The sequence below is a fragment of the Ovis aries genome, chromosome 3 (genome assembly GCF_016772045.2).
Source record: "Ovis aries strain OAR_USU_Benz2616 breed Rambouillet chromosome 3, ARS-UI_Ramb_v3.0, whole genome shotgun sequence".
Taxonomy (NCBI): Eukaryota; Metazoa; Chordata; class Mammalia; order Artiodactyla; family Bovidae; genus Ovis; species Ovis aries.
The window spans coordinates 75,734,442-75,973,536 of record NC_056056.1 but is presented as its reverse complement, the minus strand read 5'-3'; the positions used below and the strand labels follow the sequence as shown (position 1 = coordinate 75,973,536).

The 239,095-nt window shown below is 41.5% G+C and overlaps 4 protein-coding genes across 15 annotated transcripts; 2 read left to right on the top strand and 2 right to left on the bottom strand.

Moving 5' to 3' along the window:
* Positions 1 to 2,210: 2,210 nt before the first annotated feature.
* Positions 2,211 to 62,133, top strand: STON1 (stonin 1). The gene is made up of 4 exons (XM_027966864.2): positions 2,211 to 2,256; positions 41,574 to 43,541; positions 56,723 to 56,925; positions 59,106 to 62,133. The coding sequence occupies exons 2-4, from the start codon at positions 41,621 to 41,623 to the stop codon at positions 59,178 to 59,180; spliced, it is 2,199 nt and encodes a 732-aa protein (XP_027822665.1). The 5' UTR covers positions 2,211 to 2,256; positions 41,574 to 41,620; the 3' UTR covers positions 59,181 to 62,133.
* Positions 62,134 to 86,178: 24,045 nt separating this feature from the next.
* GTF2A1L (general transcription factor IIA subunit 1 like) lies at positions 86,179 to 132,387 on the top strand. 3 transcript variants are annotated; one of them, XM_042246203.2, is made up of 9 exons: positions 86,179 to 86,257; positions 88,823 to 88,924; positions 89,121 to 89,244; positions 97,841 to 97,896; positions 101,618 to 101,702; positions 102,746 to 103,041; positions 118,384 to 118,644; positions 119,465 to 119,554; positions 132,180 to 132,387. In XM_042246203.2, the coding sequence occupies exons 1-9, from the start codon at positions 86,237 to 86,239 to the stop codon at positions 132,285 to 132,287; spliced, it is 1,143 nt and encodes a 380-aa protein (XP_042102137.1). In that variant the 5' UTR covers positions 86,179 to 86,236; the 3' UTR covers positions 132,288 to 132,387. The 3 variants fall into 3 exon arrangements, with proteins under 3 accessions (XP_042102137.1, XP_042102138.2, XP_042102136.2); XM_042246204.2 differs by lacking the exon at positions 86,179 to 86,257 and adding an exon at positions 86,311 to 86,535 and having other exon boundaries at positions 118,384 to 118,416; XM_042246202.2 differs by lacking the exon at positions 86,179 to 86,257 and adding an exon at positions 86,311 to 86,535.
* A 3,818-nt stretch (positions 132,388 to 136,205) lies between these two features.
* On the bottom strand, positions 136,206 to 198,886 carry LHCGR (luteinizing hormone/choriogonadotropin receptor). Of its 10 annotated transcripts, none has more exons than XM_042245181.2 (12): positions 198,671 to 198,886; positions 177,965 to 178,036; positions 175,653 to 175,727; positions 172,582 to 172,656; positions 170,597 to 170,671; positions 170,431 to 170,508; positions 160,268 to 160,336; positions 154,536 to 154,610; positions 154,213 to 154,353; positions 150,496 to 150,681; positions 146,642 to 146,722; positions 136,206 to 140,633 (listed from the first exon to the last, which is right to left on the bottom strand). In XM_042245181.2, the coding sequence occupies exons 1-12, from the start codon at positions 198,832 to 198,834 to the stop codon at positions 139,481 to 139,483; spliced, it is 2,244 nt and encodes a 747-aa protein (XP_042101115.1). In that variant the 5' UTR covers positions 198,835 to 198,886; the 3' UTR covers positions 136,206 to 139,480.
* A 14,413-nt stretch (positions 198,887 to 213,299) lies between these two features.
* LOC101105644 (eukaryotic peptide chain release factor subunit 1) lies at positions 213,300 to 215,153 on the bottom strand. Its single transcript, XM_027961562.3, has one exon. It carries the CDS (start codon positions 215,131 to 215,133, stop codon positions 213,820 to 213,822), a length of 1,314 nt encoding a protein of 437 aa, XP_027817363.2. The 5' UTR covers positions 215,134 to 215,153; the 3' UTR covers positions 213,300 to 213,819.
* Positions 215,154 to 239,095: the final 23,942 nt, after the last annotated feature.

Here is a 239,095-nt window from a genome sequence, read left to right as displayed (position 1 = left end):
TCAGTCGTGTCTGACTCTTTGCGACCCCATGGACTGTAGCCTACCAGGCTCCTCTGTCCATGGGATTTTCCAGGCAAGAACACTGGAGTGGGTTGCCATTTCCTTCTCCAGGGGATCTTCCCAACCCAGGGATTAAACCCAGGTCTCCCACATTGTAGACAGACACTTTACCATCTGAGCCACCAGGGAAGTCCTGTGAAGATCACAACAAACTGTGAAAAATTCTTAGATGGGAATACCAGACCATCTTTATGTGCCTCCTGAGAAACCTATATGCAGGACAAAAAGCAATAGTTAGAACTGGACATGGAACAATGGACTGGTTCCAAATTGAGAAAGGAGTACATCAAGGTTGTATCTTGTCACCCTGCTTATTTAACTTCTATGCAGAGTACATGATGTGAAATGCCGGGCTGGATGAATCTCAAGCTGAAATCAAGATTGCAGGGAGAAATATCAACAACCTGATATGCAAACGATACATACCACTCTTAATGGCAGAAAGTGAAGAGGAACTAAAGAGTCTCTTGATGAGGGTGAAAGGAGAATGAAAAAGCTGGCTTCAAACTTAACATTCAAAAAACAGATCATGGCATCATCCCCTCACTTCATGCCAGATTGATGGGGAAAAAATGGAAACAGTGGCATATTTGATTTCTTAGGTTCCAAAATCACTGTGGACAGTGACTGCATCCACAAAATTAAAAGATGCTTGCTCCTTGAAAGAAAACTATGACAAACCTAGACAGTGTACTGAAAAGCAGAGACATCACTTTGCCGACAAAGGTCCGTATAGTCAAAGTTATGGTTTTTCCAGTAGTCATGTACAGATGTGAGAGCTGGATCATAAAGAAGGCTGAATGCCGAAGAATTGATGCTTTTGAATTGTAGTGCTGGAGAAAACTCTTGAGAATCCCTTGGACTGCAGGGAGAACAAACCAGTCAGTCCTAAAGGAAATCAACACTGAATATTCATCGGAAGGCCTATACTTTGGCCACCTGATGCAAAGAACTGACTCATTGGAAAAGCCCCTGATGATGGGAAAGATTGAAGTCAGGAGAAGGGGGCAACGGGATGAGATGGTTGTATGGCATCACTGAATTATTGGTCATGAATCTGAGCAAACTCTGGCGGATAGTGATGGTCAGGGAAGCCTGGCATGCTGCAGTTCATGGGGCTGCAGAGTCGGACACAACTTAGTGACTGAAAAGCAACACCAACATATATGTGTGTGTATACACATAAGAATGAAACCTGCCATTTGCAGCAATATGGATGGACCCAGGGAATATTTTACACAGTGAAATGTCAGAAAATGACAAATACTGTATGATATCACTTACATGTTGAATCTACAGAATAATGCAAAGGAATGTAGATGGCAAATCAGAAACAGACTCAGGAAAACAAATCAGTGATTACCAGAGAGGAGAGGGGCAGGGAGGGGTAAATTAAAGGTGTGGGATTGAGACAAACTACTATGTAAAAAATAGATAAGCAACAAGGTTATACTGTATTCCACAGGAAATTACAGAAATTTTCTAATAACTTTTAACAGGATATAATCTATAAAAATACTGAATCACTATGCCATATACCTGAAACTAAAATAACATGGTAAATCAGTTATACTTAAAATTTTTAAGAAGGCAAAAAAATCTTCAGTTCTAATCACAAGAGAAAACAAAACCCCAGAGCTCAATGAAGCAACGTGGAAAGCATGACCCCAAGTCACCTCACCTGTCTACCCCACCGCCGCCCTCCCCACCCCCAATCATCCCACCACCCCAAAGGTCAAGACCCTAGATCCTAGATGTAGCACAAGATCCTAGAGGGCGAGGGATAGTTTCAGACAGCCAAAGGCTCCATGCTTCTGCTTCCAGGGACTTCTAAAGGTAACTCACGCACCTCCTCGCACCCCGCCCCACGTTTGCTGGAGGGAGCATCTTCTCCCCGACTTGTGAGGAGCCGGAGACTTGGAAGAAAGATACGGGGGCGTGTGGGGGGAAGAGAATGGAGAAAAACTTAGGGGGATCCAGGGCGGGAAAGGAGGAGAGAAGCGGGGCGGAGCAGGGGGCGGGGCGGGGCGGGAGAGCGTCGGCGGAGTGGCCACGCCCCCGCCCCTCCGCTCCGGCCGCTCGGGGCCCTCCGTCCCCGCCCCCTCCGCCCTTCCCCTCTGTCTCCCCCTCCTCCTCCTGCTCCTCCCTCCGAGGTGGATGGCGGCTGCCAGAGTCGGAACCCCAGCCGCGCTGCGGGTGAGTGACCTCCCCCTGGGGACCGGCAGGGAGGCGCGGGGAGCCCCTCTCCCGGGCGGGTGAGCCCCGGTTTACCCGGAAAGTGTGAGGCCGGGGAGGGCGGAGTGGGGGCGCGGCCGGCGCCGGGGGACGCGGGCATCTCCCGCGCTGGTCCGGCGCCCCGCCGGGCGCCTCTGCTCCCCGCCGCGGCTCCCGCTGTCCCCCGAGCGCAGGGCCCGCACTGACTGGGCCCCACCCGGCTTCCCCTCCGCACCGCAGCTCCGAGGCGGCTGCCCACACCTAGGTCCAGCTCTCAAGAGAAAGAAAACTCAAGCAGCAAAGAAAAGAATCTCGACTCCTTTCTGGGGGGGTTGGGGGAGGAAGGAGGGACGGGTGTTCATCCAAACAAACCGGTGCGGTCGCAGCCTCTCAGCGCACGGTCACCAGCCCCCGTCCTCCATCCCTCCGGGGGCTCGGCGTCCCCCCAACCCCAGGACTCTCACTTTTTTTCCCTGGCTCCTGTTACTGGTGCAGCTACTTTCTCCCCCGCCGTCTCCCGCCCCTTAACCTTTCCCTGGGAAGCTCCTGGCCCACAGGCTGGTAGCGCCAGCCTAGTGGCCCCTCCAGTCCCAGAAGGCGATTACCCAGGCCAGGGAGTCACAGCCACAGGGGTCTTCACTCTTGCTCAAAGAGTTCCTGCAGGAATAACTAACTGGAGTTTGATTTTGGGTCCCCTGGCCCCGCACACTGTGCGTTGCATGTCCAAACGGAAATTAAAATATATTCCTTCTTGGAATTTTACTGTTTCTGTTGGGCACCTTTGTTTGTTTTAAACCTCTCTGTTCCTTTCTCTCAATAATAACTTCATTTAATTAACTTTTCTACTTCTGAAAGAAACGGGGGAAATAATAATAAAACAAGAAAATAGAGGAAAAGAGTGCTTGCTAAAAATATTGTGCAGAACCTGGTCTTTGGAAAGTAAAGACTTTATTCTGTACTTAGACTGTTTAGTGGGAGATGAGAGTTCACTGGCGCTTATTTTTGGACAACCCCAAACAGACTCTCACAGCCTCCCCCAGGCTAGAAGTTTTAATTTGCCTGACAAAAACCACACTGTTTGTTGGCATTCCCCAGCCTGGCTACTCACCCTGCATTTTTCTTCCCTCCTCTGCCTCCATCTCCCAACTTCTTATAAACAGGAGTTGTGGAAACAGAGCAATGGAAGAGGTGAAAATGAGCAGGACCTCAAAGAGGAAAAACAACCTCGCTTCTTTTAATCCTCAGGCTGTTGGCTTCAACTTGACTCTGATCGGGTAGAGGAATGTTTAGTTCACTTGTGTGGTTTTTATGTCTGTTCTCATTAGAGTTGAATCAGTGTTTCCATGACAGGCTCAGTTCTCTGGGTGCTTTAAAGGGAACTTGTTAATTCTAAGATGGGTCTGGTCAAGCCTGGAATTTGGAGGTTTGCAGATTTTGTTTAAGGGATTGATCTGGGTTGATATTACTAACTTCTGCCCACTTGGAACTGGAGCCACGGGGCTGAGAGGGAAACAGCCTGAGCTAGGGTTTGCTACCACAAGACCAAGGAAGAAAAAGCTTTCCTAAGGAGTGAACTCTACAAACAGGACTGTAGGGAGTGTTGAACTTTTATTGTTTTTAGAGAGAAGGCACTTCTCAAGAACTTCAGCCATTCCTGTTTCTATACAGATAATAAATGTGATTGTAACAAATGTATTAGATCAGATTCAGAACAACCCATCAAAACAGGTTAGGTATTGAGCTATTAAGAAAGATTTTAAAAATGAATTTCATTAGGAACAGACTGGTTTTGAAAAGGGTGTAATTCATTTTTCTGTGCTGATTGAGTGCGGTAGTTCCCCATTACTATGAATTAGTAAGGTTTTACTGTGGTTTCAAAATGTCATTGGTAAGGAAGCATTGTGGCTTCCATTCAAAAAGAAAACCCTTGAAAGTTTTGAACTTGTTTGACCCTGGTACTTAAAAACAATGCATTTAGATAATAATCTTCAGTCTCTTCCTCTTCCTGAGAATTTTTAATAGTGTATTTAATGCCCCAGAAGTCAACCTAATACTGTTTGGAGAGAAATCACCTTTCTGCCTTCTTCAACTTTTGTACCAACTCAACGAAATCTTGTTGAACTGAGTGGTTTGCCATTGTTTACGAGTGTTTGTTGTGCAGCCCCAGATAGGCTGCTCTGAATGATGGGGATATAATGAAGGCTGGCAACATGTCCCAGACTGATGGAGCAGGTGGTCTGGATGGCAAGGTGAAGGCTACATCCCCAGTTAGCCTATAGAAAGCAGCCACTTGTCGTCTGACTGGCCAGATGAGTTGGAGATAGGTGGAGTGTGGAAACTGCAGAGGAGGAAGAAGGGGAGAGGTTATTTTTACTTCTTTTTTACTTTAAGAAAAATAACCTAAAGGAATACGATGTGACCTTTTAAAATCATGTACAAGGATACCAAATTGTATTAACATGCTGAGGGTATTTTGTTAAATTTTGAAAGAAATTTTATTTCAAGTTATGAAAGCTTTGTATCTCACTCTGAAAATGCACCCCCAAAATACTGGAATGGTATGCATGCAAATAGATGGTGGGATTACAGGTACTTTTGATTTTCTTTGTGCTTGCCTGTGTTTCTCAACTGTTTTGCAATAGTAATAGCTAACGTTTATTGAGTATGAAGCGCATACATATGGTATTTCATATTCATGCTTTAGAGGCAAGTACCGTTATTCTCATGATATATGATTCAGAAACTAGAATCTGAGAGGAAACTGGCCAAGGCTGCATAGCCACTATGTGCTGGAATCAAATCTTGAAGTCAGGTCAGTGACCAAAGTCTTAATCTCTGTCACTATTGTATTATTATTGTTATCTTAATTATAAGAAAAAAATAGAAAAGGAAGGCAAAGTAATTTGTGGTTTAGTAAGAACTGATATTTTGATTAATTGGAAAATGCCCCTGTCTCCCATCTCATCTACTTCCCACTATTGCTTGTCTTTGGAAGTCCTTGGGAGTTGCTCCTGACTTAGCCCGGGGTTGCTCATTTTCCCTTGGAAGCCAGCTGTATCTATGATACATAATCCAGAATTCCTCTGAGGCTTCCTGGACAGCCTGGGAATCCAGGAACCCCATGGAATTCTAGAGCAGTCCTGATAGAAGGCAGGATTTTTAAAAATCAGCAAATTATGTCTCTGCTGCCTGGTAGAAGGCAGGATTTTTAAAAATTGACAAAGTAATGATTGGCATTCATTTTTCTTGGCATTGTCAGGGGAGCGAGATGGGTAGGAAGGCCCGGAGAAAGATGTCAGATTTCCTTTATCTTATCTGTGTGTTACATGGAATGTTGGGATTGCTTCTTGATGCTTATTACTGTGAAAACACAATAAAGAACTATTTTTTGGAAGCCTGGGAATGCTCCCATGCACTGGCAGATGAACCGGTTTAGTGGAGATGGAAATATTCTGGGGATAGCTCTGGGAAAGAAGCCCACATCCTGGATCATCATGGTCCCTCACAGGCAGCCAGGCTCCCAGAGGTCACCTTCCTATCTTCTTCCTGGAATGTACCTGAAGATGGGCTTTTCTAAAACACCTAGTCTTTCAAAGAGCACACCTTATGTAGGAGGCTTTCTCTCCTTTATTCTTCCAGGAAGAGATTTCTGACAGGCTGATGCTTCTATATCACTTTCTTGTTGAAATAATATTGTAAGAGTCAAGGACCTCTTTCCCAAATTATCATACTTGGACCAAGATGGACAAGTCCCAGATCTTGTATCCATTTGAGCATTGGAGAAATGTCTTTGTGGTCTCAGTGCTAGGAATAGTTCTTGTGAACAACTTGTCTGTTTTGTCTTGTGGATGCTGTGAATCCTTTCATTGATTTGGCCACAAAGAAGCACAGAGCCCACTTAGTGGCCTTCCTTGTAGCATAGGCATCAGACTTCATGGCCTGCACTTTGAATAACTAATAACATTATTGTATACCTTCTGTTACCTATGGATACTTAGTTCCACTTTTCTCATCTACTTTATATTGTTTTGTTTTGTTTATCCAATGCATTTTGGAGGCTGCTACTTCTGGTAACCCACTCCTTCCTTCTGAGTTCATGTCGATGGAAATTAAGATGTTCTTTCATGGAAAGTTTAATAAACTTAAAAATATTTGTATTCCTGAAAGTATCTTTATTTTGCTCTTACAAGTGAGAGTTTGACTGAGCATGGAATTCTGGACTCACAATTATTTTCTTTCAGAATTCAGAATATATGACATCATTATCTTCTTCTGTCTATTGCTACTCCTAAGAATACCAAATAACCTTGGGCACGCTTCCTAATTTCTCTCAGTCTCCCTTGTCTATAAAATAGATAATAGTATCCACTTTAAGGATAATATATGCAGAATGTTAGAGTTGTGCCTGCCATATAAGGAAGCACGCAATAATTGTTAGCTGTTACAGTTACTTTTGTATTTTTTCAGTATTTCTTGGCTTTCTTGGACTTTACTAGTTCATATAAATAGTAGTTTGTCTCACTGAATACAGAAAATCATGTTGGATTTTTATTGATTTCATTTAATTTTTATTCAAGAGAACTGATACCTTTACACTATTCATCTTCTCCTTTTATTCAGGTGACTTCCCCTGTAAATGTGTAAATGTTTTTACACAGATTTTGTTTTATCTATTTCCTATTTCTGATAGGTTTTGTGTGTATTATAAATGATATCTTTTTTGAATTATACTTGAAAATTGGTTATTTGCTGGCCCATAGAAACATTCCTGATTTTTGAATTTTGATCTTGTACTGATCATCCCAGTTGAAGTCTCTAATTGTTTCTTTTGCAGGTATTCTTGAATTTTCTAGGTAGACAATCGCAGAATAATGTTTTTTTTCTTTTGACTCCCTATGACCATATCTTTTTATTGTCTTGCTGGATTGGGTAGACCCTCCAGGGACAGTCTTTAATAGTAACAGTGATGGTGAGCACCCTTGTCTTCTTACTGTCCTTAATGAGTGCTCTTAATGTTTCACCGTTAATCATGAAGTTTGCTCAAGGTTTCAGTAGATATTTTTTATTGAAGTAAGGACTTTTTCACTATTAATACTTTTTAACAACGTACACTATCATGACTGAGTGTTGATTTTATGTAATGCCTTACATAAAGCGCATACATGCCTTAATGTTTTGTGTAAATTATATGAGGTAATATAATTTTCTTTCTTCATATTATAATGTGGTAGTATGAATATATTTAATTACTTTGAGATTTTTTGTTCAGTTGCTCGGTTATATCCGACTCTTTGTGACCCCCATGAACTGCAGCACACTGGGTTTCTCTGTCCTCTTCTAGCTCCTGGAGTCTGCTCAAACTCATGTCCTTTGAGTCGATGATGCCATGACTTTGAGAGATATACACACACACACACACACACACACACACACACACATATACAGATGTATTCTTTTATTCTATGGAATATCATTTGCTAGTATCTTATTTAGATTTTTGCAACTGTTTATTAAGTGAAACAATTGTCTATAATTTTCTTTTTTAAAAAACATTGTTTTTACATTGTTTGGTATCAAGTTTATATTAGCTCCATGAAATAAGTTGGGAAACTTTTTCATATATATTTTTCTTAAATAGTTTGTGAGAAGTTAAAACCCTGTTTCTTAAAAGTTTGGTAGAATTCATTGTAAAATAACTGCTTAGCCAGGATATGTGTGTCAAGGTTCTGACAATTCAGATTCATAAATGATTTTGATAAGTTTGATCTATTTCTTTTTGATTCAGTTTTGATAATTTGTTTAGATGATCCATTTCATGTGTTCTCAAATTTACTAGCATAAATTTGTTCATAATTTTCTTTTATTGTTTTTTAAATGTTGACTGTTTTAAGATATATTCCCTTCTTAGTTCTTAATACTGTTTATTTGTGCCATCTCAAAAGTTAATATATAAGTTTAATTAATCTTTTGATATAACCAGCTTCTTCCTTATCTATACTTTTCATTTTTCATGTCTTTTTATTTCCTCTTATTTGTATTATTTCTTCTTTCCATTTCTAGCTACTTCAGTTGACTCCTAACCCTTTTGTTTTTTGTTTTTCAATACATGCATTTTATGGAATTCCCTGGTAGGCTAGTGGTGCTTTCAAGTGGTTAGGACTTGAACTTGGACTGCCAAATTCAATCCCTGGGCAGAGAACTGAGATCCCGCAAGCCACTCGCATGGCAAAAAATAAATGTATTTTAAAGCTATAAAGTTAGCTCTACGTATTGCTTTAGCCACATCATACAGGATTTAGTATGTGTACATTCAATACCACTTGGCTCTAAATGTTTTGTACATTTTAAATTTTCTTTTGAACGTATGGATTTAATTTTCCATTTTCAACTTAAAAAAACCTTTTTTTTAAACTTTGTTTAAATTATTGTTGACTTCTAATCTAGTTGCATCATGAAAAGACAGCATGGTTTGTATAGTAGCCATCCTTTGTGTCCAGTTACATGAACAGTTTTTCCAAATATATCATGTATGGTTTAAAAGAAAAATATATTCCCTGCTTGGTGGATGCAGCATTCTGCATCAAGTGTATTTATTAAGTGTATTTTTCAAATTTCTCATGTTCTTCCTGATTTTCTTTTGCCTGTTTTCTGAGTTCTCCTCAGTCTCAGAGAAAGGAATGTTAAAATCTTCTGCTCGGTGGATTTGTCAGTTTCTCCTTGTAATCCATTAATGTTTATACAAATTGAGGATTGTTGTTTCTCCAGGGTGAATTTATTAGGTTATGTACAGTTCTTTGTTATGTTTATTGATGCTTTTGGCAGAAACTCTATTTTGTCTGATATTAATGTTGCTGTACCTACTTCTCTTGGTGATTATTTTTTTATGTCTTATATGTTCTTTTATATTAACTTCTGTCTATAATTTTGCCTTAACTGTTAATCTTAGAAATAGTTTTTATGTGTTGCTTCATTTTTTTTTTTTTAATGACAGCCTGGAAATCTTTTTAATAATTGAATGTAAACTTTTACATTCTTTGTAAGCAATATACATTTGGCCTCTTTCTGCCATCTTAAGTTTTTGTTTTTCCCATTTAGCATTTTTTGGTTGCTTCTTTTATACTTCTTTTCATAGTTTTCTTTGGATTGGTCAGGTTTTGTATGTTTCTATTTCTGTCAGCTGTTTTGAAAAACAAAATTCTACTTGTGTTTTTTTAGTGGTTATTCTTAAATTTTTAACATTGTGTCCATTTAACAAAGTCTAAAGTTGATTTTGGAATTTCCTCTCATCAGTACAGTGGCCTTAAGTGAAGTTGCCCAGTTGTGTCCAACTCTTTGCAACCCCATGGACTGTAGGCCACCAGGCTCCTGTGTCTATGGGATTTCCCAGGCAAGAATACTGGAATGGGTTGTCATTTCCTTCTCTAGAGGATCTTCCCAACCCAGGGATCGAACCTGGGTCTCCCGCATTGCAGGCAGACTATCTGACCGGCCTTTCTTCCCATCTTCCGGTTATTGTGGTCTACTGGTTTACTCCCACATCATTTATGGTCCTCTCCCCATTCCTGAAATTGGTCATCATTGTTATTCCTACTTTTTCTCCTTTTTTATAGTGAAAATTTATTTAACTTTACCAATTTCTTTTTTTTGCTGGTGTGATTTTATTTTATTGTTTATATTGGAGGATAATGCTTTACAATGTTGTGTTGGCTTCTACCATACAAGGTGAACTAACCATAATTATACACATATACCCTCCCCCTTAGATCTCCCTCCCCCTCCCTCCTAACTTTACCAGTTTCTTATCTCAACATTGCCTCTTGCATACCATTCATTACTCCTGTATTCATTTTCTTCATACTGATAATTTTTTCACTGAAGGTCTAGAGTTGTAATACTCCAGTCTTGTGGGTAGCTTTGGTATTGTTTTGAAAATGTCTTTATTCATGTCCCTCTTGAAAGATAATTTTTCAAGGTATAGAATTCTAAGTAGATATTTTCCTCTCAGCATTTTGTAACATGACTCCACTGTCTTCCTGTCTTAATTGTTCCTTATGAAAAATCTCTTTTTGGCCATCCTTTTGCAGGTAATCTGTTTTATCCCTTGGAGCCTTTCAGTCTTATCTTTTTTGTTTTTCATGTTGTGCCCTTTCATTATGTATCCAGATATAATCTGTTTCTATGTTTTCTACCTGGAATTCTGTACGCTCATTAATCTGAAGTCACACCTCTATTTTTATATCTAAAGGTTTCTCAGTTATTTCCTCTACAAATTTATTTTAAAATAATTGGTGAGCACTTATCATGTATCAGGAGTGCTTCCAAGTTCTAGAGACATAGAAATGAACATACGAGACAAAAGCCCCGACTATGATTTTGAGTCCCTTATACACTCCAATCTTCCCTGAAATACCTGTTAGGTGAGTGTTGAACCTTCTGATTTTACCTTCTGTGTTTTCTTCATCTGAGGTTTTCCTTTCTTAACTATAGTTGACCCTTGAACAATTTGCATTAGAAGTATGACCCTCTGTGCAGTTGAAAATCTGTGTATATTTATAGTTGGCCCTTCGTAGACGCAGTTCTTTTCTATCTGCAGTTCCTCTAAATCCATGATTTCACATCCCCTGGGTTCAACCAACTGAGGACAATGTAGTGTTTACTATTGAAAACAAATCTGCATATAAGTGGACCTTCACAGTTCAAACCCATATTGCCCAAGAATTAACTGTATCTCTTTATCTTAACTATATTCTGAGTGATTTTTTCAGTTCCATTTTCTAGTTTATTAATTTTTTTAACTGTGTTTGGTCTATTGTTCAATCCACCCATTGTTTCTTTCTTGAAATTTAATGTTTTTATTTCTAGAATTTCTATTTGGAACTTAATATCTACTGGTTTTTAAAAATATTATCTCTTTGCCTTTTAATTTTTAAATTTTTAGCCCTTTTTCTATTTTTCAATATTTTAAGCAAATTTTTAGATTATTTATTTCTGCTTTTGAATTTTTTTAAATGATCTATTTTCTCTTGTGTGTTATATCTTCGTCAAGGGTTGTTTTTCATAGAAATACTACGTACCTCAGGATTGCTAGCATATCCTTGTAAAGCAGTTTGACATTTGCTTCTGCTGATCTAATCTGGGGTTTGCCCATTCCCAAATTTACCTTTTTGTTAATGTTGGCATATAGGCCCTGTACAGCCTGAAAGTATGCATTTAAACTTGTCCTTGTATTGTGGTGCAAGTGTGGATATCAGATTTTTTTAAGGTCATTCATTTTCTACTCTTTGCTCAAGCACATGACAAGCTTTCTTGTGGTTTCCTCAGGTTGACAAGTAATGGTCTTCTAGAACTGTTTCACTTATGAAGCAGGCGCTTTTGACTCTCAGCTTTATGTAAGTGCGTCAGCGACAGCTCCTGGCATCAGGTGGCCATTACAAGACTCCCCTCACTGCATGCATGTCATTAAACTCTCAGCCCCTAGCCATTCAGGTTTCTAACTGGTCTGGATTGTTCCATAAGCCCCTTGGCTTCAGCTCCTACTATTTGATCCACTTTGACTTCCCTCTTTATTTCTGTTATCTGGAGATTTCTATTTAATCTCTTTTTTTAAACTTTTTATTTTATATTGGAGTATAGCAAATTAACAATGTTGTGATAGTTTCAGATGCATAGCAGAGCTACTCATCCATACATATATGTTTTCTCCCACATCCCCTCCCATCCAGGCTGCCACATAACATTGAGCAGAATTCCCTGAATTACCCCTTCAATCCAAACACTTCAAAGCACTGAACAAAACTGTAACAACAAATATTACTACATTAAGAAAATAGATTACTGCTATATTTAAAATGAATAACCAACAAGGATGGGAGGGGAGGTGGGGGAAAATGGATAGATATGTATGTATGGCTGAGTAGCTCTGCTGTACACCTGAAACTCTCAATATTGTTAATTTGCAGACAGCCAACCTCTGTCTATGTGATCACATGGTAGAAAGGGTGAGCTTGCTCTCTAGGACTTCTTTTATAAGAATCCTCATCATGAGGACTCTGCTTTGGTGACCTAAACACCTCCCAAAGGCCCCACCTCCTAATACCATCATCTTGGAGGTTAGGGTTTTGACATGAATGTTCAGTTCAGTTCATTTCAGTCACTCAGTCGTGTCTGACTCTTTGTGACCCCATGAATCGCAGCACACCAGGCCTCCCTGTCCAAAACCAACTCCCGGAGTTCACTCAGACTCACATCCATCAAGTCCGTGATTCCATCCAGCCATCTTATCCTCTGTCGTCCCCTTCTCCTCCTGCCCCCAATCCCTCCCAGCATCAGACTCTTTTCCAAGGAGTCAACTCTTTGCATGAGGTGGCCAAAGTACTGGAGTTTCATCTTCAGCATCATTCCCTCCAAGGAAATCCCAGGGCTGATCTCCTTCAGAATGGATTGGTTGGATCTCCTTGCAGTCCAAGGGACTCTCAAGAGCCTTCTCCAACACCACAGTTCAAAAGCATCAATTCTTCGGCGCTCAGCTTTCTTCACAGTCCAACTCTCACATCCATACATGACCACTGGAAAACTATAGCCTTGACTAGACGGGCCTTTGTTGGCAAAGTAATGTCTCTGCTTTTGAATATGCTATCTAGGTTGGTCATAACTTCCCTTCCAAGGAGTAAGCGTCTTTTAATTTCATGGCTGCAGTCACCATCTGCACTGATTTTGGAGCCCAAAAACATAAAGTCAGCCACTGTTTCCACTGTTTCCCCATCTATTTGCCATGAAGTGATGGGACCAGATGCCATGATCTTTGTTTTCTGAATGTTGAGCTTTAAGCCAGTTTTTTCACTCCACTTTCACTTTCATCAAGAAGCTTTTGAGTTCCTCTTCACTTTCTGCCATAAGGGTGGTGTCATCTGCATATCTGAGGTTATTGATATTTCTCCCGGCAATCTTGATTCCAGCTTGTGTTTCTTCCAGTCCAGCGTTTCTCATGATGTACTCTGCATAGAAGTTAAATAAGCAGGGTGACAGTATACAGCCTTGATGTACTCCTTTTCCTATTTGGAACCAGTCTGTTGTTCCATGTCCAGTTCTAACTGTTGCTTCCTGACCTGCATATAGGTTTCTCAAGAGGCAGGTCAGCTGCTCTGGTATTCCAAACATTCAGACACCCAAACATTCAGACCATAGATGTTAAGTAACTTATCTAAAGTAGTTTGCTTTGGGCAAATTAACTTCTCTGAGACTAAGTTTCCTTTTCCATAAAACAGTGATAATAAACCCTACCTGAAAAGGTGGTTCTGAAGATTAAGTGAGATAAACAAGAAATAATATGGGCCAAGTCCTTGGGATATGTTAATGCTCACACGTGTTAGTCTCCTCCCATGATCTCCCTTCTGAACTGGTTCTACCGAACCAGGATTGTGCTTTAGTAGTTCTGATCAGAGAGACCTCCAGGGAGAGACCATGGGTACATCTCTTAATATATTGTGTTTTCTTGGTAATCAGTTTAGATTTCTCTTGGATGAATTTCCACCATTTTTATTCTGCATCTGTATCGCATCTTCATAGCCCAACCTGTAGACCAACTTAAGAATATATATACATTTATGTAGGGTAGCAGGGAATGGGGTTGGGTTTTTTAAAAAAATTATTTATTCGTTTATTTGCCTGCAGTGGATCTTAGTTGTGGCATGTAGGATCTTCCATCTTCATTGTGGCATGCAGGGTCTTTAGTTGTGCTGCACGTGGGATCTGGTTCCCTAACCAGGCATCAAAGCCTGCCTTGAGAACACAGAGTCTAAGCCACTGGACCACCAGGGAAGTCCTAGATCAACCTTTTTATAGAATAACTATGTTACTACCTAAGACCTATGCCCCTGTTAACCAGAAATATCTCTTTCCTTTACTTGTTAGTGTTCCTGTTCTTTAAAGAGATAAAAACCTTTCATTTCATTTTTGAATATAACATTTTAAATGCAAGGACTTCAAAGAGCATACCTAAGGAATAAATATCAGAACTCCTTCTGGGACTAGGTTTTCCCAAGAGAGATCATGAAGGCCCTGAGTGATTGAGGAGGAGGTAGGCATAGGGAACTGACAAAGAAGAAGGCCATCATTGTGTATGCTGCTGCTGCTGCTGCTAAGTCGCTTCAGTCATGTCTGACTCTGTGCGACCCCATAGATGGCAGCCCATCAGGCTTCCCTGTCCCTGGGATTCTCCAGGCAAGAACACTGGAGTGGGTTGCCATTTCCTTCTCCAACGCTTGAAAGTAAAAAGTGAAAGTGAAGTCGCTCAGTTGTCTCTAACTCTTAGCGACCCCATGGACTGCAGCCTGCCAGGCTCCTCCGTCCATAGGATTTTCCAGGCAAGAGTACTGGACTGGGGTGCCATTGCCTTCTCCGATCATAGTGTATAGACAAACCAAATTTATTTCTTAAGGATTTTATAAGATATAAAATCTTATAAATGACTGTTGCCTATTTGCAACAATCATTTATCTGGGTTCTGTGGAATCTGTATTTGGCCCAGAGCTTTTTTATGTGTCTTATCAGAAATAATAATCATGATAGCTATAATTGTTTTTAAGTAGAAGAAAAGAGCATCATGAAAACAACATAATTGGAATTATGAATATGCTTCCATATAAATATCTGTGGCTCAGAGCACAAAAATAACTTTTCCATTGCAGAGCTAAGCCAAAACTCTGGTGAAAGCGGCACTGAGAATCTAATCTAAAACAGCCGTGGCCCAGAAATTCAGAGTTGGAGCTGACATATTGGCCTCTGTTCACCCCTCTGAAGGCTTTTTCCCACTAGCTCATGGTAACTCACATTCAGGGCCAACTTGGAGGCTGTGGAAGATGGTAACTGATGTGAGAAACGCTGTTTTTGTTGGCCTCAGTTTAGCATTAATGCAAACAGAGAGAAATGTTTTAATCTCAAATCGTCACAGCTGAGAACCCCTACTAGTGCAGCTCCAGGCCTGTTGCTAGTCTGCCGCTTAAAGCAGAGCCCCATCAATTTTGTGAAAATCCACGGTGCTGCTGCTCGTCGTGGCTTCACTGGGAGGTGACTAGTTGGGGTCTTTCTAAGTAGCACAGGAATGGTCCGGTGTTCTGATTTTCAGAAAAATTTTCCGAGGTCATGGGGAATAACAACTGGACTTTTCTAGGAACTGTGTTCCTGGGACTTCCCATGTGGCGCTAGTGGTAAAGAACCAGCCTGCCAGTGCAGGAGATACAAGAGACCCAAGTTCTACCCCTGGATTGGGAAGATCCTCTGGAGAAGGAAATGGCACCCCACTCCAGTATCCTTGCCTGGAGAATTCCATGGACAGAGGAGCCTGGTAGGCTACATGTAGTCCATGGGGTCGCACAAAGTCAGACACAACTGAAGTGACTTAGCACAGGAACTTGGTGATCATCTTAGAATCTTCCAACTCCAAGAAGGCTCAGACTTGCCTAGATGAGCATTTTTTTCCCTCATAAGGAAGGAAATTATTTAGGTTTTCACCTTCCTCTTCTCGTTCATCTTTGACTCTAAACTCCCAGTGAGGATGGCTCTATACTGCACGTGATGGGGTTTAGCTACTCAAACAGCTCCCGGCTTGTCGAGATCTGCCTCGTCCCCACACGATCCCTTCTCCACCCAGATGTTCCTGCTTATCTGTTCAGCGTGCCCATCTGAACATGCAGGCTCTCACCAGCTGAGGGTGGGAACGGGGCTGCAGGCGCCGCTGCTTGTGGCCTTCTTGTTGGTCTAAAAAGAGGGGACACCTTTCCCAGATTCCCACAGGGTGCTAAGTGGGCTCCCCGAACTGCATCCTGCCTGCGGAGACCGGATGAGACAGGTGCTGCTGGCTCTTGTATTGATTTCCTCCTCTGTGTTCTTCATTCCCGGTTCCCATGGAGAACTGGTTCCTTTAACCCCTTCCCTCTTGGAACTTTTGTTTGTCTTGTTTCTGATTTGTTGCATTCCTCTAACCTGACCGACTCCTCCTTCTAGGACCCTGACTTGACTCTGTTTAGGGCTGGTCCATCCCCACCCCCTTTTGGTAGATGTGGCTCATGCATGCAGCCATAACTTCTCTTGGAGGCTCCTACACACCAGGATTGGTGGTGATGCTGACACCACTCTTCTGGGGCCAACACATCATTATGGAGAATGATGAAGGTGCTGTGGTTCTGCAAAGTTTTGGTGGCCAGGAGAGATGTACATGAAAACAGTCTCTTCTCTCTTCTAATGTTTCAGCCTTTAAAATTATGTATGTGTAGGCAAGAACCCTCAGGTTCGACCTGGATTCCTGCCAATAGCTTCCTGTCTGGTTTCCCTGTCTCTGGCCCCAACACCTTCCAGTCCATCCTCCACTGTCAGAACTTTCTTTCTAAAATTCTTACCTGATCCTTTTTATTCTCTCTCAATTCTTCCACTGAATCCTGTTGCCTTTAGGATAGATTCAAGCTCCTTAGTAGGATACAGTGGGACTTTTGTACCTTACTCACCTGCCTGCCTCTTTGCGCTATCTCCCACAGTAACTCCTGACACCAGCCATGCCCACCTACCTATGGGATGAGGTTCTCTCCCACCTCTCCATCTTTGCACACACCGTCACCTCTCTCTGTTCTGTTCTGCCTGATCAATTCATAGCCTCCTTGAAGACCCGGTTCAGAAGCCCCACGCTTCCTAAGGCCTTTTCAAACTACCAGTACCAGCAGCCTTATTCCTCCTGCCACAGTAATGGACACTGCCACCATCTCTGGTACCAGTCTTAATGAAGCGTCTGGCTTAATTAAATACCGCAACACCCTGTACTGGGCTTTATCACGTTGACAAGACATTTGAGAATTGTCCCTGCTGCAGAGACTGCCCTGGGGTATTGTACTGTGACTGTTTCTCTTGCACCAGCGCGCAGCATAGTGTTAAGGGTGCTTAGTTATCATATTGTTGCGTGAATACGTGCATGCATGAAAGAATTAACTCACTCACATACACGCATTGTGTACACACACACACTGAGATGCAAGGCCCTATGGAAGCTTACTTCAGATCTTACTGGGATATTTACAGAGTACATCATGGGTGCTCAGCAAATGTCTGTTGAATCAAAGAAAGAATGAATGCAGATCCACATTACGGAAAATGTGCTCCAAAATGTACTCTGAGCTGCACTGTGGCCTCACTTCCTCTCAGTTGCAGTAGAAAGAACGTAGGCCTGGAAAACCAAAGATGAGAGTTCATGTTCATCTTTTTGACTATGAGTGCATCACTTTGCCTTGTTAGGCCTGTATTTCCTCATCTGTCAAATGAGTTGTTAGAAAAGATACTTAATGCCGATTGAACATTCTAGATTCAGTCTTTATCAGAAGGCCTAAAATCAAATGACCAGTTGCTTTCCATTAAGTGGCATGAATTTGGGACTCACATTTTTTTGGCCTTATCATGGAACATGTTCATGACAAGCCCCGGGTACTGGGTAGGGAGCTGAGACCACGAGGTGGCCCAGTGTTTGCCCAAACAGTGCAGAAGGAAAAGACCTGGTTGTAAAGCCACCGCAGAGCTAGTGTTCCTGGCCGGGATGAGATGCCCTCAGCAAAGCAGGGGCAGCCGTCAGTGTCCGATGGCAGTCTGAGATCACAGCTGGCTGGAGATAACCAGGAAAGAAGTACTGACGGGCTGAATGACATGCTTTCAGGGGTGTGCTAAAAATGTGCCCCTGGCTGGAGAGGCTATGGGACAACCTACTACAGGTCATCAAGACCAACTGTCTTCAGTTGTTTGAAGAATGAGTAGGTGAAGAAGTATTTAAACTTAGTCTGTGTCCCTCTTAGAGCATCGATGGAAGCCAGGAGGAGGTTAATTTAGAGTTAATAGGAGAGAGAAGAGTTTAATTCTGTCCAAATGATAATGTGATGAACTCACTTATAAAGTAATAAGGTCTCCATTACTGCAAGTTTCCACAGCAGCTGCATAATTCCTCAGCAGAGATGTGGTACTAGAGATTTCTCTTTTCTGAAGATTGGACTAGAAGATGTTTAAAGTTTTTTTTTTTTTCTGATTCTAAGAGCTCTTTGCTTTTTGTGTCTTCCCCAGGTCTTATTTAGGGAGACACTTTCAGATTTCGTAGCCTTTCTTTTTGTGACCTGGTCTCAGCACACCCTATCCCTATTAGTGGGTGACTAGCCTTTGGGCTGATCATTTTTGAATGTCCTCCTTAAAATGAGCACTCTGGATGGGACCTCCTGTGCCAGGATGTGGCCTGGCTGGGACCTCTCTGGTGACACTCCACAGTTATAAAAGGTAGGAGGCCTCTTAAGTTCTCCTCTACCTTTTCGCTCTGTGTTGAGCTGTAAGAGTGAGCAGCAGCGAGCCTCGGCTTCTGGTGTATCCTGTACCACCTCAAACGATGCACAGACTTCATTTCCTTCCACCCAGAGGTGCATTTCAGATGTCTCTGTGGTTAACCTTCTCATCTCAGGCTTGGGGGAAACTTTGTTTACTGGGCTCTTCCATAGGACTCCATCCTTGCCATCTCAAGAGCCTCACATTTCGCCCTAGATGCTTTCTCTTTCTGGGGTTTGTTTTCCCCTTTCTTTCTCATCTCTTCTTTCTCAGCTCTCCATGCCTGCTGTATACTATGGCATTTCTGTTTGTACAGTGTGTTCCTTTTCAAATTCTTTGGCCTCCTGGTGTATCCTGGTGAATAGGAATGTGGATGGCTTGTCAGCTCCATTGTGCATATGAGGGAAAATGCCCAGAGAGGTTAAGTGATGCGCTTAATTTACTGGAACTGGGCTTCCTGACTTCTGTCCCAGCCCCAGCCGCTGTCCCGAGATCACACGGCATTTGCTAATAGCACTGGAGTCACAAAGAGCTTCAGATTTTTCTCTCTCTGTGTGTGGTCACTGTACCAAAAGAAATTTACCCAGGGACTAATCTCAGGCCTCTAGAGGCTCATAGTCTGCAAACACACTGAAATAAGCTAAGCATGGCCAGAGCCAAAGAACTTGTGTAGTGCTTCGTATTTTTTTCAAAGAAGCTCTCAGGTATGTGATGCTTCTCAAAGTCCCTTGAGGTAGGAGGCCACCTGTGAGCCTTACTTTGCAGGTAAAGGTCACAGGCGGAGTCCAGGCCGGAGATGTGGGGAGGAGGCCCTGAGCAGACACCCTTGTTCCTGGTCCACAAATTTTCCTCGTGCTTATGCTTCTGGAAAATCAGGGAAAAGGTGTGATTTGTTTCTATCTGGTACCAAAGGCAGTAGAGACCACAGTGGCAACCTAGGGATCTGGGTTTTTCAATTGGCTTAAGAAATAGCCTCATGCTACGTTTGGAGGTAAGATCTGGGCCCGGGGGTCTGAGGAAGGGGCTAGGGGCAGGCTCTGGCCCTGGATATCAGACCACGTCCATCGAGTGGATTGGGAGAATATAAGGCCTGCTGGGAGGAAGCATGCAGGCTAGGGTGTCAGTTGTTAAGACATAGGGAAAGAGGTGGCTTTCTAGGATCTGGTCAATGCGCTAACTGGCGATTCCAAAGCGTGAAGGACTAAATCTGCTTACACCATATGTGAGTCTTGTTGCAACCTTGCTTTATTCTGCCATTTATTCAGCAGGTATCAGCAAGCACCTACTAAACAGAAGTAAATCTCTTACATAGCTATGGTTTTTCTTATGAAGACCCCATATGTGTGTGTGTTTCTGTCTATATTTTTCTATATATCTCTGTATAGCTCACATATGTTTTTTATTAATGCACATAAACAAACTATGGGGATACATAGTCTTTTCCTCTGTTCATGATATGGAAACTGAGGTCCAAAGAGGGTCATTGGTTTGCTCAAATTCCTACAGTGACTTGGAGCTTCCCAGATGGTGCTAGTGGTAAAGAACCCACCTGCCAGTGCAAGAGACGTGGGTTTGATCCCTGGGTCGGGAAGGTCCCCTGGAAGGGGGCAGGGCAACTTACTTCAGTATTCTTGCCTGGAGAATCCTCATGTACAGAGGAGCCTGGTGGGCTATAGTCCATTGGGTTGTACAGAGTTGGACATGACTGAAGTAACTTAGCACTACAGTTGCTTAGGAACTGAGCCAAGTCCCAAATCCGTGTTTTCTGAGTTCTGTTACTGGTACAGTACTTAGAACTGCTTTGCACATGGTAAGCAGTTCCTAATGTTCAAAGTTCTAGTATGCTTTGAAGAGAAGTAGAGAAAAACACCTTTGTGGTTATTAACCAAGGTTTCATTTTATCTTGAGAGGCTGGAAAACCTAAATGCAAAGTTGAAATGCAATTTGAGCCCTTTAAATTAAACTCTTTCTGTGGGCATTTATAGGGATGGCTCCCTGTTCAAGTCAGGTACAAGTCATCTTCTTAGATTTGGAATTAGCATTCACGTTCTAATTCATCCTGACCTAGTGTCAGGCGCCCTAGTTGAGTGGCCAAATGGTACAGGAAGAATAGGCTGCTTTCTTTGGTAAAGTGGTTGTGGGTGAATGGGCTGGGATCACTGTGCCACCAATCTGGGTCCTCCTACAGTAAAGGAAGGTCACTACTCCCAAGCTCCCAGGGCCAGAATATGCAACTCAGCTCACAGCTTACATCCCCATCCCTACCCCTGTGGCCTATACTGTGAGCATGAGCTGAGCTTCTCTAAGTCCTGTGTCTGCTCCTGTAAAGGTGCCTTGAGCCCTGGAAATTGGGCACAACAAACTGAGCAAGGCTGATTCCAGATGGTGAAGCCCCTGGTAAGGCTACCTAGATCAGGGTGGATGCTTCGATGGAGACTCAGCTTCCTGGGAAGCCTGGGGCCTGGCTATGAATTTTCCCCCTGTCAGAAGGTCCTTCTGTCCTATCTTCCCACCTGCCCACCTCCTCACCCTCTTTCCTTTCCACCTAGAAGCAGCTGTTCTACTGTGCTTTCTTTGGCACAGTTCTTTCCCTACAGGAACCTATAAGAAACTTTGGGATGAGTCAGAACCTGGCTTCAGCGTCAGGTACATTCTTCACTCACTCACGAAACATTTATTTGGCCTATCAGCCTGTGTCAGGGCAAGGAACCCAGCCCCAGATGAGATCCTGCCAAGTCCTTACCCTGTGATTGCTCCCACCTAAAATCGAGACCCCATGAGATGCCCAGCCCGCGGTGACAAGTGCTATTGGAAATGCCAGTCTGGGTTCCTGGCTAATCACCTACTCTAAGGGTTAGTGTCCTGGTGCTCTGTGTTTCTGCCACATTCTTCGGGTCTCAGCATCTTCCTTGGGAGCCTTGCTCTGCTGTCCTAGGGCTGCACTATCCTTGCTCCAATTATCTATAGTTGCAGAAAACCACTCTAAAGCATAGAGGTTTTCATCGATGGATGAATGGATAAACAGAATGCGGTATGCATATACAATGGAATGTTTTTCAGCCTTTGAAAGGAAGTTCTGGCACATGCTTCAGCATGAGTTAACCTTGAAGGCATAAGGCTAAGTGAAATAAACCTTTCGTGACACAAGGACAAGTATTGTATGATTCCACTATATGAGGTACATAGAGTTATCAGAATCATAGAAGCAGAAAGTATGGTGGTTGCCAGGGGCTGGGGTGGGGGGATGGGGAGTTAGTGTTTAACGGGTACAGAGTTTCAGTTTGTGAGGATGAAAAGATTCTGTAGATGGATGGTGGTTGCTCAGCAATGTGGATATAGTTAATGCCATAGAACTATAGACTTAAAAATGATTAAAAGGGCTAATTTTATGTCTGTATGTATCTTACCACATAAAAAAAAATAAAGGCTTAAAACCACAGTTTAGTGTTCTCTCTTCTGGTTTGTGGGTTGACTGGGCTCAGCTGGGTGGTTTTTGGTTAGAATCTGTCATGTTGTTGTGGCCAGATGGTGACTGGGACTAGAATCACTGAAAACTCGAGTGGCTGATGTCTAAGATGGTGTCTCAGTGTGGCTCCTCCATAGCCTGGGATTCTTATGTGGTGCCTCAGGGCTCCAACAAGCAGGAAATGGCAGCCTCTGGGTCAGCGCAGGCCCAGAATTGTCACAGTGTCACTTCTGCCACAAGGAATTGGTTAGAGGAGTGAAAGACCCACCCAGATTCAGGGAGAGGGGAGAGAACCCTCCTTCCAGTGGGGGAGGGACAGAGTGACCTTTCAGAAGGACATTAGATGGGAGACATTGTTGTGGCCACTTTTGGAAAACTTCCAGCCTGAAGTGTGGTTGCAGGAGTCCTAAGACATTTTGGCAGGAAGACACATACTTGGTAGAGAGGCACATACTTATCTGCGGACCTCTTTTTAGGAGAATTCATCTTTGTAGATTGTTAAGAGTTTAAAGGGCCCTTGGAAAGCACTTGCTAGCAGTGACTTGTTTCAAATTACAGAGCAGAGAAGAGCAGAGCTTGAACAGAGCCTCCCAAACAGTGGCCTCCTGGCTCCCAGGCTGGGCAAGCAGCTGTGGGGACTGTGAGCAGTAGTACAAAGGTCTGGTGGAGAGGTGGGTATAGCAGGAGAACAGAGGTGGTGATATCCATTGGAGAACCAGCATCATAGAGGCTGGGTGAGCCCCTTGCTGGCTGGTTCTGACTGGAGCATGTGGACTTTACCGGGCAGGTCTCTGCAGGGACACCTGGGACACTTTGTGAGGAGGCTGGAAGTTCAGTTCGGTTCAGTCACTTAGTCATGTTCAACTCTTTGCACCCCCATGGACTGCAGCATGCCAGGCCTCCCTGCCCATCACCAACTCCCGGAGTTTACACAAACTCATGTCCATTGAGTTGGCGATGCCATCCAACCATCTCATCCTTTGTCGTCTCCTTCTCTTCCCACCTTTAATCTTTCCCAGCATCAGGGTCTTTTCTAATGAGTCAGTTCTCACATCAGGTGGCCAAAGTATTGGAGTTTCAGCTTCAGCGTCAGTGCTTCCAGTGAATATTCAAGACTAATTTCCTTTAGAATGGACTGGTTGGATCTCCTTGCAGTCCAAGGGACTCTCAAGGGTCTTCTTCAGCACCACAGTTCAAAAGCATCAGTTCTTCAGCACTCAGCTTTCTTTATTGTCCAACTCTCACATCCATACATAACTACTGGAAAAACCATAGCTTTGACTAGATGGACCGTTGTTGGCAAAGTAATGTCTCTGCTTTCCAACATGCTGTCTAGGTTGGTCATAACTTTTCTTCCAAAGAGCAAGCATCTTTTAATTTCATGGCTGCAGTCACCATCTGCAGTGATTTTGGAGCCCCCACCCAAATAAAGTCTGTCACTGTTTTCATTGTTTCCCATCTATTTGCCATAAAGTTGATGGGACCAGATGCCATGATCTTAGTTTTCTGAATGTTGAGTATTAAGCCAACTTTTTCACTCTCCTGTTTCACTTTCATCAAGAGGCTCTTTAGTTCTTCTCCTCTTTCTGCCATAAGGATGATGTCATCTGCATATCAGAGGTTATTGATATTTCTCCCGGCAGTCTTGATTCCAGCTTGTGCTTCATCCAGTCCAGCATTTCACATGATGTACTCTGCATATAAGTTAAATAAGTTACTTATTTAAATGAAGACTCAAAGTCAGAATGAAGGCAGTCACTCTGCTAGAAGCTCAACTGCCTTAGGTTAGAGATCCTTAAGTTTAGATATAAGCCAACTCCCATTGCTTAAAGTCTCAGTTGGTAAATCCATTAGTTCACAGCCACTTACACGTTTCTGATCATGCTTTGCTCAAGGGGCAAAATTCTTCATTAAGCATTTAATGGCCTTTGTAATGTGCTAAGATTCACGAATATTCTGCATATACTCCCTGTGGACTTAAGAGACACAAATATTGTTTTTGTGTGTGGTATCTGCGTTTGAGACTAAGAGCCAAGGTAATTGGTGATCTTCTATGTTTGGTTTGTAAACAGGACCTTACTAAATGATTTTTAAAAATCTTCTCCGGTTCTTAGAATTGCTCAAGTTTTGTATATTTATACACATGTGCATTTAAGGAATTCCCAGCAGTTGCGAGAGTTGAAGCAAACATACTTTGCCCTCTGTCAGTCATTTCTTCCTGCCTTTGTATTCCCACTGATGTGCGCATTGCCAGGTGAGCTTCGTGGTCAGTAACAGCCTCAGACTAGCCATGGATAAACCAAAATGCGTTTGATTTGGAGAACACACACAGCCCTGATCACCTCTGAGGTCATCTCCATGGCTTGTGGCCCAGTTTGGGTGGCCAGAGAGGAGACCTGCCATAGTGATGATCAGGGGTGTGTGTAACTGGATTTTCTGTCTGCGTGGTGGAGTGAATGCAGTCAGGCGGGAGAAATTCTCTTTTGCTGGTGTCAGCTGGCATGGGACCCAAATACACAGACACGTGGGCAGAAGGGTATGATCACCGCTGTCTGATCTGCCACCCCACATCCCTGCCTAAGCAGATGCCCCCTCCGAGGGAAGCCTCTTTCTTCTCCGAACCTCCTGGTCCACGTTAATGCAGGAGGGTGAACAGATGCTGCCTGTTATTTGAAGTGGCTTTCTCTGGTCTTTTCTTCCAGGTTATAAGCACCTTAGTGTTGTTGAACCCCAGTTTATGTGCCCAATGCACAGTGAAGCCAGATAAACCGAAATATTAGAATCTGGAGTGGAGAAAGGTTTATTGAAAGGGCCATACAATGAGAACAGGGTGGCTCCTGCGCTAAAGGCCTGAACGCCCTGGTTGGTGGCAGGGAAGCATTTTTCAGTTGCAGGGTGAGGGGAGGAAGTCCTAAGATGCGTAATCAGCTCTTGCACAGTCCTCTCTTTGGTGGATGGGGTGAAGTATTAGGACAGTTCACAGGGGTTCCCATTATCAATCCTCAGGCTCTGTAGGGGCTCTCTGGGGACCATGTACCCATGGTCATCAAGTAGTTACTTCTTCCATTTGGTAGGGGTTTTAGCATCTGTAAAACAACTCAGGAAGTGAGCATCAGGTACAGTTATCTAGGTACTTCAGGGAGGAACTAGAGATTCTGTGACTGCCATGTGACTGATATACTGTTTAAAATGTTACTAGTTCTCCTGGCCCAACTGCTACATTCATCAGTACATATTCACATTTTCTCAGTCATTAATTCTTGAACCGGTCTTTTGTGACTCTGGGGAGGCCTGGGAGAGTATAGCCTTTGTACAGACAAGAGACAGAGAACATGGGGGGGTGGTCTGTTGTGAGGAGTCACCACAGGTTACGTTAGGAGCAGGAGTCTGTAGTAATAACAGCCTCTACTTACATTTTTCCCCCATGCACCTACCATTTTAGAGATGTTACTTTATTTAGTATGTGCAAGAACCCTGTCTTGGTTTGTTCCACCTGCCATAACAGAATACTATACAACCGGGTGGCACCAACAACAGAAAGGTATTTCCCATAGTTCCAGAGGTTGGAAGTCAAAGGTCAAGGGGTCTGCAGGTTGGGTTTCGTCCGAGGCTCCTCTCCTTGGCTTGTGGATGGTTAATGTCTCTCTGTGTCCTCACATGACCTTTTCTTTGTGTGTTTGAATTTCTGGTGTCATGTATCCTAATCTTTCCTTTAAAAAAAATCTTTAAAAAATTTTGCTTGTTTACTTTGAGCTGTGCTGGATCTTCCTTGCTGTGCATGGGCTTTCTCTAGTTTCAATGATCAGGGGCTACTCTACAGTTGTGGTACATGGGCTTCTTACTACTGCAGTGGCCTCTTTCATTTCAGAACAGGGGCACTAGGTCATGGGGGCTCAGTAGCTGTGGCTCACAGGCTTAATTGCCCCAAGGCATGCAGAATCTTCCTGGACCAGTGATCAAACCATGTCCCGTGCATTGGCAGGCAGTTTCCCAACCACTGGATCACCTGGGTAGTCCAAGTCCTAATCTTTTCTTTAAAGGACACCATTCAGATTGCCCCAGGGTTTAACCCTAACTTTAACTTAGTCACCTTTGTAAAGGCCCTGTCTCCAAATACAGTCATATTTGGAGGTCCTGGGGTTTAGGAATGAATTTGGGGTGGATACAGCCCCTAACAAACCCTAAAAGTTAACTGTTATTATCCCTGTTTTAGACCTAGGGGAGCTGATGATCAGTGTCACTGAGGCTCAAGGTCATGCAGAAGTCAGTGGCAGGACTGGGATTTACAATCTCTCTTAACTCCTAAATCTTTCTTTCCCAACCAGATGACCAGGGACTCAGGTCTTAACCTGTGGAATGCAGGGTGCTTCTCCCAGGATCCAGCACTCAGAAGGCCCATTACCCTCTTAGCTGAATGAATGAGCAAGGGATGTGTGGGACGAGAATTTGTACCAGAACGTTTGGCAGATGCTCCCTAAAGCCCAGCATCCAAGGATCAAGATCCTGCATCAGTTTTGGTAGATGATGGTTCTTTACTTCTCATAAAGATGATTCCAGTCTGAATGCAGTGAGATGAGTGTGTGGGGAGGAATCACATTTAAAAGCATTAAATAGCCTTCCTGGGCGATTTAGCTCCTGCCTCCTTTCAAAACACTAAAAAAGCAATTACCTGGTAATTAAGATAAATTACTTGACCAAGTTTCATAGCAAAGCAGTTGACTTTGGTTTTTCCACCACTAAATACTGAATTCCAGAGAGAGATCCTCTTTGTAGCTCTTTAAACTTCCAGGACTTTCTGCTTATCTTCAGGAGGTCCGCTGAGCCTGCAGGGAAGAGGGGAAGAAGGAGATTTGCATGTTTAAGATGTGTGATCTGAGCCAGGCCCCCTGCAGCTAACTTTAGCCCACGTCTTTTTCAGAATTCAGAATCCAAACCCGGAGGGGCCATCTAATAACCATGGGGTCCCACACCCAGCCCTGCCCTGGTGGCCCCTATGAAGATAATACCCTTGCTCATAAGCCTGGCTCTTCCCACTGGGGACCTACGGACATATAAATACCAGAAGGCAGCCTGAAAGCAGGCCTTGTTTGCAGGCCCTCAGAGGCTCGAAGGCTCACTTGTCTGCCGCCTCCCCATGGCCAGGATTTTTCCGAGAGTGGGAGGCCCTGGGCCTTTTTGTGCTCCTGAGCTCAGGAGGTAGGTAGGGTATGAAGAGGCAGGCTGCCAGGAGTCAGTCCACCAGGGAAACAACACAGCCCGCAGAAACCCAGGAACTGAGATGGGGAAGGTGGCCAAGAGAGAGCACAGCCTCTGCCCACGGGCCCCCAGCATTCATGCTCCCCTTGCTTCCGAATGGCAGCCTGGCCTCAGCCCCACCCCGTCACCCTTGATCTAGTCACCAAACGCAGAGATTGTCTCTATTGTCCTGCCTCCTGCAGCTCTTCAGGGGACCCATGAGGACACACTTTCTGCCTTCGGGGTCCCTGCACCTCCTGCTTTTTTGCCTTTTGGGTGTATCTTCCATTTTCCTTTTATTTTCTTCTTCCAATAAGGTGGACCCAGTCCTCAGCCTCGGGCACCCTGTGGCCTCTCCCTTTCTCTCCTGCGTTCAGCTCTCTGTCCAAGAAAGACCCTCAGTTCTACACGTCTGGCCCCTGTTTTCTCTCCAGGAACTGTCCGGGTTTCTAGCTCCTTGCTTGGTGTTTCCTTTTGGATCTGCGTCAGGCCTCACCACTGTGTGCAGCCCGGCTCCTCTTCTGGCCGTTCCTGTGCCTCTACTTCTCGCTGTCAGACTTCCCCATTCCCCTGTTTTATAGGTCACATTTGCTGTCCAAGTCCTGTCAAATCTTCTTCTAAAATATCCCTTTATCGCCCTCTCTCCTTTTTTTCTTTTTTTTAGTTACATCTATATTTATTGAACTAGAGCAATATGTTTTGTTTTGTTTTTACTGTACTGCACATCTTGTGAGATCTTGGTTCTCAAACCAGGGATCGAACCTGGGCCTTGGACAGTAAAAGCACAGAGTCCTAACCGACTGCCAGGGGATTTCCCACAATATGCTACTAAGCAGATATTTTAAAAAGCAAGCATGTATATATGGTTTTAAAATGAAACTTCCATATGTGTATATGTATGTATGTTTATATTTGTATGAACATGGAAACAGTGTGGAAAAATATATATTATGCTTTTCACTGAATTATAATAGTGGAGTGGAAATAAATGGAAAAGGATTAACTTTTCTTTATGCATTTTTGTATTGTTTTATTTTTTGAAATGAGTGTATATCACTGTTATTTATTTTTCTTTGTTGTTATAGTTTATTGAAAGATATTGAATATAGTTCCCTGTGCTATAAAGTAGAGCCTTGTTGTTTATTTTATATATAGTAGTTTATATCTACTACTCTCAAACTCCTAATTTGTCCTTTTCTTCCCCATTTGCCCTTTGATAACTGTAAGTTTGCCTTCTATGTCTGTAAGTCTATTTCTGTTTTGTAAATAAATTCATTTGTGTCATTTTTTAGATTATATGTATAAATGATGTCATATGATCAGAGAAGGCAATGGCACCCCACTCTAGTACTCTTGCCTGGAAAATCCCATGGATGAAGGAGCCTGGTAGGCTGCAGTCTATGGGGTCGCTAAGAGTCGGACACGACTGAGCGACTTCACTTTCACTTTCATTCATTGGAGAAGGAAATGGCAACCCACTCTAGTGTTTTTGCCTGGAGAATCCCAGGGATAGGGGAGCCTGGTGGGCTGCCGTCTCTGGGGTCGTACAGAGGCGGACATGACTGAAGCGACTTAGCAGCAGCAGCAGCAGCAGCAGCAGCAGGTCCATCCATGTTGCTGCAAATGGCATAGCATTTCTCTTTTTAGGCTGAGTAGTATTGCATTGTGTGTACGTACCATGTGAGTGAAGTCGCTCAGTCGTGACCAACTCTTTGCGACCCCATAGACTGTAACCTACCAGGCTCCTCTGTCCATGGGATTTTCCAGGCAATAGTACTGGAGTGGATTGCCATTTCCTCCTCCAGGGGATCTTCCCAACCCAGGGCTTAAACCCGGGTCTCCCGCATTGTAGACAGACGCTTTACCGTCTGAGCCACCAGGAGTGTGTGCCATATCTTTATCTGTTTATCTGCCAGTAGATACTTAGGTTGCTTCAGTGTCTTGGCTGTTGTAAATCCTGATTCCTGCTCTGGTAGACAGTGTGGTGTAGTAAAAGAGCAGGAGATTTAGAGCCCAGCACAGGGTTCAGTTCTGACAGCACTGTTTTCTAGTTGTGCCGCCTCAGGCAGATCCCTGAGCTGAAGCCCCGATTCACTGTCCATAAGGTAGACAAATGTGGGAGAGTAGATACCCTGCTCACCACACTCAGCTCACTGACCTCAGTACAGGGCAGGATTTCGCATCCTTGGTGCTGTTGATACATTGGGCTGGACCATTCTTTGCTTTGGGGCTGTCCTGTGCATTAGAGGATCTGTTGAATAGCGTCTCCTCGCTAAATGACAGCAGCCCCTGCCCATTCCCTAGTTGTAAAGACCAAAGATATCTTCAGACAAAGCCCCATGTGCCTTGGAAAACTAAATCCCTCTAGTTGAGAACTGTTTGTACAGAGTGACTGAGTCTTGGGTTGTGGGTCCCAGGTTTTTAGGTTTTAACCTTACAGCCACCATCCACATGTAGAAAGGGAACCAGCATGGATAATATCGAAAGACACAGATACATATTGCTACAGTTTAATATTTTACAAATGGTATTTCCTGTCACACAGCTGAACTAAATGCCGCATGTGTTTGTGATTAAATATTATGGGCTGCAGAACATATGTACTAGTAATATATTCAATACATGCAGTGGACACCTTTCCTGTGACTTAAGCTCAGAGTGTAAACATTTTCATAGAAAATTCTTCTAAGAACAGAATTTAATGCTGTTAAATTCTTTCTTAAACACTTTTAAAGAGATTCTTCACAGATGCATTTTGCACCCTGGGCTGTCCCTGATTTTGGCTTTGTTTCTGGGATGTAAATCCCCAGTGCAAAGAGGGTAACTAGGTTGCAGACCTCCAGCCACACAAAACAAGAGGGAGATTGTTTTATTTCAAACACAGCTCCAGCCTGGTTCCATTATTGCAGTTGGGGAGTCAGGCATTCTGGAAAATGGAAGAATTCCTTATTTGGGAGGCAGCCAGTGGAACCACACAGAAATTGACATGAAGACATTCTTTCTCTTGATTATGCAGCATTGCTGTAGAGCAAAGAAGTCACTGGCATAAAGGACTAGATTCAACCCCCTGCAGAGGCGAGGGCATTGCTTAGGGTCCTGATGTGTTCATGGGGCTTGAGTAGGAGTCAGCCTGACTAGGATAGCTTGGGCGGGGCTGAGCGCAGGAGGCTACTGCTAGGTGCTAGCGTCGCTTCCCTGAGCTCTGCTGGATACCTCTTCAGCACCTGGCATAGACAGAGAAGCCAGACCCTAGAGATAGTCCTAGAGGGTGGTGGTCTTCACAGGTGACCCACTGACATGGCGACAGAGGGTACAGCTGCATACCCCCTGGAATGCTGATTCAGTAACCAAGTGGCACTAATCTGATTTTTGTTTGACCATCTGCGGTGAAAGGTAGAAGTTTGTATTTACACTTGACTTCAATAGTTTCTGAAGAAAAGCAAAGGGAAACAGGCAAGAACACAGAAGTAGACCCTTGAGACTAGAGGGGTTGGGGCTGGCATGAGAGGAGGGATGAATGCGGGGACTTAGTGTTCCAAGATGGTCACCAGAGGAGAGGGTGGACCTCAGTGTATGTGTTGGGCAGCAAGTCTGAACAGTTTTCATCACTAACAGTGGGATGTCCAGTTGAGGCAGTCAAAAAGGGACCGGAAGTAGAGCAGAGTGAGTTGTGAAAGCTGCTCTCAGATTTGACCCAAATTGCTCCTCAGCTATTTTTGTTTAGAACAGCTGTCTCAGAGTTTGTCTTTCCCACAGCCTGACGTCCCAGGGCAGTCGCTTGGGATGCACTTTGTGGAGAAACAGGCTCTTCTCAGGTGAGAACGGCATCCTTCAGGTCACAGAGTTCCAGGCTCCAGGAAGTAGTAGCTCCTGACCTGAAACTGTCTCCTTAGTGAAGGGTGACAGGGTGACACTGGTAAGTCCTTGGATCTCTGGGCTGGTGGATGCTATTAGGCATGGACTTTGGGATCAGACAGCCCAGGTCATAGTTCAGGTGTGCCTCTTCTGGCTCGGTGACTTTAGGCAAGTAGCTTAACCTCTCTGAGCCTTGTTTTCCTTTTCTAAAAAAATGGTAATATTATACATATACATGTATAATTTTTTGGTGGTTTAGTCGCTAAATCTGGAGAAGGCAATGGCACCCCACTCCAGTACTCTTGCCTGGAAAATCCCATGGATGGAGGAGCCTGGTGGGCTACAGTCCATGGGGTCGCTAAGAGCCGGACACGACTGAGTGACTTCACTTTCATGCATTGGAGAAGGAAATGGCAACCCACTCCAGAGTTCTTGCCTGGAGAATCCCAGGGACAGGGGAGCCTGGTGGGCTGCTGTCTATGGGGTCACGTAGAGTCGGACACGACTGAAGCGACTTAGCAGCAGCAGTAGCAACAGTCGCTAAGTCATGTGTGACTCTTCGCGACCCCTTGGACTAGCCCACCAGGCTCCTCTGTCCATGGAATTCTACAGGCAAGACTACTGCAGTGGGTTACCATTTTCTTCTCCAGGGGATCTTCCTGACCCAGGGACTGAACCTGTGTCTCCTGCATTGCAGGCAGATTCTTCACTGCTGAGCCACCAGGGAAGCCATATACATTTGTATTATATTATTAAATCAACACCACGTGGTGTTGCGAGGATTAAATGAGATTCTTTACATACAGTCCTTAGGAGACCATGAGACCAAGGAGACTTACTAGGTACTTGATAAGTGTTTTTGGTGCGGTTAATTGAACAGAATACCTCCCATTTCTGCCTTATTCTAAATTCAGTGTTTCTTTGAACTGGGGAGGGCAGTGTAGAGATTAACTTTATGGATCTCCATAATACTTTTATAAGAATTCCAGTATGATTTCTTTATTTTTATTTTTTTAGTTGAAGTATTGTTGATTTACAATATTGTTAGCTTCAGGAATATAGCAAAGTAGTGCAGTTACACATATATGTGTATATATCTCTATATATTTTTGATTCTTTTCTATTACAGTTTTTTACAAGACACTGAATATAGTTCCTGTGCTATACAGTTTATCCTTTTTTACTATTTATTCTATTTTAATATGTTGGTGTGCATCGATGAATCCCATACTCCCAATTTATCCCTCCCTCACCCTTTCGTAACTCTAAGTTTGTTTTCTGTGTCTGTGAGTCTGTTTCTGTTTTGTAAATGAGTTCATTTGTATTACTTTTTAAGGTATGTGATAGCATATAACTTTTGTCTTTCTCCTGGTATACTTTCTTCAGTGGAAGAAGGGGGTTGGGTACAAGAATTGTATGTAAATACAGCTTTTTTCATGTTCGTTGTGGCCTGAGGCCCTCCTTTGCTGACCTAACACTTTTAATGGTGCTGATAATTAATAATTTTAGGGCCTCCCTAGACATTTGGAGAGGTGGTTAAATGCTTGGTACGGCCGAGGGAATGTGCTAGGTTTCTGAGTGCCAGCTGCCCATGTGTTGAGGTAAGAGGTTGAAGACCACTGTTCTACCTACAACCTTGTTGTTCCCAGTGTGAGTAAGCGTGTGCACTGGCTTTTAATTTGTTCTTAAGTTCACTGGACTCTGATGCTGCTTTGAAAATAAGCAGCTGAAAAGAACAGTCTTAATAGTTCCCTAATAGTCTCAAGACCTGTTAAGGTGGCTCAGAGGTTAAAGCGTCTGCCTGCAATGCTGGAGACCTGGGTTCGATCCCTGGATTGGGAAGACCCCCTGGAGAAGGAAATGGCAACCCACTGCAGTATTCTTGCCTGAAGAATCCCATGGACGGAGGAGCCTGGTGGGCTATAGTCCACGGGGTCGCAAAGAGTTGGACATGACTGAGCGACTTCACTTCACTTCACTTCACTAATAGTCTTAAGAGGAAGCAAACATGCTCCCCTGGAAACCTTTAAACCTCAGAGACTGACTTCTAGAAATTTTCACCATGATACATTTTCCTTTTCTATCTGTGCCTTGTATGGAGTCTTGGTGTCTTACTCTGTTTGCTGAAGTTTGATTGGAATTGTCTTCTAGGAGTTTCAGGTGTTATGCCCAGAGTCCGAGTCCCCAAACTGAGAGAATAAGACATCCACAGCAATGCAAACGCAAAAAGGGAATTTATTGCTAGCTCCAGCCAGGGCCCAAGTTTCATCCAACGCAGTGGATTGGAACAAGGGCCCCGAGTTCTGAATCACCTATACTTTTATACGGCATAGCTGATTGGTTAAACCGTATGTGCGCGGGACTTTTAAACCTCGAATCCCTAATCTGGATTGGCTCGGGTCTGGCGCGGGCGGGGGGCTACAGGGATTTTTTCTGGTTGAGCTAGCTACACTGCCTGCGGGCCTGCCCCTTAGAGCCTGTCCTGGCTTCAGTTTGGTCCTAACACAGGATAATCCGGATTGGCTGAAAAACAGATCTCTGAAAGGATTAGGGCGTGTAGGGTGGGATGGAATGCTGAGGAGAAAGCCAGGCAGTCAAACCAGGGGAATCTGCTTCAGAGGAAGGCAGCTGGGACTTGGTGCACAGAGTCCTGGGTTCCCAGCTCTCCACTAACCAGATCTTGACTTTGGAGAAGGCTGTCCAATGCTTTGGTCGTCTTGGGATTGTTGTAAAGTTTAAATGAGATGTTGTACCATTTTTCTACTAGAAGGACAGGAATAGAGACTCAGAGTAGATACGTGGGCGTGGTGGGAAGGGGAGAGCGGGACGAATTGGGAGAGTAGAGTTGACACACATACACTACCGTGTGTGAGATAGACAGCTAGTGGGGAGCTGTACCACAGGGAACTCAGCGTGGTGCTCTGTGATGACCTAGGGGGCAGAGGGGCGGGATAGGAGGGGGATTCAGGAGGGAGGGAGTCTGCGTATAGCTGATTCACATGTTTACGTGTAGCTGTGCACTTGGTTGTACAGCAGAACTAACACAACTTTGTAAAGCGATTACTTTTTGTCGTTCAGTTGCTCAGTCATGTCCGACTCTTTGCGACCCCACAGACTGCAGCATACCAGGCTTCCCTCTCCTTCACTGAGATGCTGAGATGTTGCCCTTAAAAGGGCTCTGGAGTGGGAGAACTTGGACCCTCTCGGAGACGTAGATTTAGATCCTATTCCATTTGCAAGTCAGGAAAAAAAATGCTGAGGTTAAATTGGTGTTATTACTTGAATACTTTTGGATTCCAATGCCTTGAAGTAGATGGGAGAAGTTGCAGATGATTACAAGAAGATACATTCTAGATCTCTCGACTCTGAGCTTTCTCACCCCTCCCTGGACCTTGGACAGTGCCGTGGACAAGATGTGGCCGCCTTTCCCTGCTGGGAGTGGGGACGGGTCAGGAGAGAAGGTAAGTGCTGGATGGAATGCAGGCTAGTTGTTGACTTTAGAAAGACTGCGTGGGGTGCAGAACTAGAACTTTGAGACTGAAATAGAAAGATGAGGTCATATAGAGAGGAACCGAGCAAAAGCCATTCAGGTAGAAAGGACTGATAAGGAAGGACGTGGAGGGATGCCGAGGAGGAGAAAGAGGAGCAGGTGGGAAGCGAACCTGTCCTGGACCGCAGGGAGCCGGAGTCTCACCTCCGAGCCCATCTGAGTGCTGTCTTTTCAACAGGGACGAAAGTTTGGGTTCCTGTTGGATACAGTTCTGTTTGGTTGAATTAAACTTACAGTATATTTGCTGAGTTCCTCCTTGTGGAAGAATCCTACATAGGGCAAAGAGAGCACTTTGAGTAGATTTTGCCTTCAGGGTAGATTTTTTGCTAAGATGTGCTTATAAGAAGTTCAAGGGTCACTTAAAAAGTAATGAGACTGATTTCTTTATTTAGCTTAGGGAAGTCACTCCCCACCCCCAGCCCCCACCCACCATAATAAGTAAAAACTCTGATGAAACCAGTACCACTTTCAATTTGTGGAAGCTCCCAATGGAAAATGGATGAAGTGAAATGTTTGGTGTAGGTTAGAAATAGGATTCAGTCTGAAGCTGAGCTATTTTTTCTGTTGGTGTTCTTTTTATTTCTAATAAACCCAACTAAAGCAAATATTTACCCAATCTCTCACCCTATATGAAGAATTATTTTGGCTGGATTCCTTCTGAAGAACATGGGATGGGATGAATCAAGAAATATTGTTGCTGATTTCCTCCGTCTGAGCCTCCTGGCTGCATCCCATGGAAACATCACTGTTCGTGCTTCGGAGGGAAAGTGCTGTACGGCAACTTTAGCCCAAGGCCAGTGACAGTGAATGCTCTCCAGAGACAGCCAGCTGGCCTGGGCTGCTGCTCACTGGGTGTTTCTGTGCCCTCGAGAGTGTGTAGATTTAGCAAATGACAACACTGAGCGGGCCTGTCCCCACTGGAGCCCCAGGCCCTTCCTCTCTTTGTGTTGGCTCTTTTCCAAGCTTGGATGATTGCATTGGTTGAGCCTTCATTATCCACAAGGAGAGATGAGGAAGCAGACTGGGAGGAGAAAAATGTGCCTTTCTCATGGGCTTTATTCCAACAGATTTTGAATTTTCCTATCAGTAGATCTTGTGGAGTTTTATTTTCTGTCAGTTTGGAAGTTTGGTCAAAAATCCCAGTGGTAACACAACTTCTGCTTAAGAAAAAATTTAGTTGGATGTCAACCACCATAGAATTATTGTAGAGTTGGAAATGACCTCATAGATTATTCTTCTCTAATCACTGAATGTCTGGAGTGGCTTAACACACAGTTTGTGAGTGGCAGAGGAGTGACCAGCATTTGGGTACCCAGCCCCTAGTTCCATGCTGGGGCCTATATGCCTCTCCTCTGATACCATTAGAATACTTTCAATAATTTTTGCTGTACTAGATCAGGATGAGGTGACCCGACTTCAAATTCTGATTCTTTCCAAGTTTAGGTATATACCCGAGAGAAATGATCACACTAAAGCTTCTACACAAATGTTCATAGCAGGATTATTTATAATAGCCAAAAAATAGAAGCAAACTAAACGTCCCTCAACCGATAAGTGGATAAACAAAATGTGGGATATTCTTATGCTGAACTATTATCCATCTACAAAAAGGAATGAAGTTCTGATACATGCCATGACATGGATGAACTTTGAATGAAAACGTTATGCAGAGTGAAAGAAGCCAGACACAAAAGGCCACATGCTGTAGCTTCTATTTAGATGAACTGTCCAGACTAGGCAAATTCATAGGAAAAGAAAGTAGATTGCCAGGGCCTGGGGGAGGAGGAGAATGGGGAGTGATTGCTCATAGGTTATTTTTAAATTGATAAGAATGCTCTGGAATTAGATAGTTGCACAATTCTGGATATCGCTGAATGAAACATCATTGAATTGTCATTTTATGTGTGTGAATTATATGTCAATAAGTCTATTATTAAAAAAAAAAATCCTACTTCTGTCTCTTACTAGTTGGGTGACTTCAGGCAATGACTCTAAATCCAAGTAATCTCAACTATGAAATGGGAATAATGATATATACCTCCCAAGGTTGTTTTGATAAATGAGACTGTGAATTTGAAAGTGCTGTAAACTATAAACCTTTGGAGCTGTCAGTGGGTTATAGTTCATTATAAATTGGGTTTTTATATTCTCCTGTATTTTCTGCAGCATTGACAAGGTCTAACTACATAGGAGTCATTCAGATAAAGACTTTCTGAATTCAAAGGTGTTGCAGTTTTTAACATCACAGTTAAAAGCTTAACATTTAAAATCTTTTATCAAAAACCAAAGTGTACAGTACAGTATTGTTAACTATTGCACGTTGTTGTACAACAGATCTCTAGAACGTGTTCATCTTGAATGACTAAAATTCTGTACCCATTGAGCAGAAACACCCCTATTTCCTCTCCCTGGTGCCCCTGGCAACCACCATTCTCCTTCCTATTACTAACTGAGATGCCTCACATAAGTGGAATCATACAACGTGTGTATTTTTGTGATTGGCCTGTTTCACTCAACATTATATCCTTAAGGCTCAGCCATGCCATAGCATGTGTCTGAATTTCCTTTCTTCTTAAGGCTGAATAATGTTCCATTGTAAGTATATGCCATACTTTTAAAATCCATTCATCAGATGATGGACATTTAGGTTATCACCTCTGTTCTGAATATGCTGTAATGAATGTGGGAGTGCATATACCTGAGGTCCCATTTTCAATTCTTTTGAATAAATACACAGAAGTAAGATTGCTGGATCATATGGTAGTTTTGTTTTTTGTTTTGTTTTGTTTTGTTTTAATTTTGAGAACTTCTGTTTTGCATTTTACAATCCACCAAAAATGCACAGGGGTTCTAACTTCTCCACATCCTTGCCAACATTTGTTATTTTGTGTGTGTTTTGTGTGTGGGTTTTTGTCATCTGCTATTTTTTTTGTTTTGGTAATGGCCATCCTAGTAAGTGTAAGGTGATCTTACTGTGGCTTTGATTTAGCTCTCCCTGGTTATTTAGTGATGTTGGGTACCTTTTTTATACCTGTTGTCCATTTATATATCTTGTTTGAAGAAGTATCTATTGAAGTATGTTGCCCGTTTTTAAATTTGATTACTAGTTTGTTTTTTGCTATCAAGTTGGAGGAGTTCCTTACATGTTTTGTATATAAAACTCCTTATCACATGTAAGATTGCAAATATTTTCTCCCATTCCATATATTAACCTTTTCACTCTGGTGATTGTTTGTTTTGTTGTACAGAAGCTTTTTAGTGTGATGTGGTCTCACTTGTCTGTTTTCACTTTTATTTTCTGTCTTTGTGGTGTCATACTCAAGAAATCATTACCGAGACCAATGTCATGAGGCTTTTCCCCTATTTTCTTCCAGGAGTTTTATAGTTTCAGGGTCTTGTGTTTAGATCTTTCATTCGTTTTTAGTTGATTTCCTATATGGTGTAGGATAAGGGTCCAACAAGGAGCTTTCTTTTTGCTTGGACAAGGATCAATTCTTTTCCTATGGATATCCAGTTTTCTCCACACAATTTGTTAAAGAGACAATTCTTTTCCCATTGTATTATCTTGGCACCCTTAAAGAGGATCATTTGACCATATATGTATCAGTTTACTTGGGAGCTTTATATTTGGTTCTGTTGGTCAGTTGGGTTTTATACCAGTACCATACTGTTTTGATTACCAAAGCTTTTTATGTTTTGATGTCAAGAGGTGTGGAGCCTTCAACTTTGTTTTCCTTTCTCAAGATTGTTTGGGCTATTCAAAGGCCTTTGAGATTCCATACAAACTTTATGATTGCTTTTTTTTTTTTTTTTTTAATTTCTGCAAAAAACGTCATTGGGATTTTGCATTAAATCTGTAGGTCACTTGGATGGTATGGACATCTTAACAATATTAAACCTTCTACTCTGTGAACATGGGGTGTCTTTCTATTTATTTGAGTCTCTTTAGTTCCTTCCTGCAATAATGCTTTGTAGATTTCAGTGTACAAGTCTTTTGCCGCTTTAGTTAAATTTATTCCTAAAGTTTTTTTATGATGTTGTAAACCAAATTATTTTTATCAGTTTTATTTTTGGGTTGTTAAATTGTGTATGGAAATGCAGCTGATTTTATATGTTGTTTTTGTATCCTGCAACTTTGCTGAATTCATTTATTCTAAGTTTGTGTGGTGTATGTGTATGAATGTACTCTTTAGAGTTTTCTACATGTAAGGTCATAACATCTACAAACAGACACACTGTATCTCTTTGCTTTCTGATTTGGGTGCCTTTTATTTCTTTTTTTTTGCCTGATTGCTCTGGTTAGGGGTTCTAGTACTGTGCTGAATAGAAGTGTTAAGAGTGGACATTCTTGCTTTGTTTCTAACATTAGAGGAAAAACTTAGTTTTTTTCCCATTGAATATATTAGTCATGGGCTTTTCATTTGTGGCCTTTATTATGTTGAGGTAATTTCCTTCAACTCCTAGTTTATTAAGTGATTTCTTACTATGAAAAGATATTGAGTTTTGTAAAATGCTTTTTCTGCATCTACTGAGATGATCATATGATATTCATTCTTTGTCCTGTTAATATGGTATATCATATTGATTGATTTTCATTTGTTGAACTATTCTTGCTTCCCAGGGATAAATCCCACTTGATAATGGTGTATGATCCTTTTAACCTGCTATTTAATTTGGTTTGCTAGTATTCTGTTGAGGATTTTTTTGGCTTCTAGTTTACTTGTAGTATCTTTGGCTTTGGTATAAGAGTAATGCTGTCCTCATAAAGTGATTTTGGAAGTCTTCCCTCATCTTCAGTTTTTAGAAGAGTTTGAGAAGGGTTGCTGCTAATTCTTTAAATGGTAGAATTCTTAAGTGAAGCCATCTGTGTCTGAGCTTTACTTTTAGGGGGAGATTTTGACTACTGTTTCAATTCTGTACTAATTATAGGCTGTTCATATTTTCTATTTCTTTATGATTCAGTCTTGGTAGATGAATGTTTCTAGGAATTTACCCAATTCTTCTAGGTTATCCAATTTGTTGGCATGTAATTGTTCATAGTAGTAGTGCCTTATAGGGTCTTCCCAGGTGGCTCAGTGGTAAAGACTGCCTACCAGTGCCAGAGACCCAGGTTCAGTCCCTGGGTCAGGAAGATCTCCTGGAGTAGGAGATGGCAACCCACTCCAGTATTCTTGCCTGGAAAATTACATGGACAGGGGAGCCTGGTGGGCTGCAGTCCATGGGATTGCAGAGTGGGACACAACTGAGGACACACACACACAGTCCCTTATAATAACTTTTCATTTCTGTGATGTCTCCTCTTTGATTAATTAACTATTTAAAAAAATTATTTTGGAGTATAGTTGATTAACAATGTTAGTTTCAGATGTACAGCAAAGTAATTCAGTTATACATAGATCTATTTTTTTCCTCTTTGATTTCTAATTTGATTATTTTCTCTTTTTTTCTCAGTCTAATTAAACGTTTGTCAGTGTTGATCTTTTCAAAAAAATTGGGTCATTGATTTTTAAAAATCTTTGTTCCCGGTTTCATTTATTTCTGCTCTAACATTTCTTTGCTTTCTTCCGCTAACTTTGGGCTTAGTTTGTTTTCTTTTTCAGTTTCTTGAGATATAACATGTTATTTATTTGAGATTTTTCTTCTTTTTAATCCTTGGAGAAGGGAATGGCTACCCACTCCAGTATTCTTGCCTGGAGAATTCCGTGAACAGAGGACCCTGGTGGAGTACAGTTCATGGGGTCACAAAGAGTCAGACAAAACTGAGCAACTATTACTTTCACTTTTCTTTTTAAATGTAAGTGTTTATCATTAAACACTCTTGCACTTCCTACTCCAGGAGATCTTCCTGACCTAGGGACTGAACCTGGGTCTTTTGCATCTCTTGCACTGGTAGGCAGAGTAAATGCCCCTCTTGGTACTGGTTTTGGTGCATCCCATAAGTTTTGGTATGTTGTATTTTCATTTTTGTTTGTCTTATGATATTTTCTAATTTCCTTTTCAGTTTCTTGACTTCTTGATTGTTCAAAGTGTATTGCTCAATTTCTACTTGCTTGTGAATTTTCCAGTTTTTTTCCAGTTTTATTCTGTTGTGATTGGAAAAGATACTTGATATGGTTTCAATCTTTTTAAATTTGTTGAGACTTTTTGTACATTAACTGATCTCTTCTGAAGAATGTTATGTGTGTGCTTGAGAAGAATGTGTATTCTGATGCTATTATGTGGACTATTTTGTATGTATCTGACAGGTTCATTTGGTCTACAGTGTTGTTCAAGTCCTCTATTTCTCTATTGATCTTCTGTCTGGTTGTTCTGTCCATTATTGAAATGGAAGTATTGAAATCTGTTACTATTATTGTGTTGCTGTCTTCTTCTCCCGTCAGTTTTTTCATGTTTGCCTCATATATTTGGGTGCTTTGATGTTGGGTTTATATGTACTTGTAAGATCTTCCTGGGGAGCTGACCTTTCTTTCATTATATAATGCCCTTTTTTGGCTTTTGTGACAGTTTTTGACCTAAAGTCTATTCTGTGCTATTAGTATGGCCACCTCTGCTCTCTTTTGGTTCCTATTTCCATAGAATATCTTTTTCTGTCTTTTCACTTGTGTACTTTTTACACTTTCAGCCTCTGTATTTTTTAAATCTAAAGTGGGTCTCTTATAAATAATGTACATTTAGATCTTGTTTTTTTTTTAATCCATTCAGCCATCAAACTGTTACTGTTTCAAGCATTTCTTTAAACTCAGTTAATCTATAAATCTGGATATTTAAAAATCCAAGTATTTCTCAGAATGAAGACCTCTAGTAACTTGAATTTTGTTCCCCCTCGTTTTATATTATTTTCTCTTTCTCCTTTAACAGAGACAACATATCTGATTCATTGGCAAGACCACAGTCTGATCCCAAAGATGTGTTCCACGAACCCAGGCAACTGGGTCACATTTGATGACGACCCCACTTTTCAGTCTTCTCAAAAGTCAAAGAATTTCCCTCTGGAGAATCAAGGCATTTGTCGGCCAAATGGACTTAAACTGAACCTTTCTGGCCCTAAGGAATTTCCCAGTGGATCCTCCTCTACCAGCAGCACCCCTCTCTCCTCTCCCATCGTAGACTTTTACTTCAGTCCAGGACCTCCAAGTAACTCTCCTCTTTCTACACCTACCAAAGACTTCCCAGGTTTTCCTGGCATCCCCAAAGCAGGGACTCATGTGCTTTATCCTATTCCAGAATCATCTTCAAGCAGTCCATCTATAACAGCAACAGGTTCTTCCTCACTGGCTACTAAGCCAACCTGTTTCTCCCAAGCTTCCTTACCCAGCGACCACTCGTGTATACATCCAGCCTCCAAAGTGGGTCTTGCAGATGAAATGAGCCCTCACCAGGCTGAAGGGGTCCAAAGTGATACTCCCCAATTTCAGTATTTTCAGGAAGACTGTGCCTTTTCAAGTCCATTCTGGAAAGATGAAGGCAGTGCTTCCCAGCTCACCTTTGACCCTCCAGGAAGCAGAAAGATCTTCCCATCAAGAGACAAAGAGGTGCCTGTGGATCAAAAAGGCTTAAATCAGTGTTCACTCAGCTACATCTGTGAGAAGCTTGAATATCTCCAATCAGCTGAGAACCAAGACTCATTTGCAAATTTGTCTGTGCAGCGTCTGTATGCGGAAGACGCTGCCTCTTCCTTTGTCCCCCACATGCTCTTCAGGAGTCAGCCGAAAGCTGGATGGCCTTTCATGATGAGAATTCCGGAGAAGAAGAACATGATGTCTTCTCGTCAGTGGGGGCCAATTTTTCTAAAAGTCTTACCTGGAGGAATTTTGCAAATGTATTATGAGAAGGGATTAGAAAAACCATTTAAAGAGTTACAGCTCGATCCATACTGCAGGCTTTCTGAACCCAAAGTTGAGAACTTTAGTGTGGCAGGAAAAATCCATACTGTGAAGATTGAACATGTGTCTTACACAGAAAAAAGGAAATACCATTCTAAGACAGAAGTAGTTCACGAACCAGACGTAGAACAAATGCTGAAGTTGGGGTCCACAGAGTACCATGACTTCCTCGCCTTTCTGACCACTGTGGAGGAGGAGCTGGTACAGCTGCCAGCTGTTTCAAAGCCAAAGAAGAACTATGAGGAGCAAGAAATTTTCCTGGAAATTGTGGACAACTTTTGGGGTAAAATCACTAAAGAAGAAGGAAGGTTGGTTGAAAGCGCTGTGATAACTCAAATTTCTTGCCTCTGCTTTGTGAATGGCAACACTGAATGCTTTTTAACCTTGAATGACCATGAGCTACAGAAGCGAAATGAACGCTATTTTGAGAAAGATCCAGAAAAGAAGGGGATTGATATTCTTGACTGTCATTTTCATAAGTGTGTGAAAGCACAAGAATTTGAGCAATCAAGAATCATTAAGTTTGTACCTCTGGATGCCTGCAGGTTTGAGCTGATGCGCTTCAAAACTTCACACAGCGGGGAAGATCTTCCCTTTTCCCTGAAGTCGGTAGTGGTTGTCCAGGGGGCGTATGTGGAGCTTCAGGCCTTCGTCAACATGGCCCCGGTGGTCCAGAGACCGTCCCATGCCGGTTCCTTGAGGTCCTGTGACAACATAATGATACACTTTCCTGTCCCGTCTCAGTGGATCAAGGCCCTCTGGACCATGAACCTCCAGAGGCAGAAGTCCCTGAAAGCCAAAATGAACCGCCGGGCGTGTCTGGGGAGTTTACACGAACTTGAATCTGAACCTGTCATACAGGTCACAGTGGGGTCCGCAAAATATGAGAGTGCCTACCGGGCTGTGGTATGGAAGATAGACCGGCTTCCTGATAAAAATTCAAGTAAATATTCAACACGCTAAGCTGATTTTCGTATGAAATCTCTTAAATGTTTTCACCCTCCTCCTTGGGTTGAAACCAGACTGAGGCAGATGATAATGTCAGTCAGCTAAGGCCATGCTTATTACATCAGTGGGTGGGAGATGGAACGTTTAGTCAAACAACTGACTTATTTTATCCCTTTATACCTATTTCTACCAGATAAGTTTAACTGAATTTTTTTTTAATAGTGTAAGAACTACTATCCGAAACTAGGATTTTATTATGGATAGTGATACTGAGGGAAAATTTCTAGTTGGACATCTTCACATCAACCTCAGATATTAAAATTATTGTTCATATAGCTTAGATTCCTAGTTAACTTTTTAAGATCTGTCATCCTTGAATATACTTGAACCTTTTATATTCTCAGCCAGTACCAAGACTTCCTCCTTGTTTCAAGTGATAGCTCAGTTGGTAAAGAATCCTCCTGCAAAGCAGGAGACCCCGATTTGATTCTTGGGTCGGGAAGATCTGCTGAAGAAGAGATAGGCTAACCCACTCCAGTATTCTTTGGCTTCCCTTGTGGCTTAGCTGGTAAAGAATTCGCCTGCAATGTGGGAGACCTGGGTTCCTTCCCTGGGTTGGGAAGATCCCTTGGAGGAGGAAAGGCTCCCACTCCAGTATTCTGGCTTGGAGAATTCCATGGACTGTATAGTCAGTCCATGGGATCTCAGAGTCAGTATGACTTAGCGACTTTCAGTTTCACTTTTACCTTGAAATAAGACTGCCTTTTATCTTTACCCAAGTTAATTTCTTTTGCTGACCAATTTGACCATCTTGATGGGTTGTTTTAATTTTAATTAAGCATTGGAACAGTTACTTTTTTTATTTTGCAAAGAAAACAGTGAATCTAGAAGTTTAGACATTTGAACAGACACTTATAGCATTGCATTTATTTTAAAGTAGTAAGTTAGTGGGGGCTTCCCAGATGGCACCAGTGGTGAAGAACCCACCTGCCAGTGCAGGAGACATAAGAGGTCTGGGTTTGATCTCTGGGTTGGGAAGATCCCCTGGAGGAGAGCATGGCAACTCACTCCAGTATTCTTGCCTGGAGAATCTCTTGAACAGAGGAGCATGGCCAGCTACAGTCCATAGGGTCGCATGGAGTCGGATATGACTGAAGCGACTTAGCACGCAGGCGCAGTAAGTTAGTGTGGGTGTAACATCATAAAGCAAAAAAGCAAAATTTGAAATTAGGGCTGCTCGCTGTTTTAGTTCAGTTATTTCTAGCAGAACACTGGGCTTTGGAGCTAAGTTGGGGGCAGGTTTGGAGCTTTTGAGTTGATGCATTCATCATTTAAGCAAACCTTTATTGAGCACTTTTTGTATTCCAAGTGCCTCATCAGGTGCTGGGGCTCAAGAGAAGTAAGATTGTTTCCTGCTTTCAACCAGCTCTCAGCTGGACTAGTCCTTCAGGGAAATTTAGTTTCATTAAAACAAACCTTCACACTGTAGACTTCAGAGGAAGCATTTTTATTTGGGGTAGACCTCCAGCGATGTTTTTCAAAACTGGCTATCTGTTAGAGTAGCCTGCTCTGCTATGCTCAGTTATGTGTGACTCTTTGCAACCCCATGGACTGCAAAGCTGTACTGCCAGGCTCCTCTGTCCATGTGATTTCCCAGGCAGGCATACTGGAGTGGGTTGCCATTTCCTCCTCCAGGGAATATTCCCCACCCAGGGATCAAACCCATGTCTCCTGCATTGGCAGGAGGATTCTTTACCACTGAGCCTCAAGGAAAGCCCATTCAGGCTCTACTCTATGCCAGTTAAATCAGAATGTCTTGGGTAGGTGCCCAGGTGAACCTCATGTGTAGCCTGAGTGGAGGGACACTGCTCTGCAGGTCTTGCAATGTTCTGGGGCAGGAAGAACAAGCCACAGACTACAGTGGACCTTAGGGGCAGCGTGCCATCTTGTCTGTACCCTGCAGTTTTCTGGCTTAACATCTCTCAACTAATTGCAGCTTGAGTTACAGACAAGGCCCGGCAGGTGAGAGACACAGCTGGCGGCTGACAAGCCCAGGCCCCTGTGCTGAAGGGAAGCCCCTGCTCAGTAGCCCTTTCTGGCAGAACTTGCTCTTCTCCTTTTATGCCCAGTTCCCGTCCACAGTGTTCTCTGGACTCGCAGTAGTTAGTAGTTACCTCCTAGTTCCAAGGAATAGCCAGGAGAGCCCAGGCGGGGAGAGGCAGTGATGGGGTAGCATGCTCACAGGTGCGGCCTCTATGGGCACCTCCTGGTCAACTCTAACATGATGGGATTGTCTTCCATGATAGAATCCATTTAGGGACTGTTTCCTGACTTCTTGATAACATTGCTGGAGGAACAAGTTAAAACTATTCTCAGATTGTCTTCCTCCCAGGGAAACAAATGTGAGGTTTTGAGTATGTGGTTCCAAGGGATCTACTCAAAGTTATTTGTGAGTTTTATTTTGCTAAACACAAAGGGAAAGAGGGGGAGGCAGGCTGGAATGCTGACTGTAATCTCCTCGGTCCAGAGATGTTTCCTGAGGTCTGGGTGATAACCCGACTCCTGCAGTTCTCCTTTAGTCCTAGAGATGGTCACTGGACCCGGAACAAGGTCAAGTGTAGCTTTTGCACAGATGTGGAGAATGATTACGCCTCTGAGGGTTCAGCCTGCTGGCTTGTCTGGCTGAGGTCAGGGGGCAAGGTGTGCAGGGAGCCCACTCCAGCTGCTCTGTCTTGGTGCAGCCTAGACCCACTGGGGCAACCACACTTCTTTTTCAAACTGAGAACCCATGCATCCTTTTCTGATTTTAGAAGGGGAACAACATATATAAAGCTTCTTGTAAAAGTGATCCTGTTCAGAATACTGCATTTTCTCAGAATTAATGGTATAGGTAATTGATCGATTCAACAAGAATTTAGTGAGAGGGCTCTCTCATTCATGCATCTATTCCACCAACACCCACGAAATTTCCTGTAGGTACAGACTCTGTGCTGGGTGCTCGGGGGACACAGATACAAACATGTTCCCTGCTGTCCAGAAACAGATGTCTGATGGGTGAGGCAGACGCGGAAGCAGCTTCCAAAGGCAAAATGGCACTGTGCTCTCTTCTATTGCAGGCGTGTACCGACGTACCTGATGGGGACCCCAGAGGAAGGGGTGATCATTGCAGGGGGACGGGGACGGGTAGGGAAGGCTCTGCTGGAGAGGGGATGCTTCAGCTTGGCCTGTGAGAATCAGTGAGATTCCATCAAGACAGAAACAGCAGAAACTCAGGCGTGTCGATGGGGGATCTTACCTGAGTTTCAGGACTCAGGGGAGAGTTGGAGAGGAAACCAGGATGCGAAAAGTGTTGTGAGCCACGCTGCAGGGTGTGGAGATTGTCAGCAGGGCCTCTGGAATGTTTTCAGGCACATTTGTGACAGAATTCTGCTTTGTTTTAGAAAGTCAGGCGTACATCGTGGAGGAGAGATTCAGAAGTAGATTAAAGTAACGGGAGGCTGGTAGGAGGGAGAGGGACTGAATGAGACGGTCTGTGGGCTCGGGGAGAAGGGAGGGGCTAGGAGGAGGTCAGGGCCTCTGGCTTTTACGAAAAGATGGGCAGTGGTGCCATTAGCTAAGATAGCCTCTCCTCACTCCTTTTAAAATCTGTTTCCAGCCCTGGCTCCACGTTAGAGTTTAGAATCATTAGAGCTTTAATATTTAAAATACCACATATAGGCCTCATCCCCACCAAGCAGACTGCAGGCCTGAGGCCCAGGTATGGGTGCTTGTGAGAGGCTCTCCACGCCGCTGGCCTGGTACCTCTCCCGGGAGAACTGTCCTGGCCTCCTAGGCACCAGTCCTCCCTGCTCTGTGCATCCTGTGTCTTCTAGAGCTCCCTTACTACCCTCCCATCTGCATTTACCAGCAGTTGCGCTCACTGAGGACAATTAGAGAATGCATTCCCAGAGAGGCTCGCTGGACTTGGTCCTGGCCTTTGGGAATTCTTGAGGAGGACTGTCCTAGCACCAGGCTCATGCAGAAAGATGTTTTACAAGCATTCCAGCCAACTACATAGTGAGAACTCACTGACCAAATAAATCCCTTGGGATCAAAGCTGCTTCATTCAGATCAGGCCTATGCACCAAGAGGAGGCCCATTGAGAAGGCAGTGAAGCTGTGACCAGTGGAGTCTGGGGGAAGGGGGAGCTCTGAGCCAGGCTGGGGCTGGACACTTCTGGGGGCATGTGGACTTGTCACCGAGGCTTCTCCACCACAGGGCTGGTAAGGGGCGGAAATGCAAAGAGTAAGAGGCTTCCTGCCACTTTTTTCTTGAGAAGCCTAGAGTAAGGCTAGGGTAGAGAGGAAGTCTTTATCCTGAGGCAGTGCTTCTCAAGTGTTGGCAGGCACATGAATCGCTTTGTTAGAATGTGGACTCTGATTCAGCAGGTGGGTCTCTCCATACTGTGTCTCCCACACACGCTCCAGCAATGCCAGGGCTGCTGGCCATGGGCCTCATGCAGAGGAGCAGGGAGTTAGAATGCATCTTGATGTTTCTATATGATTTTAAAAATCACCTGGGTATTTAGAGAAGAGAGGATTTTAAAAGAAGTTCTTTAAAACGTTACCCTTTCAAGCTAGCTTCTGAAAAACCTACGCTGTTAGAAAAAAAAATTTTAGAAACATGGAAACTAAAAAGACTATATGAAGTACTTGTACTCATGAAAAACAAACGAACATAAAAAAATGCCCCTTTCTTGGGGATTTGTGAGATCAGTATTGACCTTTCCTGTTGGTGAAATCACTCATGTGATTTTAGGGGAGGTGGGATGTTGCCTCCTTAACTATCTTTTCTGCCATCATGCCATTGCTTAATATGACTTTAACAGTGAGTGAGCCTTTCACTAAACAAAGGCTGGCCCCAGATCGTTCATTCAGACTAAGGTGTGAATGACAACAGAGGACTTTCCTTGAGCACAGGATTTGCTAGGGGTGGAAAAGACAAAGAGAAGGAGGAGAAGGCGGTGGATAAAGACGAGGAGGGAGAGAGGGGGAAACGGAGGAAGTAGGGGGAGAGAATGAGGACAGGAAAACACTCCTTAGCCACAGAGGGCACATATGTCAGTTCAGTTCAGTTCAGTCGCTCAGTCGTGTCCGACTCTGCGATCCTGTGAATCGCAGCACGCCAGGCCTACATGTCCATCACCAACTCCTGGAGTTCACCCAGACCAACGTCCATCGAGTCAGTGATGCCATCCAGCCATCTCATCCTCTGTCGTCCCCTTCTGCCCCCAGTCTATCCCAGCATCAGAGTCTTTTCCAATGAGTCAACTCTTCACATGAGGTGGCCAAAGTCCTGGAGTTTCAGCTTCAACATCAGTCCTTCCAAAGAAATCCCAGGGCTGATCTCCTTTGGAATGGACTGGTTGGATCTCCTTGCAGTCCAAGGGGCTCTCAAGAGTCTTCTCTAATACCACAGTTCAAAAGCATCAATTCTTTGGTGCTCAACTTTCTTCACAGTCCAACTCTCAACATCCATACATGACCACTGGAAAACCATAGCCTTGACTAGACGGACCTTTGTTGGCAAAGTAATATCTATGCTTTTCAACATGCTTATCTAGGTTGGTCATAACTTTCCTTCCAAGGAGTAAGTGTCTTTTAATTTCACGGCTGCAGTCACCATCTGCAATGAGTTTGGAGCCCAGAAACATAAAGTCTGACACTGTTTCCACTGTTTCCCCATCTATTTGCCATGAAGTGATGGGACCAGATGCCATGATCTTCGTTTTTTGAATGTTGAGCTTTAAGCCAACTTTTTCACTCTCCTCTTTCACTTTCATCAAGAGGCTTTTTAGTTCCTCTTCACTTTCTGCCATAAGGGTGGTGTCATCTGCATATCTGAAGTTATTGATATTTCTCCCAGCAATCCTGATTCCAGCTTGTGCTTCTTCCAGTCCAGCGTTTCTCATGATGTACTCTGCATAGAAGTTAAATAAGCAGGGTGACGATATACAGCCTTGATGTACTCCTTTTCCTATTTGGAACCAGTCTGTTGTTCCATGTCCAGTTCTAACTGTTGCTTCCTGACCTGCATATAGATTTCTCAAGAGGCAGGTCAGGTGGTCTGGTGTTCCCGTCTCTTGAAGAATTTTCCACAGTTTCTTGTGATCCACACAGTCAAAGGCTTTGGCATAGTCCATAAAGCAGAAATAGATGTTTTTCTGGAACTCTCTTGCTTTTTCCATGATCCAGCGGATGCTGGCAATTTGATCTCTGGTTCCTCTGCCTTTTCTAAAACCAGCTTGAACATCTGGATTCATGGTTCATGTATTGCTGAAGCCTGGCTTGAAGGATTTTGAGCATTACTTTACTAGTGGGTGAGATGAGTGCAATTGTGCAGTAGTTTGAGCATTCTTTGGCATTGCCTTTCTTTGGGATTGGAATGAAAACTGACCTTTTCCAGTCCTGTGGCCACTGCTGAATTTTCCAAATTTGCTGGCATATTGAGTGCAGCACTTTGACAGCATCATCTTTCAGGATTTGAAATAGCTCCATTGGAATTCCATCACCTCCACTAGCTTTGTTCGTAGTGATGCTTCTTAAGGCCCACTTGACTTCACATTCCAGGATGTCTGGCTCTAGGTGAGTGATTATACCATCGTGATTATCTGGGTCGTTAAGATCTTTTTTGTACAGTTCTTCTGTGTATTCTTGCCACCTCTTCTCAATATCTTCTGCTTCTGTTAGGTCCCGACCATTTCTGTCCTTTATCGAGCCTATCTTTGCATGAAATGTTCCCTTGGTATCTCTAATTTTCTTGAAGAGATCTCTAATCTTTCCCATTCTGTTGTTTTCCTCTATTTCTTTGCATTAATCACTGAGGAAGGCTTTCTTATCTCTTCTTGCTGTTCTTTGGAACTCTACATTCACATGCTTATATCTTTCCTTTTCTCCTTTGCTTTTCACTTCTCTTCTTTTCACAGCCATTTGTAAGGCCTCCTCAGACAGCCATTTTGTTTTTTTTGCATTTCTTTTCCATGGGGGTGGTCTTGATCCCTGTCTCCTGTACAATGTCACTAGCCTCTAACCATAATTCATCTATCTATCAGATCTAGTCCCTTAAATCTATTTCTCACTTCCACTGTATAATCATAAGGGATTTGATTTAGGTCATACCTGAATGATCTAGTGGTTTTCCCTACTTTCTTCAATTTAAGTCTGAATTTGGCAATAAGGAGTTCATGATCTGAGCCACAGTCAGCTCCTGGTCTTGTTTTTGTTGACTATATAGAGCTCCATCTTTGGCTGCAAAGAATATAATAAATCTGATTTTGGTGTTGACCATCTGGTAATGTCCATGTGTAGAGTCTTCTCTTGTGTTGTTGGAAGAGGGTGATTGCTATAAACAGTGCATTTTCTTGGCAAAACTCTATTCGTCTTTGCCCTGCTTCATTCCGTATTCCAAGGCCAAATTTGCCTGTTATTCCAGGTGTTTCTTGACTTCCTACTTTTGCATTCCAGTCCCCTGTAATGAAAAGGATATCTTTTTTGGGTGTTATTCTAAAAGGTCTTGTAGGTCTTCATGGAACCATTCAACTTCAGCTTCTTTAGTGTTACTGGTTGGGACATAGACTTGGATTACTGTGATATTGAATGGTTTGCCTTGGAAATGAACAGAGATCATTCTGTTGTTTTTGAGATTGCATCCAAGTACTGCATTTCAGACTCTTTTGTTGACCATGATGGCTACTCCATTTCTTCTGAGGGATTCCTGCCTGCAGTAGTAGATATAATGGTCATCTGAGTTAAATTCACCCATTCCAGTCCATTTTAGTTTGCTGATTCCTAGAATGTCAACGTTCACTCTTGCCATCTCCTGTTTGACCACTTCCCGTTTGCCTTGATTCATGGACCTGACATTCCAGGTTCCTATGCAGTGTTGCTCTTTACAGCATCAGACCTTGCTTCTATCACCAGTCACATCCACAGCTGGGTGGTGGTTTCGCTTTGGCTCCATCCCTTCATTCTTTCTGGAGTTATTTCTCCACTGATCTCCAGTAGCATATTGGGCACCTACTGACCTGGGGAGTTCGTCTTTCAGTATCCTATCATTTTGCCTTTTCATACTGTTCATGGGGTTCTCAAGGCAATACTGAAGTGGTTTGCCATTCCCTTCTCCAGTGGACCACATCCTGTCAGACCTCTCCACCATGACCTGCCCGTCTTAGGTGGCCCCATGGGCATGGCTTAGCTTCACTGAGTTAGACAAGGCTGTGGTCCTAGTGTGATTAGATTGACTAGTTTTCTGTGATTATGGTTTCAGTGTGTCTGCCCTCTGATGCCCTCCTGCAACACCTACTTTCTTACTTGGGTTTCTCTTACCTTGGGTGTGGGTTATCTCTTCACGGCTGCTCCAGCAAAGTGCAGCGTATGGTAGCATAAGATTAGAGAGAGAGGTGAGAATGGTGGAGGGTCAATTAACATATGTCTATCTCCACTCTCCTGGTTTTACCAGTTTTAAAATATATCTTGCTATTATTTTTTTCTTTGCTGTCTCTTCAGTACATTGGTTTTTCTCTCCTCCTCCACTGGTGTCACCCTCCTACTATTCATTCCCTCCAACTCTCACCAGTTCAGTTTCAGATGTACAATATTTTGGTTCAAGAAGGACTGGGTATCTACTAGACCTAAATAGATTTTTTCATTTGCATGCATAGTCCTTAGAAGGTGGTGAGAGACTGATTACCAAAGCCTGAGAGTGCCCCCTGGTGGTCAGTACTGAGATAAAGAACATGATTTTCCTCTGTCTTCTAGTTATTCACTTGTAAATTCCACAAATAGCCTTTCAGCTCCAAATGTGCCAGACTTGCTCTAAGGATAGACATGATACTTTTATTTATGGATATCAAAGTTCAAAGGGAGTGTGAGTTACTAAACATTGTAGAGTTTTAAAAGCCAAGAAAATATATGTCAGAAAAATGTTCTTTATCTTTTAACCTTTTTTTTTTTTTTTTTTTTTTAAAGAAAAGTGGATAGAAAGGTTTTTTTCCTAAACCTATTTTTGGAGTACTAGGTCTTAAAGTTGGATTATTTTAATTGCAAAATTCCAAAAGAATTTTTCTTTAAAATGTGAATGTCAGATTAGATCGTCTTTAGTATTATTTTCAGCTCTAAAAGTGTAGAATTCACAGTCCTTTCATTAGCAGAATTACAGTCATTAAATGATAATATTGAATTTATAATCGAATAGCACTTTGCACTTCTAACAGTGCAACTCTCAAGACGGTAAAGAATCCGCCTGCAATGCAGAAACCTGGTTTCGATGCCTGGGTTGGGAAGATCCCCTGGAGGAGGGCATGGCAACCCACTCCAGTATTCTTGCCTGGAGAATCCCATGGACAGAGGAGCCTGGCGGGCTACAGTCCATGGAGTCACAAAGAGCTGGACACGACTGAGTGACTAAATACCTAGTGTACTCCGGCTCTACGCTGTGTATGCCAGCCGGCTTGCTCAGTCCTCACAGCAACCCCATAAGGTTCATACTGTTAACCATCATCACACCCATTTTCAGATGGGAAACTGAGGCTCGAAGCGATCAAATAACTTGGGAAGGGTCTCACACATCTTTCAAGTAGCAGAGAGGGGATCTGATCCCGGGCTTCCGGAGTTGAATGTTTATGTTCGTAACCACCATGCCATAAAGGACTGAATTAAGTTTAAATAAACTTACTGTATCCTGTGGACAGAAGGCTAGAAAAGCTAATGGATTGTGGACTCTCCCCTGGGGGGGGCTGTGTGTGTGTGTTAATAAAGTTGTCACTTGACTGCAGTGATCTGGGTAGTGTAAAGCAACCCTGGGGCCGCTGTTGTCTTGCCCTACAAGTGAGTGGTGGAGACACTAACCAGCATCTGTTGATGGGTGATGTCTCAAGGGCTTTTATAGCCTTACAATTCCATTAGTCTATAAGAAGCAGGTTGTAAGGCATTAAAGGCAATTTATCTTTTAAGAATTAAGTGAAATCCTTTAAATTCTTGTTTTTGTGCCTAAAGCTATCTTTTGATAGAAATGTTCTTTCTTGGTCATATCAGTGGTATAGTAATTTAATCTGGCTTTTGAAATTATTATTATCTCTTGCATAAGTAAAGATAGCTACAAGGAATATGTAGATGGCATATGCCACGAGGGTAGATCCCCTGGAGGAGGAAAGGGGAATGCACTCTAGTATTCTTGCCTGGAGAACCTCATGGACAGAGGAGCCTGGTGGGCTACTGTCCATAGGATCACACAGAGTCGGACATGACTAGAGCGACGTAGCACACACAGCTACATGGAATATGCAGACACTGTGGACTGATGGAGCAGAATCATGGAACATTTATAGAGTTACTGCAGTGATTACATTGAAAATACTTTTAACTTCGCTGTAACACACATACATAAACACACAGTATATAGCCCCTCTTAAAAGTTTTTGTGTAAATCTGATATCTAAGGTCTGGCAGAGTCTAGTTTGGTATAGAGTAGATGCTCAATACATGGCAAAGCAAACTTAAGAAAAATATTACATGGAAACATTGAAAGTCAGTATGCCCATCTCCACACTGTACATTTGTTCCAGTCAAAGCTTTGAGGAGGGTAAGTGGGAATTAATGTACTCAAAATTAATGTCTCACTAAAAAAAAGAATCCTTGGCTTATAATCTTTTCTGAAATGCAAGAAAAAATTCACTAAGTTGAACTTTAAAAAAACCATAATTCTTTATAAAGTGACTTAATTTACTCTGAAATTTTCTTTGTATTATCAATAAATAGAAGGGTAAGAAAATGAAAAAAATTAAGAATTATAAGATCTTAGTCTACTTAGAGAAAGCTTTCTTTTTAAATACGTCTTATGTGCATTGTGCTTCCCTGGTGGCTCAGAGGTTAAAGCGTCTGCCTCCAATGCAGGAGACCCGGGTTCGATCCCAGGGTCGGGAAGATCCCCTGGAGAAGGAAATGGTAACCCACTCCAGTATTCTTGCCTGGAGAATCCCATGGACAGAGAAGCCTGGTAGGCTACAGTCCATGGGGTCACAAAGAGTCGGACACGACTGAGCGACTTCACTTTTCACTTTTATGTCTATTGTAGCCCAACAATGATGCTTAATTTAAATACTCATCTTTTAGTTTAAAAAACTTAGCACACTTCTGTTATTCTATTTTTATGAATTAGAATCACTCAATGGAAGGCACTCACATATGTTCAGTTCAGTGACTCAGTCATGTCTGACTCTTTGTGACCCCATGAATCACAGCACGCAAGGCCTCCCTGTCCATCACCAACTCCCAGAGTTCACTCAGACTCACGTCCATCGAGTCCGTGATGCCATCCAGCCATCTCATCTTCTGTCGTCCCCTTCTCCTCCTGCCCCTAATCCCTCCCAGCATCAGACTCTTTTCAAATGAGTCAGCTCTTCGCATCAGGTGGCCAGAGTATTGGAGTTTCAGCTTCAATATCAGTCTTTCCAAAGAAATCCTAGGGTTGATCTTCAGAATGGACTGGTTGGATCTCTTTGCAGTCCAAGGGACTCTCAAGAGTCTTCTCCAACACCACAGTTCAAAAGCATCAATTCTTCGGTGCTCAGCTTTCTCCACAGTCCAACTCTCACATCCATACATGACCTCAGGAAAAACCATAGCCTTGACTAGACGGACCTTTGTTGGCAAAGTAATATCTATGCTTTTCAACATGCTATCTAGGTTGGTCATAACTTTCCTTCCAAGGAGTAAGCGTCTTTTAATTTCATGGCTGCAATCACCATTTGCAGTGATTTTTTAGCCCCCCAAAATAAAGTCTGACACTGTTTCCACTGTTTCCCAATCTATTTGCCTTGAAGTGATGGGACTGGATGCCATGGTCTTATTTTTCTGAATGCTGAGTTTTAAACCAACCTTTTCACTCTCCTCTTTCACTTTCATCAAGAGGCTCTTTAGTTCCTCTTCACTTTCTGCCATAAGGATGATGTCATCTGCATATCTGAGGTTATTGATATTTCTCCCAGCAATCTTGATTCCAGCTTGTGTTTCATCCAGCCCAGTGTTTTCCATGATGTACTCTGCATAGAAGTTAAATAAGCAGGGTGACATTATACAGCCTTGGATGTACTCCTTTTCCTATTTGGAACCAGTCTGTTGTTCCATGTCCAGTTCTAACTGTTGCTTCCTGACCTGCATATAGGTTTCTCAAGAGGCAGGTCAGGTGGTCTGGTATTCCCATCTCTTTCAGAATTTTCCACAGTTTCTTGTGATCCACACAGTCAAAGGCTTTGGCATAGTCAATAAAGCAGAAATAGATGTTTTTCTGGAACTCTCTAGCTTTTTCAGTGACCCAGCGGATGTTGCAATTTGATCTCTGGTTTTTTGAAAACCAGCTTGAACATCTGGAAGTTCACGGTTCACGTATTGCTAAAGCCTGACTTGGAGAATTTTGAGCATTACTTTACTAGCGTGTGAGGTGAGTGCAATTGTGTGGTAGTTTGAGCATTCTTTGGCATTGCCTTTCTTTGGGATTGGAATGAAAACTGACTTTTTCTAGTCCTGTGGCCACTGCTGAGTTTTCCAAATTTGCTGGCATATTGAGTGCAGCACTTTGACAGCATAATCTTACAGGATTTGAAATAGCTCCACTGGAATTCCATCATCTCCACTAGCTTTGTTCATAGTGATGCTTTCTAAGGCCCATTTGACTTCACATTCCAGGATGTCTGGCTCTAGATGAGTGATCACACCATCGTGAATATCTGGGTCATGAAGATCTTTTTTTGTACGTATGAACTTGATATAACCCTGAATTTTTTGTCACTGTTGTTGGTTATTGTTTTATTTGAATAATTAAATGAAATATTTAACTTTCTTTTTGAAAAAAGAAACAGCCCAGTTCTACTTGAAAACATTTTGGGAGTTAACATATGTAACTATATAATGATAAATTGTACTTACTTTAAAGCTAGTACTTAAAAATTGCATTTAGATTCCCCCCCTCCCCAATTAGTGCAAGATTGTGAATTTTGAAGATATGTAATTTAGTGGAATTCACAGCCAGAGTGCTAATGGAAATGTGTATTAAAGAGAGAGATGCGTGCCTTTTACACTCATGAGAAATGTGCACTGCCCATTGAAACGCTTTGACTGACCTTTTGATTTTTTTTTCTTCAAGGTCCTGATCATCCCCATTGTTTGTCTTACAAACTAGAACTTGGATCAGACCAAGAAATTCCCTCCGATTGGTATCCATTTGCTACTGTTCAGTTTGGGATCCTTGACACCACTGCTTCAAGGACAGAGGTCAGGTCTCTGGGGGTGGAGAGTGATGTCCAGCCACAGAAACACATTCATCATCGGGCTTGCTACAACATCCAGGTACATCCCAAAGCCCCTGGTGTTAGGATGGGACTTTCGAAGCTGTGACCTGATTTGGCTTTAGATCCTTGCCTTGCCTTCTTAAGTAATGTCATGTGTATGCATGTATTAGACCTAGAAAAGAGCTCAGTTGTGGAAACTTGATGGTCACCAGTGAGCCTAGTTCTTCCCCTCAGTTCTAGAGAACATTAGGAGCCTGAGGACAGTGCCATGTACTTAACTCAGACCTCAGTGAAAAACAGGGCATTCAAAGTAAGTTCACATTTCAGAAGCATATTTGTAATAAAGGTTTTGTCAGAATAACATTTCCCTAGATGTGTTCTATGGGACATATGTCCCATATAATGATCTAAGAAAAAAATAAGTTGGGGAATGCTGTCCACTTAATGTTGAACAAGGAAGTCCTGCAGAAAAGAAACTTACTGAACTTAGCTCAGTCTCTCCCTACTTGCCAATTATGGAACCTTGTCTCCTGGAAAGCACCTGTCAGTATCTTCTGTAATAGTACTCTGTGGTGCACTGTTTGGGGAAACGCTGAGGTACTGTGTCACCACAATTTTAAATGTTCACCGTCAGCTCATCTGCATTCTGCAGCCGTTTGAATTAGAGAGTGATGTACACTTGCACTTGTTCCTAAGCTTGCTTTTCTTTCTCAGCTTCAAAGTTAGTAGACATAGAAATAACCTCTGTCACACATTTCCCATAGTATCTGGAAATGGTGTTATTACGTGATATCATTAGCACCGACTAGCGGTTCTATAATATGGTAACCTAAGTCTGAATTTTTCTTTATTTTGGACTGTCTGTTCCGAATCCTGTGTGTTCGGGTCCAGTAATGTTTTTTGTATTGGTAAAACCAGTGACGAGTGGGTGCTGTCCTGTGCGTCCCTTCAAGACGGAAGGGCTGATTCAGCAGCTGGGAACTGCCCTGGGTGATGCACGTGCCACTCCCCAGGTCACGCCCCCTTCCTGGGGCAGCCTGTGTCCAATAGCTGGTGGCCCGGGCTCTAAACACCCTTCTACCTCAAGCTGCAGTAACCCTGAGGGCCATCCTAGCTTCATCCCTCTCTGGGGATTGGCTGAAACCTTTACTGTGACTGCTTTGTAGCCCAGCGTCTCTCCCTGTTCTGCCCCATCCCTTCCCCTTTCCCTCCCCTTGCCTCCCTCCCCTCCTTCTCCCTTTCTCTCCCCTCCCCTTTCTGTGTCAGTCCGGTGTTGACCCCAGGAGCTCTCCACAGCAAGCTTTCTGCACCCCAGTCTCCATCTCAGCATCTGCTTCTTGGGGAAGCTGACCTATAACCCTAGGCAGCTAAGTGTCATGGGTGTGGAGTGCGCATGGAGACTTCATACCATCCGCCATTCCTGGGATACGCCAATTTCACATGGTTTGTAGAGGACCGCTCAGAATTGTGTACCAAAGTCTCTTTAGCTTTAATGGCAGTCAGTTTCAAAATGTTATCTTCCATTTAATTAGTATTTATTGAGCAATTTCAAAGTGCCATCTGCTGCTGTAGATGCTGAGACACAAAGGTGAAGTTCCTGTCCTCGTAAAGCCTACCTTTTAGTGACAGAACAAAAAACAATCAGTAAAAAGTACCATGATTTCAAGTATTGACAAATTCTAAGAAGAGAATAAAAGAAGGTCACAGCATAGAGAGGGATGGAGGGTGTCCTTATCTAGAGTGGTCCCGGAGGGACTCTGGGAGGAGATTATGTTTGAAAGGGTGAGACAAAGGTGAGGGACAGGTGGGTGGTTTGGCCCAGATGGATTACTATTGTAAACTAGTTTCTTTTAGTTAGAGAGATGATGTGGGGTGTACTCTGAATCTCAGGGAGGCCCGAAGCTGGATGTATGATACTTGGGGGATATAACTGATCGAAAGACTAGCTAGATTTGTAAATGTCTTATCAGTATGTGTATTCTGTGTACACCTGTGTTTGACTGAGAAGAGACTTTGTCCTCTTCAAGATTTGACCCTAGAAGAAGGATTTAGGAGACTTGTTGTCCAGAAGGGGAGCAGTGTGCCTCCCTTGGGAATGGGCATGGCAGGGTGGAGGGGCTGTGTTTGTGTGCAGAGGATGAAGTGGCTACAGTGCTTGCTGGTTTACAAACCAGAACTGAAGTGTTATGCCGTGTTGCAGTCGTTAATGCTTCCTCCTGTTTTGCTTTTGTGCAACAGGTTGAAATAGAAAAGAAGTGGATTAAAATCGATGGAGAAGACCCGGATAAAGCTGGTGACTGTGTAACTCAGTAGGAATAGCAAGAGTCAGTGATGATGACCCACTTTGCAAATAAATGCATAATTCACAGAAACCGCATAAAGTCCTGCTACTACTGTATAGTGGAAATGACGGATCCGCTGGCTGTGTTTAGGGAAGTTCAGACCTGCAAGCGAACCATCTATCCTTTATACTTTTGATATGTTTGTGTCCCAGGGGTTTGATCTAAATGTGTCTTGAGTTTTTGTGATGTTTTTATTTCCTAGTAGAACTCAAAGGCACTCTTCTCCAGTGTGTGACCTCACAGCCACTGGCCAAAGCATTTTTAATTTTTGATTACTCGGTGACTGATTGTTTCCCACTCTGGATTGATGCCATGTTTATTATCCTCCAGCCCCATCTCTTATTATTAAGTTAGCACCTATGCTAGAGGAGAAGGCAGTTGAAGGAGACATAAACCAAAGTACTTAATTTTCCCTCTTGCTCTTCTCTGAAACGTGGTTATTGTAGACTGATATGGAAACCACAGGCTAAAATGGAGATGTGGAACTATCTCTGATTCTGAATTATTTATCTTCCTGTCTTGTTATCACATTGGTGAGTAATCATCAGCTGTATTTGGTACCTCTCTTTCCCTTGTGGTATTATTATTTTCAAAATGTATTTGTATGCTGTTATGTGCGGCAAAGACGCTAGTTCTGTTACTATGCATATTTTAGTACAAGTCACTGAGACATACTGCCTTTTGCTTAGAGAGATTCCTTTCAGAATGAAATCCTAGTATGGACTCTAGTTAAAATATTAATGTATGTTAAAAATGAATTTTTATAGTCCATGAATGTTGCTTCTCAAAAGTGTAGACTCTAAGAATGTATTTTGATAAAGTATTATTTGTAATTAACACAAGCCTCTCTTAAGTAGAAGTCTGAATCATGATTATTTTATGCTAACCCTGCTATCATGCTATTTATGCTAATTCTGCTTAGTTTAGAGTGATTCTTTTTAAAAGATGAGGAAACTGAAAGATACTATTTTGTCTACATTTCTAACAAGTGATTTCTATTTTTCAAAGTCAGATAAATGTTTTTTTAATGGAAAGTCAGTGGCATTAGCAGTTATGATTCTGTTTATAACTTCCTTTTAGTGTTTATAGTGAAAAGTCAGACTTTTAAATTTAGGAAATCTATGTTCTAGATATTTTTTTAGTAGGAAAAACATGGAAAAAAAACATGCTATGAATACACCTTCAATTTATGTTGATCCTTAAATATGATTAGCAGATATTTTTCTCTATTTACCAGATCTGTTTTGAGTCAAAACTGATAGGACAGTATTCTTCCAAACAACATTATCTGTTGGCCCTCATACGTTTTATTTAATGTTATATTACATTCATTTTAATCTGTTCAAAATGCAAATTAAAACGAACATTTATGATGGTTTGTATCAATCAGCAGATTTACTGCTTTTCATTATTTTCCTGTAAAGGCAAAGAATGCAAAAGTTAACTGTTAAAATGAATTGGAGTTGCTCTTTTTAACTTCACTTGATGTGTTGCTTATAATATCATATGCTTGAGACTCGCTATAGATATATACGAGAGCAAATCTGTGTGTGCATCATATAAAAAAAATCCTTCCATCCTGACTCACCTGGTGTGGCACATTCTGGAATGACTTCAATCTGCTCAGAGCAAATATGGAGGCAGGCTGAACTTGGTGCTGCTCCATGGTCCCAGGGACGGTAACTGAGTTAATTACTGCTGGTCCTTTCAGATCTGTTTTATGGCATCCTGCCCATAAAGAACTCAGAGTCTAATTCGGATGAACTTAATGAATATTTACACCTCAAAGTAATTTCAGCATAGGGTCCAATTAATCACCCCTCAGGCTTCCCAGGTTGCCAGCATGTGCCGGCACCTCACTGCTGGAGTCATTTATTCCCCAGCCCTCCAGCCTTCAGACACATCTCAAGATTCAGTGCTGAAAATAATAACAAAAAGCTGACTGAAGCCCAAGTTGAGTTTTTGTGGCAATGCAGAGGGTGTTGGTAGGAACAGCAGGGTTCTGCAGCATAATTGTTCATTTGCACATCTATTAGGGTCCTTAAATATTCATTACTTAGCATTAAATTAACATTCTCTGTTGGGTGGAGAGAATTTTTAATACAGTACTTCTGACCTGAGCTGTGGCAGAAGGTCAAATGTGATCTTGGTGCTTTAAGTGACAAATCAGGTAGTGTCCACTTAGACTTACAAATTAAAAAGTAGAATCTCCTTTTCCAGAATGTAAATGATGATCTTCAAAACAACAATGACAAAAACTCCTTCTTTTAAGGTCAGGAAGGGAGGAAGGAAGTGAATGAAGGAGGAACTACTCCTTACTAGCATTTTAATTTAGGTAATTTATTTAGATCAATGCTTTATGAGTTTGACCCATTAGGGGTCCTTTGTTTAATTGACTGAATGGCAGACTTCCAGGCCGTTGGCCAGTTTGGGATGGGTTGCTCTGCTCTAATTGGTCTGGTCTAGTTACCTTACCAGTCAAAGGATCATATTAACTCTGTAAATGAGTTCATGGCTTGATGGTTTACCTGATCAGTTGTACAGATCTGAATTTAAGGACATTTCCTTTTTTTTTTTTTTAATGGGACTAGAAATAGTTTATCCATTTAAAAAGAATGGAAAAAAAAAAAAGCCCTCTTAACATAAATAAAGGCTGGCATTTTGACCTGATTTCTGTGTTAGGTAATTGTAGGGTTTTAATTCCCTTCATTCTGGGTTTGTGTTTTGATATAGGTCTTTTTCTCTTATAAATTCAGTCAGGAGGCCTTCCTTAATAATGACTAAGTATTATTATATCTTACTCAAAATATGATTTTATGTCATCAATACAAATATAAAACATATTGAGCCTTAATAATCATGTAACAAAGTATTTTGCAGATTGCATATTGATTTTTTAAAAATTAAAGATGTATTTCAAATGATTCTTGATATGCAATGGACTTATATCTTCTTTTGTAAGGTCTGGGGCTGTTTTTTTTAATGGATGAAATCCATTTCAATAACCTTAAACAATTAACTCTGTCAGGCAAATGCGTGCTTACATGTGTACATGCTCAGTTGTGTATAACTCTTTGCTACCTCGTGGACTGTAGCCTGCCAGGCTTCCCTGTCCATGGGATTCTCCAGGCAGGAATACTGGAGTGGGTTGCCCCTTCCTTCTTCAGGGGATCTTTCCGACCTAGCGATTGAACCCATGTCCCCTTTCCTGCATTGGCAGGTGAATTCTTTCCTGCTGAGCCAACTGGGAAGCTCCCAGACAAATGTATACTGCTTCACTGTGAAGGAGTTAGTGTCCATGGTGTTTTGGCACGTCCTGGAAAAATATCACCATCAAAGTACAATTTATGATGATAAACGAATTATTTTTGAAAGAGGATATAATCATTATTCTCATGAAGAAATGATATGAGTGTGTGCCCAAGTTTTACTTAACTCATTAACTAATGAGGGAACTTGTTAAGATGTTTGTTACAAGTGGCTCTAAGGAGAATTCAAAAGAGCAGAGACATGTACAGGAAATAAGGAATTCTGAAATGAATTTACAAACTGATGCGGAATGGATTGGTCCATAGGGCAATATTAGTAATAATTTCCTCTACTCCCACACAGTTAATTCGTATGGGCAAGGATGATGCATGTTATTGTCAGTTTTCTAAAACTTACAGAGTTGGGGCAATGGAATCTGTCGATAATCTGGATAAATGAACTAGTTAGGACACTTTACAAAGTCTTTAGCAATTTTTCCCAATAACTGGATGAACTTTGTCCACAGGAGAATTCTAAGCAATTTTCAAACTTTGGCAACTAGTATTAGAGAAATGATGTGCTTTCAAAGTGATTTTTTTTTAAGTTTAGAAAACTATTTTTATCCAATCTATTTATCCAATTTTATCCAATATTTTTATCCAATTTATTTATTCAAACTATTTTATCCAATCTGTTTCAGGTAAGTTGTATGTTTAGGGGGTATTAAAGATACAAAGATAAATCAGCTCTAATGAAAACCAACCTAAGAAGCTCTCCACCTGCTCTTTGTATGAGTAAGCTGCCTGTGTTAAAATTCAATTTTTATCTAGCTATTGCAGTTAAATTTCAAAATTGCATCAGGAAATAAACCTTCGTAGAGGCTGGATCATTGGGAACTGTTTTAGCCACTCCTGGAATTAACAGGGCTTGACTCTTGTTCCACAGGAACAACAGAAAGATTCAGTGACATAAACTGATCATATTTGTAACAGAATTTCTCAGATTCCATCAATCATTTCTTTCTTGTTTTGTTTCAACTCCACTCTCCTGCCTTCTCTGCATAGTTATATAGTGTTTCCAGTGCTTTTTCTTGCATCTGCCCCAGCCCCTCCCCATTCTCAGCAGTTCCTCCACTCCCAAGACCATTTTTTGCGCTTACCTAGAGTAAGGAAGGGCTGGGTGTATTTGATTGAACCATATGACGCTGACAATATGTAACCTTTCTTGATGGCAATTTCATGGTCCTAAACCTAATTACCTGCATGTTTCCCCAGTTTATATGAAATAAGATTTTCTTATAATTATGTTAATGAGTTCCTACTTGGAACTGGCATCTAAATGTGAATTTGTCAATTTTTAAAGCAAGATAGAATTGGTAGTCAGAAAGCAAATGGATGAGTTACAAAAAATACCTTAGGTTAAAGCTCCAGGTGATACAATGCCTTAAAATCATGCCCTGTCTGTAAGGAAAATGGATTAGATCAGTTGCCCCATGTTTTAATAGATTAAAGTTCATTTCTATGGGACTGCCTAGGGAAGAAGTGCAAATCACAGTTACACTTCAGAGACGGCAGCATTTCCCTCATCTTCACCACACCTATCTGTTCCAGAAAAGGTGTGAAAACCTCAGGTGGGAGGATAGCACATTTAAATAACACGATTACGTGTGTCGGCATTTTCCTGAAAAGCCCATTTTTGTACTCTAGAATTGCTGTGAATTCTTTGTGATATAAGTTGTGGTATACTCTTGAAACAGAAGAGGGCGCTCTCAGGCAAGAGCTGCTAGCCAGAATGAGAAACAGTATTTTGATTTGGTGGTGTTTGTATATATTATGATTAATAAAAGATCCTGGGGCCATTTTGTTAAAGCATTTCAAAGCGTTGTGAATCTAGTGGAGTATGATTAAAATTAATGCAATAGACAAACACTTTATAAAGTATTCTTAATGTCTGTCTAAAAATGCTGTTGAATACAATTTTACACATCCTGAAAATTTCAGTACCATACTTATCACTAAACATTTCTAAGTACCAAGGAGACAAAAAAAGTCTTCTTTCTTAACACATTTGAAGAAAACTTTTTTAAAATGAGAATTAATAAACTCTGAATCTGCTTACTTTAAAAAAATGTGTAACATATTATAATGAATCCATCATGTTTGGCTTCTGAGCTTTCAGGTACATGTATCAAGATTGATGTGATTGCTAGAGAGCTCCAGCCCAGAATTGTACTTTCAGGTTCTGAGGGAAGGACAAACACATATTTGCTTTCAGGAGAGTATTCCATGCCACCTCGACTCAAGCCTTTACCTTGTTCAGCCGTCCAAAATTAGGCATGAGCATTGTCTTTTAAGATGGGTTCTGTCTTTCTCTCAGAAATCTTTCTGGGTGGATGATATCATTCCCTTATAAAGCCCGTTGGAACAATGTGTTTCTAAAAGTTGTGGAGCATGAGTAGGTCTATGAATGTGGTTAAACACATGAGGCCTTCCCAAAGCTGTCTTCCACACCCTGAAGTGCAGAAGGCTTGTTTAAGACATTGGGTGCCATAAGTGGTGACTTTGAATCACTTCGAAATGCTGTGTGGCCATGTCTCCCATTAGTTGTCTTGCCGATTCTAATGTTTATTGCATTTCTACTAGGTAACTGCATTTTTCTAGGCACTGGGGATAAACAATAATAAAAACTGTAAATTCTTGTTCTTGTAGAGGATATATAATAGGGAAGTCAGACAATAAATTGATAGCAGGCTGTGATCGTTGCTATGTAGGAAATAAAAACTGACCGAGTAGCGGAGCATGCCCTTTCAGATAGGTTGGCCAGGAAGGTCCTGTCTGATGAGTTGACATTCTAGCAGACCTGAAAGAAGCGAGAAGAGTGTATCCAACAGAGGGAACTCCTAGTGTCAAGGTGTACTTAACTATCAGAGGAACACCAAGGAGGCAGGTGGCTATGATGTGGGCAGGGCAGAGTGAGCAAAGAGGATGGGGGCGGGGGGCAGGAATCAGAGAGACTGTGGGTAGGTGAGGGAAAGCAAGTCAGTAAGGCTTTGTGGGTTATGGGAAGGACTTTGAATTTTATTCTGAGTGAAATGCAAACCGCTAGGAGGTTTTGTGCAGACGAGTGACATGAACTGAGTTATGTGTTCAGATGGTTCCATGGACATAGAAGCAGAGCAATGGCAGAGCAGAACAGTTAGGAGGTTACAGCAGTAACCCAGGTGAGAAGAAAAGGTGACTCTGAGTTGTGATGGGAAATGAAAAATGGTTGGACTCAGAACATGTTTAAAATAGAGTTAATAGTGTTTGCTGATGGGTTGGGTCAAATTCCCCAAGTGAGAAAGAAGAGAACCAAAAATGACTCCCAGAATTTTGGCCTGAGCAGCTGTAAGATGGATCTGTGTTTTATGGAGAAGGGGAAGACTGTTGTAGGAGAAAGTTTGGGGAGAAAGATCAGAAATTAGGGTTTGGATGTGTTAGCTCTGAGATGCCTGTTAGACATTCAGATAGAGACAGTAAGTAACAATTGGATGTATAAGGAAGGACAGAAGGCTGGGCTTGGAATATGACTTGTAGAGACGTGAGACTGTATGAAATTACCTAGGAGTGAATGTAGAATAAAAGTGGTCTGAGGACTGAACCTTCGGATTCTCCAAAGTTCCAAGATCAGGAAAGTGTGGTTGATCCAATTAAGGAGACTGGGGAGGAGTAGCTCGCTAGAGTAAGTGTCATCAGTTGCCTCAAGTGCTGCTGATTGGATGAGGACAAAGAATTGACTGAATTTAGCAACATGGAGAACATTGGTGAACTTGACAGACAGCTCAAGTGCGTGTGGAAACAGTGAGTAGATGGTTTGGGGGAGCTTGGCTGCAATTAGGAACTTTGGGGCAGTAGCTGGTAAGGATGAGATCTTTCTAAACGCTCCCACCTTTGAAACCTGTCTTGGTGTTGGTCTTTACTAGTGTCTTCTTCATTGTTATTTTTTATAACTTTAGTGATGTTGACTATTACTAAAATTCCCTCTTCTTTTTCTCATTGTCAACACTTAGAGAAGATGATTCCTTATCATCTTTCAATCCCATGTCATCTGAGTCTTATGTTTCCCTCTTTGGATGTGCCCATTTCTTCCATTTTTCATTAACTGTATGTATGTATGGTGTTAAAATGTTATATATTAATACTTCAAGATAAATTCAGCCGTTGCTTTGATCACCTCTTGTTTTGCTTTTAAATATTCTTGATTGGACTTTACTGGTCAATGTCATTTCAGGTTGGATATCGCACTTCAGATTTTATTATGAAATTTAGAATAATTGTAAACAATCTTGTGAATACCTACAAACTCCTCCAAGTTCCTAGAAAATGGAATATACACAACTATTTATTTACTAGTTTTTATATTTATTTGAGTTTGTACTTTGATTCTTTGTTATGGTTTTCTGATATAATACTTTGTAGTTTTCTAGTAACTAAGTGAATTTTAATAAAATATTTGCAAAAAGCATAATGTACGTAACTACTGATGTAATTATAATTTTCTTGATTCTTTAATTTTAAAACAGCGATTAAAATAGAATGCCAGTTTTAAAGATATTAGTATTCAAATACAGTATTTCATGTATACAACCAAACAAAACTTACTAAGCAAAATTATTACCTTTTGCCATTCATTGCACACTTTTAAAGACACAAATAACAATTCCAAGTGGTCACATAGAATGAAAAAATTGAAGTAACTCAAATTCTGTTTCTTCATCTTTATAATCATTGTTTGTTTTGAATCCATGATTCAAACCCAGGAATACATAGTACTGAAGGGACTGGAGATAAGAACTGTGCCTGAAGCAAGTTTTGAATAATTCTGGACCATTGTGAATTCCAAAATGAATATAGATATTGAAGTCCACATGTGTCCAGTGTCCAACTGTATAACAGGGAGTTTTCTAAACTAACTTCTGTGTAGAATACTGTTTATTGCTAAGAAATTAAAATGTGCCGATTTGAAGCTTACATATGCATTATTAAAACTCAACAGTAATTGTAGCAATTGGGTTGGGAAGATCCCCTAGAGAAGGAAATGGCAACCCACTCCAGTATCCTTGCCTGGAAAAATTCCATGGACAGAGGAGCCTGGCAGGCTACAGTCTGTGGAGTCACAAAGAGTCGGACACGACTGGGCAATACACGTGCCAATAAAGTTGGAGAGGGGGTCATTTTAGCTCAGACATTGCTTAGAATTGTCAGCACATGGTGATAATAGAAAGCAGATTTGTATGGGAATTCCCTGGCAGTCATGAGTAGGGCTCGGCGCTTCCTCTGCAGCAGAGACCCGCCTCCCCCCCCACCCCCCCCCCCACACACACACTAAAAAAAGGCAGACTTTTAGTCAATTTCCTTATGTATTTTTATAATTATTTATTTATTATTATTTTTTTTCTTATATGATAGTGTTCATGTTACAATGCCATTCTCTCAAATCATCCCACCCTCTCCCTCTCCCTCTGAGTCCAAAAGTCCGTTATACACATCTTGGAGGATCATTAATTTACAATGTTGTATTGGTTTCTGCCATACATCAACATGAATCAGCCTTAGGCATATATATGGCCGCTCCCTGCCACCCTCCACCCTGTCCCACCTCTCTAGGTTGTCACAGAGCACCGAGTTTGAGCTCTGCGCCACACAGCGAATTCCCACTGGCTATCCATTTTGCATGTGGCGATGTGTGCGTCTCAGCGCTACTCTCTCCAGTCGTCCCCCCTCTCCTTCCCCAATGTGTCCACAAGTCTTGTGTATGTCTGTGTCTCCACTGTTGCCCTGCAGATAGATTCATCAGTAACCATCTTGCTGGATTCCATGTAAATATGTTAATACACTCTATTTGCTTTTCTCTTTCTGACTTACTTCATTCTGTATAATAGGCTCTGGGTGCATCTGCCTCATTAGAACTGACTCAAATGCATTCCTCATTCCTTATGTGTTTCGATTTTCTCCACACGGTGTCTGCCGTTATTGCCTGCACCCAGGACTGACTGCTCTCTCCCCCATCCTTGGTGTACCTCGGATGGGGGATATGTGTCCCTGCAGGCTTGCAGTGAGCCAGTAGTGAAAGGAAAACTGATGATGCAGAAGAAGAGAGGGAGAAAATTGCTTAGGCCATATCTCTGAGTAGACCAGAGGGGAAGAGATCAGCCAGCAGAGGGCTGATTTAGGTAAGAGTGTGAACAGTTCACCCACTGCAATTGTAAGCAAGGCAGAGTTTATGGGTGCAGCTGCAGGCAGACCCATATATCCAAGGTATTATTTCTTAGTTTCTTTTACAGAAATGGAATTGGATTCGGAGAGTTTCCGCCCTCCTACAGAGGTTGGGTGTCTTATGAATTCCCTTTAAAGACCTTTATGACTGACTTCAATTTTATTTTCTTGAGTACTTTGGTCATGTCCTTCACATTATTTGCATTTTACTGGTATTAATGACTGAGTATCAGTGATACTGACCCAAATGGGGACATTTCTGTAATTTGGGGGACTGAGACTATGGAATTCCCCTCTAACAGAATGTGAAAGTCACTCAGTTGTGTCTGACTCTTTGTGACCCTACGGACTATACAGTCCAGAGTGGTGGAGTGGGTAGCCATTCCCTTCTCCAGGGGATCTTCCCAACGCAGGGATCGAACCCAGGTCCGCTGCATTGCAGGTAGATTCTTTACCAGCTGAGCCCCCAGGGAAGCCCCTAACAGAGAAATGTTCTGATTTAGGAATCCCAACTGTGAACACTGCAGAATTTAGCCTCTTTCTGCTTCTGATCTCTGAGACAGATGCTACAGGCCTGTGAGTGGCTGCATGGGAGTGGGAGATGGCTCCCAGTTGCAGCTCTTGTCCTTTTCTGTAGGGTTTTGTTTTGATTTTTTTCACACTGCTCAGAGAGAATTCCACCCAAAGGTCCTCAAGTGCCTGGAAAAGGACAAGAAAAGAGCATCTCTGAATCAAGTACCTGGAAAAGGACAAGGAAAGAGCATCTCTGAATGGTGGCATTGTTAAATGCCAAGAATCTGCCTCTCCAGTGGATTATCTGAGACACTGAAACACTTTTCAAAGGCTTTGCTAAGTATTCATTGTGGTAAAGGACAAATTCTATATTAAACTCACACTGGGCCCAGAAGTGGCCTTGGGTTAAACTGAACTGGATGATATTCATCACCTTCTTTTTATTGCCTTTTCCCTCATAGTAAATGCTCCATCCCTTCCCCCTAAAATCCCTTGGCGTCTTCCCCCTCTCTTCCTCTTAGCTTTATATGGTTGAGTGCCAGGAAAGGCTATATATCGGTAACTTAGATCTTGTTCCTTCCCAGGGACATTGGTCCCGCTGCAGGCTTTTCAAACAGAGCGGCTCATTCTTCCTTACCCTCACAGACTTCTAACAGCTTCTCTGCTTCCTGTGGTCTTCTTACAATCTACCTCCATGCTGCAGTCAGTGGAGAACACGTGAGCTGGCCTTATTTACCAGCCAACCTTAGCTTTGCCAAGACTTCCCCTGCTGTCTATCCTCCAGCCAAACATTCGAACTACTCTCATTTCCTCAAACCCACCACGTTCCTTCTGCACCCCAAGCTTTGGCTTACAGTGCCCTATCGCTGGAACATCCTTCCTTGCCCCCTTCCTTTGTCCCTTATTCATTCCACAGATCTAAGTTTAGGTGTCCTACTCCAGGAAGCCTCCCCTGACTCCTCCCATTCAGGTTAATTGCTCCTCATAAATAATTTTTAGTACTTAGGCCCATTATATTGTAAAAGTTTATGTATTTCTCTTCTCCCTCTTCCCCAACTGAGACTTTCATTGGGGTGTGGCTCTGTCCACATGATTTCCCATTCTCGGGGAAGAGACTCAAATACAGGGGTGGTGGTAGGTGATGGTGGTATCAATGGCAGCTGCACATAAGCTTAGCCAAGGCATAGGACCTAAATTTTGAATGAATGAATGAATGTAGGTCAAATTTAGATCAATGTACTGCTTGCCTGCATGCCTAGTTGCTTCAGTTGTGTGTGACTCTTTGTGACTCTATGGACTGTAGCCCACTAGGCTCCTCTGTCCATGGGATTCTCCAGGCAAGAATATTGAAGTGACTTGCCATTCCCTCCTCCAGGGGATCTTCCTGACCCACGGATGGAACCTGCGTCTTCAGCATTAGCAGGTGGATCCTTTACCACTGAACCACCAGGGAAGCCCCAGATCAATGTACTACTTCAGTCCTCAAGAAATTCAAAATCTATCACACTTACAAATACATGTTTTCTTAATAAACACATCTTCAAGGGGTTGGAAAGATTTAAATGTTTATAAAGTTGTTTGTGAAAGCTGCTGAAAGTGAAGAAGAACCTTTAGACTTCTAGCGCCTACTATGTACTGTGGATCTGGTTTTCTTATTTAATACTGAATATTTCATAAGGTAATTTCTGGTTATGAAGTGAGGGTATCTGTCTTTTGTTAGAAGTATTTTGGAACCATTCTATAGCTGGAGAAGGTATTTTCCTGCACTGGAGACAAGACCAGATACTTTATTTCTTTGACCTGTCCATATAAGGATAAGATAAGGGTAAGGAGTTTCACTTTGACAAGATGAAAACACTTAGGGAGATGGAGGGTGGTGATGGCTGCCCGACAATGTGAACGCACTTAATGCCACTGAACTGCACACTTAACAATGTCAAGATGGCAAATTTTATGTGTATTTCATCAATACCACAATGTAAAAATATAGATCCTCACCAGGGAAGTCCCCAGCCTTCAGTTTTAAATGTAATTTAATTCATTCTTTTAGTCAGCACTTTTTGAGGGCTGAGTATGAGCCAGGCACAATTCTAGGTACAAGAGAGAATGAAAGAGAGATTGCTTTCCTCCTGGAGTTTATATCCTAATGACAATAAACACTAAACATAATAAATTATATAGTAGTTAAAGGAGTTAATGTCTACAGAATAAAAATAAAAAGGGATAGAAGATATGGGAGTACAGGGATGGAAATTGCTAGTTTAGAAGGTGTTCAGGATGGGCTTCATTGAAAAGGTGACATTTAAGGAAAGACAGTAAAGAGTCTGCCTGCAATGCAGGAGACCCAGGTTTGACCCAGGAGAAGGGAATGGCTATCCATACCAGTATTCTTGCCTGGAGAATTCCACGGACAGAGGAGCCTGGCAGGCTATAGTCCATGGAGTCGCAGAGTCAGGCATGACTGAATGATTAACAGTGTTACTGATATTTAAGAGAAGGCTTAAAGAAGAGAAGCTTATCTCAGAAGGGGACGTACGGCTTGATGCAAGAGACATGAGTAGGATGAAATGAGTTAGGAGTATAATAGGAAATGAGATCAGAAAGGGAAATGGGGGTGGACAGTGAGTCTACAGTAGCCTATTTCGTTAAAAAATGAGAGACTTTTACTACTTTGAGTAGGGATTTATTCTGCATATTTTCAGAAACGCTGTACTTTTTACTATTAAAAAAAACAGGGCCAATCTAAAGAAGGAGTGCCCCTCCCCAATATCTTTCAAAAATACTGCTGAGGATTAATTTATATATGATAAAATATACCTGTTTTAATTATACAGCTCCATAGTTTTTGGTATATTTACACAATTACACCACCATCACCACAATCAATTATTTTAGAGCTTTTCCATATCTCCCAACATCCTTAAGCCCATTTGCAGTTACTCTGTGTTCTCATCCCAGTCCCAGGAAACCACTAATCTTATTTTCTTTATATATTTGCCTTTTCTGGATATTTCATATGAATGGAATTTTACAATATAGGCATTTTGTCTCTAGCTTCTTTCCCTTAGTACATTTTAAGGTTCATCTGCTCTGATTATCCAGGTCCATGCATGTATCAGTAGTTTATTTCTTTTTATTGTCAAGTAGTATTCCATTGTATGACGATACCACGTTTTATTTACGCATTCATCCCTTGGGGGACTTTTGGGTTTTCCCCACCTTCCCACTGTCATCAATAGCTCTGCTACATACACTCATGTTCAAGTATTTGTGTCAATACATGTTTCATTTCTCTTGGGTATGAGTGGAATTTCGGGGTCATATGGTGAATTTATATTTAACTTTACAAGAAACTGCCAAACTGTTTTCCAAAATAGTTGTACTATTTTATACTTTTTTCACATTCTTCCCGGCACTGGTTTGTGCCTTTTTGTTTTTTGTTTGTTTCCTCGGTTCTTTATTTCTTTTTTTCTGTCTTCCCACTGATTACTTATACATTTTTTAAGAATTCCATTTTGATTTATTTCATGAATGAGCATCTGAGCACACACACAAAAATAGTATTTGGGGATATATTTCTTTGTGTATCTTTTTCTAGTGGTTGCTCTATGTATCATATATGTATAATTTATCATCTGAACACTTTTATCAGTTCCAGTGAACTGAAGAAACTTTATTTTTCCTTATCCTCTCCTATTGATGATAGGATTTGAGAACCACATGAAGCAATAGTACACTTTTTGTTTCAACTGTCAAACATACCAGCACACTCAAAAGGAGAGTCTACCATATAGCAGCATACTACAGTCTACTACTGTATCTACTAAATAACTCATATTTTTACTTGTCATTATCCTTTCTATCTTCCTGATATTCCTCCTCTTATCGTTTCTGTTCTATTTTAAAACTTCCTTTAGCCATCCCTTTATGGTGGTTGTGCTGGTGAGAGGTAGTCTTAGTTTTCTTTAATCTGAGAATATTTCAATCTTCCTTGTTTTCCCCTCAAAGAGTATTACCACTGGGTATGGGATACCTGGTGGCTCAGACAGTAAAGAATCTGCCTGAAATGCAGAACATCTGATCCCTGGGTTGGGAAGATTCCCTGGAGAAGGGAATGGCTACCCACTCAAGTATTCTTGCCTGGAGAATCCCCATGGACAGAGGAGCCTGGTGGGCTACAGTTCATGGGGTCACAAAGAGTCAGACACAACTGAATGACTAACACTTTCAACACTTTGATGGGATTCTGAGTTGACAGTTCTTTTAGCACTTTTTTCTCAGGCCACTTCCTTTTGGCCTCAGTGGTTTCTCTTAAGAAATCCATTGACAAAACTACCATATGACCCAGCAATCCCACTACTAAGCATATATCTTGAGGAAACCAAAACTGAAAAAGACACATGAAACCCAATGTTCATTGCAGCTCTATTTACAGTAGCTAGGAGATGAAAGCAACCTAGATGTCCATCATCAGATGAATGGATAAAGAAGCTGTGGTACATATATTCAATGGAATGTTACTCAGCCATAAAAAGGAATGCATTTGAGTCAGTCCTAATGAAGTGGATGAACCTAGAGCCTATTATACAGAGTGAAGTAAGTTAGAGAAAAGCAATTATCATATACTAACACATGAAAGTGAAAGAGGAGAGTGAAAAAGTTGGCTTAAAGCTCAACATTCAGAAGACTAAGATCATGGCATCCGGTCCCATCACTTCATGGGAAATAGATGGGGAAACAGTAGAAACAGTGTCAGACTTTATTTTTTGCAGCTCCAAAATCACTGCAGATGGTGACTGCAGCCATGAAATTAAAAGACGCTTACTCCTTGGAAGAAAAGTTATGACCAACCTAGATAGTATATTCAAAAGCAGAGACATTACTTTGCCAACAAAGGTCTGTCTAGTCAAGGCTATGGTTTTTCCTATGATCATTATAGATGTGAGAGCTGGACTGTGAAAAAAGCTGAGTGCTGAAGAATTGATGCTTTTGAACTGTGGTGTTGGAGAAGACTCTTGAGAGTCCCTTGGACTGCAAGGAGATCCAACCAGTCCATTCTAAAGGAGATCAGTCCTGGGTGTTCATTGGAAGGACTGATTCTAAAGCTGAAACTCCAATGGTTTGGCCACCTCATGTGAAGAGTTGACTCATTGGAAAAGACTCTGATGCTGGGAGGGATTGGGGGCAGGAAGAGAAGGGGATGACCGAGGATGAGATGGCTGGATGGCATCACTGACTTGATGGACATGGGTTTGGGTGAACTCCGGGAGTTGGTGATGGACAGGGAGGGCTACCATGCTGCAATTCATGGGGTCACAAAGAGTCGGACACGACTGAGCGACTGAACTGAACTGAACACATATATATGGAATCTAGAAAGATGGTACGATGAACTATTTGCAGAGCAGCAATGGAGACACAGACATTGAGAACAGATTCATGGACACGGCTGGTGGGGGAAGAAGGAGAGAGTGGGGGGTATGGAGAGAGCAACACGGAAACATACATTACCATATGTAAATAGATAGCCAATGGGAATTTTCTGTATGACTCAGGGAACTCAAACTGGGGCTTGAAAACAACCTAGAGGGTGGGGTAGGGAGGGAGGTGGGAGGGAGATTCAAGTGGGAGGGGACATGGGGAAAGCTATGGCTGATTCATGTTGATATTTGGTAGAAACCAATGCAATACTATAAAGCAATTATCCTTTAGCTAAAAATAAATAAAAATTTAAAAAGTTTAAGGTAGTAAATTTCATGTTATGTGTATTTTAGTACTATTAAACTTTTCTTGATTAAGAAAAAAATCCACTTGCATTTGAATTGACTATTCCTATTATTCAAATTGAGTTATTTCTACTGTCCTTTTTTCAAGTTCATTGAGTCTTTCCTTTCTCATCTTCATTCTGCTGTTGAGCCCTATATTTACCAGGGCTGCCATAACAAACTACCGTAACCTGGGCAACTTAAAATAACAGAAATTTATTGGCCTAAGTTTAAAGTTTGGCTAGAAGTTTGAAATCAATGTATTGATAGAGTCCTACCACCTCTGAAACTTGTAGGGGAGAATTTCTTCCATGTTTCTTTTAGCTTCTGGTGTTTACCAGTAATCCTTGGTGTTGCTTGGCTTGTAAGACGCATCACTCCAATCTCTGCCTGTGGTCACATGGCTGTCTTCTTTGTGTATCTTTGTTCTTTTCTTATAAGTGCATCAGTCATATTGGATTGGGCTTCCCTGGTGGCTCAGTGGTAAAGAAACTGCCTGCCAATGCAGGAGACACAGGTTCGATTCCTGGTTCAGGAAGATCCCCTGGAGAAGGAGATGGCACCCCATTCCAGTATTCTTGCCTAGGAAATGCCATGGACAGAGGAGCCTGGCAGGCTGCAGGCTACAGGCTATGGGGTCACAAAAGAGTTGGACACGCCTTAGCAACTAAACAACAACACCACACTGGATTAGGGGCTCATCCTACTCCAGTCTGATCTCAATCTTAACTAATTATATTTGCAAATACAGTCACATTCTGAGGTGCAATGAGTTAGGACTTCAAATACCTTTTGGGAAGAACATATGTTAACCCATAATAAACCTATCCATTGAATCTTTTATTTTGGTCATTGTATTTTTATTTATAAAATATCCATTTGGTTCTTCTTTATATCATCTATTTTTTGCTGAGATTTTCCACTTTTTCTTTTGTTTAAATCACTCTTTAAATTACTTGCTTAATTTCTCATCAAAGCAGTTTTATGAAGACTGCTTCTAGGGTCCTTGTCAGATAATTCCAACATGTTAAGCCATCTCTGTGTTGGTGTTGATTGTCCTTTCTCCTTTAAGTAGAGATTTTCCTGGTTATTGGTATGACAGCTGATTTTCAGTTATATCCTGGACATTTTGGTCATTATGAGACTCTGGATCTTATTTAAATCTCTGTCTTAGCAGGTCTTCTCTGACACAGGGCTGGTGGAGGAGGGTGAAAGTGCCCACTTGCTGTTGCAGGTGGAAGTGAAGGGTCCTGTTTTCTGGCTCAGTCTCTGCTGACAGCCTAGGGGAGGAGGATCTCCTAGTGACTGCCGGATAGAGTGGGCATTCAGGCTCCCCAGTTGGCTTCCACTGACATCATGCTGGTGGACACAGGGAGGGGAATCTTGTAACTCCCTCTTATGTGGTCTCCACCGACACTTCAGAGGGAGGTTTCACTGTCACCTAGCAGGAATGAAAGTCTTGGTTTTCTTTGACACCACCTTCGTGATTGGTGGAGATGACTCATTATAGTTGGGTAGGGGGACAAGTCCAAGCAACCCACATGGCCTCCAGTGACATCGTGGGGAGGGCTGCACCTCAGTGCAGCTGGGCAAGAGTGGAAGTCTAAACTCTACTCTGCCTTTGCTGACAGGGGTGAATTGGGGTCAGTTTTTTTCTGTGGTGTTTGAAGTAGAGCTGCTGCTGCTGCTGCTAAGTCACTTCAGTTGTGTCCGACTCTGTGCGACCCCATAGACGGCAGCCCACCAGGCTCCCCCGTCACCGGGATTCTCTAGGCAAGAACATTGCAGTGGGTTGCCATTTCTTTCTCCAATGCATGAAAGTGAAAAGTGAAAGTGAAGTCACTCAGTCGTGTCTGACTCTTAGTGACCCCATGGACTGCAGCCTACCAGGCTCCTCCATCCATGGGATTTTCCAGGCAAGAGTACTGGAGTGGGGTGCCATTGCCTTCTCTGTAAAGTAGAGCAGTTTTTGTCTAATAAGAGTTTTCTGTCTTGCTGTCCATTTTTCTGGCCCTTGGCTGGAGGAAAATGACTTTTTGTTCTTTTTTGTCTGTGGCCTTTGATGTCTCTGAATTGCCAGCTTCAGCAGTACCCAGTCTGTTATAGGCAAGGTAAAAAGAAAACAAGGGAATTTATTGCTGTGCATTCTTTGGGGTGTGAGGTCCCTAACTGGTCTGGGCTCTTCTCTCCATCTTTTATGTCTAATATCCAGAGTTTTTTTTTAAAGCTGTTCAGTTCAGTTCAGTTTCTCAGTCGAGTCCGACTCTGCGACCACATGAATCGCAGCATGCCAGGCCTCCCTGTCCATCTTAGTAGTATTCTTGGGCTACCCTGGTGGCTTAGCTGGTAAAGAATCCGCCTGCATGCAAGAGACCTGAGTTCAATCCCTGGGTTGGGAAGATCCCCTGGAGGAGGGCATGGCAACCCACTCCAGTAAGTATTCTTGCCTGGAGAATCCTCATGGACAGAGGAGCCTCGAAGGCTACAGTCCATGGGGTCACAAAGAGCCAGACACAACTGAGCGACTAAGCACAGCACAGTAGAAAGAATAGGCAGGAGTATGACTACGTCATGTTGTTCCTGCCTCTCCTGATATTTGAAGCACCTATGATAACATAGAATATTTAAGATCCTACCATTACACCTTACAAAATGAGACCAATTATGAAAGAAGGTAAGTATGGTTATTGTGGGAACAAAGCTCGTTGGTTCTTTCCAGGTCATAGCCTTAAGTTCAATATATTAGTCTTGACCTTTGTCCTCTCTAAGTAGAAATTTAGATTGGAAAATTCACTGGAGACAGACATTATTCTTGCTAATATTTCATGTTCATATTTGATTATACATGTTGTGATTAAAGTAATGAAAATGAAATCATTTGTTAACTTGGAAATTACTGAATCTTATCAAGACCCTGATGAGAATGTTGAAAAGTAGCCATAGGGAAAATTGTGTTTGAAGACATCCTTCACACTTTCCATGAGTTAATTATAGTCCCTAATTTTCATATGTACACAATGTGTAGATCTCTTCAATATTAATGTGTTAGCCGCTCAGTCTTATGTGACCCCATGGACTATAACGCACCAGGCTCCTCTGTCCATGGAATTCTCCAGGCAAGAATACTGGAGTGTGTAGCCATTCCCTTCTCCAGGGGATCTTTCTGAACCAGGGATCGAACCCATGTCTCCAGCATCGCAGGCAGATTCTTTACTGTCTGAGCCACAAGGGAAGCAAATAAATTTGCACAAGTTTATATGCTCAGTTCAGTTCAGTTCAGTTGCTCAGTCGTGTCCTACTTTTGTGACCCCATGGACTGCAGCACTCCAGGCTTCCCTGTCCATCACCAACTCCTGGAGCTTACTCAAACCCATGTCCATCACATCAGTGATGCCATTCAACCGCCTCATCATCTTTCATCCCCTTCTCCCACCTTCAATCTTTCCTAGCATCAGGATCTTTTCCAATAAGTCAGGTTTTCCCTTCAGGTGGCCAAAGTATTGGAGTTTCAGCTTCAGCATCAGTCCTTCCAATGAATATTCAGGACTGATTTCCTTTAGGATGGACTAGTTGGATCTCCTTGCAATCCAAAGGACTCTGAAGAATCTTCTCCAACACCACAGTTCAAATGTAAACGCCACAGTTTACATGCTATAAATGGGCAAAGCTGGGATTTGAACCCGTGCAATCTGGCCCCAGTCTTTGTGCTTAACTGTAACACTATATGCTGAGATAAACATTTAAAAACAGGTTGTAATGTGATCATGAACAGTGTTCCACCATGTGATAAGGTCACCAGTTGGCCATAGCACTGTGCCACATGGTCACTTTAGCTGAATTCCTGTTGAGGTTGGGGGAGGCATTCTGCATGGTGGAATTGCATCTGATGTTCCAATAATGTAAGTTGATTTTAGAGTTGTATTAGAAAATGGAAAATGTTATAAAAGTGCAAAGTATAAATCAGAACTGCTAACATTGCAAACATTTCAAAGTTACAAGGTAAGGCAGTGATTATCTGAATTTTCATTTCCTGAATGATGTGAAGGATGAAACAGAAGCAGAGAAACAGAATACTGCTGGGTTTACTGCATTGCATAAAAAATGTTCAGAAACTAATTATGAATATTTGCTGCCTTAAGCCATATGCTCATAGACTAACTTGTATTTTTCATTACTGATAAATATATTATTTAGAGTCTAGAGTTACTGAAATGCCCTGTGTTTGACTGTAAAATTTAATATGTAAAAGATAATGGGCTGTCTCTAAAATACATTTAAAAAAACATTCTTATTCAGAGAAAGGACTTCATAGATATGGCCTTTTCTCACAATAAGCAAAGAAAAATTGTTTCTTTACCTTTGTAATAATATCACTGAAACCTCCAGGCAAAAGTAATAAGAACATACTGAAGGCAGAGAAATTAATCTGATTATTAAGATTTGCTTAAATGTTGTAAAACCAGTGTTGATTACAAATGATATATTAAATAGATATTATAGCTTCTAAACAAAGCAGGGGGAAATGAAAATCTGATGCTTTGAACTGTGATGGGCGATTGGGGAGGAGCTTTATGCTTTGCCACAGGTGTAATTTCAAAGAACTACATACTCAAAGAAGGACCAAAGCTCAGCATTCCTTTTTTATTCTCTATTTACTAACATAAAAAAGAGTCGCTGTAAAATTGCCTCACTGAGACTTTGGGATCTTGAAATTTCAATTTTAGCATCAAAAGTGTTTCGTGTATGCACCACACTTCCCTTCTGAGTTTGAAAAATTGACAAAAGAATTGTGATCATTACGTGACTACAACAATCTGCTTGTTTGATGATAACCTGGGGTCAACACTATCAAATATCAGCCTATACAGATTCCTTTACCTACTTTTCAAATGCTTTTGTGACCGATGAGGATATTCAAGAAACTTTAAATGCTGAGATTACAATGAGAAAAAAACAAGTCTTCACGTCTGCTGCTGCTGCTGCTAAGTTGCTTTAGTCGTGTCTGACTCTGTGCGACCCCAGAGAAGGCAGCCCACCAGGCTCCCCTGTCCCTGGGATTCTCCAGGCAAGAACACTGGAGTGGGTTGCCATTTCCTTCTCCAATGCATGAAAGTGAAAAGTGAAAGTCAAGTCGCTCAGTCGTGTCCGGCTTTTCACAACCCCATGGACTGCAGCCTACCAGGCTCCTCCGCCCATGGGGTTTTCCAGGCAAGAGTACTGGAGTGCGGTGCCATTGCCTTCTCTGAAGTCCTCACTAGTCACAGTTCAATCAGAGAATGGGGCCTGTATTAGTTATCCCATTTTGTGCAACAAATTGTCCCCAAAATTAACTGCTTAAATGACAAATATTTATTATCTCGCACAGTTTCTGAGGATTGGGAATCTGGGAGATGCCTAGAGGGTGTTTCTCATTCAGAGTCGCTCAAACGGATGCAGACAGGCTATCAGTCAGGGCGGCAGTCATTTGAGAGCCCACATGGGGAGGGATCAATTTCGAAGCTTACTTTTGTGACTGTCTAAAGGCTTCTGATCCCTGCCAGCTGTGGACTGGAGTCTTGGTTCCTTACCACATGGACCTCTCCATGGGCTGAGTGTTTGATTATCCTCACAACATGACAGCTATCTTCTCCCAAGTGAGTAATCTGAAGGAATCCAAAGATGGAAGCCATAGTCATTTATAATATAATCCTAGAAGTGATGCGTCATTACTTCTGCTTTATTCTATGGGTCACCCAGATGAACCATGGTATAGCGTCGGAGGGGCAAACACAAGGCCTTGAATACCAGGAAGTAAGGAATTTTGGGGGCCGTCTTGGAAGCTGGCTATCACATGTTCAGAGCAGATTTGCAGCCTGGATTCACCTGGAATGTAGGTTAAAGTATATCTCCTCTATTTTTTTTTTTTTTCTTAAAAAAAATTTTTTTTTAATTGAAGGATAATTGCTCTACAGAATTTTGTTGCTTTCTGTCAAACCTCTACGTGAATCAGCCATAGGTATACATATATCCTCTCCCTTTTGAGCCTCCCTCCCATCTCCCATCCCATCCCACCCCTCTAGATTGATACAGAGCACCAGCTTGAGTTTCCTGAGCCATACGGAAAATTCCCTTTGGCTATCTATTCTACATATGGTGATGTAAGTTTCCATGTTAAAGTATACTTTCTCTAAAAGCCATTGTCTACTGTTGGGAAGAAACTACATCTCAGTCTATTAGTGACCAGGCAAACAGACCCTCAGGGGCAAATGGAAAGTTACTGACATCTCTCTGCTAAAGTTACATAACCTCTCTGCAACCTGAGTCCACTAAATATACTAAGAAATAACAGTTCAACATAGTCACTTTTTATGAGGAGCTAAAGTTGAAAGGTTCTATGAAGACCTACAAGACCTTTTAGAACTAACACCCAAAAAAGATGTCCTTTTCATTATAGGGGACTTGAATGCAAAAGTAGGAAGTCAAGAAACATCTAGAGTAACAGGCAAATTTGGCCTTGGAGTACAGAATGGAGCAGGGCAAAGGCTAATAGAGTTTTGCCAAGAGAATGCGCTGGTCATAGCAAACACTCTCTTCCAACAGCACAAGAGAAGAACCTACACATGAACATCACCAGATGGTCAACACCAAAATCAGACTGATTATATTCTTTACAGCCAAAGATGGAGACGCTCTATACAGTCAGCAAAAACAAGACCAGGAATAAGACTGTGGCTCAGAGCATGAACTCCTTATTGCCAAATTCAGACTTAAATTGAAGAAAGTAGAGAAAATCACTAGACCATTCAGGTATCAGTTCAGTTCAGTTCAGTCGCTCAGTCGTGTCTGACTCTTTGCGACCCCATGAACCGCAGCACATCAGGCCTCCCTGTCCATCAACAACTTCAAATCGCTTATGATTATACAGTGGAAGTGACAAGTATATTTAAGGGACTATATCTGATAGAGTGCCTGATGAACTATGGACGGAGGTTCATGACATTGTACAGGAGACAGGGATCAAGACCATCCCCAAGAAAAAGAAATGCAAAAAGGCAAAATGGTTGTCTGAGGAGGCCTTACAAATAGCTGTGAAGAGAAGAGAAGTGAAAAGCAAAGGAGAAAAGGAAAGAAATACCCATTTGAATGCAGAGTTCCAAAGAATAGCAAGGAGAGATAAGAAAGCCTTCCTCAGTGATCAGTGCAAAGAAATAGAGGAAAACAACAGAATGGGAAAGACTAGAGATCTCTTCAAGAAAATTAGAGATATCAAGGGAACATTTCATACAAAGATGAGCTTGATAAAGGACAGAAATGGTCGGGACCTAACAGAAGCAGAAGATATTAAGAAGGGGTGGCAAGAATACACAGAAGAACTGTACAAAAAAGATCTTCATGACCCAGATAATCACGATGGTGTGATCACTCACCTAAAGGCAGACATCCTGGAATGTGAAGTCAAGTGGGCCTTAAGAAGCATCACTACGAACAAAGCTAGTGGAGGTGATAGAATTCCAGTGGAGCTATTTCAAATCCTAAAAGATGATGCTGTGAAAGTGCTGCACTCAGTATGCCAGCAAATTTGGAAAACTCAGCAGTGGCCACAGGACTGGATAAGGTCAGTTTTCATTCCAATACCAAAGAAAGGCAACACCAAAGAATGCTCAAACTGCCACAAATTGCACTCATCTCACATGCTAGCAAAATAATGTTCAAAATTCTCTAAGCCAGGCTTCAGTAATATGTGAACTGTGAACTTCCAGATGTTCAAGCTGGTTTTAGAAAAGGCAGAGGAACCAGAGATCAAATTGCCAACATGTGCTTGATCATGGAAAAAGGAAGAGAGTTTCAGAAAAACATCCAGTTCTGTTTTATTGACTATGCCAAAGCCTTTGACTGTGTGTATCACAACAAACTGTGGAAAATCCTGAAAGAGATGGGAATACCAGACCACCTGACCTGCCTCTTGAGAAACCTGTATGCAGGTCAGGAAGCAACAGTTAGAACTGGACATGGAACAACAGACTGGTTCCAAATAGGAAAACGAGTACGTCAAGGCTGCATATTGTCACCCTGCTTATTTAACGTCTATGCAGAGTACATTATGAGAAATGCTGGGCTGGAGGAAGTACAAACTGGAATCAAGATTGCCAGGAGAAATATCAATAACTTCAGATATGCAGATGACAGCATCCTTATGGGAGAAGGCAATGGCACCCCATTCCAGTACTCTTGCCTGGAAAATCCCATGGACGGAGGAGCCTGGTAGGCTGCAGTCCATGGGGTCACTGAGTCGGACTCAACTGAGTGACTTCACTTTCACTTTTCACTTTCATGCACTGGAGAAGGAAATGGCAACCCACTCCAGTGTTCTTGCCTGGAGAATCCCAGGGACGGGGGAGCCTGGTGGGCTGCTGTCTCTGGGGTCGCACAGAGTCTGACACAACTGAAGCGACTTAGCAGCAGCAGCACCCTTATGACAGAAAGTGAGGAAGAAGTAAAGAGCCTCTTGATGAAAGTGAAAGAGGAGAGTGAAAAAGTTGGTTTAAAGCTCAACATACAGAAAACTAAGATCATGGCATCCAGTCCTATCATTTCATGGCAAATAGATGGGGAAACAGTGGAAACAGTGGCTGACTTTATATTTTGGGGCTCCAAAATCACTGCAGATGGTGACTGCAGCCATGAAATGAAAAAGACACTTACTCCTTGGAAGGAAAGTTATGATCAACCTAGACAGCATAATAAAAAGCAGAGATGTTACTTTGTCAACAAAGGTCCGTCTAGTTAAGGCTATGGTTTTTCCAGTAGTCATGTATGGATGTGAGAGTTGTACTATAAAGAAAGCTGAGCGCCAAAGAATTGATGCTTTTGAACTGTGGTGTTGGAGAGGACTCTTGAGAGTCCTTGGGCTGTAAGGAGATCCAAACAGTCCATTCTAAAGGAGATTAGTCCTGAGTGTTCATTGGAAGGACTGATGCTGAAGCTGAAACTCCAATACTTTCGCCACCTGATGCGAAGAACTGACTCCTTGGAAAAGACCCTGATGCTGGGAAAGATTGAAGGCAGGAGGAGAAAGGGATGACAGAGGATGAGATAGTTGGATGGCATCACTGACTCAATGGACATGAATTTGGGTAAACTCTGGGAGTTGGCGATGGACAGGGAGACCTGGCGTGCTGTGGTCCATGGGGTCGCAAAGAGTCGGACATGACTGAATGACTAAACTGAACTGATGAGTACCAAGGTCCATATTTAATTTCAAAAGTACGTATGTTCATCTGAGAAGGATAGAACATATAATGAAGTCTCTTGCATGGTAGGCAGATTCTTTACCTGCTGAACCATCAGGGAAGCCCCAATATAAGATAGTATGCTATCACAGAAAGTTAAGTGATTACCAATTCTATGCATTTAGGAATCAAGTTTTAAAATTTGACTATGAAAAAGATGATAAACAAGAGACCTTTCAGCTTATTTCCCAGGTTGAATAATTTAATCGGATATTTTGATATCAGCAGGAATCAATAACTGCTTCTAGCTTTTCTATTTTAGGTGTAAGATGTCACTTTGAATAATTCTGGTGGTAAATTGCCAGGTAGAGACACAATCATTAAAAATTATTATATAAAATTCTTGACTTTTTGAAAAAGAAATTTCAGATAGTTTTCAATGTAGGAAAATCTTCTAAAGAGCCTCATATAAATCAGCTTCTTGAAACTCATCAACCATAAGGTACCTGACCCAGGCAAAGCAAATACAGAATGGTTGGGCATAAGTAGCTCTACTGAATTTACATACACAAATATTCAATTTTAAACCTGATAGGATTTTTAATCATTAACTAATTTAAGTCTTCTGGTTAGGTCAGGACCTATCTGATAGGATAGAAAGTCTTCTTTGAAAGGCAGAGTACTGGTAACAGATGACTTCTTCCTTTATCTAACCCTCCAGGTTATCTGTGCTTACATCTGCCCTCAGCCCTAGGCAAGCTGTGCCCCTGGATGCTTTACCCTTCAAGGGAAGGAGGGAATTATTATAGGTCAAGAGACTGTGATTTCTGCCTGAGAGGGAAAAGGAGCCTGGGTGGTATTGGGATGCTGACTTTATTTTAGCAGTGGTTCTCCACCTTGGCTGCATAAGATAGAAGCAGATTCTCTAGGGGAGAGACCCAGGTGCCAAACCTTTAATAATCTCTGCAGGTGATTTCAGTGTACAGACAAAGTTGAGAATCTTAGTTTTGGGACACCAAGTCTTACTTAAGTGCCCATCAGGATCAGGTGGAGAGAATGTTAAATTTACAGAAGGCTAGATCTCCACCTCTGGAGTTTCAGACTCAGGAAATCTGGCTGTGCTGTGCTGTGCTTAGTCGCTCAGTTGTGTCCAACTCTTTGTGATCCCATGGACTGTAGCTCGCCAGCCTCCTCTGTCCATGGGGATTCTCCAGGCAAGAATACAGGAGTGGGTTGCCACGCCCTTCTCCAGAGGATCTTCCCAACCCACGGATTGAACCCAGGTCTCCCGCATCGCAGGCAGATTCTTTACTGTCTGAGCCACCAGGAAAGCCCAAGAATACCGGAGGGCCAGCCTAATTCTTTTCCAGGGGATCTTCCCGACCCAGGAATCGAACCGGGTTCTCCTGCATTGCAGGTGGATTCTTTACCAGCTGAGCTACCAAGGAAGCCCAGTAAAGTCTGGGGTGGGACCCAATAATTTGCATTTTTAACAGCTTCCCAGATGAAGCGGTTGCTGCTGTCCCACACTTTGAGAACCCATCTTAGAAGAGTTAGATTCTTGTTACATACTGGAGTTCAGCTGTGAGTGGGGCCTAAGGAGAGGAATGAAAATTGGTGGAAGGAGAAGACAGACACCTCTAATTCCTCTCTTTTCAAAGGTAAAGTGAGCTGGGATCTACCACTGCATTGCTCATCCCCTATTTTCGTAGCCTTTATTTTACAACTTGAGAAAATAAAGGCTTTTTAAGGGTCATGTGAACAGCCCAAGGCTAACTACACCGGAATTAACCGTCCCACTTTAGCTGGTTTCTTTGCCCCAGCAGACCAACCTCTCCCCTGCCTCAGCACCGAATCTCCAGTTAACCCTGATCGATTTATTAACCTTCTCTCCTCCCCTGCCCCGCCCGCAGCGCCCTGACGTAGTTGCACGGACAACGTGCACCCACATTCAAAGCCCACAGGGGGCGGTCCTTGGCGAGGCACCGCGTGCTGCGCAGGCGCAGGCGCAGGCAGCAGGGTGCTGGAGCCGGTGTCATGGATTGCGTCAACGGGGTGGTGAGTGAGGACCATCAGCATGGCCTCTTGGCCTGCGCCCCGTGGGGAGGGAGTGTGACCCTGGGGTCATGGCAGCGGAGCTCCCCGCACCACTTTCTTTCCTCCTGGCCCTTCACAGACATTCAGAGGCCCTCTCCCTTAGGGGCTTCGGCTGTTCTTCGCCTCCGTGTTGGAGGACACGGATTAGAGCCAGTAACTCACCTGGAAGTTGGATCTGGCTCCCATCAGAAGAGCAGATGCCCCTCCTCTTCTCCTTCTGGCTTCTCATCCAAACTCAGGTCCTCTAGAATATGGATGTGAGATGGTGGTTAGAGGTGGAATGCACCTGAGCCCTGCCAGTTTCCCGTGTGTTTAGAATTACTAAGTTTCGTTGCACTTTTAATTGTAGCCCTTAATTTTAGTATGGCCGCTGTTGATTCTAAGCTGTATTAGTTTCCTGATACAACAGGTAATGTGATACTTTGTCATCCCACCACATATTTTTAGAGGTCTCCCTCGTCCTTCCATTTTTCCATCCATAAGTACAGTTGAAATTGATAAACGGAGACGTTGCTCTCCTACTGCTATGGAGTACCTAAACCTCACGTGAGAATTGATAGGCTAAATGGCCTTGTGAGACCTATCAATCTTAAAAACCTGAATTAAAGGTAAAGTTAAGGAGTCATGTCGATTTTCAGTTCAAGTCAGAAGTTCACATTTGGTAAAAGGCAATGTAGCTTGTCCAGATGTGTGGTATTTTATGGGTTCCACCTATACATACAACAGCATAAAAGGGTTCATGTCTTGAGAAAAGTTATTAATGTGTATCCATTGTCTGATTTTAGTATGTTTTAAGATATGTAAAGTAATTATGCTTGAATTTACCATGTATACCATTTGATTATAATGAAGATAAAATCTGACTGTAGTCCTAGAAGAGAAAGTACCTTCAGTTCCTACTTTGCTTTTGAAATTTTGTGTGGTAATAGGCCATTTTCGATGGCTGCTGTTGCATTCTGAGGGTAGATCTTAAAAGATGTGTTTATCCCCAGGAGTTTTTCCCTCTTGCTTTAAATGTGATCACACTAGCCGAGACCAACACTGAAGCCTCAGTTTAGCACCTTTATCAGGGTAAACTGTTTTACAAGAAGCGACTAATCTAGAGCACCTAATCTTACTGTCATACTTGTGAATACATATTACTTAAAATATTACTGATTGGCTTATTTATAGGCTTACTCTTGGTCTTCAGAAGGATAAATGTAAAGCCTAACTACTCTTGCCATGAACGTATTTATTTACTGAGTAGTAAGAAGAAGCAGTCCTTGAATAATAGAATTTTCAATTTGGCCTGTTAAGTGCTGAAATAAGAGCAATTCAACTACATTCCTATTTTGTCATTTCTTGTCAGTCCACTAGGTCAGGTCAGTATTGTTAGTATACTTAGCGTGGCTCTTTTTTTTTGCATTTAGTAATTTTAAAATTTTATTTATTTTTATATTTTATTTTATTTTTTGGCCACGCGGTATGACTTGCAGTGAATCTTCGTACCTTGACCAGAGATTGAACTCGTGCCCCCAGTAGTGAAAGCGTTGAGTCTTAACCACTGGACTGCCAGGATTATGGTGGAAATGAAGCACAATTTACATAGATTTGAAGGACTGAGTTTATTTCACAGGGCTATTTTTCTATTGATATTGACCAATTTTTAATCTGGTAAAAATCTGCTTTTAGGATGTTACTTACTCTCTGCAGGCTATGGAAGGGTAAGGTTCATTTAGTTTCTTAGTTTCTGTCCTTAGTTTCTCTTAGGAAATCCTTTTTGTTGCAGTTTACTTGACCGTGGTTCAAGATATCTTTTGGATTACATGTGCTTTGGAAGTGGGAAGCACTTTGGTGACTATTGTAAATGCCTGCCCCAAACTTATGAGGTGGAATTTATTTACATTAGTGGAAATAATAAACTCTAAAAATGCTCTTTGATCTGTTTGAGAAAAGAGTAAACTGAAAACAAAAGGCTCATTTCCACCTGCCTTAAATTAGTTTCCTTTTAAAAAGGACTGGGGAGGTTAAATACTGACACAGAAGTCGGGGAACATAAAAACAAGCATACATCTTGATGAGATTTGTATCTCATATTTTCTTATAGTATTGTGATTCAGGGTTTCTCTGATGGCTCAGCAGGTAAAGAATCTCCTGCAATGCAGGAGACACAGGAGATGCCAGTTTAATCCCTGGGCTAGGAGGAAGAAAGTGGCAGCCCACTCCAGTATTCCTGTCTGAAATATCCCTTGTACAGAGGAACCTGGCAGACTGTAGTCCCTGGGATCACAAAAGAGTCAGACTTGACTGAGCAACCTACACACTCATTGTGATTCAGCCTTATAGATAGACTGAGACTATGGATCTGAAATTAACACAATTTATGAAAAGCTAAGACTATACTGGGAATAAGATGCATTTAGTGAAAATCCTTGTGGTGGCTTTTCTTTAAATATAAGATTAGAAAAGTGTACATTTCATGTTTTTAAAGGCTGAGCACTCTCAAACTTGAATGTAAAACTTCTAACAATTGCTTTTATGTAGGCTAAACTTTACAGATCTGTAATTGAAGATGTGATTGAAGGAGTGAGGGATCTCTTTGCTGAAGAAGGTGTAGAAGAACAAGTCTTAAAAGACTTGAAACAGGTTTGTAGACAGTAAAAGTTTCTGTCTTTTGTTTTTTCAGCTTAAAAAATGGCTAAACTATAATTCAGACCTCTTAATTAGCATTTAACACTGAACCATTTATTGAGATTTCAGTTGACAATTTAAAAGTTAAAAGAATAGCAGTAACTATCCTAATTTTTTTTTTTTAAAGCAAACATTTTGTTTCTCTCTGCAGCTCTGGGAAACAAAGGTTTTGCAATCTAAAGCCACAGAAGACTTCTTCAGAAATAGTGTTCATTCACCTCTGTTCACACTTCAGTTGCCACACAGCTTGCACCAAACATTGCAATCATCAGCAGGTTGGATACAGTTAGTAAATTAGTAGTATTTGTCTTTGTAACAAATTCTTCTTTGGTGGTGGTTTTGAATTAGGGTAATATTCTTAAGGTAAGAGGGCTTGGACTTCAAAAATTATTGTTAAATAAATGAATGCAGGATAACTCATCACTGCCATGTAATTATTGATAAGAAAATTAGGTTGTTTAAACTATTTTTAAAAAAAAATTCTATAGTCCCAAAAGGTGACAAAGCCATACTTCAGAAGAACAAGTTGTATAGTTCATGGGCTGTTGGGAGTACCCTCTGGTTATTTCAGAAAATTTAATTGGCTGTAGTCAAGGAGTCATCCAACCATTGTTGGTAAAGAAGTAGAGGGAAAGATGGGTGCTTGCAAGCTTGTGCTCTCTTTCTTCTTGCTTCTGTCTGTATTATAAATTTGCCATTGAATTGGAAGCAAAATGGAGCTTTTGTGAACAATCACTTTTATAAACAGGGATATGGATGTTATTCAGGCTGCTTCACAGTTTTGGATATAAAATGATGGCTAGAAATGGACCTTACATGTATTGTCACTAATCTTGGTCCTACTGAATCTAGATCTCTGCTTTTAAGGGAAATATTTGTCCATAATATGTCTATTAGTTTACACTGGAAAAGATTAGCGGTTAGCGATACTATTATGTCTTTCTAGCCTTTATTTCTTTTTTCTCCCCTGATTCTTATGATCATTATGCTGTCCTGATATGTGTATGTGTATACATCTGCTTGTTGATACACAGAGATGCAGGCAGATAGAGACACTGACAGACGCAGAGGCATACACCAGCAGACACACCTAGATACAGACATGCCCAGACAGACACACACACACACAAGCAGGTTTTATTTGATTTAGCTGGAATTCAGTAGATTAATGTCTGCAAGGGTAGATTAAATTGTCAATATAAACTGGATCATTCATGGTATACTTGGGAAAATTCACATGAGTATATGTGGGCCAAGGCCAAGGGACAATAGTAAGGAGGCTTGTACCTCCTCTATAACCAAGATGGAGAATTTGTGTGGCAGCAATTGTAACTTATAAAAATGAAACCAACAGAGAATATTGAGTTACCAGACAGCTTTTATCAAACCTGTGCTTAAAATGTAGAATATTGCAGTGTAAGAATTAGCCATAGCAGTTTTAATTACTTAGTTGACACACTGAAACATTTTCCATCAAATTGTGTGTTTTTCTGGCTATGCTTTCATTTTTAATTTTATTGTTTTATTACGGCATTCCTTTTATTTCTGCATTTAAATAACATTCTTTTACTCTTTTTTTCATAATTAAAGAACTTTAAAGATTTTTTTTCCTTAGGAGTGGCTAATACTTGACTGAATTTTATCAAAAGCATAGTTCTTGAAAAAAGAATAGCCAGAACACTTCCACTTTCTGTCATTCAAAATTGCAGTACTAGATTTTGCCGCAAGATGGTAATATTACCAATGATTTAAATCACAAAATAGTCTTGCAACTAATATATCTAGCTGACTTTCACTCAACACTTCATTCTAATTTCTTTCTTAGAGGTTAGAATAATAGAAATAATTACATTTAAAAAAGTTTTTCTTATTCTCCTCTGCGTCATTCATAATGAAGTGAAGAGGAAGCACGTGTATCCTGTAAAACTCACTATAGGCCTTATTGCCTTCCATCTTCATTTCTAGGTACTCTAGTAGCTAGTAAATAACCTCATAAAATTGGAAGTGCTTTTTATGTCTTCTCATTGTGTGCTTTTAAAAGCCTGATTAAGATGACCTAAGCTTATGCAACCTTTACATCTCTTGATAACAAGTTCTAATTAAATCTACAACGGAATAAGTCATTTGCCTTTGTCTGTTCCACGCATTTTATTATGTTTTCTTTGACTGTATTATCCATTTGTTTAATAATTTGCTGTATCTTCAATTGTCAGCTTTTTTTTCTTTTTTTGGTGGGGGGCGTCTCAGGACCGCTTTATACTTTAAAATCGAGAACCTCAAAGTACTTTTCTTTTGGGTTATAGATACCTGTCATATTGGAAATTAAAGCTGAGACATTTTTAAAATGTTGATTTATTAATTTAAAAAGTGATTATATGTTAATATATATTTGTTTAAAATAACTATTTTCTAGAGCAAAAAGTATTTAGTGAGAAGATTGGTATTGTTTCACTTTTCTGCAATTCTAGTTAATGTCTGGCTTAATTCAAGACAGCTGGATTCTCATATCTATTTCTAAATTTAATCTGTTGTGATATGTAGTTTTAGCAAAACTACATATAAGAAGAAAATCTAATATTCCACGGTGAGAAAATTGAAAAAGCAGGAGTATTTTAATAGCTTTTTCAGGTAATTTGGTACTAAGCTAAAACTCAACAAGTGGTAGCTTCTGAGAGATTAGGTGCAAAGTAGAATCAATATCCGGAGAAGGCAATGGCAGTACTCTTGCCTGGAAAATCCTATGGACAGAGGAGCCTGGTAGGCTGCAGTCCATGTGATCGCTAAGAGTCGGATACGACTGAGCGACTTCACTTTCACTTTTCACTTTCATGCATTGGAGAAGGAAATGGCAAGTCCCAGGGACGGGGGAGCCTGGTGGGCTGCCGTCTATGGGGTCGCACAGGGTCGGACACGACTGAAGTGACTTAGCAGATAGGCAGGCGGAATCAATATCAGTGGACTTTTTGAAACCATATCAGTGGACTTTTTGTTAAAGTTCCCTGGTGTATCTTGCACTTTGAATGACTCTCTAACCTATGTGTAATTTTGTAACATATGTTGATGACTTGGAAAATGTTGGTTCACTGAGTTAAATATTTGACACGTTGTTCATGATACAGGATAAAAAGTCATTATCATCCCCCCACATCTCATCAGAAAAGTGTTCTAAGTATCGGAAAGCAATGAAGCTCACTGTTGTGGATATAGAGTTTCCAAAATTCTAATTTTTGCTTGAAAACTTGAATTTTATCATTCCTAAACAAACATTGTCAGTTTGCTTTTCTTTGAAGTGATGGGCACACTTAGTTCATCTTCAGAAAACTGCCATATACCCAACTTTGAAGAACCATGGTTACTGTCAGTTTTTCTTTCAAGTAAAACTAGTGTTTCTTGAAAAAAAGAAATTAGCTATGTCAGCTCCCAACTTAAGGAACAGCACCATTGCATCTCGTTGTGCTTCCTTGTACTTCTGTATGCTCCAGAAATGCTTTATATGTTCTTCCAGTTTCCTCATACAGAATATTAAAAGGAAGTATACTTGAGGGTTGAAATTTAGTAAAAATAATTATTTATAGTTACATTAAGGAACTTCTTAAGTGAAACAGTTTTGTTGTTGCTGGTTTTATTATTATTTTTTAGTTGTGAGTAAATAGCAATGGAGAGTAAACACAGTGAGCACTAGTAGGGTTTGGTGCTTACAGGCTTAATTCATGTGATGGTGCCTTCAGTTTCAATCATTGTGGCTTTGTGCCACAGTGCAGATGTCAACAATACCCTGCCCCAAATGCTTAGTGAGAAATGAAAAAGGCATAAATTGCCTTGATACCCTGGTGGCTCGGATGGTAAAGAATCTGCCTGCACTGCGGAAGCCCTGAGTTCTATTTCTGGGTTGGGAAGATCCCCTGGAGGAGGGCATGGGAACCCATTCCAGTATTTTTGCCTGGAGAATCCGCATGGACAGGGGAGGCTGGTGGGCTACAGTCCATGGGGTCACAAAAGTCGGACATGACTTAGTGACTAAATGACCACCGTTCTATACTTATATATCATTTATAGTCTTTTTAAAAAATAATTAATTTTAAAGAGCGTCTTTAGATTCATGGCAGACTTGAGAGAAATTTCCCATGTACTGCTTGCTCCCTACTCAAGCATAACCTCTTTATTTATCAGCATCCCTCAGGAGGGTGGTGTATTTGTTACAATTTATGAACCTGCATTGATATGTAAAGTCACAGTTTACATGATCACTTTTGGTGTTCTACATTCTGTGGGGTTGGCCAGGTGCATAATGATTTGAATCCATTGTAATAGTTTGATACAGAGTGTTTCCATTGCCCCCAATACTTCTGTGCTCCTTTTTGTCAGTTCCCGTCACACCAGTCCTTGGCAACCTCTGATCTTTTTACTACTAATATCTCTATAGTTTTGCCTTTTCCAGGTTGTCATATATTTGGGATACTATAGTATATAGCCTTTTCAGGTTGGCTTCTTTCCGTTAGTAATATGACTTTAAGATCGTTCCATGTCTTTTCATGGCTTGATAGCTCCTTTTGTTTCAGCACTAAATAATATCCCATTGTCTGGAGCTACTGCAGTTAATATATCCACTCAGCCCCTGAACAATAACTAATTGGTCTCTGAATTTGGCAATTATGAATAAAACTTCGTAAAAATGAGTGTGCAGGTTTTTGTGTAAAAGTAAGTTTTCAACTCCTTTGGGTATAAATACCAAAGAATGTGATCGCTGGGTCACATGATAAGAGTATATTTCGTTTGGTAAGAAAGTGCCAAACTTTCCAAAGTGGCTGAACCATGAGAGTTTGTTGCTCTGCATATTTGTCAGCATATTGGTGTTATGTCTGCCATCTGTATATCTTCTTTGGTGGAGTGTTTATTTAGGTGCTTAATTTATTTTTTAATTTGATTATTTTGTTGTTGTTAAGTTTTAAGAGTTCTTTGTATATTTTTGAGAAGTCTCTTACCAGGTATGTCTTTTGCAAGTATCTTCTCCCGCACTGTGGCGTGTCTTTTCATTCTCCTGACTTGTCTTTCACAAAGCAGTTTTTAATTTTAATGAAGTCCAAATTATCAGTTATTTCTTTCATGGGTTGTGCTTTTGGTGTTGTATCAAAAAATTCATTGCCATGTTTAAGTCATCTGGATTGTCTCCTGTGTCATTTTCCAGGAGTTTTATGGTTTTGCATTATGCATTTAGGTCTATGATCTATTTTGAGTTAGTCTTGGTGAAGAGTGTAGGGTTTGTGCCGAGGTTCCTTTCTCTTCTTTTGCCTTGTGGGTTCAGCTTCAGCACTTTTTGTTGAAGAGGCTGTCTTCGCTCCCTCGTATTGCTTCTGCTCCTTTTGTCAAGGGTCAACCGATTATATTTAGGGGGCTCTCTCTGGGCTCTTTGTTCTGTTCCACTGGTCTTTTCGTCTATTTTTGTTTTGCCATATGACACTGTCTTGATTACTGTAGCTTTATAGTAAGTCTTGAAGTTGGGCAGTATTAGCAGTTCATTTTTTTCTCCTTGAATATCATATTGGCTATTCTGGATCTTTTGCTTATAATGCGTTTTTGAGAGAGAAATGGGATTCTATTGATAATAACCTCAGAATAATAGGTGTGAACTAGGACTGTCTTGAGCACACTGGGGTGTGTCGTCAGTCTGCCTCTGATTGCCGTATTCCTAGGGCAGTTCCAGTCACCATCGGATTTTTGGTCTTCATGTCACATAGTCTTTTTGATGCAACCGTCTGTCACTGTGGGAAGAAGATAAGGAAGAACCAGGAACATTGAGAGATTTGTTGGCTTTCAGCTTTGAGCATTGAAACTCTTAAACTTCAGGTAAAAACTGTACGTCCAATTGTTCTTGAACTTGGATCTGTTGAAAGTTTAAACACTGCTGTTGTCTCTTGAGATGATTTGAATTAGAATATTCAGTTTGGTAATCAGGAGACAGCCATGTGCTAAAGAGTAGTCACAAAGAAGAAATTTACCAGTCTTTGCACCTCTTGAATAATGTGACTTGGATATTAAACTTTGGAATGGTTCAGAATGGACTCAAGTTTGTTAAGCTGCCTTAATGTATTAAGGGCTTCCCTGGTGGCTCAGAGGGTAAAGCGTCTGCCTGCAATGCAGGAGACCTAGGTTCAATCCCTGGGTCGGGAAGATCCCCTGGAGAAGGAAATGGCAACCCACTCCAGTATTCTTGCCTGGAGAATCACATGGACGGAGGAGCCTGGTGGGCTATAGTCCATGGGGTCACAAAGAGTCAGACCCGACTGAGTGACTTCACTTTCACTTTCAATGTATTAAAGACTTTTTGGTGTGTAGGGAAAAACACACTTATAACTGTGAATGTTGCTATGCTGTATTATATAATTGTATAATATATATCATGCTATCTTTTTACAAAATCCGTTAAATTATATTTGGCAGATTTAATTCCATCTATATTCTAAAGCTCATTGTTTGTGAAATTTGCTATTTCTAGAGTATGAATGAACATCAAAATTCTGACTTTCCCAGTTCAAGTAAAAACATGTATTCAGCTAAAACTTAATTGGTTATCAAAACTGTCTTGAGTATTTTAAAAAATACGTTTCAGGCGCATATAATTTGTGAGTGTGTATGAATGGTGAATTTAACTTGTGAATTTAGTATCAAAATTAAGTAGGAACTGCGTGGAACTTTACTATAAAATTTTGTTAATTCAGTTCTTTTGATGACTATAAAGAAACTCTTAAAACTCTCTTATAGCTCTGTTTGATTTATATGAGTAGAGAGAATTATCCTCTGGGATTTATTTCAGAGTATTTAAAAGGAGAGAATTATTGCTATTTTTCCTCAAGAAATTCTTTTAATTGCTGCAGACAGTATGTTAACAGATTTTTGTTTCCTCTCAGGCTATGACTTAAGCTGTACCAGCCTAAGCTTTGCTCACTTCAGCTAATTAAGACTAATACCATTGTGTTCCTGCCACTCCAATTCTTTCTAATTTAGCCTTTCTAAAAGAATGCCTGTTAATAAGCAAAGCCATAGATGGCAGAGGATAAAAATAATTTTGTACCTCATTAACTATCAATCTCTGTAGCTTCACTTCTGTTGTCTTAATGTGACAAGAATGGTTAGTTAAAAAAATTTGCTCTTCTGAGCTGTTTGTTGTATGTGATGGAGCCACTCTAGTGTCAGAAATGGATCTTTGGGGAAGTGAAAGGGAAGTCGCTCAGTCATGTCCGACTCTGTGGGACCCCATGGGCTGCAGCCTACCAGGCTCCTCCGTCCATGGGATTTTCCAGGCAAGAGGACTGAAGTGGGTAGCCATTTCCAAGTCTTCCTTAACACAGTATGTGAAAAAAATGCCATAAAAATATTGTGTTTAATACATACATGCTGCTTAAACATGCAAAAATGTTTTTTATTTCGTTAAAGAAAAGAGATGGTCTTTTAACAGTCAGGTTCAAGTAGATAAAATGAACCTTGAGGTAAGGTTTAAGGTTACATTGGTCAACCAAAATCCTTCTAGTAACTATTTGTTTTTTAGACTGATGTTTAAATAAATTTTATTGAAGCATAGTAGATTGAAAATGTGTTAGTTTCTGCTGTACAACAAGTTATAAACATACATATATACACTCTTTTTTAGATGCTTTTGCCATATAGCAGAGAAGGCAATGGCAACCCACTCCAGTACTCTTGCCTGGAAAATCCCATGGACGGAGGGGCCTGGTTGGCTGCAGTCCATGGGGTCGCAAAGAGTTGGACACGACTGAGCAACTTCACTTTGACTTTTCACTTTCATGCATTGGAGAAGGAAATGGCAACCCACTCCAGTGTTCTTGCCTGGAGAATCCCAGGGATGGGGGAGCCTGGTGGGCTGCCATCTATGGGGTTGCACAGAGCCGGACATGACTGAAGCGACTTAGCAGCACCACCTTTTCCCACCCTAGTAACTGTAAGCTTGTTTTCCCCATCTGTGACTGATTTTGTAAATAAGTTCATTTGTACCATTTTTTTTATTCCACATATAAATATTACATATTTGTTTTTCTCTGACTTCACTCAGTATGACAGTCTCTAGTTTCCACATTGCTGCAAATGACATTATGTTGTTCTTTTTCAGACTTATTTTTAAACAACTGCATTTGAAACCATTTGGCCAACCTTTTAGATGTACAATAACCAGAGGGACAGTTAGCACAGGAAATTGGTGCAAATGAAGATAAATGAGATGATAGGTTTAATGCAGCTTGAGTTGGTGTTCTCCTAAGGATTTATTGTCATATTTTTCTTCGCAGTTTACCTGAAGTCCTGCAGAGACTTCAGGAGACATGTTCTTTTAGATTTACTCTTTAAACTGTGTATCTCTGTTTGCTTAATTACTTGGCTAAAGTACTGTAAATAAATTTTCATGAAATAAATGAATTGAAATTTATTTTGAACCTATTAAAACTTAGAATGGTTTATGGTAGTTTACATTTGTTTTTTTTTTTGCTCAAAGTATAGTTGCTTGGAAACATGCCATAAAATTACTTTTTTCTGTTATGAAAAGTTGTGATGGAGGTACACTGACTTCCTAAAGATAACCTAGGTGTTTCCTTATGGACTTCTATATTCTATAGTACAATATACTTGATTGCAATGGGATTTTCTTTTGGTACTGAAAATAGTTGTAAAGTCTTTATCTGAAATTGTTGGGAAAAGATATGATTAACCATTTTTACCTCACTTGGAATCAGAAGGTATAGAATTTATCATGGTTGAAATGTTAGTGATGGAAAGCATTAAAAAAAATAAGGTATACTTAGAGCAATTGTATTAAATTGGTAAAAATCTAATGACTGTGTGATGTATATTTTGTTTTCTCTACAGCATCATTAGTTATTCCTGCTGGTAGAACTCATCCCAGTTTTACCGCAGCAGAACTGGTATGTAGCTTGTTTAAGATATATTTTTAAAAGAGATGCCCCAGTTTTACTGAATGGTGGCCGAAGGCTGGGCAGAGATGGAATTTGTAAAACTTTAGTTGAATGAGGAAAGATGTCATAAGGGATGGGAAGACAAAAATAGCTTCTATAACATAGGTGTTGGAAAAATTCAGTAGTTTCAGATGTAATATTTTCTCACCAGCTTTTCCTATCTTCCAGAGCAGTTGTTAGCATCTGCCAAGACTGTACCTACAAGATTAGGAAATTTCTAAAGTTACACTGTATGGCGTTTTAGTACACGGTGTAATGTTATATACTTACATGTTGGTTCCTAAGTAGATGATTTTGATATGCTGCATTTTCTGATTTTTTCACCCCTAGTGTTGAGGCACATCGTAGTTCTTCCTTTTATTTAAGTGGAATATTTTGGTTATTTTTTATCTTTGTGTAATAGAGGTCGGTTTTGCCCCTAGGATTTTGGGGCAGAAGATAAAATTTAAAACTTACATATAGAAAATTGAGTAGTTTTCAGGTGGGGAAAAATAGAACTATTTCTCTCTCTCTCTTTTTTTTATAAGGTTTCCCTGGTGGCTTAGTGGTAAGAAATCCACTGTGAAGAAGGCTGAGTGCCGAAGAATTGATGCTTTTGAACTGTGGTGTTGGAGAAGACTCTTGAGAGTCCGTTGGACTGCAAGGAGATCCAACCAGTCCATTCTAAAGGAGATCAGCCCTGGGATTTCTTTGGAAGGAATGATGCTAAAGCTGAAACTCCAGTACTTTGGCCACCTCATGAGAAGAGTTGACTCATTGGAAAAGAGTCTGATGCTGGGAGGGATTGGGGGCAGGAGGAGAAGGGGACGACCGAGGAGGAGATGGCTGGATGGCATCACGGACTCGGTGGACGTGAGTCTGAGTGAACTCCGGGAGTTGGTGATGGACAGGGAGGCCTGGCGTGCTGCGATTCATGGGGTCGCAAAGAGTCGGACACGACTGAGTGACTGAACTGAATGCAGGAAATGCAGATTCCATCCCTGGATCAGGGACATCCCCTGGGGAAGGAAGTGGCAACCCATTCTAGTATTCTTGCCTGGAGAATCCCATAGACAGTGGAGCCTAGTGGGCTACAGTCCACGGGGTCACAGAATTGAACACGACTTAGCAACTCAACAACAACAAAAGATGATATATGATCCACTAACTGTTCTTCCTTTTCTTTCAGCCCATGAGTCACCTTTCTGAGGTACAAGAATCTTGTTGTTTAGTCGCTAAGTTGTGTCTGACTCTTGTGACTCCTTGGACTGTAGCTCTCCAGGCTCTTCTGTCCTTGGGATTTTCCAGGCAAGAATACTGGAGTGGGTTGCCATTTCCTTCTCCAGGGGATCTACCCCACCCAGGTAAAGAACCTGTGTCTCCTGCATTGGCAAGCAGGTGCTTTACAGCTGAGTCACTTTGGTTGGTTCGGTTCAGTCGCTCAGTCGTGTCCGACTCTTTGCGACCCCATGAATCGCAGCACGCCAGGCCTCCCTGTCCATCACCAACTCCCGGAGTTCACTCAGACTCACGTCCACCGAGTCCGTGATGCCATCCAGCCATCTCATCCTCGGTCGTCCCCTTCTCCTCCTGCCCCCAATCCCTCCCAGCATCAGACTCTTTTCCAATGAGTCAACTCTTCTCATGAGGTGGCCAAAGTACTGGAGTTTCAGCTTTAGCATCATTCCCTCCAAAGAAATCCCAGGGCTGACCTCCTTCAGAATGGATTGGTTGGATCTCCTTGCAGTCCAAGGGACTCTCAAGAGTCTTTTCCAACACCACAGTTCAAAAGCATCCATTCTTCGGCACTCAGCCTTCTTCACAGTCCAACTCTCACATCCATACATGACCACAGGAAAACCATAGCCTTGACTAGACGGACCTTAGGTGGCAAAGTAATGTCCCTGCTTTTGAATATACTATCTAGGTTGGTCATAACTTTTCTTCCAAGGAGTAAGCGTCTTTTAATTTCATGGCTGCAGCCACCATCTGCAGTGATTTTGGAGTCACTTAGTGGACCATTTATTTCTGTTTCTTCATTAAAAACAAAAATCATAGTTCTTACCACAATTTTTAGAAAGAATGTTGCTGCTTTTGATAGGAAACCAGTGAAGAAATATTTCTGTCTTTGGAATTCTTGGAAATAAGGTCTCATTAATGATGGTCTTCCTTGCTGCCTCAAATGGTAAAGAATATGCCTACAGTGCAGGAGACTCAGGTTCATTCCCTGGGTCGGGAATATCCTCTAGAGCAAGGAATGGCTACCCACTCCAGTATTCTTGCCTGCAGAATTCAATGGACAGAGGAGATTGGTGGGCTACAGGCCATAGGGTAACAAAGATTTGGACCTGACTGGAGCAACTAACACACATACAAAAAGTAAAATCAGATTTAGAAAGTAAAAAGTGATAGGGCCCTATAGGATTATATCCCAAAGGTAGCTGTTTTAACTGTATGATATAGATCCATTTAGACTTCTTCATCGGAGAAGGCAATGGCACCCCACTCCAGTACTCTTGCCTGGAAAATCCCCTGGACGGAGGAGCCTGGAAGGCTGCAGTCCATGGGGTCGCTGAGGGTCAGACATGACTGAGTGACTTCACTTTCACTTTTCACTTTCATTCATCGGAGAAGGAAATGGCAATCCACTCCAGTGTTCTTGCCTGGAGAATCCCAAGGACTGGGGAGCCTGGTGGGCTGCCATCTCTGGGGTCGCACAGAGTCGGACTCGACTGAAGTGACTTAGCAGTAGCAGCAGACTTCATTAAAGAAAGTTATATTAATTTTCACAGTAAAAGTAGGATCATTCTCTGGGCTATTTCTGTAATTTCTTTTTCCAAACTTAGTAATATAGATGGCCCTTTTCAATGCTAGGTGAATATTGATTAGCCTTAGTGGATTTATCACAGTTTAATTAACCAGTCTTTTGTTTATGGACATTTAAATTATTGTTAGTATTTTTCTAATATAGCATTACATTGGTGATACTTGTAGATAATGTTTTGGTGTGTTTGTGATAATCAGGGATAAATTTCTAGAAATAGAATTTCTGGGTCAAAGATAATGCATGTTTTTAGTTTTGGCATATGCTGCCAAATTGCCCTCCAAAAGGATTGTACCATATATGCTCATATAAGCAGTGGTGTGAGAGAATATGATTTTTAATCATATTCTTAACAACAGTGGGTAATATTAATAAGTCTTTAAAATTTTTGCATGTCATATAGGCAAACATGTTTCCTTATCTTTTCAAAAATTTTAAAACCCTAAGGTCTAATTATTCTAAAATAAAAATGATACCACTTTTATCTGCTTTAAAATAATATTAGTGATCAACTTACAGACTAGAGGACTCCTATAAACAACTGTGGTTCTTATATTTGACATCTTGAGGATCAGTGCCCATTTAAAAGCTATGTTGTGGGCAGATTTTATGAGTCAGTCTTCATGTTATTTATGAAGACTTACTGACTTCGTTGCTAATAGCCGTAGGATGAAATTCCTTTTATTTTTAATGAGATGATCTACATCAAATATTAAAAAGCTGTTTACTCAAGAGTACTCAGCCCTAATGCTGGGTTACTATTGTCATGTTGACCTTAATCAGATTTTTTTGTATCCTCTGAGATCAGGAAAAAAGTTTCAAGTAAAGCCTCTTTCTAAGTTTCTAACATACAATTTTCATATCTAGGGCACCTCAAACTCCAGTGCAAGCTTTACTTTTCCTGGTTATCCTATTCATGTACCAGTGGGGGTGACACAACAGACTGCATCTGGTAAGAGTATAGTCTTACGAATATTTTGTTTTTAGCATTGGTACTGACTTCTGGGTATTAACTTCCACAATTGTAAATTAACTATACCACAAGTCATTGAAGTTATAGGCACTTTTGATAAACCTTACTTAAAAGTAATAATAAATAGTAGTTGTTATGAAAGCAGTCTACCACAAAAAACACTAAGCCTCTCTATTAAGACAGGCACTAAGCTTGTCCCCACATTTCACTTCCAGTACTCTTTCCCAACATTGTATAAGATGCTTTGTGTAGGTTTTCTCTAGTTTAAACTGGTTCCCTGAATTGTTATACACAAGTCCCAGCTAGGTCTAATCAAAAAAAACACTAAAGGTTAGATTTATCAACATTTGCCTCCTTTCTTATTGGAGATTGTATCAGAATATTTGAAAAATTTGGAGTTTTAACTTGTATCTGCTTTTCAGAGAACTGTTTCTTTATTTGAAAGAGAATCATACCTTTTTTTTTTTTTTTTTTTTGGTCATTACAGAGTTTAAGCAAAGCACCTGATTCGGTGCTTAAAAAGTAAATTTCTTTCTTCTTTTTAGTATTATTTTAAGGAAAGAAGGGGAAAATTTGTTAACTTTTGAAATTATTAAACCCTTTTTAGACAGCCTTGTCTTATAGTTGTTATATGATATCTTATATCTAAAGTATACATTCTCCATGACTAGGTTTCTTAAAAATCCCAATTTAGGTTATTAACACTGTAATTTATTACACAGTGGGAAAGGCTCATGGAATAAATATTGGTGGCCTGTGTATGTTTCCAAATGTGCCATATAAGCAATAGTGGGAAAAGGCTAGAGTTAAAGCAAGATATGTTTAATTTTTCAAAATAAGAGTAATACATTATTATGGTAGACACACAAAAAATTCTGGAAAAAAAAAAAAAGAAGAACTCCTAGAGATAACCACTGTTAACCTGTTGATATATTTCTTCCTGGCCTCCTGTGCATGAGATTGTTTTTTTAAAGGAGATTAGGATTCTGTTATACTTACAATTTTGTTTTCTCCTTTTAAAGCTCACCTTTATAAAGTCAGTGTACCATTTATGGTGACACAGACTTCTGAAAGAGCAAGTATTCTTCAGCCTCCAGTTCAGCAAGTGTTTCAGCTGCTTGGGCAGCCGTCAATAATACAGACCAGTATTCCACAATTAAACCCATGTTTTCTTCAAGCAACTACTGAAAAATCACTGAGAATGGAAACTACGCTCCAGCAACCTATAGTTCTTCCTTCTGAGACAGTGGATAGGAAACATTTAGAAAACACTGGAAATGAGCATAAAATCATATCTGGAGCCTTATTGAATCAGCTGGTAAGCTCTCAGTACATCAGCTTTCCAGGTGTTGTATTTACTCCACAAGCCTCTCAAGCAGGTTCCAATGTGGAGCCAGTGCTCCGGGTTTCAGCTCGCATGACTCAAAATCTGCATGGGCCCCTTTCCACTAGCCCTCAGGGAGCTCAGCAGCAGCACGTGCCTGAGGCTCAGCCTCGTGTTCTTAAAAACAAGATGTGTGGATGTGATTCTGTAAAGCAGCCAAGAAATACAGAGGAACCCTGCAGCCTACCTGTCTCAGAGAAGGTAGTACTGTGTTTAACTTACTGGTATTAACAGATACACAGTAGCCAGTGATTAGATGTCCTGAGTGGCTTTTTTTTTAAACTGTAACATTACTCAAAAGTATGCTTTACTTTTTCCTTTAGAAGATTGTTTCTTTATTTTCTTTAAACACACCTAACAGTTTTAAAAAGTATTCATGCTCAGCATTTCTAAACTTATAGTTTTCATGAATGAATTAGAATATTTCTTTGGAGAAAATGCATTTGTTTTAAGCTTCCCTAGTGGTTCAGCTGGTAAAGAATCTGCCTGCAGTGTGGGAGATCTAGGTTCGATCCCTGGTTTGAGAAGATCCCCTGGAGAAGAGAACGGCTACGCACTCCAGTATTCTGACCTGGAGAATTCCATGGACTGCAGAGTCCATGGGGTCGCAAAGAGCTGGACGCGACTGAGCGACCTTCACTTTTCAGTCTATTTTATGTTTCCCTTACATTGTGAGGATTGTTTTTGTGTGCAGATAAAGTTTAAGATTCAGAAGTGCATCCTACTAATTAAATGAGTATTTTGAGGTAATTCTTTAAATGTTCAAAAGAGATCCAAAGTCTTATTTCTTGTTCTACCTTTGTGCTTAGTCACTCTGTTTACATAATTTTCCTAAATTTCCATATGAAAGTTTTCTCTCCATGAGGAAGTACCTTTCCAGTAGATATTTTGTTTCTCTGTTTGCTAAAATACTAATTTCTTTTAGAATTCAAACCACTAAAAAATAGCTCCTAATTAACTTTCCATATTAAAAATAGGTTCATGTTACTAATTTCCAAGGAATTCATAGTGATTGCAGAAAGATTCATGGAGAATTTTGCATGGTAAAATTAAAAAATCTTGTGTTATCTTTTTACAAATGTAAAATGTCTTACGGCTAATTCCACTTATACAATTTAGTGACATATGACAAATAATTGACAACTTGTGTCTCTAACTAATGATTTAGTAGTCCTTTAGAATTGCTGTACAAATCTGTAGCAATATAGCAGTTAACTGCATACTTTAGTTAACTTAATACTTTACTAGATAAAAGGGAACGGTATAGTATAAGGTTTACTATGAAAGAGGAAGTCACTCAGTCATGTCTGACTCTTTGTGACCCCACGGACTGTAGCCTGCCAGACTCCTTTGTCCATGGAATTCTCCAGCAAGAATATTGGAGTGGGTTCAGTTCAGTTCAGTCACTCAGTGTGTCTGACTCTTTGCGACCCCATGAATCACAACATGCTAGGCCTACCTATCCATCACCAACTCCAAGAGTTCACCCAAACTCATGTCCATTGAGTCAGTGGTGCCATCCAGCCATCCCATCCTCTGTCGTCCCCTTCTCCTCCTGCCCCCAATCCCTCCCAGGATCAGACTCTTTTCCAAGGAGTCAACTCTTCGCATGAGGTGGCCAAAGTATTGGAGTTTCAGCTTTAGCATCATTCCTTCCAATGAACACCCAGGACTGATCTCCTTTAGGATGGACTGGTTGGATCTCCTTGCAGTCCAAGGGACTCTCAAGAGTCTTCTCCAACACCATAGTTCAAAAGCATCAATTCTTCAGCGCTCAGCTTTCTTCACAGTCCAACTCTGACATCCATACATGACCACAGGAAAAACCATAGCCTTGACTAGACGGACCTTAGTTGGCAAAGTAATGTCTCTGTTTTTGAATATACTGTCTAGGTTGGTCATAACTTTTCTTCCAAGGAGTAAGCGTCTTTTAATTTCATGGTTGCAGTCACCATCAGCAGTGATTTTGGAGCTGCAAAAAATAAAGTCTGACACTGTTTCTACTGTTTCCCCATCTATTTCCCATGAAGTGATGGGACCAGATGCTTTCTGAGTGTTGAGCTTTAAGCCAACTTTTTCCCTCTCCTCTTTCACTTTCATCAAGAGGCTCTTTAGTTCCCCTTTACTTTCTGCCATAAGAGTGGTGTCATCTGCATATCTGAGATTATTGATACTTCTCCCGGCAGTCTTGATTCCAGCTTGTGCTTCCTCCAGCCCAGCGTTTCTCATGATGTATTCTGCATAGAAGTTAAATAAGCAGGGTGACAATATACAGCCTTGACATACTCCTTTTCCTATTTGGAACCAGTCTGTTGTTCCATGTCCAGTTCTAACTGTTGCTTCCTGACCTGCATACAGGTTTCTCAAGAGGCAGGTCAGGTGGTCTGGTATTCCCATCTCTTTCAGAATTTTCCAGTTTATTCTGATCCACACAGTCAAAGGCTTTGGCATCGTCAATAAAGCAGAGATAGATGTTTTTCTGGAACTCTGTTCCTTTTTCTCTGATCGAATGGATGTTGGCAATTTGATCTCTGGTTCCTCTGCCTTTTCTAAAACCAGCTTGAACATCTGGAAGTTCACAGTTCATGTATTGCTGAAGCCATTCTTGGAGAATTCTGAGCATTACTTTACTAGCATGTGAGATGAGTGCAATTGTGTGGTAGTTTGAGCATTCTTTGGCACTGCCTTTCTTTGGGATTGGAATGAAATCTGACCCTTTCCTGTCCTGTGGCCACTGCTGAGTTTTCCAAATTTGCTGGCATATTGAGTGTAGCACTTTCACAGCATCATCTTTCAGGATTTGAAATAGCTGAACTGGAATTCCATCCCCTCCTTTAGCTTTGTTCGTAGTGATGCTTCCTAAGGCCCACTTGACTTCACATTCCAGGATGTCTGGCTCTAGGTGAGTGATCACACCATCATGATTATCTGGGTCATGAAGATCTTTTTTGTATAGTTCTTCTGTGTATTCTTGCCACCCCTTCTTAATATCTTCTGCTTCTGTTAGGTCCATACCATTTCTGTCCTTTATTGAGCCCATCTTTGCATGAAATGTTCCCTTGATATCTCTAATTTTCTTGAAGATATTTTTAGTCTTTCCCATTCTGTTGTTTTCCTCTATTTCTTTGCATTAATCACTGAGGAAGGCTTTCTTATCTCTCCTTGCTATTCTTTGGAACTCTGCATTCAAATGGGAATATCTTTCCTTTTCTCCTTTGCTTTTCGCTTCTCTTCTTTTCACAGCTATTTGTAAGGCCTCCTCAGACAGCCATTTTGCTTTTTTGCATTTCTTTTCCATGGGGATGGTCTTGATCCCTGTCTCCTGTACAGTGTCACTAACCTCCATCCATAGTTCATCAGGCACTCTGTGTATCAGATCTAGTCTGGAGTGGGTAGCTGTTCCCTTCTCCAGAGGATCTTCCCAACCCAGGGATCAAACCCAGGTCTCTTGCATTGCAGCTGAATTCTTTATTGTCTGAGCCACCAGGGAAGCCCAAGGTATACTGTAGGGTACAGTGAAAGATAATGAACAAATAACATGTTTATCAGAAACCATTCGACTTACTATTCAGATGTTTGATGAACCCTGTTTAAAATCTTTTAGCAAGTGTTTTTAGTTTGGTTTGGTATAATGTCTTAAGGGCTTCTCTAGTGACTCAGATGGTAAAGAATTCACATGCAGTGCAGGAGACTTGAGTTTGATCCCTGGGTTGGGAGGATCCCCTGGAGGAGGGAATGACAACCCGTTCCAGTATTCTTGCCTGGAGAATCCCCACAGACAAAGGAATCTGGCGGGCTACAGTCCATAGGGTTGCAAAGAGTCATACATAAACTGAGTGACTAAGTACTCACACTAAGGGTAAAATACTTTTTGAGCATTTTTTATCATGTGTTCACAAAGCATATAAAATTTAAGAAATGTAGGATAAATTCCTAATTATGAAACAGATGATTTTGAGAGAAAATGACTATAAGTGTTTTCATCACTTATAATTTTAGAGGCATTTTTCTCCTGGACTCTGAACTTTAAAGATTTCTGGAGTGATGATTCAAGGACTTATTCTACTGTCACCTATTAGATGTCATCTTGTACTTTGTTCTGATATGGAGAAGTAGATCAGTTAAGGAAGATTAAGTGAGGATTGTTTAGAGGGTAGTGGTTAAGAGCTTAAGCTTTAGAGGCACAACAGGTTCAAATTCCAGGTTTGCCTTTTAAAAGCAAACTATGTAATGTTGCTCTTTAAAATTCAGTGATTGTCTGTAAACTGGGCATAAAACCAGCCTCATAATTTTTAGAGTTATCAGAGATGTATATGGAGTTTTTAATAGCTTCTGTCACCATAACATTTAGGTTAGTGCTGTTATGCTTTATGGGCATGTGACATATTGGATAATGGTTCATACAACTTGTTGGTTGATTATAAAATATAATCTGTATTTAAAACACAAACATTGAAAAGAATTTTATTTATATTAAAAATTTTTTCCATAGGATATCTTAAAATAGTAATCTGGTAAAATTTATACTAATATAATTTTCAAAAAAGTTTATAAATAACTCTTTATAAGTAGCTTTCAAAAATTCTTATTGCTGAAAACAAGTTACAGTTAACCCTTCGTGTACAATTAGCCTGCTTTTCCTGTGTAGACTGCCAAAGATCTTAAGTTTTTATGTAGGTTTAACATCATTACTGTTGCATAAAATATATTCCTGACAGTGTTTGACATGCTCCTATTTTAAGGTGTGTATTATTGTATATTGCTATGTTAAGTTTTTCCTCAGTGGAAGAATTTTGTTTTCTAATCTTAGACAATGCTATAGAAAATTAGGAACTCGGATTTTCATTGTAACTCCCAAAAGTAGAAGGAGAGCAATGGGTTTGATGGTGTATCTTCCCCAGCTCCTTTTCATCTCTTGCTTCTCTCCCCACCATCTTCGTTGTCCCTCTCCCAAATATTATTTCTGCTACCTTCTCTTTAAAATATTTACCTTTCTGACTGCTGCTTCTTATCTCCTTCATGACTCCTCTTTATCTGCCCTTCCTGTTTCCTAAAGGTTCTATCCTCAGCTCATTTCTTAGTTTATGTTTTCCGTGGGCAGTCCCATGCAATATCATGGTTTTAACTATGATCTTTGTATTGATAACTGCATTTCCAATCCTGTTATTCTCTTGAGCTTCAGTCTCCAACTCGATGGACATGAATTTGAGTAAGCTCTGGGAGTTGGTGATGGACAGGGAAGCCCGGCATGCTGCAGTACATGGGGTCGCAGAGTTGGACACGACTGAGTGACTGAACTGAACTAAAAGTATTGAAACCATATAGAGTCTGTTCTCTTATCATAAAGTGGACTCTTAAACAGCAGAGGGGTGAGGGACCCTGAGCTCTCTGCAGTGAAAAATCTACGTATAAGTTTATAGTCAGCCCTCTGTATCCGTGAAAGTGAAAGCCGCTCAGTTATGTCTGACTCTACTGGAGTGGGTACTCTTTCCCTTCTCCAGGGGATCTTCCCAACCCAGGGATCGAACCCAGATCTCCCTCATTGCAGGCAGATTCTTTACCGGCTGAGCCACAAGGGAAGCCCTCTGTATCCATGGATTCAACCAATCACAGATCTTGTAGTACATATTTATTGAAAAAGATCCATGTGTAATGGACCTGCACATTTCCAACCCATATTGGTCCAGGGTCCACTGTATAACACATGATTTACCATCTTAACCATTTTTTAGGTGTACAGTTCAGTGGCATTAAGTATGTTTCATTGTTGTGCGACCATCACTACTGTGCACCTCTCGAACATTCTCATCATCCCCCAAATGAAATTCTGTACCCATTAGAAAATAACTTCCCATTACCCTCTCCATTCAGCTACTGGTAACTTCTGCTTTCTGTTTCTATGAATTTGATTATTCTAGGTACCTTGTGAATGGTATCATACAATATTTGTGCTTTTGTGACAGGTTTATTTTACTTAGCACATTTTTAAGGTTCATTCATGTTGTAGCATATATAGGAATTTCATTCCTTTCAAAGACTGAATCATGATTTTTGACATCTTTTAAAACCAAGTATTTCTGGGATATATTCCCTCTTCTCCATCTATTACCCTAATTGTCTCTCACTTGGGATAATATAGTTTCCAACTAATTACTAGCCTTATAGTCTCTACGGGTTCTTATTCCACTCTTCCCAGTCCACCCATCCTAGAGGTTAAAAGATTCAGGGATGAGAAATGTTTTGGATTCCTTTTATATCCCTTAATAACTATGTGAGTTGGGCAAGTTACTATATCCTCATTTGTAAATAAAGATAATCGTATCTACCATAGAGTTGTGATGGTGGGAAGATTATGTGAGAAAATCAGTGTGAAGTGCTCAGCAGCATACTTCGTAGCACATGGTAAGAACTCAGTGCACATTAGCTATGATCTCTGCTCCTCTTGGCTGCCATAGACTTACCCAGCACACAGCCCGCTTGCCATGTCACTGACTGCCCATCAAGCTACAGGATAAAATTTAAACTCCTTGTGAAAAAATATTAATAGAAACCTCGATTAGATACAGTTGGGAGACGTGCAGGGGGTACTCTTCACACCCAGTGACAATGGCAGAGCCCAGTTAGAAGAAAGACCCCTCATGTTTACTGACAACAACTTAACCAATGAAAAGCAGCGGGATCTTTGTTTACTGTAGCTTTCCCGACTTCCTTCTTTCTATAAGCTTTCTGCCCTCAGGGGGACATGCACATAGCCTCCCATGGTTGCACACCCTATATCTCTGCTGATCCTGAGTAGCCCTGTCTTTGCTGAGAAATACCTGGCAGTTTCCTACTAGGCCAGCACTCAGTGTGGCACATAAGGACCCCCGTGTTGTTGTCTGCGTTTCTTTCTCTTCCTTCATTGTTGTCTACTCTTCCTTCATTTTATACCTATTGCTTTACTGGGAGCAACAAACCGCAAGCAAGTAGCTGTGTTGACTTTGTTGTTTCCTACGTCTCTTTGGTTTTGCTGTCCCCTCAGCTTTGTGCCTGGATTTTTCTCCCATCATCCTTTCTTATGGTTAATTCCTACATAGCCATTTATTACTTTCTCCAGAAATTTTATTTTAATACCTTTCTGTTTCCCCAGTCCCCTTTTATTATCAGTTTGGATGTATCTCTTCTGTGTCATCATAGCCCCTTAAGCCTGTATCTGTCATAATGTAGTTAAAAGATATGTTACAATGACCTCTGTGCACTGAGAGGTATATTTGATTAATATCTGTGTACCCAACACCTGAAGGGGAAAAATATATATGTATATTAGAATATAAACTTTAAAAGGGAGGATCTGTGACTAGTTTATTTGGCTCAATAATTCTCAACTCTGGCTAAATATTAGAATTATTGTGTGCATGCATGCTAAGTTGCTTCAGTCGTGTCTGACTCTTTGTGACCCTCTGGACTGTAGTCTGCCAGGCTCCTCTGTAGTTGGGATTCTCCAGGCAAGAATACTGCAGTGGGTCGCCATGCCCTCCTCCTGGGGATCTTCCTGACCCAGGGGTAGAACCCGCGTCTCTTACCTCTGCCGCCCTAGTGCCACTTGGGACACCCATTAGAATTACTGGGACATTAAAAAATTCCAAATCCATTCTGATATTCCTCTAAGATAAATTATCATACTGATAGTTATTTGAATTGATGATTTAGTTAATTGAGCACATATTTTTTGAGTTACTATATGATACTTCTAAATGAATATCTCTTAATCAGATTTTAAAACTCAACAGTGGCCACAGGACTGGGAAAGGTCACTTTTCATTCCAGTCCCAAAGAAAGGCAATGCCAAAGAATGTTCAAACTACCGCACAATTGCACTCATCTCACACACTAGCAAAATAATGCTCAAAATTCTCCAAGTCAGGCTTCAACAGTACATGAACCATGAACTTCCAGATGTTAAAGTTGGATTTAGGAAAGGCAGAGAAACCAGATATCAAATTGCCAACATCGAAAAAGCAAGAGAGTTCCAGAAAAACCTCTACTTCTGCTATATAGAGTATGCCAAAGCCTTTGACTGTGTGGATCACAACAAACTGTGGAAAATTCTTTAAGAGACAGGAATACCAGACCACCTGGCCTGTCTCCTGAGAAATCTGTATGCAGGTCAAGAAACAACAGTTACAACTGGACATGGAACAACAGACTGGTTCCAAATAGGAAAAGGAGTACGTCAAGGCTGTATACTGTCACCCTGCTTATTCCACTTCTATGCAGAGTACATCATGAGAAATGCTGGGCTGGAGGAAGCACAAGCTGGAATCAAGATTGCCGGGAGAAATATCAATAATCTCAGATATGCAGATAACACCACCCTTATGGCAGAACGTGGAGAGGAACTAAAAAGCCTCTTGATGAAAGTGAAAGAGAGTGAAAAAGTTGGCTTAAAGCTCAACATTCAGAAAATGAAGATCATGGCATCTGGTCCCATCACTTCATGGGAAATAGATGCGGAAACAGTGGAAACGGTGACAGACTTTACTTTTTGGGGCTCCAAAATCACTGCAGATGGTGACTGCAGCCATGAAATTAAAAGACACTTACTCCTTGGAAGAAAAGTTATAACCAACCTAGATAGCATATTAAAAAGCAGAGACATTTTTTTGCCAACAAATTTCCATCTAGTCAAGGCTGTGGTTTTTCCAGTAGTCATGTATGGATGTGAGAGTTGGATTATAAGGAAAGCCGAGCACTGAAGAATTGATGCTTTTGAACTGAACTGTGGTGTTGGAGAAGATTCTTGAGAGTCTCTTGTACAGCAAGGAGATCCAACCAGTCCATCCTAAAGGAGATCAGTCCTGAATATTGATTGGAAGGACTGATGCTGAAGCTCAGACTCCACACTCTGACCACCTGATGTGAAGAACTGACTCATTTGAAAAGACTCTGATGCTGGGAAAGATTGAAGGCAGGAGGAGAAGGTGAAGACAGGATGAGATGGTTGGATGGCATCACCGACTCAATGGACATGAGTTTGAGTAAACTCTGGGGCTGGTGATGGGCAGGGAGGCCTGGCGTGCTACACTCCATGCGGTTGCAAAGTTGGATATGACTCAGTGACTGAACTGACCGGATGTGATGTTTTTATTTCTTTATAGGAAAAAGGAAATTTAACAAAATACTGTTTTTTGTATTTGTCAAAATATGTTGAGAGATATTTCACCCCAGGTAAGAGTAGGGCGGCATGGGATGATCTTGTGCATAGCTAGGTAATAAATAATCATTGCAGTCGTTTTATGGGAGATACTTAGATTCAATTACTGTTAAGAATTAAAGAAGGTGTACCCTGCCATTATGATTGTTGTTGTTCAATCGCTAAGTTGTGTCTGACTTTTTGGGACCCCATGAACTCCAGCATGCCAGGCTTCCCTGTTCTTCACTATCTCCCGAAGTTTGTTCAAACTCATGTTCATTGAGTCAGTGATGCCATCCATCCATCTCATCCTCTGTCATCCCCTTCTCCTCCCGCCTTCAATCTTTCCCAGCATCAGGGTCTTTTCTAATGAGTTGGCTTTTCACATCAGGCAGCCAAAGTATTGGAGTTTGAGCTTCAGCATCAGTCCTTCCAAAGAATATTCAGGACTGATTTCCTTTAGGATGAATTGGTTGGCTCTCCTTGCTGTCCAAGGAACTCTCAAGAGTCTTCTCTAATGCCACAGTTCAAAAGCATCAATTCTTTGGCTCTCAGCTTTGTTTATGGTCCAACTCTCACATCCATACATGACTACTGGAAAAACCATAGCTTTGACTAGACTGACCTTTGTTGGCAAAGTAATGTCTTTGCTATTTAATATGCTGTCTATGTTGGTTATACCTTTTCTTCCAAGGAGCAAGCGTCTTTTAATTTCATGGCTGCAGTCACTATCTGCTGTGATTTTGGAGCCCAAAAAAATAAAGTCTGGCACTGTTTCCGCTGTTTCCCCATCTATTTGCCATGAAGTGATGGGACCAGATGCCATGATCTTAGTTTTCTGAATGTTGAGTTTTAAGCCAACTTTTTCACTCTCCTCTTTCACTTTCAACAAGAGGCTCTTTAGTTCCTCTTGCTTTTGACTGTAAGGGTGATGTCATCTGCATATCTGAGGTTATTGATATATCTCCCGGCAGCTTTGTTTCCAGCTTGTGCTTCATCCAGCCTGTTGTTTAGTGTAGAGTTTTTAAAATATGTTATGTATATGAAATCTGTTTCAGATACATAATTTGCAAGTATTTTCTCCTATTTTGTGGGTTTCTTCACTTTGTTGATAGTATCCTTTGATACACAAAGGTTTTAATTTTGATGAAGTCTGTTTTATCTTTTTTTTCTTTTTACCTGTGCTTTTGGTATCATATCTAAGAAATCATTCCCAAATTCACTGTCATGAAGATCCTCCTCTATGATTTTTTTCTGAGTCTTGCGGTTTTAGGTCTTATGTTTTAGTTTTTAATCCATTTTGAGTTAATTTTTTATATGGTGTAAGGTAAGGGTTCAGCTTCATTCCTTTGCATGTAGATATTTATTTTTCTTAGCATTTGTTGAAAAGACTGTTGTTTCCTTGTTTAACATTCTTGTTATTTTTATTGAAAATCATTTGACCATACATGTGAGAGTTTATTTCTGGGTTCCCTGTTTCACTGGTCTTTTTTCTGTCTTTATGCAAATATACTGTTTTTGACTACTGTAGTTTTATATTAAGCTTTGAGGTCAGGATATATGGGACCTCCAGCTTATATTTTCTTTTTCAAGACTGTTTTTGTTATTCAACATCCTTTGAGGTTCCATATGAATTTCAAGATGGATTATTCCATTCACACCAAAAATGTCATTTGGATTTTGATAGGAATTGCGTTGAATCTTAACCTTTGCATGCATGCCAAGTCGTTTCAGCTGTGTCCGACTCTGTGCAACCCCATGGACAGCAGCCCACCATGTTCCTCTGTCCCCGGGATTCTCTAGGCAAGAACACTGGAGTGGGTTGCCATTTCCTTTTCCACTTAGATGCCTTTGGGTAGTATCAATATCTTAATATTCAATATTAACTCTTCTAATCCATGAATGAGGAATTTATTCCCATTTAGTAGTGTCATTTTCGACTTCTTTGCAGTGTTTTGTATTTTTTAGTGACAAGTCATTTTCCTCTTTGGTTGTGTTTACTCCTTAGCATTCTATTTGATGGTATTGTAAATGGAATTGCTTGCTTTGTGTTCAGGTTGTTAATGCATAGAAATGCAACTAATTTTCTTAATTTTTTTTGTATGCTGTACCTCTTGCTGAATTTGTTCTAACATTGTATGTGTGTGTATATGTATGTGAGAATGAAACTTTTGGGGTTTTGTACATAATAAGATGTCATCTGCAAACAGAACCGGTTTTACTTCTTCCTTTTCAATTTGGATACCTTTTATTTCTTTATCCTGCTTGATTGTCCTAGCTAGAATATATTGAATAGAAGTAGCAAGAGTGGGCAGGGCACCTTGGATGAAAAGGAAAAGCTTTCTGTGTATATTTTCTCTTTCTTCATGATTCAATCTTGGCAGGTTGTGAGTTTTTAGGAATTAGTTCATTTCATTTAGGATATCCAGCTTGTTGGCATGCAATTAGTCATAGTATTCTGTTATAATTCTTATTATTTCTGTAAAATCAGTAGTAAATTTTCATTACTTCTGATTGTAGTTTTCTTTATCAGTTGAGTCATGTATTTATCAATTTTATTGATCTTTTTGAAGAAATAACTCCTGATTTTATTTTCTCTATTGTTTTCTTTTTCTTTATCTTTGCTTTACTTGGTATTATTTCCTTCCTTCTACTAGCTTTGGGCTTTATTTGTTCTTCTTTTTCTCAGTTTATTTCAGTTCAGTTCAGTCGCTCAGTCGTGTCCGACTCTTTGCGACCCCATGAATCGTAGCACGCCAGGCCTCCCTGTTCATCACCATCTCCCAGAGTTCACTCAGACTCACGTCCACTGAGTCCGTGATGCCATCCAGCCATCTCCTCCTCGGTCGTCCCCTTCTCCTCCTGCCCCCAATCCCTCCCCGCATCAGAGTCTTTTCCAATGAGTCAACTCTTCTCATGAGGTGGCCAAAGTACTGGAGTTTCACCTTTAGCGTCATTCCATCCAAAGAAATCCCAAGGCTGATCTCCTTCAGAATGGACTGGTTGGATCTCCTTGCAGTCCAAGGGACTCTCAAGAGTCTTCTCCAACACCACAGTTCAAAAGCATCAATTATTTTTAATAATTTGAGATCTTTCTTCTTTTTTTAATGCAAACATTTACAGCTATCAGTTTCCCTCGGAGCACTGTTTTGCAGCATCCCGTAGGTTTTGGTGTGTTGTGTTTTCATTTGTCTGAAGATATTTTTTATCTTTTGCAAAAGATTCTGATTCCTTTGATTTCCTCTTTGTGTGTTTTTTTTTTTTCTCTTTGATCCATTGATTTTTTTTTTTTTTTAAGACTGTTGTTTAACTTCTGTGTCTTGTAGATTTTCTGGGTTTCCTTCTGCTTTTATTTCTGGTTTCATTCCATTGTGATCAAAAAAGATCCTTTGTATGATTTCAGTCTTTTTTGTGGCCTAACTTACCAGCCTGTCCTGGAGAATGTTCTGTGTGAACTTAAAAATGTGTGTCCAGCTGTTTTGCAAATTTTGTTTATGTTTGTTAGGCGTAATTAGTCTGTCATGTTCAAGTTTTTTATTTCCTTATTGATATTCTGTCTGGTGGTTCTGTTCATTATTGAAAGTGGAGTATTGAAATGTCCTACTACTATTGCAGAGCTATTTATCCCTTTTTGTTGCATATATTTAGGAGCTCTGATGTTTGGTGCATATATGATGAATTGATCCTTTTATCATAATTTCTTTGTTTTTAACAGTGTTTGAGTTAAAGTCTATTTTGTCTGATATTAGCATAGTTTCCCCAACCCTTGTGGTTACTATTTGCATGGAATATCTTTTTCCATAGTTTTACTTTTGACCTGTGTGTGTCCTTTGATTTAAGGTGAGTCTCTTGTAGACAGCATATTGCTGGGTACTGTTTATCCATTCTGCCAAACTGTTACTTTTGATTCGGGAGTTTAATCTATTTACCTTTAAAGTAATTACAGATAGGGGAGGAGTTATTCTTGCTATTTTGTTATTTTCTGTGTGTCTTTTAGCTTTTTTGACCTTCATTTCTTCCCTTATTATATTCTTTTGTGTGTAGTTGATTTTTTGTAATGACACGTTTTGATTCCTTTCTCATTTCTTTTGTGTGTATTCCATGTTTTCTTTGTGGTTAAAGTTGCTAACAGCCTGTTTTGAACTGATATCAACTTTAATTTCATGTAAAAACTCTGCTCCTTTTTATTATTTCCCTGTTTGCTATGAGCTTAATTTGGCCTTCTCATTTTAGTTTCTTACAGTGGAATTTTAGGTCACTGATTTGAGACTTGCTTAGGCTGCAGTCCATGGGGTCGTGAAGAGTCAGACATGACTGAGCGACTTCACTTTCACTTTCTTTTCTTATATAATCTTTTAATGCTATAAAATTCCCTCTAGGCACTGCTTTAGGTTCAGAAGGCAATGGCAACCCACTCCAGTACTCTTGCCTGGAGAATCCCATGGATGGAGGAGCCCGGGGGGCTGAAGTCCATGGGGTCACAAAGAGTTGGACACGACTGAGTGACTTCATTTTCACTTTCAAGTTTTAAAATGTCGTGGTTTTGTTTGCGTTCAGTTAAAATTATGTTTTAATTTTCCTTGTGACTTATTCTTTGACCCATGGGTATTTAGAAGTGTGTTGTTTAGTTTGTAAATATTTGAGGATTTTCCAGATCTTTCTATTACTGATTTCTGGTATAATTCCTGTGAACATATACTTTCTGTGTGTTACATTTGTCAAGATTTGTTTGATGGTTCAGAATATGATACATCTTGTGAACATTCTATGTGCTCTTGAAAAGAATGTGCATTTAGCTCTTTGGGAGTAGAGTTTTCTGTAAATGCCAGTTAGGTTATGTTGGTTCATTGTGGTGTTCAGGTTTTCTACATTCTTACTGAATTTCATTCTGCTTTTTAAATTGATTACTATGGAGAGCAATGTTGAATTCTCCAACTATGATTGTGGATTTGTCTGTTAATGTTTTCATTTGTGTCAGTTTCTATTTATATTTCCTTTTAGTGTTTGGCTTATTCTAGTTAGAACAGTCCTTTATATTTTTTATTTATCCATTAAACATGATGTCACTTGTCTTTTCTACTTCATTGTTGTTTAAAGTAAAACAGTTAAAACTTTAGAGATATTATTTAATTTTAAATTAGTTTGTATAAAAGCTGATACTTTTTTGGGGGGGCTTTCTTTTTTTAAAAAATTATTTATTTTAAATGAAACCAAGGTGAATATTTTTAATAATAAAAGGTACAGTTCACTGAGAAGATAGACATCATAAACCACTAGAATATCAGAAGAAATATAAGGGAAAAGAAACAAATATATAATCATAGTGAGATATGTGAACATTTCTCTGAGAATATTTTATCAAATGCAGAAAAAATAAGAATAAGAGCATCTTGAAATGATGTCATTTATAATTTAAATGTAATAGATTTATATTTATATTAATCATATCCTATACAAATGTATTTAAAATTTTGTATCTCATAGGTTGTTATTAGATGTCAATAGGACATTTAGAAAAACTGGCAAAAAGAAAGTAGAATTCTTTTTTGTGTATGTGACACATGTTATACATATAAACATGTTAATTTTGAAATTATTTTCCGTTATAGGTTATCATAAGATACTGACTATAGTTCCTTGTGCTATACAGTTAACCTCTGTTGCTTGTTGCGTATCTTTTTTTTTAATTAGAAAGGTATAAAAACTGATAAATATTACCTGAAAGCAGACAACTGATTTCTGTCTATGTATGACAGCAAATTTATTTACAATTTAAATATCAATTTATCCCCATATTACATAGAAATGCTGCTGCTGCTGCTGCTAAGTCGCTTCAGTCGTGTCCGACTCTGTGCGACCCCAGAGACGGCAGCCCACCAGGCTCCCCCTATAGCAGTGTTCTAAAATTCAAAATTAGGGAATATTACCTGACCAGGGAGAAATATATTTTAAGAAGCCACTTATGAAATGTTTATATAATTTTATATTTTGCTGGTTCAGTGTTTTGTACACTTCTTTTGTATTCTTCCCTTTTATACTGACTTTTGTATACTTTCCTTTTATACTGACTTACGAAACTTTATTGCATTTCTTTCTGTTTTTAGGATTCCAGTTCTCAGATGGATTTGAGCATTCAGGTAACTGATGGTGACATTCATGAGATAATTCAAATAGGTGGAACTGGAGATACATCTTCCAATGATGAAATAGGAAATACAAGAGATGTAGATGAGAATGGATTGCTAGGGATTATTGGTGCAGGAGACCTGAAGGTACCTGAAGAAGAAACTGGCAGTGTATCAAATGAAGATTCAAGTGTGGACAGTAGTGATAATGAAGACCCTGAGATAGACCTTGTGGAAGAAGTAAGGATTATTTTTGAGTTGAAAGTTTTAAAAATTTATAACGTTTGTGCTCTAATATACTTTGGAACCAAGAGGAATAACAGTTCAGATCAATGCTGTCTTTAGTCTTTAAAGTGAGACTTACTTGTATTTGTACTTGTATTTAAGCTTTTGACCTTAAGCTGCAATGTAAATTAGTATTAAGTATTTAGGAATCAGTTACTATATTTGTTAGTCTTAACTAGAGATAGTGGGAGTTTGAAGGGATGGGAGTGAAGTGAAAGAAGGCATCCAGGCATAATGTATCTGCTCTAATCCTAATATATGCCATGAAATCTTTGTGGAATGTGATAATTAAGAAGCATACGTGTTATTAGCTATCATTTATGGTGGCCTTACATATGTCTCTGGAGAAGGAAATGGCACCCCACTCCAGTACTCTTGCCTAGAAAATTCCATGGATGGAGGAGCCTGGTGGGCTACAGTCCATGGGGTCGCAAAGAGTCGGACACGACGGAGCGACTTCGCCTTCGCCTACATATGTGCCGGGTACTATACTAAATTGTATTGCCTTTTGTTATTTAACATTCCACTGCCCTATGGCTCTTATTACTGTTCTCATTTTGCAAATGAGAAAACTGAGATATGAGGAGTTTTAATAGCTTGCCAAAAAGGTCAGTCTTGTGGTTGTTGAGTGGCCAAACTGGGAGTCAAACTGAGGCTGTTTGACTTTTAAGTACAGTACTATTCTTTGCACTTGGAGAGACAGAATATGTCCCTCTATCTTTAAAAAATTCAGAGTATCATAAAATTCATTAATGTGACTATCTTTCATCTTTAGGACCCTTTAAATTCTGGAGATGATGTTAGTGAGCAAGATGTGCCAGACCTGTTTGATATGGATAATGTAATTGTCTGTCAGTATGATAAGGTACTGTACTCACCTTTTAGACTGTGGATTGATTAATTGCATTTATAGGAGAAAGTAAGCAAAATGATAGGAAATACTATGATGAGTTTTTATTCAGTTAAATTAATCTCAAACAGATAGTTAATTCTATAAATCTGAGGGGTAATTTGGGTCTAACACCGTACTGTGTGGTCTCAGTGATACCAAAAAAGTGATAGTCCTTGTCTTAAAGAGGTGACAATCTTATTGAAGCAAGATGTTTCTGTATGGAATAATAGAATGGCATACAATAAGATGGTGGGTAAATCAAAAGCTAAAATATGTGACAGATAAGTCAAATACTAAAATACATGACAGATAAATCAAATACTAACATACATGGCATATAAATGAAATACCAAGATGAGTGGCATGTAAATCAAATGCTGAGATAAGTGGCACAGACAGCTAAGTCCTAGGAGTGGCTAGGAAACGCAAGAAATCATTTGTAGTTGGAGTTCTCCACAAATCCTTTCTGGGTGATGTGGGGCTTTTAAATAGGTCTTGAATGATTTGTAGGATATGGATAAGTGTGGAGAGTAGGCATTCAGGAGAGTAGAATAGCCTACTAAAAGGCAGAGAAATGAATGCATGTAGAATTATAAGAAAGAGTGAAGAGACAACTCTGCCTTGAATAAAGTGTTTTCCTTTTGAATATTTTAGGAAATGAGGCTGGGTGGGGGACAGAGGTTGAAGCAGATTGGAAAACCCAGAATCCTGGTAGGGAAAAATTCAGACTTGATTTGGTGGACATTAGCCCTCTAAGGATGATATTGAGAAAATTTCAATTGGGTTCTAAAACTGGCTTTGTTAATTTGGAAGTGGCAAGTAGTAGGAACAACAGGGATGGTTGTAACATAAAATAACAGAGCCCAGACTAAAGATGGCCGCATAGAACGTAGAAGAATTAGAGATTATGATGGAAGATTCACTGGACTTTCAATACTATGTTGAAGAGAAGTGGTGAGAGTGGGCATCTTTGTCTTGTTCTAGATTTTAGCAGGAAGGCTTTCAGCTTTTCACTGTAGAGTATTATATGGGCTGTGGGTTTGTCATAAATAGCTTTCATTATATTGAGATTTGTTCCCTCTATACCCCCTTTCATAAGGGTTTTTTTTTTTTTTTTTTTTGGTCATGAATGGGTGTTGAATTTTATCAGATGCTTTTTCTGCGTCTGTTGAGAGGATCACATGGTTTTTGTCCTTTCTTTTGTTAATGTGGTAAATCGTATTGATTGGTGTGTATTGAACCATCCTTGTGCACCTGGGATGAATCCAGCTTGGTTGTGGTGTATGAACTTTTTTAATGTGTTATTGGATTTTGTTTGCTAATATTTGGTTGGGAATTTTTGTGTCTGCATTCATCTAAAATATTGGCCTGCAGTTTTCCTTTTTTGGTAGTGCCTTTGTCTTGTTTTGGTATCAGTGTGATGGTGGCTTCATAGAATGTTTTGGGAAATGTTTCTTTCTTTTCAGTCTTTTGGAAGAGTTAGAGAAGGATGGGTGTAAGTTCTTCTTTGTGTGTTTGGTAAAATATACAATAAGGAAAAGACAGTCTCTTCAGCAAGTAGTGCTGGGAAAGTCGGACAGTTGCATGTGTATCAGTGAAGTTAGAACACACCCTCACACCATATACAAAAGTAAATTCAACATGGATTAAAGGCCTAAATATAAGATAAGACACCATTAAACTCCTAGAAGAGAACACAGGCAAAGCATTCTCTGACATTAGTTTTCTTAGGTCAGTCTTCCAAGACAATAGAAATGGGACCTAGTCAAACTCACAAGCTTTTGTGCAGCAAAGGAAACCGTAAATAAAATGAAAAGCTAAACAACAAGATCCTACTGTATAGGTCAGGGAACTGGTTTCCATATTCTGTGATAAAGCACAGTGGAAAAGAATATTAAAAAATAAGTGTGTGTATGCATAACTGAATCACTTTGCTGTATAGCAGAGATTGGCACAACATTGTAAATCTATACTTCAATAAAAATGTAAAATTAAGTAAAAAAAAAAAACTAACAAGGGCTTAATTTTCAGAATATCAAAACAGCTCATACAACTGAACAACAACAAAACAATGCAGTCCAAAGAAGGGCAGAAGACCTAAATAGATATTTCTCCAAAGAAGACATACAGATGGCAACGAGGAACATGAAAAGATGATCAGCATCACTAATTAAATTAAAGAAATGCAAATCAAAGCTATGGTGAGGTACCACATCACACCAATCAGAATGACCATCATTAAAAAGTCTACAAATAACAATTGCTGGAGAGGGTGTGGAGAAAAGGGAAACCCTCCTACCCTGTTGGTGGGAATGTAAATTGCTATAGCCACTATGGAAAACAGTATGGCGGTTCCTCAAAAACCTAAATTAGAGTTGCCATATGATTCAGCAATCCCACTCTTGGGCACTTATCTGGACAAAACTAATTTGAAAAGATACATGCACCCCAGTGTTTATAGAAACACAGTTTACAACACAACAGCCCAGCACATGGAAACAAGCTAAATGTGCATCTACAAATGAACGGACAAAGAAGACGTGGTACATATGCACAATGGAGTATTACTCAGCCATAAAAAGGTGAAATAATGCCATTTGCAACAGCATGGATGGACCCAGAGACTGTCATATTGAGTGAAGTAAATCAGAGAAAGAAATACCATATAATACCACTTATGTATGGAATCTAAAATACAACACAAATCAACAGACCTGTGAAACGAAAACAGACTCACAGATGCAGAGAACAGACTTGTTGCCAAGGAGTGGGGGTAGCGGAGGGAAGGATTGGAAGTTTGGGATTAACAGAGATAGAATACTATACATAGGATGGATAGATGACAAGGTCCTATTGTATAGCACAGGGAACCATATTCAGTATCCTGTGACAAACTATAATGGGAAAGAATATGAAAAAGAATATACATGTATGTGTGTATAAACTGAGTCGCTTTGCTGTACAGAAGAAATCAGCACAACACTGTAAAGGAGCTAAACTTCAGTAAAATTAAGAAAAAGAAAAAAGAATCATTGGGATCTAGTAATTAGCTGGATATGAGAGGGATTGACAAGGGAGAGTTGAAGATGCCCTATGCTGCTGCTGCTGCTGCTGCTGCTAAGTCGCTTCAGTCGTGTCCGACTCTGTGTGACCCCAGAGACGGCAGCCCACCAGGCTCCCCCGTCCCTGGGATTCTCCAGGCAAGAACACTGGAGTGGGTTGCCATTTCCTTCTCCAATGCATGAAAGTGAAAAGTGAAAGTGAAGTCGCTTAGTCATGTCCGACTCTTAGCGACCCCATGGACTGCAGCCTACCAGGCTCTTTGGTCCAAGGGATTTTCCAGGCAAGAGTACTGGAGTGGGGTGCCATTGCCTTCTCTGAAGATGCCCTATACACTTTACCTATTTAAAGTGTACAATTCAGTGATTTTTAGTATGTTTATGGGTATGTGTAACCATTGTTATCGTTCAGTTGCTCAGTTGTGTCCGACACTTTGTGACCCCACGGACTGCAGCACATCAGGCTTCCCTGTCCTTCACTGTCTCTGGAGTTTGCTAAAACTCATTTCCATTGAGTCAGTGATGCCATCCAACCTTCTCATCCTCTGTCACCCCCTTCTCCTTCTGCCTTCAACCTTTTCCAGCATCAGGGTCTTATTCAGTGAATCAGCTCTTCGCATCAGGTGGTCAAAATATTGGAGCTTCAGCATTAGTCCTTCCAATAAGTATTCAGGGTTGATTTCCTTTAGGATTGACTGGTTTGATCTTGCTGTCCAAGGGACTCTCAAGAGTTTTCTCTAGCACCACAGTTTGAAACTGTTAACACAGTCAATTTTGGAAACTTTTCATCACCTGAGAGAGGAAGCCTGTTCCCTTTAGTTCTCACTCCCATACTGCTCTGTTTCTTCCCGTCCTCAGTAGTAAGGCACTGCTAATGTCACTGTAGATTTCCCCATTCTGGAGTTTTATAAGAAAAGAAATTATAATAGGTGATGGTTTATAACTCATCTCTCCTACCACACACAGTGTTTCAAGATTGATCCATACCATGGCTTGTAACAGTTCTGCATTCCTTTTGGTTGATGTGTTCTGGTTCTTTGAATGGATATACCACAATTTGCTTATCTGTTCATCTCCTGAGTGACATTTGAGTTTTTCCTAACTTTTGGCTATTATGAAGAATTTTACTATAAATAGTCAAGTTTTTTTTGTGTGTGTGAATATATATTTTCATTTCTCTTGGTATATACCTAGGAGTGGAATTCCTGGGTCATACAGTAATAATGTAAGGCACTGTCAGACTATTTTCCAAGATGGCTGTACTGTTTTTTCATTCCTGTGAATAGTGTATGAGGGTTTAGATTGCTTCACATTCTCACTAACGCTTGTTATCTGATTTTTTGATTCTAGCCATCCTAGTGAGTTTTGTGGTGTCTTGGACATCCTAGGACATCCTAGTGGTGTCTTGTGGTTTTGAGTTGCATTTCCCTGATGACTAATGCATATTTACACCTTTCACTTTTTTTCAGTAACAATTTCAATATACTCAGGTCAAACAGAAGATGATATTTTGAATTGCTGTAAAAATAAATCATTTTCTCTAAAAATAGGATCTTCTCTCCTATAACATTTTATATAGATAGAAAATGGCAATTTATATGCTAGTAAACATAAACATAAGAAGGAAAAGGTAATAGAAAAGGAACTGGTCTTGGTTTGAAACTGTTTAGATTCTTATTCTTATAAATAGTGTATTGCATTCTGTAAACAGTGTGATGCCTTATATAAGGCATTAGATTATATTTGCATTCCATAGAGTCACAAATAGTTTTCTAGACCATTATGGATATAGTATCCTTAGTGGTACTGCACTGTGGAAAATAGCTTGCAGTTAATTAACACAGTGCTTTATATTTTTCAAAGTATTTAAAAAAAATTTATTTGTATGTTTGAGGTATTAGTTGTGGCTTGCAGGATTTCTCTTCATCATGTGAGATCTTTCCTGCATTGGAGAAGGAAATGGCAACCCACTCCAGTGTTCTTGCCTGGGGAATCCCAGGGACGGGGGAGCCTGGTGGGCTGCCGTCTATAGGGTCGCACAGAGTCGGACACGACTGAAGCGACTTAGCAGCAGCAGCAGCAGCAGCATGGACTTAGTAGTTGTGGTACCGGCTTAGTTGCTCCATAGCAGGTGTAATCTTAGTCCCCCAACCAAGGATTGAACCCACGTCCCCTGCACTGCAAGGCGGATTCTTAACCACTAGACCACCAGGGAAGTCCCCAAAGTATTTTCTTATACACTGTCTTTTGCTTCTCGCAACAACCTGTGAGGTAGACAGAAAGAGTGGTGTTTGATATTTAGTGTTACCAGGTGGCACAGTGGTAAAGAGTGTTCCTGCCAGTGCAGAAGATGCAGGTTTGATCCCTGGGTCAGGAAGATCCCCTGGAGTAGGAAGTTGCAACTTGGTCCAGTATTCTTTCCTGAAGAATTCCATGGACAGAGGAGCCTGGCGGGCTGCACAGTCCATGGAGTTGCAGAGTCAGACATGACTGAGGATGTAGCATGTTAGTAAATCTGGTTTTCTGAGGGCACTCTAACTAGTGGATATTTTAAGAACAATATAAAAGCAAGACATTGGGGAACTACTGAAAATTTTTTGAAAAGGAAGTGAGAAAGTCAGAAGATAGCTAGCAAAGAGAATGCATCTACAATCAAAGTGGGGTGGGAGAAACCATTGTTTCAGTGAATTTTTATGAAAGAATAACTTCCAGTTGTCTTATTTGAAGAAGTATTGAATGTAACCAAACTCAAGTAAATTGAAAAACTTCAGTAATAGTCTTGTAAGTTCTTTACTGCTTAGTGTGTTTTGAAGGCCAGTAGTATCAGTTCCCCTGGGAGAGTGTTAAAAATAAGGAATTTTGAATCTTATCCTAGAGTACTGGATCAAAAAGTGCATTTTAACAAGACTCCCAGGTGATTTTCATGCTCATTAAACTTTGAGAAGAGTTGGGGTTTTTGTTTGCTTTTCAGTATATTTTATCTGACTTTGATTATCATATGAGATTTAACTTTAAAATTTATAAGCTAACAGTCAAGGGAAAAACTTTGAGATGAAGATGTACAGTGAAGAAGGGTTAAATGAAGGTCACTGATAAACATGCTGAGTGAAAGTTATGGACATACTATTTCCGAGGCAGAATGAACAATATTAATATAAAGATTAAAATAATAAAGATATTATAGGGAAGATTAATGGTGAAATGAAACATTTTACTATAGTTAGGAGTGTTCTGTGCTATAAATAGGATACTATTAATAGTGGAATGTGAAACTATTTAAATATGTTCCATTTTCATTTAACAGTTTAGCTGACTTTGTCCCTTAGATGCTAGTATTACAGTGGGTAATTACTAGGTGTGTAGCACAGTATCTCTCTCTTTTGTTTTTTGAATAGATATTGCATACACATTGTTAAAATATCTAAATACTATAAAAGGTATACCATCAGGACTCTGGTACCCAGTCCTTCACCATCTGGTCTTCCTACCAGTTGCTCCCTGTCACTGCCTTCAGTGCAAATAAGTAACCAGTTACATTAATTTCTTTATATATTTAGTCTCTTTATTCAAGTAGAGCCTAAAGGGGTAGGATCAGTTCAGTTCAGTCGCTCAGTCGTGTCCGACTCTTTGTGACCCCATGAATCGCAGCATGCCAGGCCTTCCTGTTCACTACCAACTCCTGGAGTTCACTCAGACTCACGTCCATCGAGTCAGTGATGCCATCCAGCCATCTCATCCTCAGTCGTCCCCTTCTCCTCCTGCCCCCAATCCCTCCCAGCATCAGACTCTTTTCCAATGAGTCAACTCTTCTCATGAGGTGGCCAAAGTACTGGAGTTTCAGCTTTAGCATCAGTCCTTCCAAAGAACACCCAGGACTGATGTCCTTCAGAATGGACTGGTTGGATCTCCTTGCAGTCCAAGGGACTCTCAAGAGTCTTCTTCAACAGCACAGTTCAAAAGCATCAATTCTTTGGTGCTCAGCTTTCTTCACAGTCCAACTCTCACGTCTGTACATGACCACTGGAAAAACCATAGCCTTGACTATAGACAGAACTATATTTTGCACCTTGTCTTTGAAGAGATTAACAATATATCTTAGAAATCTTTATCTGGATATTTTTATAACTGTGTAATATTCCATTGTAGAATTATTAAAACTTATTTAACTCATCTCTTATTTGAGCTATTTTTTAGTTGTTTGCTATTGAATGACCATGTACATAAAACATTTCATATGTGGGCAGTTTTATCTGTTAAATAAATCTCTATAAGTGGAATTACTGGGTTAAAGGGCAAATCTATTTGGTTAGATATTGCCAGAATGCTCTCCTGGAGGTTATTCCAGTATATATGCCTATTACAGTGTTTGAGAGTCCTCCTTTTTCTACAGCCTTGCCAATGGAATGTAATGAGACATTTGGATCTTTGTTATTGTGAAAGGTGAAAAATGATACTTTGGTGACATTTTTAACTTTTTGTGTGTTATGAACCATTTATATTTAATTTTATGTGAACTGCTTGTTCATAACCTTTGTCTGTTTTATTTATTTTTAATTGGAGGATAATTGCCTTACAATGCTGTGTTGGTTTCTGCTGTGCAGCAGCGTGAATCAGCCATGAGTATGCATGTATACCCTCTCTTTCGAGCCTCCCTTTCACCCTGTTAGGTTGTCATAAAGCACTGAGCTGACCTCCGTGTATTATACAGCAAATTCCCATTAGATATCTGTTTTACATATGGTAATGTATATATTTCAATGCTACTCTCTCAATTCGTCCCACCCTCTATGTTTTAAAAAATTGAATTATTAGTCAGTTTATTGATTCCTAAGAGTTCTATATTATTTTGGGAGAGATTAGCTCTTGGTATGTGCAAAAATACTTTTTCCTCAGTTATTTGCTTTCCATGCTTTTTCTTCCATTCAAGCAGATGTTGAACTTGTCAACCTTTATTTTTATGGCTTTTGAATTTTGAGTCATGAATAGAAAGTTCTTTTTTACCTCAGGATTTTAAAGGGATTCACCCATGTTTTTCTCTAGTATTTCTTTGGTTTCTTTTAAAAAAGGTAAGTCTTGATTGATAGAGCCATTTTTCTCGGTGTGACAGGTGATGATAAATTTTTTCCCAGATAGCTACCCAGTTTTCTTAATATTGCGTATTGATAAGTCTATTTTGTCTCCACTTAAAAGAGAATGATTTCTTTATCATCTACTGAAGTTCAGTATTTTGAATTTACTTCTTGATTTTCTGTTTTGTCTCATTGGGTTGTCCATTAACCTCTGCTACATTGCTTTAATTGTTTTGAGGTTTTTAATATCTTTATTTTATTTTTTTAAATTTACTTATTTTAATTGGAGGCTAATTAGTTTACAATATTGTAGTGGTTTTTGCCATACATTGACATGAATCAGCTATGGGTGTACATGTGTTCCCCATCCTGAATCCCCTTCCCACCTCCCTCCCCATCCCATCCCTCAGGGTCTGGGATCCCAGTGCACCAGCCCTGAGCACCCTGTCTCATGCGTCAAACCTGGACTGGTAATCTGTTTCACATATGATAATATACATGTTTCAGTGCTATTCTCTCAGATCATCCCACCCTCGCCTTCTGCCACAGAGTCCAAAAGACTGTTCTATACATCTGTGTCTTTTTTGCTGTCTTGCATATAGGGTCATCGTTACCATCTTTCTAAATTCCGTATATATACATTGATACACTGTATTGGGGTTTTTCTTTCTAACTTCACTCTGTATAATAGGCTCCAGTTTCATCCACCTCATTAGAACTGATTCAAATGTATTCTTTTCAATGGCTGAGTAATATTCCATTGTGTATATGTACCACAGCTTTAATATCTTGTAGGGCTGGTATTTCTTCATATTCTTTTCCAGAGTTTTGCTGGACATTCTTGTTTATTTCTCTATATTGACTTAAGAATCAGCTTCTCTGGTTAAAAAAACAAAAACCAAAAACCTGTTGATATTTTCACTGAGATCACATTAATAGAATTTGGTATTTTAGTAATATTAAGGAGGAGTGGGTTTCAGTTTAGGATGCGATGTCCAGGGGAGGCTTTACTGACAGCGTGATAGGGTAAAGATCGAAAGAATGTAAGAGAATGAGCCATGAGGATATTTGGATATAATCATTTCAGACAGAGGGAGCAACAAATACATAAGTCCTGAGGTGGAAGAATACCTGTGTGTTCAGGGAACAGTGAGGAGACCAGAGCATTAAGTGAGGGGAGGAACATTAAGTGAGGGGAATGACCTTATAGGCCATTTTAAGGACTTTATTTTTGAATGAGAAGTTATTGGAGAGTTTGAGCATAGAAATGATATCTGATTTATGTTTTAACAGGGCCACTCTGGCTACCATCTTTAGAGTAGACTTAGTGGGGGAGAGGGTGAAAATAGGGAAACTAGTTGTGGAGCGTATCAGCCCAGGTGAGAGGACGGTAGCTGAAACAAGAGTAATAGACATGGAGGAGGCGGAAATGGCTGGAATGTGAATATGGCTTGCAGGTGGAACTAGCATTTACTGACGGACCTGGATGTGAGGTGTGAGCAAGAAGGGTAAAGATTATCTCCAAGATTTCTTGTCTGAATGAGTGGCCATTCCCCACTGAGATGGGGAAGACTGTGAAGTTCAGGGGAGAATATATATCAGTGTCCTTGTTTTTAACTTGCTTGAGATGTTTATAGGACATTCAGGAAGATGTGTTGAAGCAGTTGAATGAGAATCAGAGTTTTAAGGGAGACTTATGAGCTGGGGATATAAATTGCGGGAGTCATTAGTTGATATTTAAAACCATCTAATGATAAGATCACCAAGGGAGTGATATAAACAGGAAGAAGAGTCCTGGTATACTCTAAAAGTGAGGTGAGGGAGAGAAGGAGAAATCAGTACAGGAAACAAAGGAATGGTTAAAGAAATGGAATAGAAAGAAGTGGAAAACCAGGAACATTCTGGAAGCCAAATGAGGAGAATATTTCAAAAAGGAGAATGTATTTAATGGTGCCGGTAGTCAAGTATTGTAAAATGTATACCTAACTATGCTATGTCTTTTTTTGCTACAGAAAACAGGCTCGCTCTTTATAACTGTTGCTTGTATATGTGAAAGCTATGAATTTCTATATATTAATTTTATACCAATATGAATTCTTATTTAGTCATTTTTAATTGATTATCTTAGATTTTTCAGATATCTGGTCATTGTGTCTGCAAATTTATTTCATCTCTTTCAGTTTTTATATCTCTTCAGTTCAGTTCAGTTCAGTTCAGTCGCTCAGTCGTGTCTAATTCTTTGCAACCCCACGAATCACAGCACGCCAGACCTCCCTGTCCATCACCAACTCCCAGCGTTCACCCAAACTCACGTCCATAGAATTGGTGATGCCATCCAGCCATCTCATCCTCTGTCATCCTCTTCTCCTCCTGCCCCCATCCATCTAATTATGCTGTCCAGTACCGGTTGTACTCTCCTTTTGTCTACTGTATTGGCTAGTACCTCTAGAGTGAAAAGTTAGATGATTGTTTTCTTGTCTGTGTTCTGACTTGAGTGGGAATATTTTAAGAATTTTCCTCACTAAGCACTAAGTCACAGCTTCTGGGTTGAGGTAGAGTGTGTGTGTATTTGTAGGACATAGTCTTTCTTAAAATGCTTGAGTTTTATCAAAAGCTTTTTCAACATCATTGGGGATGATTATATTATTTTTCTCCTTAGGTCTAGTAATACAGTTTTTTATACTAATAAGTTCCTAATGTTGAACCATGGTTGCATTTCTAGAATAAATATAGAAAATAATTAATAAATATAGTCACTTGATAAAGGTAATGGGCAGAGTTGTTGCTGCTTCTGCTATTTTTCTTTTCCCAATATTGGTCAGATTTTATCATTTCTGTTAAGGATTCTGTTATGGTTGTGTTCCCTGAGACCAAAGATAAGTGCTTATGAAAATTAGAAAGTCAAAACTCAGAGAAGAAATTTTCCATCATTAGGACATTTTCCCCCTCCCCACACAAATGGAGGATTTATCCTGTGTATTTTCCTATGCCTCCCAAAATGCATCTGAATACTAGACACAGGGTTTTTCTTCCTCAGTTTGACTATTTGCAGTCAACAACTAGGTTTAATTTTTACTCTTGATTTCAGATCATGTATTTCTAAGCTTTTTAAATAGTTACTTGTAATTTACCCAGAAGTAACAATAATTGTATGATTTCTTACCTATTAAGATGGTAGGATTTTCTAGTTTTTATTTTGTATCAGCCTGGTTTACTGAATCTAAAGAATAGCCAGTAGAATCTGATAGATTATAAGCTATATTTTCTGACCTTGCTCAGTGTGTTCTTTAGGACTATTGACTTTCTTCTTCAAAATGAAACACAACTATTTTTTTCATTCTTGATATTAACTGCATCCTCTCTATTCCTTTGCAGATATAGTGACCTCTGCTGTTCTTGAGCAATCCAGGCATGCCCCTCTCAGGACTTCTGTTCTCTATGCCTATAATGCTCTCTAGTCAGCATATTCTTTTTCAGTCTTTGCTCAGATGTTACCTCAAGCTCCCACTGATGCTTCTACTTAAAATTGTAATCCCATCTCTGTGTTTGTGATACTCTTTTTTCCTGATCTATTTTTCATAACACTTCCCAGGTGGTGCTAGTGGTAAAGAACCTGCTTGTCAATGCAGGAGACATAAGAGACATGGGTTCGATCCCTGGTCGGGAAGATCCCCAGGAGGAGGGCATGGCAACCCACTCCAATATTCTTGCCTGGAGAATCCCATGGACAGAGGGACCTGGCAGGCTATAGCCCATAGGGTCACAGAGAGTCAGATGCGACTGAAGCGGCTTAGCTTGCATGCACACTACTTTTTAATAGTCTGTGGAGTTTATGGTTTTATCGGCTTTGTTTCTCCAATCCTTAGTAAAATGTAAACTCTTCAAAGACAGGAATTTTTCTCCTGTTCAAAAAAGAAATTCTATATTTTCCTTTTTAAAAAAACTAATAAATCTCTAGTGCTTAAAGCAATACCTGATACATAGGAGCTCAGCAAATATTTGCTGAATGAGTGAATAAACTATCCTAAAGAGATTTTATTTATAAAGAACGCCCTGGTGGTCCAGTACTTAAGAATTTGCCTTCCAATGCAGGGGATGTGGGTTCTATCCTTGGTCAGGGAACTAAGATCCCATATGCTGTGGAGCAGCTAAGCCCACACATCACAACTAGAGAGCCCACATGCCACCACTGTTGAAACCCACAGGCTCTGGAGCCTGCACAGCACAACTGCTAAGCCTGTGAGCCGCAGCTGGAGAATTCCTGCATTGCAGCAAGGGATCCTGCGTGCCACAATAAAGATCCTGCATGCCACAACTAAGACTCAAGGCAACCAAATAAGTAAACAAATAAATATTAAAAAAAAAGAACTCCCATTTAGGGTCAGAATAATCCCATGGGATATGCAAAGGAATGTAAATAATCCTTTAACTTCTTACTTTGATTAATTTAGACTATTTTTCTCCCTCCAGATTCATCGAAGCAAGGACAAATGGAAATTCTATCTGAAAGATGGTGTTATGTGTTTTGGAGGGAGAGACTATGTATTTGCAAAAGCCATTGGTGATGCAGAGTGGTAAAACTTATGAGCTCAGTACATCATAAACATCAGAGGGACTATATCACATATTGTTCACTGTATGGAATTTAATAAAATTGTAATTCAGATGCAGATACAAATATACAATGTTACATTTCTTTCATTTCATATTTCAAACTGTTTAACAGGTTTTTATTTTTTAATTATCTGTACCGTTACAAAGCACAGATGTATTAGGTGTGATGTAGCATGAAGAAATTTCATATTTCTTAAATTCTGAAGTAAAATTTAAGTCAGACTCCAATTCCCCATCATGACAAAGTCAGTATCAGTTATGAGACTAGGGCTGGTGTTCCTCCCACTGCTCAGCAAACCATGTTACAAAATATCCTGGAGAGTCTTGTGAGTACCTAGATATTCAGGAAGGCGTCTCTAGATAAAACTAGTCTACGTTTATCACTAACAGTACACTGATTGTGCAAGCCCAGATGGGTCCTTGGAGACAGATGCCTCAGTTGAGCCTACACTAAAACATGAAAATCTTTGTCGATGCTAGGATCCCTAGAGCCAAGTATTAGCCTCTGGTTTATCTTGTGGCCAGACCATTCTTGTTTGTACCTGATATTTCCCTGGGGAATTCTAGGGAGTGGGTTAGGTTCCCATTTTAATTCTTAGAACTTCATATTTTTGTCTTCTTCCCTCATCTCTAATTTTTTTCTATTTTTCTTACAGTGGAAGACTCCTTTGCAGAGTCTTGTAACGTCAAACATATTGTCTCTCTTCATTTCTCCTAATAGGGAATTCCCTCATTGAGTTTAGGCTTTCTAAATCAAAAGTCAAGAAGAGACGTTCTCTTCAGGAACCTTCTATTTTGGTGAGACAATCTCATTTGAAAACAGAAGACCTAGATAATTCTTAAAATCAGATAGCAGAAACAAAATAGCTCTCATTTTCTTAACACCAATGAGAACAGAGCAAAATATTTCAGTCAACTATTCTGTAATATTCTCTTCCTTAGTAACAGATTCAAATTCCTTAAAGGAAACTTTCTCCCATCATACTGCTTCTTTTAGTGGATGGAGTGTGTGTGTATGTGTGTGTGTGTGTTACTCAGTTGTGTCTAACTCTTTGCAAACCTATGGACTGCCAATAGGTTTGGACATAGGAGACTGCCAGGCTCCTCTGTCCATGTGATTCTCCAGGCAAGAATACTGGAGTGGGTCGCCATTCTTTTCCAGGTGATCCTCCTGACTCAGGGATTGAACCTGAGGCAGGCAGATTCTTTACCATCTGAGCCACCAGAGAAACATGGTCTCTAAGTCTAGGATCCCTGCTTTTGGCCCTGAATAGTGTTCTCCACTCAGGCTTCCCTTGTGGCTCAGCTGGTAAAGAATCTGCCTGCAATGAGGGAAATCTGGGTTCGATCCCTGGGTTGGGAAGACCCCCTGGAGAAGGGAAAGGCTACCCACTCCAGTATTGTGGCCTGGAGAATTCCATGGACTCTATAGTCCATGAGGTCACAAAGAGTTGGACATGACTGAGCGACTCTCACTTACTCACTAGTATTCTCCAGGACAGTAATTCTTTAACAAAAAAGAAGTTCTGAGATGGAATGGGCAAAAAGCTCCTTGAGGATTAGATTCCTGCATCTGGCTGGTCACAGGGCGAATTCCCCATCTCTTTTTCAGGGCATCCCTCCTGAGTTTAAATTATTCCAGTGCTTGTTCTGTTCTACCCAGGTGACTCAGCTTCTCTTGGGTCTTTTGAGATATTTGGGTAAATCTCATCTGGACCATGGATGACATGAGTGGGACACTGTCTTTGGCCTCAAGTTGGCAGCTGCATGAGGATTCGTTAGTACTAGTTGGGCGGGCGGGCTGGTGCCTCCTTCGTGCTCAGGCTCACTGTCCTTTTCACCACCACCTCTGCTGTTTCACATCCTGCTCTGGCTCCTGAGAACTTCCAGGAGCTATGGATTCTTCACGGATGTTTCCTACCAAGAAATGTTCATCTTTTCCCTTCATGGATGTTACCCACCAGGAAATGTTCCTCTTCTCTACATGGAAGGCAGAAAGAGGGCACTTATCCTCTGTGTCATTTCTGAAATGTACTCCCCCACCCACACCCAGTGTTGAGGAGGACACTTTCTAGACTTCAGGTGCTCTCAGTCACCCTGTATTAAGTGCTGAATTTATCGACAAGGTGTGTTCACTTGGAAATTGGGCTTTAATGTGTTGCTTTAAGTGTTTGGGAGAGATGATAATAGTTGTTTCTAAAATTCCTTTCCTCTTTTCTGTGGTGAATTTTAAATTCTTACTTTGCTTCAGTGATTTTTAAAAAAATTATATTACAAATACTACTATGGTGTCCTCTTTATTTATGGGGTTCATTTTATCAGAGAAAAAGGTCATTGTCTCATTTGTGTCTTTCCATGCCCTCATGCCTCTGATTCTTTAAAAATGTAAAAACATCCATTTAAAATAGACTTAGCACAAAACGAAACAAGCTCCGTAATGATTACCTTTGCACAATAGTGTAAATGATGATAGTTTGGGTGGTGAATGCATGGAGAACTAAGAGTCCCCAAATTATTGTGGACCTAGGTGCCCTTTTATCAGTCTCAAATAGTACTAGAAAAGAATCCTGAGTCTTGAAAAGTCGTGTAAATTAATGGTTTAAAAGTTATTTTGGCCAGTGCCACACTAAGAAATGGGCTCCCCTGGTGGCTCAGATGGTAAAGAATCCGCCTGCAATGCAGGAGACTGGGTTTGGTCTCTGGGTTGGGAAGATCCCCTGGACAAGTGCATGGCAACCCACTCCAGTATTCCTGCCTGGAGAATCCCCATGGACAGAGGAGCCTGGTGGGCTACGGTCCATGGTGTTGCAAAGAGTTGGACACAGCTTTGAGTGACTAAGCGCCCACTAAGAAGTAAACTTTAACAACTAGTGTGTGTTTGCATGTACATAGATACATATAGCACAAATAAAAGTAACAGAAAATCATATTTGCTTTTAACATGATAGCCTCCTATATTGGATTCTATTCTGTTCATTAGAAAAAAGTTTTTGATGGTATTGGCCCTATAAGTTGGTTTCACTACCTACTGATGAGTCATATTAAAAAAAATTTTTTTAACCCATTTGTTAAAATGAAACATACTAATCTATTTTGAAAGAGAAGATTATTCTCTAAGTCCTATAAGTTGTGAGTGTATCTGGGACTTGGCTTTAATATGGTATTACATTTAGGAACCTCTTTATCATGTCTAAGCTTAATATTTCTTGTTGCACATTTTAACAAAATGTCATAAAGTGGGTTACATGTTCTTGTAAATACCATCCTACACCCTTTTATAGATGGTGAATGTGTCCCTAGTAAAGAGGTTACAGTTTATTGTGTTATGTGAAATCCACATATCATGTATAGCAATTCCTAACCCAGACTTTTTCTCATGTATGCATCCCATAGGGCTTTTTTTTTTTTTTTTTTTACATACTTTCCACCTTTCCCTGTCGACTGTGAAGATCTTGAGTTTGCATAGTTAGTCTCTTAGGGACTGACCAGCTGACCTTGCCTGGATTACCTTCTTTACCTGTTTCGTTCAGTGTGCTATAATATGTGTAAAAAAATCCATCTGTATAGCTCAGACTTCATAGGGCAATGAGATGCCAGTTCTGGCTGAGGAACTCAGTTGAAGTCATTTAAGTTGTGTAGCAAAACTAGTAACTTTAGAATGAATAGCAGTGGTTAAATGGGTGGTGAGAAGGGGAATTTAGGGGGGGAATTTATTTTGACTTTTGTTAGCAGGTTAATACAGTGCTGTTTTTCTGTAAATATACTCTGAGCTAGTTGGAAATTTTATAATTTGTAACTAGAAAGCTAAATTATAAACAGCTCATGGTAGTAACTCTTAGGAAGTAACTTGATATTAATAAAAATGTACATTATGAAACAACATTTTCCGGTTGTGAACATGTTTATTGAAATCTTTGTGGCATAAAGATTCTTAATTTGCATGTGAACTTAGTACATTTTTGAAAAACTAAAACCAGGCCCTTTATCGCAAATGTTTTGACTTTTGGACAAAATGCCTTTTAAAAATATTTTGTAAGTTTAGATGAATTACTCCAAATTGATTACATCTTTTTAGTCATTCTGCAGAAAACATCAAACATGGTAATAAAAAAAATGCAAGATAGAAATATAAATTTCTTGAGCATTTGATGTTTTATGTATGAGAGATTATGTAGATTAGGAACATACACTTTCTATGAGACCATCTCATAAGGAAAATGCTCCTTAACAATGATTTTTTTTAAAGGATTGTTTTATATTTCAGTTATGCAAGTGAACCAGCTAAAAATATTAATTGCCTTACATGTAAGACTAGGATAGATATAGTGGGAGAAACAAAGAAGTAGGTGAGAAATTACTAAAGGAATTTATAGTGTGTGTGAAATAAGAGATATACATGTAAGATGACAATACCATCAGTGCAGAACAAAAAACAAGTGATACAGATGATAGGTGCTAAAGAAGCTTAAAGAGAGAAACCATTGTGGGTTACATATTTATTATTTATTCCCTGCTCTATTTGAAGTAAAGACAGTGTCTTGACTTTAGTGGATTGGAGAGGGAATTTTGAATTTTTGGTAGGTATATAATAAGATGAGATAGGATTTTAGGAAGGTTAATCAGTGGTGGAAGAACTTTTCTTTGGAATAAAAGTTATGACCAACCTAGACAGCATGTTAAAAAGCAGAGACATTACTTTGCCAAGAAAGGTCCATCTAGTCAAAGCTTTGGTTTTTCCAGTAGTCATGTGTGGATGTGAGAGTTGGACTATTAAGAAAGCTGAGTGCCGAAGAATTGATGCTTTTGAACTGTGGTGTATAAAGAAAGCTGAGGACCGAAGAATTGATGCTTTTGAACTGTGGAGAAGACTCTTGAGAGTCCCTTCGACAGCAAGGAGATCCAAGGAGTCCTTCCTAAAGGAAATCAGTCTTGAATATTCATTGGAAGGACTGATGCTGACGCTAAAACTCCAATACTTTGGCCACCTGATGAGAAGAACTGACTCATTGGAAAAGACCCTGATGCTGGGAAAGATTGAAGGCAGGAGGAAAAGGGGACAACAGAGGATGAGATGGTTGGATGGCATCACCGACTCAATGAACATGAGTTTGAGTAAACTCCAGGAGTTGGTGATGGACAGGGAAGCCTGTCCATGAGATGCTGCAGGAGGGGTCGCAAAGAGTTGGGCACAACTGAGCGACTGAACTGAAGTAAACTGAATCAGTGGTGGTGGGTTGTGCGTGTGGCCATAGGAAAGGTTAGATATGAATAAAAATGAGGGAGGAGTAGAAATACTCTCGAGGTAAGGGGAAACGGCCTGAGATGTGGCAATGGTGATAGGAATGCAAAATAAAGAACTGATGTGGGAGACAATTTGAAGGGAATAACTAATGAATGAAAGGATGTAAGGATGAGGAAGATAGTACACTATGACTCTGTGTGTTAAAACTTAAATTATAATGTAGAAAGTAAAGATCAGTATTTGTGGGAAAGGCTGTAAAAGTTGTTTTCAGAGTATAGGTACAAGTAAGGCTAAAACAATAAAGGTATAATTCATAATTTAAAGTTATAAGGATATATTTTATTTTTTCTTTTGTTTACTTTCTGCTGTTTTGCTTGCTTAGTTGTTTTGGTTCTGTGATTTATTATCAATCAAAAAGTTTATTGTGTGTGTGTGTATATAGCAACATGACTAATTAGCATTCTCTCATCATTGAGAAAAATTCCAGAACACTTGCTTACAAGAGAGAGAATGGCATCTGAATAAAGACAAGCAACTCATTGTGGAGTAGAAATATGAAATTTCAGAAATATGAAAAACATAGAAAAGAGATTTTATAAAGTTTATACTTTTTTATAATCTACTTTGAAATACTTTGCAAAATGGCATAATGATTGAAAGGAGACTAAATGTGTGGAGAGTCTAGTTGTGACTTTACATTTATTTAACAAATGCCAAAGAAGAGCGAAAAACTGAAAATAAACCAGATATCCATTGATAAGAAAAGAGAAAACAGTTATATTCATACAAGTGGATACTATTCAGCAATGAAAAGGAATGGACTATTGATTCAAGCAGCAGCAGCAGCGATGAATAGCAAAAACACTGTGTTGAGTCAAAGAGCTTTATACAGAAGAATATTAACGTATGATTCTATTTCTATGAAACTCTGGAGCAGAGAAAAACTCATCTCTTAGGAAAAAAATCATAACCATTATTATCCTGGGCTTCCCAGATGGTGGTAGTGGTAAAGAACCCTCCTGTTGATGCAGGAGACGCAAGAGCCTCTGGAGGAGGGCATGGTAACCCACGCCAGTATTCTTGCCTGGAGAATTTCATGGACAGAAGAGCCTGTAGGGCTACAGTCTGTGGGGTTCCTACCCACAAGGAGTTTACAGTCTACTATTTAATGCTTCACTGCTCTTTAGAGACTAAACGCCAGACCGACAGGATGAAATATGCCTTTAGATGCTTACTTTATATTAATTTAAAATAGTATAATTTAAAAGTTTAATAATTATTAAATCTAGAATCTAGATATGGGATAAATGTCTAGGACAGTACTGTCCAATAGAACTTTCTGTGATGATGAAACTGTTCTGTATATGTGTTGTTCAATATAGTAAGCACGGGTCATATATGGGTATTGAGCACTTGAAATGTGCCTAGTGCCATTGAGAAGACACATTTTTAATTTAGCTTAATTTAGCTGCATGTGTCTGGTGGGTACCAGATTGGACAGTGCATCTCCAGAGTCTATATTTCTCAAACTGTCTGAGGAAAAGGACTAGTTATTTCAAATTTCAAGTCTCTGATAGATTAATATTTTTGTAAAAATGCAATAAAAATTACTGCAAGGATGAAATGAGAAAAAAATTAGTCATGCAAAACACCATCTCATTTTTGAAATAGTAGATACAGCAGACATAAAATTAATCTGTCAAAATTGCTGTAAGAGTTTCTAAACACTGTGCCAGTGACAAATAGTTTTTAGACTGCCCGTGGTCATGGACCACATTTTGAGCTAGGTAGAGCCTTTTTTTGCCTGATGTGCCTAACACATAATTTCCTGAAACCAACTCTTTGTTAATATTACTGGTAGAATTTTTTTTACATATTTAAGTATAATTCAGTAATGTGCTTACTGATACCACAGTTAACACTCCTTACAGCAAGTCTTGTCCAGGACAGCTGAATATTGACATTGTAATGTAGTCAATTTGAAGGTGGACCGGGAGGGCTTATTTGATCCAGTGAAGCCATTTTTGCAGTTGGAGATATAAGCTGAAAAATCCTTCCTCCTATAAAGTTCAGCTCGATATTTACAGCAGCCAAATTTGCTCAGCAACAGAAAGAAATCCCTTCGGAATGCCTTCGTGAAAATTGCATACAGAAACGGATTGGCGCATGAATTGACGGGATAAAAGAGAACCAGTAGAACCTTTGAGTTGGTTACTGTAATAAGGGGCACTTTGAAGGCAGCTGAGATGGCAAAGAAAGAGATTGGTGCCATGCAGGTGAAATCGGTGAAGATGAGGACCGCCATTTTCTTAGCAATCTTTGTATCTTTGTTGGTAGCCCTCAGCTCTGGATTTTGAACTGCAAAATAAATTTTAATGTAGCAAGCACAAATGATGATGAAGGCCATCACGTTGAGAATCAGGATGGTTAAGATGTAGACCTGTGAGAGAGTGGTTTCCACATCCATGGGGAGGCAAATGCTGACCTTCATGTAACTGCTGACACCCACAAGAGGCAACATGGCGATGAGAGTAGAAAAGAGCCATCCTCCGAGCATGACTGGGATGGCGTGTTTCAGCCGCAGCTTTTGGTCCGGTTGAATAGCATAGGTGATGGTGTGCCATCTTTCCAGTGTGATGACTGTGAGGGTGTAGACAGAGAGTTCACTTGCAAAAACAGTGAAAAAGCCAGCCGCACTGCATCCACTCCCTGTCTGCCAGTCTATGGCATGGTTATAATACTGGCCTTTGGTTTGGTCATCAACTGAGGCAATGAGTAGCAGGTAGAGCCCCATGCAAAAGTCTGCAAAGGAGAGATTGCACATGAGAAAGCGGGGCACTGTCAGTTTATAACGACTGGTCAGGAGAACAAAGAGGACAGTCACATTTCCCGTGATGGCTAGGATATTAATCAGCCAAATCAGGACTCTAAGGAAGTCATAGCCCATAATGTCTTCACAGGGATTGAAAGCATCTGGTTCAGGAGCACACTGGAGTGTCTTGGGTAAGCAGAAACCATAGTCATAATCCCAGCCACTCAGTTCACTCTCAGCAAAGATGGCGGAATAACTGTAAGAAGAATATTGTGACTCAGTGTAAACTTACGAGATTTCCTGTGATTCCGGGTATTGAAAAAAATTCAGAAATTGTCCCTAGTGGTTTTTTGTTTTCTTTTTTTAAGGAGAGCAAACTAAAGGAAACAAAGTCAAAACAGCCTCAATCTTATATTTATTTGTTATCTGAGAACTCTGAATTGGCGTAGGAGTTCCTTAAGAAGGGAATGAAAAGCCATTTAGATTTTTTTTTTTTAATGCAGATTTTACACAGTGATGCAAGGGTTTAATGAAGCTGTTTACAGAGCATTCTTTTCTTTGGAAAACAAATTTAGAGACATAATCTATGCTTGCTCAATCTAAAAAAACGTTCTTGACATTTTCTTAGCTATTTATCTCCTTTAGTTGCTAACCAAACTGCTATCAAGCTGTTTGTCTGCAGTAGAACACAAATGGGATTGAAAGGCTCACACTGTTGAAGATGATCAGCTTTGGGAGGACATGCTGGCTAACCAAGTAGCCCAGTTGAGAAATGGAACCAAGGTTAGGTTACTCAGAAGAAATGTAGGAGCAGAGGAAGAACAGTCACGAACAATAGAAAGAAATGGTTGAAAATAGACAATTCTTAGGATATGAGTTGGATTCAGAGAGTGGACTGACTGAAGAGGGACTGTGTCCCTAGTGAAGGAATGGTCCCACTCCGGCACTCCCTTTCTCCCAGCCCCACTGCTACTGCTTTAGTTCAGATTTTCATTCTTTCTAATGGGACAGTACATTAGTTTTCTTCTCGGCATCCTTCCCCCAATTTTAGCCCTCTCTTAGTCCGTCTGTATATTCCTACTGGAATGGCCTGTCTTACACACAATACATTAATTCAAACATTTCTTAGTTTCTCATTGGCTATGGGGTAAACTCCAGACTCCTTGTGAAGGCCTCTAAGTCTCTCCTTGATCTGCATTCTGTCTCCTTTCCTAACCTCATCTCTAAGAAGCTGTGTGTGCGCGCGTGCATGCATACCCAGTCGTGTCTGACTCTTTGCGACCCCATGGACTGTAGCCCACCAAGCTCCTCTGTCCATGGAATTTTCCAGGCAAGAATACTGGAGTGGGCTGCCATTTCCTATTCCAGGGGATTTTCTTAAACCAGGGATCAAACCTGCATCTCTTCTGCCTTCTGCATTGGCAGACCTGTTCTGTACGGGTAGCTTACCTGGGAAGCCCTTAAGAAGCAGTACTTCTGTCCCTCTGGAGCAAGACTGCCTGGGTTCCAGCTTTTACACAGCTTTTACCAGCTGTGTAAACTGGTTCCAGCTTTTACCAGCTGGGAGAGTTATTTAACATCTCTGTTCTTCAGTTCTTCATTTGCTGAATAAGGATAGCAATCACACCCCCCTCACTGGATTGTGCTAAAGGATTAAATGCATTAAAACACGTACAATTTTTGGGATAATGCCTGATACCTAGTAAGTACTCGGCGACTGTTAGAGATCCTTATAATTATCTCTTGCAAATCCTTTGTGCAACCCTTTCATCACATGAAAAGACTTGTGCCTCTCAGAACAGGTTTTACTGTTTTTTTCCTTTGTCTTTGAATGTGTTGTTTTTTCTTCCCCCTTCTCCCTCATTTCTCTGGAGAATTCCTCCTCATCTTTAAAGACAGTCATCTCTATGAAGCCTTTCTTGATGCTACACCTCTAAGGAGTTTACCACCCCTCCTCTAAGCTGCATTTGCTATTGTAATTCTCAAACTAACATGGCCATTATGTGATGATACGTGTCTTATTTAATAGTATACGAAACTATTCTTTAATAATCATGAAGGCAGGGGACTACGTCTTGTTTACGTCTCAGTGCCTCACACAGTTTTGTCCCAGAGTATTCATTCAGTAAATGTCGTGGAATGAATACACCAGGGTGATGCTGGCTTGGGAAGGAATTGTGAGGCTATAGGAACAGTGAATGATGCAGTGTGATGCATGTGTGTGCTGTGCTCAGTCGTGTCTGATTCTGTGACCCCATGGACTGTATAGCCCACCAGGCTCCTCTGTCCATGGAATTTTCCAGGCAAGAATACTAGAGTGGGTTTCCATTTCCTTCTCCAGGGGATCTTCCCAACCCAAAGACTGAACCCACATCTCCTGCCTTGGCAGGCGGATTCTTTACCACCTGGGAAGCCCCATGATGCATGTAGGCTTAACAAATTTTCTCTTTGCCCACAGTCAACTAATATAATCGTGAAAGGTGGAGAAATGGACATAATTTTTCTGTTGGGGCTGTTACAAATATATATTTCACTCCAGAGTTTCTCATACATTAAAAGAGCATTTTTCTCTACTCTCAAAACTTTACTTCTCATTTTCTGTAGAAGGGAGTGTGTACCTAATACTGTTACTGGATAAAATGATATATTTGAGCAACACAATTACCTAAGGGAAAGAACATAGATTTCCAACAAAAGGGAAAAAGAAATCTATGACCTGGGACACCAAAAACTGTGCTAGAATGTCATAGAAACCAACCTGAAACTGCAAAAGTACTACTGCCACTCACAGGAGACTGCATAGGAAACTCACTTGTTTTATTATTAAATATGTCTAGCATATTTATTTGTACTCATCCCATGCACATCAGTATAATCGCCTAAGTTTTAAATCTTTAAAGAAATAATGGTGGTTATCAGAACGATGAAGGACCTGGGAAAAACCCTTCAGTTTATTGGTAAGGAGACCAAGATTAAAGGAGGTAAGTGCCTTGCCCCAGGCCCCTCAGCACTGGCCACTAGTGGCAAGAGGAGGTCTTCATATGCCTAGTCCAGGGGACTTTCTTCTACTTCACCATCTCTCAGGGTTTTTCAGAGTGTGGACCTTGGACCACTTCCATCAGAATCACTAGAGTGTTCATTACAATGCAGATTCCTTGGCTTCACTTCAGACCCGGAATCAAACTCTCTGGGGACAGAGCCCAGGAATCTGCATTGTAAGCAAGTTCTCTGGATGATTCCTACGAAATAATAACCTTTATTACATCACATGAGAACTTTCCAACTATTGTTGCCTTTGTTTCCTTTACTACATTCCCCTTATCAAAATAACCCCAGCTGCGACTAGAACCACTGATTTAAAGACATTGACAATTCTGCCATGGTTTCTAAATAAACTTCCATCACTAAGAGATCAAACAGGTTTCCTTTTCCACTCCCCTGGTCCCTCGCTCTTTCTTTTTTTGCCCTACTGGGCATATGTCTAGGCTCTTCTCCCTGGTGATTTGTCTTCGGACTGAATAGCTATCTGCTGCTACTTACATTTGTGCCCTGGGATGACTCCTGAGGGCATCAACATGCTTATTGACAAAACCCTGCATGGAGCTGTCTTTAGTACTGAAGGCTGTGCAGAGAGTGTAAATGGACTTGGGTGGGCTTAATAATATTGAGTCAGAGGAAAGAGAAACAGTAGCACCACTGCTCCAGCAACAATCAATAGACAGGAAAAAAGACAGGGGTTTTAGGAGGACAGCGGTGCCAACCATAGCAGTAAGGACACCATAGTATCTTAGGGAGAGCAGATAAGACTCAGTGGCTGTCTCTAGAATTTCTGAACTCCAGGGACTCAGGAATAGCAATCTGGTGGAAAGGGAAGGAAGGGGATTTATCACAAGAAATGTTTTCACAGGAAGCACATTCTTTTTACTTAGATTATGCGTTAATTTTAGGTAGTTTTGGGGGATGCTGAAGACTGCTGCTGCTGCTGCTAGGTCGCTTCAGTCGTGTCCGACTCTGTGCGACCCCACAGACAGCAGCCCACCAGGCTCCCCCGGCCCTGGGATTCTCCAGGCAAGAACACTGGAGTGAGTTGCCATTTCTTTCTCCAATGCATGAAAGGAAAAGTGAAAGTGAAGCCACTCAGTCATGTCCGACTTTGCAACCCCATGGACTGCAGCCTACCAGGCTCTTCGGTCCATGGGATTTTCCAGGCAAGAGTACTGGAGTGGGATGCCACTGCCTTCTCCAATGCTGAAGACTAGAGAACTTGCAGAGTTAGCATAGCAGACTCAAGATTGGATGCTTACTTTGGAAGGTGTGGAGTAGTAGAGGCTGATGGTTATTGAGACTGAGCTAAAGTCTCCCCTCCCCCTAAAACACCCCTTGGTGGTACCACAGACTATACCCAAAAGTGGTTTCCTACTGATGAAAAAAAACCATATGATTGCAGAAGTGTTAGGTGGAAGGTGACAATGGAGAGAGTATTAAGAGAGAAGAGTGGGAAGGGTGAGGAAAGGGAATGCTGGAGGATAGATGGTGTCAGACCTAAATGCAAGGGAAAAGTAAAGAAGAATAGAGACTATAATACAAGGTACCCTAGCTGTCACAGTCTTAAAAACTCCCTTTACTCTCATGCTTCTGAGAGCCAAATGATGTTTCTATTGTCCCTTACAGTTGAGGAAAAAAGTCTCAGAAAAGATAAGTATTGTCAAGGGAAACCTAATATTACAGGAACATTAGTGCCAAGAATTCATATCCAAATCTGAGGGGCTCCAGAGCCCAGGGTCCTTCCATCATACCACCCTGTGCCTCTATATATCTTGCAGATTGATAGGAAAAAGAGAGAAAAGACACAAAGATGTAGAAGAGAGAATGCAGATTGGTAGGGTACCTTAGAAGGGCATCTGGTTTGGCTTTGTAGCCTGAGGGGCATGGGGGGGGGGAAATGGGAGTGGAAGGGAAGTGATAACACTTGCAAATCACAGCAAATGTGGCATCAGGACACTTTTGAGGTGCTCACCTTTACTGCTACACCAAAGTGTCATGCCTTTTGGTGAAATTTCCCCCCAAAGAACCATCATATTAAGTTATAATTTATAGCTTTTTCTATTTTAATGTGCCTTGACTTACTGAGCCTCATTCTAGTATCAGTGGGCTTCCCTGGTGGCTCAGATGGTAAAGGGTTTGCCTGTAATGCGGGAGACCTGGGTTCGATCCCTGGAGAAGGAAATGGCAACCCACTCTGGTACTCTTGCTTGGAAGATTCCATGGATAGAAGAGAGAGTCAGACATGACCGAACAACTTCACTGGCTCCTTTACAGTTGAAGGTATATGAAATGCCAAGGCAGTAGAAAAATGTTTGTGTTTTTTGTTTTTTAAATCAGGGGCTTCCCTGGTGGCTCAGTGGTTAAGAATCTGCCTTCCAATGCAGGGGACACAGGTTTGATCCCTTTCTGGGAAGATCCCTCATGCCACAGAGGAACTAAGCCCGTGTGCCACAACTATTGAGCCTGTGCTTCGGAGCCTGGGTGCTGCAACTGCTGAGCCCATGCGCCATAACTGCTGAAGCTGGTGCATCTGAGCGCCCGCTCCCTGCAACAAGAGAAGCCACCACAGTGAGAAGCCTGCCCGCTACGAGAAGGATAGGCCCCGTTCATCACAACTAGAGAAAGCCCGAGTAGCAGTGAAGACCCAGGACAGCCCAAAGTAAATAAATCTTTTAAAAAATGTCAGTCAGTAGAATAGAAATGGAGCTCCCATCCAGTATGTGTCAGCGATAGTGTAAGTCTAAATAATTTTAAGCTCTAGAGCATAATGATCAAGGTGTCCTAAGTCTCTCTGAGGGGAAATGGCTGCTTCTAGAAGCTGTCTACGATCAGTTAATCTTTGTGGAATGCTGACCCCATGACTCGTGAAAAATCCTTACAAATGAGGCTATCATTAAACAAGTCCTTAGTGACATCAGAATACCTGCAAATAAAATTTTAATTTTGGAAGAGAATTTAATATGACTGTAAAATGAATATGTAGGTATGTTTTTACAAGTATTTTTGTAACCAGTTGAAGAGATAATTGATCACCTGGAATGCCTTGTTAAAAACACACACACACACACGCTTGCCCCATTTTAAAGCTATTAAAATATGCTTTGCAAACATGGCCCCAACCAAGACTTTTATCAAAAGAAAATCGTTGGCACTGATAATGATAAGGTGCCCACAGAATGAGACATGGCTTCCCGAGTTCCCTTACATGCAAATACTTACAGTGTTTCATTATTTGGTCTCCTTGCTGTGCTTTCACATTGTTTGGAAAAGTTTTTAAAAATGGAAAATGAAAAATTCTGCCTGAAAGAGGTAAAAAAAAAAAAAACACAAACAAAACTAGTTGAGCTTTTGGTCTTTAAACCTGATCATGTCTGTTTATGCTTTGTTCATCCAAATTCTTTCCCTATTACAGCAGCGTCGTGTTCTGTACCATTGTCCTAACTGAAACATTTCCAGGGGAGAGAGTGAAGGCTTCTGAGTTGTCATTAGAGTGCTTCCAGCTTAGATAAAATGCTTCTGAATGCTAAGTGTTTTGTGTGGGCTCTAGAGATGAAAAAACTTAAATTTGTCACATTGAATCATGGATTTTTCAGTGCTCATTAAAAGATAACTTTGTGGTATATTAAGGTTTTCTACTCACCACTCTCCTCCCCACATCGGCCTTGATGAACAAATAATCATTCAGAGTTCATGGCTTTGAATTATAACTGGGAATCTCTTTTGTAAAGATTTGAAGATTCTGGACCTGGCTTTAAAATGATGTGAATTTTCAGCCTTTTTGGCTTATGTGCAGAGATATAATGTGGTCGCTCCCTATTCCTCCTTCTTTCCCTCTAAGAAATTTAGCCTGTGGAAAGGGGTAAATATCAAGAAATTAAAAGAAGGCTATACTTATATTCCTAAGATGAAACCACAGAGAGGCACAAAGGAAAACTGGATGCAGAAACAGAGAGAAGAAGAGCAGGCTGTGCGAATTCCAGCCTTTCCTGAGGAGGAAAGAGAAATGAGGTAATTCAAGATGGATATTTCTATTTATTATTCTTCAACATTAACAGGGCTTCTCAAGTGGTGCTAGTGGTAAAGAACCCTCCTGCCAATTTGATCCCTGGGTTGGGAAGATCCCCTAGAGGACAGCATGATAACCCACTTCAGTAGTCTTGCCTGGAAAAGGCTGTGGACAGAGGAGCCTACAATTGTAGCCTACAGGTGGACTACAATCCACAGGCTGACACAGTCGGACAGGACTGAAGCGACTTAGCACGTTAGCAATATTAACAAGACAATCCCTTGTAGGAATGACTTTGTGTAAAAGCAAGATGGTGGAGAATATGTAAGGACTATTTGACCTACTGGACTCACTTTCAGAAGTTACTCAGCTTATTATTTCGCTTGTGAAAGAAAGCGGGAGTGAGAAAGAGAGATTGTGTGTGTGTTTGATGCTGACTCTGCATCTGATACTTAGAGATACTCCACATGAACCAGTCTGCAATGAACAGGAAATGTGGTGGTTCTTGGCCTTCAGTTCTGCCTACTCTCTCTCTTTTGGAATTTTAATCAGAGACACCAAGGAGAGTTTGGGGGCCATCTGCCTAGGCAGCTGCGTGGGTTATCCAGGCTCCGCAGCTGCAGGGCAGAGGGCTGACCCAGGGTTTGCACAAACATGCACTGGCCCAGCTTCACGCTTTCCATCCTCACTAGCATCCAAGGTTTCTGACTTCAGGGATAGAGAGGGAGTCAGTTGAAACTTGTCATCCTAATCAAGACAACTGCTGTGCGACTGCATTGCCCTCTCACTTAGTGCTGGCCCACAGCTGTGTAATGTCCCCCCCGCTTTTGTTGTAACCCAGTGGCGGTAGTAGTCTCTTCTTTCATCTGCTGGAATAAAACACCCCTGAACTAAAGCTTTACCACATCAGTAACTTCAGAACGGATGCAGCCTCCTTTCCCACAAAAGTGGAAAAGTGCAGAATCAGCTTTATCCCAAACCAGCTTCTGTACTCTGTGTTGTCCTGGTTGTTCTCTCACCAGCTCTGCTCACTTACAGCCCAGAGTGCTACTTTCCGGAAGCAAATCCGAGTGATTCTGTTCTGAGTTCTCCAGTGGTTCCTCATCCTCTCAGCAACTTGGCCTTACACTCAGAGCCCCTCATAGCTCACCTCTCCTTGGTCTCCTCTGCTCACTCATCCTCCTCTCTGTAACCATAAGTTGTCTTATTCCGGTTTTTCTGAATGACTTTCATTCCATGGCCTCTTGCCTTTGTGCCTTCACAAAAGCTATTCCATCTTCTTGGCATGCTTTCTGTCACACCTGTCTAGCTAATTGCTACCTGCTCTTCAGAGCTCAGCAGAAGTCACTTCCTGGGGAAGTCTTCCATAAGCCCTGTTGCCATTTAGAAATTCTCCCTCTGTTCTCCCAAAGTACTGTTTTCTCTTCTCAGCTCTATCATAACATTTGCTGTACTGCACCTAAGTATTGGCTGTCTTTTGTGTTGTTCCCAAATAGCTGCTCGTGGCTCTGATGGTTGGGATGAGCTCTTACTTATCTTTGTAGCTTCAGATTTTTGCACAGTGTTTTTCTGGAACACGGTGAATACTCAACTAATGTTCTCTGAAGCTCAGTTAGTGGCACACAGCTTTCTGAGCCCAGTGAATGGCCTGTCTTCTTGGTTACCCCCAAAACTTCAGGTAGATCCATACCTCCCTACCTATGCGAGGTGTGAAATGGGTGTATGATGATAACGTGTGCTGGTTGATTGATTGTAAATAGGTTGATTCCAAAAACAGTTGCATCCTAGTGACACTCTCTTAACGCCTCATCTAATTAATTGTTTGAGGATCTTCTTAGGCTGTATAATATTCTTTTAGGGCAATGTTTTTCCAGCTGTGAGTTGTGACCCATTAGTGGGTCATGAAAGCAATAAGCTGAATCAAGACTAGCGTTGAAAGCAACCAAACATGAAATAAAATAGACAAGAGAGCATCAGTGTATGCTGGATAACCAGCATAACCAACAAGGACCTCCTGTAGAGCACATGGAACTCTGCTCAATGTTATGTAGCAGCCCGAATGGGAGGGGTTTGGTGGGAGAATGGATACATGGATATGTGTGGCTGAGTCCCTTCACTGTTCACCCAAAACTATCCCAGCATTGTTTGTCAATCAGCTATACCCCAATATAGAACAAAAAGTTAAAAAAAATTATGGAAAAGAAAGAAAAACGAGAATATCAGTGTATCACATGTAAAATAGTTAAGTAGTGCTCTGTTTTATTTCAGTTACATGTGTTGTGTTTACTGGGTTGCAATGTAAAAAAAAGGACTTCTTTGTATGCATTACAGTGGGGAAAAAAATCTGGAAGAGAGTGCTTTAAGGAAAGAATGAAATCCTTCATACCCTGCCATTCCATTCTGGACTGAAGTGAATTAATTGAATCAGTAATACCACCCCTCCTCCCCCAACCCACCACTGGTCACAAACCCACAAACCAGCCAGGAGCTTCTTCTGCCTCTTCTATTCCCATACCAAGCTAATCCTTAGGGAGCTAGGATTCTGTTCTATAACAGAAGATAGTCTTTTGCCGGGAGAGAAATAGCTTTTAAAAAAAAGCAGTGAAAACCTTCTGTAGTGTTCTGTGTCTTTTTTTTTTTTTTTTTAACTAAAGATTAAGACATTAGGTAAAATTGACCTTATTGAGCTTAGTTCCCCCACTTCTTTAGAAATGATGCTCTTTGATAAGGATTAGAGCTAGCTGATCTTTGAGATACCAGTTTTGTAAGCCATTTTGCAACTGCAATTATAGCCTGATTTAAGGCTCTAATTGAATTAGCTCAGAATAATTGACAAGGGTCTTTTAGCTGCAGGGTGAATCGACTCTTTGGAGTCAGTTTTCAGGAGGCACGGGACAGTTCATTTTCTTCTTGTCTGTCTGAGAGTGACCCCATGACTATGGGTGACTGTGGTGCTGGTTTAGATGGCAGGCAATAAAAGGGCAGGGAGCTGCTGACCAACTGACTATTTTCAGATCTGAGTTTCTGCTACAGCTTGGCAGGCTCTACCTTTTGTTTTTTTACTTACTCTTTTGTTGGCAAGTTTCTAAAAGCACAGCAGTGGCTGGGGTAAGTCAGTGTGGCATCCAGGAGATTGGTAAATTTTTCTCTCGATGGCAGTTTTTTCAGAGAATAGGATGATGTGGCAATTAGTGTTTGAATGGACTCTAGCCCATAGCTAGGCAGGGCCTGCAGTTTAGTGGAAGAAATATCCCTGCAAAGTAAAAAAAAAAAGAGAAGGGCTTACTTATTTATTTAATGTATTTAATTCATAGAATGAAACTTTGTCTCAACAATAGCATCATTCTAGGTTCTGAGGCATTGTTTTCTCCATCTTGCTTTCTCCCTGATTCTCCGTTTCAGTTACTCTCATTAAGATCTGAATTCAAAAAAGCTACATTGTGTTCTCCCTCATATTCACCCCACTCTCCATCCATTAGAATCCTCTTTCTCTCCTCTCCTGCTTTCGTTTTCCCTCTCTCTCCCTCCCTCCACTTAGCCGAAGTGAAATAGACACTTGCTTTATGATAGAGCAGGCACGTGCAGTAACATCAGCTTTGTGCTCTACCCCAGGCGGAAGTAGCTAGGGCTTCAGATGCCTCCCTCTGTTGATCAAGCTCCACAGAGTAGGTTTTCCTGAAGCACAGGCTGCTTACGCTATTAAGAGCCACTATGTGGCATTAGCCATCATCTATCCACCTTCTCTAAAGGCAAACTGGATTCATCAGTCTAAAGCAAGCGAACACTCAGTCATGCCAGCAGAATTGTGTGGAAAGCTCAGGGTTTTTCAAACAAGGTCCTGAACCCCTTAGCTTTTCTAAACCCGAGGCAATGTGCAAGAAAACGCCAAACAAATTAAATGTGAGAAGGAAGAATAAGTGGGCATTTAAAACCTCTTCCCGTCTTCCTGCTGATACACTGTGAGGATTTTCAGGCAGCACAACCCCCTTCAGCACCCTGACCCAATACTTAGTGCCCAGCACACGGGACAGGATCAGTGGGTGATTGATGGACAGATGAACTTGACACCACGGCGTGATGACTAGGGTTGGTCCTTGGTGGAGTAATCAGGGTGGCAGAATTTGCCTCGGGGATGGCAGACTCTTACTGCTTTTCTGCCCTTATTGATTTAGGTAACCAGTGTTCTCATTCTGTTTTACAGAGTTATTCTCTTAGATGTATTAGGAATTGAGTATCTGATTCTTTACAGGACTGGTGAATTTTTTTGTTTTTATTATTTTGGAGTGAAAGTAATATGTTTTAAGTTAGGATTCTATAAATGGCAAGGTCTCATTACAAAGGAGTAAATCTGTGATGATAGATTTTCAGTTTCACTGAGTGACTCGTGGGGGAAATATCTTGGGGGTATGGATGGGAGGAACGCTTATAGATATCACTTAAACCCTAAGGGTATAATGCGGATAATCATTTGGGTAGCAAGAGACCTAGGACTGGTCCTACTGTTCTGAAAAAGTCAATGTGAATGTCTGCAGGGCTCAGTCACTTCTAAGCAGGCAGGCTGAGCAGCTTTTCAAGGGAGAACTGTCACGTAGGTTGTCTTACAACCCTACTCACTCATTCTTGTACCTGACCAAAGGCAACTCTCCTTAGCCATTTATTGCCCAAGTAGGTGGCCGGTTTGCTGTAAGAACTCAGCCTGTAGGGTGTGTTAGCCTGGAGTACTTTGAATATAAGACATGTAGACAGAGACCAATATGGTAGTATGGCAGAAGCTGAGAGACAGCAGAGAAAGCAGTGAGCAGGAGCCACAAGGAAGTGGAAGCCATGAGGAAGCAGAAATCATGAGGTTGAGTGGAGAACAGGGAAGAAGTAGGGCAGATGATGCCAGAAGTTGGGGAGTGGAGAAAGTCGGGAGTTTTGGTGGCGGGAGTTAGGATGTCGAGAGACTCAGGACAATAGGAAATGAGTAGAGTCAGACTGGTGACAGGAGTTGATAGTGGTGGGAACTAGGAACCAAAGGAAGTCAGGAGTTGATAGGAGAGAGGCAGTAGGGAGGAATCAGGAGTTGAGAGTGGCAGGGGCTAAGAAGTAGAGTTTGGGGCTTATAATGGGGGAATATGGAAAAGCAGACCAGATCATGAGTAGATACTGGCAGGAGCTGGGGTATAAAGAGTAACTGGGTCAGTTCATTCCTTCCTCTCATCACAACCTTAGCACCTCCTCACCTCACTCAAAGAGTAGCCATAGACCCCCTGACCTGGCTCTCGCCACCTCTCTGCCCTGCTCTGGGCCCTTCCCTTGCGTGGCTCACTCAGCCACGTTATTCTCTTCTTTGTCCTTCTAACATGTGCAGATCCTGCCCAGTTTCCTCCAGCTGGAATGCTGATGCGCACACAGCTTTGCTCCCCCCTTTCTTTCAGTTATTTGCTTAAATACCACTTTTTCAGGACAGTCTTCCCTGACCATCCTCCTGAAAATACTAACTCCCCTCCTGAGAACTCTCTTCGCCCAGCCAGCTAAGTTTCTCCACTCCACAACCATCTGGTGTAGTGCATATTTTCTTTACTCGTTTGATCCTTGTCCGTCTTCCCCACTCTATGAAGGCAGAGACGTTTGTCTTTTCTTACTCACTGCCGTTTCCGTGATGCCTAATTCTGTGCCTGGTACATAGTATGGACCTACAGTTATTGGAAAAATCAATGAATAAACAGATGAACTATACTCCACTGCTCACTGTCTTTCTAGTGCTTTTCTCATTTTTAATAATTATATTTATTTATTTTAAGGTGATTGATGATTGCTTTATAATATTGGTTTGATTCTGTCATACATCAACATGAATTAACCATAGATATACCTATGTCCCCTCCCTCTTGGAACTCCTACCCACCTCCCACTCTTTCCCACTCCTCTAGTTTAATACAGAGCCCCAATTTGAGTTCCCTGAGTCATACAGCAAATTTCCATCGGCTCTCTATTGTACGTACGTTAGTGTAAATGCTTCCATGCTACTCTTCTCCATTCATCTGAATACTTCTCTCATTTTAAAGTCATGTGCCTGTTTATCACTTTGCCTGTTTATCATTCTTTCCCCTCCATAGAGTATTTTTTTTTTTATAGGGCGTCAACCAGAGCCCACCACTGTCTCTGCAGCGTGGTGCCCAGTAAACAGGATGTGTTCAAACTGTGCTTGAAGGCATTAGTGATGGGGTGCCAGAGTAGGAAGTAGTGGGCTGGCACCTCTGCAGAGAGGTGAGGCGGCCTCTGCTGTTAGAGCTGCGGCGTGTCTGGAGCCCTCTTGCATTTCTCCCTGAAGCCTGGCTGCAGCTGCAATTGTTTTCTATAGGATGTTTCTGGCTTCCCAAGGCATTGTAAGGAGACTACTGGTTCAATCTCCTATTCCTCTTAATGTTCCCATGTGTCCTTATGCTCAATGCCCATTAACTGAGGGAACCTGGCTCTGTTCCTTGCATCCTCAGAGAGCCTGACACAACAGGAGCTCACTCAACCTTAATTCTTAGGAGGGGATCCCAGGGAACACTGGACCCCCTCTGCCAGCACGTGAAGAGGCCCGCCATATTTGATGCTGATTGAACTGTGTCTCACCTAAATTCATACGCTGAAGTCCTAACTCCCAGTACCTCAGAATGTGACCTTAATTGAAATAGGATCTTTCCAGAGGTAATCAGGTTACAATGAGATCATGAGGATGGGGCCTAATCCAATATGACTGGTATCTCTGTACAAAGAGGGAAATTTGGAGACAGAGAAACACGTCAAATACCCTGTGAAGACTGGAGTTCTGCTGCCACAACCAAAGGGAGCTACCAGGAGCCAGGAGAGGTCTGGCACAAGTCCTTTCCTCGCCGCCCGCGGGAGGAAGCCGGCTTGCTGACAGCCTTGTTTCAGACTTGAGCCTCTAGAACTGCAGGAGAGCACAGTTCGGTTGTTTCAATCCCTAGTGGGTGGTGCTTTGTTAGGGTAGTCCTTCCCCATGCAGAGACTGGTTCCCCCGCAAACCCAGCTGGAGATGATGTGACCGGATACCCTGAGCAGGCCTGTTGGGGTGCACCGGGCAGGGAGGGGAGGCGGCACCAGTGTACTCACAAAATGCTAGGCCCCGTGGCCCCCCGGAAGGCGTCGTTGTGCATCTTCTCCAGGCGTGCATTTTCCTTTAGCTCCCTGAGGGGAAGGACAGTGCCCTTAGTGGGTTTTTCAGCTCATATGTAAACAGTCAAAGCTGTACACATGCACGTTTGGAGCAGCCCATGTACGTGGTGCTCAGGGGTGGAGGCGACAAGAAGGGGCTGTAGGTAAAATGCAAAAATGGCATTCTTGTCTTTGGCACGACTGTGAAATCTTGGGTGTTTGGCTCTGCCCTTTCCCTGCAGTTTCCCCCTCTCTCAATGGAACCCTTTGTCCTACCACTGAAAGCACTCCCACCGCTGCCCTGGAGCTGTGCACGTTTACTCCAGGCAGCTGGGCAGGGCAGAAATGCTGCTCCAGTGTTCAAGGCTGAAGGGTGCGGGTGCAGCGCACTCTGTACCAGGCTCGCAGCCATCGTGACCTTGGAGAGCTCAGTGTTCGTTAGTGGTAATATACTGATGTTTGCAAATCTTAGAAGAAAAGTAGCGTCCATTCAAAGCTACACCCTTTCGTCATGTTAATTGGACTTTTTCTTTCAGCTGTGTATTTCTCCTTGGGCTTCCCAGGTGGCGCTAGTGGTCAGGAACCTGGCTGCCAATGCAGGAGCCACAAGCGACTGGGGTTCGATCCCTGGGTCGGGAAGCTCCCCTGGACGAGGGCATGGCAACCCACTCCAGTATTCTTGCCTGGAGAATCCCATGGACAGAGGAGCCTGGCGAGCTACAGTCCATAGTGTCATGCAGAGTCAGACACGACTGAAGTGACTGAGCACGCGTGCATGTACATTTTTGCGGTGGGTGACAAAGGGGAGGAAGAGCAGCCTGTACAGAAAATTGCCTCCTACGCCAGTCTGGGCCATGTGTCTGATCATCACTAGGTATGTGTGTTATAGGGAAAAAAGGGTCGAAGGCTACTGCTCTTAAGGAACCCAAGAGCTGCAATGGGAGTAGCCACCTGAGGGCTTCTGTTCCTTGTAGGGATCCCCTGGTAGCTCAGACGGGAAAGTATCTGCCTGTAATGCAGGAGACCCAAGTTCGATCCCTGGGTCAAGGAAGAGCCCCTGGAGAACAGCTACGCACTCCAGTATTCTTGCCTGCAGAACCCTACAGCTTAGAGTAAACTTCTCAGGACCAGCTTGGCCTGGCCCCACTCAGCAGCTCCCATCTGGGCCCTGACAGTGGTGTCTCCAAGCAGAGGCCCTTCTGGAGGGACAAGGGAGCTGGGAAAGGAGTCCCTGGGCTCAGACTTGCCAGCTTACTTTGGATCACTTTCTTCCTACAAGAGAAGGGTGGTATTTCAAAGAACTTTCTGGAAAACCCTGGACAATGGGCACAGTGTATGTTCATTTCTGGCATGATGGTTTTGAATATGGGACATGATTCTTCTAGTAGCACTGTTACAGTGGTGAAAGAAATATACCAACACCCGCCGCCCCTTCCTTGCAAGATCCTTTGTAATTAGGCAGCTCATCTCGTAGCTTTACATCTTTTTATCATCTTTCTGCAAGACTCCACATCACCCTTGCCATTTAAAAACTGCAAAAGCCCCTGCATTTCACCCATTGGTGGCTGTTTTCCATATGTTTCTACTAAGCATTTTCCTTGGGAAGCCTCAGCCCTTTCATCGCAATGCACCTGTCCATCTCACATCGTCCCATCCCCTGGGTATATTTCCACTTTCAAAGCGATGAGGTTGTCAGAGTCAATTGCTATTTAAAATCTAAATCAAAAGAAAATTTCCTTCCCAAACCTCCCTGGCTCTTCTTCCTGATTTGGTTTGTTTTAATTATGTTCAGTTGTGGTCATAAATCATTGAAACCAGGCTCTGTGAGCAAATAATCCTCGTGTCAGCCAGGTCAAATTAATTGTTCAAATTTTATGACAGCTTTTCGCATGTTTTATTAAAACTCGGATCTTTCTGTATAACAATAACTCTGCATTATGTAACTCAGCTGAAAAGAAATCAGATTTATCTACCACGTTTTCCCGCAGGTCCCTTTGGGAACTCTCCCGAGTGGCATGGCCATCTAGGCATGAGAGACACAGGCAGGCTGGATGACCTTTTGAGGTACAGTGGGAGAACCCCCAAATTCCAGCCAAGGCTTCCCTAATGGGGGTGCTCAGGGAATGGTAGGGAGGGACTCTGGGACCTCTGGCGGTATCTGAGGGTAACCTTCTGAGGTTGCGCCCCTCCACCATATCTGCCTTAGTAAGCAGCATAGTTGAGGCTTTGCAGTCCTCTGATGTCATTGTTCTGGACAGCTCTGGACAGGCCTCTACAGAAGGAAGGGGTCAGAAATGGGGCTGGATTATATAGTTGGAACATTTTGCCCAGTTCTTTTGAAGACTATTCCCTCTGCCCTGCTCAAACCCTTCAGTGGGTCTCCTTCCCCTCAGAAGAGAATTCAGACCCCTTCCCATGGCCCCTCCGTCCTGAAGCCTTGCTCCTGACGCATCTCCACGATGATCTCATCCAGTGTCCCTCTTGCTGATTGGCCCTGCAGTCACACCAGCCTCCTCCCAATTCTTGGAGCTTATCAACTTCTTTTCCTGCTCAACTCAGGCCCTTTGCACATGCTGTTCCCTCTTTCTGTAATGTGCTTCCTCTCATGATTGCCAGGGCTGACCCCTTGTCATCCTTAAGACTCAGCCTAGATATTATATCCTTGGTGAGGGCTGTCCCTGAGCACCTAACCTAGAGTCAGTCTCCTCGCTGTGGTCTCTCAGATCTCAGTAGTGAGTTATTTCCTTCACGGTATTTATCACTGCCTACAATGAGTTCATTCATTTTTCGCCTTTTGGTCCATCTCTTCTGCTAGAAACTTCATGAGGGCAGGGACTGTTTCCACTGTACCGCTACAGACCCAGCCCTTAACACCGTGCCTCACATATTGGTGATGCTCAATAGATGTGGTGTGTTGAATGAATAAATGAATGACATAGGTTTGTGTTCTTGGCAAACTGATTTGTGATCTTGGTTTCCTCTTTCTTGAAACTATGAGGTATGGGGGATTCATACTAATGGGACTTTGGGACCTTTTTAAGTCCACATGCGTTTCAGTGCCTCTAAAGGGGCTGACCAGGACCTCCCTCCTTATGCCCTGCTTTCCCTCACTGCCCAAAGCTGCGCCCTGCTGGCTGCCTTCTCACCTCTGACTTTGCTCTGGCTTCTTCTCCTCATCTATTGCTTTCCCTTAATTTTATACTCAGTCCTCTTATTTTTCTTCCTTGTGCAGGTGACCAGGGCCACAAAGGACTTCACGTATCCCCTCTCCTCAGGTACTTCTGACTTCTGTGTCTGCCCTGGTCTGCCCCTTCCCTTTAACCCTCTGCCCTTCCTGCTAACCCATCCACCAACTTTCCCTGAGCAGCCCTCTCATACTTTCTACCCCAGGACTTTCAAAGGCTTGTTTTCTACAGCAGAGGGTCCAAATTCTTTACCCCAGCATTGAAGGTCCTTCCTGCTTTGTCCTTGAGCCACATCTAGGACTTTTTAAATGCTACTATTTTCTGTGCTAGGGGCACATCCCAAGCACCTTCCTCTGGGCTTTTCTTGTCCTCTGAACATAGCGCATTTTCCTTCTATCTCTGCTTGTCCAAGGTAAGCCCAGCTCAAGGTCTGCATCTCTCATGAGGCTTTCTCTAATTCCCTTCTCTTCTGCCTCTGAAATCCCAGAGGACTTTACCTCTCTCTGGCCAGGCGCCATACTTTGCCTTCTGTTTTAGGGACTACTTAGTGTACAGTTTACATACCATTTAGGAGTGTTTCTTCCTAGGCTGTAAACTCCTGCAGGGCAAACACCAGGGCTTAGTCATCTTCGTTTCATCTCAAAATATAGAAGGTTCCTTCAAACACAGCTGATGCCTGGCAAACACTTGTCAATACCAGTATGAGGCATCTGGGAGTGCTGTGCTTGGAGAGGCTAGGCCTCTGATTTTAATTCAGCAGAAACAGATTCAACTGGCCAGAGTGAAACCTGCATTGAATTCAAGTCCACAAGAAAATGAGGGAAAATCTACTCCATGATAGGAAGGACAGCTTTTTAAAAAGCTGCCATTTCTTGAGCACTTAAAATGTGCCAGACCTGTGTTAAGTGCATTAAAACATAATCATATTTAGTATCATTCATTCATAATTAATGAACTATGTAATGTGACAAATAATAAGTGAGCACCTACTCTCTGCTACGCACGTGCTAAGTACTGAGGATACAACACAGAGCTTTTCATTTTGGTGGGGTATCCTCCAGACCTATTAGCAGCTCTGCTTTATGGATGAAACACTATGGTTTAGAGTGGTTAAGTAACTTGCTCAAGATTAAGGTGATAAATGATGGAATTGGAGTTTCAGTCCCAGTTAGTGACTTTTAGATCTGTTTTCATAGCCACCAAGCTACATAACATGGTATCAATATAATAGGGTCTTTAATTAATATTTATCATTAAAATATGTAGTATACTATATATACACTTACGCTACTCAACTTCAGACTGGCAGCATTAGCATCTCCAGGGAGCTTGGTAAAATTTCAGATTTTTAGGCCCCACCCTAGACCTACTGAATTACAATGTCTGGGGGAGGGGCCTGGGATCTGTGTGCTAACAGTCTCCATGTTATTCTTATGTTTGTTAAAGCTGGAGAAGCACTGGTGAAGACCATGGTTTATACAAGAAAAGTGAGAGCGTTAGTCACTCAGTTGTGTCTGACTCTTTGCGACTGCCAGGCTTCTCTGTGCATGGGATTCTCCAGGCAAGAATACTGGAGTGGATGCCATTCCATCCCCAGGGATCTTCCCGACACAGGGATTGAACCTGGGTCTCCCACATTGCAGGCGGATTCTTTACCGTCTCAGCCACCAGGGGAACCCAAGTTTATACATATGACTTATTAATGATAAAAGCCTTTTCATCTGTTTGCTTTCCTCAACTTTGGCTTTAGTTGCGCCTTTCACGTATTGTAAGGTTTTACTCTCGACAACTGTAAGGTGATGGTCATCTTACTTGGTACCTGTTATTGTTCAAGCAGTGCATTCCCCCCCAGCCGCCCGTCCCGTACTGAAACCTTTGTGAATGAGCCACTTTTTTTAGGAAAGGGGCCACAGAAAGAAAGAGAGGCTGAGGACAATGAAGGCAGCAACAGGGATGCTTCTCTAGAGTTGAAGGCTGTTCACACTGGGCACCAGGGTAGGGTGTGGTGAAAATGCAGGGCTCCCTCACCTTGTGGAAAATGAGCTCCTTACCCACCCCTGCCCCCAGCCCCCACAGTAGGGAGATGGGATTCTGTATGGGCCTGTTGAGGCTGATTAGGCTGGTAAATGGCCTTATCCAACATCTTTGCAGTGGGGCCAGGAGGAAGAATTTCTCCACTGAAATCTTGCTGCCTCTAACACACCATCAAGCCAAGTGAGGGGACTAGAGAGGGGGGGCTGTGAGACGGAGGAGCCTAAAGCAGGGTGTTGAATATTTCAGCAAACTGTCAACTTCAATGTATCCAGGCTGCATCTGTTTTTGATATCAGGGTGCTCTGGGGTTTCCAGTCAGCCAGTTGCCTAGTAACACGCATGCTACACTGAGGACCAGGCACTTGAAAGTTTATTTTTGTCCTGGGTTAGTTGCTGAAGATTGAATGTGATCTGGTAGGCAGAGTAATATTTCATTTTTATTCATGAGCTGGGGAAACAAGCACATACTTACAGGGAAATCAGCGTTGTCCCATTGAATGCATGACTTTGTATTTCTTCAAATCCATTTCCATATAGTTTTCTGAAGAGGGAGGAGAGAGATTTTAGAAATGAAAGAAACACAGTTTGGAATCACACATTCTCCTTTCTGTGGCATTTATTACTAAGATAATTACTGGCATTTACAATATCTAGCTCAGTTTTTCTAACCTTTTAGACCCTCAGGGCCTACTGAGATAAGACTCTTTCCTTGCTCTAGTTTACTTCCACCTCCGCCACCAGCACCACTACTAATTTGTTAAATGTTTATGCTGATGTTGATCAGCATAATGATCAATCTCTGGCACTTAGTAAACACTTAATAAAATATATGCAAAAAATTCTGCATATATTTTATGATTTAATCCTCATTGTCATTCCCACTATTCTGTCAGAAACCTAAGCCTTCATGTTGCTGTGTAGCTTGCTTAAGATCAGAGAAAACAGTGGCAGAACTGAAACTGGAGGCTTGAGCCATCTAACACTTAAGTCTTCTCTCTGGGTGTCCAAGCCAGTGTGGGTGTATGGCTTTCCGGATCGCTGAAAGCTGAGGGCAGAAGAAGGCTCCGGTACTGAGTTACTGTTTCTTTTTCTTAGATGAGTCTTTGGTGTTAGTGATGCCATATTTTGTTCCACAACCAAGATTTCAGTGTCTGTGAATAGTTATTTAAGACCCCTTCGATAGTGAAATCAATTCAGTTGGGTGCAATCAGCATTTAACAAAATGAAATAGAACAAACCAGAAAATATTAGAGCACGTTGCATGTAATCAGGGTAGTACTGTTTATGACATTTTGTGCCACCATTGTTTATGTTATGTACATGAAAGTATATGTATACATACATATATATTAGTCTGCCCAGACTAAGACTAAGACTTAGTGCAAGTCTTAGTTCTAAGATGCCTTAGCACACAGATGCTGGGAAATGTTAGAGCCGGAAAAGAACTGGGAGAGGAGCAAGGCACATCCTTTCACTTTACAAGGAAGGAACGAGGCTCAGAGAAGAAAGTGGCCTGTCTAAAGTCCACAGTTGGTAGAAATGAGACCAGAACACACTTTGACTGGGGCTGCTTCTAGCACATCACTTTTGCTGGTTGATGTGCCTTTTCTTCCCTGAAATATCCACATGGCCCCTCTTCCTCCTCCTATGGAGCTATGTTTAATGTTGTGTTCTTGGTGTGGCCTCTCCTGACTGCCCTATTTAGCACCCTTCCCTTCCCCAGCATTCCAGCATTCTCCTTCTCCCTTCTCTGATTTACTTTATCAGCATCTGACCCATGATTATATTGTTGTCTACCTCTCCCAGCAGAATGTAACCTTTATGAGAACAAGAGTTCAAATTTTTCCGTTCATTACAGGATTACCTGTATGTAGAACAGTGCCTGGGACCTGGGAGGATTACAGTGTATATATGTTACATGAATTGAACGGACAAATCGTAATATATAAGATGAATTTCTTAGTGTGAACCGTAGCCAAGCAAGTTTGAAAGCCGCAGTCTCAAATGGAAATGTTTGAGTATGTTCTCCATAAACAATGACTTAAGACTCAAGTAAGAAAGGGCTGTGATGTAAAATTAAGCTTCTGCATCTGGCAGGATGCTCTCTTTGCTTTTCAGTGTTGCTGGCAGCTGCATGGGCTGTGTCAGGGACAGCCTGGAAGGGGTGACATGACAAACAATCTCTACCTACTCCTCAGGTGGCTGCTATCTGCAAGGTTTCCCTAGCCTTTGTTAAATAAAACTAGCACAGGATTTCACTTCATTGTATCTGTCTGTGTGTAATATGCATGTATATAGTGTGTGGGGGGTGGGGGTGGGGAGGGTCCCTTCCTTTCCATCAACACAGCTGAAACAAACCAGCATATAATCTAGGTGGGACTCAGTGTTGAAGCATGGTATTTAAAGACTGAAAATCAGAAAATATAAAGATTGCAAAATAATGAGTTCAGAGATTGCAGGGGATCATATTTAATTCATTTTGTAAACCCCCCAGATCTCTCATAATGCTATTATCTAGCAGGAGCTCAGTCAGCAGGCTGGTGGCAGCAGTAGCCTTGCCCTTCCACGGGAGAAAGAGCCTCGCCTGGCTCCCTCTGCTCTCACAGGCGTTCTCCTGTGTTTGCAGTTTCACACACGCGCTCTTCACTGTATTCGGTAATGGATTATTGGATGCCATTTCTCAATAGTTTCCCTTCACCATTTATATTGTAGAATCGGAGGGGATTGATATTTAGATTATGTCTGTTGTCTTGTGCAATTACACACAACCTTCTTACCTCCTCCACACAATCCCACTAGAATCCTCTTTTTATTTTACACTTAGAATATTGTTCTTTGTCACCCGCTTGTCATCTTAGGGGCTGAATGCCTTTATAATAATCTCTTTTAGATGCAGAAATCATATCTGTCTCTTCTCTGAACTTTTGAAATTGGAGTCTAGTCTACTGTTCATCAAATCAGTCTCCTCCATCCACTGACTCAGCATCATCTGGAGTTGCTGGCCAGAAATGCAGACTCAGACCTCCTGACGAGGTGCCCTGCAGACCTAGAGTCAGAACCTGGCCGTGGTAGCCAGTAACAGGCACATTTTTTGGAAATGCATGTTATTTTGTCATGAGTTACTTTCCTTTTTAACAAGTAATTATTTTTTGGCTGCACTGAGTCTTCGTTGCTGCGCACAGGCTTTCTCTAGGTGCAGCCAGCGGGGGCTGCTCTCTAGCTGTGGTGCACGGGCTTCTCGTCGCAGTGGCTTCTCTTGTGGAGCATAGGCATGCGGGCTTCAGTAGCTTTGGCGCCTGGGCTCTAGAGCACAGGCTCAGTAGTTGTGGTGCACAGAATCAGTTGCTTCGCGGCATGTGGGATCTTCCCAGGTCGGGGATTGAACCCATGTCTCCAGCATTGGCAGGCGAATTCTTAACCATTGTGCCACCAGAGAAGTCTGCAAAGGCTCTTTCACAGCAAGCTCTCCCAGTGAGCTTTGGGCAGGCTGCTTTGCGACCTCTTGCCCTAGGCTATATGTGATAGGGTGCTGCAGCTGTCATTGTTTTCCTGGTGCAAATCAGATGGTCTGTTGGACAACACTAAGTCCAGAGTCTGCTCCTGCCTTCTTAGTGGTGGAGCTCCATTGTAGGAAAGGTAGTCCCTACTCTGCTTGCAAGGCAAAGCTTCCAGCGCTTGTCTGAATGCCCAGTCCTCACCACTGTTATATGATACCCTGATCCTACTTTTGATACATCTTAGATCTTCCAGTTGACTTTTTTGTGGGGCCTACAGTGCCATTGCTCTAAGCACAGCCTTGCAGGTAAGTCTGCAAGCCCTGAACCCAAGCCTTCCCCGGGCTCAAATCCTAGCTCTACTCCTTATGAACTGAGTTGCTTTAGGCAAGTTACTTAACCTCTCCGCATCTCAACTTCCTGATCTGAAAATAGGGATGATAATAATAGTCTTGAGCTCAAAAGACTGTTGTATAGATTAAAACAGTATACGTACATTAAGTGCTTAGAACTAGGTTCTGGAACAAAGTAAATGCTTAGTGTGTTGCTCTTATGATGATTACTATTATCATATTTAACAGTGGCTTCCAGATCTCTGGCAGAACAGAGGGAAAGACGCCCCTTTCCATGCTCTGAACAGCCTGTCCTGAAATGCAGTGACCTGTTAAATTGAACTGTCATTCTCCTCTCCTGAGGTGGGGGCCTTTCTTCTCCTGGATGGAGTAGGTCAGCTCAAAGGCCTGGGCTGCTCCAAATGTACTCACTCCCTGGGGGCCCTCAACCACCTCTGGTCTATATGGGCATCGTTGCATTTTTGTATTTGAACATTTTTCCTGTCTTAAAAAAATTTTTTTTTTCTTATACTCTGGGTTCTGCTTCTTCCAACTTTCCAAATAATCAGGCTCACTATTTCCTTTTCGGCTGCTGTTCTTCGGCTCTGCTCTTAACATTTGCAGACAATGGAATGTGCTGTCTTGTTCTGATTAAATGAGTGGAGAAATTACAGATGTGAGTGGGAAACCTCATGCTGTCAGCCTGCAGAATGCTTTAAATGCCCTTTAAAACATCTGGAGAGTCACTTCAGATTGCTTTTCTCCAAAACATCATGGGGTCAGAATTACATGAGGAGGGCTTCCTTTGCCTTGAGGAGGCTGTCACAGGCATAGAAATGAATTTTTCTCTCTCTTCTATTACAATAACTGCACCTTACTTTAAAGCATTGTCTAGGTTCTCTATTCAAATGTCAGAAATTGTGACTCAGAGAGAGTGGCACCTTTTTATTTAAAATAAGATTCGGGCTTTAGAACTTCATCACGGATGACACTCTAATTCTGAATGCTGCCTTATAGCAAACCCCAACTATTCCTGGGGCTTTAAAAGTATTTCTGGGGTTATAGTAGCAGTCTCAAACATTCTGCCATAGTTCCCACTCAGATCATGTAGCCAACTTGTTTTTGAATGATTTCAAAGAAGAAAGCTTAGTTTAGGTTTATAGACGCTCAGGGTCTCAAAGAATGCCCCCACTGAATGGGGAACTATCACATACCTTAGGATCTGGGGTCCTCCCATGTCTTCATTGAGGGCACAAGATATGTAAGATCCATGTCCTTGCATGCTTAGTCACTGAGTCGTGTCTGGCTCTGCAATCCCATAGACTGTAGCCTGCCAGGCTCCTCTGTCCATGGAACTTCCCAGGCAAGAATACTGGAGTGGGTTGCTACTTCCTCCCCCATCCATGTCCTTGAGAGGATCATAATCTCAGTGAGTGAAAACATGAAGTAATGAAAGAATAATACAAACCAGGAGACATTCCCCGTGAGCATGTGTGGTGTGCAGAATTGAGAAGTCTTGGAGAAGTTCTCTGGGGTTGGAGAAGTCAGAGAGGCTGCATGGTGGACTCAGACCTTGTGGAATCAGTAACACACTCTTCTAGAAAATCTGCCCTGTGGTAGTATATCTGTAAGCAAATTTTAATCAGATGCCCATGCAAACACCATCCTAAAGAAGAGGGATCCTAAAATCACCCCTTTCTTCTTACAATACTTTGCTGAAATCCTTTTATATCTGAAAACTTCTTCACGCATGAAGATGCTGCTTCAGTGGGTGCCCTGGCAGTGGTTGTGTGGATAACTGTCTCTGGTCACTGCTAGATGCTGCCATGACCCTGGTTTTGGGTGTTCATCAGAACTCCCCCATATTTGTGGGACTCACATTCTCCGTAGCAAGGAATTCCTCTCTCTGATATGAGCACACCTCTTGTTTTTCAGCACTACTGAGTTTTTATGTTTCCCTCCACTACAGCCAAGTTCGTGCCAGCTTACCATATGCAACAATAAAAAGGTGACATGCATTCAAAATCATAATGAGAGCAGTGGAGAACAATACATTGAATAACATTTTTGAAAAGTCCATGTTTCATAGTGATACTTAAAAAGAGAGAGAGAAAGAGAGGAGAATGAAGAAAAAGAGAAACCTTTTTTATACAGAAGAGTGCTGGCTGATAAATGTAAAGGAGTGATACATTTAAAATTACCATCTTATAGCTCTCTATAATAACTGAATAATGAATGAATGCTAAAACCACTGGGTGAAAGGTTGTTGGCCAATGGATAGTCACACGAACTCAAAGTATCCCATGATGGTTTGCTGAATTATGACAAAGGGAGAAACATGCCCTTACAATGAAGAGATCTGGCAGTATCTCTGCAGCCAAATGGCCAAGAAGTGGCATCGTGTGACATGATGCACCTCCTGGTCTGATGCAGAGGGAGACATTTAACATCTAATCAGGACCGTATAGTTGGAGGAGTCCAGACAACTGGCCTAAGCCCTCAAAGGAATTTGTGTTTTGCAGAGCAGAGGAAGACAGGAGGGCGGTTCCCAGGGGGTGAGGTTGGGAGGACTAAGGGACATAACAGCAAAAAAGCTATGGATAATGTTTGAATTCTGAGTTTTAAAAAAATCTGTCAAAGACATTTTCATGAGAACACAGACTGTAAGTTGGATGATGTCATTAAATCCATGTTGATTTTCTTAGGTGTAATGGTGTTGTAGTTCCAGAGAATGTTTCTGTTTAGGGAAGGACATGCTGAAGTATTTGGGTAGGAAGTATCATGTCTACAAACTTCTTTTGGATGGTTTGGCAAAAGCGAAATGTGTTGTGTATATTTACACATACAGAGACGGAGTGGATGTGGCAAGATGATGATAGGTGAAACTAGGTAAGGTGTGCAAGGGTGTTCAGAGTGCTGTTCTTTCCTTCCATCAGTGGGAAGACAAATGAAAAGTGATTCTATTTGCCAGTTAAATTTTTCAAAACAAACAAAAATGTATTTAAAAAGAGATGATGAGACACGTTTTCATGATGGTCTGAAATAATCGGCTTGCTGAATATGAGCTTTTAAGTGGTGATACAGTGTGGTTGACACAGTGTGACTGAACTGAATTTGCACAAGGAGGTATGAATAGTCCCATTGGAAAGTTTGTTGCGGGTCTGTGACTTGGCTTAAACTGGGTGGACTTAGAGGCAGGACTAATGCCCAGGCTTTCTACTTCAGGCCGAAGAGTCTCCCCACTGCGGCTCGTCACGGGTGCAGCCAGGGCTCTTGTCCTCCTTTGCCGGGCCACGCTTCTCTGAAGGGTCTTAGAGAATTGATTGCCATGACCTTTCCTTCTCTGTGAGGAGTTCAGATGTGAATCAAGGTCGACTCCTTTTTTGAGCCTGGTATGACAAGTCGTTTAGAACATTGTAAAGGTGGCGCAGCCAAATCCTGCTCATTCAGGGTGGGGGGCATTTCAAGGTAGCCTCTTGAGGAGATTTAATGGAAAGCCAAATGGCTTTAAAGGGACATAAGAGCATAATGCATAGTTTTAGCATTAGCCCCACTGAGCTTCTCCAGCATCAAGTGAAGTGTTTTGTTTTCATTAAAAGAGCTCACAGTTGGTAAAGATCTGGGCGGGGGAAGGGCAGGAGAGCTTCCATAAAAAGCGAAATCTCAACTACTACTAATAATGAGAAGAGAAGGCTTGCCTTCATTATTTTCTAATTAGAGAGCTGAACTTTATAGCTGAGGAAATAAGGTTTTCCTCTTTGAATGTAATACCCTTTTCCAGCGGGGTGCTCCACATGATCCTTCATGTACAGAAAGGCCCATTCAGCTGAGAATTAGTGCCAAGCAAATGACTAATCACTCCCTTCCAGATGAAGGGCCAAGGGTGAGGAGGGAGATGGAGGCACAGTCCCTCATGGGCTCCCTGGGAGAGACGGAGCCGCAGTCCTCGTTAACTTCAGAAGTGGGGCAATTACGCCCTGCTGGTAGGCACTGTTGTTCTTAAAATCATAACTAAAATAAGTTAATGGCCCCTAATAAAAACACTGCGCAGCTCTGTGTACAAGATGCTGAAATGTGACGTGTGAGAAGAAATCGTTGGTTTCCCCTTGGGTTTGGTGGCACGGCCCCATCGTGTGAACTCATAGACCCCCATGGCTTATCTCAACATTCATTTTCTTGTTGGTCTTCTTTGACATCTTCGCTCCTCCTTCCTTTCTCGTTGCCCTCCTCTCCCATGGCTGCGCTTATATCTGGGAGGAGTACTTGCTCCTGTTTTCCTGATTACTTTCAGATTTAGGTCAGAATCAAAGGAAGTCTTGGCTATTTGTGATCTTTGAATAAAAGCTCTTCTACTGAGTGGTTTCTTCTTAATACTTTTTTTCAGGGTTATTTTTAAGCTGTTAGCCCCTTAACCCTGCATTGAAAACCCTCTGCAATCTGGTGTTTCCTCCACCCCCAGCATTCATCTCAATGTCTTTTCCAACTGCCAATGGATATGCCTCATCCTCTTTTCCTCCTTCCCACCGCCATGCTTTTGCTCATGTTCACTTGGAATGTTCACCCCCTTTTTCTCAGTATATAGTGAAGTGTAGTGTAGTGAAGTCGCTCAGTCGTGTCCGACTCTTTGCGATCCCGTGAACTGTAGCCCACCAGGCTCCTCCGTCCATGGGATTCTCCAGGCAAGAGTACTGGAGTGGGGTGCCATTTCCTTCTCCAGGGGATATTCCCGACCCAGGGATCGAACCCAGGTCTCCCGAATCGTAGGCAGACGCTTTAACCTCTGAGCCACCAGGGAAGCCCCTAATGGTACCACATTAACGGTTAAGACCATCACTCTGGAGCCAAGACTGTCTGAGACTAAAGGTTGACCTGGGCTGAATTACTTAACTTCTCAGTGTCTTTGTTTCCTCATCTAAACATGGGATGGACAGTCCCTACCTCGTAGGGTTGCAAGATTTAAATGAGTTTTTTAAAAAGTACTTTAAAACAGTGTAGGCACTTAATAAGTGCTATATAAATATTAGCCACTTTTATCATATTTACTCATACAAGTGTTACTGATTCTGCAAGGTCTCACTCAGGTCTGCAGCCTGACTTCTACAGCCCAAGAGAACCTCTCGAAGACTTCTCATTTCTGTGTACCGCACACTCGCAGTGAATGCCTACTGGCTTGTATTATTCTTTCCTGTTTTTTCCCATTGAGATTGTGAGCTTCCCAAAGACATGGATCTTATATGTCTTTTGTGTCCTTGGTAAAGACATAGAAAGACCCCAAATCCCAAGGCATGCAGTGCTCTGTAAATGCCCTGTTTCTGACGGGGGACATGATGAACGAGTAGTTCTTGATCCATAGGTGATGGTGAGTCAGAAAGGCTTTATGAACAGCTAGAAGAGCTACAGTACCTGAGGGAAGTGGAGGAGCAGAAAGACTGTAGAGAAGTTTTTCTAGGATCTAGTCTCCTTTCTGATGTGTAAGAGATGTAAGGTAAGAATTTGAGTTGTCTTGAAACTATTTTTGGTTGCCGCTCTATATTCTTTTGATTGCAACACTCTTGAGTCCAGGCTATATTGGCTACAGCTTTGTAACATGATAACCGTATGTGCTGAATTATACTTACACACAGTAAAATTACTAATCAAGTGCAGTGTACCATTGATACCAATTTCTAGAATCCATTGTATAAAAGACAATCCTCTGAGACGGTCTCTTGTTCCACAACTAGCTCCTCATCTCTGGGTCATCAACACATGCTCTCTCTTTCTTTCAGGACATTTAAAGTCACTGGTTGTCTTATCATGATCCTGCCATGGAATGTAACCAAGGCAGAATGAGTGAGAGGATGTGGATGTGGGAGCAGAATTGAACACGGGTCACCGGGCTTTGGAGATAAATGAGACATGGTGCCCAGGATTCTGCCTCTGAATGGTGGAGCAAAGGACGGTGGCTCATGTGAAGACGGCAGGGATCTAACGGGAAGGAAGTCAGGCAGGTGTACAGTGAAGAGAATAAGTTGGGTTATCTTGGCATGATGCCCCTCGAACTTTAATGTGATGTGAATCACTTAGAATCTTATTAAAATGCAGATTCTGAGTCGGTAGGTCTGAGATGAGCCTGAGAATCTGCGTTTCTTACCAGCTCTCAGAAGACACTATAGACGCTTGTCCATGGACCATATGTTTAGTAGCTAGGCCTTAGGAAAGAGCATGGAAGGGACAGGCTTGTGAGGCTGGTAACCTGATGAGTGACTACCAGAGGAGAAGACATTATTTTCAAGTATGAAAGAATGTAGGGAATGGGCATAGTTGGTGTTCCTTCAGAAACAAAGTAAGCAGGTTCCAAGGAGAAGGTGAAAAATGACTGAGAGAGAGAGAGAAAGAGAAAGAGCAGGGCCCTTTGATCGGCTACTCTACCTACTTGAAGAATATCCTTCCAACCGCTTCTCAGTTGAAACTTGAAATTTTTGTGCTCTCTTTTTACCAGGGCAGTCACTCCCCTCCAGGCTGTCTCTTTTTAGCTTCAAAGCAGTCCATCGATGTGGTGAACAATTTCATCAGTTGGAAATTCGGTCACTGTAAATCCTCAGGGCCCATTTGATTAATTTTGAACTTAATGGGTTGGTTGGTTGTCAAATGAACAGATGACCTAGCTGCCATCCCACACGACTCCTCTCACCCTTAGCATTTTAGGTCAGAAAGAATGTCAGCAGCGAGTTAGGAACATGATGAAAGACAAGAGAGCGCCCACCTCAAGCTAGAAGTGGGAATAGTAGGAGCTGCATGGCAGGGCCTGAATTTGCACATTTACTTACAGCGTTATGGATTCGTTATTCATCCCTTGAAAAGCATTTCCTGGTACGGTGGTTATGTGTAAGTTATCACAAATTTCCCTTGAGGAATGAAATGAGAAATATTTACTTTCTAAATTTCAGCTGCAAATAGGAAACTGTTATGCATAGCAATCAGCCTGGTACTTACAGAATGAAATTAAATTCAGAGGAGAAGATCTTCGTAACATCTGGAAGCTTGCGGATGCCTGTGTTACAGATGCTTCTGTGATTTGGGGCAGGATGGGAATGTGGGCAGAGTGAGTATAGGGGATTGTTACTAAGGAATAAAGATAAAAACAGTAGAAAGACACTGTGCAGATAACTATTTTCACATTCGATTAAAAAATGTGGAGCTTGGCTTTATCAGTAACACTTCTGGCTGTTGAGGATCAGAATTTAAAAGCCCCTAACACTATGGGGGAAGATGCTCCTTTTAGAGATCTAGGGGATGGGACCAGACTCTTCGGTCTCTTTCATTGGCATTTGTATTTCCAGCCTGTCTTTTTCCTATTTCCTATTGTATTGCATTCCATTTCCTTTTGCTATTTAGTGTATTCTGTGTTCTTAATGGTTCTAGAAAGCATCTCTCTACTTTAGAACAGGTTTTAACTCCAACACTTCAGGAAGATTACTCTCCATGTGAGAAATCATATCCTCATTATTAAAAATCTCCCTTTATTTAGCTACCTGACAATTCAGGGAGTTCTTCCCTATATCTCACTGATCATGGAACATTCTTTTGGTTTTGGAGCTACTCAAGGCTCTTCCTCTTTTCCTCCAACCTTTTACTTAGCCTTCAAAGAGGAGTGAGACTTCAGTGATAGGTTAAATTGAAGGATATTTTATTGCACAAGAATGGGACTCCTTGAGAGGAGTCTAGCATCTGGATCTTCCCAGCTGAGTTTTAAATTCACCAGTCATGGAGTGTGGACAGCTGAACTGAACTGCCCAGCACTCTGGTGATGAGGAAAAGGAATCCAGGTTTCTCTTTTGGCTCTCTCTGGTTCTCTTCATTACCTGTTACCCCAGATCACATGGAATCCTTGTCCTCTCTGTGACTGGTGAAGGCAGTGTGGGCTTGGACTGCAGTGTGTACTGGGTTGGGGGAATATTGTATTTTAGGGGTGAAGATGCTATTTAATAAAAGCAGTGATAAAAAGGGGCTGTAGTGGTCAAATGTGGTTTTGGGATTTTCTTATGTTTTTCCAATGTATTTGATACTGCAGATGGTTATGTGTCCTGTAGATCCCTTGGAGGTATGGAAAAGCAGCACACTTGGGTTAGGAATTGTCAGCGAGTTAGAGCGGCCAAAGGGGCTATGCTCATGGTCCAGGGCAGGGCTGCTAGAGGTGGTGGACTTTGTGTCCTCTGGGGATTTTATGAAATTTAATTCATCAGGAAGAAGAGAGAATAGACATCTATATCAGAGGGTTAGATGTTCATTTTTTTTTTCTCTGTGAATGATTACTTGATATGTGAGATGATCCAGGGTGACTAATTTATAGATTTGTATCATGTTACAGGGATTCTTGTTTTGCTGGCAAGGTGATAAATCTGCTAGGCTATAGTGGTACTCAACTTATAATGCTAACTAGCGGGCTTCATAAGGTTTAATGGGCAATAGAAAATAATGATTCGGTTTATATGGCACAAGGCCTACCTCAAGGCAATATTTAAAAATTTGCTGAGTGAATGGATGAACACATGAGGGAAATGAGGTCAGGAATTTTTAACCATGGATGGGGGTCCAATCAGAATTGCCCCTCCCACTTTCACCTATGCCCTGTTTATATCACCACCTCACCTTAGAGATCCCGACTTACCCTTTTCAAAGTGTCCTGACCTCCCTGCCCTATGACCACCATCGCTTTGAAAATCATTGCAAGGGGGTGATATCTTTCTTGGATGTTTGGGACAAAGAAAATGTTGGGAACCACTAACATGTATTCAAAAGCACCCAGCATAGTGGTTAATAGGAAATGCTGATTAGCTTTTAATCAGAAAGCTGAAGACAGACATGCAAATACTGCTAAGTATGTGGTTTAAAAATTCTTCCCAACCTTTTCATTGTTAAAGTTTTCATCAGATGCCCATATCCCCTGCCCCTATTGCTTAAAAAGGAAAATTCCTCACAGGTATTTTAACTGAGGGAGATTTGTAAATGCTCCAGCCTCAATGTACACCAGGTTTTTAGTGTTCTGGATCAGTCTGTAAAGAGAAATGGAAAAAGAGGCAGCAGTTTAATAGATGCGCTTTATTTGGACTGCACATGGCCCTGGTCACCAGGGGATGCTGGCTGAGAGTGGCATCAACAAAATCAAGTGACTTTCTTGCGCTTGAGGGGTGCTCCTGAGACCCTCGGGATAGAAACGGGATGATGGGAGCCAGTTGGCTACTGCCAGGAAGTTCTGCTTTCAACCTCTTGCTGAGATAAGTGTAAGCATCACAGCTGGGAGTCTGTTCCATTCTCCCTGCTCTCCTTCCTGCCCCTGAGTAACAGCCAACATCCAGGGCTCCTGGCCAGCTAGGTCCTGCCCATGGAGCCAGCACACTGAGGGTGATGGGCAATTTCACTCTCAAGAGAAATGAACAGATTCGCTGTTTGCTCTTGGAGACAAACTGGTCATCTTCGTAGTGGTTGGCAGTCACACTGACCAGTTATTCAGATGGGCACTCAGCCTTTGGAATAGCCCAGGGCTGACACTAGGGGCTTGCATTTGGGGGTTTTTACATCCATTCTGTAGATAATTAGTTGTGTGATGATGCCAGGCCTTCTAACGTCCCTGAGCTAGTGCTCCCTACTGTAAAATTAGAATAATAATAGCACTTCCTCTGCCTCACAGGTTGGTAGGGAGTGAGTAACATAATAGGTAGAGATAATACACAAGGCAGGGCTTGGCAAAATGTAAAAGTACAGCCACAGTACTGCAGTGGCGTTATTGCCTTTCTTCCTAGTTCCCCAGTGACTTTGAAAAGCAGCTACATTTACTGAATTTTGTCTACTATGGATTCAATAAAAGGTCAGTAAATGCCTCTGGCTTTTTAAACCCAGGCAACAGCCACTGAAGGAAATGATAATTACTCTTGTTCTGTAGAGAAAATCTAGTGTATTGGTTAGGTGGATGGACTCCGGTGTCAGCTTGGTGTAACAGGCTGGTTTTACAGCTGGATTGTATGACCTTGGATGTATCACTTAAAGCTTGATTTCCTCGTAGACTGGGTTTTGAACAGTAAATATGTGTGTCTGGTTCACAGTAAGGCCTTCCAGTGTTGACAATAGTGGATGAAATCAGGAAGTTGAATGACTGGTCTCTAATCACAGAACTGAGAAGTAGCAGAACTTGGAGGTGAACACAGCTTTTCCAACTCCAAGTCTAGTGTGTATTCCACCTTACTGTAGTTTCCCTTCATGGTGCCGATTTCTGTCCTTTACGTCCCTTTGATTCTTTAGAGGTGAGTAACCTTTTGTTGTAATTAACTTTACAACAACTAAGTCAAGCAGTCTTGGGCCATATAAAACATTAGGTAGGTAGGATGGAAAGAACTTCTATTTCTTAAGACTCTTTTGGAATCTGACCACCCATCCATCCATTCATTGAACAAACATTTATTGACTACCTCCATGTGCCAGGCATTGTTCTAGGTGCTGGAGATCCAGCTGTAAACAAGGCAAAGAGAACTGTGGGGAGCTGACATTCTAGTCTCAGGGCCTTCTTTCCCTTAGAACACTTAATTTTTCTTTCTCTATCAATAAATTGATACTTTATCTATCTATAAATTGATACTTTATCTTTATATCTATATAAAGATAGATATCTATCTATTAAATAAAACTGCTTTACATCATGAGCAGTTTTATTTATCTCAACCTGCTGTGGTTCAACATTGCTTGGGAAGTCTGTTAAAGCTGCAGATTTTCAGATTTCCAGGTCCAGGTAGGACTGATAATGGAGATGATGTAACAGAAATGACCTTCCCCTACCCCACTCCCACCATGAAATTCTACTTCACAGTGAAGTCCAGACTATACCTTTTGCACTTAAATGCCTGTTATGTTGGATTTCCCTCTGTTTGGTGAGTTAGTCTTCCTTCCCTGGTTACACTGTTGTCTCTTGGGGGAGATGTAAATTTTACCTCCTCTGTATTCCAGGATCATTTGACCCTTAGTTGGACATGTGTACCCACATACTTATTAATTCCTTATCTTCTCTAGATGATTGCTAATTGGACCATTCATAGGGAGGCCTTGTGGTACAGTGGAAAATGCACAAGCTTTGAAGACATGGGCTGGGGTGAATTCCAGCCCTGGCATTGTCGAAGGTGCCACTTTGGCCAAGTTACCGACCCTTCTGAGCCTCCATTCCTTCCTGTGAACAAAAGGGATAATTACCCCACTTTGCAGGGCAGCTGCAAGGATTAAATGACACAACCTAGAGGAAATAAAGGCTGAGCACAAGTGCTCAAAATATATTTGTTGCTGATATCTTTTCTGCTTTCTTAACTTTGGAAACTCCTCTGCTGATGCAGCTTGTAGACGTTCAGATTTGGGCCAAACTAGACAGCAGTAAAAAGCCTGGTTTAGGAGTCACATGACCTGATTTCTAGTCTTATTAACTCTGGCACTAACTTGCTGTGTGACATCTGAAAACTGAATCAAGCTAGTCTTCTCCCATTCCCCCTTTTCTTGTAAATTGGAAGGAAATGATAATTTGGAAAGGATTATTATTAAGAATCAGTTCAAAAACATCACAACAACAAATTCAACATATACATGTCAAACACTTTTACAAGATAGGTTTCTAAGAACCATTGCCTAAGTAAATGAATATGCCCAAATAGTCCCAGTGAACTAATTCATGACCTCTAAGCTCCTTTCTAAATATTCCACCACCTCAAGGACTCCATACCCTTCCTTCCATAAGGTAAGAGCTACTTGGCAGGACTCCACAATGTCAATTTTAATTTCCCACTTTGTGTTGTGATGTTTCAGAGTTTATACAGCTCCCAGGGAGAAGCAGTTGTCACCATGGCAACCTGCAGGACACTGCAGTGACAGAAATTAGTGCCTGCCCAGACCCAGTAATTGCTGTAGTCTTTTCCTCTTGGATTCCTAGCTATGGATGCTTGAATACAAATACTGAGTGGGCTCCAGCCAGCGAGGGTAATAGTGTACAGCAATAAACTATCTGTTAGCTGATGCTTACATTTCAGACAAATTGAGGAGGTTGTCAAAGGCATTAGCTTCTATCTTTTCCAGGGAATCACTCTGAGAGATTTCACTAGGGGAGAGAGAGAAAAGAAAAAGAAGCATGAAATAAATGATTGTTTCGGCATGATAATAAGCGTGTGTGCTTGACCCAACAATGTGGGGGTGGGGGCTCCAGTGTGTCCTTTTAAAAAAGAACAGAGATGCCTTAAGTTGTCCTCACATCATAACGTGCTCACACCTCCCTCTAGGAGCACGAATGGGCACCTGCAGCCCAGATGCAGTTGAAATGCAAGTTTCAGTATTTCCTGTTGGTGTGACAGTTTTGCTTATTTATCTATGGACTCAGAGTTACAGATTGTTGGAAGCAGACATGCCCTCTGGGGAAATCCAGTTGGATTCCCTTGTTTTATAGCTTTGGGCATTAAAACTGAGAGGAGAGGCAAATAGTGCTTAAAAGAAGATTCGGGATCAGAATCAAAATGTCTGGGTTCCCAACTCCATCACTCTAGTGAGGTTTTAATTTAGGTTAGGAGTCCTGGTTTCTTAACTCTTTACCCCTCTCCCCAATCCTGTTCTGAGGCAGCTGCAGAGTGATCCACTCCTGCATGGAGTGTCCTTATTGGGTTGTGACTGTCTATTTGTATTTGACCATTTGCCTCACTTTGTTAGCAAACTAAAGACAGAGACTATGTCCTAGTCACTCCTGAATCCCTAGTGGCTTCATATAGCCTGGCATTTAGGGTATCAATGAATGAATAGATAAGTGAATGAATTGATTTTTTTTTTAAAGAGACACAAAAGTAAAGGAACCAACTTTGCCATATATTACCCCCAAGCATGTGGGTGATGTCAGTGTTACCCTAAAATCCCCATATAAGCTACCATTTGCTGCCAGCTGAGAAAAAAGTCTCAAATTCTAAGGTTAACATTCACTGAAGGTTTCAGACTTGATGAGCTTTAGCCCACAGGAAGGCTGAGTCTAAGGCAGTTAAGGTCTTTTATGAACAACATAGTAGTGGGTAGTTCTAGGCTGATTCATCTTATTCCTACCTAATAGTTTTGCTTATTTAACTGTGGCTGCTTTTCTCACTCGGAGAAGGCGATGGCACCCCACTCCAGTACTCTTGCCTGGAAAATCCCATGGATGGAGGAGCCTGGTAGGCTGCAGTCCATGGGGTCACAAAGAGTCGGACATGACTGAGCGACTTCACTTTCACGTTTCACTTTCATGCATTGGAGAAGGACATGGCAACCCACTCCAGTGTTCTTGCCTGGAGAACCCCAGGGATGGGGGAGCCTGGTGGGCTGCCGTCTTTGGGGTTGCACAGAGTTGGACACGAGAAGTGACTTAGCAGCAGCAGCAGCTTATCTCACTAGGAGGTCTTAAGGCATTCAAAGTTTTCAAAACTTAACATTTAAAATTCTTGAGAGCAGAAGAGTAAAGGTTAGCCTCAGGCAAACTGACATTTCTATAACCTGCAATGAATTTCCTATAATATGCACTAATTCTTAACAAATTATTTTTAATGTTCCTATTGCTTGCTAATATCCTAAAGAGCAGTCAGAGCTTCCCCACAGAACCAGGACTGGTGATGTAGCATCTTCAGAGACGCAGATCTGTTTTCAAAGCCCTGAAAATCATTAAGATGCTTTCTGTAAGCATCTAAACGGCCTCTGAGGCCCTGTGACTCAGACTGACATTAAGGAGGGTGCTGGAATACTGGACTCTATACTCTCTTTCCATATGTGGGCTTTTGTGTCCTAGAAGCTGACCCAGGAACATAGGATTGAAGTTACACATTGTACGGAGAGCACACTGAATTATCAGGCTGCTTTACACGTTTGATAAATGCCTTTTATCAATATAGATATAAATGCTGTATTTGTCATACACTTATTATTTAGATACACAGATAATCTTCTGATGCACAATAAACTTTCAACACATTTTCTTCTATGCAGGTGTTATCTAAAAATGTGACATGCGGGAACAGCCACTCTAGCAGAGGGAGTTTTTTATGACTGGAATCTATCACTTTTTTTCTACTGGAGTAGTTTATCATCACCTATCAAAATGCATTCAGTTTGTTGAGACAAGGTTAATTATCTGAATTTTAATGACTCTTAAAAATCATCCCTTTTCTTCAAAGGTTCCTGGATATTATTTGTACTTTAAAGATAAAAATACTAGGGTTTCCTAAACGCAGTTTCTCTCCTAGAAAAATTACTACCTTTCAACTGTGTGTTCTCTGAGAAAAAATTTTATTTCAATTATCAATGTCTTTTGATATGCAGTATCTTACTTACATTTTTATGACCTCATTAAGTCCTCTGAAAGCTTGAGATGGGATTACTTTGATAGGGAGGTAGGTGAGTGATCTAGAAAAGAAGAAAGGAAAGCCAAGAATTTAAGATTTAAGATTCGGTGCCTTTTAAGTTCACGAATGAAATGTGTGTGTATGTCTGTGACCGCAGAGTTCCCAACAGCTAGATTCAGGCTGAAAATTCTAACTTCTATCAATAAAGAAATGTGCCATGACTAATTCTTGGTCTTTATCAAAAAGTGTGTAATTTCATGGTTAAGATAGCAAACCTTGGGATCAGATGCACCCAGGGTCAAACCTCCACTCTTCTACTACCTGGCTACAGGACCCTAAGCATATTATTTAGATCCTTTATTTCAGGTCCTTTGTCCATAAAATTGAAATAATAATTCTGATTTCACAGGGTCATTGTGAAAATTAATCAAGATAACCTGTATAAAGAATTGGGCTTGGTACCAAGTAAACAGTTAACACATAGTTTTAGAGTGGACATATAGGCTTGTTGGGAGGATAGAAGCTGTCTTCCTATAAATTTTATTTTATTTATTTTATTTATTTATTTATTTAAAAAATTTTTCTTTTTACTTCATTTTACTTTACAATACTGTATTGGTTTTGCCATACATATTAGCATTTGCCGGGTTTATTTTTCCCCATCCTTTTAATTTTAACCTATGTCATTATTTTAAGATTTCTTGTTGACAGCATATAATGAGGTCAACAAGAAATCTTAAAATAATGACATAGGTTAAAATTAAAAGGATGGGGAAAAATAAACCCAGCAAACACTAATAATCAAAAAAAAAAAAAAAGAAAAGAAGCTGTCTTGGGTAGAGTGGAGAAATGGATGGTGAAAACCCAATTGAAAACCAGGCAGGTAGGAGAAGGGAAGATTCACTAATAGCATGCTCCTATTTTGCTCTATACCATCTTCCCCAGGCAGCCTATTTTAATATTATCTCAACCAGATCACTCTGCTCCTCTGGTTAATCAAATGCCACTTTGATTTAATGCCATTTAATCTCATGCCATTTAATCTCATACCATTTGAGGGAAACATCTAAAGAGACTCCTTCAGGCTCTTACTTATATCCAGAAGAACAATCTGAGTGTTTTTGAATTGAGATTAAAGTTACGCATTACAAAAAGTTGAGAAAAGAGTGACCACTCAGCGAGAGCAAAACCAGAACAGGACAACGTACGAGTGATAAAGGAACCTGGGTTAAGATAACTCAGGAGAAAGCATCTGCAAGGCAGAGATGAAGGCATTTATCAAGCATCTACACTGATTTAAGGATTTGGCCCAGGGACTGGAAGAGAGGAGGGGAGTGGACCAGGACATTTCAGGAGGGAAGTGAATATTAAGAATGTGGAGAACAGAAGTGGGAGATGCTGCCTTGCTTTTCTGTGTGTGCAGCAGAGACTGGCTTACCTGCTGGGAGAGAGCACCTCCTCCATGACGAGCAGATAAGAATCAGTGAGATGTCTTACAGTTCCAGAAAGTACGTGCTCCTGGGACTTGTAACGTGTTGTGTAAACTATGCACACCCACCTCTAACCTTATTTTATCCACTTAACAATGGTGTGGGGTGGGTATTTCCCTTCAATAGCAGAAGAAACTTGATCCCAAGAAAAGAAGTAACCTGGACCGGGTGACATGAGCAAGCTGACGGAGTCCAGACATCCTTTCCACTGTGTGACACTGGGCTGAAGTAGACGGCTCCCAACCCGCCCACTCCCTCTTCTTTTTTCCCAACTTTACTGAGGGATAATTGACAAATATAATTGTATATATTTAAAGGGTACAACATGATAATTAGACATATACAAATTAGAAATATACATACATTGTGGAATGATTACCAATATCAAGGTAATGAACACATCCTGTTACCTCAACACATCCTGTCACATCTCAGTTAACATGTATGTGTGAGTGTGTGTGTGTGGTAAGAGTATTCAGCTCAGCAAATTTTCAAATACACAATAGCTACCTATTCTTTTTAAAATTAATTAATTTATTTTAATTGGAGGCTAATTACTTTAAAATATTGTAGGGGTTTTTGCCATACACTGACATGAATCAGCCATGGGTGTACATGTGTTCCCCATCCTGAACCCCCCTCCCACCTCCCTCCCCATCCCATCCCTCAGGGTCATCCCAGTGCACCAGCCCTGAGCACCCTGTCTCATGCATGGAACCTGGACTGGCGATCTGTTTCACATATGATAATAATGTTTCAATGCCATTCTCTCAAATCATCCCACCTTGCCTTCTCCCACAGAGTTCAAAAGACTGTTCTTTACATCTGTGTCTCTTTTGAATAGCTACCTATTCTTAACTATAGCCGCCTTGTGGTACATTAGATCCTCAGAACCTATTCTTATAACTGAACGTTTGTATCCTTTGACTTGTATCTCTTCATTTTCCCTTGCCCCCAGTCACTGGTGACCACCATTTCTATTTTCTGTTTCTATGAAATTGTTTTTTTCCCCCTAGATTTCAGAGAGAAATGATACCATGTAGCATTTGTCTTTCTCTAGCTTATTTCACTTAGAATAATGCTTTCCAGTTTCATCCATGTTGCTGCAAATGGCAAATTTCCTTCTTGTTCTGTCTGAAAAATATTCTGTTGTATATATATATATATACACACACACACACCATATTTTCTCTGTCCATTCATCTGTCAAATGACTTTAGGTTATTCCCATATCTTGGCTACTATGAATAATGCTGCCATGAATATGGGATGCAGATGTCTCCGAGAGTAGTGATTTCATTTCCTTCGGATGTGTGCCAGGTCACTCACTCTTTCTCATTGAGCACAGTGAAAGGACAGGCACTGGACCCTCGCTCCTCTTGAGAAGAAGCATGTTACACTCTTGCTATTCCTCCTGCAAAGCAGCTTACCAGTAATTACTCTCCAGGAGCTAATGCAAAGAAATTTCATTGCAGAAAAACACTTTCACTCAACAATCTCTTAGAGAGAGATTACAACCTAGAACAAGTAATCCAAACTTGGTTCTCTAATTTTATTCCTGAAGACAGTCCCACCAAGCATATCCTTCAGTACCCAAACTTAGTTAACAGAACATCTGAGAAGAACAGGGACAGGACAGGGAGAAATCTTATGATGGCATGTTTGCTTCCTATATTTCTTCTGGAATCATGTCTGCTTGGCTTACTGATTAAAAACACAGTTTTATTGCTCTCTGCACTGCCAAGTCAATAAATTTCCAGAAGAGAAAGCTGTATTCTACTGTACCCCATGCAACATCAATAAAACTGACAGCCAAATTCTGATTCCAGAATCTTTATTGCTGGGGATAATGCAGTGCAGAACATATTTTGGAGAGTGTTTACATAAAAGCTTCAACTGAACCCTTCAGAGCTGTTTATTCATGCAAATGCAGCTCAGAAGCTGAAGCCTCTTAGCAGGCAGCCTTCTCCTCCGAAAGGGAGCATGTGTGGCTCCCCGGAGAGCAGTTTGGCTCAGAGCTGACCCAGGGAGGACACCTGAGTGTTTGATTGATGGGGGGATGAGGGATAAGGAGCAAGGGTTGGACAGAAGTGAGAGAAGCTGTAGATCATCACTGGCTGCTCCCGGTGACTGAGCAACAGCCTGGGTGCAAGATGAAATTTTGTAGAGTTGATGTTGATGCTGCAGAGCAGGAAAGGCTAGTGATGAGAGTGAAAATAAGAGTGCCTTCCGTAAAGGAGACACCGAGTGAACAGCAGGCAGGTGGCTGGCCCCAGAAAAGAGGCCTGGGGGTCAGAGGATGGAGAGAGAGATGGGGTGAGACAGGTGCACCAAGCTTTTCACAGCAGAAGTATTGGCATGAAGTGATATGCGGAAGGTGGGCCTATGAATCCCAAACTGTTTCCCCCACTGACACATTTTTATTTTAGTGACATAATGTATTCCTTTCTGATTCATCTTCCAAGGGCAGCAGTTCTGAAGCATTCACGTGTCTGTCTCCTGTATTTAAATGTTTGTTCATGTGGCCCATGATTTGTTAATAACCATCTCAAGGTACTCCCTTTGGAGGTGATCCTTTTCCTGTTTGATGCTTCTGTGATTCTACGCATGAAGCCAGAAGCTCTTAGCAATGTGAACAATTGTCCCAATAATCTTGCAGTTCTACTCCTGTATACATCCCAGAGAAGTTCTCACACTGATACGTAAGGAAACCTCCACAAAGATTTTCTTCATAGCATCAAGGGTGTGGAAGGCAACCTGAGTGTCTCCTACTGAGTGAAGGAATGGTGAAAAGTGCACACCTACCTAATGGGTCAGCAGGTAGGAGCAAGAGTGTAAAGGTTCACGGAGCAGTGCGTCCGCGTCTTAGAATCATGGTATTAAGAGAAATGCCTAAGAAATTAATGATATATATGCACAATACCACTTGCAGAATTAAAATACACACGCACCAGACATTATAAAACATGTGAACATACATCAGGATGGCTGCCTATGGTGCACCTTAGTACCTGGAACTATGCTCCCCCTGTACTGGTACTTATTTTGGCCTTGATTCCTTATCCTGTACCCTGCCTGGTCTCCCCAAAGTCCATCCAGAAGGAAAGCCTCTGACCTTCCATTCTGCCAATCACCAGATCTTGAGCCCTGTATTTCTGCCTCTCGGAAGACACTGCTGACCTGGATAGGTTCCTAGGTGCTATCTGGTTCAGCTCAGTTCAGTCACTCAGTCGTGTCTGACTCTGCAACCCCATGGACTGCAGCATGCCAGGCTTCCCTGTCCATCACCAACTCCCAGAGCTTGCTCAAACTCATGTCCATTGAGTTGGTGATGCCATCCAACCATCTCATCCTCTGCTATCTGGTTAGGATCACTATAATATCTCTCACTGCTGGGTTCTCACTTGCAAACTGGGTCCCATGGCGTCGATGCTGACCCTGTGCTGGGGCCACGCAGTGCAGCTGGGTTAATTCCTCTAGTGGATGCTGTGGTAGGCTGCCACAGTCTTCTTTTAGGACTGAGGTACTCTTTGGGAAGCGATAAAGAATCCACCTGCAATGCAGGAGACATGGAGACATGGGTTCTATCCCTTGGTCAGGAAAACCCCTTGGAGAAGGAAACGGTGATCCACTCCTGTATTCTTGCCTGGAAAATCCCACGGACAGAGGAACCTGGCGGACTTCAGTCCGTGGGGTTGCAAAAGAGTTGGACGTGACTGAGTGACTGAGCACAGCATCCATTCCTCCAGCTATTGGGAGAGTCGGCAACTGAAGTTCTCAGCTGAGTTGCCCTCCTGGAATTCCTGTCAGCCTTAGATTGCCACTTCCCTCAATATTAGGTCTTCTTTCCTGGGTATCCTGCATCCAGTGACTGGTCATGCCCATGCTTAGTTGTGCCTGACTCTTTGCAACCCCATGGACTACATAGCCTGGCAGGCTTCTCTGTCCATGGGATTTTTCAGGCAAGAATACTGGAGCAGGTGCCATTTCCTCTGCCAGGGGATCTTCCCGACCCAGGGTTCAAACCTGCATCTCCTGCATTTGCAGGCAGAATCTTTACCTGCTGAGCCATTGGGGAAGCCTGGATGCATAGACTAAAGGTCCAGCCCTTTGGTCTTGCCTAACGTGGAACTGCTCACGAGAGCCATCCTGCTTTCAGACTTCCATCAACTCTTTCACCTGGGCCCCGAATCAATGCCCTTCCTAGCCAGCCCCAATTGTCAAGGCACCAGCTTACCTTCTGTCAGAGCCCAACAGATACACAAATAGGATTCAGATGAACCTAATCCCCTTCAAGAAGATGCTGCCCCATTATCAGGTCCTCATTAATTGTTCCTAATGTCTCTTTGAGGGCCCAAGGATGGGGCTTGGTCCCCTCTTATTTTTTTTTTTTCTTCTAAGTTTAATAATACAGATGACCTTGGAAGAAGCCAGTTTGTCCAGCTCACTGGTTTGTTAATGAACCTTCAACATAATGTTAGCAGGAGAGTTTCAGAATCAGGAGTTTCTTTTTCCCCCTTTAAAGAAGCCCAAGATTTAGAAATCCTTGCTTATAAAAACCTGTCCATTGGGAGACATTTGCATTATTAAAGAGTTCTTTGTTCTACAGGAGGATCTGATGAAAGGTTCCTTTAAATAGCAAACTCCCTAGGTGAATGAAAAATATGGTTTTACTGACACACTCTCCTTTTAAAGATAGGTATTGCCTCAAACCAATTACAACTGTAGGTTCCCCCACTTCCCCCCATGTTTTAAGAGCTTGGAGTGCACAGATGCTTTCCAGGGTAGGACCACCTGCTGAAGCCCACAGGCTGAGCAGGACCAGAGGAAGCCAAGAGCCAGGAAAGAAATCCCATGCTAATCTGGAGTCCTCAAAGCCTGGATGGGGTCTTGTTCACCTTGCTGGAGCCTTCACCTCTTTTGCTCAGAATGGCAAATATGAAATGTTTTTATTCACTTCCCTTTAATCGTTCAGAAAAGCCATCTGTATTACCGATTTAAGAAACCTACGGACATCTAGCCATCTTGCATAGCTACACACCCTGAATTTTAAAACACTGAAAAATCAGAGGAAGAGAAAAAGACATAAACCAGGGATGGTCAAAGATATGTTTGCAAATGAACTCAGAAATGGGAGCATTAAGCACTGACTTGTTCAACTTTAAAAGAATGTTAATGTTTTTGTATTTATTACATAAGACCTTGTTCTACATTGAACAGAGACTTGAGAATTCCTGTGTTCTTTTCAAAGTCAGTCATTATAATAAACTTGCTTTCATCTTGGAATGAAATAAAAATGGCTTTTCCCTTCACAAATGATTTTAAACCTTTATGCTTTCAAATGCATTGATCTATTTGGTAACTTCATTACTGAGTATGTCTTCCTTTATTGGCCTCTTGTCTTTAGCATTTACCTGGAGGAAACTGAGATGTAAATGTTAACTGAAATATGAAGTCAGTATAGATGGACATCCAATATGTTAAAGTTTTATATCAGAAAATTTTGGAATACACTTTTAAGCACTTCCTGCATTAGATTCAGTGAATCAGAATAAACAGGATTGCTTGCAAGTGGTTTGGTCCAACCCCTCACTTTAGATGAAGAATCTTAAGCGAGGAAAAGTGAAATGACTTCCCTGAAACCGAAAGGCAGTTCAGCAGCAGATCTGGACCAGAACATAGGTTACTTTGTTCCTGGTCCAGTGCTATGTCCTGCATTAGTCAAATCACAACAGTCCTGTTCCTTAGGGGTGTGTTGATACACCCCACTACACAGTCCTCTGGTTCTTCTGCAAAAACCTTGCTTCTGTTAGAGCCACCAGCTTCTTGAGGGTGTGTGCTCACAGTCTTTAACTTCAAAGGGTAAGTCATTCAGTCATGTCCGACTCTTGGCGACCCCATGGATGGTAGCCCACTAGACGCCTCTGTCCATGGAGTTCTCTAGGCAAGAATACTGGAGTGGATAGCCATTCTCTTCTCCAGGGGATGGTCCCAACCCAGGGATCGAGCCCAGGTCTCCTGCACTGCAGGCAGCTCTTTACCAGCTGAGCCACCAGGGAAGCCCCCTAACCTCCTGTTCTCCCGTGAAGCTTTTAGGGCCTACCAGGTGCTCTTTCTTCCTCCCCCCCGTCCTCCCCAGCACTAATGACCACATTAAGAATAGTGTCTCTTTTTCTGCACTGTTCTTTGAGAATTCACCAGGTGTTCTGTATGGATGTCTCCTCTGTTCACCACTGAATTCCCAGTGTCGGCTGGATTCTGCCTTCAGACCATGAAGGCAGAATCCAGCTTCACGGCCCCTTTATTCTTGCCCCACTCTCATTCTCCTTGGCCATTCTTCACCTTGACTGCTCCACAGTCCACATATTGGGTTCTCTTCACTCCATCCTGAGTTTCCTCTGCCCAGTGTGGCCTTTCCTGATAACTCCCACCACATCACTCTAATGCTCAGATTCTTCTGTCCCTCCTCTTGACCCGTCTACTTTTATACAAATGTCTCCGCCTTGCATTCAAAGCCCCTGAAACAAAGGCTGAAGCTTCATTTGCCAGTCCTATCACCCTCATTCCCCTCATATAACCAATACACTAAACTTGTACTGTCCAAAGATGCAGCCACCAGCCACGTATGGGTATTGAGCACTTGAAAGATGTCCAGGCCAAACAGAGATACACTCAAAATTTCAAATACACACCAGACGTCAAAGACTTGGCAAAACAAAATAAAGTATCTCATTAATAATTTTTATATTGATCGATGTTGAGATGTTTGTGGCTGAACCACACCGACTCTGTTTTTCTCAGCTCTCTCTTAGGCCCACAGTCTCACCCCTCTCCTTTCTGCATGGCTGACCTCTAGTGCACTCACAAGGAATGCACCCAAATTGGATGAGTTTCCTGTCACCTTTTATCCTTGTCTTCATCCAAAATGAAAATTGGAAGAATGCCTCCTGCTGATGCAGATGATTAATGGTCATGAAACCACCAAGAGGAAGGAAAAACCCCTGGTTCCCATCTGGTGTGGACTTGCTTCTCCATGGCAGTCAGGTTCTATTTTCAGCTCTGGTCCCTGTAAAGCCCCCGTATACCCTTTTCCACACCCTGCAGTATGGAGTACAACTGTCCATGTTGTCCACTTAATCCCACCTGTATATAAATTACCCTCAATAAGTTTCATAGTTGCACTTCATGAAGGTGCCTGTTTTGTTTTTCAATCTCAAGTTTAGAAGACATTATTTAATATAATAATTTTGCCTTCCAACAAAAATTCAGTATTGAATATTCAAAATTCAATATTCAATTTTGCCTTCCAACAAAAATGGTTTGTACATTTGTATTAAATAAAATATTTTACCAACCTAGACAGCATATTAAAAAGCAGAGACATTACTTTGTCAACAAAGGTCCGTCTAGTCAAGGCTATGGTTTTTCCAGTAGTCATGTATGGATGTGAGAGTTTGACTGTGAAGAAAGCTGAGTGCTGAAGAATTGATGCATTTGAACTGTGCTGTTGGAGAAGACTCTTGAGAGTCCCTTGGACTGCAAGGAGATCCAACCAGTCCATCCTAAAGGAGATCAGTCCTGGTTGTTCACTGGAAGGACTGATGTTGAAGCTGAAACTCCAATACTTTGGCCACCTCATGCGAAGAGCTGACTCATTGGAAGAGACCCTGATGCTGGGAAAGATTGAGGGCAGGAGGAGAAGGGGACAACAGAGGATGAGATGGTTGGATGGCATCACCAACTCAATGGACATGGGTTTGGGTAGACTCTGGTGGTTGGTGATGGACAAGAAGGCCTGACATACTGCAGCTCATGGGGTGTCAAAGAGTCAGACACAACTGAGTGACTGAACTGAACTGAAACTTTGTTTCACCTTTTTAAACCTTTTAAAATGTGGCTATTAAAAATTAAAAGGACACTTGTGATTAACATATTTCTACTGGACAGTGCCTCCCTAGACAAATCAGACATTCTTGTTTCCTGAATTTGCCTCATATTGTCCTGCCTTCCGGAGAAGGAGATAGCACCCACTCCAGTACTCTTGCCTGGAAAATCCCATGGACAGAGGAGCCTGGAAGGCTGCAGCCCATGGGGTCGCTAAGAGTTGGACACGACTGAGTGACTTCCCTTTCACTTTTCACTTTCATGCATTGGAGAAAGAAATGGCAACTCACTCCAGTGTTCTTGCCTGGAGAATCCCAGGGACGGGGGAGCCTGGTGGGCTGCCGTCTATAGAGTCGCACAGAGTCGGACACGACTGAAGCAACTTAGCAGCAGCAGCAGTCCTGCCTTCATTCACACTGTTTCTGCCACCTGGCACATCCACCCTTCTCTGCTGGTTGGATCCTACCCTTGGTTAAGGTCTGTCTCGGGTGCTGTGTACTTTATGGAATGTGTCTTCATCGCCATTTGCATGTGCTCTCTCTGGACGGCAGCATGGTGGGAAAGTGACAGTATAGACTCAGGAGCCAGACTGCCTGGGTGCATTTCACACGTGTGAAGTGATGATGATACTAACAACTGCGCAGATTTTTGAGATTCAGTAAGAAAATACTTATGTAATATTAATATAGCATTTCTCACAAGATTAGAGCTCAATAAGTACTTTTAATTCCTAGCTGCTTGCTGTGAAGTATTCAAGCTACCCCAGCCATGCCTCATGACAACTCTGCCTCCTTGCTGGGGATGGGGTAGGGTGGACTCAGTACTTTGGAATGGATTCTTCTATTTGTCCAACCCTTACATTGACAAAGTGCCTGTGACTTTTCTCCAACTCTTTACTCTGCTGATTATACATAGGACAACTGAGAGAGAGGGTGGACATTCCCACTTGGCACCTTTCCGTTGAGCTCAGGTATTCCTTATAGACTGTTTCTGATAGCCTTTTAAAGAAATGATAAGGAAATGATAAAGAACAACCTTCCATTAAATATTGCAACTCTAGGGAGCCACTCTGGAGAGTTCTCATTTGCTCATTGATTCTAAAAAGTGTGGTCAGTTGCAACTCTCCCACTGGAAAGTACAATTTGAGTGACTCTTCTTTAAGATAGCCTTTGCAAAGCACCCAAGAAACTTGAGGAGTTTATGAATTACAATGTGAACCAAGAGTTTCAAGAAGATTCCCTGGGTAATGGATTTTCCAAATCATTTGTACAACAACTAAATTAAAAATGTAAAGCCTCAGAGAAAAATGGTCAACACATCTAAGCCCTTCCTCAAGACCCATCTAAAGTTTTCTAAAGACACAAAGCAAAACAACCCAATCTCTACCTCTGAACTCGAATTCTTCTAGCAATAATATAACATGACAAGAATAACTCTGGTAAATAAAACTACATGTTGAACCTTCCCCAGGGAAGGTGTGCATCTTCTGTAATGATTTCTCAAAAATATTTCTTAGAAGCAGAGAACATTATGTTGTCAGGGCAGTCACATTGCAGCTATGCTTCAGGAGCCTCTCTCATTACAAGCTTCTGTTTCCAGACACTTTTTAATTTTTCTGGTGAGCCTGTGAAAGCTGGATGCAACTGATATACTACATGCTTTTAATTAATTTGATGGAATGGGTTTGAATTGCCTGAAATTATTGGCATGTGTACCTTCCCTTTTCACTAGCTTCTTAGATCTGGTTGACACCAGTTTGTGTGGTTGCCTGGTTCAAAAAGGCCCCTTCTCTGGAAGCATCTCAGTGCTGCTTGCAACAGCGTGGAAGCATCTCATTGTCTGTGCTCTGGTCTCAGCAGTGGGATGGGGCACCATCAGATTCTCCCTCTAAGAATTTGAAACTTGTGATAGGTCTTTGGAGCTGATTCATTACAAAGGTGGAATCTAGAGAAAAGTTCCCTGACCTCTTGCTGCTAAAATGCCAAATTCTCTCTAGATCTTGCTCCCATCCTTCTAGCTCCTTATTCTTCTGTTAAGTTAATCTCTTATGATTAAATCTGTCACAGTTGATTTCTGGTGCCTGCAAATAAGAAAAGCCTTCATCGGAACCACACCCATTGTTTCCAGGGGGAAATCATCCAGTCTCACTGACGATCCATAACACAGACAGGGCACATGCCTGGTGGTCCATGACAGAGCAGGAGGCTTTGAACAGTGATTCCCTGGCGGCCTCACTAAGCTGATTTCAAAGGCCAGGATGGAGCCTGTGGGTTCCCACTGCCCCTGCAGAGAGTGAGGCTTAAAGAACTACAGTTCAACAATCCTTTCACCAAGGTGTCTTTGTTACTCTGGCTAGAAGGGACAGAATCTTTCTCTGAAATCTCACTAGACTGTGTGTGTAACCTTCATCTGGCTTTTAACATCTTCCGCATTTCCATGAGTTACCTGAGAATGAGTCCTCTCCCTCCTGTGGCTGGAAGACTGTAAGCTCTTGGGGGGCAGGGGCTGGTCTGTGGATCCTGCGCATCACCCTATACATGTCAGTACCTAGCTCCTGAGTGGTCAGCAAGTCTGACCTGAAGGTTTTCTGTGTGTCAGGCTTAGGGAAGGGGAAAGGACCCAGAATAGGCTTGGATGCTCTAGCTGGACAGGTAGGACTGGCCTGGTTGAATGATAGAAAACAGAGTATAATTACGTATTATGTGACATGTTTGAGAGGCCATTCAGCCAGTGCTGAAAAGACCAGCATATATGAGTTCCAGGCAATAATGAGCTCTGGTGTTTCAGGATTCTAACTTATTTACCTTCCAGGCTGAAAAGACCCCGTGGGTCATTTTCTCTAATTAACACCTCACAAGAGCAAAACTATTCTATCAGGCTTCCCCCTTGGATGATAGATATTTACTGTTCAACTGCATATACAGGCTGTGGGTTTTTCAGGTCTTCTCTGCATCATCAGATTATTACAATAATCCTTTGCAGTTATGGAAAACCTTTATTTCCGAGTACTTTTGGCCCTGCTGTCTTGGTTATCTTCACCACAGTCAACCCCACTCAGGGGTAAGAATCATGATGCCCCTTTTACAGACAGCACAGAGGTTTTCTTGCTCCCCTGAGCCCACACTGCAAATTAGAGCAAGGGGGACCTGGTGCTAGGACTCACGTCTGCCTGGTCTATGTCCTGTTGATTGATTCAGATAATTTGGGGGATGTGCTGGGCCTTACCCTGTCGTACCAGCGTGTCTTCAGCCCTGTGGGCTCAGAAATGCTCTCTACTGCTGCTCCCGAGGTAGAGTTAGGAACCCAGGAGTCACCTCATTTTATCAGCATCAAGGACAAACTTAACAGCAGCAAGGGATAAAGCCTTCCTGCTGAAAGTTGAGTTTTACTTGTAGATTGGACTTTTCGGACTCTGGCTCAGGTGGCATTCAAGACTCGTGGTTCAGGGCCACCAGAGAACAGCTGTGAGCGGTGTGCCAGCATGGAGGGGGCGGCATCTCCTAGTGAGGCAGAAGCTGAGAGTAAATGAGGACCATGTGGGGAAGCAGCTAGAAGCTTCCCACTAAGTCAGGGAGCCCACCTGCCTGGTGGGTGGGATTATTTTAATTTCCTTCTTAAAAAAAAAAAAAAAGAACTGGTGTAAAATTTGTTAAAATCTGCATTAAATGTGACTTTTTTGCACATTAAGGGGAGCTGCCAGAATGGAACACATATGCTCCCATGGAGCCAGCCCTCTTGGGTCTGGTTGGAGAGCAGCAGGGCCTCTCTCCACCACCATGACCCTCTGGCTTTAAAATTCCATGTATAAGATCAAAGTTACACGTGGCCAAGACACTGTCTGGTGCAGCCAACCTGGGAGATTAAATTTTGGAAAGAAAGCTTTCGTGTCTCATTTTTTTAAGACATGAAAAGTAGGCAAACTGAGGAGATTAGAAAGAAGGTAGAGGTGGGGAAAGGAGCAGCACCGGAGCCCTGAATTAATCTAACACACTGCTTTTGAAATAAGAAAAAGGATAATGTAGAGAAAATCCAAGGAATTATTGCTCCTCAAAGGGAAGGCTGGATCCAATGCCAAAGGGATCTGTGTGTGAGCTTTTTGGCTCCACACTTCCACTGAGACTCTGGGAGCTCTGCTGCTTGCATTTTAGTGTCCTTCTAGGGGCCATCATTCACTTTCCCCAAAAGGATGATTTCTAAACTAATAAAATCTGGCCCTTGCAAAGCTTCTCCCAGGGAGTCTGTTTATAGGCACAGCCAGGTTTAAGAATTGTCTTGAAGATAATAACTGGGAGAGCTGAGTCAGAACTGAAGTTCAAGATCAACCTCTATCTTGGGCCTTTCTTTCTGTTTTTGTGGGAGTAAGGTAGGAAGGTGGAATATGAGCTTTCAGAATTCTGAGATTTTTTTTTTTTTTTTTTAGTCTGGTTCAGCTCAGGGAAGCTGAAGGTAGGGCCAAGCTGTCTTACTTGAAAGAGTTTAGTAGGCTTCCCTCTGTCCTATGGACTCTTACCTGGTGCCCTGACCCAGGAACCAATAGGTCTCAATTCACGTTGCCCTGGTGGTTGTTTTGTTTTCATGGGTCCTGGGCTGGGGATTGATTTTTTTCTAGTGAATGAATTAAAACAAACTGACAACAAAAATTAGAACAATCTATGGGACTGTTGGGATATACGGTCAATAATAAAGGTAAGCTTCCAGTCTTGCTTCTCTGGATGGTCCTTTTAAAGGACAGATTGGGGGAGCCTGCAAAATCTGGGACCTGGATGTTGGTATAATGCAAAGAACCCCCTCTGATACCCATAGCACCTCACCTTCCCATTTTCTAGGATGGAGATATTTTCTTCATGTATTTAATTGGAGGATAATTGCTCTATAATGTTGTGTTGATTGCTGTCATATACCAGTGTGAATCAGCCATAAGTACACATATGTCTCCTCCCTCTTGAGCCTTCCTGCCACCCCCGACCCCATCCCAACCTTCCAGGCTGTCACGGAGCACTGGGTTGGGCTCCCTGCGTTATACAGTAACTTCCCACTGGCCATCTGTTTGCACATGGTGATATGTGCGTCTCAGTGCTGCTCTCTCAATTCACCCCCCCTCCTTCCCCTGCTGTGCCCACAAGTCTGTTCTCTATGCCTGTGTCTCTATTCCTGCCTTGTAAATAGGCCCATCAGTACCGTATTTCTAGATTCCATATATATGCATTGATATATGATGTTTGTTTTTCTCCTTCTGACTTACTTCACTCCTTATAACAGGCTCTAGATTAATCCACCTCACTAGGACTGATTCAAATTTGTTCCTTTTTATGGCTGAGTAATATCCCATTGTGTATATGTACCATAACTTTTTATCCATTCATCCACAGGTGGATATCTACATTGTTTCCATGTCCTAGCTATTGTAAATGTGCTGCTATAAATACCGGGGCACATGTGTCTTTTAAAATTATTGTTTTATCAGGGTATATGCCTAGTGGTGGGATTGCTAGATCATATGGTAGTTTTAGTCCTAGTTTTTTGTTTTTTAACAAGTCTCTAGGATGGAGACTTTAAAGTAATCGTTAGGTGTGGTACATGCTTTCCTTTTGCACTGGTTCATTGTTCCTGTTCAGCTCAAGTTGATCATCATGTAGTTCAACAGACACTTTAATCATGCTATCTGTGAACTTTTGGAAATCCTGAGTTGAGTAAGACCCCTTCAGGTGCTTCTCACTTTAGCACAGTGATTCAAAACCATGGTGGGGTAAAGTGGGGACTCCCACTCCCCACCCCAACACATACTCTCACCAGGGGCATCTGACTAATATCTAGAGAAAGTTTTGTTTGTCATCATTTGAGAGGGTAGTGCTACTGGCATATAGCAGGTGGAGGACAGAGATGTGCCTGACACTCTACAGTGTACCAAACAGCTGCCCACAACAAATGATGATCTGGCCCCAGAGAACCGCTGTGCCGAGGTTGAGGAAGCCTGCTGTTGCAGAGGAGGTCCACGTGGAATAAACAGTTTATGTGGGAGATATGCAAAAGCAGGTGTAAGTACGAGGTAGCAAAGCAAGTGTGTGTATATGGGAGAGAAGAGCCATGGGGAAAACTTGTTGGGAAGCGACTTCAAATCATGATTTTTATTTAATGGCTTTATAATCAACTATCCAACAATGACTCTGAAAGTTTATTAGTCGAGAACTACATATTGGGAAATTTTTTTTTTTCTTTTTACACAACTCTGGGTAATTTAATCAAACATTTCTGATAACTTTATATTTCCCCTTACAAAAAAATTTCCCCAAAGAACCAGGAAGAGGTATAAATAGGGAAGAACATTCAACCTTATTCTTGGCTTCTCAGCAAGGAAATCTCTGGTCCACTCTCCACTGTGCTTTTCTTTCACCTGGACTCTCCTTTCCTTCTCTCCTTCAAGGTTTAGCATCATAACCCTTAGTCCATGATGCTTTCCCTTGGAGATTTCAGTGCATAGGGAGTGGTCTATTCCCTGAACTCCTCAGAGCCTGGTTGCCTACACTTCTCCTGGGTGTGAGTGTGTTTCTGCCTAGACTGTGGGCTCCTCAAGGACAGGGACCACGCCCTCCACTGGTATATCCCTCTACAGCACAGAACATGCTCTGGATCCCGATTTATACTCAAGGTAGAAGGAGAAAGACATCCAGGAAAGATGTTCAGAAAATTAACATCTTCCTGTGACACTGGACTGACAGATACAGCACATTTTCTCCTTCTAAAGTCTCTGGATTGTGTCTTATAATAAAGTCTAAAAGTTTAATCTCTGTTTAGTAGGCACAACATGTAAAAAATAAACTGTCATTATTATTATTAGCAGTTTCTTACTAACAGATTTTTCAGCAGCTGTTTCCACAGAAGCAGACCAACCTTTCTGTTGTCATAGAGACAAAGATCTTTATATAACCATAGGCAAGGTGAGATTTTTTTTTTTCCTTTCTCTCCTTCTACTTGTCTGGAACTAATAAGAAAAGGAAAAGGAAATTTTTAAAATTAATTCTTTTAGATTTTTTTTCTCCAGTTAAAATGAGTGAACACATGGGAGGCTTTTTTTCAAAATTACATTTTAGATTTTAAATACTTAAGTTTTTAATAAAATACTGTTGGGCTAGAAAGATCTGAACAACAAAATGATGCCATTTTCAAAATTTGCAAGTAGTGGGCTTATTAATGATAAGCAATTATTATCTATGTTCCCTTTTTTTTAAAAACCAAATAGTGGACTTCAGATGGAAGTCTTATAAGGCAGGACTGCTGCTGTTGCTGCTGTCGCTTCAGTCATGTCTGACTCTGCAACCCCATAGATGGCAGCCCACCAGGCTCCCCCGTCCCTGGGATTCTCCAGGCAAGAACACTGGAGTGGGTTGCCATTTCCTTCTCCAATGCATGAAAGTGAAAAGTGAAAGTGAAGTCACTCAGTCGTGTCCGACTCTTCGTGACCCCATGGACTGCAGCCTACCAGGCTCCTCCATCCATGGGATTCTCCAGGCGAGAGTACTGGAGTGGGGTGCCATCGCCTTCTCTGCAGGCAGGACTCCCAAGGCCTGAAACGACTGAGACATAAACCAGCATCTATTGATGGACCAGGGATGAATTCTAAGGTGCTCTGTGGTATCACCTGTCCAACCCCCAGAACTGAGATAGCCATCCTTCACTCCACATAATCAAACCCTGTGGATGACTTAGTGCAAGACTGCATCCTTCTTACCCTTTATCTTGTAATTTCAATTCTCTTCTTTTTATGAACTCCCAAAAACTTATTCGTGTCATTTCCTGTCTCATATACTGTTTACCACTTCACTCATCATTAAGAAAAGAGGATTTCAGCATGAACCCATTCACTTTTTCTTTCCTTTGCCTCAGTGTTAAATTACATCTTTATCCATCTGTCTTCTTCCCTCAGGACTCAGAAGTAGCCCCCTGTTTTAAGAATTGCCCCTTCCCCTTTGATCTGATGCCAGTGCCTTCCTCCCAGTCACACCGACATCTTAGGCCACCATGCCTTGCATCTTCAATCTGTCCTTCTCCATAGATTCCTTCCTCTACTCCTTTCTGAAGACAAGACCAGAAAAATAAAACAAAAAACTCTTCTTAATCATGTTTATTTTTCCATATGTCTCAGACTTTGAGGGTTTAATCTGATCACAACTGCCTCTTTTTTTTTTTTTTTTGCAGTAAATAGGTATTGTCTATGTATGTGTGTGTGTGTGTGCTGGAGTGGATGTTGGAGGAGATGGAGAAGAGAAGATTATGGCACATAGAAGTTCTAAACATTCTTCTTGCTTTCCAGAAGATCATATCCTCCATGGAGAGCAACTGGGACTTCCCAGGTGGTGCTAGTTGTAGAACCTACCTGCCAATGCAGGAGATACAAAGGATATGGTGCTCGATCCCTGGGTTGGTAAGATCCCTTGGAGTAGGAAATGGGCAACCCACTCCAGTATTCTTGCCTGGAAAATTCTATGGACAGTGGGTTCTGGTGGACTGCAGCCCACGAGGTCACAAGAGTTGGACGTGACTGAGTGACTGAGTGCTGGTGAGCAATACCTCGATGCTCAAACTTTAGCATCTATCAGAATCTCTTAGGGAGGTTGTTCAAATGCAGACTGCTGGACTATACCCTCGGAGTTTCTGATGTAGTAGATTGGGGCTGGGGCCTGAGAGCAGGCATTTCTAACATTTTCCAGGTCATGTTTATGCTGCTCATCTGAGGAACATTGTCTTAAAGAAGCTACACTCCTATTAATTCTTATGCAACTCTCTTGTCATATGCATGTTTAAATCACCTTATCATGCTGAGAAACTTATCCCCTTTTGGCCTTTACAGGCTCCACCTCCATAGGGTTCTCCCTTGAAGGATAAAGTCATCTCTCAGTTATCTGATCCTCGGGAAGCCTGGCCTTGTGAGGGTCAAAGTGTGTGCTGAACTAAGGGGTTTAAAAGTCTAAGAGAAGCTGCTGCTGGCGTGTATGACAAAATAGTGCATGTGAAGGGAGGAAGGTCAAGGATTCTGTAGCGTTCCTCAGGGATGGCAAGGGCTTCAGATCCTGGGAAGTTGGCTCCTTCTGGGGGAATTCGACTAGGACTAGCGGGCCCCGGCATGCTAACAGTGCTTATTCTGTGCTTGCTTCCCACCTTCATCCCCAAACACAGTCAACCTTAAAAATCTTTCTGAGGGGTTCGAGGCTTCTCTAAACTGTGCTGTGCGGCAGTGAGAGAATCTGTTGAGTTTTAGTCTTTTCACTTCAGCCTACTCCAGGGAAGAGGTACCACCTTCCTGAAACCAGTGTGGTGTGGCAGCAGGAACTGTTGAGAGAGCTCAGTGAAAAGCTGAATCTGAAAGGAGCTGGGACTTGACTCTCTCATTCCTGTCTTCCGCCAGGAGGTTCTCTGTGTGTGTGTGCTCACTCACTTCAGTTGTGTCTGACTCTTTACAACCCTATGGTCTGTAGTCCGCTGGGCTCCTCTGTCCATGAGATTTTCCAGGCAAGAATACTGGAGAGGGTTGCCATGCCCCACTCCAGGGAGTCTTCCTGAACCAGGGATCAAACCCATGACTCCTGTGTCTCCTGCTTTGCAGGTGGATTCTTTACCACGGAGCCATGAAGGAAACCCACAGGAGGTTCTCTACTCAATGCCAATTTGGCAAAACTGAGAACTTTTTTTTTTTTTAAAGGAAGGGGTAGTTTTCTTACAAAAATGAGAAAATATTAACAGCAAGTTAAGGCCTATCCTTGCAACTCAGTAGCTATGGGACCTTGGGGAGGTTTTTCTACCTCTTTGGATCTCAGTTTCTTACAACCTGTATGATAAGTAATGTGTGAGTAAGAAAGGCACAGTGTTAGCGGCACAGTCATCCATAAAAGCAAGATGGGAGGCTTGTCAGGGAAGGACAAGGGCTGGGACTTGGAAGGTAGTTTCCATGGATTTATTTATTGATTGAAACAAATTCTATCAGCATGGTCCTTACCTTCAGGGAATTGAGCTGACAAGATAATTAATGGAAACCAATTAATATAAACTCTTCAACCTTTACACTGTATCTCTCAACCACAAATATTCTCCAAAGGCCACTAACTCTTCCATAGGAGAAGCTCAGCCCATCAAGAGCCTGAGGGGCTGAGCTTGGGAGTGGGTTCCTCACAGACTTCTGGGAGCCCATGGAAATGGGGTAGGGGGATCTCTTTCCTCCCCCAGCATGGAATTCCATTACAGCTATTGGTTAGAACAGAACCAAGGCCTCCACCAGCCTGGTGCCTTTGGTATACTTTTATAGTCCTCTTCTTTCTCTTTCCTTTTCTCTTTTATCACGTCTACCAAGATGTAATTTATATACAATACAATTCACCTATTTTAATTGTACAATGCAATGTTTTTTAGTTTGTTCAGGGAGTTGTGCAACCATGACCACCATCAAATTTTAGATAATTTTCATCACCTCAAGAAGCAACAGCCGTTAGCAATCACTGGGCCTTCACTCCAGCCGGGTGGCTACTAATCTCCTTTCTGTTTATCTGGACATGTCATATAAATAGAACCGTGTACCTTGTGCTACTTTTTTCCCAAATCAAAAAAGTCTGCTGACACTCTGATACACTTGTGTCCTCTTTACCCCATTAAGTCTTTACCCCAGCTTCCCCTGCCTGCTTGCCAATGTGTCCAGCTCCCTAAGGGGTGGTGGTGTGCCCGAGCTGGGACTCAGGGCGTCTTACTGGTTAGGCAACCAGACTGAAATGCAAGCACATCTGGTCAGACAAGCAGGCTGAAACCCGAGTACCTCTGAGGCTGGGGTGGAGCAGTGGTTGGTGTGCTCACAGAGTTGCCCATGGCCCTGGTGGGCCAGCAGACCTCATTGAGTGACCAGGTCACCTCTGGCCATTAGGTCCAAACACCCCATGTCTAGAGGACCACGGGGTACCAGAACTCACAGGAACCTTCGCCAGCCTGGCTGGCCCAAGGCTCAAAGACCACGCAAGACTTCCCATGTCTGACGCCCCGTCCCCTTTAGCAGTTGCAGGGAGAGGCCTTCCCACGTGGCCTGTGGGCAGCTCCACGCCCCTGGCCACTGTCCCAACCAGGGTGAAAGAGTGGGTCTGGGGCCGCCAGGGGCTGGAGGGTGCACGGCGTCCAGGCGCGGGCGAGGGTGGCAAGGACAGCTCCCAAGCTTGGGCTTCTCATCACCCTGAGAGGTGGCGGAGTGCGACAGGCACCGCGTCTTTATCCAAGCATCCAGGTAAAGGGGGTCAAAGAGCAGGGAGGCCAGGCGGCCAGAGGGTGCCTGGGCGGGGGCGCCGCGTACTCACAGTCGGCTGAGGCCGGCCCGCGGGCCGGGGCAGCGCAGGGCGCCGTCGGGCGGGCAGCTGCAGGGCTCCGGGCAGGGCGCCGGGCGCAGCGCCGGGAGCAACGGCGCTGGCGGCAGCAGCAGCAGCGCCAGCAGCAGCCGCAGCGCGAGGGACGGCCGTCCCATGGCCCGGAGCCTGAGCGCGGGCTCCTGCCGCAGGGCGGGCCGCAGCCCCAACAAGTGCGGCCCGCGCCCCTCTCCCCGCCCCCTGGCCTGCCCTCCCTCCTCCCGCGCCGGCCCGCCCCGGCCCCCCGCCCCCTCGACTCGCGACGGTGGCCAGAGGGACTCCATCACCTCCTTTCTGCTCTGTTCCCTGGCCCATCCTGCCCGTCTGCAAGTGGCCCCAGGTACGGGAGGCAGTATGTGGAAATGGTGAATGCTTTGGATAAGGGAAAAGGACGGAGTTCTGAATTCTCCTGGCTCTGCGGTAACTGTGTGTGAAGTCCAGGGAGAACCTCTCATTTCATCTGTGAGAGGAGCGCACTGATAGTCCATACCAGCTCTGTCCACCTCAGAAGCAGAGAAAGTGCCCAGCTCAGACGCTCCTCCTCCTGTCTTTCATTCTCAGCCCCAAATCCGTTCCGCTTTTCTCCCACCAACTCCCTCAACCTATAGTTAATCTGTGTCCTCCCAACATCGCCAGTAATGTCTCTGTATTTCTCTCAGTAGTAACCACTTTCCTCCTTATAGTATAGGCATTTGAGTGTGTTCTCTGTCTTCACTAGAGATTGTGAAGTCCAGTTCGGGTTTATTTTGTATTTCTGGTTTCTACACGGAAATTCCTCAGTAAAGATTTGCTGAATGAATGAAACTGCTATAATAATCAACAGAAGCTGCCCCAGTGGGAGGCCCAGGATAGGCTAGACCCTGTGACAGGCTCTCTTCCTCACATCATGGCCAAGTTTCACCATAAGCAGGAAGGGTGTTTGCAACGAGCAAAATGATGTCCTGAGAGGTGACGTGACTTCCTTGAAGTCACACATCTCTTAAGTGGTGGAAACGTGTTTGAACTCATGTCTATCACCTACTTTATCTTGCCAATAAAGAAAATTAAGTGTATCATCTGCATACCAAGGACTTGGAAAGGAGACATTTTATGGTTAACTGCCATGATGTAAAATTTCCCCTATTTAACTTCATCATTAGAACCCTTGACCTTTTGTCTTTCCTAGGACTCTGGACTCTGAAAAGAGGTAGACTTTGAGAGCTAGGAAGATGTCTAAGACTACAGACAGGAAATAAAAAACGGAGTTCTTTCTGACTTGAAGCTAACTCTGAAGGTCAGACTGGCTAAGTCACTAATCTGCATCTCTTGTGAGTCTCTTGCCTGAGGAAGGTAGATTTTTTTTTTTTAATTAAAAAAAATTCGTTTGGCTTTGTTCACATTGTGCCGGATGGCATGACAAAACAAAGCTTCTGTCTATAATATTGGGTCCCTCTCTTTTACTGCTTACCTGATCTCCTAACCCTTTCATACTACTGTATATGCTATTCATTTACCTGGAATGCTTTTCTCTTTCTTTTCCATATTCTATTAACATGGTAAACTTCTGGCTGTCCTTCAAAATTCAGCCCAAAGTCATTTCTACCATAACACCTTCTTGAACCCAACCTAGCTGAGTACTTGTACCCATAGCACTTGATCTTATAGCCCATAATATAACACTCTGTAAGATCCCCTGGAGAAAGGAAATGGCAACCCACTCCAATATGCTTGCCTGGGAAATCCCATGGACAGAGAATCTGGTGAACTACAGTCCATGGGCTCACAAAAGAGTCGGATATGACTTAGTGACTAAACAACAACAACGATAACACTTATTGCTTTAGTTTTGCTTCCCCCTGACTATTCATCTTAGTATTGTTAGGACATGTCATAGTTTCTAGCTCCTAGTAGGTGCTGCTCAGTATATATCTGTTGAATGACAGAATGAATAAATGAAACCCAAGCACAAATCTATAGTAGATGTTTAGTAGATAATCTGAGATGAACTAAACAGACTTGCTTGATTAATTCTCAACCATTACGGATCTATCTGGTAAGTACAAAGTATGCTCATGTCTGGGGCTTCCCAGGAGGCACTAATGGTAAAGAACATGCCTGGCAATGCAGGAGATGAAAGAGATGTGGGTTTGATCCCTGGGTTGGGAAGATCCCTTGGAGGAGGGCATGGCAACCCACTCCAGTATTCTTGCCTGGGAAATCCCATGGACCGGGGAGCCTGACGGGCTACAGTCTACAGAGTTACACAGAGTCAGAATGACTGAAACGACTTAGCAAGCATGCATGAACTGATGACTACTTTGAGATCACATTTCCTCTCTTCTAATTTGCCAGATTTTGGTAAGGGAGTTGGGGTAGCACTGGATTTTTCAAAGGTTTCCGCCATGTAGCCTGAATTAAGGAGAGAAGAAATGAATAACTCAAGGTGGCCAAGTGGCATTTGTTTCAAGTCTTATGTTTTATGTGGCTTTTTCTCTTTTTTTTGCTTCAAAGCACATCTGTTATGTAAAATGAACAGCTGTTCCCACCCACCCACCCATGAAGAGTCATTTGATTCTGTGCTTGGATATCCTTGGGACTTCTTGCATTCCAGTAGGAGAAGTCTTTGGCAGTCAGGATATCCTGACTGTCATCACTAGTGTGTCTTGGTCTCACTCATCTGTAGGAGTGTGACTAGTGTCATCACTAGTGTGACTTGGTCTCACTCATCTTGGACTTCCTCCTCTGTAGGAGAAGGGGTTGGAGTTCACAGTCCCAAAGTCTCTTCTAGCTTTGAAGCGCAAAGACTCTGAAGTTAGCACTTATGTACTGGTGGTGGAGGAGTTGGATTGTGTACACTGACTTTTTATTGCTTGTCTTGGATTGGAAATACAATCCTGTTTGTGAAGAGGTGCAATTGTTTATTTGGAAGAAAACTCACAACTATAACGAGTTTTCATAGAATGTTTCTATCTCTGATTAATTTCAGTTGAATCTTAATCATCACATTAGTTCTTGCAATGTACTTATTATAACAAAATCTTGTGGAATTGTTTGCTGTAATCGTGAAAGTTTGTTACAATGGAATTTACCTACCCTGCTCATTAATATGTGACCTATTTAGAGTGAATATTTTTAAATCTGAAGGACTTCTGTGTCACATAACTCTGCTCATAGTTACTTTTGTCATAGAACTTCAAAAGAGCATGACCCACAAGGATTGCTAATTATATTTTGCTGACAAACTAAAGTTCATGAAATTCATAAGAATTTTAATTCTACCTTAGAGATATAAAAATATCTGACACTACAACTTGGAAATCCTAGTAAAGCTCTCTAGAACGATAACAGAGCTTCTCATAATGTGCAGAAGTACCGAAGTACATTTGGGAAGTTTTAAAAACAAAGGTCCCTGGTACACTATCTAAAAAGATTCTGAATCTATTGGTATAGACTGGGGCCTGGAGTCTGCATTTTAACAAACACATTATGTAATTTTGATGCATGGAGTCCCCACAGCACAATTCATGAAACTCCAAAATGGAAATTCTAGAATTGCTAGAGAAGACAAAGTTCAAGAATCTTTACTAAGAACTCTGAGTGAAGCCTAAGAATTGTGATGCATTGTTAAAGAAACCTGGTATAACATGCATGCAAATAGTATTGTCTGTGTGTGGGTGCATGTGCGCAAAGCTGCTCAATTGGTTGTAATGCTGAAGATTTTTTCCTTTTAAGTAGCAATCGGTTTAAGTGTTTTCTTTTTTGGTGGAAGTGAGCAATTTTAGAAGATCATGGATCCTGTTTTTCTCCATGTCTTACTAGATTAACTCAACAGCACTTAATGTCATACTAAGACACTGGAGTTGGAAGAAGTCAGCAAAAAAAAAAAAACAAACAAACAAACAAACAAACAAAACCCAAAAAACAAAAAACCCCAAAACATCTCAGGTAGAATAGGCAAGATTTTGTGACTTTTGAACACATACCCATTAGTGCCATAACTTGTACTTCTTCCTCTTAAAAGCAGTGGTGTTAACCTTTTCCTCAGAAGAAAGGTGAATGTAAGGGCAGAGGAAGGAAAAAAAATGTGTAAGAAAAGAAAAAGCATAGAATGGTGTCTGTGAGTTGTCTACCCTTGCTACTTGAGACGAAAATCAAAACAATGAAAATTTTAAAAGGTGACCTCTGAAAGTTATACTCTGAAGCTTTGTGCAACCTCTTTGTCACTTGCTCAGAAATTTCATCATTGCCTGTGTGGTGTGAAAACAGAGATGCGGTCAGCTGTGTGCCACCTCCAGGGTGGCCCTGGGGTTCCTTGAGACGAACTCAGAACTACAGGCTGATGAGCACCTGGGCCCTGGTCCTAGTGATGGATCTGGAAATAGAGGGTGAAGACTGATCTGGGACATAAGAATCCTTCTCCAGAGCTAACAGACAGAGAGACAGTGAGAGCGAGAGAAGGGGCCTTGCTTTTATGATTATGTTGCTGGAAGACTGAATAAATTGAGAACTGCTATTTTTCTTGTCTCTTGGCAAAAGCCTGTCTTTTCTAGCCATGACTCAAGCTACAGAGAGAAAAACAGAGATGAAAGACAGATGGGGCAAGCGGACCTGAGGCTAGCACCTCCCTTGGACTTGCCAATGTAATAAGCCAACACATCCTCTCTTTTGCTTAAAAGCTAATTGAAATAGCATCTCTCTCATTTGCAGTCAAAATTCCTAATCTCCACTGTCAGCCTTGCCATGACCTTTATTTGAACTGCATGCTTCCACCACCCTTTCTCAGTTGGGAAAGAAATAGGACTTTTCTCTTTTTATATCTGTCATAGGACTCATCACAAACACCAGTGAATTTCCCCCCTTTATACTGGCAGAACTTATCACAGGGCTTCTGAGAATAAATGAGTGGAGTGAGTAAGTGAACAAATGAATGAATGATGAATGAGTGAACAAAGAGGTAGTGACATAGAACCACATTATTATTTCTAGAGAAGCTGCATTTGGCTAAAGAATTCACAAAACATTCTTTGCATTTTAGGCAATGCCTCCTAGCAAATTGTGACCTTGGTTTAGAAGTTAAATTTCAATCTTAAATATTAGCTAGAGTCTATATAAGGAAGGAGAGCAAACTTTCTGAGGTGATGAAATAAATCCACAAGGAAACAGGATTTGATTTTTTTGAAAGCAGATGTAGAAGTAATCAAATTGTGTACTATAGGATACTGGTTGCCTGCAATGCTCCTTGGAAATATTGAGGGGAAATGTGTCAAAGTTCAAGAAATTTGGTAAAAATTGGATTAAAAAGTTAAATACGGTTCTTTACTAGACAGTTTCTCAGAACTTTTAACATGCATTCTAAATCTCCAAGAGGGTCATAGTATATGGCCCAGTGACTGTGGAACATGTGTTGAGAATGTAGATTTGGGAAAACAGGTTGAGAAAACTGATTTATTCAAAAATGTTCAGGCACCTGACTTTCATGGCAAAGAATCCCTTCACTGAACTAGAAGCCAGAGCTGACATTAGGATGGATAGGGCCTACTAACGTGCGGCTTTGGTGGCGAAAGGCAAGGTTGCCTGGATCCCTCTTCTCCCTTTGATGTGGATACTCAAGGTCTAGAAATCCCACTGATATCAATGTATTATTTTAGGTTAAGCATCACCTTCCCCAGGCCTCTTTTAAAAATGAAAACACAGCACAGGGTGAGAGCATATTGATTTGACTGTATCTTCACCTGAATTATTAATTTTCAAGACTACTCTTTTATGGAGAGTGTAGGAGGTAGATACACTTCGCTAGCAGAGAGGGAAGAGTTCACAGAAAGCTTCTTCCCATCAGAGCTGTGTCAAGAACCCGGACTCTGATCTGCCTTCAGATGCACTTAAAACACAGAGATCAGGGCTGGAGGGTGAAGAAAACCTCTGTTTTGCTCCCAGCTGCTCTGTGTGGAGGAGGTGGCCCTCTTCTCTCATGCCTCTGCTCACATCCTGTCCTGGGCGGGCATGGTGATGGGCTGGCAGGCTCACTGAGAGAGCGCTTCCTAGGATGCAGCTCTCTTAGAGATGCACAGAGAGCCACCCCATCTGTCTGCCTGCTGCTGCTATCTGTCACATTTGAGTTATGCTTTCTGAACATGATGTGGCATGCAGACAAACAGAAAGGCCAGTCATTACCCTAGGGTCTCCCAGGCCTTTATCCAAAGAAGAATCACCTTCAAAGAATAGTTTGGAAATGGCCGTCAGTTTTGAACTGTGCACGCACGTGGGGCCCAAGACTGGAAGAGTGGTGGTTCTGTTTTCATCAAAAGGGAATACAGCAGGAGCTGATCTGCGGAGGGTGCCTGTGAGAGAAGAGCCAGGCTGCAGATGAGCAGTGCTATTAGGATGTGCGGAGTCTGAGGCCACATCAGGCTGGAGAGACCCAGGAGGCCACTGAACCACACTGGTGCAGAGCATAGAAAACACTGAAACAGGAGAGAGAAATTTGGGTGTCCTACATCAGTGGTTGTCCATTTCAGAATCACTTCTGAGAAGTTGCTTAAAAGGCAGAATCAGAGAGCTTCTGCTTCTGTGCGTTTGGCATCAGGCTAGGAAATCTGTGCTTTGAAGGTGTCTCAAGTGGCTTTTTTGGGAGAGGGGACCTTGTTCTACTCTCTGAGAAACATTGCTCCAGAGTGATTAATGAAACCATGGGAGAGATTGCTGGAAGAAAAAAGCCGTGGGCTCAGGATAGCACGGTGGGATCCCTACCAGGAAGGAGGAGGAATCAAAGGCAGAGAACAGATGATCCATGCATGTGCAGAGAACAGGAGATCCATACAGGGACTGAGACAAATTATAGACAAACATAAAGGGAGAGGCTTTCTACCCTGAATTTAAAGATACCAAAAAACAAAGAAAATCCTGTGCATGACTTTATTTCTGCTAAACTAGTCAAGAGAAAGGTCAATTAAAGGAAACACCAAATGAGAGAGAAATAACTGTAAAACAAATATACTCCTGCATTTAAAATGGTTTAAGCCTTTTGGAAAGCAACATGGTAATTCTCATCTCAGTTCAGTTCAGTTCAGTTGCTCAGTCGTGTCCGACTCTTTGTGACCCCATGAACCGCAGCACACCAGGCTTCCCTGTCCATCACCAACTCCTGGAGTTCACCCAAACCCATGTCCATTGAGTCGGTGATGCCACCCAGCCATCTCATCCTCTGTCGTCCCCTTTTCCTCCTGCCGTCAATCTTTCCCAGCATCAGGATCTTTTCAAATGAGCCAGTTCTTTGCATCAGGTGGCCAAAGTATGGGAGTTTCACCTTCAACATCAGTCCTTCCAATGAACATTCAGGACTGATTTCCTTTAGGATGGACTGGTTGGATTTGGATCTCCTTGCAGTCCAAGGGACTCTCAAGAGTCTTCTCCAACACCACAGTTCAAAAGCATCAATTCTTCGGTGCTCAGCTTTCTTTATAGTCCACTCTGACATCCATACATGACTACTGGAAAAACCATAGCCTTGACTAGACGGACCTTTGTTGACAAAGTGACGTCTCTGCCTTTTAATATGCTATCTAGGTTGGTCATAAGTTTCCTTCCAAGGAGTAAGTGTCTTTTAATTTCATGGTTGCAGTTACCATCTGCAGTGATTTTGGAGCCCAGAAAAATAAAGTCAGCCACTGTTTCCACTGTTTCCCCATCTATTTGCCACGAAGTAATGGGACCAGATGCCATGATCTTTGTTTTCTGAATGTTGAGCTTTAAGCCAACTTTTTCACTTTCCTCTTTCACTTTCATCAAGAGGCTCTTTAGCTATTCACTTTCTGCCATAAGGGTGGTGTCATCTGCATATCGATCTAGGCATATGTATATGTTCCTCAATCCAGTGATCCTAGAATTGAGGATTTTCCAAGGAAATAATTGAATAGACTAAAAATGCCATAAGAATGGAGATATTCAGTATGGTCAATTCTACATTACACATTTGAAATAACCTGAATATTCAGCAATATTACAGTGATTTAAAGAAATGATAATTCATTTAAGCAGTGTTAGTGTGCAGTCACAAAATAATTTGAGGGACATAGAAAAGTCGAATGTGTTAAAAAGTCAGATTACAAAGTCATGTTTGAATTGTAAATCCAGTAATGTATTCCTGTTCCTTTGAGGAGAAAAGCAATTGTTATTTTCTGTCCCAATCCTACACCTGTAAGTCTGCTCAATACATCATGTACGGTATAACTGGTAATCCATAAAGCAAAGTACAGATACCGCTTGGTGTTATATGGTTCTCACATGGCCAAGATAGCTCTGTAAACATCCTACCTCTCCCCTCCCACTAGCTTCATCACTGGTTTGGTGTCCAACTCTTCCTGCCAACTCTTGCGTCTTTTTTTTTAAAATGTATTTATTTTTTACTGAAGGATAATTGCTTTACAGAATTTTGCTGTTTTCTGTCAAACCTCAACATGAATCAGCCATAGGTATACATATATCCCCTCCCTTTTGAACCTCCCTCCCATCTTCCTCCCCATCCCACCCCTCTATGTTAATACAGAGCCCCTGTTTGAGTTTCCTGAGACATACAGCAAATTCCCACTGGCTATCTGTTGCATATGGTAATGTAAGTTTCCACATTACTCCTGCCATACATCTCACCCTCTCCTCCCCTCTCCCCATGTCCATGAGTCTATTCTCTATGTCTGTTTCTCCATTATTGCCCTGTAAACAAATTCTTCAGTACCATTTTTCTAGATTCCCTATATGTGCATTAGAATATGATATTTATCTTTCTCTTTCTGACTCACTTCACTCAGTATAATAGGTTCTAGGTTCATCCACCTCATCAGAACTGACTCAAAGGTGTTCCTTTTATGGCTGAGTAATATTCCATTGTGTATATGTACCACAACTTCTTTATCCATTCATCTGTCGATGGACATCTAGGTGGCTTCCATGTTCTAGCTATTGTAAATAGTGCTGCAGTGAACGTTGGGATACATGTGTCTCTTTCAATTTTGGTTTCCTCAGAGTATGTGCTTAGGAGTGGGATTGCTGGGTTGTAGGGTGGTTTTATTCCTAGTTTTTAAAGGAATCTCCAACTCTTGCCTCTTTATCAAGCTTAGGGTGCCACCTCCAAGCCTCCTCACTTTATAGTAGCATCTAGCTCTGCTCTGACTTTCATCTTCCAGGCCCTGCTGTGACTGGCTGTTCCAGTGTCAGACCATCTCAGGTATTAACCCCTACTTCAATGGTCCTTTAATGCATCTAAGTTTTTACTTTAAAAGATTACATCAAAGTAATGTTCCAGCTAAAATTATTCAAATGGCTTTAAACAACTAATATTAAAATATCTAATACTTCCTCATATTCCTCCCCTATCCACAGCCTTTGCATTTGCTTCCTTTCTAAATAATTGCTGTGTGTTTTGTTTTATATTTTCTGTGTGCTTTAATTGTCTATTGTTGTGTAACAAATTACCACAAACTAAGCAGCCTGAAACAACATGTATTTGTTATTGCACACTTGCTGTGGACCAGGAGTTTAGGCCTGGCTTAGCTTGTGGAGGGTGGGCAGGATCTGGGAGAGGAGATGGTGGCCTGATCTCTCTGGATTCAGATTTTTACGGGATGAAGCTGTTTTTACCCCCACATTGCACCCTGCTCCCCGCCTTCTGCAATAAGTTGCATCTCCAAGTCCCAATTGTTTCTGGATCTGCTGGTGGAATTGGCTCAATGCCTATCAACTTTCCATTCCACTGTGCTTATGGGTCACATGGCTTACATCAGCTCCTGCTCCTCCATCAGCTTGTTATCTTCCAAATATTTTCTGAAATCTTTCACTTGCAGTTATGCAATAGTCTGGTCTCCCAAGAGGCAGATTTCAAGGTGATATTAAGTGTGCAAGGGTTTTATTAGAGAACTGCCCTTTTGAGAGAATATGGGGAGGGAGTCAGAAAAGGCCAAGAGAGCATGAGACTGAGATGAGAATGAAGGAGAGGAGGGAATAAGGCTGGTTGGAGCACCCCAGACCATGGTGTAATGCAAGGGTGTTCAGCAAGGCAGGCAGGGGTCCTTGAGCCAAAGTTGGCATTTGAAAGAGTCTGGTGTCTGCTGGGAATGGTTTTACCTTAGTTCCTTGCCATACTCAGTCATCAGTAGGGAGCAGCCCCGGGGAAGCATGACATTGGCCCAAACTCAGCTATGGGTTGTAGGTGACTTTCAGAGCCCAGCAGCAGGGGACCTTAGTCAATTACACTCCCATAAACGGAAGCCTGAGCAGTCTCATGGCTGCCACAAATTATTTCTTTTCTCATTCTCTCTATCCTTTGGATGATTCCTTTTTGGGGGGAGTAGGGCGACGGTGTTTTTAAAAAATTCTTATTATATTTTAGAGGCATCTAGAAAAGGAAAGGAAATGGTTCGGTGTAGTTCTATATTCATTTTCTCAGTCATTTGAACTAATTTTCCCCAAAACTTAATATATTTCCATTTGAAAAAAGTTTAAAAGAAGGAGGTAAAGGTGATCAGAAGTGTCACATTCAGAAAGCTGGAGAAGGATGGAGACTGAGAAAAGGCCGTGTGATGTGCTGACTAGGAAGTCGCTGGTGGGTGAGCTTATTGCTGGTTCCACAGCTGTGGGGGTGAAAGTCAGCTTGAACAAGACTGAGCAGTGAGTAGGTGTAGACAAGTCTGTCAAGAAGTCTGGTGAAGGGAAGGAGAGGAAGAGAGAGTTAACCCGGGGGTGAGCTAGGTAGAGGGAAAGGAGCTCCTAACAGGTTCATTAGTAGATATAAAGGGCTAGAATGGATGGAGAGATAGAGGGTGCAGATAAGAAAAGACATTATGAACAGGATCTAAGAGGAGGCAGGGGTCAGGGGATAGGATCAAGAATGGATGTGCAGGGCTTATTTGGAAAGCAGAGAGGTGGGAGCAAAGGAGGAAGGGTGGTGCAGACATAAAGAAATGTTTCACTGGTCTATCAGTTAGGATTGCTTCTAGCTACAAGAGGCAGAAACATGACTACTGTGGTTTTGGAAGTAGGGATTTATGCGATAGGCAGTTCAGAGCAAAGATGACAGACAGCAGTAAGAGGCTGCCAAGGGCTCAAGATCCTTTCATCTTTCTGCTTCATCTTGCTCCATGAATGAATGAATGAATGAATGAGCAAAATATCGGGAGATAAGTATCACATTCCTATTAAGACTTTTCTCATTTAATGTTTGACCCATAAACTGAATCATAGTAAACATCTTTTAGGGAATAAATGCTACTCATATGGATTCTTAAAAAAAAAAAAAAAGACGACTTTTCTCTTTCAGTGAACAACAGTGTGAGTGACCAAACTATGGTGATTTGTTTAAATAATCTGGTATGCTAACAAACTGAATATCACATTACTTTTAAAAAATATGTAAATGAAGTAGGGACATGAAAAAATCTAGATTCTGTGATGTTAAGTAAATAAAATCTTAAAATAATATGAGTACATTGATAGCAACTATGAAAAGTTATATTAGTACAATATTAAAGCAAGGAGGGATCATTATATCTTGATACGAGTTTAGATTTTGTGGTAAAGAAGGCTGGGATTTTCCTTTTTTCTTTTCCTTTCCCTGGTTTTATTGACATATACAATTGTGTAAGTTTGAGGTGTACAGCTTAATGATTTGACTTCTGTTCATAATGAAATGATTGCCACAATAGGTTTAGTTAGCATCCATCATCTCATGTAGATACAATACACAGAAAAAGCATAAAAAAGAGAAAAATTATTTTTTTCTTATGATGAGCACTCTTAAGATTTACTCTCGTAATTACTTTCCTGTGTATCACCAGGCATCAGGTTGTATATTACATCCCTAGTGCTTATTTATCTTAGAACTGGAAGTTTGTACCTTTTGACCACTTTTCTCCAAGCTGCCTTCCACCACCCAGCTGCCTTCCACCTGCCCTTCCAGCAACTATAAATCTGATCTCTTTTTCTGAGTTTGGTGGGTTTTTTTGTTTGTTTGTGTTTCCACATGTGGATGAGATCATACAGTATGTCTTTCTCTGTATGACTTATTTCACTTAGTATAATGCCCTTAAGTTTCATCCATGTTGTGGAAATGGCAGGATTTCCTTGTTTTCCTATGGCTGAATAATTTTCTATTTTGTACATACATAATAAATATATAAATGTGATATATATATATGGGCTTCCTAGGTAGGTCAGTTGGTAAAGTATCCACGTGCAATGCAGGAGACCCAGGTTCAGTGGTTTAGGGATTGAATGAGGAGCCTGGCAGGTTACAGTCCATGGAGTCACAAGAGTTGAACAGGACTTAGTGACTAAACCACCATCACATGTATGTATATATATGTATATATATATACACACACACACATATATATATATATCACATTTTCTTTATCAGTTCATCCATTGATGGACACTTAGGTTGCTTTCATGTCTGGGCTATTGTAAATAATGTTGCTATGAACATGGTGGTCTAGATACCCTTTTTAAGTCAGTGTTTTCATTTCATTGGGTTATACTCCCAGAAGTAGAATTGCTGGATCATATGCTGTGCTTAGTCACTCAGCCGCGTCCAGCTCTTTGCAACCATATGGACTGTAACCTGCCAGGCACCTCTGTCCATGGGGATTCTCCAGGCAAGAATACTGGAGTGGGTTGCCAAGCCTTCCTCCAGGGGATCTTCCCAACCCAGGATCAAACCCAGGTCTTCCACATTGCAGGCAGATTCTTTACTGTCTGAGCCACCTGGGAAGCCCATGAATACTGGAGTGGGTAGCCTATCCCTTCTCTGTGGGATCTTCCCCACCCAGGAATTGAGCTGGGGTCTCCTGCATTGCAGGCAGATTCTTTACCGTCTGAGCCACCAGGGAAGCTGAGATCATATGGTAGGTCTATTTTTAATTTTTTGAGACTCCTTTGTACTGTTCTCCACAGTGGCTGTATCAGTTTACATCCCATCAACCATGCAAAAGATTTCCCTTTTCTCTACATGCTTGCCAGCATTTGTTATCTTGGCTTTTTGATGGTGGCAGTTCTAATAATTGTGAAGTGATACCTCAGTATGGATTTAATTTGCATTTCCTTAGTGATGTGATGTTAAATATCTTTTTATAAACCAGTTGGCCATTTGTATATCTTCTTTGGAAGCATATCTATTTAAGTTGTTTGCCCATTTTTAATTGTGTGTGTGTGTGTTTTTTCTTTTGCTACTTTTTTTTTTGTTCTTGCTGTATGAGTTCTTTATATATTTTGGATATTAACCCCTTTTTAGATATATGGTTTACATATATAAATGATATATGTAAAAAAACACATTTTTTCCCATTTTGTAAGTTGTCTTTTCGCTTTATTGATTGTTTCTTTTGCTGTGTGGATTTTTCTTCTTGAGGTTTCTGTTTATATTTCACTATTAAGTTGTTAACTTATAATTAAAAAGTTAAAGAGCCCCTGTGGAACATTCTTTAAAGCTCACCTAGAAGAAAGGCACTTTAAAAATATAAACATGGTCATCAAAATATTATCACATCATAAATGTACATTAAATTCTGGTAACTAGCTAGGTTGCAATTAGAGAGCTGATGTGACTGAGTCTCTGTGGGTCTTCTTGCAATGGTTAGCCTGCAGTGAGGTTTCTTGGGGCTGGGGAAGGGTGGACCCCATGGTGTCACCTATGTGATATCTGAAGGCATCTTTCCCAAGTATTTCTCGATCTCCCACACAGGTCTGCAGTTCTTTTTGGGAGGTGGGGAGGAGGGAGGAATGTTTTCCTTTGCGGCAGAAGAGGCTTTGAAACCTTCATACTACATATAAATGTTTATGCTTTTCTAAAGGAAACGTTTCAATATCTGTGAAGGGAAAAGTATGCAAAAGGAGAGACTGGATTCTCTGAAATCTAACCCATTCCTGAATGTGCTGAGGTTGAATCTAGAACCCAGTTCAAATGACCTTTGGTCTATCACTCTTAAGTTCTCTCCCCTCCTCTAACTGCTTCAAATTAATCCCCCTGCCTTCTATCAGCAACTTGAACTCATTCCACTGAAGGAAGTATCTCTATTTTTAAACACCAGGAGAGCATATTCTTCAATATCCCTCAATCATACATTCTTTGTCTGGCAAGACTCACCCCAGAAATGCTTCCATAAGCTAAACTTTCTAATCTGAATGTCTTACCTGCAAGTTACAGCTTGTTTCTTGTTGGATGCCATCAGAGGTTGAAAACCCTTAATCATAGCCTTATAGACCTTTAGAATTCTTTTTTTTTTTCCACTTAAATTGCATGTTTTATTTCTCCCAGTTCCAGCAATAGCATAGAAGTCCCATCATATCCATCCCAAACTGGTTTCTGGTATGCAAGATTATGTGAACCCTTGTCAAAGCAGTTGATGCTAAGGGCTCCCAAACTCTGGGCGCAAATGCACCTGCAAAACAGATGGAAGGAAACAGAGCAGTGGCCCACATGCTTCATGTGTCAGTTCATCTTTGCAATGCAATCTGCATCCTTGAAACTGACAGCCTGGAGGGGACGGGTAGTGTGAGGGAGTGAAGTTGAAATTGCCTATTAGCTCACCCTTTCGACATTAAACAGAGACCGAGAGAGAAATGGTTCCAACATTTCACCACATATATTTCTTCTTATGCAGTCTAAGCTGAGAATGCCATGTAAATGGGTCACTGCGAAATGCAGCAATTTAATTTTTCTCCAATCAAAATAAACAAACCAGTATATCTCATTTCTATTAACTTTTAAAGGTTTACAGCAGTTAAAGTATTTTTGCTTCTATGTATGAAGGTTAAAAAAATCTTTTTTTTTCCCCCATAAAATACAAGAGCAACCAATTTCACCATCAAGTAAAAGTAAAAACTGGGATTCTTTTTTAAATTACTCCAAAGTGGCATTTAGGAACTAGCTGTAGGCTGCTGCGCTGACACCATGACAAACCAAAGTGTAGGGTTGGGTCTGGTTTTGTTTTGGTTTTCTTTTCAATATCCAGTGCTCATGGATTAAGTTCTGGAAATGTTCCAATTGTAAGGCAGGGATCTGTTTGGATTCCACCACGGGTCTGCTCCTTGGGTTGGATGCTGGAGGGTGAGGCACGTTTTGCTGGACCCATGTCGACTACCTAGTAGTCATCAAGGTCAAAAAATTCACCATCTCCTCCTTGGTATTCCATTCCCTGGAAATCTACTCGGTACCGCAAGATACCTCCAATTCCACCAAATCCTTTGACAAACTGTGCTCCTTCTTGTGACTTATCTGTGACAATTTCCAATGTAGCTCCAAATTTTTTATAGTTGTTGGCAAACCACTCCAGAAGGGGCATGCTCTCAATCAGCTCATGTTCTTGTCCTGTCTCTTTGTCTGTAAAATGAGACTTATCCTTCTCTTGTTCTGGAGTTAGATAGAGAATTTTCTCCTCTTCTGTCCCTTGGCAATGAAGAACATATCTCATGATATCCAGATTTTCATAGACTATTAGAATCTCTACAGCTCCCATTTCTAAAGCCTTTAGTGTATCTTCAACTCCGAAACAGTACTTGCCCGTGTCCTGGCTTATTTCATCGAAGTATCGCCCTATTAATTTCTTCTCTTGAATGAACTTCATGTTGGAGAGGACCTCAGTAGATAATTCAATAGCTTGATTGAATCCATTTTCACCACCATAAGATATATCAACTAATTTTAAAACTTTTGATTGCAACCTCTGATCAAACATATCAGATTGACTTAGTTCAGTTTTAAAGTCAGCTGATCCAGCTAAAACGAGACCAGCCACATTCACCTTGTCCCCAGAAATAAACAGCTGCACAGCAGTCTCAGCTACTTTTCGAACGTAGTTATGTCGCTTTTCCATTCTTAAACGGGCAAAACGCAAGGCTGACTGACCTCCTCTACCATGTTTCTTTGGGAGATCCACAGTGAATTTGTGCAGGACTTCTCTTGTATTTCCTTGGAGTGTGCCAAAAAGTGCACCACTACCATCTATTACAATGAAGCCAACCTTGCTATCATCTGAAAGTAGTGCTGTAAGAGCCTCTGTATGGAATTTGTTGTCACACAAATACAATGACGTATTAATTGGTTTGAAAGGTTCAAAGTCAATGTTTACTTTCTTTTCCTTTCCTTCTTCCGTTACAATTGTACCACAGTAAACAACCAGGCCGTTTGGAGGTACTTTGTTATAACGTTTGAGTCTTTGTTGCACAGATGTAATGGCTCCTAGGACTGAAAGGCGGTTTACTCGTGACTTAATGTTAGATGCAGTTCCAAACTCATCTGCTAACATTTTTGCCACTCGTGAAATCTGGTCTTTGGGAGGAATGATCAGCGATATCATGCTTGTGCCATTGCCGCGGGCCGCCTCCAAGCTCTTGATGAGCTTTTTGACCTTCCAGGTCTCCACGTTCCTGTCGGCAGCACTGGGGTCGTCCGCCATCTTCTCGCCTCCTCCTCCCTAAGGGCCCAGTCCTGGGCGGCAGCGGCTGCTCCTCCCCGGCGGCGGCTCCGCCAGACCTTTAGAAGTCTTATCTGGAAGCTCTAATTAGACGAGAGGTTATCTAACTTTCCTTTGCTAAGGCTGTGCTCAGAGACCTAGGAACTCAGAAGCTGATGGATACTCTTTCTAGGTCTTGTTTCTGCCTCTGAAAAACAAGAAGAACAATATTCACTGCTTTCCTCCTTGCATGGACTTTGTAAGGACCCAGTAAGATGAGTAATAGTACTCTGGGAAATATAAACAAACCCAGGATATTATTTAAATACTCCTTACTTTCCCCTCGAATCTTTCTTTCCTATTGTTTAGGCCTTCTCTGCTCCGATAGCAGCTGACTTTGTCGCTTTCGGACATTTCTCTCAGGGGACTTATAGCCCTCCAGCCAGCTTTCTGCTCCTGCTAGCAGCTTGAAGCTCTGTTCAATCCACAGCACTGATATTAGGGCTGAATGGATTTCCTGGTCCACAGACTTGACTCAGCTTAGTCCCTTCCTTTACTTCTTTTGTAACTTGCTAAATCCCTCCAGACATATGGCTGTCACCTCTAGGTGATTCTCTTCCCTTCCACCCCTTCCCATGAGGGGACATTTGCCATCTGATGTTATTTTTGGTCACTATTATTGGTGGAGTGGTTAATGGTTCTCATCACCAATTCCAGCTTCTATGCTGTTTTCTCCCGCATTAAGCCACTGTCTGACATTGGCTGAGTGTCCTACCATTCAACTCAACTCTGACACTATCTACCCAAAGATGGTATCAGATTCTGAAGGTTACGGACTCAGTCCTACAAGACTCCCCTCCCCTTCAGATGCCAATTTCAGGCCCAGGTTGTTACTTGTGCTTCTGACCAACTGACTATAAATCAGAGGTTCCTACAACCCCTTCTTTAGGCTTGATTAATTTGCTGTAGTGGCTCACAGAACTCAGGAAACCTGTATACTTACTGGGGTTATCAGTTTATCATAAAGAGTATTAAAGGATACACATCAACAGTCAGATGAAGAGATTCATAGGGTGAACAAAGGGGCTTGTGTCTTCGTGCAGTTTATGGCAGCCCGCTCCAGTATTCTTGTCAGGATAATTCCATGGACTAAAGAACATGACAGGCGACAGTCCATGGGGTTGTAAAGAGTCAGATATGATTGAGTGACTGAACATGTGCACAAGGTGGTGGTTGGAAGTATTCAAGTTCCCCAACCTGGAAGCTTTCCAAACCCTCCCTTTAGGTTTCTATGGAGCCTTCATTGCATAGGCGGTGAAATCATTGGTCTTTAGTGACTGATTCAGCCTCCAGCTTCTCTTCTTTCCCCAGAGGTGAAGGCGAGGACTGAAAGTTCCAACCCTCTAATCCCATGGTTGGGTCCCCTGGTAACCAGCCCCCATCCTTAGGTTACCTGGGTGCTTTGCAGAAGTCACTTTATTAACCTAACAATAGATACTCTGGCCACTCTCATTGCTTACGAAATTCTCAGGATTTTAGGAGATATGTGACAACAAGAGTGGATGAAGATCAAATGTTTATTTCTTATGATAAATCATAATATCACACGGTACTACTGGGATGTAGTGGATAGAGGCCAGGGATGCCGCCGAACATCCTACAATGCACAGGACAGCCCCTCCTATAAAGACCTAGCTGGCCCAAAATGTCACTAATGCTGAAACTGAGAAACTGGGCTACAGATTAAGCTTCATGAATGACATGGAACTTTTATTTTAAACAGCCTTATTAAGATATAATTGATACACAGTAACATGGAGTGAAAATCCCATGGACAGAGGAGCCTGGTGAGCTGCAGTCCATGGGGTCGCTGGGAGTTGGACACGACTGAGCGACTTCATTTTCACTTTTCACTTTCATGCATTGGAGAAGGAAATGGCAACCCACTCCAGTGTTCTTGACTGGAGAATCCCAGTGACAGGGGAGCCTGTTGGGCTGCCGTGTATGGGGTCGTGCAGAGTCAGACACGACTGAAGCGACTTAGCAGCAGCAGCAGCAACATGTACATATTTAAAGTGTGCAATTTGGTGAGTTTTGACATCAGCACATGGGAAGCTATCACAACAGAATGAACATACCCATCCTTTTGTAACTCAGTCCTTCTCTTGCCACCTATCCCACTAACCGCATCCTCAATCAACCACTAATTTACTTTCCATTATTGCAGATTGGTTTGCCAATGCTAGAAGTTTGTATAAATGGAATTATACAACTTATGCTTTTTTTTTTTTTTTGGTCTGATTTCTGTCATTCAGCATTGATTATTTTGAAATTTATCCATGTTGTTGCTGAACTCCTTATTCCTGAAACAAAGAGATAAACTCGTGGTTGAGAACAAAGGGGGTATGACCTCTAGGCTCTCAGGTCACCTTTAGATACTTCTCTGACGATTTTACTTCCTAAATGGGATACCTCACTCGGCTGTTCTATACTTTATTCTTTTCTTTTGTTTTTGTTTTACTTTCATAGCACTTTCCTTGTCATGATTCTCAATATGTGACCAGTGAACTATTAACCCTCCAGTCTCTTGTCTAGTCTCTGCTTCTTTTAATTCATGGAACCCTGTTTTCTTTTTTCCCCCTCAAGAAGATCTTAAAGAGCTAAGTTATAGAATACCAATTTGAAAAATGCTGCTCTGATGTTGCTTTTATTTTTTAAAAAAGAAAAAGTTCTACATGCCCAGGCTTCACGGCTGTGCAGGGCACACACAGAGAAATGTCTTGAGACACCATTTCCACATGGCAGTGGTTACCTGGTTTTGCCCGCTTTGCCCTCAGAATCTTTCCTGCAGTCATATCCAGTCAAGATACCAATATTTAATGATTATAGGATGACTTCTTTAAGAAGGAACTTTGTGAAGTCCGTAAGGAAATTAGTTGATGATGATTGAACTCACATGGAATTATCAGAACTGCTGCTGCTGCCGCTAAGTCGCTTCAGTCATGTCCGACTCTGTGCGACCCCATAGACTCACACAGTTAGCTTAAGCATACTTTTATGCAACACTGACATGTGCTTTTGGAGTAAGATTCTTGAATAAATCTTAAGTAGCTTCTTTATCTTTATCCCTAAGAAAATGTTCCTCTTTTTGGTGTGCTTTGTGGTTTTCTTCTGCCAGCGTTTTCAGATACCCTGGCCCTATAGGATGTGGCCTGTTCTCTTCTCACACAGTTGCCCTGGGGTTGATCATGTTCTTACATTAATGCTGATATTCTTTCTCATAAGCTCTTGGTTTTCACATCTGCAGATGTTCCAAGGTTATGTAAGAATCGTGTCGTTCATGTGAGCATGTTTTCCTCTCCTCCACACACGGTGCTTATCCCCTGGCAGCTTGTTACTTGGGAAGACTCTCTTCTGTCTGTGAGAGGCACTAGTCATTTTGTCCGTCCAGTCTCCCTTCATTTGGTTGCAGCACTCTGCTTTTCTGTTACGGGCACTCTCTGTCCCCGCTTCGATGTGTTTGGTTAACCTATTGATCTAAGTACTCCTTGGCTCTCAACTCTTACCCAAGGAGTGGCAAGTGCATGACCTGGGTTAGGTCCATGCGACTCTCTCCTGGGAGTTCAGTCGGCAGTGGAAATACTCACAGAAGTGGCCGGAGCTGAGTCATTCTTCTTTCATCTGTGAGATCCTGACTGAAATTCTTGGAACTGCTCTTTTCCTGTCCTTCTTGAGGACTGCTGATTAAGATCTTCCTTCAGTCCTTATTATTATTATTATTTTGTCTATATTTTTTCAGAGTCAGTTTCAGTTGCTTACAAGCAAAGAACCTAATCGTATACAAAGTCTCCTTTCCTTCCACTCATGGTCTTTTCTGCTCTTTGCTGCACTGTCTCAAAGTAGAAAGGACCACTGCTGCCTCCTTTCCGCAGGCAAGTTGACTTCCTAATTGTGGTCTGAGTAAGATTCTTCCGTGACCACCTTGATGACTTCATTGAAGAGACTCTAATGGTTGCCATTAGGACCAATAAGAGGAGTGGGAGAGTGAGTTCTTTCAGACTTTAATAAGCACCAGGACTGGTAGGTGGCAGGGAGAAAGCTTGGCAAGGCTTGGGCTCAGCCATGTGAGGACTTTTGACCCAAAGTGGTGGCAAAATTTTGGGAGGGGTGAATGATGAATCTAGGGAGACTAACCTTAGGCTTCTTTGTTCACAATGTTAAAAAAAAAAAATTGCTTTTCTTCTGGCTGGGCATGGAAGCAGAGAGATACCAGACTTAAAGACGTTACTGCAGGGCACAATGAGGATGTCAGTAGTGATGATGATGGACAGGGTAATTGAGTCCCTTCTCTTGCTTTTCTGAGCACCGTGGAAGCCTACTGGATTCTGGGGAGGCCTGAGGATGATGAGAATCCAGCAACACCTGAGGTTGAAATTTTTGCAAATTTAGGAGGATGTGAACTCAAAAAAGAAATTAATTTGATTTAGTGAAAATGAAGATATCATTTTTTTTGTATGTCTCAGTTTGTAGATTGAGATTCATAATGACTCTAATGCTTAAAAATTTCTTATCCACAGATTTATGAGTGTAGTCAGTGCCAAGTCTCTCCTAAACATTAGCAAGACTCTGTGGGTAAAGCAAAGCCATATAGGGCTTTGCCTCAGTTGGAGAGAGAAGACTTAAATAGTTGGGGTAGGTTATATATCCTTAAAGAGATAATTATAGGCTTCTGACAGTTTAGGGTCTACCACTTATCCCTAAGTCAGGAAGATCCTCTGGAGAAGAGAATGGCAGCCCACTCCAGTAGTCTTGCCTGTAAAACCCCATGGACAGAGGAGCCTGGCAGGCTATAGATCACGGGATTGCAAAGAGTCAGACATAACTGAGCAACTAAAACAGACACTTGTGCTTAACAGGTGAATGTGTGGCCTGGTCAATAAGCACTATGAATTCACTGGCTGTAACATTAAAGGAAAGTCAGAGGGAAGAAAAAAAAAAATGCTCTTTGTTCCAGTAAGGGTGAATTTGCAGGATTGCTTGTTCTGGGAAAAAGAATGATTTGTTTCTGCAGCTCACCATTTCCCAGGGAACCCGTGCGTTGCAAGCCTGTGGTCTCAAGTGTCCCTCCTCTGGAGATGGGTGTCAGGCCGACTAGAAAAGCCTGCAGAAATCAAGCAGGCTGCTAATGCACTTAAAGATGTTTCTTCCGTCCTTTTCCCAGTCTTCCCAAGTACATAGCACTTGTCCAGGTCAATGTCAGAGGAGCTTATGTTTCTTTTAAGCAGTAAGAGCCAGTAGGCAGGGAATTGCTTGGGGATTAGGGAAACTCAAAGTGGCTTTGTATGTCAGGGAGATCAGTCTTTTCTTCCATGCCTGTATCCAGCACAAGGTTGTTTGAAAGCCTTGCTTAAAAAACTTCAAGTTGGGACTTCCCTGATGGTCCAGTGGTTAAGAATCCACCTTGCAATGCAGGGGACACAGGTTTGATCCATGGTTGGGGAACTAGGATCCCACGTGCCGTCTACACACCATGTGGTGCAATTAAATAGATAAGTATTAAAGCCAGATAAATAAATATTTTTAAAAAATATTAAAAAAAAAGTCTCAAGTTGTGGCCAACTTGCAGCTCTGGACACTGATTTAGGCAAGATGAAGAGATCAGATGAAGTTCTGTAGAGATCCAGGCCATGAGGTTGAGTGAATGGGGAAGGAATTTGAGAGCCGAAACTAAACAAATAGCTGGGTTTGTCCCGGACTATTCTTGGATGAGACAGGATACCCTTTTGGAGCTTGTTTTTTAATCTGTAAAATGAGTATAAGATATAGGTAAAGCTATACTCAAAACTAACCACAAACATCTAAATATTCTACATTAACACATTCAGGAGTATCATTCACTTTGCAAAAAGGTTTGTCCCTTTTATAAGAATTCACAGCAAAATAAATTTACAGGGCAGTTGCTTTTCATTTACAAGTGGAATTTGGTTTTCAAAGTGTGACTGCATTCTTAGCTTCTAATGAAAATACCAGTTGCATAAAGGGAGTTCTAAATGTCTTATTTTGTTCCTTCTTCAATCCTCCCCTAGTATTCTCTTCTCCCCATAAAAATCGTGAAGATGTTTATAGGCTTAACATATGTTTAAGACCTGAGCTGAAAGATCCAAATTGATGGTAGACTCATTAGCAAAGATAAACTGACATTCATTCTCCAGTAGTTTCTGGATTGGCAGTGGCAGACCTGGGTTCTGGTCCAGGCTTTGCCTCTAAGTAGCTGGGTTCCTTTTGACAAGTCTTGGAATTGTAGTACCTTTGTGTTGGAATGGAATTAAGGGGTCAGTTAGTCTAACCTCCTTTGGACAAAGGTGTTTCTCTACAATATTCCTGCCTGGTGAGTATCTGATCTCTCTATTTTTAGACCTCAGTGTGTCCATCTTTATGATTAGGAGAGTTGATCTTCAGTTTGAATCAGGGTCCAGGGTGAGACTGGGAGAGATGAGAAAGCAGAGGCCAGGACTCTGAAGTCTAAATGTACTAACATTACAGTCTAGCAGAGGCCAAGCCCTCTGTATAGGGTATAAATAAGAACCCTTGGGGAATAAACTCCATACATTCCTTCCTTCTTTACAGGTCTGGCCAACAGTGAGGAAAAGTTCTGAGACCTTGAAGTGCTTGGAGTTTTGATCTGGAACTGTGCGCAGGTACCTCAGTGATTTCAAGGAAGGTGAAGTCAGCATATCAGTTGAGCTCTGTTCACATGTGAGCTGAGTACTAGTCCAAGGCTGAGCAGCCTTCTTCCTTACTTCAGGCTTTCTCTTCTTCCTTTCCCTCCCTTCCCCTTCCAACTACCTTTTTTTTTTTTTTCTTTAATAGCGTGCAAATTTCAAGGATGTGCAGTTGGATCTTGCTGAAATCAGCCGAGTGTTTATAGGATTTATCCTTGGAAGTGCCTGGGGTCATTGTCATGGCAATTTTGATAGTCCTGACAGGGTGCAGATGTGTCTGTCCAGGGCAATCCAAGAGTGCCTCCTACTCTCTCTCCAGCCTTAGTCACTACTTGGGGCAAATGGGGCTTGCTTACCCTTTTTTGGGTCATATATATGTATTAAAAAAAGAGTTCTCAAAATTTCAATTATAAAACCCCTGTACCAAAAAATTCTATCAAAAACTTCATATGGAACAAGACTCTGCAAATCTTGGATGAGTCACTAAGGGGATGGGACAAATAGGCCATTCTGCATTGCTACACTGGTTCTTCATTGTCTGTTAACAGGTTATTCACCCTCTCCAATCCCACCTCCCACTGCTGTATTCAGATCTGGAATATGAACTCCTTAAGACTAGTTCATCTTGTTGTCTCCAATACCCAGCACGGTGCCTAGGCACTTAATAGGAATTTAATAATGTTTGCTGGATGAATGAAGAGGTGAGCATGAGATGGCAGAGGGGTATATAAGGTGACCCTGGTAGGTAGATATTGGATGAAGGTAGGAATGAGTGGTATGAAGAGACAAGGGCTTTCAGTCCAGTTGCCAGAACAAAATATAGAAGGAAATGAAGCTGGTAGGGTATATTGGGGATGCCACACCATGAATGGCAAGCCCTTAGCCAAGGCTCTTGAGCATGGAATGGAAACCATGAAGATCAATGCCAAGAAAAGTAAACCTGGTGTCAAAATATGGGGAGACCTAGAGTTGGAGAAGGCAATGGCACCCCACCCCAGTACTCTTGCCTGGAAAATCCCAAGGACGGAGGAGCCTGGTGGGCTGCAGTCCATGGGGTCGCTGAGAGTCGGACACGACTGAGTGACTTCCCTTTCGCTTTTCACTTTCATGCATTGGAGAAGGAAATGGCAACCCACTACAGTGTTCCTGCCTGGAGAATCCCAGGGATGGGGGAGCCTGGTGGGCTGCCATCTCTGGGGTCGCACAGAGTCAGACACGACTGAAGCGACTTAGCAGCAGCAGCAGCAGCAGCAGAGTTGGAAAGAGTTTGAAGGCAAAGAGACCAGCAAGGAATGAATGTGAGTCTGTTTGAAAAACTACAGAGTAGAGAAAGCAGTGCTGGGGGAGAAAGCAGTCCTGGGGGAGCCTGAGAGAACACAGGTCCATTCATTGTGCCAGGAGCACAGCCAGGAGAGACACTCAAATGTCTGAAGAGTTAGGCACCAGCTTAAACATGAATGTTCACAGCATCATTATTCAAGGTAGCTAGAAAGTGGAAACAACCCAAATCTCCATCAACTGATGGGTGGGTGAACAGAAGGTGGTGTACCTATATAATGGAATATCATTTGGCAATAAAAAGGAATGACATAGAAGAACATGCTATAGCCTGAACCTTGAAAACATTGCATTAAGTGATAGAACCTTTCAAGATATGAAAAGGTCTTATCTTGAATTACTCTGCTTATATAAAACGTTCAGAATAGGCAAATCCATAGCGATAGGAAGTATGTTAGTATTTGCCAGGGCCTGAGGAAGGGAGCAGTGGGGAGTGATTGCCAGTGTATACAGGGTTTCTTTTTGAGGTGATGAAAATGTTCTAAAAGTATTAACAAATAGTGGTGATGGTTATATGTGACTATACTAGAGCCCATTAAATTATACACTTTAAAAGGCTGAATTGTATGGTAGTGAATTATGTCTCAGTAGAGCTGCTATTAAAAATAAAAGAGTCAATCACTTGATCTAAGGGTTTAACGGCTCTGGAAGAGAGGATGCAGAGAATAAGAGTTAGCCAATAAACCCTTAAAATAAATCGTTCATGTTAGTAGCTAGTGTGTGTGAACGAACCAGTTCACAAGTCTGCAAATGGCCGTGTCCTTTTTTCTTCCCGTCTATTCCAAATGTGGGCTGGTTCAGATGCAGCTTGGGTGGGGTCCACCTGTGTGGAGTGCTCAAGTCCCCCCAGCTCCTGCTAGCTGTACCCAAGTGAGGGAGCCCCAGGGTTCTCCTGGGCTCTTGCTCCATGTGTCTCAGAGATCTTTATAAAGCATCTCTTTCAGGTTTCACCTGCTCTTATTTTAGCCGCTCTTTCTCTAGGACTCAGTTTCTGTTGGAGGACCATTTTAAATGATAGACGCTGTTTTGTTTTCACGATGGCCCCTCCCTTAGGGAGATCCTTAAATCCAGTTGTGAACCATGATACCATTAGAATGGCAGGCTTCTTTGGAAGCTACTAGTGCTGTGCCCATAAATCAGCTCTCCAGGAAAGATTAAGTCGCAAATGGCAGAGCAAAGACTAGAGCCTCTGTCAGTCAGACTTCAAAGCAGATGCTTTTAATCACTGGACTGTCCTGCTCCTAAAACACAAGAGTTCACAAGACCCCCAGCTGAAAGGGCTCCAGGAAGAAAATGGCCCAAGCAAAGAGGCATCTTAGACTAAGATAACCAAGAAAATGGATACATTCTGAAACCTCCACTGTGGCTGATTTCAAACTACCAGTGTGACGTCAGTGAACACAGGGTAGGGAAGAGAGGAGCAAGATTGGCTCTTGAGAGGGAATGAGCCTGCCCCGGGCCAGTACACCCTGGTGGCGCTTTCAGCAGCTTTTCAGACACATTTAGATGGGTTTACCCTAGGATATTCAGAACACGGGGAAGGTTTCTGCTTTTCCCCCCATGTCCATTTGTTTGATACTTGTGCAGACGCACTAGACAGGGATGAATTATTAATGAGGAAATTATATACAGGTTTGATGTGGACAAATTCCATAGCAAACTATTGATAGAGGTGAGATTAGTTTCCAGATTCTGATGGACCCAAGTTGGTTTGCTACTCTGTCAATTTCAGAAAGCCTGTGATTATATAGGATGAATCTGTATAGATTTATATGGGGTTTAAATGTAAACTGGTGGACTCCTTTTTGCATATTCTTTCTAGTTCCTAGTCTTCAATCTGGTGGACAAACCTAAACTTTAGCATGCCATCATCAATCACTTTTTTTAGGTTTCCATCCTCACTTTTGCATTTTTCTTAAAAACTTTTAAAAACCATTATCACAGTGTAATTTTAGAGCATTTTAAACGACCTCCAGAAGAAGAAACTATATACTTTAATAGTTAATATTTGTTCTCACTCCCTCTTCACACTGTCCAGGTCCATTTCTAGGCACTGATTTATGTTCTGTTTCTGTGCATTTGCTTATTCTGTACATTGCTGATAAATGAAACCATATGTGGTTTGGAATCACAAATGGTCATCATATGTGGTTTTAGTGTGTTTGGCCTCTTTCGTTCAGCATAATGCTTTCCCGTTTCCTCCATGTCATAGCATCTGTCAGCACTTTATCATTTTTTATTGCCAAATCACATTAGCTTGTATGGATATGCCACATTTGTTTATCTGTTTATGATATGATGGACATTTGGGTTGTCTCCACTTTTTGACTCTTATGAATAATCTTTCTATGAAGATTTGTGTACAAGTTTTTGTATGGATGTAAGTCTTTGTTTCTCTTGCGTGTATACCTAGTAATGCATTTGCTGGGTTATATGGTTTTGCTTTAACCTTTTAGGAAATTGCCAAACTCTTTTCCCTCATGGTTACACCATTGTACAGTTCCACCGCTAGTGTGTAAGGGCTCCAGTTTCTCCACATTCTCACCAACACTTGTTACTGTCTCTTTCTGATTATAGGCATCGTAGTGCATGGTAAGTGGTCTCTCATTGTATTTTTAGTTTATATTTACTATTGATTGTTGAAGCTGAGCTCTTTTTTATGTAATTATTGGTTGTCTATCTTCTTTGGAGGAGTAGCTATTCAAATTCTTTGCTGATTTAAACATTGGATAATTTTTCTTTTTATTGGTAAGTTGTAAGTGTTCTGGATAGATCAAACATATATTGTCATATATATATTTCTTGCAAATATTTTCTCCTGTTTTCTGGGATATCTTTTCACTTTCTTGATGGTATCATTTGATGCACAAAAGTTTTTAACTTTGATGAACTCCAGTTTATTCATGTATGTTTGTTGCTTTTGTTTTTGGTGTCTTATATAGGATATTTAAGTATAGATATCCAAGGTCATGATGATTTATTCCTATATTTTCTCTTGAGAGTTTTGCACTTTTAGCTTCTGCAGATAAGTTTATGATCCATTTTGTGTTCATCTTTGTTCATAGTGTAAAGTAAGGGTCCAACTTTTGTGTTGTTCCAGCCCTGTGTCTTAGAAGATTATTCTTTCTGCACTGAATTGTCTGGGCATGCTTGTCGGAAATCATTTGACCACAAATGTGATAGTTTATCTTTGGATTCATTCTATTTCATTGATCAATATATCTATCCTTATGCCAATATTACCCTGTCTTGATTGCTTTGTAATAAGTTTTGTGATTATTTTATCGTAAAAAGATGTTGGGTTTATGTCCAGTACTTTTCCTGCATCTATTGAGATGATCATGTGATTTTTAAATACTTTATTTTATTAATATGGGTGTTGAACCAACACTGAAACTCCCTTTTACTTTTAATTAAGACCACGAAAAAGTTGGAAAAGCCTGGCTGCTATCTTCTGTTGCTGACCAGCAGCAGATATTGCTATAATCAATGATAATTTTGATGATACAGATGTGCTGTCCCCTTCACTTTCTCCTGATAATTCCCTGACACAGGATCTGGTGTATTTTGGAGGGTATAGTGAATGGCTTTTGAACCTGGAGATAAAAATGGAAAAAGAAGAAAAGAAGAGAAAAATTTATTGACAAGTGTGTATGTAAACTCTTGCATTTGCATTTGATTTAGTTTCTGCACTGAAAAAAATGCTAATGAATATGATTAAATGGTTGTGCTTAATCCTATAACTCAAGAGGGAAAAGAAATCATTAGCAAGTTGATTATTATTATTAATACTCAAGGTAATCAGGTTCATTTATAGAGGCTGATTAAAAGTGAATGCCAAGTGAACATATTGGGTTTAAATTAATAAAACTTGGAGCCCCAAATATTTAAGACAGTAATCTCTGATTCCACAATAAGATTAAAGTGATTAAATTAGTGGCAAAATTTGCATAGGAACATATGTGTATTTTTTCTTTATCTCTCTAAATAAAAATGGAGAGTGGAAATTTCCAAGTCTGTCCCTTTAATAAAAACCTTTTCATTTTTCTTGTTCAGTTAATAGTAGTTTCATTTAACAACTTTGTTCCTTTGCTGACAATCACAGTTCTAACAAGGCATGATAGAAATGCCTCACTGAAAACTTTTTTGAGTCAGCTTACCATCAGTCATTCTTTACTGACTTACACTTTTACATAAGATTAAACACTCAGCACCAGCTTACACATTAGATGGCAGGTCCTGGCAGGATACCACGACTCTTGACAGGAGAATATTACCTAATTTTTGGTTATGCTGCCCTTCAGTCACTTGCTAAGACATCAAACCACTTAGTGCTGGCATATCTTGCTTTAGGAAACATGTGTTTTCCAGAAAATGAAATGTTTGCAAGTTAAATTCTATTTTAAATGTAAGGTAGCTCTTATGAATTATCTAGTGTATGCTCTATAAAGAGCAGTCAGGCGTTCTCTTCTTCTTATACCTTCAGTTGGTCCCTTTGTCTTCTTTTCTGCCTGGGAGGGTGCTCATATGACTCCAGTATGCAAAAATCCTTCTCTTCAGCCCCTATCAAACACCAATCAACTCTCTGTTTCTGAGTTCAATTTTTCTCCAATTCCATGTCCGTATAGGTGAGATCATATAGTGTTTGTCTTTCTCTGTCAGACTTACTTCACTTAGCAAGATCCATTCATGTTTTCCCAATAGCAGGATTTCCTCCTTTCTATAGTTGAATAATATTTCATGTATGTGAATATATATTTTTTTACATTTTCTTTTTCCATTCATCTGTTGATGGAAACTTAGGTTGTCTCCATGACTTGGCTATTGTAAGTGACGCTGCAGTGAGCATGGGGGTGCAGATATCTCTTTGAGATAGTGATTTCATCTCCTTTGGATATATACTCAGAAGTGGAATTGCTGGATCAAATGTAGTTCTATTAACTGAGGAACCTCCATGCTGTTTTCCATAATGACTGTATCAATTTACATTCCTGCCAACAGAGCACAAGGGTTTCCTTTTTTTTTTTTTTCATATCCCGCCGGCATTTATCTCTTGTCTTTTTGATAATAGCCATTTTAACAGGTGTGAAATGATATCTCATTGTGCTTTTGGTTTGTGTTTTCCTGGTGATTAGTGATGTTGAGCCCCTTTTCATGTACCTGTTGTATGTCTTCTTTTTTGCCTTTTGTTGTATGTCTTCTTGGGGAAAATATGTACTCAGTTCCTCCACCCTTATTTTATTTGGATTACTTTCTTTTTTTTTTTTTTTTTTGCTATGAGTTATGTGAGTTCTTTGTAAATTTTGGATATTAACCCCATATCAAATATATGATTTGCAGATATTTTCTCCCATTCAGTAGGTTAGTTTTGCATCTGTTAATTATTCTTTTGCTATGCAGAAACTTTTAGTTTGATGTCATCCTACTTATTTATTTTTGTTTTTGTTGCTTGTGCTTCTGGTATTATATCTAAATATGGCCAAGGCCAGTATCAAGGAGTCTTTCCCCTGTGTTATCTTCTTGGAGTTCTATGGTTTCAAGTCTTACATTCATTTTTTATTTATTTGGAATAATTTTTGTGAGTGGTAAACTAGGGGTCCAGGCCATTATCCTTCTCAGTGTTTCCTTGCCATATACCTTTACTCAAGCATCTAATACCCTCTTACTTTTTTCATTTCTAGGCAAGTCATGTAAACACTCTCAGCCTCAAATCAGATGTATAATGAGCATTATATTGATGATCTCCTGTGTAATTGTGAAGGTTAAATATATTGATCCTACATAAAAATATGTATAACATGTCTAGCACAGTTCTAAACATATATATACACCCAATAATTGTTCCTTATTTTTTCCCATTTTTTCTCCTTTCATAAACTTTCAAAACATGGCCTTAAAAAGACTGTTTAATGAGTTACCATTTTTTGTGGCATTTGCATGTCATTCTAGATAGCATGATCATTCATTCCTTTATTCCATATCAATGGATATTTTTTGAGGGGAGGCACTGTATATAATCCAGAAACTATGTTAACAGTTAAAAATTAAGCAAAAAATTAATTAAGTTTAAAATTAGTGGTCTGATATTCCTGAAATTTTACCTGAATTTGAACCTAAACACACAGACATGGTAAGATACTTGAGCTATCTTAGTAGTATGTTACAGCTTACTTTATCGGGGTACCCTTCCTAGCTGAAAATATCACTATCATTGAAATGCCTAACAACAGTCATCGGAGTTATAAACCTTATCATCTCTGAAGGCAAGGACAAAAAAGAGACACAGTAAAGGCAGCACACCAAACACATCTTCCCAAATGTTGCTGTTTTGTCTTGAGGAGTCTCTGTTTTAATAGCAAACCTATATGACAGGCGTTATTCTTTAAGGATCCTAGACCTTGTGATAAAACGATGTTGAATATCTTGTAGCGAGAGGCACTGTGATGAGTCAGAGATTTCCCTGGGGCTTCTCTAGCTGTAACAGAGATAGGACCATATGCAGAACTAGGGGAATTCTGGAGACAAGACATTGAAGGGCTGGGCTAGTGCTATAGGGGAGGGTATGGATGGTTAGAGCAGGGACACAGTCCTTCTGTGTTTCTTAGCACTTTTTAATCCAAAGACCTAAAGTAGTCTCTCAACTTCACTTGCCCATGAAAAGAGAACTGGCATAATTTATTCCTATTTTACAGGTGAGGAACTGAGAAGCACAGAGAGACTCAAGGCATCTCTTACCTGGCTCCAGCTTTCCTGTTCCTCGGTATCCATAGTACCTTAGTATTATCTTCTGCAGCAATCACACCACTTTAAAAAAAAGAAAACAAAAATCGTTCCCCAATTATACGGGATTCCCCTCTTAGCTCTGGTGTAAGAGAGGACAGTGCACTGATCCCAATTTACGGATGAAGAAACAGAAGCTTAGAAAGCTTAAATGACTTGCCCAAGCTCACCTGATTAGTCATGGCAAAGTGGGGACAAATTTCGGCCTCCTGACCGTCCATTTCTTTGACCTCTCTGCCCTTCAAAACAGGGAGGCAGGGGTTCTAGGAAGCCCCCTCGGTGTACACTGAAGCTGTACTCCCAGCACCACAGACAGAGCAGGTGAAGAAGGAGGCACTGCGTATCCATCCAGTTCTGTGTCCTCTTTATCTATGGATTCTCCTTTTGGCAACTTCACCACTTTTCAGAGTCAGCACTTAGTGATGGTTGTAAAAACACAAACAATTTAGCACACAACACTCTGAACTGTAAACTCTGGTAAATAGGATCAGGGGAAGATTTAAGTAGAAGGGACAATGGCTATAAAGACTTAACAGGAATTCATTAGGCTCCAAAGATAGAGCAGATAAAAGATCCATAACCGCATGCAGGAAGTGAAAGGGGAGTTCTAAATCATTAAGATGCAATGAGGTCCTGCCACAACTCCTTAATCAAATCATCCTCCCGGGCGCTGGGCTCAAGAGTCCAAAGGACCCCAGAGCAGGAAGGCTCCTGTGCCAGCTGTTTTAGATGGGAGCAGGGACTTAATGGCAGGCATGGCTGTGTCAGAGATTTAATGCCATCAGCCCAGTACTACCATTTCTCCTTTGATCATTTCTGTCTGTCTCCATATACTGTTATTTGCTTCTTGCTCTCTCACCTTTGTTCCTTTTATTTCTCCTGCTTTCTCCCTTCCCTTCCTTTAAAAAAAGAATCCCTATTCCCTGTTTTCTTTTTTCTCCACCCACCTCTGCCTTTACCAGCTGTCCCACACCTTCTTTCCTTTTCTAAAAATTTTCCATCCTTCTCAGACTCTCTCATGGACTTGCCTTCCTCCTCGTCCTCATCTCCTACTGCCCTGAATCCCCTCCCTGGAAGATTCAGCAGTTGCCTGTGTCTGCAGACTTGGGGTGGGGACGGATTCACAAGTCTCCATCTTTCTCGTTTGCTTTTCCTTCAGTACTTTTGTGTGGGAGGTCTGGGGTGGGGGTGGGGGCGGCAGAGTATAACATAACCAGTGAATTGGGTCCTAAATGTTTGTTTTTATCATCAAATCAGATGTCCTCAGATTTCTCTGTAAAAATGAAACAAAAGTAGGCTCTCCGTTTTTGTTTTTCTTTTAGAAATATAAAGGGACACAACTGAAAAGAATATTAACTGTTGGGAAATGTGAGGCGCGTATTTCTCACCTCACACTAATTAGCACAGATTTTTTTCAGAAGAGAATTCTGGTAGGCTTTCCATCCTCCTATTCTCTGACCTCCCCTCAGAAGAGATATAACAGATTCTCAAAAATTGAGCAGTATTTTACTGCAGTTTTTATACAGTTTGTTTTTGCAGTAATTTCTTATAAGTGGAAACACAGAACTAAAGAACTTTGGAGCAACACCTTCTCACTTCCAATCAATCAAAAAGGAGGGAGAGTAGGTGGTGTTAAGTGACAGGGGAAACTGCTCAGAGAACACAGTGTGTGTGTGTGTGTAACTGTGTCTGTTTCTGCAGCATCCTGAAAATCCATCCCAGTCTCATGAGTTCTCTAAAATTGCTGATGAGCTTGTGGGATGATGAATACCTGTGCTCCCTTCATAATAAAGCTCTGGATGCACCCTTCACACCTTTAGCCACAGTAAAAAAAAAAAACCAAAAAAACAAAACAACAATTTTCTGTACTACAGGGGGCTACGATTTGAGCTCTGTAATGATTAGTGATTTCATCCAGTTGTACTTGACCCCCTGCTCATTTTTATATATTAAATGTTAAAAAGAAAAGGGAGAAGGGAGGGCTGGTTGATTGAAATTCCAAGAACTTTCCTGTAGATAAAATTTATTGAGAAAAGGCAGGGTGCTAGGCAGGATGAAAGAGAGAGAGAAAGAAAATAATTGTAACAGAAAGGTCCCCCAAAGTCTTTCTGATTGTCAGTAATGTTTATATCCTTTCAAGGCTGTTTGGTGTGTTGGCTCCATAGTTCATGGGTTCTCACCTCCTGCTCATGACGTATGCCCTCTTCTTGCTTCTCCTCCCCACCTACTCTCCCCACCTGCCTGCTGCTTTTTCTCCTTCTTCCGTCCTCTCCTTGCTGTCTTTACTTTTCCTCCAGAAAGAAGTTGTAAAATGCCTTCCAGAGAGGTGGACTGTGGAATGTTGGCTGTTTGTCATGGAAACATACAAACGCCAAGACCTTGAATCCTGCCAGAGTGATCTAGGATCAGATCCTGCCTGGGTCAGAGGCCAAGGCTGTCCTTGCGATTTCTGGATAAGGAAAGCCAGAAGATACAAGTTCATGTGAGGTGTAGGTCAGTGCCCACATTTCTTCTGTTTCACACTGTCCATAATCACTTTTGCTCTTAACAATGTAGGTAGATGTGGCCGTGAGTGTCAGACGTTGAAAAGATGAGGAATAATTGCCGTGTTAAAAAAACAATCTTATTTATTTACTTCTGACTGCTGGGTCTCCATTGCTGCGCGGGCCTTTCCTCCAGCTGTGGTGAGCAGGGTCTCCTCTTTCTTGTGGTGTGTAGGCTGCTGTAGTTTCAGTTTTCAGGCTCTAGAGCACAGACAGGCTCAGCAGTTGTGGCACACAGGCTCAGCTGCTCCGCAGCATGTGGGATCCTCCCAGGTCGGGGACTGAACCTGTGTGTCCTGCCTTAGCAGGCAGATTCTTTACCATTGAGCCACCAGGGAAGTATTTTTCTGATGATTCCTTTATTTATAAAATGATATGGTTCATGTCTCTGAGGACAGTCTGAAGAATTTTTTGCCTATTCTCTCACATCAGACCTGGTGCAAAGGATTACTATTTTAGTAGAATAAAAAAGATTAATTAGTTTTTGAGACGCTGAAGTTGCCTTTGTTTACCTCAAATCAATAACATCACATCTATAAAGCACATCAAGTTGTTTGAGATTATTTCATTTTGAGTCACTATTTTAACTTAGCTAACAGTGGTGCCATCCCTGTCTCAGGCCAGGGTTCCAGAATGTTCAGTTTTCCTCTCTCTTTATTGAAAATAAAACACTTCTCCAGTGTTTTGTGTAGTGATGAGGGTCTCACCTTTTTTGGAGGTTTTTGTGCTTTTCTAGACAGGGGCAGAAGTAATGGGCGAAGTAGATGGTGACAAGTAAGCAAAATTCACTGAGTTCTGATCTCTGTTAATGCAGGGAAGATCATCTTTCTTTCAGTTTTTCTCAGAGACACTCCTCTTTCCTTTTCTTGCTCTACACACTATCCCCAAGCCAATTTTCCTGCTGTCCATTCACAATTAGGTTCCAATGACCCTGGAAGCACAAAGCCCAGATCATTCAAAACTGATTCTCTTTCTGTGATGGTAAGAGAATTTGCTGTTCGTGCCGTCTTAGAAGATGAAGGAAGTGTTTATGTTCTACCCTTTAGAAAAATAGCAACAAAAAATGCAGTCAAGTTTGCAATGAAAACAGCTTACCAAGGTTTTGACCATATAGTCCACTTTTTTTCCTTAAAGAGTTTTCTATGTGATCTTTTAAAATTGAATCTCTTGTGATATTGCTTCCATTTCATGTTTTGGATTTTTTGGCTGTGAGGCATTTGGGATCGTAGCTCTCCAACCAGGGATCAAGGCCACAACCCTGCACTGGAAGTTGAAGTCTTAACCACTGGAAGACCAGGGGAGTCCCAATCTAGTCTACTTAAAAATACTCTTTCCTCCAGCTTGTTCAGTAATTGGTGATTGCATAAATGTGAATTAATCAGTGAATGCTCTTGTCAGTTGACATATTTTATTCAGTAGGAACGTTTGAGACGTATAGGATGATTTTGTTAGGCTCCCAGAAATGGAAGGGAGTCATCGATTCGATTCCTGTCTGTGATATCTCCACAAGGGCTGATTCAATCTATCTTTAACATCCTCACTGCCTGGCTGAGAGACCCCCTTCTTTAGCACACATGACTCTCTACCAGTTATCCTCCTCTCTCTCAGCTTTGTCAAACCCCAAATCTACATAGATTGTTTTCATGCAACTTCTAAATATGTTCAAGTCTCCCCTGCTGCTGCTTAGTCGCTCAGTCATGTTCGACTCTGTGTGACCCCCTGCACTGTAGCCCACCAGGCTCCTCGTCCATGAGGTTCTCCAGGCAGAATACTGGAGTGGTTGCCGTGCCCTCTTCCAGGGGATCTTCCCAACCCAGGGGTTGAACCTGGGTCTCCTGCATTGTAGGCAGATTCTTTACCACTGAGCCACCAGGGAAGCCCCAAGTCTTCCCTAACCTTAAAAAAAAGCAAAGAAAATAAATAGGCTTTCCTGGTAGGTCAGATGGTAAAGAATCCACCTGCAATGTGGGAGATCTGGGTTAGATCTCTGGATTGGGAAGATCCCCTGGAAGAGGGCATGGAAACCCACTTCAGGATTCTTGCCTGGAGACTCCCATACACAGAGGAGCCTAGAGGGCTACAGTCCATGTGGTCACAAAGAGTCAGACAAGTCTGAGCAACTAAGCACAAGGAAATCAACCAGACATTGTCTTCCTTTATCAACCATTCAAAATCTTTCCTTCCCTCCGTAGCCAAATGTTTCCTGATAGTATTTATTTATTGTGGTAAAATATACTTAACACAAATTTTACCATTTTAGCATTGAAATTTTTTAATTGGAAGATAATTGCTTAACAATGTCTTGTTAGTTTCTGCTATACAACAATGTGAATCAGTATACATATATCCCCTCCCTCCTGAGCTTCCCTCCAACCCATTTTAGTCATTTTTAAGTGCACAGTTAGTGGGCTTTCCAGGTGGTGCTAGCGGTAAAGAATCTGTCTGCCAATGTAGGAGATGCAGGAGATGTGGGGTTGATCCCTTTGTTGGGAAGATCCCTGGGAGAAGGAAATGGGAACCCATTCCAGTATTCTTACCTGGAAAATACCATGGACAGAGGAGTCTGGCGGGCTACAGTCCCTGAAGTTGCAAAAGAGTCGGACATGCCTGAGCACACACACACAGTGGGATTCAGTACATTTTCATTGTCGTGAAACTGCTACCACCATCAATCTCTAGAACTTTTTGACTTCCCAAGCTGAAAGTCTGTACTCATTAACCCGTGACTTACTATCCTCCCCCCTCCCCTAGCTCCTGGTAACCATTTTTCTACTTTTTGTCTCTAGGTCCCTGCTAAGTAGAATCATGTAATATTTTTCCTTTTATATCTAGCAGTTTTACTCAGTATAATGTCTTCAAAGTTTACCAATGTTGTAGCATGTGTCAGAATTTCATTCCTTTTTAAGGTTGAATAATATTCCATTGTATGTATATATCACATTTTGTTTACCCACTCGTCTGTTAATGGATATTTGAGTTGTTTCCAGCTTTGGCTATTCTGAATAATGCTGCTCTGAGTGTTGGTGTATCTGTTATCTTCTCTGCTCTCAATTCTTTTGGTATATATCTAGATGCAAAATTGTTGATATAGCCAAACTTTTTACCTCTGTATTTATTTATTTGGCTGCACCAGGTCTTGGTTGTGGGATGCAAGAGCTTTAGTTGCAGTCTGCAAACTCTTAGTTGCAGGGGGTGGGATCTAGTTCCCTGACCAGGGATCTAACCTGGGCTCCCTACATTGGTAGTACAGTCTTACCCACTGAACCACCAGGGAAGTCCTTTGTTTGCTTTTGCAAGTAGTCATATATCTACAGTTTTAAAAGTCAAACACTATAGCTTATAACAAGGACAGCAGTTACCTGTCCTGTAAAAGATCCCTTTTTCAAAAACAACCACTTTAAACTCTTCTGCTGTTTGTTCTGTTTACCATATTCCTAAATTACATACTGATTTGCTGATTTTTCCACCTTAGACATTATACTGATTTCCCTCTACAGAAGACAACGACTTCATGCTTATATACCATTGTAGAAAAGTGATTGAAAAAATGGCCACATCACATTCTCTCATCTTGTATGCATACCTCTTTGCAGTGTGCCTTTGTAGCTCTTCATGTCAAGAGGAAGAGTCTATTTCCTGACCCTCTGAATCTGGGCTGGCTATGGGACCTGCCTTGACCAGTAGTTGTACTGGCAGTGATGCTGTGGGATTTCAGACCTAGGCCTGTAAGAAGTTTACACCTTTGTTCTAACTCTCTGAGAACACTGCCCTGAGGCCCTTAGGTACACGAGCCTGATCTAACCTACCAGAGGGAGACAGGCTACAAGAAACACAGGCAGGTGTTTTAGCTGAGGCGCCTAGACCTACCATCAGAAGAGAGCCTGTACCAGTCCCCAGACATGATACTCTTTTAGTTGAGTCCCCAGATGTCTGCAGTCATGTGAGTGAGGAACTGTCAATGTGAGCCCAGTCCAAATTGCTAATCTACAAACTCATAAGCAAATAAAATTGCAGTTATTTTAACTCACTAAATGCTGGGGTGGTTTGCTACATAGAAATAGCATGCATGCATGCTTAGTCACTCAGTTGTGTTCAACCCTTTGTGACCCTATGGACTGTAGTTGGCCAGTCTCCTCTGTCTATGGGATTCTCCAGGCAAGAAAACTGGAGTGGTTGCCCTTTCCTTCTCTAGAGGATTTTCCTGACCCTGGGATCGAACCCACGTCTCCTGTGGCCCCTGCACTGGCAGGTGAATTTCTTTATCACTGAGTCACTTGGGAAGCCCGCACAGAAATAGATATCTGGTATAATCATCCATCAGTCATACATATTTCATTTCCCTGTATCTTTCTAGTATAACTACCATAATTTGATACTATCCACACTCGTTGTTTTCACAATTAATAGTTATGTTACAGTGTCCATTTTGAGCCAAGAAGTATGTTATGAATGCCTGTCCTTTCTCGTTCAACTTTCGGTTTGCCTGTAGTTCTTTTCCTCTTAACATTTTTTAAACTCAGGTTTCATTCATCTTTTAGTAAGTTTTCCTATATCCTCCAGTGGTTTTATAAAGTGACTCTCAATCCAATTTTCCACACCATAAACCTGTCAGAAGATCTGTCAGTTTTATTTTCTTCTGGAAACCTCTGTCTCAGCGGCTTTTCCCCTTCTGCTTCAGTCTGGACTCGTTGCCCTCTAATATGGCTGCCCAGCTGCTGTTGTGGGACTTTCCCATCATTCTAGAGATTCTCTCTACCTCTCTCACTCTTAGACTTCAGTTATATGGCTCCCACTTCTTCCTCTTCCTTGCTTTGCTGTAACTCTTTTGTTTTTCAGGAACTTATCCCCTAGAAGTTTTTTTTGAGAAAGCATGCTTAGGAGGTCTGTTTTAAAGACCTTGCATGTAAGGAAATGTCTATCTTTATTTTTGATTCAGAGTTTGGTTGAGTAAAGAACTATAAGTTCAGCATTATTTTTAATGACTATTTTGAAGACATACCTCAGTATCTTCTAATTTACAATATTGCTGTTGGGAGGTCTGATGCCATTCTTATTCCCAAGTCTTCATGTCATTTGTTCTTTCTTCTTAGAATCTTTTCTTTATCCTTTGGATTCTGAAGCCTCTCAATTATGTCCTTGATGCGAATCTTTTTCATCATTATTCTGGACTTCTGTGCTTTTCAATCTGGAAACTCATTTCCTTCTAGAATGCATATTATATATTCTTGTATTTTTTTTGTGGACTATTTCCTCCTCTGTATTTTCTCTGTTTACTCTATTTGGAACTCCTATTGGTCTTCTTAGATCTCTCAGTTTTCATTTATTTACCTCTTTGATTTACTTTCTAAGACTTTTGCTCTGGACTGAATGTTTATGTCTCTCCCAAATTTATATATTGAAATCCTACCTCCCAATATGATGGTGTTTATAGGTGGGGATTTGGGGAGGTAATTGAGGTTAAATTAGGTCAGAGAGTGGCCCTCATGCTGGAATTAAAGCCTTTTTAAATAGAGGAGACATGAGAGCTGTCTCTCTCTGTTTACATGGGTGCACCAGAGAAAGGCCATGTTAGGACCTAATAAGTCCTATAAACCAATAAGTGGACCCTCATCAGACATTGAATCTGATGGAACCTAGATCTTGAAAATCCAGAACTAGTGAGAAAGAAATATATGCTGTTTAAACCCCTTAGTCTATTATAGCAACCCAAACTAAGACAAGATATCTTGTTTCTTTTCCAGCCTTTTTTCTTGATTTGAACTCTAGCTGCCTGCTTGATATCTACATGTTTTTTATGGGGCTTCCCTGATGACTCAGATGGTAGAGAATCTGCCTGCACTGTGGGAGACCTGAGTTTGATCCCTGGGTTGGGAAGATACCCTGGAGAAGGGAATGGCTGCCCACTCCAATACTCTTGCCTGGAGAACTCTATAGACAGAGGAGCCTAGTGGGCTACAGTCCATGGAGTTGCAAAGAGTCAGACATGGCTATTTTTTATATCTGCTCTCAAATTGAGCCATTCAGGACTGAATTCATCTTCAGCAAAACTGCATGTTTTCCATCTATCCGCTGTCTTGGGGAATGGTGCTGCCAAATTAAAGGAAATGCAATTCTCATTGACACTCTTCTTCCTCATCCCCCAATCCAAGCCCTATTTATTCTACTTCCTTAATGAATATTAAATGTATCCAGTACTCTTTATCCCCATTACTTCTGCCTTAGCTTTGGCTGTTGCCATGTGTTTCCTGCACTAGGGCAATGCCCTTTCCACTTATATCTCTGATTTCTGCTGTTGCTGCTAAGTCACTTCAGTCGTGACCACCTCTGTGTGACCCCATAGACAGCAGCTCACCAGGCTCCCCTGTCCCTGGGATTCTCCAGGCAAGAACACTGGAGTGGGTTGCCATTTCCTTCTCCAATGCATGAAAGTGAAGTCGCTCTGTCGTGCCCTACCCTCAGCGACCCCATGGACTGCAGCCTTCTAGGCTCCTCTGTCCATGGGATTTTCTAGGCAAGAGTACTGGAGTGGGGTTCCGTTGCCTTCTCCGTGATCTCTGATTTCTGGGTGATTGCAGTCTAAGG

What these genes read in the sequence shown, in the direction of transcription:
- STON1 (XM_027966864.2), top strand. Translation starts at nt 41,621, where the DNA reads ATGTGTTCCACGAACCCAGGCAACTGGGTCACATTTGATGACGACCCC. An exon ending in GCTTCCTGATAAAAATTCAA is followed by an intron (nt 43,542 to 56,722) that starts GTAAATATTCAA and finishes TTTTTCTTCAAG; the next exon opens with GTCCTGATCATCCCCATTGT. An exon ending in GGGCTTGCTACAACATCCAG is followed by an intron (nt 56,926 to 59,105) that starts GTACATCCCAAA and finishes TTTGTGCAACAG; the next exon opens with GTTGAAATAGAAAAGAAGTG.
- GTF2A1L (XM_042246202.2), top strand. Translation starts at nt 86,326, where the DNA reads ATGGCAGCGGAGCTCCCCGCACCACTTTCTTTCCTCCTGGCCCTTCAC. An exon ending in TCTTAAAAGACTTGAAACAG is followed by an intron (nt 88,925 to 89,120) that starts GTTTGTAGACAG and finishes TTCTCTCTGCAG; the next exon opens with CTCTGGGAAACAAAGGTTTT. An exon ending in GACACAACAGACTGCATCTG is followed by an intron (nt 101,703 to 102,745) that starts GTAAGAGTATAG and finishes CTCCTTTTAAAG; the next exon opens with CTCACCTTTATAAAGTCAGT.
- LHCGR (XM_042245181.2), bottom strand. Translation starts at nt 198,834, where the DNA reads ATGGGACGGCCGTCCCTCGCGCTGCGGCTGCTGCTGGCGCTGCTGCTG. An exon ending in TCTGAATTTAATTTCATTCT is followed by an intron (nt 170,509 to 170,596) that starts GTAAGTACCAGG and finishes TCATTCCTCAAG; the next exon opens with GGAAATTTGTGATAACTTAC. An exon ending in GGGACAACGCTGATTTCCCT is followed by an intron (nt 154,611 to 160,267) that starts GTAAGTATGTGC and finishes CCTTCCCCTCAG; the next exon opens with GGAGCTAAAGGAAAATGCAC.
- LOC101105644 (XM_027961562.3), bottom strand. Translation starts at nt 215,133, where the DNA reads ATGGCGGACGACCCCAGTGCTGCCGACAGGAACGTGGAGACCTGGAAG.